This window comes from Marmota monax, unplaced genomic scaffold (genome assembly GCF_021218885.2).
Source record: "Marmota monax isolate L192 unplaced genomic scaffold, Marmota_monax_Labrador192_F-V1.1 WCK01_AAM20220418_F8-fsc00219, whole genome shotgun sequence".
Taxonomy (NCBI): domain Eukaryota; kingdom Metazoa; phylum Chordata; class Mammalia; order Rodentia; family Sciuridae; genus Marmota; species Marmota monax.
This window is the reverse complement of record NW_026692081.1, coordinates 1766866-2055223: the sequence shown is the minus strand read 5'-3', so window position 1 is coordinate 2055223 and position 288358 is coordinate 1766866. Positions and strand designations below refer to the sequence as shown.

Sequence of the window (288358 nt, the reverse complement as noted above, 5' to 3'; positions counted from 1 at the left end):
CAAGACATAACAATCATAAATATATATGCCCCAAACAATGGTGCAGCTATGTTCATCAAACAAACTCTTCTCAAGTTCAAGAGTCTAATAGACCACCATACCATAATCATGGGAGACTTCAACACACCTCTATCACCACTGGACAGATCTTCCAAACAAAAGTTGAATAAGGAAACTATAGAACTCAATAACACAATTAATAACCTAGACTTAATTGACATATATAGAATATACCACCCAACATCAAGCAGTTACACTTTTTTCTCAGCAGCACATGGATCCTTCTCAAAAATAGATCATATATTATGTCACAGGGAAACTCTTAGACAATATAAAGGAGTAGAGATAATACCATGCATCCTATCCGATCATAATGGAATGGAACTGAAAATCAACGATAAAAGAAGGAAGGAAAAAGAATACATCACTTGGAGAATGAACAATAGGTTACTGAATGATCAATGGGTTATAGAGGACATCAAGGAAGAAATTAAAAAATTCTTAGAGATTAATGAAAACACAGACACAACATATCGGAATCTATGGGACACATTGAAAGCAGTTCTAAGAGGAAAATTCATTGCTTGGAGTTCATTCCTTAAAAAAAGAAAAAACCAACAAATAAATGATCTCATACTTCATCTCAAAATCCTAGAAAAAGAAGAGCAAAACAACAGCAAAAGAAGTAGAAGGCAAGAAATAATGAAAATCAGAGCTGAAATTAATGAAATCGAAACAAAAGAAACAATTGAAAAAATTGACAAAACTAAAAGTTGGTTCTTTGAAAAAATAAACAAAATCGACAGACCCTTAGCCATGCTAGCGAAGAGAAGAAGAGAGAGAACTCAAATTACTAACATACGGGATGAAAGAGGCAATATCACAACAGACACTTCAGAAATACAGAAGATAATCAAAAATTATTTTGAATCCTTATACTCCAATAAATTAGAAGATAGTGAAGGCATAGATAAATTTCTTAAGTCATATGATCTGCCCAGATTGAGTCAGGAGGATATAGACAACCTAAACAGACCAATATCAATTGAGGAATTAGAAGAAACCATCAAAAGATTACCAACTAAGAAAAGCCCAGGACCGGATGGGTATACAGCAGAGTTTTACAAAACCTTTAAAGAGGAACTAATACCAATACTTTTCAAGCTACTTCGGGAAATAGAAAAAGAGGGAGAACTTCCAAATTCATTCTACGAGGCCAACATCACCCTGATACCTAAACCAGACAAAGACACTTCAAAGAAAGAAAACTACAGACCAATATCTCTAATGAACCTAGATGCAAAAATCCTCAATAAAATTCTGGCCACTCGGATACAAAAACATATCAAAAAAATTGTGCACCATGATCAAGTAGGATTCATCCCTGGGATGCAAGGCTGGTTCAATATACGGAAATCAATAAATGTTATTCACCACATCAATAGACTTAAAAATAAGAACCATATGATCATCTCGATAGATGCGGAAAAAGCATTCGACAAAGTACAGCATCCCTTTATGTTCAAAACTCTAGAAAAACTAGCGATAACAGGAACATACCTCAATATTGTAAAAGCAATCTATGCTAAGCCTCAGGCTAGCATCATTCTGAATGGAGAAAAATTGAAGGCATTCCCTCTAAAATCTGGAACAAGACAGGGATGCCCTCTCTCACCACTTCTGTTCAACATAATTCTCGAAACACTGGCCAGAGCAATTAGACGAAAGAAATTAAAGGCATCAAAATAGGAAAAGAAGAACTTAAATTATCACTATTTGCAGATGACATGATTCTATACCTAGCAGACCCAAAAGGGTCTACAAAGAAACTATTAGAGCTAATAAATGAATTCAGCAAAGTGGCAGGATATAAAATCAACACGCATAAATCAAAGGCATTCCTGTATATCAGCGACAAATCCTCTGAAATGGAAATGAGGACAACCACTCCATTCACAATATCTTCAAAAAAAATAAAATACTTGGGAATCAACCTAACAAAAGAGGTGAAAGACTTATACAATGAAAACTACAGAACCCTAAAGAGAGAAATAGAAGAAGATCTTAGAAGATGGAAAAATATACCCTGTTCATGGATAGGCAGAACTAACATCATCAAAATGGCGATATTACCAAAAGTTCTCTATAGGTTTAATGCAATGCCAATCAAGATCCCAACGGCATTTCTTGTAGAAATAGAGAAAGCAATCATGAAATTCATATGGAAAAATAAAAGACCCAGAATAGCAAAAACAATGCTAAGCAGGAAGTGTGAATCAGGCGGTATAGCGATACCAGACTTCAAACTATACTACTGAGCAATAGTAACAAAAACAGCATGGTACTGGTACCAAAACAGGCAGGTGGACCAATGGTACAGAATAGAGGACACAGAAACCAATCCACAAAACTACAACTACCTTATATTTGATAAAGGGGCTAAAAGCATGCAATGGAGGAAGGATAGCATCTTCAACAAATGGTGCTGGGAAAACTGGAAATCCATATGCAACAAAATGAAACTGAATCCCTTTCTCTCGCCATGCACAAAAGTTAATTCAAAATGGATCAAGGAGCTTGATATCAAATCAGAGACACGCCGTCTGATAGAAGAAAAAGTTGGCTACGATCTACATACTGTGGGTTCGGGCTCCAAATTCCTCAATAGGACACCCATAGCACAAAAGTTAACAACTAGAATCAACAAATGGGACTTACTCAAACTAAAAAGTTTTTTCTCAGCAAAAGATACAATAAGAGAGGTAAATAGAGAGCCTACATCCTGGGAACAAATCTTTACTCCTCACACTTCAGATAGAGCCCTAATATCCAGAGTATACAAAGAACTCAAAAAATTAGACAATAAGAGAACAAACAACCCAATCAACAAATGGGCCAAGGACCTGAACAGACACTTCTCAGAGGAGGACATACAATCAATCAACAAGTACATGAAAAAATGCTCACCATCTCTAGCAGTCAGAGAAATGCAAATCAAAACCACCCTAAGATACCATCTCACTCCAGTTAGATTGGCAGCCATTATGAAGTCAAACAACAACAAGTGCTGGCGAGGATGTGGGGAAAAGGGTACACTTGTACATTGCTGGTGGGACTGCAAATTGGTGCAGCCAATTTGGAAAGCAGTATGGAGATTTCTTGGAAAGCTGGGAATGGAGCCACCATTTGACCCAGCTATTCCCCTTCTCGGTCTATTCCCTAAAGACCTAAAAAGAGCATGCTACAGGGACACTGCTACATCGATATTCATAGCAGCACAATTCACAATAGCTAGACTGTGGAACCAACCTAGATGCCCTTCAATGGATGAATGGATAAAAAAATGTGGCATTTATACACAATGGAGTATTACTCTGCATTAAAAAATGACAAAATCATAGAATTTACAGGGAAATGGATGGCATTAGAGCAGATTATGCTAAGTGAAGCTAGCCAATCCCTAAAAAACAAATGCCAAATGTCTTCTTTGATATAAGGAGAGTAACTAAGAACAGAGTAGGGTCGAAGAGCATGAGAAGAAGATTAACATTAAACAGGGATGAGAGGTGGGAGGGAAAGGGAGAGAGAAGGGAAAGTGCATGGAAATGGAAGGAGACCCTCAGAGTTATACAAAAGTACATACAAGAGGAAGTGAGGGGAAAGGGAAAAATAATATAAGGGGGACAAACGAATGTCAGTAGAGGGGGCAGAGAGAGAAGAGGGGAGGGGAGGGGAGGGGAGAGGTGGGGAGGGGGGATAGTAGAAGATGGGAAAGGCAGCAGAATACAACAGACACTAGTATGGCAATATGTAAATCAATGGATGTGTAACTGATGTGATTCTGCAATCTGTATATGGGGTAAAAATGGGAGCTCATAACCCACTTGAATCAAATTGTGAAATATGATATATCAAGAACTATGTAATGTTTTGAACAGCCAACAATAAAAAATTAAAAATAAATAAATAAATAGATAGATAGATAGATAGATAGATAGACTTTAAAAAAAAAAAAAAGAACTCAACCAAGGAGCTGTCTGAATGCTGCTTTATAACAACGTTTGCAATACTAAGATGATAAGTACAAAGCTTGGTAAATCATGTATTATCAGAATGCATAATTTAGCTCAGCTCAGCAGTGTTCCCAGTAAGCTGCAAGTCAGTGGCTTGACAGAACATCCCTGAACATGGCTTAAATCCTAGGCAAAATTGAGATGGAAGTTTGCTTCTGATATCATCAGCACTGTCTTTTTCAAAGCTCATTGAATCCTTCTCTGCTAACTCTTCACCTCAGTTGCTCAGAATCTTTCCATTCTCTCATTGCACCAGGAAAGAAATCAATCATCTGCTGCTACTTCAATTAGACATTTAAATTTTTATCACTAACTTAACAGCATTAGGGAAGACAGTATTTCATCCAATAGTATTCTGAGATGACAATAGGGTCAGTCATCAGTGCAGCTTCTGAGAGGAACTGGAGAAAACACAAGGAACTTTGGATTTGGGAGTCCAGGGTATAAAAGCACAAGACATCCTGGTTCCCCTAGGGTTGATAAGATGGAGAACTGAATAGTTTGCTGTAGAAGCTGAAGGAAAGAGAAGATCTCAAACCCACTGTCTGCCATGGAAGCTGATGCACACCCAAGCCAGAGCTCTCTGCTGGGCACTGTATGCTCCTCTATGTGTTCTTCATCAACTTCACTGCTTCCTGGTGGTGGGCAGAATCTTTGTGCTAGAACAATTTTTAGTAGCTTTGCAAATAATTTTAAAACTGGTAAATTGAATATCTCTGCAGATAATTCCTGAACTAGATAGGTAGGATTTAGGAAGGGGCAATATTATAGATAAAACATTAGTGCTCTCAGTTCCTAATAACATTTTCAGTCTAAGAAGAGCAAGAGATTTGTGGATGCCAGGAGGGATGTCCTTACTTCCCCTAAACATCTTTTTTCATAGAATTTTTAATCTAAATTATTTTGGCTTTCTTACTTTAAAATATATCTAAAGTATGAGATTGTTATATGTAAAAGTTTTTCATTTTTTTTCTTTTTTGTGAACATAAATTTACTAATTCAATACATATGCTAATCATACAAATTAGAGATTACTCATAGTACCACAAACTAGAACTAATCAATATTGACTTTTTACTTAATAGAATCCTTTGTTCCTTCCTTTCTTTTTGCTTCTCTCTTGTTTAAATAATGCAAAATATCATTATATTATACATATTCTTGTGATTTGATTTTTCATTAAATTATTTATTTATTCCAATTTGTTATAAATGATGGCAGAATGCAATTCATTTCACATTATATATATGGAGCACAATTTTTCAAGTCACTTGATTGTACACAAAGTATTTTCACACCTTTCGTGTCTTCATTCATGTACTTAGGGCAATGATATCTAACTCATTCCACCATCATTCCTACCCTCCTGCCCCCTCCCTCCCTTTGCCTTATCTAAAGTTCCTCCATTCCTCCCACGCTCCCCCAACATTGACATTCTGAGTCAGTATCCTCATATCAAAGAAAACATTCGGCCTTTGGTTTTTTGGGATTGGCTTGCTTCACTTAGCCTTATATTCTTCAGTTCCACCCATTTACCTGCAAATGCCATGATTTTATTATCTTTTAATGCTGAGTAGGGTTCCATTGTGTATACATATGAAAGTTTTCCTATCCATTCATCTACTGAAGGGCATCTGGGTTGGTTCCACAATTTAGCTATTGTGAATTGTGCTGCTATAAACATTGATATGGCTGTGTCCCTGTAGTATGCTGTTTTTAAGTCCTTTGTGTATAAACCTATAAATGGGATAGCTGGGTCAAATGGTGGTTTCATTCCAGGTTTTTCAAGGAATCTCCATACTGCTCTCCAGAGTGGCTGTACCAATTTTCAGTCCCACCAGCAATGTATGAGTGTGCCTTTTCCCCCACATCCTCGCCAACACTTATTGTTGTTTGTGTTCTTGATAGCTGCCATTCTGACTGGAGTGAGATGAAATCTTAGAGTAGTTTTGATTTGCACTTGTCTAATTGCTAGAGAGTTGAACATTTTTTTTCATATGTTTGTTGATTGATTGTGTATCCTCTTCTGAGAAGTGTCTTTTCAGTTCTTTGGCCCATTTATTGATTGGGTTATTTACTTATTTATTATTTTGTTGTTAATGTTTTTGAGTGCTTTATATATCCTAGAGATTAGTGCTCTATCTGATATGCGTGTGATAAAGATTTGCTCCCATTCTGTAGGCTCTCTCTTCACCTCACTGATTGTTTCTTTTGCTAAGAAGCAGCTTTTTAGTTTGAATCCATTCCATTTATTGATTCTTAGTTTTAATTCTTGTGTTATAGGAGTCTTATTAAGGAAGTTGGGGCCTAATTTGACATGATGGAGATTTGGGCATACTTTTTCTTCCATTAGGTGCAAGTTCTCTGATTTAATTCCTAGGTCCTTGATCCACTTTGAGTTGATTTTTGTGCGTGGTGAAGATCAAGGTTTAATTTCATTTTGTTACATGTGGATTTCCAGTTTTCCCAGCATCATTTGTTGAAGGGGCTATCATTTTTCCAATGTACATTTTTGGTGCCTTTGTCCAGTATAAGATAACTGTAGTTATGTGGGTTAGTGTCTGTGTCCTCTATTTTGTACCATTCGTCTATAGGTCTATTTTGGTGCCAATACCATGCAGTTTTTGTTACTATTGCTCAGTAGTATCGTTTAAGGTCTGGAATAGTAATGCCACCAGCTTCACTCTTCTTGCTAAGGATTGCTTTGGCTATTCTGAATCTCTTATTTTTCAAGATGAATTTCATGATTGCCTTTTCTATTTCTATGAGGAATGCTATTGGGATTTGATTGGTATTGCATTGAATCTGGATAGTGCTTTTGTTAGTATGGTCATTTTAACAATATTAATTCTACCTATCCAAGAATGAGGGAGATTTTTCCATCTTCTAAGGTCTTCTTTAATTTCTTTCTTTAGCGTGCTTTAGTTTTCATTGTACAGGTCCTTCATCTCTTTTATTAAGTTTACTCCCAAGTGGTTTTTGAGGCTATTGTAAATGAGGTAGTTTTCCTAGTTTCTCTTTCAGCGGATTTGTCACTGATGTACAGAAATGCCTTTTATTTATGGGTGTTATTTTATATCCAGCTACTTTGCTGAATTCTTTTATTAGTTCTAGGAAATTTTTGTTGAAATATTTTGGGTCTTCTAGTTATAGAATCATATCAACTGCAAATAGTGATAATTTAAGTTCTTTTCCTATCTGTATCCCTTTAATTTCTTTCATCTGTCTAATTCCTCTGGCTATAGTTTTAAGAACTATGCTAAATAGATGTGGTGAAAGAGGGCATTTCTGTCTTGTTCCAGTTTTGGGGGGGAATGTTTTCAATTTTTCTCCATTTAGAATGATGTTGTTCTGGGCCTTAGCATAGATAGCCTTTACAATATTGAGGTATGTTCCTGATATCCCTAGTTTTTCTAGTATTTTGAACATGAAGGGATACTGTCTTTTATCAAATGCTTTCTCTGCATCTATTGAGATGATAATATGATTTTTATCTTTGAGTCTATTGATGTGATGAATTAGATTTATTGATTTTTTGTATGTTGAACCAAACTTGCATCTCTGGGATGAATCCCACTTGATCATGGTGCACAATCTTTTTTGATATGTTTTTGTATTTGATTTGCCAGAATTTTATTGAGGATTTTTGCATTTAGGTTCATTAGAGATATTGATCTGAAATTTTCTTTCCTTGATGTGCCTTCATCTGGTTTTGAAATCAGGATGATATTTGCTTCTTAGAATGTGTTTGGAAGTGTTCCCTCTTTTTTTTCTATTTCATGAAATAGTTTGAGAAATATCGGTGTTAGTTCTTCTTTGAAGGTCATGTAGAACTCAGATGTGTATCCATCCGGTCTTGGGCTTTTCTTGGTTGGTCGGCTTCTGATGGCATCCTCTATTTCCTTGCTTGAAATCGATCTGTTTAAAATGTGTATATCATCCTGATTTAGTTTGGGCATATTGTATGCCTCTAGAAATTTGCCAATGTCTTTGATATTTTCTGTTTTATTGGAGTACAAATTTTCAAAATAATTTCTAATTATTTTCTGTATTTCTGTAGTGTCCATTTTAATATTTTCATTTTTATCATGGATGCTAGTAATTTGAGTTTTCTCTTTCCCTCTCTTTGTTAGCATGGCCAATGGTTTATCAATTTTATTTATTTTTTTGAAGAACCAACTTTTGTTCTGTCAAATTTTCAATTGTTTCTTTTGTTTCAATTTCATTGATTTCAACTCTGATTTTAATTATTTTCTGTCTTCTACTGCTTTTGGGGTTTATTTGTTCTTTTTTTCCTAGGTCTTTGAGATGTAATGTTAGGTCATTTATTTGTTGAATTTTTCTTCTTTGAAGGAATGAACTCCATGAAATAAACTTTCCTCTTAGAACTGCCTTCATAGTGTCCCAGAGATTTCAATATGTTGTATTCATGTTCTCATTTATCTCTAGGAATTTTAAAATCTCCTCCTTGATATCTTTTGCAGCCCATTGTCCATTCAATAGCATATTATTTAGTCTGCAGGTGTTGTAGTATATTTTATTTTGATTTTATCATTGATTTCTAATTTCATTCCATTGTGGTATCATAGAATACAGGGTAGTATCTCTAGTTTTGGATTTACTAAGATTTGTTTTGTGGAATAATCTATGGTCTATTTTAGAGAAGAATCCATGTGCTGCTAAGAAGAAAATGTATTCTCTCATTGATGGATGATATATTCTATATGTATCAGTTAAGTCTAAGTTATTGATTGTATTATTGAGTTCTATAGTTTCTTTGTTTAGTTTTTGTTTGGAAGATTATCCAGTGGTGAAAGAGGTGTGTTAAAGTCACCCAGAATTATTGTGTTGTGGTCTATTTGACTCTTGAACTTGAGAAAAGTTTGTTTGATGAACATAGATGCTCCATTTTGGGGGGCATATATGTTTATAATTGTTATGTCTTGTTGATGTATGGTTCCCTTAAGCAGTACGAAATGTCCATCTTTAACCCTTTTAATTAACATTGTCTTGAAGTCTGCACCATTTGATATGAGGATGGAAACCCCTGCTTGTTTACGTAGACCATGTGAATGGTATATTTTATCCCAAGCTCTCACCTTGAGTCTGGGGGCATCTTTTCCTATGAGATGAGTCTCTTGAAGGCAACATATTGTTGGGTATGTTTTTTAAATCCAATCTATCAGACTATGTTTTTTGATTGGTGAGTTTAGGCCATTAATATTTAGGATTATTATTGAGTCATGATTTGTATTACCAGACATTTTTGTTTATTTTTGGTATTTAGCTTGAGTTGGTTTCTCCTTTGGTTTGCTTTTCCTTTATTATATTTCTTCCCTTTGCAGATTTTCATTGTTGTTTTTCATTTCCTCCTCATGGACTATTTTTCCAAGAATGTTCTGTAGTGCAGGCTTTCTTGCTGTAAATTCTTTTAACTTCTGTTTATCATTGAAGGTTTTTATTTCATTGATAAATTTGAAGTTTAATTTTGCTGGATATAAGATTCTTGTTTGGCATCTATTATCTTTATTTTTAAAGAGAGAGAAAGAGAGAGAGAGAGAGAGAGAGAGAGAGAATTTTTTTTAATATTTATTTTTTAGTTTTCAGTGGACACAACATCTTTGTTTGTATGTGGTGCTGAGGACCGAACCTGGGCCGCACGCATGCCAGGCGAGCGCGCTACTGCTTGAGCCACATCCCCAGCCCATCTATTATCTTTTAGAGCTTGGTATATGTTGTTCCAGGATCTTATGGCTTTGAGAGTCCGGGTTGAAAAATCTGCTGAGATCTGAATTGGTCTTCCCTTATAGGAAATCTGATTTTTCTCTCTTTCATCTTTAAAATTCTATCCTTATTCTGTATGCTAAGCATTTTCATTATAATGTGTCTTTGTATAGATCTGTTGTAATTTTGTACATTTGGTGTCCTATAGGCCTCTTGTATTTGATTTTCCAATTCATTCCTCATGCTTGGGAAATTTTCTGATATTATTTCATTGAAGAGATTGAGCATTCCTTTGGTTTGAATCTCTGAACCTTCCTCTGTACCAATAAATCTTAAATTTGGTATTTTGGTGGTATCCCATAATCTTAGATGTTCTGTTCATGGTTCTTAACATCTTCACAGTGAGGTCAACTTTATTTTCAAGATTGTATATTTTGTCTTCATTGTCTCATGTCCTGTCTTCCAAGTGATCTAGTCTGTTGGTGATGCTATATATTGAGTTTTTTAATTGGCTTATTGTTTCTTTCATTTCAAGAATTTCTGTTTTTTTTTTTAGTATCTCTCTCTCTTTCTTGAAATAATCTCTTGCAATCTGTATTTGCTCTCTTATTTTTTTGTTGGTGTGATTGATGGACACCTGTATTTGTTCTCTTATCTCTTTGTTGGAGTGATGGATTGTTGCCTGTATCTACTCACTTATGTCATTCTTTAATTTTCAATTCATTTTAGTTGTGTATATTCTGAACTCCTTTTCTGACATTTCACCTGCTGCACTATCTATGGATTCTACTGTTGTAGTATCCTGGTTTGTTTGGGGCACTTTCCTCCCTTGTTTTTTTTTATGATGTTTATGTGTCTTCCTCTCTTGCAGTGTAGATCCAAGGTATTACAGCTTCTGTCTTATTGTCTTATAGTATTCCTATAGGTTATTAATACCTCACTTTTAAGGGAGAGATCAATATTACAGCACTCAATGTATCTAATGTGTAGCCCTATATCAGTTAGATTCTATTTTTACATTTACAGTTTTGTCACTGTAATCAGAAATGATTAGTTCAGTTATCTTCTACCATATAGTCAATAGGTTTGCGTAATGGTTTACAGTTTCAAATGGTAGAAGAGGGAACTGGGTGTGTGTGGCTGAAATGTTTATGAGGTAGGATGTGAGCATATGGAGGTATTAGATTATATGACGAGTGAGAGGGTAATCATAAGAATTTGGCTGTTAGTAGGAGAAACAAGAGAGAGACAACCCCATGCAAGACTCCCTGTTACCTCAGCAACAGGATAACTGTTAGCACCCCTGGTAGAGAAACCTCTGGTACAGTCAGGCCAACAGGGACCTTGGTGACATCTTACCAGGTCCTTATTGTTGTCCCTTGATAGAAGTGGAAATATCCCAGTTTCACGGCTGTGGCAGCCTCAAGCCTATATGTACCCTGATGTTGGACTGTGGAGCCATGCTTTGGTGAATAAGGAATCCCAGCATGGGCACAGGGTGGCTTATTGCATAGGTGCGAGGTAACTGTCCACACAGGTGCAGGCTCCGGGTCTCCAGGCTGTGGTGTGGTGGGGCAGGACGGCGGGCCGTGATTTGATTTTTTAATTACATTAAATATGTACAGTATTCCTCAAGATCATTGTATTGGCTACATAGTATTTCCCTTATAATTTACATCATTTATCTTCATAGTTATAAGAAACTCTGAGATGAATATCCTTAGACATACATTCCTGTTGACATGTTCACTTGTTTTCTCAGAATAAACTCCTGCGTATGAATGAAACCGATGAACAAAACATGTTTTGAGACATTTGATTGACACTGCCAAGTTGTCAGATGTGTATGGGAAAGGGGACAAAGGGAAGGCTCCTAAAATCTTGCCAGGTAATTACCACACAGGTCTGCCTTTCTCTGGAGGCTGGACCTTGCTCTGAGGTGACATTGCATTACAAGGGCTCTTTAGGGATATACCTGAGGCCCTAGAGGAGAAAAGTAAGCAGCCCAAAGTCAGCTTACACTTGCTTTACTATGTTTTTATCTCTCCCTTAATCTTTCCTTCTCTTCTGCTCCATATGCTGAACTGTCCAGTTCTGGCTCTGCAGCTTCAGGGCACTGGGATGCCAGATTCCTTTACATCTCCCAGTTGGAGTCTTACTTTTATTTGCGATTTAACTAAAAAAGAGCCCATCTCAAAATTCCCATGTGGGAACCACTGCCATCTGCTGTCTACATTGCTGTGAAAATTTAAATTCTCATCACAGTCTATCTGGCATCCTAGAAAAGTGCCTTCCTTAGGTAGGGGCTATGCTGGACTGAGCTCACCTGCTTAATTAGGAGAATTAAGCACTTGGGAGAAGGATTAAGAGATTCCATTTAGAATGATGAGGTACAGCCAGAGAAACTGTGAGGCATTCAGAGAGAAAAGGGCTATAGAAAGATTTCCTTGAGAAGATAAATCACAAAAATAGAAGGTAGCAGCAGAATACAGAATTTAGGGGAAACCCAATTATTTGGGGAACACATAGAGACCTCTGAGACATTTTAGGGATGCCTGGAAGCTATATGAGATTCTTCTGAGTCTCACAACAGCCGTGAGGCTTGGAGAATGAGAAGAGCCTACCAGCTAGCACTAGGGCAGATCCATGCAGCCCCCAGACTCCTGCTCCCAAGACCTGCTCTATGTTTTACCTTGGGCCCCTTCAGGTGGAATCAACTACCAGCTCCACCAGTCTCCCCTGCATAAAGCTACCTAAAATAGTTTTTAAAAAGTCAATAAAATGTCCTTTGAAACGTGAGCTGTGGGTTAGGTTACACTTACAGATTATTGTCTTATCTGTGCTTGTTCCTCATTATGATTTGGTCAGATAAGGAGGATGATTACTTCCCTTGTGCAACTGAAGAGACCAATAGCAGATTAGGGACTCCAGGTCCCAGTTTTGAGGTAGCTAACCAGTGACACAGCCAAGGCTGGAGCCTGAGGATTTATCTGTCTGCCTCTATATTGGGGGACTCTGGGGAGAATGCCGAGACCCAGCAAAGAGAATTATTTGTCCAGCAAGCAGCCTCTGCAATTCACTCCTCACAAATCCAATGTAATCTTCTTTAAAAGTCAATGGCACTGAGGACACAAAGCAGGTCTTTTTTAAAAAGACATTAGAAACATTTAATTTTTTTCTGTTTAATTGGGAAATAATAGTTGTACACATTGATGGGGTATAATGTGATGATATGATATTTGTATACATTATGGAATGATTAAATCAAGCTAATTAACCTATCCATCACCTTACATATTTATTTTTTTCTTTGTGGTGGTGAGAACATTTAAAATCTCTTAACATTTTCTTTCTTTCTTTCTTTTTATATATAACAGTGGAATGCACTGCAATTCTTCTTATATATATAGAGAGAGAGCTCAATTTTTCATATCTCTGGTTGTATACATAGCATACTCACACAAATTCATGTCTTCATACATGTACTTTGGATAATAATGATCATCACATTCAACAATTTTGAAATATGCATTATTGTTAACTATAGTCACCATGAGATACAAAATATATCAAAAATGTTTTCCTCCTGTCTAACTGAAAAACCGTACTTCTGGACCAGCATCTTCCCTTTTCCCACCCCTCCCTGTAACCACAATTCTCCACACCTGTAAGATTTTAGATCTCACGTCATTATGCCTTTAAACCATATTCTGTTTTTAGTTCTTTTTTTTTTTTTCTTTTCTGTTTTTTGGATAGTTTGCTGTGAATCCAGTGTGGAATCTTTGGACCAAGGGATTACTTATTGTTAGGGATCACCTACCTAATGCTCATGAGCCATTGTCCCAGTAACACAAAGGCCCTGTAACTGTGGCTTCGTGCCTTTCCTCAGCTCCCTCTCTTTATGATTCTGGGGTCTCTCATGAAGTTGCAAACTGCCCACCAAAGACTTCATCTGCCTTCCTGATTTCTGTCTTCAGAGGAGCTTTAGATCTCTCTCCAGCACTTCTCCTTCAGCCACCAGGGGTCACTATAATCCACACAGAATTCTGGAGATTGGCACCCGCATCAGACATCTCCTGTAAAATTTGAGATATCCTCTTTGCAGATGTAATTGGTAATTCCCATGCAGGTGGTGGGGGTAGAGGGACAGGGGCACTAGGGATGTCAAGTTAGATGAGCTCCGTTAAGCAGGCTGGGAACATTCTCACAGTCTCAGGTTACTGAGCAAAATTTCCCTTGACACTGGCTGCGTGGATCCTATCAGGTCATATACATGTGGTAACAAGTCTTGCCACCCAAAGGCTCATTTTCTCCAGTGCTACTTACATTTTTCCTTATGGTTTAATTGCTTGTTTTCTAGGAGTTAACATTAATAACACAATTGTTGTCTTCCCAATCTGTTCCTCAAAAATGGTGATAGGGATGATGGCATTTCTTGGAGGAGTTCTTAAAAGCTGTTAATATGTTGTTGAGACAACTTTGGGCTACTAGGACAAGGGAAGAAGCTTTAATCTGTGGGTTTGAACCTCATTTCATCTACCTTGCTGTTGTTTACACTTAGATAATTTCTTCTACCTCTCTAAAACTCAAAGTAATGGGTTGATAGTGACCTTCCCAAATTCTTATCCATCTGGAACCTGAGATGGTAAACTTATTGAGAAATAAGGTATTTGTAGATATAATTAATTAGGTTAAATGAGGTTGTACTGAATCAGGGAGGGCCCTAAATCTAATGACTGATGTCTTCATAAAAGAAGAGACACAGAGAAGCAGATACATGAAGAACACCATGAAAGATGGGGGCAGAGATTGAACTGATATGTCTATGAGGAGTGTCATAGATTGCTGGAGGAACATCCAGGATTGATGGAGGCACCATAGCTAGGAAGAGGGAAAACAAGATTCTTCTCAAGAACCTTTGGAGGGAGCATCACCTTGCTAATGTTATTATTTTAGACTTGTGGCCTCCAGAACTATAACAGAATAAAGTTCTGTTGTTATAAGCCACTCAGTTTGTGGTAACTTGTTATAGCAGCAGAGGAAACTAATACACTCAATTTCCTCAGAATCAAAATAAAGATAATATCACTTCAGATGTTGCTGGAGAGTGAATAATATAATATTTTATTAATGGTTTAGATAGCTGTTTCACTTCTGTGACTAAAAGATCTGACCAGAACAGTTTTAGGAGGAAAAGGTTTATTTAGGGGCTCATGGTTTAAGAGGTCTTAGTCCATAGAACTCCAGCTCCATTCTTCTGGGCTCTGGGTGAGGTTGAACATCATGGCGGGAGAGTATGGCAGTGGGAAGCAGCTCACATCATGATCAGAAAGCAGAGAGAGGGGGCTGGGGTTGTGGCTCAGTGGTAAAGCACTTGCCTAGCATGTGTGAGGCATGGGGTTCGATTCTCAGCACCAAATATAAACAAATAAAATAAAGGTCCATTGACAACTAAAAAACAATTTAAAAAAAGAAAGAAAGAAAGCAGAGAGAGGTCTCCACTTGCCAGATACAAATATATACCTCAAAGCCCCGCCCCAATTCTCACCACCTCCAGCCACACCCTACTACTTCAATTACCATTTAGTTAATCTGAATCAAGGGATTAATTCACTTACTGGGTTAAGACTCTATAACCCAATCATTTCTCCTCTGAACCTTCTTGCATTGTCTCACACAAGAGCTTTTGGAGGACACCTCACATTGAAACCATAACAATTAATGACCGTGCTGTCACATCTCATAGCTAAACCATAGCTGCTAGATGGTTATAGGGTTCAGCTTTTTTTTGCTAGACAAATAGTAACCACTTAAAAATGGTAGCAGTAATTACTTGGGCTTGCTTTTGAGGATCCTCATGGCAATCTCCTCCTGCTTCTTGATAATTCCCTCCCACTTTATCTCAGGAATTCTTCTCTGGGACTCTCACTCTTCACCCATAGACCAAATCCTGCAGGCCACACTTTCCATAGCAGGTGGCCCTATTGGGCATTTCTCAGTGCTCTGCTGCCCTGAGGAGTGCGGCCTCCAGTCATTATCTCTGTCACATTCTTCACATCCCCAGGACTTCCTTCTACTGACTCTGCTTTCTCATCTGCCTTCCCAGGGGCGACAACTTATTTGCTTCAAGTGTGACCTGTGGAAATCTTGTCTGCATTATAAAATCTTGTTGTTGGAGGTCCTGGGAGCAGTGCCCTGTGCCATGCACCCTGCACAAGTAGCTGATATTCTATCACAGAGCCCGCTCAGAGCAGCTGCAGGGCTGAAGCTGCTCTGAGAAATTTGGCTGGATTTCATTCCTGCTGAGTCCTGTCATCCACATCTGAAACCAATCACAGCATCTCAGCCACAGCTTAATCCCCCCCCCCACAGATTCCCATGCTGTCCCCTCAAAGCCAATTCCAATCATTACTCACAGTCCCAGTCCTCTGCCCCCAGCTCCCATCTCTGTCATCTGGTGGCAGGTGAGTACATAATGTTATCCATTTCTCATAAGCACAGCAACAGCAGACATAGGGTAGAGGTAATTTCAGTCCAGCCTTCTGATATGGTCACCAAGGTTATTACTGAGATAGTCATTGAGAACTGAATTAATCAGTTCACCAATATTTATTCATGTGCCAGGCAGAGTGCTATGTGCTGGGATTTTTTAAATGAATGTAAATTAATCCCATTGCTTCACTGTTGAGACTAACAAGTGGATCTCAACTGCTTCCATTTCTAAGATTTTAAAGCCACAATACTAGGAACTCTGTGGATTACAAAATAATTATACTACTAGTCATCTCTCTATCTGAAATAATTCTCAGCTTTAGGCTCACTGGAATGAGTCTTGCTGTCTCCAAGAGAGTATATTGATGTCATTTTATTTTCGGTGGTTTTTTTAACCTTATGTATACATTTTTTGATGCTTGTATCAAGAGGTGGAGCCCAAGGGCCAGGCATGGTGGTACATGCCTATAATCCCTGTGACTTAGGAAGTTGAGGCAGGAGGGTCACAAGTTCAAGGACAGTCTCAGCAATTTAGCAAGGCCTAAACAACTTAGTGAGACCCAGTCAAAAAAAAAAAAAAAAAGCATGGTGATCTAGGGATGTAGCTCAGTGGTTAAAGCCCCTGCTGGGTCCAATCCCTGCACAAAAAAAAAAAGTGGTATCTTCTCTATGTCTGTAATCTCAGACTGCAGTAACAAAATGCCAGAGACTAGGTGGCTTAAATAACAGAAATTTATTTTCTCCCAGTTCTGGATCCTAGAAGTTAGAGATCAGGATGCCAGCATGGGCAGGTTCTGGTGAAAGCTCTCTTCCTGGCTTGCAGACAGAGCCTTCTTGCTGTGTCCTCATATGAGGGAAAGAGAGGGAACAAACTTTCTTTTTATAAAGGCACTAATCTCACAATGAGGACCTTGCTCTCATGATCTCATCTAAACCTAAGAACATAAGTCCCAAAGGCTTGATTTTCAAATACCATCATGATGGGCATTAGGGCTCCACTATGTGAATTTTGAAGAGATATAATGTAATGCATAACACCATGAGCTTGGGCCTTTATGACTGCCTTGATAACAATGTGGTAATGTTGCATGACTTTCAAGACTGGTTTAGGAAAGGTGCCACAGCATTTGACGGTTTTTCTGAGACACTTTTAGAACCCAGCAGCCATTGTTCAAGGAAGTCCAGGTCACATGGAAAGTCTTCAGGTAGATGCTATCTAACAATCCCAACAAAAGAGCCAGCTGACAGCCAGAATCATCCATCAAACGTGTGTGTGTGTGTGTGTGTGTGTGTAGAAGTCTTAGAAAAGACTCCAGTCCTAACCACCTAAGAAAAAAACATTGACTGGGTCCAGTGAAACTTCAGAACTATAAGTAATTATTATAATAATAAATGGCTATTGTGGTTTACACCATGCAATTGTAGATAACCAAATAGCAATGTTCATTGGCTATTTTAGATTATTGCTTTCATAAGATATCCTGACTTTAGCAAGCATGATCCCAGTACCCCTGAACACCAGGCCAACATTAAAACAAAGGGCCACAGTTTGCTGTGATATCACTGCATGTACATTTAGCCTCAGTTATAGTCAGATATCAAAGCCTTTAGACTAGAGCAGTGGCTAGTTGTATATTAGAACTGCCTGGGAAATATTTAAGAATTCCTGTGTCTAGGCTATGACCTGTTAAATCAGTCTTTGTGAGTGTGGTCCAAGGGATTAATATTTTCAAAGATTCCCTAGGTGGTCTTAATGTGCATGTGAGCTTTGAGAGTGATGGACAGGGTGAGGAACAAGTCCAGCTTGATGTAGAAGTGCCATCCTTGTCTACAACCATACCACCCTGAACATACCTAATCACATCTCGGAAGCTAAATAGGATTGGGCATGGTTTATATTTAGATGGGAGAAGTGACAGCCTTCCTCATTACTGGGCATAATGAGGACAGCCTTCCTGTACCCTAGAGGAACACAGGGAAAAAAGAAAAAAATGAGCACAGATAAATATACTCTTTCCTATTTCACTTTCAGTGAAATATTTTCTTCCTGACCCAGATTTTTATTTTACCCAATGCCATTCTCTCTTCTCTCTTATTATCAGGGCTCAGAGTTCAATTTCATTCATGATCACTATAGGTACCTTAGTTATCTCTTGCTGCATAACAAATTAACCCTAATTTCAGCTGATTAAAGCTATAAAGATGTATTATTTTATCCCATTTTGTGGGTCAGGGATTCAGAAATGGCTTAATTGAGTGGTTCTGACTTGGAGTCTTTCATGAAGTTGCAGCCAATCTACCAGAGAAGAGTGTTCCCTTGACAATTTGTGTCAAAGCATGTGATATTGAGAGAGGAAAGAGCTGTAATGACCTTTTATAACCTGTCCTCACAAATAATTTTTGCAATGTCCAGCTGGTTACACAGGTCAGGTCCAACAACTCAGGGTGGAAGGAGACTCCACAATTCAACTCTACATGAATTTCAGGTGGTGGGAATCCCTAGAATTTCCTGGAGATTGACCTTCACCCTAGCCTCAATAACCTCTTCCTTCTTCATACACCTTAAGATCCACTCTGCAGCAGTAGTTCCTAAACTTAGATGATCTACAGAATGAACTGGAAAGCTTCTAAAAGATGCCATCTGAGAGGTTTTGATGCAATCAAGCCTAGAAATCTGTAGTTTAAAGTCTCCCAAAGCAAATCTAGTTATTGCAATGGAAACCTATGGTTTACACAATTTTGGTACTTAGTTTCTTACCTAGATTAGGGATCCTGTTTATATTTTGCTCCCATGCGCCAGGCTACATGACCAGGACCCTGAAGTCCAAGAGAGGTGTCGAATGCTAGTTCAGGAACTGCTCTCCTGTACTTTGCTCTTCTTCAGGGTCCTCTTATCTATATTTCCTTCTTAATCCAACTTGACCAGTTGCCCAGTTGGCCACTTACTTGGGTTCAGACATTTAACAGCATCTCATCCCTATAAAAGAGATTTTCTCTTTTGAAGGCTGAAAAAAATTGTTGAGGAAGCCCTATTTTGGAATGACCTTATACAACCATATCCAGCCTATAACCATGTGTGGCCTTCAACCCATGGGGATGTGGGGGTGGGGAAGTGGAGAGAATTTTGAGTACTGCTAACTTCTTCCATCTGAGACTAACAGTTTACAGGTGAGCTGGGGATTCTTTAGGTGCCCTTGCTTGTATTTTAGAGTAGTAGTTGAGAGCCCAGGATCTGGGGGGCAGAATTTCTAAGGCTCAGGTCCTACCTCTCCTACTTACCCTCATGTGTTTTAGGGGAAGTTAATACAGTTTTTGTGGCCCTTCATCTTGAGCAAGGCTGCTGTGTGGGACTGATATTCGTTACTGATTATCTTTCATCATCTTGTCTGCTTTGGGATTCATAGTATTCACAGGGTATATAACAGTCCATATAAGAGCTCAGTGAGGTGGTCACAAGTCTCTGACTATTGGGATATCTCTGCGTGTACGGAGGATCAGGATTCAGGATTTGTGAAGGATCAGGGAGCATGACATGCTGATGAATTCCATCAAGAAGTCTAGGTATATGGGAAGAGAAGAGTTTATAAGGATTCCCAGGGTTCTGGCTTAAGAAAATGTGAAAAATGTAGGTGCCATTTGCTGACATGGGGATAATTGAGAGATTAATGAGTTTAGGGGGTTTGGTAAGAGCTTTGGATTTTATTAAATTTAGACACCTATTGTACTTCCATATAGACATTGAGATATTTGAATTCATAATTCAGGGAAGATTTGGAGGCTGGAAATAGACATAATCTTGAGCATGTTATCTCATTAAAGTCACGGGACTGACCAGAAGATTTAAGGTGCAACTACAAGTAGAATAAAGATTAGGACTGAGAACCAAGCTCTGCAGCTCTGTTTAGAAGGTAAGAAGCCAATAAAGGGCTTCCACAAAGAAGCTGTCACTAAGGGAGGAAGCAGCATGAGAACCAGCAGGAGCTGAAGCAAAACATTTTTTAAAAGTAATGGTTTGGATCTTGAATCCCCCCTAAAGTCCCTGTGTTAAAGGCTTGATTTCCAGGGGGGCACAACTGGGAAGTGATAGAGCCTTTAAGAGGTGGGTCCTAGCGAGAAATCTTCAGTTCATAGCCTTGAAGGGAATGTAGTATCCTGGCCTTTTTCTCTCCTTTCTATTTCTCAGCCATGAGAGGAGCAGCTTTGCTGTGCCTCATGGTCCCACCATGATGTGCTGCCTTGCCATAGGCTCAAAGCTATGAGCCCAACCAATCATACCCTGGACCTTCTAAAATTATAAGCCACAATAAACCTTTGATCTTTATAAATAAATTATCTCAGGCATTTTGTTTTAGTGATAAAAATCTGACTAACACATGGGGGAAATATTAGAACATGTGTGTTTATGATAATAATTCAAGAGAGAAGGTTAAATTGGTGATACCAGAGGAAGAAGAAAAACATTATAAGAGAAAAGTCTTCCAGTTGATGAGAGAATAGGCACCAAAGTATAAAGGAGGGACTGCCTGGGGAAGGAGGAAAACAACTCCTTGGAGAGTGCAGGGAGTCAATGGTTCCAGATCCAGATACAGTGGTAGAAGTTTATTGCTTTTATATACACAATAAAGTAGGAAGTGATGTCATTGGAGGATAGTGAGAAAAAGAGGGATTTGGGGAAGTTTGAGCACTGAGAAGTTGTGAAATAAATTTCAGGGTAAGTGAGAGAGCAAAATACTTCTAGAAATGGTATAGGATCACTGGACAATGTAGTGGGACCCTTGGTACTTATGGTTATAAAGGCAGAAGGAGGCTGATCAGCAATAGCAACTTGCCAAAGTTACATACCTGGAAATACAGGTAAGTTTCACTTGTGATCAACTCCTTTCCCTGACAGGATGGCTGTTCTGTGAAGCAATAGTTGAGATGAAATAAAGAATTTGCCTCCATGAGAATATGAGAAGAGAACTACTGCATTGGAAAACCATGACAAGCATTCAAAACAGATCATCTTGTAGTGTATGAGTAAAGGGGAGGGTTTGTCACTGTTTATTGGAACTCAGCTGCAGTGATGATGATATATTAGTCCCCTTTCCATTGCTATAATAAAATATCTGGTGTTGGTTACTTTATAAAGAGAAAATGTGTTTAGCTCACAATTTTGAAGGCTGAGAGTTCAAGATTAGGTAGCCCTACAGGGTTTGGCCTTTGGTAAGGACCCCTTAACTGTGTCACATCACAGCAGGCAGATAGAATCATAGTGGAAGAATATGTGAGAGAGATCACATGTAAAGACTGAAAACCAGAGATTGGGTAGGAACCATGCCCTTTTATAACTTTCCTCTCTTTCAGGAATGAATTGGGGTCCCATGAGAACTATATTGCAAGTATAGTGTCCCCAGTGACCTAATAACCTTGCACTAAGTCTCACCTCTTAAAGGTTCCACCACCTCCCAACATCAATGCTGGGGTGCATGTGCCCTTGAGGACACATTCAAACAACATCCAAATCATAGCAGGTGGTAAGAGAAAAACAGCCAAGCATTGTTCAATGCCAGGCAGCCTCCTTCAGTGCAGACACTGCTCTCAGCTCTAGAAAGACAAGAGTGAACAAAACTAGACATGGGCCCTTCCCTTGCACTTGGAGACGAGTAAGGCCATTTTCCATGCAATCTCCAGCATGGCTGCTCTGCTGACCAGTGATGTGACGAAGGCTTTTGCCTGAAACCCAGCCTCTGATATGATCGACACATTTGGAAGAATTTCTTCATTCTATGCCCACTCAACGTACCCCAAACCATGACACTAGCTGATAAGGTGGGATCTGAGCCAAGACCTCACCTGACATAATTTTCTTCAAGGCTGGTGATAGTAGCCTTGAGTTCCTCAGCGAGAGAAAAAGAACTCCTAATTTTGAAATCTACCTTGCAAGTCTTTACGCATCGTGGAACATAGACCTGACCACTTGAGCTAGTGCTGCAGAGGCAGTAGTCTCTATTCTTTTAGCATATGGAGTTCAGGTTACTTATATGTGAATTCAAGGTTTTTCCAGAAAACTGGAGTGTCAAAAGTGCATCATTCTAGGATTTGTCTGCTTAGAGATATTCACAGTGCTTGCCTTAGTCTTTTAAGGTTGTCATAACAGGATACCATAGACTTGCTGGCTTACACACAGAAATTTATTTTCTTAAATTCTAGAAGATGGAAAAATTCAAAATCAAAAAACCACTTGAATTGGGTTTCTGGTGAGGGTTCTCTTTTGGTTTGCAGAGTTCTACCTTCTTAATGTGACCTCATATGATGGGGTGAGGGGGGAGAGAGAGAGAGAGAGAGAGAGAGAGAGAGAGAGAGAGAGAGATCTGATCTCTGATGCTTCTTTTCTTTTATAAGGACACCTATTCTGTTTGGATCAGGGCTCTAACCTGGTGACCTCCTTTAACATTTAACCTTATTATAATCATTAGAGGCCCTATCTCTAATACAGTCACATGAAGGGCTAGGACTTCAATATAGGCTGTGTCCTCCAGGATTACCATGTCACAGCTCTGGAAACAAAAATGTGTGGTGAAGGCTACTGGATTGTTGTATGTCCTGGAGGATGATTTTCTGACCCTGCATTAAATGAGCTGAGAGGGTAAGAGAAGGGCTCTCTATTCAAAATTCAACATGGTCTCTCTCAAAGATACTCAAGGGTCAGTAGGCCCTTGAGTGTGTAAGACTGGGCCTCATTTGGGATTCTTGAGCACTAGTAGTTTATATGCAACAAAAAAAGTGTTCTCTTAATAGAGATGAGAAGAATGGAACCAAACTGGGGTTAGTGGTAGAGGAATAAATCCATGTATCCTGGGTATGTAGACATAGTCCACCCTGGGTACAGACATTAGGGGGCATATTATCTCAAAAGAATTTATGAAGAATGTTAAGTTGAATAAAGTTCTTGTGTTCTTATTACCATGTGACCACATACTGGAAATTTCATACAATTTCTATAATAAAAAACTCCTGCTCTGCTGCTATGGAGGAAGTTCTTCCAGTGGCTATGGTGTGGGAGTTTTCCCCTTTCTCCAACACCACTGTGGAGATGAATACATGCTGTTAGAGTGGATTAGGAAAGAAGAACATGGAAGAAAAGTGGTTGTGCTACAGGATCATAAAAGCATTTGAATAATCTATTTATCCTCCATTATTACACAAGCACCATGAGGCCAGGGGTTCTGTTTGTATTGGTTATCACTGCAGCATGGCCTAGCAGAAATCAGGACACATAGGAGGAACTCAATATTTCATGAAAGAATGAATGAATGGGTAGGTGAACTGTGTTTACAAGAAGCTTTGGTGAATGAGGTTTGCCGCAGTCCAGCTACAGCAAAATAACCGGGGGGTGACGAGCAACTTGTGTACATTGATGCAGCAGGAGTGGGAGCCGTTTATTGTAGGGCCAGAGGGATATATATATATACATTCCACACAGCTTATCTTAATTAACATAAACTAGATACAGCAGTCAACCAATAAGGAATCTCCACACTTAATGGCTCGATGGCATTACTTCACAAACCACTCCCTCTGGCAAAATGCCAGGCACCATCCAGACTTGTTTACAGACTCTAACAAGGTTAAGCTGACTTATAGCATAAGACTTTCAGAATGAATTTCTCATTTGACCCAAACATGTGAGGTTAATATCTGTGTGCCTTGGACCAGGGCAGTCCCACTCAGGGAGGTAAAGGGACCTATGTACCAACACTTATGTGATCAGTGGCAGAACTGGGTTTGGAAAGCTGTCTTCAGATTCTGGGTCATCACATGCAATTTCTTTCATTCCAAGATGAGAAATTACTGCACACACAGGTTCACAATAATGTTCACAAACTTATATAAAAAAACAAAATCATAGAGGAAAATCTATCATGCAAAAATATTTCTTTCCTCAATTATGTTCTCCAGTTCTTTTATTCTGGCCCAAGGCAGATTCCGTAACCATGGTATAAACATATCTAATGGCTTCTTTTGAAAAGTGACTAATTCAGATATTTTGTCAATTTTTAACTGCAAAAATTTGAGTTATTGAAATTATTCATTTCTCCATGTAAAAAACAATTTTAGTGCATTAAAGAGGCATCTAAAATTTTCTTATTTTTCCAGGTTTCACACAGATTCTATAGAGAGACTTAACTTTGTGAATATAGCTTGGTTTTGTTTTAATCATTTATAATCTAGACTTGCTATTGTTTAAATAGAAAAATTTTAAAGAATCTACAAAAACCAGTACTAAAACTAATCAAAGATTGCAGGCTATACAGTTAACATATAAAATCAATGTGAATTTAATGTGCTAGGAGCACACAATTGGAAAATACAATTTAAAATTCTATTTGCTGCAACAGAAATATATAACACTTTTCAATAAATAAAAGAGTGTAAGAGTTCTACAGAAAAGTAAAAATGGTGCTGAGGAAAATTAAAGAGGGATTAAAGAGAAAGATACTTTTTGGTGGATTGGAAGTCTCAGTATTCTTCAATAGGTATATACATTCATCGTGAAGTCCAGGTCATAATTCCAACAGAAATTTTTGAAAAAATTAGCAAAATACTTCTATATTTACATGCAATTGGAAATAACCTAGAATATTCAAAGACATTTTGAAAAATAAGAAACAAAATTGGCAGACTTACACTTCCCACTTTCAAGGCACGTTTAAAATATTAAAGCTACTGTGATCAAGACAGTGTGGTCCAGGTGTAAGAATCAACAAACCCATCAAAGGAATAGCACAGGAGCCCAAGCTGGACACTCTTACATGATTATGACTTTACATGGGAACAGTAGTTCTTTTGATCCTGTTTTCAGTGTTCTCAAGTCAAGGAGATGCATTCTCATTGAAAAAAGACCCTAATGTATACAACAAGATGTAGCATATAATAATATTTTAGGGACTCAAAGTTGAATGCCATTCACTATAATCATTGGACAGAATCATACCTTTTCCTCCTTCAACCTTATATAATAAGAAATAAATATATGACAGATAAAAGTCTGACATTAAAGCATGGATCGATTCTCTAACAATGTCATCGCTCTACATATCTCATGTCCTCTAGCATGCTAGATATTGTAGGTCAGCCTTGAGTTGAACAGTAAGCCCAGTTATTTTCATTGTTACCTACACTTGTGGCATCACGACTCATAACGTAGGGTTTAGAATATCGGTGTGAGGTGGTGGCAAGTACCTCTGTCTCCTCTGCTCTACATTTCTTTCCAGTCTCAGTTGAGGTTGAAAAGTCAAACTGAAGTACACCACATTTTATCAACCCAATGGGCATGTTGGTTCAGGGGTTTCAGTGCTTCAAACATCAGATTGTTAAAACATGAGTTTCCCAAAGCCTGGTGAGAGCTTGAACTGAACACCTTGTCATGATGGAATGTGAGAGTCTTGAAGCATTTTGGATCACATGATTCAAACTCTTCATTCCTGAATAAACCACTGAGACCCAAAAAGAAAATAACTTATATGATGTCAGAAACCCTGTCAAAAAATAGTTGGGCCTGGAATTCATCTCTGTTTGTCAGTTAATGCTTCTCTAACACATCATGCTGCTATTTCTCAATCTTGACTTTGATTAAACGCCGTTGTGCTACCAGCAGAGGGCACCATTAATCTGTTGGTGTTTTGAGAACTTTGGCTTTTAGTGTAGGAATTGAGAATATTAAAATTTGATAAAATTTAATCTGGGGATATTACATTCATAGTGTTAAGAATAGTTACTGAGCATTTGAAGGCACCATCTCTTATAAAGGCACATGAAATATCAGGATATGTATTGACACGAAGCATTAATAACATGTTCCTATGTTATTCAGGCACAGAAATACACTGCCACTGTACTGATATAAAACGGGGGGAGAAGTTGGATGCATTCCCTGTTTTAGAGCAATTGATCGTTCCAATATTATCTCATTGGAACAAATATGCCCTTTCGCAGTGCATTGCTTCCTGGGCAGGGCAAAATGGACAGACTAGGGTGAGCCCACTCTGCTCATCCTTGCTGTTTGACCATCTCATAAAACTATTGTGGGAATACAATGAGACACTGTGTGAAAGTCTTTGGATGCACTGTCAGGTGGAAAATAAATAGAAGCTGAGAAGGTCTGCTTATAGGTGAGGGTCTTTGATATTTCAACTGGGTTGGAGGCAGGATTCAGCGCCGGTATCCAACAACCTTTGTATATTTGACAGGTAATTGAAATGTGGGCTTGGAGTGGGGATGAAAGCCCAGGCTGGTGCCATGCATGTGGTCCAGCTGCTACGAGCCCAGTGGTCATAGACCTGACCCCACAGCCTGAGCTGGCATGCCCCACTCCACCCAATTTGTGTGTATGAGTGCTCACAGGAATTTCAATCATGAGCACTTTCTGGTCATGCCTAGACTTGGAACTGGAAGAGCTGAGCTTGCAGGTAGTACTGTTAGCCAAGCCAAGGCTTTCCGATGAAAAGTTGGATCTCAGGAATTACTTAATAAGGTATCTGCCCCAAAGTGGGCTCTCCTGAAGGTTAACTTGCCTCCTTCTCTCTTTTCTCCCATCTCCAGTCTTCTTTCTTTTTGCTCATTCTTTTCTTTCTCCTTCTTCCCCCCTATTTTCTTCTCTTCCCCTTCATTTTCCATTCATTTTTCCACCAGTTAGAAAGAAAGAGTAACATTAAATCTAGTAGAAACAGATTTGGAAGCAGCATAGAATCAGCTAGACTTGGTAGATGGATATGGGAAAAGGAATGCATTCAAATGATGCCAAGATGGCAATTGCAGATTTAGGTTAATACAGAGCTGTTGTCTTTTATTCTTCTCTTTTGGGCAGAAGCAGGAGTAGGAAAAGGTCATTATGTTCAGTTTATATGTTGTAGACACACATTTGGATCTCAGGAGGGGGGAAAAGGGCTTGAGATACAGATTTGGTTATTTTCCATATGGAAGTTATAAATGAAGCCATGAGAATGGATAAAATCTCTGCTGTGTAAAGTGAGAAATTGAGAAGGTCATGTATTGAAATGGAAACAAGATCCCCTTTAGGGACCAAGAGGGGAGGGAGGAACTGGTGGAGAAGACAGTAAAGGGGGATGGAGAGGAGGAATCAGGGGACCAGGACACAGTAGAGAAGGCAGCAGAGGTGAGAAGGGGAAAGACAACTTGAGGACAAGCTTTTCCGGAGGCTGGCAGGGTTTCCCCTTTTTTCAGTCGGCATTTTTTGTCAATGTGACCAAAAAACCTGACAAAAAGGAGGGGGGAAAGTTGAACATGGCACCAGGAAAGAGAGAGCAAGAGTTCCCTTTACCAAGGACAAAAATACAAACTTTAAAGTCTCTTCCTGAGTGACCCCTACCTGCCTACAGTTAGCACCCAGTAATCCCTATCAGGGGATTAATGTACTGGTTAGGTTGAGAGTCTCATAACTCAATCATTTCACCTCTGAACTTTCTTGTATTGTCTTACACATGAGCTTTTGGGGGACACCTAATATTTAAATCATAACAACCTTTCTTTGGACTTCAAGCACTAAGAGCTAAGTAGTGTCATTATTGGCAGGTACAGGGATTTGCAGTTGAAACCATCTGACTTTGTGGGATGTACTTTAGAAAAAAGGCAGGCTCTTCTGGGCCTTGTTGAAGTTCCCAACAAAAGTCACCACATGAAGGCACTGTGAACAAGTGAGACAGAATGTTAAACTGGAACAAATGCAATTAAAAGAACAAGATGGAAGGAATAAGAGCCGACATCAATACTGAGTGCTATTTTATTTCATTCTCACAATTACTTTCAGGGATATCTGTTTTATAGAAGACACCAAGGATCAGAGAAGTTGTTATTTGTCCAAGTTCACAGAACTAGTAGTAGAACCATCTTCTAGACAATCTTGAATAGATCTAAAAATCTAAGCTTCTTCCATTATGCGCAGTTACATACTGGAAGCGATCTGTCTGGTGGTCTGGACAATTTTCCATTGAGCCAGTTCACCTTTGGTTGAATCCAGACATCCCTTCTTAATAAAATGATTCAGTCAACGTTTTTCAGTTCTTATCGCCCATGACATCTCTCTGGTGTTTGACCCAGAGTGCAAACTCCTTCTTGAACCTCTGCAAATTCACTTGCTTACTTCTCGGACCTTTCTTCTCATCATGTTTCATTGACATTCTTTTTCACAGTCCACCCCTAACTTGCTAGTAATTTCCTGGATTATGTTCTTGGATAGGTTCTCCTTTGATTTTACACTAGGAAACATAAACTAAAATGGCTTCAGGGGTGGGAGGGGTATAAATGTAAATCACCTATGAATGAGAGGTGACAGTGACATGACCAGGTAATGCTAAATTAAGAAAGATGATACAGATGTGTAATATCAGAGAGAGGGGTGGGAAGTACAGTGGGTAGCAGAATTTGGGAGAAATGAACCATGCGGTGTCTGACAGCAGGCTTAGATAGAAACGGACTGGGGGATGTGGGACAGAGGAAAATGAGCCTTTAGGAAGTTGGTAGGATATTTGTGAATAATGTGACTCAAAAACATAAGGCCCTATTGGACCAATTAGAGATCAGAGGCCAGAAGATCACTTCTTTTATTGTGCCCTTAGAAAACAAAAAGAGCTATGAGCTTTATGGAGCAGCTGAACTTTGGGAGTCACTATGTGCATTTTAAAATTGATTTAAATATTCTTAAAAATACAAAAACTTTAAATTATCACATTTCTAAAGTCACACTGTTGGGTTAGGGGGTCTATTTTGAATGTGCACTACAGAAAGCCTGAGGTGTCAGGGTGATCACCAGAAAAAGGCTTTTCATGAGCTCCTGAGTACCTTGAGAAATGGTCACAGGGTTGGAGGACCAACAAAATTCTTAGTCACTGAGGTAAGATTCATGGGTCAAGATGGAGCAAGAAAACTTGCTTTACTTGTTGGAACGTGAGGGAAAATCTTTAAGAATTTGAAAAGAACACTGAGGGAATGAGAGATAGTGACACTCACATGCCATCAGCCCAGCCTTAGTGGCACTGCAATTTCTTCACAGGATGGATGGCAAATAAGAAAGAGCCAAGTGTCATTTAGATATCTGAGATCACTTGGAAATTAAAAGCTGGTTAGAAACCTCCAGGTAACTACAGAGTTGGAGTGGAGAGGGCTGTTTGAAGGAATTTTAAAACTGCAATTCCTTATCTGCATCTTCTTCCATTCCTTCCTGACCGGTTCTGAGGGCAGGCCCCGTCCTTCACTATCCTGGGAAGGGACTGAAGGACTTCTCCCCGCAGGCTACATTGGTCTATGCTCAGCACTTCTGTTCCTCAGGCAAAGAGAATCCAGAGGTTGTATTCAACCCCATCACCTTCTCTGACCAAGTAGTGTCAAGAAGAGTGTCATAAGAAAACAATGTCTCCACCTAATTTTGAGGCAAAAGAAGCCTGACACCCAGAAGTCACTAAATGTATTTTTGTATGTGATATACAACAAGCCCCTTTAGATCAGCCTCAGACTTCTCAGTGTGTGATCAGCCCCTTCCAACCTGGTCTTAGATTTGTGATAAGGAATACATGGAATTTATGCTGGTATGTCTCTTTCCTCCACCCTTGGGGCAAACGTCATTCACTAATCAAGTTGTCCTTTTCCACAGAATCTGAGACTCATTTGAGGTGGTTGTTTTCAGCTGATTGGAGCTGGTACCTGGAAGAGCATATTAATCCACTGAGCCCCAAATCTTTCCAGGCTTGTCTCTGACTTCAACCCGTTTTCCAGCTCACTTTGATCTTGACTCTTGATTTTGGTCTTTATCTTTCTAACTCTGTATCTTTACTAATGTTATTGTTTCTTCTTAGAATGCTCACCCCACATGGCTCAATTCAATTCCTTATGTCAAGTTTATCTTCTCAGACCTCAGCTTGTTGCAATGCTAGCATTGCAAGCCACACACACTCATGTGCCCCTTATCTCCCACAGGAAGCCATGGAGGATCCACAAATGGAAATAGACTTTTAGGATGATGACAATGGAAAACCACATCCCAATATTTCCAATGAAACATTCACTAATTTTATGGTTAATGGCACCCAATTATTGTCATTCAGAATTGTGCATCCTTCCTTCTTAGTACAAGAGGACCACGAAGAAGACAGAGAACACGGGTATTCACAATGCCCTGCTGCCCAAGGCCTGGGAACTCCATTCCCAGACAGCAGAAACCCACAATATGTGAACAATATGGTTTGGAAGATTTCTCACCCTTGTCTTCATGTTCTTTGACCAGGTCTAGTGAGGTCTCTCCATTTGAGGATGAATGAATGAATGAAGATTCATTGCCACTGTGTACCAATAGCCTTGGGATAACATACAAACTTGAAATATTCCTCACATATACCTCAGTACACTCCATGTGTTTCCCACAAAGCAGGAGGCAGCAATTCTAGTTCATCCCCAAAGCAGATCCTATGCCACAGCACTAATTAGGCATGTTCACTTTGTAGGAATCTTGTAGGCATACAGTGCAAACCCAAGATTGAATCTTCATTTAAGAACCCTCTAACTATTGCCTTCCCACTGAATTCTGTCCTGGAGTTAGCAACTTCATATTTCCTCTTAAAAATCTCTCTGGGCCTCTCTAATGAGGTTGCTTCAAACCTTGACTTTCCCACACAATTTCTTTTATATTCTCCCATTTGTGTCTTCATTTACACTCTAGGAGCTAACAAGGATTCTCCTTGGAATTTAATGTTGGTCACAGCTTCTGAAAATCCCGCCCCCCCACCTTTTTAAGAGCAAGACACACCTTTTTAGTCTTTGTCTTCTTTCCTATAATATTATTTCTGGAATTAGGGTACCCATTTGGTGCTGTATGCTAGCTGTGTGCTCTGAGGCAGGCCACCTAAAGAGAAAGAATGTAGGTTCCAGATGGACGATTCAACATTTTTCTAAACTCTATTCCCCCCTCCCAGTTTTCTCTATTTTCTTACACGTAATATTATTATAATCAGGCACCCCACTGAGCATCAGATTCACCCAGCCCACCCTGGAGCCCAGGCCCAGGTCTAGGATGGTCCTGCTGAACTGTGCAGAAGCCAAGGCCCAGGCCACAGCCCAGGACTGCCCCCACCACCAGCAGATCTGAACCAGAGCTCAGGCTCAGACCTAGGACCACCCTGCCTACCAGCAGACCACTGCAGAGCCCAGGCCCAACCCAGGACCAACCCTTCCAATCTGCAGATCCACCCCGGAGCACACACCCAGGCCTCAGACAGCCCCAACGACCCATGTGGGAGCCAAGGACAAGGTTAGTCCTAGGATGTCCCAGTCAACCTGCAGACCCATGTTGGAACCCAGGCCCCAGCCCAGGACCACTCCCACCTACTAGCAGACCAACAATGGAACACAGGCCTACCCCACCTCCATCTTGGGACTCTGCAGCCATTGCCATAGCCCTCCCCATGCAGTAGGCTCCACCTTGGGACAACATATAAGACCTGGAGGCAGCTGCATCTCTGAACTGACAGCCCACCATTTCAGCCCCATCTCTGAAAGTAGCTGCATCCATATTGGGACACCCCACTGCTGTCTTGTGTTATCTACTCTATTGCCACCACCACCTTTAGTTGCAGTAGCATTTATCATGGGACACTGGCCAGGGTCTAGAAGCCTAAAACCAAGAAGAGGTACAGGTAATCTGCAGGGACACTATAAGATTACAGGGTAGAAACTGTAATACCTCAGATTCACACTGCAAGAAAGGAAGACACATAGATAATATGAAAAAAAAAGGAGGAAATTGCCCCAAACTAAGATACTACAATAATAGAATCCATGAACAGTGCACGTGATGAAATGTCAGAGAAGTTCAGAATGTATACAATTAAAATGATCTACAAATTAAAGAATGACCTAATTGAGCAAATACAAGCAAAAAAATTGATCACACCAAGAGAGAGATAAGGGAGGAAATTCAGGTAGCAAAGACTACTTTAGGAAAGAAAGGGATTCTGAAAGAAAAAAAAAAAAAGAAAAGAAATCCTTGAAATGAAGGAAACGATAAATGAAATAAAAAAAAAAAACTCAATAGAAAGCATCACCGATAGATTAGATCACTTGGAAGACAGAACATCAGATAATGAAGAAAAATATACAATCTTGAAAATAAAGTTGACCACACAGTGAAGGTGGTAAGAAACCATGAAAAGAACATCCAAGAATTAGAGGATAATATCTTAAGACCAAATCTAAGATTTATTGGGATACAGGAAGGCACAGAGATTCAAACCAAAGGAATTCACAATTTCTTCAATGAAATAATATCAGAAAACTTTCCAAACATGAAGAAAGAATTGAAAAATCAAATACAAGAGGCTTACAAGACACCAAATGTACAAAATTACAATAGTCTAAACCAAGACACATTACAATAAAAATGCCTAGCAAACAGAATAAGGATAGAATTTTAAAAGCCAAAAGAGAAAGGAATCAGATTATATATAGGGGAAAAACAATTAGGATCTCTGCAGATTTTTCAACCCAGACCCTGAAACAACATATACCAAGCTCTAAAAGAAAATAGATGCCAACCAAGAAACTTATATCCAGCAAAGTTAAGCTTTAGATTTGATGATGAAATAAAAACCTTTCACGATAAGCACAAGTTAAAAGAGTTTACAATGAGAAAGCCTGCACTACAGAACATCCTTGGCAAAATATTCCTTGAGGAATAATTGAAAAACAACAATGAAAATCAGCAAAGGGAGGTATTACATTAAAGGAAAAACCAATCAAAAGAGAAAAAAGTCAAGTTAAATACCAAGAATAAACAAAAGTGGCTGGGAATACAAATCATGTCTCAATAATAACCCTGAATGTTAATGGCCTACATTCAGCAATCAAAAAACACAGATTGGCAGATTAGATTTAAAAAAAAGAGCCCTAATATCCAGAGTATACAAAGAACTCAAAAAATTAGACAATAAGAGAACAAACAACCCAATCAACAAATGGGCCAAGGACCTGAACAGACACTTCTCAGAGGAGGACATACAATCAATCAACAAGTACATGAAAAAATGCTCACCATCTCTAGCAGTCAGAGAAATGCAAATCAAAACCACCCTAAGATACCATCTCACTCCAGTTAGATTGGCAGCCATTATGAAGTCAAACAACAACAAGTGCTGGCGAGGATGTGGGGAAAAGGGTACACTTGTACATTGCTGGTGGGACTGCAAATTGGTGCAGCCAATTTGGAAAGCAGTATGGAGATTTCTTGGAAAGCTGGGAATGGAGCCACCATTTGACCCAGCTATTCCCCTTCTTGGTCTATTCCCTAAAGACCTAAAAAGAGCATGCTACAAGGACACTGCTACATCGATGTTCATAGCAGCACAATTCACAATAGCTAGACTGTGGAACCAACCTAGATGCCCTTCAATGGATGAATGGATAAAAAAAATGTGGCATTTATACACAATGGAGTATTACTCTGCATTAAAAAATGACAAAATCATAGAATTTACAGGGAAATGGATGGCATTAGAGCAGATTATGCTAAGTGAAGCTAGCCAATCCCTAAAAAACAAATGCCAAATGTCTTCTTTGATATAAGGAGAGTAACTAAGAACAGAGTAGGGTCGAAGAGCATGAGAAGAAGATTAACATTAAACAGGGATGAGAGGTGGGAGGGAAAGGGAGAGAGAAGGGAAAATGCATGGAAATGGAAGGAGACCCTCAGAGTTATACAAAAGTACATACAAGAGGAAGTGAGGGGAAGGGGAAAAATAATATAAGGGGGACAAACGAATGTCAGTAGAGGGAGCAGAGAGAGAAGAGGGGAGGGGAGGGGAGGGGGGATAGTAGAGGATAGGAAAGGCAGCAGAATACAACAGACACTAGTATGGCAATATGTAAATCAATGGATGTGTAACTGATGTGATTCTGCAATCTGTATATGGGGTAAAAATGGGAGCTCATAACCCACTTGAATCAAATTGTGAAATATGATATATCAAGAACAATGTAATATTTTGAACAGCCAACAATAAAAAATTTAAAAAAAAAAGTTAATCAAAAGAGATAAAGAAGGACATTTAATACTGCTTAAGGGAACCATACATCAACAAGACATAACAATTATAAACATATATGCCCCCCAAAATGGAGCATCTATGTTCATCAAACAAACTCTTCTCAAGTTCAAGAGTCAAACAGACCACAACACAATAATTCTGGGTGACTTTAACACACCTCTTTCAACACTGGATAGATCTTCAAACAAAAGCTGAACAAAGAAACTATAGAACTCAATAATGCAATCAATAACTTAGACTTAACAGATATATATTTCATCCATCAATGAGTGAATATACTTTCTTAGCAGCACATGGATCCTTCTCTAAAATAGACCATATATTATGCCACAAAGCAACTCTTAGCAAATAGAAAAAAGTAGAGATACTACTGATATAACATATCAAAATCTCTGAGACACTATAAGGCAGTACAGCAAGAAAAGTTTATTACATGGAGGTCATTCTTTAAAGAAAGAAAAAGTCAACAAATAAATGACCTAACACTACATCTCAAAGCTCTAGGAAAAGAAGAACAAACCAGCACCAAAAGCAGTAGAAGACAGGAAATAAATAAAATCAGAGCTGAAATCATTGAAATTGAAACAAAAGAAATGATTGGAAAAAACTGACAAATAAAAGCTGGTTCTTTGAAAAAATAAATAAAATTGATAAACCCTTAGTCATGCTAATGAAAGGAAGGAGAGAGAACTCAAATTACTAACTTCTGTGATGAAAAATTAAATATCATGATAGACACTACAGAAATAAAAAGATAATTAAAATTATTTTGAAAATTTGTACTCCAATACAATAGAAAATATCAAAGGTATTGACAAATTCCTAGAGTCATGTGGTTTTCCCAAACTGAATGAGGATGATATACACAAGTTAAATAGATCAATTTCAAGCAAGGAAATAGAAGTCACCAGCAGAAACCTACCACCAAGAAGAGCCCAGGACCAGATGGATACACAGATGAGTTATACAAGTCCTTCAGAAAAGAATACTAATACTCCTCAAATTATTTCATGAAATAAAAAAAGAGGGGGAACACTTGCAAACTCATTCTATGAGGCCAATATCACCTTTATTTCAAAACCAGACAAAGACACACCAAAGAAAGAAAATTTCAGATCAATATCACTAATGAACATATATGCAAAAATTTTCAATAAAATTCTGGCAAATTGAATACAAAAACATATCAAACAGATAGTACACCACAATCAAGTAGGGTTCATCCCAGGGATGCAAGCTTGGTTCAACATACGGAAATCAATAAATGTAATTCCTCACATCAATATGCTCAAAGATAAGAATCATATGATCATCTCAATAGATGCAGGAAAAGCAATTGACAAAATACAGCACCCCTTCATGTTCAAAACACTAGAAAAACTAGGGATAACAGGAACATACCTCAACATTGTAAAAGCTATCTATGCTAAGTCTCAGGCCAAGATCATTCTAAATGGAGAAAAATTGAAAGAATTCCCTCTAAAAACTGGAACAAGAAAGGAATGCCCTCTTTCACCACTTCTATTTAACATAATTCTTGAAACTCTAGCCAGAGCAATTAGACATATGAAAGAAATTAAAGGGCTATGGATAGGGAAAATAAAGAATTCAAACTATCACTATTTGCTGACAAAATGATTCTATACCTAGATGATCCAAAACAATTCCACCAGAAAACTTCTAGAACTAATAAATGTATTCAGCAAAATAGCAGGATATAAAATCAACACCCATAAATCAAAGGCATTTCTGTACATCAGGGACAAATCCTCTGAAAGGAAACTAGGAAAACCACCCCATTTACAATAGCCTCAAATGAAAAAAATAATACTTGGGAATCAACTTAACAAAAGAGGTGAAAGAACATGAAAGACAATGAAAACCACAAAATGCTAAAGAAAGAAATGAAAGGAGATCTTAGAAGATGGAAAGATTTCTCATGGACTGGCAGAATTTGTATTGTCAAAATGACCTTACTACCAAAAACACAATACAGATTTAATGCAATTCCAATCAAAATCTCAAAGACATTCCTCATAGAAATAGAAAAAGCAGTCATGAAATTCATCTGAAAAAATCAGAGACCCAGAATAGCCAAAGCAACCCTTAGCAAGAAGAGGGAAGCAGGTGGCACCACTATACCAGACCTTAAACTATACTCTGAGCAATAGTAACAAAAATGGCATGGTATTGGCACCAAAACAACCTGGTAGACCAATGGTACAGAATAGAGGACACAGAGACTAACCCAAAAAATTACAATTATCTTACATTAGACTAAGGTGCCAAAAACTTGCATTGGAGAAAAGATAGCCTCTTGTTCAACAAATGTGCTGGGAAAACTGGAAATCCATATGCAGCAAAATGAAATTAAGCCTCTGTCTCTCACCATGGACAAAACTCAAATCAAAGTGGATCAAGGACCTAGGAATTAAATCAGAGACCCTGTTCCTAATAGAAGAAAATTAGGCCCAAGTCTTCATCATGTCAAATTAGGCCCCAGTTTTCTTAATAAGACTCCTATAGCACAAGAAATAAAATCAAGAATCAATAAACGGGATGGATTCAAACTATAAAGCTTTTTCTCAGCCAAAGAAACAATCAGTGAGGTGAATAGAGAGCCTACAGAATGGAAGCAAATTTGTTACCACACACACATCAGATAGAGCACTAATCTGTAGAATATATAAAGCACTCAAAAACCTTAACACCAAAATAAATAAATAAATAAATAAATAACCCAATCAATAAATGGGCCAAGGAACTGAAAAGACACTTCTCAGAAGAGGATATATAATTAATCAACAAACGTATGAAAAAATGTTCGACGTCTCTAGCAATTAGAGAACATCAAAACTACTCTAAGATTTCATCTCACTCCAGTCAGAATGGCAGCTAAGAATATAAACAACAATAAGTATTGGTGAGGATGTGGGGAAAAGTTACACTCATACATTGCTGGTGGGATTGCAAAATGGTGCAGCCAATGTGGAAAGCAGTATGGAGATTCCTTGGAAAACTTGGAATGGAACCACCATTTGACCCAGCTGTCCCTCTCCTAGGTTTATACACAAAGGACTTAAAAACAGCATACTACAGGGACAAAGCCACTTCAATGTTTAAAGCAGCACAATTCACATTAGCTAAATAGTAGAACCAACCTAGATGCCCTTTAGTAGATGAATAGATAAAGAAACTGTGGTATATATACACAATGGAATATTATTCAGCATTAAAAGAGAGGAAAATCATGGCATTTGCAGGTAAATGGGTGGAGTTGGAGAATATAATGCTAAAGTAAAATAAGCCAATCCCCCCAAACCAAAGGCTCAATGTTTTCTCTGATATGTGGATGCTGATTCATAATGGGAATGGGGGATGGATATTGGAGGAATGGAGGAATTTTAGATAGGACAAAGGGGAGGGAGGGAAAAGGAGGGGGCATGGGGGTAAGAAAGATGGTGGAATGAGATGGACATCACTACTCTAAATACATTTATGAAGACATGAATGGTGTGACTCTGTTTTGTGAACAACCAGAGAAATGAGAACTTGTGCTCTATATGTGTACAATGAATTGAAATACATTCTGCTGTCATGTATAACAAATTAGAATAAATAAATAAATTTAAAGTAAAAAAGTATTTTTACAATCAGAAGAGAACCTTAACTTCCACAATCTGAGGCCTATTTTGAATTTTACTTTGTCAAGACTTGCATGATTTTTCACACAATGAAGAAAATAAGTAAATAAAATAATTGGTCATTTGATTCTTAAAAATTTCCACTGTTGCCAGGCATAGTGGCACAGTCCTGTAATCCCAGCAGCTCAGGAGGCTGAGGCATGAGGATCGTGAATTCAAAGCCAGCCTCAGAAATGACGAGGTGCTAAACAACTTGGTGAGACCCTGTCTCTAAATAAAATACAAAATAGGGCCAGAAATGTGGCTCCATGGTAGAGTGCCCCTGAGTTCAATCCCTGTTACCAAAAAAAAAAAAAAATTCTACTCTTTATTAAAAAAAAAATTTCCAACTCAGGATGTTGGAATGCTAGATCCCTGATTTTCTTTCTCAAATCTCGTGTTGAGCCTCACATGTTACTGGCCCCATTCTCCTGTAAAATAGTTGATCTTTGATGGAGCCCTTGACTGTCATATGTGAGAAGCAAAAGAGGCACAAGATTGGAGGTTTCAAAGATGTTTTAAGTGGAAGAAGAACATATAGTCGATTCTTTTCCATATTTCTGATTTGGGGGAAGTTGATAGCATGTTTTGTTTTTCTAAAAGGGTAGTTGCTGGGCCTCCTACTCATTCCTGATTAGACAAAAACAAAGACAAAATTAGATAAAAATCATAAAATTCTGCCCTTTCTTCTATTCCCAGGAGCCAGGCCAAGTCTCCTTAGCTGCAGAGGTGAAGAATCACGTGGGGAATAGTATGGGAGAGATAGAGGATATGTCGTCCTAAACTGTTGAAATTGTCTGGAGAGAAAAGACAGCCATAGATCTCAGATGGCCCAGGGAAGCCTCTGCTTTTATAATCTGCACAACTATTTACTCAGTGGAATGTAGAAAGATCTCTTTACCTGATCCTCCTCTTAATCTTAAGCTTGGGTCACGATCTAAAAGGAGATGGCTTTACCACTCTCAATGGTAAAACCAGAGTAAAGAGGCTCTTACTATTTTAGTTTCTCCTCTTCAAGGATTCTGAAATTCAGAGAGTCAAAATCTCTCAACAAAGCCAAAATGAAATTAAATCTTGACCATGAAAAAGTTGCATAGCTCTGGTTCGCTCCTCTTAAACTCTTTACCCAAAGCGATTCTATTTACAGAACTTTATCTCCTGCCAATCGTTCAAATTCCATGGGAAATTATTATTTAACGTGCAAACCATTTTTCAAACAGTTTATTTTCTGCAGAAACTCATCTTATAAGATGAATCTAAAGATAAGAACTTCCACAGGTACACACACAAAACTTGATAGGAATATGGCTAAGGGAGAGATGACTTTAGTCTGGAGCGGGAGGATGTTTGAATTTGGGAAAGCTTTAGAGAAGGTACAGTGTGAGTGAAATCCTCCAGTACAGATGAGGAAATAAAAGACAGGCATTTTAGGCAGAGGGGACAGGCTCTGGCAACAGTGAGCTAACTGGTAACTGCAGTATGGAGTGGGTGATGGGTGGTTGTAGCAATGGTGGATATGGTTATATAAAACTAGAAAGCAGACTGGGGCTATTCTCCGGAGGGCTTCAAATAATGCAAACAATATTCTATGTGCAAAAGAGAGCTTTGTACAATTTTGTAACCCCAAAGTGAGATATATATATATATATATATATATATATATATATATATATATATAGACATCTGAGTTATCAGAAGAAATTAAAATTCAGAGAACATTTAGAAGTGAAAAGTTCCCATATCCTGTCACACACATAAAAGAAAAGCACCAACAAAAGAGACCTACAGAAGAGTTTCCATATTTTAACGAGGAGTGGAGTTGTTGGGTGTGGACCAGCCATGGATCCACCCTGCCTGTCCCTACCCTACTCCACCCAACTAGGGAACCCAACCAGAATGTTCTCAACAGCAGCACTGGATGCTTGAGGATATGAGGCACTGCCTTGGGTGTGTGAGAAAAAAAAATCAACCCAAGACTCTAGTCAGCTACATTATCTATCAAATATATGTTATTGTTAGACTTACAAGGTCTCAAAATATGTATCTTTAATGCAGTGATGGATTCAGGTTTGTGGGGCTTGAAGCCTAGATAATTTGGGGAGCCCTTGTTAAGAAAAATCATTAAAAATTAGTCCTATAGAATTAGGTTATTATCCTAACCAAGATACAGAAGTGAATATTATTTAAAATTATAAAAGATATAACAACCAAATACAGATATTAAAAAGCTGAAAAATAATATAGTAGTCCCCGCCTTATCCATGGTTTTGCTTTCTTAGGTTTCAGTTACCTCCAATCAACTGTGGTTTGAAAACATTAGATGGAAAATTTATCAAATAAACAACTTGTAAGTTTTAAATTGTTCCAAGTATGATGACAAAATCTTGCTCTGGATGTAAATCATCCCTTTGTTCAAGGTATCTATATTGGATATGCTACTTCCCCACTTAGTAGTAGTCATCTCAGGTATCAGATTGACTGTCATGATATTGAAGTGTTTGTAACCCTTTTTAAAATTTAAAATGGCTAAAAAGCACAAGAGCTATGATGCAAAGGAGGTACCAGAACATAAAACAAGGAAGTACAAATTAACTCTGATACCAGGTGTCAATGCTGCCAGGCATATTCAAGAAAATATGTTATACATAGAGTTTGGTACTATTTGCTGTTTGAGGTATCTACTAGAGAATGTTAGAACATATGCCCCTGGATAATGGGGAACAATTGTACAAACATTGCAAAATCTAGAAAAATTTTTACTGTTTGACTCATTTCTATTACACTTTTATCATACATTTTTTCCCACATGCATACTCTTTGATTGCTTCTTCATATGGTAAAAATTCTGTAATATTTTATAGGGTGAGTATTCAGTTCTTTCTTATGGTTGACCAAAATTTTGTTATTTCTTTCATAGTATAATAAACAGACGCGTTCATACTGGGATAAGACTTTTGGCCCTGCTCTGGAAAGACCTGACTAGGAGCGAGGAGACACAATGAACAGGAGAAGGAAAGCATTTTCTCTCTGGTTTCCCAGCAAGAATTCACCCCTACCCAGAGAAGCCTGTGACTCATACCTAAATTCAGAGAATCCCCAGTCAGCCTCCCATTGGGCACATTTCAATGTGCTGGTGCACTATCCACCAGCACTCGGTAAAATAGGAAATAAGATAGAGTGGAACTAGGGAAGAGCTGTTATCCTAACCAAGTGCTGTTAAGCTACCTTATTTTTGAAGATTTTATGAAAACATACCATCATGTGAACTTAAGGCAAACGCCTTGGAAGCTACTTGTGCTAATGAGGGGAATTTTATCTCTTGTATCTCTCTTGCAAGACTTTAGCAGGTAAAAATTTAAAATATGAAGAAGCTGTGGATCAGTGGATCCAAGTTAAAAGAGCTCTGAAGAGATATTTCTGGGAGACAGTAATTCACTGGTCTTTGAAAGCATAAAGTTCTCATTGATGTAGAAGAGAAGGGCTTCTGGAGGTCCTGGGTAAATGTCCCTGAGTGGAGATTACAGATAGTGTGAAGATCCCTGAAGGGGATCTAAAAAGAGCTCAGTGGCCAGTCCATATATGTGGCACATCAGAATAATATTATCTCACTGTATTTTTTTCAACAGATTTAAAAATGCTAAGTGGGGGGAAAAACACTAAATATTCAACTGACTACCTATTATCTCTGACAGCTAGGAATCCAAAATTATAAATCAGAGCAGAAAAGAAATTAGTACAGTAATTTGGTAAATATTTAATTTACAACTTTGATTAATAAATAGAATCAGTGATTATATTTTTAAAAAGGAAATAAATTTGTATAATTAATGAAAAAATAGCTAAAAGGATATAATTTAAAGTTACAAAAGAAGCAAAAGATACATTGAAAAAATATTATAAACACATACTTCTATGCATAAATATATATATATGTAACACATGTGTGTGTTATGAAGAGAGATTGGGGGTGGAAACCCATCTTCCTTAGTAGAGCAGAAAGTTAATGGATAATATGTAAAGCTGATAAATCCAGAAATTGTTCTTCGAGCTTGTTGTTAGAAACTACACAGGCAGATACCGGAAGGACTCAATCAGAAATGATTGTTCTTTCCCTGGGAGAACAGAATTGAGGGTAGGAGGCAGGCAAGGGACAATTGTTTTTCCTCATGTATCTCTATATGCTATAGGTTTGATCTTGAATGTCCCCCAGAGGCCCATGAATTAAAGGAATGAACCCCAGCTTAGCACTATTGGGAAGGGATAGAACATATAAGAGGTGGGGCCTACATCAACAAAAATGGAAATAATAATAAATGTTGGTGAGACTGTGAGGGAGGGAGGAACAATTATACCCTTTTGATGGGTAAAATAGTACAACCACAATGGAAATCAGTATGGATGTTTCTTTAAAGACTAGGAATGTAACCATCAGAAGACCCAACTATACCACTCCTTGGTATTTACCCAAAATAATTAAAGTCAGCATACTATTAGCAATACATGAATACCCATGTTTGCAGTACAATTCACATTAGCCAAGTAATGAAACCAACCTAGGTGACCATGAATGGATGAATGATAAAGAAAATGTGATTATATATATATATATATATATAAAAATTTGACACACATATATATATATATACATACATACACATACATATATGTGTGTGTACACACCCACAATGGAGTTTTATTTAGTTACAAAGAACCAAATTATGTCATTTGCAGGTAAATGGATGAAATCTTAGAACATCATATAAATAAAATAAGCCAGGCTGAGAAAATCAACAGTTACATGTTTTCTCTCATACTATGGAAGCTAAAGAGAAAAAAAGAGGAGTGGGGGTGCGGTGTTTCATGAAGATAGAAGGGGTACCAGTAGAATAGAGGATAGAGATCAGGAGGAGGAAGGAAGGGAGGGAAAGAGGAGATACCAGGCAATAAAATTGACCGAATTATGTTATGTGTGTATACAAATATATCACACAATAATTCCTACTATTTTGCATAATTATAATGTGCCAATAGAAAAAGAACTAAAAAAGAAGTGTACCTAATGGGAGGGCTTCAGGTCATTGGTGGCATGAGGGTATGCTCTTAAAGAGGTTGTGGGATCCTGGTCTCCTTTTCTCTCTTTTTTCACTTTCTGGTTGTGAGGTGAGAAGTTTTCTCCAACACTCACTCCCAGCCGTGATGTGCTGCTTCACCATAGGCCCAAAATGAAAAGGATAATTGATCATGAACTGAAATCTTTAAGATTGTGAGCCAAAATAAGTCTTTTCTCCTTATTAATTGATTATCTCAGGTAATATATATCATCACTATATATATCATGTGATTTAAAACCATGCACAAATTATACTGATTAGAGATAAATTTCATCCATTTGAGGAAACAGTGCAGGTTTCATGTTTTGTTACATTCCATGGGACATGTATATAATAGCTCATATAGTTAGGTTCCAATAGTTGGCTTTTCCTTGTGATAGGTGTGCTTGCAAGTGGGAACTTTGCTATGTTATTGTTATAGGATGTTAGATTTAGAAAGAATTTAGATTTGATTGAGGTTACATGCCACACTCATGGCAGAGATGAGACTTTTGTTTCTATGAAACTCTTGTCTGTGGAGTGACGTATCTCACTGCCAGTGTTGAATATATGGTCAGATTAGTCTGAGAATGGAGCTCCCTGACCACCTTTTGTAGAATTCCAGTTCACTAGCAAATTACTGGTTCTGAGAAATCTTCAGGACAGAAAGAAAGTCTTTTTTCTACCATTCAATGCAACAATTCTTAAGCATTTTAATTTCTTAATTCCTTTTAATTATGATTTGGATATGAGGTTTTTCCCCAAAGCAATGATATTCACAGGTAAGATGATTATGTTGTAAGAACTATAACCTAAGCAGTCCATTGTAGTTTGAATGAACTGACTGAGTGGTAACTGTCAGTAGGTGGGGCATGGGTGGAAGAGGTGGATCACTTGCAGGTATGCCCTGGAAGGGTTCATCTTCCCTGCCACCCATTCCCCTTTCTCTCTCTGCCTCCCAATTGCCACGAGCAGCAGCTTTCCTCTGCTGTGCCCTTCCACCATGATGTTCTGCCTCACCTCAGGGCCCAGAGCAAGGGAGTCAGTCATTGGACAGAGACCTCTGAAAGCGTGAGCCAAAACAAACTTTTCCTCCTAAAGTTGTTCTTGTCAAGTATTTTGGTTTCAGGACAAAAAAAAAAAAGGTTGTCTGACATACTTTCATTGTTAAAAATCATTAAGGATTCCAAAGAACATTTGCTTATGTATGGTTTGTATTTACCAATATCTACTGAAGTAGAAATTAATTAAAAGACATTTTCAAATTATTTACTAATTAATTTAAGATAATCAAAAACCAATTACATATTAACAGAAATGAAGAAAATATATGATAAATATTATTTCAAAAGAAAATTTAGTGATAAACGTGTTATTTTTTCACATTTTCACAAATATTTTTAGTCTGTTGCTCTAGGCTCTCATGGTTGAAATATTTGTAGAAAATCCAGAAAAAAGAGAAAAATATTACAGATATTATTTTTCAACATTATGCCAAACTCACCAATAGTATTTTCTTAAAGTTTAGTTGCAATGTGAAATTTGAAACCACGAGTATTCAATTTTCCTATTCTCTTAGATTAATATCCATTGTTTTATCTTAGAATTTAAGCAGATATTTTAATCATATGTGATTTTACAACAAAATGCACTGGTCATTTGGAAAATACTGAATCCTTGACTTATGCCAAATATTGACATATTTCATTATATCATACCAAAAACCCCCTACACAGTAGCATCACCACCAATCTTGTCAGAGATGTTATTAGTTATTGGGAGACTGTCAAGCCATGGTGGCAGATATAAGTTCTCAGAAAAGTTTGCTTTTGTTTAAAAACTTAAATTCCCTAATGGTTATTTTTATGAAATGCCAGACTCAGTTTGCTTTTTTTTCTTTTGAGAGAATATCTGCCTAATTCTGAAGTATGAAGAATGCATTAATAAAACTGTCAGTCATTTTTCAAGAAAAGGGATGTTCCATGAGCAAATCTAACTAGCCCAACTTGAAAGTCAACTCCAGCATGAGCACTTTTCCTTGAGATTACCATTATAGTTCAGCATGCTGCATATTTTATGCATATTTCATATTTCATCACACAGAATATTAAAAACAGGGCATATATCAATAAGTCAAAATTTAAAGAAGCAAAAAAGCAAATAACCAGATTATATGCTATTAAAAACATTTAGTAAAATTAATAATTTCACTTTATCAAAACATTCTTTAGTGAATGAAGAGAGAGCAAACAGACATTTGTCCAAAAACTACATACAAATTTCCACCAAGTATATGAAAATATGCTCAACACCACTAATCATCACAACTCAAAATCACAATAAGATGTCACTTTACACCAATTAGGATGGCCATTATTAAAAAATATCAAAAGATAAGTGTTATCTAGGTTCTGGAGAAAAGTGAATCCTTGTATAACTCAATAGCCAAGATATGGAAAAAAGCTAAATTTTCGTGAATGGATAAATGAATAAGATATGTGGTATGTGCATTAATGGAATATTATTCAACTTCTTAAAAAAAGGAAATCCTGTTATTTGTGACAACATGTATCCACCTGGATGGCAGCATCCTAAGTGAAATAGTCCAGGCATAGAAAAACAAATATTACATGATTCCACTTAAATGTTCAGTTATCTAAAATAGTCAAACTTATAAAAGGAGAAAGTAGAATTGTGGGTGTCAGGGAATGAGTGAAGAGGGCAATAATAATAATCAAGACAGTGGGAGGAACCTTTCAGAGGTGACAAATATGTTCATGGCCTTGGAAGTGGTGATGGTTTCTCAGGTATTTACTTATCCTCAAACTCATCAAGAGGTATACATTAAATATGTACAGCATTTTATGTGTAAATCATACCCCAATGAAGTGTTTTTCCAAAGATTTAATGAAAGTAATAATTTTTACTATTTTATCAGAACATGCTTCAATGAACCAACATTATTTACTGTTGTTTACTTACTTACTATGTGACTGTGTGGTAGTGAAGTGGCTATACTTAGGAGTGGTGGCCTTAAGTGTTTTGCCCATCATTGCTTCTGAAGGGTAAATGTCAACACATGACATTTACATATTTTTTCTATATTATTATTAGTTGGCATTCTACTTTAAGGAAGCATGTCTACTTCTTTCTTATGCTTTTGTCTTAACAATGTGGACCCATGGTTTCTAGTTTTATTCAGTGGGTTATAATCTATTACTATCGTCCTTTATTTTGTTGTTCAAATAGTTAGAAATTTGACCAGCTTCAAGAGAAATCCCTTGAAGCTGGTTCTTATCCACTTCCTTTTGCCTTATTTTCCCACCTCTTTCTTCAGACTTGCCTACTCTACCTTGTTTTTAATCTCCCATCCCTTTTTGTCACTAGATCTGCTCCCTGGTAGAAAACTCTGAAAGCCAAGTGGACTCTGGGCCTGCAATATGTTCTCCCTGCATTTCAGCTTTGAAGAGTGATGTAGCACAGCAATATTTTCTTCTTTCTCATTCCTGGCATTTTCTCAGCCTTCAGTTTCATTTGGCCTTTGCCTGGAGTGGAATTAGTTTGGGATACAACATTTTTGTTTCAGGAGATCAATAGTTGTATTATTTTAGAATTTTGGCCCCATGTACTACTAAAAATTTCATTTTCACGGATAATCAACAGAAGATCTGGCTGCATACATAGAAGAGTTTCCCTTGGAGAGTCTTTGTTGTCATTTCTCTTCCTGATTCTGATGTTGGATAGGGTATTTATAATGCATTAACCTCTACTGGCAAACCAAATGGAACAATTCCTGTTGTCCTGGAATCTAAGTTGTAAAATAGGCATAGCAGATACAGAAAAATAAGGAAAATATTTGATTAATGTATCTTATTCTTATTTTGTCTTTTTTATTATTTTTTTCATTATTTATTCTTCATTGACATCTGTACAGGCAAGGATAAAGTAGTAATGGCAAAATATAAAAAGGAAAATAACATTTACTGGCACAGTTAGTACTAGTGCTAGGTCCTGTGCTGGGCTCTTTATATATGCTATCTCACTTGATGTTCACTACAAACCTAATATGTATCAATGATTGCTTCCTTATAATAGATTGGAGCCTAACCCTCCAGTTTTATGACAAAAAAAATGTATTTATCATCGCAGCTGGGTCTAAGACATGGCTGTTGTGCCTTTTGCAGTTGGTTGGCTTGAGGCCAATTCTGTCCACAGTGGTAGCATGGTTGGCTGGTCATGAAGTGGAATACCCTCTGTGATCTTGCGTGTGTGACTAGAGCATGATCAGAACCAGTAACTCCAGGTGCTTATAAATCATGAAGCATTTCAGCTCAAGATATTGTTTCTCTTTGTGCTCAAGGATGGGTGTGAGAGATATTGCAGGATTATTATGGGAATAAAGAGTGGTACAGTTGTTTTGGGAACGGAACCTGGGGAAGTGCAAGTGGCAGATCTATGACAAGAAAGCTTCTTATAGAACATTCCTACAATTCTGGCACATCGCTTACCAATGGCATTATTATCTTTACTTAATATACAAGAGAACTGAGTGCAGCAGGGTTAGATTAGTTGTCTGTAGTCACAACATTGCCAGGGGGTTGACTCCAGAGTCCAGCTTCTATGTGTCCAAAGCCAGTGTTCTTCTGTGTCACACCAATGGAGGGTATTTTTTTTTTTTCCTTTAAAGAGAGAAAAACTTGAGTAGTGGAAGGACAGAGGCATGTGCAGGTGTGGTCAGAAAGGATTAAGAGGAAAATATGGGGAAAGGATAAAACCAAGGTGTCCAGGTAGGTGGTTAAAAAAAAATTGCAAGAAGTTATCTTTCTGCTTTGAGTCAGAGGAGATTTTCTTCATCTGTATTGAATGCAGGTGTACTATTGCAAAGCCCTTCAGCAGGAGTCTCCTGCCTGGCATTTCATTATGCGAATGTTTCAGGCTCACAGCTGGAGGGCACAGCAGATTGATATGTTGACTATGGGCTTCTCCATACTTAACAGCACAGCAAGTGCAAGCTTGGCAGTAGTTCAGTGAGACACAAGCATCTGCTGCTCAGCCTTTTTAGCTCCCCTTCCCTTTATGGACAGAGCCACCTGGCTGTGCTGTCCCCTCACTGAGACACTTCTGACCTCAGAAAGTCTGCTAATGAAGTTCAGCCTTGTTCCAGAATCCCAGCTGAAACCTGGAGAGCTGGTCTAGCACCACCCTGGAAGCCGATGGCTTAGCACTGTCCTGGGCAGACATTTGGCCCAAAACCACCTCTTTCTCCCTCTGCTCCACCCCTTGACTTGTCTTTTACAAAGTGTAGTGAGGGAGAAGGAAGAGAGAGGAGAAGGAAACAGTCATGACATTTGATTTTTGTTGGTTCTAGTTCATTGTTCTGCTCTCATAACTTGGCTGCTTCTTTTCACCAGATTTGAATTGTCCTATGAGGCCGTATATTCATTTCCCCAAATTGAAATTCAAATATCTATGTGTCTTTCCAACCTGTACTTCTTCCCCATTTCTAGGAAAAGAATCTCATTTTACATAATACTATATGTGAACTTGGGGGTCCCTTCTGGTTTAGGTTTTCCCAATGTTTGGTGACAGACTAGAGCCTGATAGGCATTCTATAAAATATTTACCTGGAATTGGTAAGAAAACAACTGTGCCTACATTTTTAAAATCCAGAGGTGAGGGTAATTCTAAGTAGTAGAGTGTTTGCCTAGTACACATGAGGTCCTGGATTCCAACCCCAGCACTGACCAAAAAAATGTCCAATTTAAAAAGCTCATTTCCATAGACTCACTGCATATATTTAGATAGGACTAGAAGTAACCCAGACTGTCTGGGGTTTATTTAACATAGGCTGGTAAAATCACTCCAGTGACTACAAGGGCCACATCAGGTTCAGCCCAACTTGGCTTCCTTCTTTTCTTCAAAGAACATAAAAGTAATCAAAACTCTTTCCCATCCTCTGCCTGAAGCTCACCCTAGAACTATAACACATAATTGAGTCACTCCTTAGTCTCTTTTTCCCTTCCAATTATGTTATTTATAGTGGGGATAATGGGAGAAAGCTGGCTTGCTGGGAAGTGCAGTCCTCAGACAGCATGCTGTGCTGAGACAAGCAGTTTCCTACCATGAAAAATAAACCATTTCTTTACTTTGTTTCCCCACCAAGTATAGTCATCCAGAATATACCACACTAGTATGTATTTTGGAGCAGGTCTCATACAAATCCTAGTACTGATATGTCATGTTTGTGTGACAAATATGTGTGTTATCAACAAGGTAACCTACTGTCTTCAAGGTGCTGTCTCCTCATCTGTGAAATAGGAACTACCTTACTGACATCTTGACCTTGGCATGGTGTTGTTGGAAAGGCATAGAACAGATGCTTGAGGAACACCATTAGACACAGAGAATGCAATATTTGGATCTAAATGTCTTTCCTGTACACTTCAATCTCTCTGAATAGGTATCTACTTATGTTTCTCTTACCAGAGACAGATGGACTGATCTTGGGGAGATCTCAAGGACCCTGTGGCCCAACCCTTATGGTACAGGGAAATGTGGGATTTGCCCAAGGTCTTACCAGGTGGGTGAATGGTAGATCGCAGATGAATTTCTTGCACAAGGACAGGAAGATGTGTTGCTTGTTCATTGGTGAGATGAAACTACCCTTAATTATGAAATAGGTGCAGATTATTTCTTTTACTTTCTCATTTTAGAATCTATAGAGTCAGCAGAAGCTCATGTTTTTGAAGCTGCCTCAAAATGTCTTTGTTACTGGAAAATGCATATGGATTGGCTGGGCACAGGCAGTGGATTTTGTTGTTTTTTTGGAAGGAAAGGAAAATTGAAGTTCCCATCACCTGCCAGTTAGTCTTGGTCTACCTCCAACCCAAACTTGGGCTCAGTGAAGCAGATTAATACAACGATGGGGCATCTCTGGCTGCTGAGAACACCATGAATATGCATGTAGAACAGGCCGTGTGACTTCAAGCTTTTTCTTGGCCTGGAGTTTACCAGTAATGTTTCTACTGTCTTGATTTTTTTCTAAGTTGAAGGAACCTGTGAAGAAAATCTGGTCCAGTCTCCTCATTGTACAGATGGGGAAACTGAGGTCAGATGAGAAAGATCCTCTCAAGGATGTACAGTGAGTTGCTCACAGCCCTGGGACTATACCAGATCATGTAGCTCCTCTTCCAAAGGATGCTCCATGCTCATAGTGCTTTAAGCACTAACAATTTTTTGTTGTTGTTGAATTTCGTTTATTGAGACCAGATAGAAAGGGATTTAAGGTTGAAGTTATATGAATTCAAAACTAAGGAAAAAGTGGTTGATTACAAGATCTGTCTGTGTTGGGTCGTCCTCTAGTCAAATCATGGGATCATCCTCTCTCTTAATATAGGTTATGATAATGCCATCTTAGTACTAGTCTAACAGCATTCTTGGGAAATAACATGACCCATTTTTGTTTTCTGCATTGCTCTTCCAAGCAATAACATTTTAATGACCTATTAGATTTGTTCCCACATCATATAACACCCCTCACACAAGGAGCAGACCTCAGTTTTCAGGCAGAGTGGAACTTTCTCCCTGTGAGGCCTGACTCCATGCATGTAAAAGATGAGCCATCACTCTGGAGGACAGAATGCTACTCAGGCTAAAATCAAAGGGATTAGGATCTGTAATTCTCAAGATCTCTTTCCCGATTGTAAAATAAACTACAAAGTTGAAAAAAAAAAAACCCAACTCATTATAGTTGAATTGAACAAAACATTTGCAATCTTACTAATGTAAAATGGGATGAAAAAAGCAACCCCAGATGACCAACCACCTAAACTAAGACTTCATTTTAGAGCAATAAAAAAAAATCAAGTAAAATAAAGCAATATACTGCTTAGAAATGAATTTGTTTGTGATAAAACTACATTTTTAAAAAGGAAGAGAATGATATACACATTCAGCATAGTGAGTATATCTGATAGTACTATAGGGAGATATGTTAGGAGGATGCAAGATATTGGTGATGATTCGCTTTATAAATTGGGTGATGGATCAAAAAGGTGGGCAAAGGTAAAATATAAATCAACTTCTGGATAGTACCTCTGATTTTTAGCAGTCTTGTAGTTTTTATTTTATCTTAATAATTTCAAATAATTTACCAACATATACTGTTGGTTCTATGTTGCTTAGGAAGGTAAGTTCCCAAATAAATGAGAATATATACCATAGTGACTTGTTTTTTTCACTGTGCTGTAAATGATCATCGTACTCTTTAGCATCATGTTCTCTCCTGGAACAAGTTGGAAAGACTGAGAGATAGAGAGTAAAAACTGAGCTGCAATATTTAATGAAAAGAAAAGTCATAAAAGAACATCATTAGGTAACAAAATTAAAATACATTAAGGTGCTTGCCATCCCTTCTGGTGTAAAAGGCTGCTATACCTTTAGAAGGAGAACACACAAAAAAAGTAAGGAGCTTTAGATTCCAGTGGTTGTGTGGAACTTGAGGCATAAGAAATTCACAGGGCTTTAATGATTTTCTACTTGCTAGTTTATCCCAAAGTTGAAGTGCTCCCATGTGAAATGGAGGTGATGGTACAAAAATGAATCAGAATATCCACATCTAGTGTCACTAAGGAGAATACCCAAGTCAAGAGATGGGAAGTAGACATGCTTAGAAAAAGAAATAATGGACCTTCTCCACCTTTCCTCAGGGGTATCAACATGTGCAAAGCACCTGGTGCAGAGAGGCGGCAGGAGTGGAATTAGTGACTGATAACTTGAATGGCTTACTGAAGGGTAAGTGTAAGCAGGTGGGGTATGGTTGGAGGACGTAGGTCACAGGTGGTATACCCTTTCTGCCCTCAGGGGGTATATCTTGTCCCTAGATCCTTGTGTGTGTGTATGCGTGTGTCCCCTCCCCTCCCTCTGTTTCCTGCCTGCAATGAACTGAACAGCTTTCCTCTGCCATAATCTTGTATGATGATTCTCTGCTTCAATCAAACTCCAAAGCAATGGAGTCAGCTAACCATGCACTGAGACCTCTGAAACTCTGGGCCCTCTGAAATTTCTTATCCTTAAATTTTTCTTATTGGGTATTTTGGTTACAGCAATGAAAATTGACTAACACAGGTGACAACTAGAGTGTAGATAAATAGGAGTTGTAAGAACTGTGAACTAGACTTCCCCAGGCCTTCCCACTTCAGCCATTTTTACCAATCTTGTACAGCTACAATGAGTCTGGCCATTTCCGGGAAGGTCAGGGACAGGCAGACAATGAAGGCTCTACTTCAACCATTGAGTGAGTCTACTACCACTCTAAAACTCATTTCTCTCACTGCTGGAATACACCTAGGTGAAATTCAGATACCTTGTATGTCAATGATGTTCCAGATTTCCTTTAGGGCTACAACTGCCTAGACTTCTAAGTAACTATACTTTGTTTTCCCAGTTGCCTTCCAGTTTCCATCTGAGACTACTTTCTAGCCTTGCACTTCAATCCACTCAAATTGGTCCAGATCTTCAGTCCATTTCCCTTGGGTTAGACTCTGCTCTTTCTGTTTCTGTTAGGTTTCCAGGGTTCTGCTCTACATTGGTTACAGAATGCAGTAAAACTGCAGAATTTCAATATCCCTGGCATTTCCAACTTTCCAGAAACACAGAAAAGCCCACCTGGGCACTGTGTGATGGCAAGTCTCCATCTGCCACCCTGTCTTGCTGTAACAGGACCACTGATCATTAGTCTTATGAATATGTCCCCTTTGCCTTAATTCTGTTTTCCAATAGATCTCTTCTTGCTGTGTGCCCTGGATATTATCTACCCAATAAAATTTCTTCTTTTTTATTTTCTACTAACATTAACCCAAATTGTTTAGTTGACCAAGATCCCATGACCTTCAACATAACCACCATACAAAGGTCCTGGTGCTCTTATTGACTATGATCAGGATTCTGGCAAATGATATACAACCAATCTTCTAGATTTCCTAATACAAAAGGACTAGTTTCATTTGCCATTCCTTTTTACCTCTTAACCCATCTTGCCTGGAATTTTAACTTGTTACCTGAGGGCACAGTCACCATCTTGCAAACCAGTGTGGTGACAGAAGATAGTACAGTAAGGATGCTAGTGTAGAAAGGGGGTCTCCTGCTGAAAGACAGCCTTGAGTAACTGCAGCAGCCCTGGGATGCTCATCTCAGAGCTTCTCAGAAGTAGGAAAATGTAATCCCATCTCGTTTAAAGCTTGTAAGTCTTTGAAATAAAACTGTTTTCTTTTATTTGCAACTAGAGTCATTTCTAAGTGATCTGTTCCCGTCCTTGTTGTTCTGGGAATGAAATGGTGCTATGCCCATTTCACCTAGCCCAGGAGAATGGGTCAGAATGCACGGTGGGGAAAGAGACAAGGATAGAAGGAAATGTGTCTCTCTTGTTGAAAAAGTTCAGCAGTATAAATTTTCCCAGACTATAAAGAAGTGGAACATCCTATTAGGATTCCCAGGTCATAAGGGGTGTGTAGGAGTCTTTTTCTGGCCCTGGGAGGTAGAGGGCCATGGCCTTGCAGATTGATTCTTTAATATGGAGTGGCTGAGTCCTGCTCTGACAGCTAATGGGGTTGTGAGAGGTCTTCTATAAAAGGTTGTCCAGAATGAAGAAGGCCCTGCCAAGATTTTTGAGCCCCCCTCACTGCCACCCACTGCTGCTGATTCATGTAGGGATAGATTATTTTAGCAGGAAACACCAGAGAAACATGTTTAAGGGCTGTCTAGGATCACGTAGACCTCTTCCAGTTCAGTCCCAGAGCTGCTTCTCAGTTTTCAGCTCTGTGGGTGGTGGCAGAGGCTCTTCTTCACAGGGGTTCTAGAGTTGGGATGGAGAGACTGAAGCAGTCAGGGCACTGGAATGCGTCCATAGATTTTTCTCACCAGACTGGGGACTTTGGGAGCCAAAGAAGATTGTGAAGGAAGATGTGACCAGATGGCCACGATGATAACTAACTGGTTGGGCTGGGACCTAGACTGGGAAATGCCACCTCAGGATTGTGCCTGGGATATGAGAATAGGTGTCATCAGGAGGATGCATGGATAGCACATAGGTGGCATGTTTCTGGTGCACATCATAAAATTGAAAATGAAAATATCCTGGAGATAGACACAAATATGGAAGAATATTATTATGTCACTGAGAGAAAAGGAAGGCCTTCTAAAAAGATATACAAATACCTTAAATAAAAACTGAATTTGATATAAAAATGAAAATTATTTTTACCAAAGAAACCAAAGATAATATTTACAAAGTTTATAATATGTGATTACAAAATTAAAAATAAGAATCCTGAATACATAACAGATTTTTATAGGTAAAAAAGGAGACAGACTTCACAATAGAACAGTCATGAAAGAAACTTAAATGGGAAATAAAATAAAGCACATATTTTAAAATTTTTATATTTATATATTTTTATATAAATTGAGCATACTTTTATATGAAAAACAAAAAAGAATGCCCCCTTTCACTAAGAATATGCAAAGACCAAAAACAAAACAAAACCTCCATTGAGTGGGGACTAATTTTAAAATATGATAATATTAAGAACTGGAAAGGATTAAAGAAATGGGTCTTCTCATATTCTTCTGGAAATTTGACAGTGTCTATTTAAAGTACAACATTCCCATACCATTTGTCAAAGCACATCTTCATTATAATATTCCTGAGGAAAATATACAGAGCTATATCGGAGGCATGCAAAATAATATTCATTGAAAAATTATTTATAATAGTGGAAGAAAGAAAACAAACTATCAAAGGTCTATCAACAGGGAAATTTCTATTTTAAAATACCATACAACAGTGCCCAGCTAGCTCAGTCGGTAGAGCATGAGACTCTTAAAATACCATACAATATGTAGAAAGAATAAACTAGAATTTTATGTCACAATAGAGAGAAGTCTCAAAGATATATGACTGAAGCAGAGTCATTATCCTTCCATATTAAAACATGCCTGGTGCCATCTGTAATATTTTAGTTTAAAAAAGAAGGGTGTATTCATGTATAACTTTTGTTATATGGATATAAATATTGAATGATATATACAAGTATTGCACTATTTATGAAAGGCTAGAGGTGGAGAAAAATAGAAATCATTCCCCTTTGTAGGGAGTGCAGGGAACAAATGAATGAGGTGCTCCTGATACAGGTCATAATACAGAGACATAATTCAGAACCTCTCCTGATAAGGGATTTCAACTAGAGTATTGCTGGTCATTTCATTCTGCTATAAGCTCTCATTTTCATTACTTTAATTAATTAACTAATCAATCAAAATTAATTTCCCAGTGAAGGAGAAAGTTAATTTAGGTACTGCCCCATTTCAGATGTAAGTAGCAAGATTGGTTGTTATGTGAAAAAGAGAAGAATGATATAGGCAGGGATGTAATGTAGTTCATTTCACCACAAGTCTTTATTGAGCACTTACTATGTGTCAGTTACCATTCTAAGTACTAGAGAAACAAAGACAAAAATGGCATAATCCTTGATTCAAGATGCCTTTTTCTACTAAGAGGAAAAATCCATACAATGAAATTTTCAATATTAATGTGATGTTTGGGGATAGAGAGGCACAGTGTTGTTTTTTTTAAAAATTTTATTGATTTTAAAAAAATGACAGCTGAATGCATTACAATTCTTATTACACATAGACAGCACAATTTTTCTTATCTCTGGTTGTATATAAAGTATGTTGACACCAATTCTTGTCTTCATATATGTACTTTGGGTTATGATGTCTATCATATTCCACCATCCTTGCTAATCCCCTACCCCCTCCATTTCCCTCCCACCCCTCTTCCCTATCTAGAGTTTGTCTATTCCTCCCATGCTCCCCCTCCCTACCCAACTATGAATCAGCCTCCTTATATCAGAGAAAACATTTGGCATTTGTTTTTGGGGGGTTGTTTAACTTCACTTAGCATTATCTTCTCCAACGCCATCCATTTACCTGCAAATGCCATGATTTTATTCTCTTTTATTTCGAGTAAAATTCCATTGTGTATATATGCCACATTTTTTTATTCATTCATCTACTGAAAGGCATCTAGGTTGGTTCCACAGTTTAGATATTGTGAATTGTGCCGCTATAAATATTGATGTGCCTGTGTCCCTGTAATACACTGATTTTAAGTCCTTTGGGTATAGTCCGAGGAGAGGGATAGCTGGGTCAAATGGTGGTTCCATTCCCAGATTTCCTAGGAATCTCCATACTGCTTTCCATATTGGCTGCACCAATTTGCAGTCCTACCAGCAATGTATGAGTGTACCTTTCCCCCCCACTTCCTCACCAACACTTATTGTTGTTTGTCTTCATAATATCTGCTGTTCTGACTGGAGTGAGATGATATCTTAGAGTAGTTTTGATTTGCATTTCTCTAATTACTAGAGATGATGAACATTTTTTCATGTATTTGTTGATCGATTGTATATCCTCTTCTGAGAAGTGTCTGTTCAGGTCCCTGGCCCATTTATTGATTGGGTTATTTGCACAGTGTGATATGAGAGATTTGAAAATGGGCACTTAACCCAACCTGGGGGTCCAGAGGTGGCTTATTGAAGAAGACGAAACCCATGCTAGGCCTTGGTCGATGAGTGAGAGCTGGATCAGGTAGCAAAGATGGTAAGAGTGGTGCAGACAGTGGTAAGTTAGGTGGTGTGAAGCAGCTTAGCAGTGTGTGAAGTGAGGCCATGCCAAGAAACTTGGGCATTGTTTCTGTGGGTAGTGCAGTTTGAAGGAGATGAGGACTACCATGAGGGATGACATAAGGTCAGTATTTCTTAGGCTTTGTGATGAACAGCAATGGGAAGTAGGGGCTTAGTTATATAACACTAGGCCTGGTGAGGGTGGAATTCTTTTCAAATGAACAAAGGTAAACCAAGGAGGGTTTTGACTCAATATGAGTTAAAGAGGACCATCTGGAAAAACCAACATGTGTGTCCTGGAAACTCTTTAATGACTTCAAATTCAGAGTTTAAAAAAAATGGTATGTATCATCAAAGAAAATAGAAAGACGGCAGAAATAAGCTGTCAGCTCTTGAAGGAGCTTTGGTCCAATGAAGTTGCCAGTGTTGAGCACAGATCCTGACACATAGTAAGTGTATAGAAATATTTGTAGAGAAATGAATAAAAAACAACTTCCCAGTGGCAAGAACTGAAAACATAATTTTAGCCTGGCTCAATCCTGAGTATGGTGGAAAATACAAAAAAGGAACGAAATGGATATTTGAAGTTATTTTTGGAAAACAAAGAATTGCTATTTGTGGATGGGTATTGAAAGATAACAACCTGGAGTCAACACCACCCCTGGTTTTGAGTTGAAAATAAGAGACTGATGGAATATGATGGAATGGAATTAGGTGGAGTGAAGGGATTGTATGCACTTGTGTATTAGGTCTTAAAGGATGAACTCTGCAAGGCATAGATTTTTAATTTATTGGTGGAAAGAAGCCTGAAATGGATCTTTTTTTGAGTCCATGTCCACAACAGGCCCTATCACCAGGGCAAGTGTGGAGTTCTGTGTTGCAATTTAGGGAAATTACATCAATGTACTTAAACTCCTGGAAGTTTCATGTCACTTCCTTCACTGCTTGTTGGTCGAGCAAGTCACATGACCCCAGCCAACTCATGGAGTCAGAGGAAGTAAAATTTTCCCACATGATAAGAAGAGGGGAAGAGCAGGGCAAGGAGTGTTCTAGAAGTCTCCCCTCAAACTACAAAAGAAAATTTGTTTAAAATGTGTATATATATATATATATATATATATATATATATATATTTTTTTTTTTTGCCTTTAAGGAGATCTTTTAAAAACAATTTAAAAAGAGTGGTTTTAGATTCACAAAAACATTGAGAAGAAAGTATAGAGATTTTCATGTGCCCCCCTTTCCATCCCTACTCCTGCACAGCCTTTCAGGTTACCAACCTCCATTATCATTTGTAACATCTCATATACCAACATTGACACATCATCGTCACCCAGAGTCTGTGATTTAAATTGGGGTTCATGGTTGGTGTTGTCCAAACTCCATTCTATGGGTTTGGACAGTGTATAGAGATAGGCATCCACCATTATAATGTCATACAGAGTAGTTTCACTACTCTTAAAATTCTCTGGGCTCTGCCTATTCAAGCCTCCTTCCACTAATCCCTGGTAACCACTGATCTTTTTATTGTCTCCATAGTTTGGCCTTTTCGAGGATGTCATCAAGGAGACATTTTTATATTTTTAAAGTGTTTTGTTCCTGTATCATCATGCTACATTCTGTACTTTTTATAATTGAGAATACTGTTTTAGATTCCATGTTAAGTTTTTTGTTTATTTGTTCTATAACATGGAAGAAGCCACTCCTTTTGCTTGCTCATTAGCCTGGCTGTCCTCAGACAATCTGGTAATCCTCTGACAACTGAGGGTACAGAGGCCCATACACAGGACTCCCCCACCATCTTTCTGGAGTGTGTGTATGTGTGTGTGTGAGAGAGCAAGTGTGTATATATGTAAAGCTTTGTTTTGGACATTAGCCTTTGGTATCATAGTGGTAACCACTAACTTGTCACAGAGAAGGTCAACAAATATGTTTTGGAGTTAAAGATTCTTCATTGTATGAGGGTTATAATTTTGTGGGTCTGCAAACACTTGGGAAGACCTGGAACTTAGCCTATCCCGGGGTTTTCTGATGTTGATTTATGTTTGAAGCCCATGTGATATGGTAGCTGATCTTTAGGAACATGCCAGCTATGTAGACTTTAGAGCAAGGTTGCCAACTTTCCCCCAATGAGGTTTTTAGAAAGACATAATACCAATACAGTCGCCCTATAATACTGTGTCTGAAATAGCAGTGCAATATTGCACTTTGAATGTTTCTGTATCTGTAAAATGGGACTAATAATTTCTCTTTTAAGCATGTACTCATCACAGTGATCTATATAAAAATCAATACATGTTATCAATTATTACTCTTTGATTGTTCCAAGCACTAATTAGAACTTCACTGAATTATTGTGTGTATTCTTTTTGGTTAATGTAATGGAAGAGGTTTGGAAACATCTGTGATACCAACAGGCCTTTCTCAAACAAGGTGCAAAAAAAGAATTAATGCCTTTCTCAAACAGAGTATAAGAAAAAAAATTAATTCCTAGAAAACAATTGATTATCGTCTTTATTCTTCCTGGAGGGGTATATAACTAGCACAATTCTAAAAGGGTAGGAAAGAAATTGTTAATTGTATATTATAGATTCCTACATGTGTCCTGGCTAGATTCTTTTGTGAAACTGGGTTGAGAATGGATTTAGGATGTGCTACTTGAAGTGACTTGAAGTGAATATATTGAAGGAAACTCTTTCTAACCAAACTTTAAACAATACACCTATTTTTTGTTTTGTTTTGTTTCTTGGATTTTAAAATGTGATTGCTGAAACTTTGACCCATCATGGCCAAGAATTGGAAGAGCATTTTATTTAAAGAAACAAGATTGAAACTGAAATTTTAGAGATCTCATTCAAACAACAGAGTATATATACTCTTATTGAAGTTCTCATTTATTTTTCTATTCTCTTTCACATAGCAAAGAAGCCTCTCTGTTAAAGACCTGAATGTTCATGTCTTCACAAAATTCATGTGTTGAAGCCCTAGTGGTATTTGATGTTGATATTTGGAGATAAGGTCTTTGTGAAGTAGATGAGCTCCTGAGGCTGGGGTCCTTATATTAGGATTAGTGTCCTTATAAAAAAAGACAACAAGGAGCAGCTGTGATCTCTTTCTTTCTCCAAGCTCACACTTAAGAGGAAAGGCCATATGAGGAAATAGCAAGAAGGTGGCCATCTGCAAACTTGGAAAAGAGTCCTTAGTAGGAAGTGAATCTTGGACTTCCAATTTCAAAGAAATGTGGGAAACGAATGTCTGCTGGATAAGTCACCCAGTCTCTGGTATTTTATCATGGCAACCTAAGCTGCAGTACACTCTGGCTCTAGAGGGACCCTGTGCCTACATGTGCCATCCTTGGTCATCCCAAGAACACACATTCTGCTCCAAATGCTCCTAACTTCCTAAATCCTTCCTGTCCTTCTATTCCCCTAGGACTGCATTCTTCTTCTACTGATGGCTTGTCCCAAGAGACACTGCCCTAAGGATTTCATTCTGGGGAGAGAGATTAGGAAAAGAAAATTAAATAATGAATTGATAAATATTCTGGGTGGAGGGAAGGGAAAAAGCTATGAATTGACACCTACTAAATTTTATCCCATTACAACTCCAAAAATATTGTGCTTGTTATGGGAATTCAAACACCAAGAAATATATAAAGGCAAGATTCCCTCCTTGCCACCCCATTATTTCATATTTCACCTCCTTCTCATCAGAGGTCTCAACCATTAATGAGTTTTCATAAACATTTCCAGATGGTTTCCAGATTAAGTGTGCATGTACACAAGCACACACACATGCAGGTATACATATAAGAATAAGCTTTTTTAAATGACAAAAAATATTGTTTGGAAACCTGCTTTTGGGGAGCTAGGGCTGTAGATCAGTGGGTAGAGCTCCAGCTGGTCATGCACAAAGTCTTAAGTTTGATCCTTAGTACCATACATAAAAAGAAAAATAAAAACTATATTGTAGGATATATCTTTTGCATATGGATTTATCTCATTATTTCTAACTGCTGTAAAAAAATCCCATACTATGATATTCCATGTTTTAATAATTTCCCTCTTGATAGATACTAAAAATTTCCCTTTCTTCCCATTATAAATAATCCTTTTTGTCATATTAATGTAATTTTTAATGAATGTTCTCATTCATCTCTCTTTGTATATAATTGTGTGAATATTTTAGTATAATTTCTTTCTACAAGTGAAATTGCCATATCAAAGGATATATATGTTTAAAATTTTAGTTGTTCTCCAAAAACTTAACAATTTAAATTCTCACCAAAATGTGTGGCAAAGAGAATTATTCTGTTTTGTGTAGTATTATCTTGATTGCTACTAAGGTTGAATACATACCCATAAGTGTTATTAGTCATTTGTATTTTTCTGTAAATTGTCTATTTTTAGTAGGATGTTTGAACTTTTATTATGGATTCACTGGAATTCTTTGTGTTTTAGGCTATTTTCAATATATCTCAAAGCCTTTTTCCTCATACACATTTTTATTTTTCTACTGAATTTATTTATTTTTTTCTTTAAAAACTAAGAAAAAAAATTAGATGGCCATGTTGTCAATCTTTTTCTTTATGCCTTTGGAGTTTTGTGTAATCTATTTAGATCACCTTCCCATCCTAAGATTAAGAAATATTCACATAAATTCTGCCTTTGTGTTTTTTGTCTTGTTTTGGTTTTTAAAGATTTTTAGTTCATCTGGAATTTGGCTTTAAATAAGGTAGGAAAGAGACTTCTAATTTTCAAATGAATGTAAGTTTTCTTCCAACACTATTTATTGAATGGTTCTTTATCCCCCCACTATCTGAAAATATTACTTATACGATATACTACATTTTATTTCCAAATTTCTAAATTTTTCCATTAATGATTTTCTGTGATTACATTGGCATTGCACAGTTTAATTATTATAGTTTAATGGTGTATTTATATATCACTGCTATCACTACTCAATTGTTTTCCAAATGTTGCTGGCTACCGAGGTACATTTTCTTTTCTAGATTCCAAGTTATAAAATGCATACTCCCCAAAATAACCACCAGAATTTTCATTTGAATGCGATTCAATTTATGTAATATTCAGAGAGAATTGGCATCTTTGTAATATCTCCCCTGCCTCCTGAGTTGCTGGGATTACAGACTCCCAGTCGCTGCATCCAGTATCCACCCAAGTTTTAATTGTCTTTTTTGGGAGAGATGGAAGGTTCTCGCTGGCTGGAAAGGAATGACATCTCAAAGCCTGAGTACTTGCCTTCAAGAGGTGATCCAAGCCCTGACCAAAGGGAAAACCCAAGACAAAACAGGAGGAGCAACTCAGTCCTCTGTCTTAGACACTTCCATTCTTCTTAGAAAATATTTTTTTCTCCAGATAGTTATAATTGCTCTTATAAGATAATTGGCCTAAGGGCAAAATACTTCAGGTTGAAATTTTGTCTGCATGAGCTTCAGCTAGAATTATTGGGCATGGTGGAAGGACCATGATGCCAGTGAATTTGTCATGAGGTTATGGGTATTTAGCTGGAGCTGTAAATCATGACCTTCACGTTTCAGGCTAAAAGAGACTGGGGGCTCAGAATACCCCCCATGTTTGCCTTATTTGCTGCAGTTTGCTTTTTTATACATGGGACTAAACTTCCTAATCAAAGGCTTTGATTCTTATTAAAAATGTGCTTGAGAGTCTTCCCAGGGTCCTTCCCAGGGGGCCAGGGTGAGGAGGCCCAGGAAGCAGGATAGCAATGGGGCAGAGAGGGACGACAGAAGCCAGGGAGGTTGATGGGCCACATACTGAATGCTGTGCCCAGAGGGGAAACTTGGAAAGTTCCTGACTTTCTTGTTCTTCATGAACCTAGTTATCCTAAAGTCCTTCTTCCACATGGAATTATAGTTTATCCTACGCTTATGTGTAGGCGACTCACAGCGTCAAAAAGGAACATCACAAAAACAAAACAGCAACTTTCCTGGAAATGATTAGAGTCAACAGTGCAGGCATTAGGGGGTGGTTGGAGCCAGCAGAGCTTAGTTTCCTGCTCTCAGTTCTCCTGAGTAAAAGAAACAAGGTAGAGCATTGTGTGGTGACCAGCTGCTGGAGGGAAAGCTATGACCAGGAGGGCCTCGCTTAATTCTCTGGAGTCAGAATCTATTGGAAAGTCAAAGAAATGGAAAGCTCCATGGACCATCCCATTTGCTTGGGGGGAGCTGATTCCAGGTGCTAGCTGCACTCTCAAGCTAGCACAGTGAGTGTGTGCTGCTCTTCCTGCCCTTGACATTCCTACCTCAGCCCTCAGAGCTGCTTAGTCTTGGGCTCTGAGTTTCTGAGAGTTGTGTTCTTCAGAGGCGTCATTGGCTCTATCAATAGCTTTACTTTTTCTTATTGAGTTCAAATCCCCTTTCACTCTTATGGATAGAACAACTGAGAAAACTTTCCTTATTCATTCATGCGTTATGTGTAGAACTTGGGTTTTGTTGTTGTTGTTGTTACCAGGGATTAAACTCAGGGGCACTTGGCCACTGAGCCCCATCCCCAGCCCTATTTTGTATTTTATTTAGAGACAGGGTCTCACTGAGTTGCTTAGCACCTCACTTTTGCTGAGGCTGGGTTTGAACTTGCAATCCTCCTGCCTCAGGCTCCCAAGATGCTGGGATTACAGGTGTGCACCACCACACCTGGCTAGAACCTGTTTTTTTTTTTTTTTATAGTTTGCTTACCTCTATAACAAGAGTGCGAAAAGGCTAGAAATGACCATGCTATCTGAAGAGTTTGAGTCAGAATGTGATTAAGAGCACCTGGCATGTGAGGAGAATCCAAGGAGTCACACAAAAGAAATCACTGAACTGGCTTGTGGGTGGGTTTTCCCATTAAAACCTTATCCAACCACTGAGGTGAGAATGTTGAGAGTGGGGAGGCTGTGTCTAAGGACAGGAGCTATATGAAGCTCCTTGTACTCTCTGTTCAGTTATACTGTGACCCTAAACCTGCTTTAACAATAAAGTTCATTAATTATTAAAAAAATTTAAAGTTACCAGTTGGAGTGGGTGTGGTGCTCAGTGGTAGAACACTTGCCTAGTATGTACAAAGCCCTGGGTTTGATCCTCAGCACAGCAAAAATACCCAATAAATAAATAAATAATAACATTATTAGGAAAGAACATCTGTAGTTGGTCAAATGTGAATAACTAAAATCAACACAGCACTGTTAACAAAGAATATAATATTATTACAAGGTACTTAGGAGTAAAGAACAATGAATAGTATACATCTAATGTTTTAATAATATACAATCATGTTCTGATCAACAGTATAAACCATATAAAAGAGAATCTTGCTTTCCATTTGTACATTGCAAAACTTTACAAGGTTAACATGTACCAAATAAAGATGCTCTAAAGCTATTGTTTGAATACTACTAACATGAAGTTATTGCTGTCTGGTGTTAATCAGTTACATCATCACTTCTAATACCAGTCATCAGATCCATGGGATCTCTTAATTTCCAAGAGATTATATAGCAATATTATTTTGTAGTCAAATCATGTCAATAGGGCTTTTTTTTTTTTTTTCAAGAAAGTAAATGCATTTAAAAACGTCTATCTAGGTGATGGGGTGGGGATTCTTAATACCTCTGCTTGTGATTCAAGGCATGACAAGCTTAGGACCTCAAAGGATACACTGTGACTGTGCATATGTACATAAAAGCAAAATCACAATTAGTTGCTTCAGTTTTTATCCCAGGTATAGTTTATGAATAAAGTATAAAAATCCTCTTGCACTTTTATTTCTGTAAAAGTCATTCAACTATTTACCAATCCTCTTGAAGTCTGCCCTTTGTAATGTAACTGATAGATCAAGGTTATCCTTCACTCTGGAAAGTAAAAGGTCACTTGGGAGGGCAACAATGTCAGTTGCAAAAGCAGCAGGAATAGTCACTACACCTTTATTTTACTACCAGTTGGCCTTTAATAGAGAGACAGACTTAGGAAATGACAAAAATAGGTGTCTGTTTTATATTTTCTTTGCTTTCTCTCCACTGGTTAGACATTCTGCCCTCTAGTGCATGGGCAGCCATCATGGGAACTCTGTCCAGGTTCCTGATTCTCAGTGACAGATGCTATCTTTGTGTCTTAGAATTCTCTCGGCCTGGGAATCACTCACTCTGTGGAATTTACTTGCAAGTCCAGGTCCCTGTGGCTCTTCTGATGGCTCTCAACCTTGGCTGTGATTTGGAATGACTTTAGGAGTTTTTAAAAGTACAAATGCCTGGGTTTCACTCATAGAGAAAGGTATAATTGGTCTCAAAATAGCTGGGTTTTAAGGGTTTTGAAAGGTCCCCAGGTGATTTCAAGGTGTAGCCAGGGAAGCTTCTTTAGGTTGGTTATGATAAGACTCTTAGTAGATTTCATAAACATGTTGAACATTTGTATGGCTGTCTACATACTTCTAAGTCTGTATTGATAAATGAATATCAATTGTAAATATAAAATCAAAATAATTTGTGTTAAGTCAGATTAACATATATAAACCCCAAAGTGCTATATTATTGCTTTTGTTACACTTATAAGGTCATATTGGCAGATGATCAGAGTATAATATGCATTTGGATTCTTCTAGTAGTAATAACAGATAGTAATCCCTACAGTGATCCTTTTCTATTAACAGACTGACCAGAACCTGATTCAGATCAACACTAAGTTAGTGGGCTTTTTATCTTTTCTAATTTTATAAATATTGAATTGATGCTTCTTCTATTCACCATGTTGACCCAACTTAGCTCTGCAATGAGGCTGTACCTTCTTATAAGAAAGACTTCTCCTGCTTTAGTTTAACCCTTATAAGCAAAGATTTCAACTTCAATTTTTAATTCTATTGCAGTCTTTCTAAAGTACTTCCTTTAATAGAAAAATTAGTTTCCTAAAAATATACTTTACAAAGATCAGTGCTACATAAAGAGGACAATATTCTGCAAAAAAAGTTACAAAAATAGATTTACATTTCAAAACCTGTCTGAATGTGTCTTTTTTAATAGTACAAAGATGTTTGTCCCTAGTATGGCAGGTGTGGTGGGAAAAGAGGCAGAGATTTCTGTTCAGTTAAGGTTTTATAGCTTCAGGCAAGGAAATATAAACAGATCATTGTGTTATAATAAAAATGTGTGCTTATCAAAAGAAAGAAATACAAAGTACAGATTAAGGGCAATTTCAACAGCTGCCTCTTAAGAGGGAGCAGTTCACTCAGTGGGGGTAGGGGGAAGGAGGCTGATTTTTACAACTTACTTTTTAGAAAATACCAAGTGTCCTGATAAAGGACACTTTGATAACCTGATAGCCTGATAAAGCTATCAAGGCTCAGATTTGGATATTAGCTAATTTCAGCATAAACTGCTAGTAGTAAGGAATTGGAAGCTTTTGGAATGGTCAGTAGTGGCCAAGTCTTAGGCATAGGGACAATTATGTATTTTTCTTTCTGTGACATGGGAATCTCTATACTACCCAGGCTTTTTTATTCTACCATGACTTAGAGCATGGTATAGGCTTGCTGTAGGCTTGTGCAGCTAAAGGAGACCTTGGAGATTTGTATATTAGAACCAAGTGGGTAAAACCTTTGAGATTCTGATTGAATTGGTCTCCAGAGACTCTAGACATCTCTTTTAAACTCTCAGGATTCTTGTTTGCACTGAGGGTGAGACCTGGCTTGTTAGCATTAGGCAACAACTGCATCCTACCCATATGCAACCAGAGAACTTGATGTGAGTGAGTGTGGGTGGGAGTCCCACTGGTGAGTGCCAAGGCTTGCCCTCTCAGACATTTCATTTACACAAGTGATTCTGAAATCTTTGGTGCATGAAAATTTGGTGCACAATGGGATAACCTGGGGGAATACCCTGAAGAGTTCATGATTTTGGCTGCACCTGAGAAAAAAAACAAATCAGAATCCTTTGATTGGAACCAAGAATTCCAAAGGGCATCCCAGCCTGGGACAAACTCTTTTTGTACTTACATAATCCATGGTTCTTCAATGTATGCAGCTTGGGTGGAGGGTCTAAAACAAACTTAATAACTTGCAACAAATACCTATGCTTTCTCATCTTCTGCTGGAACGCAATATAGTGCCTCCATTAGGCTCCTACCTATAGAAAACAGTGGCAACTGGACTCACAACAAATTTAGAGTTTGAAAGATTCGTCCTTTTTAAAATCACGAGGTGGTAAGTATTTTTCATAGTATGCAATGATAGAGACTTCTTACACATTGTGAAAAGATGTATGCAAAATTTGTGACGTGTTGTAAATGTTAGTTCCTGACTCTTACTTTCCTCTGAACTCTGTTTCTAAAGGCCAGATCTGAGGCTAAGGCCACAGGCAGAGGCCTTCCAGGAACTGTATGAGGAAGAATTAGCAGACAGATGCTCAGGAATATATTAGGGACTGATTATCAATGAGGAAGAATGGAAGGGAATTTTGAGATTAGACCTGTCAATGCTGTGATATGGAAATAATGAGAACCCGGGTAGCTCCTCTCCAGTAATGGCACAGGGGTCCTTAACAGGGCTCTGACTCTGCAATTCTCATAGCCTGAATATCTCCCTGAATAGACACAGAACATTTTGGGAAACACAATCTTAGAATAAATAGAAATAAAATTTTATGCAGGAAAAATTGAAGTACAAAGAGAAGAAAAGCAAATTTGAATAGTTTTTGTAGTTTATTTTGTTATAGGAAAGTATTCCAAAGTACAAAAATAGTAGAATTTCATTGCTACAATTCAACTGGCTTAAGATTGCTCTTGCTCACAAATCATCTGCTTCTTGACAAATAAGTGACAGCAGAAAGTGAGTCATTCTGTTTCCCATGTCTGCATACACATTGACTAAGGATTTTCTTTCCATTATGAGTACTGAGGTGAATAGATAATGAAAGTAGTTTTATGATAATGGCACATCTCAGATTCTTAGAATGTTCCTTAATCTTCTCACTAATCATTTTGAGAGATGGTAGCCCAGAAGAGAAGGGGACATTTAGGGAACCTGGGGAATGCTGCAAACCTAGTTCCAGCTTAAAGGAGCAGCACGTCAAGATGACTGAAATTGCCTTTAAACCTACTTCATCTGTAAATTTCTCCAGCAATGTTTTCTTGGTTGAGATTCCCTCTGCTGGGAGTATACTTTTCATTTCCCTTGTAGCTTGGACTTTGGCCATGTTAGAGGCCCAGCTGCAATATCACCTCCTTGATGTACCTTCTAGGTCTCCCCAGGAGGAATTCACTCATGCCTGCTCTGTGCTCTTGGTATTTAGCTGATATACAATATTTATCATATTGCTATAAGGGTAGTATTCATAAGTCCACTTCCCTTACTATATTGTGGACTTCTTAACATAGGGATTTCTTCCTTGATGAGCTGGAAGGAGAAAATGTTGACAATGAGGGTTTAAAACATTAAAGGATTGCCCTTAACCAATTAGGTTGCAAAGATAAGAAAATTAGGGGAAAAATGTTGGTATCCTAACTAGTTGGATAGTCCAATTATAGGGGCATTATTTTAGGATGAATTTCTCCCCCCTTAAAACATCTAAAGATATGAAAACACCCTTATCAATTTCAAACTCTAATTTCACATTTGCCACTTGAATTCCACTCTACTTATAATGTTCTCTTTCTCTGCACCTGTACAATGTGCCTATTCTGGGTGCTTGTCCTTGCATAGTAGACTCAGGGCCTAGATATTCTTTCATGAAGGGCCAGGAGGGGTTTGGGGGGTAGCTTAGCAGGCAGGGACACATACCCTTCCAGTAAAAAGCCAAACAAATGAAAAAACTTTTAAAATGAAATGAAATAAAAAAGATTATCTTCTACAAGTTTTTTTTTTTTCTGTGTGTGAAGAGTCGTGAAGGTGAAATGAGTTTTAAGAGCAGTATCATTTTTGTAGTTTCATGACAATCCCCCCAAAGACCTAATGCATTTCATCTGAGACTCACATTTGGGGACCATGGTCCTTTGTGTACTCTTGCGGGTGTTGTTACATCTTAAATAAAGGCTATTGGTCTGAACATTGATGGACCAAATACAAACTCTTAGTTATTCTTTGATGTACCATCTTCTTTTGCTGATGTCACGACATCAAGACAGGGAAAGCATATTAAGTTTCAAAACAATTGAATGGAAAATAAACAAGTCTAATACTTATAATTAGAAAATACTGGTAATCTAATGGGGAGTAGTACCATGGAAACATTTATACAAAAGCAAGTCTGAAGGAGAATTCAACCCCTTCAATTCTTCTTCACCCAGGAAAGAACAAAGTGGCTTATCCTATTGTACCTGCTTTGATTTGATTCAGTAATCAATCTGGCCTGCTTAGGACATGCAGGATTCCTTGTATATTTAGTTGTCTTGCAATGGAAGAGTCTTGAAGCAGAGCCAGTGGAATCAAGTGCTAGTTGGAAGACTTGTAGCCTATGCTTCTTGGTCACAGTTGGGCCTGGATCAACTCAGTGTAGCAAGAGCTACAAGCAAGTTTCTTTGTCCTTGGAAGAGCCCATTAAATCATAATTATAGTGACAATTAAAAATCCCCAAGACCCCCAAGCAGTAAAAGTCCTTATATATTTTTTTATTTATATTTCTAATATACCTCACTGAAAGTTAAACTTCAGCTCAAATGGACAGCTTTCTTCCTGGATGCCTTTTTGTGGAAGCTTCACAGTTTGATGATCAAGTAATGAGCCTACAACTTCCTAAAGTGCATCCAAGGATGGGGCACTTCCTGGTTGAAAGAAGCTGATCAGAGCTCAGTGGTAAAACGAGTCTGAGAGTTAACAAAGGCATGGCTATCAGGAGTGAAGTAGCTGCCATGGCTTGGTCCTGGGTTTCTGAAGAGTCTAGAATCTTTACGGCTGATGCTACCTTCCATGGTCATGCTCCAATAAATTCACTGCTTGGTGGTGCTACTCGTAGGTATTCTGCATTTTCAGCTGTGGGACCCTTAAAGATGCCATTTGGCTTGGATTCCTTGGGCAAGAAGTCCTGTTGGTAGTCAGGGTTGTCCAGGCTAATTTGGTGGTTGCCTTTCTGGGCCCAGTGGGCAGAGCTGTCAAATGCACTGTTGACACAAATAGGCTGGGTGGTGTTGAGATATTCAGGGTTGCCCACGGCGTTACTGTGGGGATTTTGGTAGTGTGGGTCTCTGCCAGCTGCTGGATGCAAGGGTTGATTGTGATAGACGGGGTTCTGCACAGATCCTGCAGGCCTCTTAGGAATAGACTGGTTTATATATTCTGAAATAGAAAAAAAAGTGAAATAATGAGAAATGAAATAATGAGAAAAGCATCATTCCAAGATAACAAAGCAGGATTCCATGGCTCATTGTGAACCCTGTGAATCTCTTCAATGAGGCAACCGATCACAGAAGGTAAGAAAGCTACTGTAAAATAAACTGTGTTCATTTCTGTACTTGAAGGAATGCACACATGTATCTTTTGTAAATTTAAAATTCTCAGAGGATAGCTTGCCTTCATTTGTGTATGTGTGTGTGAATTGTGCACACAGTGTGAATGTCTGCAGCTAAAGCTTAGGAAGACACATGTTTCATAGTTAGGAATGGAGCCAGGAGAAAAGAAAATATATATATCTCACACACACACACACACACACACACACGTGGATAATATTGCTATTTGCTTCAAACTCTACAAAATCTGTAGATTCATTTCTAAAGCAAACCTGCAGCAAAAAAAAAAAAAAAAAAACAGAGACAATTTAAATGCAACACAAAGAACTTGTACATGTTGTACATGTTTGGTCACTTTGTATTTATCTGCTTCTTACTCCCTTCATTCTATCTACAAATTTGCCATAGTCTCTGCCTCTGGATCAGTTAGAAAGGTTCCAGGGAATAAGGACCAGGCACTGCTGATTGGGGCTGAGAAGGCTGATATGCATGACTGTTTCCTGAGCAAGCCACTTACCAGGTGCTGGGAGGAATGTATCATCTATGCTGTCCTCTGTCAAGACGCCAGTTGGGTCTGAGCTGTACCGCTGCAAGAAGCTGTCCTCCTTTGTGGGACAACTCTGCTGGAGAGCAAGTTAGGCAAGGTTACCATAATCAGTATTACTCAAATTTCACTGTGGATATATTATCCGAGATCCTATTAATTTACTGATTCCAATCCGGTGGGTCTGGGGCAGGGCCTGAGAGCATGGATTTCTGAGATGCCCTCAGGTCATGCCCGTGCTATTGGGCCATAGATCTCAGGACAAGCAGTGAAGTCCTGATCAAGAGTTCTGTCCAACACAACTTTCCATCATGATGGAGAGGACCTGTCATATGTGTTCTTTGAGAATAGTAGCTGCTAGCCACATGTGGCTACTGAACATTTTGAATGTGTGAAGAACTGGATTTTATATTTTATTTTATTTTAATTATTTAAAATTTAAGTAGCCACATGTGGTTAATGGCATCTGTACTATATACTTTGCATGTCTAGATTCAGGCTTCATATTTGATCACACACCAGCATTACTCAGAAGGCTAGGTGAATCATACATTATTAGGCTCCAAATTGAGAGGTCCTGTTTGAGTAGGTCTGGGTGGTATCCCAAGAATTCACATTTCTGACAATGTTCCAGGTGGTTCTGATGCTGCTTGTCCACAAACCACATTTTTGAATTGCACTGTGATATGTAACAGCTAGTTGCTGTCTCTATGGTAAGGGTCTAGGAAACTATACTGGGTGGAAAACAGACAGAAAGAAATCTGGGTTAAGATGAGCATTTTCCAGGTGTAATAGAACAGTGGTTCAGAGCTGTATTTTAATTCATGTCATCAAGTGTTTGTACATACCCCATTTCTGTTAATGCAAGCCACAGTGGAATTGTTGCTGGTTGCACTCTGAAAAAGAAACAGAGATGTTTCTCCTGGTACACTTGTACATTCTCACTGAATTTGGGGGAGTGGATACGTTTGAAAGTGCTTAATTTTGTCTTGAATCATTAGCCTTAGAAAAAGTAGGGTTGGTTTGATTTCATTCTGTTCCACAGCAAACCCAAAATGATCACCATCAATGATTACAATCAATGTTGCAATGCAATAACAATGACTTGATGATACTTAAACTTACTTGATTGATTTGGGCTTTACCATTTGGTCAAAATTTTCTCCTTTTTCTTGATGTGAGTACTACTAGATGGTTGTCATTTTCTCTCAAACTCAATTTGTTCAAACTGAGAGAGAGAGAGAGAGAGAGAGAGAGAGAGAGAGAGAGAGAGAGAGAGAGATTGATTCATACCAGAGAACTTAAGAGGGGAGTCCGAGATGTAGATGGGCTGTTGAAGAAGCCCTGCTGTGGAATGAGGTACTCATCAGCATCCACCACATCTTCCATGTCATCTTCATCCATCAGGGCACGATAAAAATTGGAGTCTGTAGGGCTTGGCAAATGCATTCTTTCATCCCCCTGGTGTAGAAATTTTGAGACCATTAAAAATGGCCATAGAAAAATGAAATTATGGCATTTCCCCATAAATGGATGGAACTGGAGAATATTATGCTAAGTGAAATAAGCCAAAAAATCAAAGGCCAAATATTCTTTCTGATATGCAGATGCTCACATACAATAGGGGGCGGGGGGAAGAACAAAAGTTCATTGGATTAGGTGAAGGAGAATGAAGGGAAGGGAGGAGGATGAGAATAGAAAGACAGTAGAATGAATCAGACATAACTTTCCTATGTTCATATATGAATACACAACCAGTGAAATTCCACATCATGTACAACCACAGAATCAGAACTTATACTCCAGGTATGTATAATATATCTGAATACATTCTAAATATCATGTGTACCTAAAAAGAACAAATAAAAATTTTTTAAAAAGGGCCATAGAGATGCTAGTCTACTTCCTGGCTACAGGAATAGGGGTTCATTGTTAGCAGGTGCCTGTATATTGGTATTAATATAAATCTTGCAGTTTTCTGAAGTATAACTGTTACCCCTCCAACTATGTATGTGCACCTTAGAATAAAACATTACTCCTTGCACATCATAAAATGCATAGGAAATGCAATCAACTTAGAAGAGAAGAGAAAGGGAAGCAGTAGCAGCATTTATCGAGAGTATACTACGCTGTTAAGTGTGTGCAATGTATTTTGCATGTTATTTTGATGAATCTTTAAAATAATCCTGTGAGCTTGGTTTTGCTATTCCCATGTTAGGTAAGGAGGTGTTGGAGATGACATAGGGCAAGCATCGACACAGGGATCTGAAACCAGATTTGCCTGACTACAAAGTCCTGCTTCTCTACTGAACCAAGATAGGGCTTTGGTGAATGGAAATGTGAGATTACACAAGGAACTGAGAGAAAGACTGTGTCTGAGTGGGAAAGTTCAGATGGGATGGTGACATGGAGTTGGATGGAAACCACCATAGAACCTTGCTAACTTCAGTCTGTGCTGTGACCAAGGCTTGCTCTTCTACTGTTCAGGAGGATTTAATAACACAACCCAGAAACAGGCCATACTGGCACAGTGACATGTGATACTCATCCGAGGAACTTTTATCAAGGGAAGTGCAAACTGTGGTCTTAGTACCTGTATGACAAGATAGCGCTGGGGATCTCGAGCCATTTTGGAGAATTCCACGATCAACTCCCGGAACTTTGGGCGACTGTCTGCATCTATCATCCAGCCTAAGGAACAATGAAGAAAGATGGCAGTTAGAATTCTGGAAGAAATGCTAAAGATGGCTCTGCTTAAAGAAAGCATTTATAGTCATTTGTCCTGTTAGACAAATAAATTATGAAGAAACCTAATCTTTGTGATAGACTTTTCAGTCTTGGCATGCTAGCACTAGTTACCATTTAAAGAGCATGATAACACCATATTTTGAATTGGAATAACAATATCATCCTCTAATTTTTATACATCTGTTGTTCCTAGGTTCAGCATTCTTGTATTATCACCTTCAGTGATGGAAAAGCATTGCGGTGTGCAATTGCTATCTATGACCTACTCTGACAGTAGGGTGCCTGCGTGTCTTGACTAAGTACTGACTCAACAGTCACTCTCAGTAGTTTTTCAATTCAGAGATATAACAAGGCTTTTCAGAACTTAGAGTTGAGACTTCTCCACCCTGAAGCTTTCATTATATTCCAAACTCAGTCACCATTCATGCAAGGGACAGGACTGGCTGTCTCAGTGCCTTTCTGTTGATAATTTATATTTTTTCCAGTGCTGAGGATCACACCCAGGGCTCTGCCCATGCCAGTGCCCTCCATAGGAGCATGCTTTTGGCAATCACAGTGGTGCATTGGATTATACAACTATCTAAATCTAGATTCAGAAAGCTGGAGGCAAGGCTGTGGACTTGGAAATCCTCATGCCTCTTGAGGGTTCATATTTATTTTCCATTAGCAGGATGTCAACTATTTTTAGGTCAGACTGCTATGTGACCTTAGACAAATTATGTGACCTCTCTGGGTTCCTGCTTCTTCAGCCCAAACTGAGGCGGTGAAAATAGGTTAACTCTGTGGTCTAAAGTTCAGAAAGGCGTTAATATTTACATTATCTTGTCTTCCTCGTATTCCCTGGACCTCCGCTTATGCAAATGCTTATCACACATGTGATGTTACCTTCAGAGCCCAGTTCACTTGTGATTCTGGTAGAATAATAGCACCAATCAAATCACACACTCTTATTTCTATTAAGAAGTTTAAATGCTATAGACAGAAGACCTCACATAAATCTGCTGTTTCAAAGATTTAATCTAATGCAGAAATGTTGATTCTATCAGCCTTATGTGATTACTCATTGTTAAGCATTTAAAAACATGCAGTCTCTCTGGTAACAGGCTTCAAAATGCTGGGCAGCTCTGCATTTCATTGAGCAACTTAGGGAAAGGAGTATTTTGCTATATTGGCTTATGGAAGTCTTCCATTTTATTTATTTGCTTGCAAACATGTGTCAGGTCACACTGCTCACTGAGTCAAAGAAGTGTGTTTTTTTTTTTGTTTGTTTGTTTTTAGTTGTTGTTGGACCTTTATTTATTTATTAATTTATATGTGGTGCTGAGAATTGAACCCAGTGCCTCACACATGCTAGGCAAGTGCTCTACCACTGAGCCACAACCTCAGACCCAAATAAGTGTTTTTTGAAGAATGTTTTACAGATGTTTCTGGACTTGGATGCCTGCCTCAAAGAATGTGATAACATTTTTTCAGGAAATATAAGGCCTGAGCTATTTGGCCAAGAGCAGCAGGTGCTCTAAGTGCCCAGGTTCAGCTATGGAGTATGGATGGTCACCCTGGTCACTCACACTTGACCATGATCATGTAGACATCAATGGTGCAGATGGGAGGCTGCGGAAGGCGCTCTCCTTTTTCTAGGATGGATGAGATCTCACTTGCAGGGATTCCATCATAAGGCTTGGACCCAAAAGTCATCAACTCCCAAACAGTGACTCCTGAGCAGATGAAAAAAGAAAGCAGTCGCATTGTGAGTCAAAAATAATCATAACATCTAGTTGTCTTCAGTTGTCATTGTTGCTTACTGTTTCTCAGGGTTGAAAAACTTAGGTTTCAATAGCTTTGGGCAATTTGCTTAACTGCTAGAAGCTTCAGTTTACCTGTATATCAAGTGGGATAATAATGGCATTAGTCTCATAAGATGGTCAGGAGGATCAAGTAAGACATATAACTGAAATGTTTAGCACAATGCTTGCAATAGTAACTGAGTGATGAATGGTAAGTAAGCCTCAGTAAACACACTGAAGACGACAATGATGACTCTGGCTGCACAAGAATGATCCTGCTGGGGAGCAGGAGTCACACACTCACACATCTACCCCCGAACCTTGTACCTGTGGAACTCTAAAGATGGAGATTCTGAACAAGGTTGTAAACTGCACATTTCTAAATAATAATAAAAAAACAAACAGAAAAGCCTATACTCCTTTTTTTAAAGAAATATTTTTTAGTTGTAGATGGACATAATACCTTTATTTTATTTATTTATTTATATGTGGTGCTAAGGATGAAACCCAGTGCCCTACACATTCTAGGCAAGCACTCTATCACTGAGCTACAACCCCAGCCTTATACTCCTTTTGATAAACACAAAAACAACATGATTTCTGTTTCAAAGCCAATCAACAATCATGATTAAAACATACTGAAGCAGTGTCAATTTTGGAGTCAGTGTTCTCAGATGAGCTCTGGGTTCTGAACAGCCACAGGACCCTGGCAGTGTGTCCTAGCCTCCAGTTAGTCTAATGACCCATTTTTCCAGACTTGTTCTCCAAAGATATTGAGGTTAAACATCAAAAATTCAAAAGCCAACTTCTCTGAAATCTGAAATGTTTTGAGCACTGACATAACACTTGGAAATTTTGGATTTTGGAGCATTTCAGTGATTTTGGATTTTCAGATTAAGGACGCTCCACTGGTGAAGTCTATGTAAATATTCCCAAATTGGGGGCTGGGGCTGGGGCTCAGTGATAGAGCACTTGCCTGGCATGTGTGAGGTACTGGGTTTGATTCTGAGCACCACATATAAATAAATAAAATAAAGTTCTATCAACAACTAAAAAATATTTTTTAAAATCCCCCAATTTAAAAAGCCCCCAAATCTGAAACACTTCTTGCCCCAAGAATTTCAGATAAAAGATTCTCAAACTGTCCCATCAATTCCCATTTAACTGTGATTTTAAACATGCACAATGAATTCTTGTGGGAAGGCCAGTTTTTAGGTTTGAGAACAATTGATAAGGTTGGGGAGTGGGGTAATGGGTGGTAGATCATGAAGAACAGGAGGCTATGTGAATTCCCTCTCTTTAACTCCTCAATAAAACACACTATGCCCCAAATTTATTAAAATGAATATTTTGCTTTAACTAGAGACTAAAGAGTAGAGTGACTGAATATTTTTTTTTAGTATTTTTATTTTTTGTTTTTAGCTGGACTCAATATCTTTATTTTATTTTTATGTGGTGCTGAGGATCGAACCCAGTGCCTCACACATGCCAGGTGAGCACGCTACCACTTGAGCCACATCCCAGCCCCTGAATATGGTTTTTAAACTGAAAAGTCAGGTTCATGGTCTAATATCTCCTGTGTACTGCCAGTGACAGCAGATTATAATCACACAATTAAAGATGCATGATTGCTTTGACTTTCTGATACTACTTGTGATCACTGGAAGACACTAAGTGGCTGAATTCAAGAGAGTTCTCATTTATGTGACAAGTGTGGTCCAAATGGGACTGAGTTGGAACATACTAGAGGGCAAGCATATACCATGGCTGTGTGGGACAGGCAAAACTGAGGTCTAGATCATTTATGATCTGGTGGGCTATGGTTAGGAGTTCAGATTTTATTTTGAAAAGCAAAGAAGGATGATAAACATAGAAGTAGAAGCCTGACACAGTTAAAAAGAGGAGAGACGAGGGTTTAAAATGTGCAGAGAGAAGACAAATAAGAGCTACTTCTGTGATTTCCCTGAGGGAAGCAGGGGCCAGATTCATAGGGGGATGGTGGAGTGATCAGGGCCAGGACCCAGGGGTTGCCTCTTGGGGAGAAGACATATCTTGAAAAGTGCTTAAAGCAACAAGGTATGAGGAGAGCCTTATTTCCTTTTCTATTTCACTAATTGAGGAAACTCAGCTTATGAGTACATAACAAAATTCACTTATCCATTCATGGACAAACATCTCTGCCTTTAAAAAGCTTCCATTCTAGCAGAAAAGATACTCATGAAATTATAAAGAGAAAAAAAATTACATATTTGGAAATCAAGTTAATAACACTATAGGAAAAGAAAAATTGCTAAAAGAAAAATTACTAATCTGAATTATTTTGCTTTTGTGATAATGACTAAGTTTTCTTTGGAAATTTATCTCACTCTCACTCTCCCCAAATTTATATTTCAATAGAGGTGGGAGATTCTTTCCTTCCACCCTGTTGCTGTAAATAGCTGGGTGTAGCTGACCCTTTATAAATAAAGGTAGATAATAGGTGTTTTCTGGCCTTTCTGTGGATTGCTGGGTGAAACTTGAGGACCAAGTGTGATAACAGATGACTGGTGCTTGATACAGCTGCCAATGACATGGGTCAGTGACCATTTCTTAACAGGTAAGGGACCTCATAGCCTCAGGACAAAGTAAGAACATAAAAGGCAGGTTTGGGAAGAGGTAGTACCTGTGTGGATGGAGCAGGGCCTGGCATGGCTACACTGGGATTCAGAGAAGGAAACAGAATCAGGTCCTGGGAGATGGTTCTCACCAGAGGGAGAAGCAGTAACTATCCCCCCCCCTCTTTTTTTTTCTGCCCATAGACATCCTCATGTACATGTTTGTGGAGCCATTCTCTCAGATATGAAAAGACCACCGTTCACTACATGAAATAAAAGCCACAGAGTCAGTTCATCAGAAAAGCTTATTTCTCTACTGAGAAACCCTTCCCCGTGAAACCTTGTTTGTTGCCTTTCGTTGTTTGTTCACTTCGAATTTATGGCATGAGTACTACCAAAAGCAATATACAGATTCAACGCAATCCCCATCAAAATACCAATGGTATTCTTCACAGAAATAGAAAAAACTGTTCTAAAATTCATTTGGAAGAATAAAAGACAGACTAGCCAAAGCAATTTTGAGCCCAAAAAGCAATGCCAGATGGGGCTGGGGTTGTGGCTCAGTGGTAGAGCACATGCGATCATGTGTAAGGCACTGGGTTAGAGTCTCAGCACCACATAAAAATAAGTAAATAAAAATAAAGGTTCATCCACAACTAAAAAATATATTATATTTTTAAAAAAGAGAACAATGCCAGAGGTATCAGAATGCCTGACTTCAAATTATATTAAATTTGGGCTGGGGTTGTGGCTCAGTGGTGGAACGCTCGCCCAGCATGCAAGAGGCACTGGGTTCGATGCTCAGCAACACATAGAAATAAAATGAAATATTAAAAAATAATTATATCAGATTATAGTACAGAGTTATAGTTACAAAAACTGCATGATAAAAGCAGACACATCGACCAATAGTGCAGAAGAGAGGACAGAGAAAAACCCATATATCTACAGTCGTCTGTTCCTTGACAAAGGTGCCAAAAATATACATTGAGAAAAGACAGCCTTTTAAACAAATGCTTAAAAAGGGATAACTGGTTATCCATATTTAGAAGAATGAAACTAAACCCTATCTCTTACTTTGCACAAAAATCAAACTCAAAATGGATCAAAACCCTCAGAATTATACCAGAAACTATGCTACTCATAGAAGAAAATGAGGGTCGACACTCCAGCTTTTAGGCACAGGCAATGACTTTGTCAACAGCACCCCTAAAGCTCAGTAAAATGCCAAGAGTTAATAAGTAAAATGGCATCAAATTAAAAAGCTTCTGCACAACAAAGAAAAAATTAGGAATGTGAAGAGAGAACCTACAGAATGGGAGAAAAATCTTTGCTAGCTACTCTTCTGATAGAGGATTAATATCTACAATACATAAAGAGCTCAAAAATTTTACACCAAAAAACCCAAATGACCCAATTAATAAATGGGCAAATGAAGTAAACAAACTATCAAAAGAAGAAATACAAATGGCTAACAGTACGTGAAAAAAATGTTCAACATCATTAGCCACTGGGGAAATGCAAATCAAAACTACAGGGAGATTTCATCTCATATCAATCAGAATGGCAGGATGTGTAACTGATATGATTCTGCAATCTGTATACGGGGTAAAAATGGGAGTTCATAACCCACTTGAATCAAAGTGTGAAATATGATATGTCAAGAACTATGTAACGTTTTGAACAACCAACAATAAAAAATTTTAAAAAAATAAAATAAAATACTAGATCTGAAAAAAAAAGAATATAAAAAATAATAAGTGCTGGAGAGGATATGCAGACAAAGGAATACTTTTACCCTGTTGGTGGGACTATAAATCAATACAACCACTATGGAAATCTGTATGGAGATTCCTTAAAAGACCAGGCATGGAACAACCATACGAACCAGCTATATCACATTTTGGTATTTACTCTGAAGAATTAAAGCATCTTACTACAGTGATACATGCATATTCATGTTTATGGCAGCGCAATTCATAGTAGCCAAACTATGGAACCCACCTAGGTGTCCATCAATGGATGAATGGATAAAGACAATGTGGTATATATAAACAGTGGAATTTTATTCATACATAAAGGAAAATGTAATTATGGCATTTGCAGGAAAATGGATGGAACTAAAACCACCATGTTAAGTGAAATAAGTCAAATGCAGGAAGTCCAGGATTGCATGCTTTTTTTCATATATGAAAGCTAGAGAGTAAACGGGAAAAGAAAGGTGGGAGTGGATCTCCTAAAAATCAAAGGGAGACCAGTAGAGGAGAGGGACCAAGAAGTAAAAGGTAGGGAAGGCAGGAGCAAGTGCTGGGAATTGATATTGGCCAAATTACAACATATTTGTATATCGTATGAATATGTAAAAACAGATCCCACCATGTCCAACTAAATGCACTAATAAAAATGTGGGAAAAGCTGGATGCAGTGGCGCATGCCTGTAATCAAGTGGCTTGGGAGACTGAGGCAGGAGGATCCCAAGTTCAAAGACAGCTCAACAACAGTGAAGCACTAAGCAAATCAGTGATACTCTGTCTCTAAATAAAATACAAAATAGGGCTGGGGATGTGGCTTAGTGGTTGAATGCTTCTGAGTTCAATCTCCCATGCCCCTCCCCCAAAATGTGGGAAACCCTCCCCCCCCCCCCCGAATTCACAGCATGATGTCACTTTTGTTTTGACTTCATAGGTACAGGCATGTTCTAAGTTCCAGTTCTTTGCCCCTCCTATGACCCTCTCTCTGCCACATGAATTTATTGATTTCTGTAGTTACATTTATCCCAGTAGACTAAATTTCCTTTGTTGGATTTTCTCAGTATAATAGAGAACAACCATCATGTTATTGTTAGTCATTATCTTAAAAGAAAACACTTGCATGTCAGAGCTTATACTGTAAACTAACAAACAACAAAACCCGGCTTAGCCTTAGCACAAATTCATTAGCATCAGGATTTTGACTCACCATAGCTCCAGACATCACTTTGGTGGGTATAAATTCGGTGTAAAATTGATTCCAAAGCCATCCACTTGATAGGCACCTTCAGATAATGAGAGTTAAAGCATTAAGACTACTATTAGCTTCTCTCTGTTAAACAAAATTAAATCACACTAGAAGTAATTACAAATGACTAAGTGGAGAAGCCAGGCTACCTTTCCTGATTGGGACTTCAAGCCAAAGGCTGCCTCCCAGCAAGAAGAGATTTTAAATCCACCAATGAACAGGGTTGCTCTGGTAACCCCCAGAGCTGGCTTTAGGAATGCTACAGCGAAGGACCTTTTGCGCCACTGGCAATTCTGGAAAGCTGGGGACCCTGGTAGTGGACAGTGATCATAGCTACTCAGCATTTGGGTGCATTTTCAGGGACCAATGTCACAAGGTTGATGACTGCCTGGAGTTATGCAGGTCAGGGTGAAACTCAAGAAAGGTACAGCTAATATAGCTGAGGTGTGGCTATATGTGTCCCCACTAGGAAAGGGACCTGTGTGAGAACATGTATCTCTCAATGTTGTGACAATGTTGTGACAATCCATCCTAAGCCAGAAGGAGAGCAAGGAGCGTATACTCAAGGCCAGTTCTATGCATAAGTCACAGAGATCCATGGGAGTTCTCACAAGAACATAGGGAGGACAGCTTTTTATACTTCTGAGACATTCTCAACAGCAGTGTGCCACCAAATTAGCTGTGGCATTTCCCAGCTGTTCTTTTGAAGGGTGCTTAAGTCCTGAAGGGAGCGGTTGAGAACTAACCTTTGTTAATGATCGCCTGGAGATGTTGATGACTATATCCTCTGACCATGTCAGAAATATCTTTGTTCCCTCTGCAGGCAAACCCCACTCCCAAAGCAGAAGACCCAGGCTAGACTCAGTTGCCTGTGGTTGTGCTGAGACCTCATCCAGAATGTTTGCAAATATCCCCTATATCAGTCGAGATCCCAGTCTCTGTTGTCAGGAAAATGCTCCCTGATCTACAAGTCAGTTCCTTACCTTTCCTCCCTCTGCATGGTATTCTTTCTCCTCAGCCCCAAGCAGTTTGGCCAGTCCAAAATCTGTGATCTTGACATGCTGTGGTGTCTTCACTAGGACGTTCCTGGCTGCCAGGTCACGATGCACCAAGCGCCGGTCTTCCAGGTAGTTCATGCCCTGAAACACAAGGGATTCTGCAGTGAGAGAGTGAATTGTTTATGAGACGACCAGTGTAATGGGAAGATGGTCCTCATGCATCTGAACTTAATGTCAAGGTTATGCCACACTTCTTGATGCCAGGGACTGGGTTTGAGTCTGTCTTCCTACTTCTGAATGCTGGACACAGATACTTGTGGCTGGTAAACGTTAGAAGCTATCTATTGAATAAATGAAAAGTCAAGAAAAGAAAGTTTTAACTAGCTGCAGATTATTACTTTTTCTCCATCTGATCACTCAAGTTACAAATAGAAGAGGCCAGTGACTGAGCGCAAGCTCAGCTGTCAGGTGGAGAATGGGTCTTGGCACTTGCTCTGGAACTTGCCAACCATTCCATCTGCCAGGCTTTACCTTCCCTGCATGCAGCTTATCTTCACAGCAAGGAAGAAGATGCCAACCTCAACAGGCTGGGGCAAAGCAGAGTTTCTGGATGGATTTAAGCCAGGCTTTTCTCATGCTTTCCTGAACTATCATACACAATCTGCCAGTGAAAAAATTTTCATCCAGGTTTATTTGATTTTAAATTGAAACCACATGGGTATTGAATATTCTTCTGCAAGGTACTATTCCCTACTAATTCCTTGGCTGCCTCCACAATTCTTTTACAGTCAGAATCACTGCTAAAAAAAAAAATAGTAATACTTGCAATGCATCTAGCATAGCACCCAACACAAAGTGAATTCTAGAGACATTATCCCTCAACTACTGTCCTTACTCACGAGCCTTCTGGTGTCCTTGTTTTATGCACCTCTATGCTTGCTGGCAGATGGGGGCTACTTCTGGCTTCTATTTCTTGTTTGACAACTGCCCAGCAGAGCCAAGCTCCTTTGGGCCTCACTGAGCTCCAGTCTGTTGTGAGGTTGGCAGCCCACCTTCCCTGTGCAGGGCCATACTGGCAGGCAGAAGCTGGGAGGTGGTCAAGCCTGCAGACATCTCATGTTGCTTGTTCCACGGCCTCCCCCACTTACTCATAAATACACCTCCCTTCTCTTTAGCCAGAAGAGTCGGCTGCATTTCCCCCTTCCTTTCTGGCTGATGATCATGAACTCTTCAGCACAGAGCTGGTGCTTCAGCACAGAAGTGCTGGCTGAAGTGCACCAAATGGAAATGAATGGGTTTAACAAACTCTGCTTTACTCTGGTGTTTTGTAGTTAGGGAGGCATCTCCACTTTAGAGCAGCTGCAGGGAATACCTGTAGACAAGAATGTTTTCTTACATTTTCTGGCAAATTCTTCGTATTTTTGTATAGAGCCTAAGTGGGAAATTATTAACTGACCTGACAGAACAGTAAAATTAAAAAATTCTTTCTAGGACAAAACCAGCCATCCTCTGAAAGTAGTACCTCACAAAGATGCACCAGGAATTATTCTCTGGGTGCTAGTTTTGAGGTCTTTAGTGCTTTTCTCTTTTTGGAAAAAATCAACTGCTTTCCATACCTCAGGTACACCTGGATTACTCCTTCTCCTTTGTATTACCTGGAAAGCTTCTAAATGTCAAGATGCTGTTCAATGTAAATGCTTCCCTTCCTAAGATGTCCCCTGTGCTAGATAATAAGGATGAACAGGACTCATGTCTTCTCAAGAAGAAGGTAGAAGCTTCTTCTCTGGAATATGCTTCCAAGTTAGGAATTATTACTTAGGAGTGGGTGTGGAAAGAGAATGGGAAGGACTCGGAGCTGAGGAAACATTTCCAAACACAGACCTCATCTTTTTTTTGTTGTTGTTCCTGTCACTCTTGCTATGATCTCTCTTCAAAGGCTGGCTCCTTCCTCACTTTAATCTCCCCTTTGATTTATGGGATGGTGACAATGGTCTGTGCTTTGCTAGCCCTGTGTCTTATAAAAGAATAAGACCTCTGCTTATTAAATATGATGAACTCTTCAAAAGGGTTAATTATGCTTGGCTGCTTGCCTGGACAGACCTAACCTCTGCATTCCAGGCTGTATTAGCTCACTGGTTCTCTTTCCCTCTTTCTTCTCTACCCCTTTCTTTCTCTCTCTACCCCTTGCTGTCTCTTTTCTGTCTACCCTGTATTTATTTCATTCATTTTTCCTCTGTGGAAGCTATTGCATAGACGTTGCACAGACCTAGAGCAGCAAGTAATAGTAATAGCCATATACAGAGGACTAGTAAACTGCTTTCTTACCGCTCTCTTTAAATTTTTTTTTTCTTGTGTGTGTGTATGTATTTTGTGTTGTTCATGAAACTCAAAGGGGAACTTCAGAAGGCATTTCCAGCCTAGTTTAACCTCCAGAACTAATTTTCATTCTGTCTCCTTAAATGCTTAACAGAAGATTTGGTATCTGGGACACACTGTAACCATTTATGGAATAAAAAATGATTGAATAAATGAATGATTGAATAATAACATTTGCTGACAGCTTTAAGCACTAACCATGTGCCAGCCACCCCAAACACATCCCCAACAGAATCCTCTTTCTGTCCAGGTACACATGTGACCACCTTGGTAGAGACCAGGGACTCTAGAAATCAAAGCATGCTGTTGAACCGACCAAGTCCTCAGTTCCCAAGACCACCATCATGACCTTGGCCTTTATACCCCTGCCGGGGCCTTGGAGTGAAACTTGTCTGCTGGGCCAAAAGCTGTTTGGGCTACCAGAAACAAAACAAAACAAAAATCTCGCACCTTGGCCCTGTGCCACAAAGTAAGTCCTGTCATTGTGTGAATCTAATAAATCCAACTGAGCTCCACCCCAGCCCTGCCCCACTCTTCAGGCTCAGGGATTTAAAGGAGCAGCACAACTTCAATATGGTGTGAGGTTTTCTTAGAACATCAGTCTTCAGAGAAGGCTTGGGAAAGGAGAGGAAAGAACTGTTTACATATTCTGGCTAATCAGCCAGAGGGTCTTAAATCAGAGACAATTTGGGGACAAAGAGATTAGACTATTTGAACTTAGATAAAACTCCACTCATGGGTCTCTGTCCCACAGTCTCAGACAGTTTGAAAGGCCATCTCTGTGCCCAGCAGAGTTATATTTTAACCAGCCATCAAAGATAAGGTCTGTGATATTACTTATGAACTCTCAGGCTCTAAGCAGATACGCCACAGGAAGTAATATCAGCACACGCCCCTGTAGGGCCTCTGGGGAAGCTCATTTCCTGATTCTTCTCATTTTAATTGAATTTAACATATTTATTTTTGTTAATTACTACAGGAAAACTAGAATGAATTTTGAAATACTGAGGTTAAAAGGGAATTTGAAGAGCCACACTGGAACTTAAACTTAGAAAAGACAGGCCCAGGGATATGCTTCACACGGATATCAAAGATTTTTCTGGCACAATACCTATGGAACAAGAAAGCACTGGGGGTGGTGGGGCTTGACCTTTAAAGACTCTTTTTTCCCAAGGGCTGCAGCATCCTACAAGTCTTGGGAGGAGTTCAGAGAGGAGGCTGGAACAGGATCCATTTCTGTTCTGTTTTATTAACCACAATGTGGAAAATTCCGGTGAGCATGGATTTCATGAGCACAGAAATGGCAGAAAGTAGGACAAGGGGAGTGGGCACATGTTTTTTGTAAAGTCAAGAGCATGGCTTATGCATCACTGAGCGCCTGTCTTCTGAGGAGGCAGGAAAGTGTCAGAATTTCCCATTCCAGGCTAGAGGTGGTGTGCCCCTGGAATCCTGCTCTGCCAGAAGAGGAAGATAGCTGGGATTGCTGGCCTGTCCCCTGATCTGTGACATCAAGTGCAGGGAAAGAGTGAGGACTTGTGAGCAAGGCTGTTTGGTGTCAAATCCTGATTTTCATATGTACTGGCCTGAGATGTTGGCAAGTTACTTAATGGCCCCATGTCTCAGTCTTCCCATGGATAGAATGGACCAATCAGACAGAGCATTAGTGAGTTTATCCATGCAGGGTACTCGGATAGTACCTAGGGAAGAGTTCTGTGCAGGTGATAGCAATGATCATACTTTCCTCTTAAATGCCAAATCCATCCTCTTTCCTCAATCCCTTTTGCTATAACCTTAAATGAGGGCACTGTCTTGATCAACCAAAACTCTGCTATGCTTCCTAAAAATGTCCAATGACGAATGAATTCCTACATAGTGCCTTTGTTGTTGTGCTGAAGCTCCACCTTCTCGGTCCTGCAGGGTCTCTCAGCTGCCCCTCTCTCTTTAGTGCCTTGCAGTCACTGAGCCTGCTCTGCCCCCTCAGCTCTCAAGCACCCTCACCCACTGCTGCATTCCTCAACTCTGTGTCCTCACCCTCAGTTGACACTAGGACAGGCTCAGGATCTATCGCACTTATGTCTACAGGGTTGTTTAGTTTGTAGGGCTCTGGACTCTTGAGGGGAGGAGCAGTCTGGCTTGTGCACCCCTCGTTTCCCAGAGTCTGGCCCAGTTCCTGCACTTGGCTGACTGGATACGTTCACTTGGTCACAACTCTTCTGCTCTAACTTGCACAATGGCCTTGAAGACAGCAGGGCCTCCTGCCCTTGACTTTCCTGCTCTGACATACTTCATTCCTTGCTGCATCTCTTGCTCTGTAGCGGTCCTTGTCCCTTACTCACTGACAAATTTAGGTAGATAAGAAGTCTTATCTTACTTTTGTATCTTTCATATGATGCTTAACACTGGCATATAAGTTCTCAAGAAATAACTTAATAAAACATCTAAAAGCTAATGAATATGCTTTAAGAAATCATTTGACAAACTAATGAAAGTTGATGAATATGTTCTTAAGTTGCTTTGTGTGAATTTGTTCTTTTACAGACATACTATAAGGTCATTTAGGTTGATAATTTAAGTTTAGCTGTAATCCTTTGTGGAATAATGCAGGAAAAAAAATTAAAAAGAATTCAAATAACAAACATCTGATCATTGGATAAGTGGTATGGCCCTTTTATCCTGCATTCTGTTATTTTGTATAGGTACTTGCAAGATGTTTGCTTTGAAGGTGAAAGGGCTCTTGCCAAGACCACCCCTTTGGCCCTCTGTGGAACAAGAGGTACAGTGGCTGAATCACCCCCTGGTGGACTGTCAGTCAGGGGGATAGGGCTGTATCTCAACCCTACCTGTGGGTTGAGGGCACAGATCTTAGCAGTGAAGGTCAGGGGTTAACTAGGACCAGTGTAGGAAGTTGTATATTTGACAGAACATAAAATGTAGAATGTAGTGGAATCTCCACTACAGCCTGTGTAAAGGAATATATGGTTCCTTATTTTTTAGTTTTTCATACAGCATTCATTTTTACCCTCTCACCCCTTGTTCTTCTGTCATGATGTGGCTCTCTTGACCACAATTTCACTTTCTGTGGTTTCAGTCAACTGCAATCCAAAAATATTAAATGGAAAATTTTGAAAATAAACAACTCATGGTTTTTAATTTTAGGTACCCAGAACTGCAGAAAGCCAACTTGCAGATAAAGGAGGAGTCCTGTATTTTTCAAGAGAGAGCGAGCCCACATCCATATAATTTTTATTTGGTATATTGTTATAACTGTTCTATTTTATTATTATTTTTATTAATCTCATAATGTGCCTCATTTATAAATCAAACTTTATCATAGGCATATAATCATAGTTTCAGGGGATCTTGTTTATCCCCCACAGAGAAGAGGGGACTACTGTGTAATTTGAACATAGTTTTGTCGACATGACACCTAGAACAAAGCAGAAGTGGACTGTAATGTTCTGGCTACATCAAAGTGGAATCACCTTTCATCTCCTTGTTGGGATGTGAGGACCCACCACTGACTCAGCCCATGCTCATCTGCTATCTTCTTAGCAGCTCACATGTACTGATAATTCCTGTCAATGGGTAATCAGTGAAAATACCTGGGGCTTTTTGAAAGGGACCAAATTAAGTATCTTCCATACTTGTAAAATGGATCCTTTGAACTGAATTTTTAGAAATCTCTGTTAAGTTTTAACCTCATAAATTGAACTAAATGCAATTTGGTATTTATACAAAGTTCGAGTCAGAGAATGACACCCATAAATCAGTTTCTTTCCGAGCATCTCCTTCGCACCCCCTACCCAGCCTTCTTTCATATTTCATCAGGGGCTGGTCTCAAAGACCTTAAACTGATATCATTTGTGATAATGTAGCATCAGATCCATGTTTGAAAACTCAATTCTCTGAGATCTTAATCTGGATGAATAGAATAGCTCTGTTGTCAAAAAGAGTTTGGGAAAATGCTAGTCTAAACAGTTTTATTTTTGTAGGACTTTGCAATAAAAATGCATACTGTAGGGCTCTACAGGGAAAGGTATGTTACAGTAATGGTGTTTGCCAAACTGAACTGAGGATAGAATTTTTTTTTTGAGAGAGAGAGAGAGAGAATTTTTTTATATTTATTTTTTAGTTTTCGGTGGACACAACATCTTTATTTTATTTTTATGTGGTGCTGAGGATCGAACCCAGCGCCCCGCGCATGCCAAGCAAGCGCATTACCGCTTGAGCCACATCCCCAGCCCAGGATAGAATTTTTGGATTAGAAAATTTCTTGACATTATTTTGCCATGTGATTGTAATATATTTGGAGGTTTACTAGGTTGCTTATACACCTAGAGAGAATAGACGTAATTTCTTAAGCAACTAACTCACTCCCAGTGAGTGAAAGCTGCTTATAAGTCAGGAGGCTGAGACATCTGCTCTTTCTGATGGATGAGCAGGTGACATCTCCACAAGCCTTTGAGACTGATTTTTTTTTGGGGGGGAGTAGAGAATGGAATCCATTTTCACCACATATGGCAAGGGGTGGCTCTATTACAGTCCACCAATACTAATCTCATTTCTTCCCTATGGCAACTCTGTTTTTGTCTTTTTCCTATGCCCAGTGGAGTTTAGCAGTTTAGTGAGGACAATGAACTTGTATAACAGTGGTCAGCTCTCCCATCAGTATTTAGAAAACTCCCCAAGACAGTTCATGCCTTTGTGAATCAACACAGCACATTTACAAGTCAATAAATTCCACTTTGAAAATGTCAGGAGTTTAGTTTCTGGTCAGCCACTAAGTATTTCTGGGTAGTTTTCACTTCACACTTATAAAAATAAAATTGTTTACGACTCAGATAAATTGTCATCCAAAAGCAAATCTTTATAATTTGGGAAAGCATTCCTTTTCTTTCCCTCCAGGGATAGATATTCCACCATGTTGGCTATTCAAATATGGCAGAATAAGGTTTCCCTTGTGAATCAAAAAACAAATCTTTCACGCATGAAGAACTAATGGCCCCAATCAGGGAAGGATTTCAAACTAAGATAAAGCTAAGCAAAGTACAACAGTGGCTTTAAACATCAGGTGGAAATTCTGAGTAATATTATGTAGAAAACTATCTCAGCAAAGTTTCAGGCTCTAGAAACTCAAGTTCAGTATCCTTGGTAAACCATGCTTGAATGGGACCCACCTCTCTTAGACACTGTTGGATTAGTATGTTTGTCATCACACTTGCAGAAAGCTGATTTTAGGGGTTGAATAAACTTCCATTTCTGCAGACATTGGTGGTCAGGAAAATGGGAATGTAATATTTCAAAGAAAAGAGGGAAAAAGCTCATGAATAATAAAAGATGCAGAGCTGAAGATGCTATTCTAAAATAAAATGAAAGTTGATGTGGACCTAGCATAAGACAACATATTAGATTAGAATTTAACCTCGACACCAACCTACTTTAGTTATGGGAAACTGAAGGAGGAAAGGAACATTTATTGAGTATCAAAGGTGTATCCAAACCTGTGGCAGGTGATTCACAGAGACTCTCTGTTCTCATCCTTCTACCCAGAAATAGAGGTGGCAGAATACCATCTTATAGCCAAAGGGACTGAGTGCAAAAAAGACTAAGTGATTTGCCTGGCTCACGAGGCTCATGAATGCTAAAATCAAGATTTGATATTAGAGTCCACTGAAATTTTAAGCCTTGTTCTTTACTGGGAAAACCTACTGAGACTGTTTGCCCTTTAAGGTAAAAGGGTGACATCGGCAATTCACACTGAAGATAGGGTCACTTCTCCATCACATAAAAAGTCCCCTCTCACCCCCAGTATTGGGGATAGAACCCAGGGCCTTGCACATGCTAGGCAAGCAAGTGCTCCTCCACTATGCTACACCCTCAGCTCCAGGAAGAGTCACTTTGGTGGAGGTGGGAATTAGTTTGAGATAATTAAAGAATTTATGCTGAATCTCCTGGCACACCCTGGTGATGTGGGCATTAGGAATCATTCAGAAGGAGCTGGCCCCAAGGGTGCAGGGTTCTGTTGGCCCTGCCCAAGCTAGGAGACACAGCCAGGGCTCACCTCACAGTTGGAGCAGCTGGGCACAAACTTAAAAGATTAAACCAGATCTTCTCAGGCAGGATTTGTGCTAAGAAGAATATAAAACAATGTAACAGAGATTTCCTGGGAAGGGAGCACAACAGTTTCAATGTCCTACCTTATCTAATCAGTGAGGAAAGCTTAAGGAAGAATTTCTGGGTCCAGGAGTAAGCACTTGAGAAGACTCCCAGAAATAATTCTATACCCAGTGAAACATACTTTGGGTTAATCACCTCCTCCCCAGATCAGCAACTCTAATGGGTTGAATAGACCCTCCCCCCATTTCATGTTGACCCAGAACCACAGAATGTGATCTTATTTGGACATGGGCTTCTGAGATCTAATTAAAGATATTAAGATGGAATCATCCCAGACTTAGGGTGGTCTCTAAATCCAATGACTAATAAATATATATATTTATGGGGTATACTGTTATGTTTTGATATGTGAAGTGACTAAATAATGCTACTTAATATATCCTTCATCTCACATATGTTTTTTGAGACTATTTAAGATATTCTCTCATAGAATTTTCAAGTTCAGTGACTGGTATCCATGAGAAAGAAGAGGAGAATTTGGACGTAGAGATGTAGGAAATAAGGCCATGTGAAGACAGAGGCAGAGACTGAAGTGATGTTGTCACAAGCCAAGGAAATGCAGTGGCACCAGAACCTGGGACTAGCAAGGAGGGAGCCTCCCCTAGCACCTTTGGGAGATCAGGGATCTTCAGACAACTTGATCTTGGACTTATGGCTTCCAGAACCATACAAGAGTAAGTTTCTGTCGTGATCAGCCTCCAAATTTGTGGTAATTTGTCATGGCATCCTCAACAACTTCATACAATGACACAGAACTATCAAGCATTTCACAAATACAAGAAAGCCCAGCAACCCTACTCCTGGACTATTGTCTAATAAGGATGATATAACTCCTCTGTGACTTTGAAAATGACAATGGCAAAAACACTTGATGATCTTGGTCATAGAGGACCAAGTATTTCTCACTTCCCTGGCACACTGGGAGCCTGTTGGGGCTGTGGCTGAGAATCACCACCCCACAGTATAGGAACAAAGAAGGATGTACTGCTGTCTGGCTATCCTGGGTGGAAGCCTCCCATTTCCCCAGCACAGCCCAGAGCCTCAGTTCCAGGAGGGAGCCAGCCTCACCCTGTGCCAGTCTTGTGGTATTATGGGCAGCTGCCAGAAAAGGTGTTCCCAGAATGTGCTTTTGTTTGTTTTGTGTTATTTTTTTTACAACTGCTGAGAATTGGGTGAGGCAAGTTCAGGGCACTCTCACAAGTAAGCTGGCAGGAACAACTGCTACCACTGACCAGGGGCGCTGTGAGAAATAGCCCTGGCCTGGTGACACACCGTACCCCTGTTCAGGGGTCCCTGACAATTCCCTAAACACCCTGCCCTGCTGTCTGTGGGAGGTAGGGGTATGTCACATACTCAGGGACAGGCCCTGCCCACAAATTCTTTAAATTCATTTGTGTAAAATGTACATCCATTATCATTAAAAAATAGTATTTAGCACTTTGGGTGCAAGTAACTTTTGTAGGGCTGAGATGGAGATGAGAGAAGTTTGAGATAAAATTAGGAGTCCTTTGGTGAACTGTGAACAGCTCAATACCTGGCTTATTGCCTGACCACAGCAAATAGGTAGGGCCACGTGGCCACTGTGTGCTTTCACATCCCCTCTGTGACTTTGCAGCAAGCCTGTCAATAGGAGGACATTGAAGGAGCCTATTCCATGTAGTAGGAGGACCTGCTCTCTTCCACCAGCCTCCTCAGATTTGTAAATCAGGCCTTGTGCCATAACACTTGCCCTGCCCACACAGATACACCAGCGTTCCAAGTCCTCCTTCTGGCCTCAGCCTGGTTTACTTACCTCGTTATCAAATCCTGACAGAGGAAAGCCACACTCTTCTACTACAAAGCACCACGGTGTTCACCAAAAAGAGCTCCAGAAAAATAAGGACAAAAACACCAAACATATTGAACACTCAATGGAGAAACTGTTCACATGTGGAGGACTAGATTTCCAACATGCAGGTGGCAATGGCACTGATTCAGTGTACAAGCCAATCCATTAAATTTAATCTAAGATAAAGAAAAACCTGCAAGTGCACACACATACACATATCCTCTTGGCTCAGTTATCCCAGGATGGCAGAATAAATACCTCATTTTTCAGTATCCTTATTTCCCCACTTGCTGTTTTCCTTGGGTGCTTTTACTAATGATCATCATTCCTCCTGAAAAATGAGAGTAGTGTGCAACAAGCTGAGACAGCTGCACTTCTTGTTTAATAGAAACATTTGCCCTCCTTTTCAAAGGTAGACAGACACCTGCTCTATGTGTTCTCAGGGCTCCTTCTGCATTTACCTTTGCAATCTGCACACACCAGTTGAGTAGGTACTGGGAACCGATGTTGTCCTTGTGTTCTCGGACATAGTCCAGGAGGCAACCAAAGGGCATGAGCTGAGTGATAAGCTGGACGGTGGAGGTCAGACAGATACCCAAGAGGCGGCACACATGAGGATTGTCCACACTGGCCATCACATAGGCTTCCTGTAAGGGAACAAGAGAGGATGGCATCAGAAAGGTTCCCTAACAGTGACTAAAGGAAGAGACACATGGATCCTTTTTTCCATGTAAAAAAAAAAAGCATGAGCATGATTTTCAAAATATGTACTGTTGTAAGGGACATTTTTTAAGAGCTGTGAAACGACAAGACACTTTGTGGGAGATGGACCCTCTTGTGTGTATCTAGGGATTCCACTTGACAGAGAAACCCAGGTAACAATTCCCATTGGCAAAACATTGGTTGAACAAGGGACCTGGGTCACTCTAATGTCCCCATGTTTGGGAACTGCTGTAATCTTCCTTAGGAAGATTCTGACTCAAAGATAAAGATGCTGTCAGGGCCTGAGTTTTGGGACCAGGACACTGTGGACAATGACTTGCTCACGTTATCAGAAGCTCTCACCATAGGCACTACTGAGACATGATGGTAAGCATGTTCAGGAAAGTCATTGACGCAGCAACCAGCCAGCAAGAAAAGCCCACTCTTTTCAACAGAACAAACTTGGCCCTGACTGAGCAATGGGAGGGTATTTGGGATAGAAACACTGCCTACAGCACTTCTCCAAAGAGTACTTGGAAAACATCTTTTTGTGTACCAGCTCCAGCCTCTGAAACGGACATTCAATCTATGATGACTATAGATTCTATTGGCTGCTCAAGATCCAACTCTGAAGAACGTGGTCTGTATTGTCTTGCCCTAGTCTCCTGATGGGAAAAACATGCTGCTCTGCATAATGCATCCGTTCCTGCCCCATTCATTTAGGCTGACTGCCAAGGCAGGAGACTTTGACAGATCCATGAATATAGACTTTATTTTAACCCTTCTGCTATTCTTAGGCTGAGAAAGCTTCATTTATTTGCAATCATGTGCACAATGGGATCCTTTCTTGTGTCTAACTGAGAACTAGGGAATCCTCAATTTCCACCCATAAATTCTCTTTCCCTTTAAAATACAAATGGTGGTGACCTTTTATTTGGATGTGAAAGAGACAACATGAACTACAAGAGAATGAGATCAGAGGTTCCTTTCCACATTTCAGCAACTGCTGTGTTTAGAGTGTAGCCCAAGAGACAAGGTGAGGCCAGGGATGCTCAGGTATGTGGCATAAACTGGGCAAGGAGGCTGGAACATAGGGTTGAAGACAGAAGACAGTCATGGTGAGGATGGTAGAGAGAGGGCATATGTGTGTATATTTGTGTGCAAATTTAGATTTATTTATTATATATGTGTGTGTATGAAAATATGTATGTCTATATGTCTATCTATCTATCTATACTTTGTGGTACTAGGGATGAAACCTAGGGGCATGCATATGCTAGGTACATGCTCAATCACTGAGCTACATATCCACAGCCCCTGTATATGTATTTAAACACAAATATGATCACAGCACTTTTCTTGCCTTGAACCCTTCCCTGGGTCCTCACCATTCTTGGAAACTCTTGCTGCCTGCTCTCCCCTCAGGCCTCTTCCACTGGAGAGCCTCTGTCCCCAAAGGCCCTCCTGATCTTCTCAGGAGTCTCAGTGACTCCCCATTAAAACTTCCCTGGCATCTTGCAGGTTTTTTTTTTTTTTTTTCTTCAGGAAAGCAGTCCCAGCATTGCCTGAGAACTTGTAAGAGGTAAATTCTTGCAGCTCCCCTTAGGCCTAGAAGTGAGATGCCATTTCTTTGAATAAGCCCTTGGGAGATTCTTGATGAAGCTGCAGAGCCACTGCTTTGGAGCACACATCTTAATCTATACTTATCTGTGTAATTTAAAACAGGTCCTTCCCCCACCAAGTTTTCAAGAGATGGACTACATTCTCATACTTAGCAGCATATGCTTAGAGTATAGCTGGCACTCGATAGTACTAGATCACACCAGCAAATGTTTCCTTATTTGTCGCCTCAAAACCCATCCCCTAACAAATAGGAGACACTTTCTTGATTGTTTATGGTCTCTATTTTCAAGCAGGATATGCATTTTTCTATTATAAACATAATTTAATTTTTAAGCAGGATATGAATCTTTTCTATTATAAAAACAATATTACAACATTAAAGAGCAGAGTAGATATTTAATACCTGTTGACTCTGGGGTCATTGAAAATATCCTTAATCTTGAAAAAATGCTTGCAAAAGTCAGAGAATTGAATGGGGCCAGCAAGTGCATTGTGTTTGAGGTCAATATTGTCAGAAGAGACTGAGGCCTAGGGAAATGAATGGCCAACCTGAGGGTATACTACTTCTTAGTGTCAGGAATGGGCCCACATCTGGGTCTCCTAACCCCTGGGCCAGTGGGCTTCTCTCCATGGTCCACCTGCTCAGCACATGTGTAGCACCAGGTGCTCCTAGGGCCTCTCTTTGCATGTGGAAGCAAATGATGATGTCTTTCAGGTGCTCTGTTTTATGGGCTGCCTGAAAGCTTTAGGTGGCACACGTGTGTGCACACACACATGTAAAACCCATATATAAATCTGTTTTGCATTCCTTTTCCATTGCCTACCCTAAATTTAAACTGGAAAGTCTATGGAAAAATTAATAAGCCATGGGATTGACATAAAAGCACAAATCACATCTCTCCCCGGAGTCTGGGAAGCTTTACAACCATAACACCAAAGAAATCCTCTGGAGGTTCCTATTTTCTCAAGATCTGGTTGAGATTTGAGTACATATTGTATTTATTTTAAAGGGGAGAAAAATCTGCAAAATGGAGCACTCTCAGCAGCCCATCTGTTGTGGGCCAGCAAGGGGCTGATCTGGAACCAGGAACTGGGAACAGAGCAGGGGGCATGGGTGTCAGGCCACACAGAGTTTGGAGGCTTGCCAGGTCCTGGTCCTACTAAAACCTGATAGACCAACAGAGCTGAGTCGTCACTTCCTGCCCCGCCTCCCCAGGGCACAATGGGAACACTGTTGTTGTGGGCCCCCCCGCTCAGCATGTGCAGAAGTTAAAGTGAGCTTTGTTCTTTACTGTTTATCTTGGAAATCGTGAAGGTGCACCGTGACCTACACCAAGTATGCTTGGTATTCCACAACAATCTCAGCACAAGCCACCCAGGCAGGCAGAGCTCACACTTGGAGACCCTGGTGGCTGCTGTCCAAGTCCTACCACTGGGTTGTCCCTGAGGTTTTGGTGACCTTAAGAATCTATTATGTTTGTCCTTATTGCTGGCAATGATTATTGGGCCTTCTTTGCTGCCTATCAACATTTATTTTTCTTTTTTCTTTTTTTGGCAGCAGGGATTGAACTCAGGGGTACATTTTAACAACTGAGCCACATCCCAAGCCCTTGTAATTTTTTACTTTGAGATGGGGTCTTGCCATGTTGCTCAGTGCCTAAGTTGCTGAGGCTGGCTTTGAACTCATGATCCTCTTGCCTCAGCCCCTTCCCCACCCCCACCCCCCACCCCCCCGTTGCTGGGTTACAGGTGTGTACCACTACACCTGGCTCTCCTTCATTTTTGAACTGTTTTACGTTATGAATAAGGAAAAGAATTCCACTAGATTCTAAACTCCTAAGAAGAGGTCTATGTCTAATCTTATGAGTGAAGAATAGGGGTCCCCCCATATTTAAAAACTTTCACAGTTAATTAAGCCACTGACAGCCATGTAAAACAGTGGCTGTGGCCCATGGTGGACCACAGATTACTGGGTCTTTGGAACCATGTATGAGTACAGCCAGTATTTAAAAATAAAAAATACTTGGCCCATGGGCTATCCTGTCACAGAATTAATGTGCTATTTAGCACACTGTTGAAATTGGCCTTAGCATCTCTGGCTTTGTTTCTTTTAGCAGAAATCACCTCCTTCAATGTTCCTGATTTCCAGAGGGTGCTTTCCAGCACCAGCACATGACTCCACACTGCCAGGAAAATGTGGGAGCGCCCAGGAGATTGAGCCTTAGGACAAGCAAATGAGAAAGCCTCAAGTTTATCATCCAGTGCCATAGTCATAACATCTGATATTTGAAGAGAAGACCAAAGATGACGAGAATGAAAAAACAAAGTGGGGGAAGGAAATAAAAATAATGGGGGGGGGGAGGAGACCAGGTGAAAGGATGAGCATGAGGCAAAATAGGACCTTCAGATATCAGGTGCACCGAATTTTTAAACCTTTCCTTTATCCCTCATCTACCCCATCTCCACCCACAGAAACACAGATTTCCTTCATTAAAAGGACCTGGGAGAAGGGAGAGAATTTTCAGTGAAAACTACTTCCTTCCCAAAGCATAGCTATTGTTTAGAATACTTTTGAGCTTTCCTTATTCTACCTTATAAATATTGTTGAAATATATGTTCTGGGTTGTTTATTAGAATGTCTTGAATGAGCAGAAAATTAATAAAGGAAGCAAATTTGGCAAAAGGTACTCTTTTTAACAGTAGAGGTTAAGGGTTAGAGGTTTTAAGTGAAAAGACTTCACAAATCCTTGTCTGCTTATTCTTTTTTTGTGGTTAACAAAACTTGACATCACATTAACAGGACTCGACACTGATTTGTAAACCATTAAAATGAAAGATAATTTTGCTTGATAAGTTTGTCATCCACATGTAAGATTTTCTATTACATTGTATTAATATATCATCTTTCATTTAGGAGTGTACCAATGTGGCATTTCCCCACTAGAAAAAAAGGAGAGAAAGCTGCCCAGAGAAACTTAAAGGGCAGAGGGTTTTGCCATTGGAAAATGCATCACATCTAAGCACAATTTTAAAAGGCTTATTTGCCTCACTTATTATAGATCTGTAAGTTGAAGATAATACTATATGGCTTTTGTCTTCTGCTGTAAGATCGCTAAATTGTCTAAATTTCTGCGGCAAGAGGCAGACATTTTTCCTTTTCTTTGACTCTGTTTTCCAACCTACTGGGTAGGCCCTCCATATCTCCTATTTCACGTGCTGTGTGTGTGTCTCAGAACAAGAGCAGGAGCTTCCAATAACTCATAATAAGCCAGGCCAATACTGAAAAGGGCTCTGTCCTACTTCAGGCTGACCCCTTTCAGCTAGCCTCTTCCTTGTGAGAAAGTACAGAATGTGGTCAACAGTTCATGAAGAAGGAATTATATTGTGAATCTTAGGCACCATCAATAAAAGCCATTTTAAAGATAAGATACTTCAGAAAAGCAAACTGAACATGAGTTTCAGAGTCAGAAATCATGAAGGTTTGGGGTTGAGATTGTAGCTCAGGGGCAGAATGCTTGCCTAGCATGTGTGAGGCATTGGGTTCAATCCTCAGCACCACATAAAAATAAACAAAATAAGGATATTGTGTCCATCTACAACTAAAGAATATATTTTAAAAAATCATGAAGGGTTTTATGCCTATCCCAGCCATTAGAAGCTGGGTGAGTTTCTTTATAGCACCATTTTTTTTTTTATCCAAAAAATATTGAACATAATACCTATGTCATAGGCTCATCATGAGTATTTACTATGATAATGTATGTAAAGAAACTAGTATCAACAGGCTCCTGAGATTCCAAGCCATCTCTGGATAACATAATGGAAGAATCTTTTCCATAAGAGGAGGGAAATAAATGCACTATGGCTAGGAGGAAAAAGATACGAAAGTAAACACTTAGAATAAAGCAACCTGATGCTGACACCAGAAAAGGCGGCTTCTGATGTCCATCCTGTGGACAACTAGAGAACAAAGCAGATACTTACGTCAAGAATTTCCTTGTTGGCTTTTGGAGATGTGGCTTCTCTTAATTCTTTGATTGCTACCGGAATTTTAACTTTCTCACCTTCTGGAATCCAGAGTCCCTGAGATCAAGAGAAGACATTAATTGGTGATTATCACACTGTGTAATATGTTGTCTTGTGTGCTAGATGGATTTTATTAGTGACAATCCTAAGTGGAGCCACAGCTCTGCACTGCAAGGCCAACTGTGACCTCTAAGCATCTCTTTAGCTATCAGATGCATGAATCAGAGTACAAAATCTGCTTGGGCCAGTTGTGAAGTCAGTGTGGATCACTTAGTCCAGAATTCTAAGATGCTTTGAATCTAGGCCTAACTAAAACCAGATTTTAAGCAAACAGGAAAAGGAATGAAGCATATTAGGAAGATCCTGTTCTGACCTGGGCTTTATTTTGATGTTTAATGCAATGACAGGCAGCTCCCCTTCTGTATTCACCTGCTACGGCCTCCTGCCTGTGCCACACTCCCCTCGAAAGGTCAATACCATCTTTAACAATGCTTTTGGCCCCCAAAGACCACTTATTTGCATTGTGGCTATAAAAGATTTCCTCTCAATGGCTTGGAAAAACATTGGAGTTTCCCAAGCCCTCAGCCAATCAAAGAGAAGAGATGATGAAAATCAGTGACACACTGAGGACTTGTCACTGACTGGGTCATGGTGAGCCCCGGGGTTTTACTTCTCCCCATGGTTGTTATTACCTTATACACAGTGCCGAATGCTCCTGAGCCCAGCACTTTTATCTTTTTGAATTCTGTTTCCTTTAAGATCCTCAGGAGAGCTTGGTTGGGGGCTTCTCCACTGGGCGTCAGAGGCTCCACAAGCTGTGAAAGAGAAGGGAACAGATCTAAGATGCTAGTTCAAGGCACACCAACAGCAATGTGGGTGCTAGATGGGTCCAGAGCAGGAGCAGCCAGAATCCAAAAACACGTGGTCACCTTTTAGTACAGAGCACTCACCCTGCTTGTTCAAAAGGACAAATGGACACTTTCTTTAAAGAACTTGATAAAACACCATAGGAACAGAGCTTCTCTGATATATCCACATTCAACAAATGCAATTTCTATTTCTGTTTTCACACCAACTAGATAGACTGAAAAACTGGCGAGGAAAATTTGTATATGGTGGTCATTTTTGTCATTTGTGGGTCCCCAACACAAAATACCATTATGCTTATGAGGGGAACTGGCTTTTACTACAGTGCTGGACACAGATGCCAGCTTCAGGCTGTGTGAAGGATCACACCAATCTCAAACAGAGCTTAAAGTAGCAGCCACTGGTGTGGATGGTGGCCTTTTCCAGAGTGGCATCTTATCTGACCACGGTGGCTTGTTTACAAGTAGTCATCTTTTGCCAAGCCTCCTCCTATATATATGCAGAGGTGCTGCATCTTGGGCCTCTACTCAGCTTTGTAAGCATTTCATAGGACTTAACCCAGAAATATTTACATTTCATTGTCTAGAGGTAACAAAATGTAACTGAGTAGAACTGGATACCTAAGATTTTTTTTTCTCATTCTTCCATTATAACAAATAATTCATAATAATATAATTATATATTTGCTGTTGTTTGGAGAAGTGTTTCCAAAGGTCCAGGTGTTGAAGGCTTGTTCTCTGGCCCATGGCACTGTTGGGAGGTGGTGAGACTTTTAGAAGATGAAGTTTAATGGGAGATCTATGTGTCACTGGGGGTATGTATTAGAAGAAGGAGACAGTGGGACCCTGGTCTCTTCTTTCTCTCCTTTTCACTTCCTGACACGAGGTGAGTGATTTTATTCTGCCACTTGCTTCTACCATGATGTGCTAACATAAGCCCAAAACAATGGGGCCAACTGATCATGGACTGAAAGCTCCACAAATGTGAGTCAAAATAAACCGTTTTTCTTTTTAAGTTGATTATCTCAGGTATTTGTTATAGTGATGGAAAACTGACTGAAACAACAACCAAAATACGAAATTGCAAGTTACAAGTTCTCAAACAAAGATTCTCTTTTCTCTCTAGAGCAGTGTTGGTTCCTAATGGTGCTTCTGGTCCCAAGGGAGCCAGGCTCCTGCACTCACCTCTCTCTCCTGCAGCAGTCGACGCAGCGTGCGCTTCCTGACAATGTGGCGCCTTCTCATGAAAAGGCCAATCCCAAGGGCCACTATCACCAGCAAGAAGAGGCCACCCACAATCCCAGTGGCAATGGATGGGATCTTGGGTCTGGAATGAAATGGAAAGACAAAAAAGGTTGAGGTTTGCTGAAATATCAATTATTGGCATTTTTCACATTTCCTGCACTTTTTGACACATTAACATCATTTTATATTTTCTCAGAAAGTGGGATACTATGTAGCTTCTAAAGGGAGAAAAGACACCTGACTGATTCCTAGGACAATATTTCCAACATTTTCAGCTTCTCTCTTCCCAGCCTAGCCCCCCATTTTTCACTTTGTAAACTGAGGTCTCATCTCTCCACATGGTGACAATTTTTTTAATCTACTGATTAAGAAAATACACAATATAAAAAATGAATCAGACTTTAATAATGATTTTTATATGAATCTGTATTTTGTTCTTTCCAAGAACATGCCAATTCAAGTGAAGATATTGTCTCCCGGCCAGGTTTGATGAAAGAACCTTCCAGGAACAATAAGATCCCTAAAGGGGTCCTTGGTTTTCAAGATGGGTCCCACAGCTATGTGAACTGCTCTATGAATATGCCTGATGAGGGTTGTAAAATGATAGGATTTAGACAAAAAAGCATCATTGTTACAGTGAGTGTTTTTATATAACCTCACACCCCAGTGCATTAACTCCTGTGTCTTACCAAGGTCATGCCTAATTTCAGAAAGAGGAAAAAAAATCAGAAGTTTGCTTTTTCGGCTCACTGGAGGAAGGACCATATATGAATTAATAATATAAATAGCTCTATCTGGAGTCTTTATCAAATGATTATTATTTTTTTGTGTGTGTGTGTATTGCTGGCATGAAAATTATTATTCTAATATGTCTATTCTAATAGAGTTCCTAGCAAATTGATTCTTATTTTTGGGTAGAGATGTTAATGAATAGCAAAGATTAATTAGCACTATCATTTGTCCATTAAAAAGATGCCAAAGTCCTTGCACATTTCTTGTAAGTGGGTCAAATGAATTTATAAAAATGATAGTTCACAGCATTTTTCTTTTTAGAAAGGGCAAAAGTCATCTCCTGCATTACATTCCAAATCCCAAATTAATAAAGTTTGAATTAATGAGTTTTTACTGTATTAAAGGTAACACTAGAAGACACAAGGAATAATTTGTTCCACAGTATGAGTTCCATGGGGGACCACAGTAGTAAGAGTGAGTGATTGAGAAGAGAAAAAAACTAAAAAGAGTATATATTGCTGGGTGCAGTGGCACATGCCTATAATTCAAGGTACTCTGGAGGCTGAAGCAGGAGGATCACAGTTTGAGGTCAGACTGGGCAACTCAGCAAGATCCTATCTCCAAATAAGAAGTAAAAAGTGCTGTGGGCTTAGCTCAGTGGTAGAGTGCACCTGGATTCAATTCCCAGAACCACACACCCACACAGATGTAAAATTACAAAAAATGGAATTGATTAGTTTCCAGGTGGCGTGGTGATAGAAAATCTCACTGAAGGACATGGAGAATAAACTCCAGGCACTCCCCTATCTACAGCTGTTCCCCTACCCACCTTCCTGCCACTAGTATGTAGGGACATGTCTTTGGTAAATTGGAGCTTTTCTCATTCAGAAGCTCAGGCCTCAGCAAGAGGGAAGGCAGGAAGAGAAAATGGGGAGAACACAAAAGGAACTTACACCTGACTTCCACCTGGCTAAACTGATGACCCCAGTACAACAGGCCCCAGGGAACTTCCCTACTTGCCCTCCTGTCCCACCCTACATGAGCCTGCCAAACCAACTCATCCCATGACCTGGCTCTGCTGAACCCTACAAAACTTGGGCCCTTGTAGACGGTCACCATTTTCTTTCCGGAAAAGGTGGCCCTCTGCTGCTTAATAAAAGCATCACTGATTTGTGGAGGACTGTTCCTGTTTCAGTTATTTTTGCTTTTGTTATGGTGCTGAAACCTAGAAATGGGAGTTTCAGGGGTTCTTTTTACCCCTCCTTATTCCAACAAACCTCCCTTTCCCTGCTGCCCCCTTCGCCTTTTCGCCCAACAGTCATATTAAATGGACGATGAGACCTGGGAAGTGACCATTGGCATTCCTGTGGTTCTCTGAGGTTGGGGAAGCCCCCAGCCATGGCTCATTTGGCTATGGCTGAATTCCCAGACTCCTCCTTCTAACCCTCCCCTCTCCAATCCCTCACTGTACCTATACCTCTTCCCTGTATTTAAGACCTTTGGATCAGAGGCCACTTTCTGCCATTTTGTTCCTGCATGCAACACTGGCCTTTTCATTCTTCAGAGAGGTAAGAGCCCCTCCAGTCTTTTGCAGAGGAACCCTCCCCCGGCCTTTTGGCTCATCTGGACCCCAGGGGTCCTCCACCATTGATATTGTAAAAAGGGACACCCTCTCATTCTCTGGTAGAACTGCTCTCCAATGACAGGAGACATCAAAGGATGCTTTGATCTCAATCCCCACCTAGGTCAAACCTCTCCTAATGGGGGCTAACCAGTCTGTCCCACAGGACTTCCCCTTAGATTGTCTTTTAAAAACCTCAAAATCCTCCACTTCCAATCTGACCTCAAAAGCAAATGCCTTATTAGCTGAATACCCAAATCTGGCCACAATTCAAATTAGACAACCTACATCAATGGCCCGAGTTCGGGAACTTTGATCAAAAAATTCTCCAAGATTTGGATAATTTCCTCCAATGAAATTTCCAAGATTTCTTTTACCTTCATTCTAGCCTTCATTATACCAGCCCTGCTCTACTCTAAAACTAATCCTCACTAACCCACAACTCTCTTCCTCATTCATAGCTCCCAAAATGGCAGGTGAACACTCTCCTTAAAGACGTCAGGGTCCCTCTGCTCCCTCATCCCACCCGCCCTCCTCAAAACCCACACCCAAACGCCCCCCCACCCCTTGCTATCACCTCCTCTTACACAATCTAAAAACTCTTCCAATGAAACACATGTCCCTTTCTGGGGGTTGGCAGGGGCTGAAGGGATTGTTCAAATTTATGTTCCCTTTTCTATGACTTTTTTTTTTTTTTTAATACATTCCAGCCTGGACCTGGTCTCAGCGCCAGGTCTTAAGCCTCCTGATAATTCCTTACTTGCTGGGATTGAACCCACAGTCTGGGATACCTGTCCACCCAAAATTGCTTAACACCATCCCTCTATTCAAATCCAACTAAAAGACACCCCCAAAACCTTGCCTGATTATCACCTGGGGAATAAAACTGATCTCAGGAGGAAACATAAATTATAGGACCACACCTTAAGAGACTGATTTTAAAAAGGAAAAATGGTTAAAATGCCTTAGGCATGAGGAGTAGCTCAACCAGCAGATTCCCTTGGCTCCTGCCAGATCTCTATCTCACCAAGGCTTGCATTGAAATGCAAATTGCAGAGGCCTGCTGATCTTACAGTATTTGAGATCAGAGGGTGAAAAAATATGCCTCTTAAAAAAAGAAAGAAAGAAAGAAATGATCAAGTCTTCTTTACCTTGAGAATCTTTACCTAATTTTTTAAGAGCTCTACCTTATTCTTTCAATGTCTGAATTCACTCTACTAAGTCAAAAGTAAACCCTGATCTGATAAAGATGTTCTGCATGCTCCTTTACTAATTACAGCCGTGCTGTTTTTTTTTTTTTTTTTTCTAGGACACTTGGTTTTTCTTTTTTTAGTACTATATTTTTGAGCTCATCGTTTTATGATGAATTCACATATGATTCTGTGTGCCTAAATTAATGTTTTTCTGATCATTATTATTTTATCCAACTATAGCAGTTCTTACACTCTGTTATTGTTCAGAGGCCAATCTTCAAGGGTTAGCTCTCATCTACACTGGGAAAATGTCCTTTTACAAGATCCTTAGTAGGACATAGACATGGTGATGCTGGGAATAAATCTAATAGAGGCTTTAAGGAACATCTGTAGCATTACAGTGGAGATCAACATACAAAAAGCTACAAGGTTTTTGTTTCTTGTTTGTTTTGCGTATGTGTACATACTTGTGTATTGTGTTGTTGTGTCTTCACATGGATTTGTATCCATATATCATGTACATGGTATCAAAATTGGCATATAAATGAACATTCATAAACAAATTTAAATAAAAAATGGATCCAAATACCTTTTAGTTCACATGATGTAAAAAAGTTCAATTTAAATCTGGGAAATAAATAAGAGTAAATATGTCTTTAAAATTACTAGCGCAAATGTTTTTCTAGGTGGTCAGACAATTAATAGATTGTTGGTTTCTACAAAATGTCTAGAATGTAATATCCATTGTTTCTAGAATTTTTCTTCAACAAGGAAGAAATGGCTAGTACTGTTAGCTACACTTGGTATCTTGGTATTTACAGTAAAAAATAAGTAAATTAGATTTGACATAAATGGTATTAATCATAAATGTGCTTATCAGAAACATCTGATTACTTTACAAAGTTAAAATGTTAACTGCTAAATATAAAATCAAGTACTCTTGACTTCTTGAATTAGTGTTTTCATAAATTGGTAAGTGAAAAAAGGTTTAAGATTGCTTTGTGTCTTCACTGAAGACAAGGTTACTAAGACTTAAGATTCTATCAGGTGTAATTTACATGCAAAATATAAGAGGTTTCAAATGGGCTTCAATGAAAGTACCATAAAAACAAAGTATTTCACCTTAATAAAGTGAAATAATTTGTCTAAATTCAGAAGTTTATATGGGTTGCTTTAGAGTGTGAATTAAGAAAAGGATCAACAGTGAGGAAAAAAACCAAGATGTTCTAGATAGAGAAATCTATTTTAGTATGAAAAGTGCAAGAAAAAAGAAATGTTTCTAGTGAAAAGTCTTTGTGTGGTAAAGTAAAAAGTTGTAAAATGTCTAAGAAAGTTGCAAAAGGGTTTGTGAAGGGCAAATTTCAATAGTGTGTGTTTAACTAAGTTGGTTAAATATAATTAACATAATTAGTTAAAGCTATTCAAGTTTTTTCTCTAAGGTAAAATATTAATATACTGGTATAAACCAAAATTTAGTCCTCCATGGGCTAAAGTAACAAAGATTTCTTAGAACATTAATTTGCTCTTATCAAGGTAATCGCTTGTGTTTGTTAAATTTTATTCTTTAAAGCAACTGGTCATAAAGGAATTAGAGTTTGTACAACTCTGGTTAAATAACAGATGTTATTTTAGAGTATCATATTACATTACAGATTCTGAATTTTTCTTTAAAAGCTAAACTTGGTTAATATAAAAACATCAGTATAATTGTGGTATTGTCGTATTCATATCTTCCAAGTATTCAAGTCTTTAAAGTATAAGGTTTAAAAGAGCATTTTACCAAGCTGGTATTCTTCAAACTAAAGTTTAAAGTAAAGGTTTGGGATTGTAAAATTATGTTTCTTGGTTCATAGATATGATACAAATTAAATACGTTTTTATTCTTGTAAATTTCATTTTGTAATTTCCTTGTAAACTTTAACTGTTACTGTTAGTGCCTTACAGAAGTACAACTTTAGATATAATAACCTGAGTTAATTTGAAGTAGTAGGCCATCATCTATAGACAGACACGATGTAAGGATAACTTCCAGTACTAATACTGACCCCAATTAAATAAAATAGGTAAATGACTGTAAAGTTATAGGCATTAAATTTTAAACCCAGTACTCTTACTTTAAGACTGGTGAAACTGGCTTGCTGGATGTTTAAGACCAAAGCTTAGAGATTAAAATTAAGGAAATTAAAGATCAAGAAAAAATAGCCAATATTTGGCTCTTGCCCTCTGAGTCAGCTTGAATCAAGGGAACAAAGAAACTTCTCTAAGGGCTTTGCAACTCTGGGTCACATGACCTCCCAATCAGGGTGATCCATGAGACCCTGGAGAACAGAAAGCTGACCAGTGCACATGCTGCAAAAGAGGAGGGTCATTGGAGAAGAGAGACATCCCTGATGCTTCCAAAGGAGGCCACATGGTCAGTAAGACTCTGACCCATCCTGGCAGATAGCCACTAAAAAAGCTAAAAGGCTGCTCTCAAGTTCCACAAGAATAAACTCCTGAGATAACTTAGCAGATTCTTAACAATAGACAGAAACAAGGTCGAATTGACCAGCTTGATCTTGAACACCTAGCAAAACCAGTTATAACCAAAGTACAGCCATACCAGCATTTAAAAGAAAGGACAATTTTTTTTTTTTTTTTGGCGGGAGGGTATTGGGGATTGAATTCAGGGGCACTCAATGGATCACTGAGCCACATCCCCAGCCCTATTTTGTATTTTATTTACAGCCAGGGTCTCACTCAGTTGCTTAGTGCCTTACTTTTGCTGATGCTGGCTTTGAACTTATGATCCTCCTGCCTCAGCCTCCCAGCCACTGGGATTACAGGCATGCACCACTACACCCAGCAAACAGTTCTTTTAACAGAAATTAAGATAGACACTTGTGTCAGCCCCGCAGTCCTGTTGCCCCCAAATTCTGAGGCATTTTTTTTCCTTTTCAAGGCTCATATTTACCCCTGCCTACCAAAAATTGGACTGGCCTCTGCACCTTAGTTTTTCTTACTCCTCAAACTGATGTTTTAGCTAACAACCAAAAGTTGCCTATCCTGATAATGTACACACCAGACACAAGAGAGCCCTTCAGTTTATTTCCTTACTCAAAGCCTGGAGATATCTGCCCAAATTGACACGGGAGCAGTGGGATTAGGAATGTCTATTCATTTCTTTAAAAAATGTCACAACAGGTTATTGAGGATATCCATCAGGTTGCCAATTCAGTACTGACTTTACAAAATCAATTGGATTCTTTGGTGTCTGTTGTCCTACAAAATTGTCCAGGACTAAATCTCTTTACTGTCAAACAAGGTGGCTTCTGTCTCTTCCTTGGGATGTTGCTTCAATATCAGTCAATCAGGACTGGTAAGGGATAAGGTTAAATAACTACAGGGCCAGTTGGAACAATGGAGGTGAGAACTGGCAGATTCCTGGTGGTCCTCATTGGGGGATCTAACATGGTGGATTTCTTGGTTATTCTCCCTTATATCTTCTTTAATATTCATCTTCCTCATAATAACCTTTCTTCCCTGTATCCTTAAATTCACACAGAGACAACTTCTTAGTAAAGGGACCTGTTTGGCTCCATCTGCTTCCCAGGGACACATTAATGCCATTATCCTGGGTTAGGGTTGTGGCTTAGAGGCAGAGTACTTGCCTGGCACATGTGAGGCACTGGGTTTGATCCTCAGCACCACATTAAAAAAAAAAACAAAAAAAAAAAACTATTTAAATAAAGATATTATATCCATCTCTCTCTATATATATTTTTTAAAAAGCCATTATACTCCTGCATTCACAATTGGATTCCTAGAAACCACCATGGGAAAAGATTGCCTGTGGTGACCCCAAAGCCTCTTCCATATACACCCTTCTTCAGCCCAACGCCAGAGGCTCGGCTCTATATCCTCTTCCAGTATCCTGAAAGGTAATTTTTCTTCTCAGCAGGAAGTAGCTAGATATGATGACATTGCCCCAACTAATCATACCTCTTTCAGAGTCTGGAATGAAGGACATGGAGAATAAACCCCAGGTACTCCCCTATCTACAGCTGTTCACCTACCCACCTTCCTGCCACTTGTGTGTAGGGAGATGTCTGTGGTAAATTGGGAGTTTTGGTCATTCAGAAGCTCAGGCTTCAGCTGGAGGGAAGGCAGGAAGGGAAAATGGGGAGAACACAAAAGGAACTTACACCTGACCCCCACCCGACTGACCTGATAATCCCAGTACAATAGGCCCCAGGGAACTTTCCTACTTGCCCTCCTGTCTCACCCTACATGAGCCTGCCAAACCAACTCATCCCATGACCTGGCTCTGCTGAACCCTATGTCTCAGAAATTGCCTTATTTCTCTTTAACGTTTCAACTGGTGGCAGAAGCCATCAGCTACAACCATCAGGTCTGGGGCAGACGAGTAGGCTGAAGTTGAAAAACATTTGTTACCAAAAGCTTGGTCCTTGTCCCCAGTGCCAATTCATGCCAATTTAGTAAGAGGATACAGTTTTGAGGAAAAGGAAAAAGGAGGTTTACTGCTTTGCTAGCAAAGGAGAAACACAGGGGACTCCAGTTCCAGAGGCTGTGATTCTGCCCATCAGAGAAAACAGGGGTTTTAAAGAAACTCTTCAAAGACTACATTCCAGGTGTGCCCTGACAGGAGGCCCCAAAGCCTGATTTGTTATGTTGAAATTCACTTGTTAATTTGGGAGATAGTCACTTCCTAGTTCTTCTAGTGACATCTCTTTGCTGTGGAGAACAGATAAAGTAATCTGGTTCCCTGCCTCTAGGTTAGGGAAGGGGAGAGGGAAAAGGAGAAAAAAAGCAGCAAGGGCTATATTCAAAGGGCAAAGTGGACCACTCTTACAGGGTCAGTAAGTGGAGGGATTTTGTCACATAATCAGAATGGCACCCATTCCTTGGGAGTTTGGCTAGAGTTTTCTCAGAAATGGCAAAAAGATGTTTTGTGCATGATTCCCCAACTCTTCACTAGACGATGCTGATTGATGATACCACTCTTTCCCAGTTAAGTCTGAACAGGAATTTGTGATTTTGTTTTCCTCAGTGCATCCAGCAATAATGGCAAACTGATCAGAATTGAAATGTCAAAGGAAGTCCATTTGTCATTGTTGGACAATGTGTTTTGAAAATAAATCAAAGAAAGAAAATTCCCTCCAAGCTGGATCTTTGTCATTTAATAGAAAAGTCATTTAAACACAGGTTTGTGATAATATTGATTTAGTGGGGAAAAAAATGAGTAGAAGCTAGGAGATAGTAAGATTAAGGAAAACTGGTGTAACTGCTGAAGCCAGAGAGAGGTATGCACAAAGAGGTGACTAGCCATGGGTACCAGTTCCTATGGAGAAGACCCTGGCCTAACCCTTCCTGCATCCCTTCCACTAAAGAACAAAGTTGATAGGGGACAGGAAGGTGGAATCAGCAAGGCAGTTTCTGCTGGGGACCTTGGGCTGGCTAAGGGAAGGCTTAAGAAACTGACAAGGCTCCCGGACAATCAGAAATGACTTTTGGTAATATTTGAGGCGGTCCATTGGATCCCAAACTGATACTTACCCATTTATTGTACACCCTTGAAGCCCTGGTCCAGCACATCTGTGGGCAATAAAAGACAAATACATTCTAACTCTTTGGCATTTGTTTTGTGGAGATTTTTAAAAAATTAACTTATAAGCAACCTGCAGCAAATTGCTCTCAAATCATTACATTGCATCTCAATATTGGGGTGGTGGTTACTAATTTATTTAGTATGTATTTGACTCATTTGTTCATCCATGAAGGAAATATTTATGAGTGTCTGCTTTGTGACGGGGAATTGAACAAAGCAGTCAGGTCATTATTGGAATATTTTCACATACAGTCCACTTTTGACACAGATCCAGCTATCTCATAGCTGGCGGTAGATGTTAAGATAGATAGGGGAGGGCAGGGAGCCAACATGAGACACATACACTGGGGCCATAATGAAGCAGGAATAGGGTGGCAGTGTGGAGTCTTTGCTGGCCTCCCAGGAAAGCTGAACTTTGAACAATCATCCAGCAGTGATGGAATGGAGCACAGGCTGCTCCTGAGATGGGAATCAGGTTACAGACAACATGTGAGAAAAGGAAGGAGCCCTAAAAAATTAAGGGAGACACTGGATAGGAGGTATAATAATAGAAACCTGGTAGTCCACATGAAGGAGAGGCAGAAAGGAATGCTGGAGGGACAGATAAGAAAAGGTATGAGTCTGAAAGGCAGGAAGATGACTGTGATGATCACAGACACAGAAAGCCAGGACAGGCACTGGCCCCACCCAGATCATTCAATTGAGTCATTCTCTATGCAGAGTACATACAGGACTGCGTTACAGATTACTCCTGAGCAGTGAGGGTCCCATTGTAGTGGAACAGATTACCATCATTATTTGATTATCACACTGTGGTTTATATATGTGAAGAGCACCAGGGAGACTTTTGGATATGAGTGAATAATGTCTCTAGACTGTTGTAAACACTTTCTATCCATATTCCTTAGGTGCCGGTAATTGGCTCTGATCTCCATACCCTACTCTTCTTGGTTTTAATGGCTGGGGCTCCTGCATTTTTCCTCAGTGTCAGGTACAACAGTCTTGCTTCTGCCACGCCTTCAAGATTTCACCCATAAATGAAACACACAGGTGTCTTCAGGCAGTGAAATATACAGGGAAGCCTCCTTATTTCCATCTATTACCTTCTGGGAACATTAAGATACTCAAAATAGAGAGCATTCTGTAATGAACCGGCCACTGATAAAAACAGGCCTTGTTCAAAATATCCTCCCACCCCCTTTGCCCACCACAATGTCTTTCAGCAGCTCTTAATTGTCAAATGTGATGTAGTGGGAACATTATGCTAAGCAAGGGCAGATTGAAATTGCAGTTTGGACAAGAGGCAGGGTCTTATGCAGCCTCTGAAAGTATACTGGAAAGAAACCACAGAGATTGCTAACAGGGAGCTACAACCAAGAAGCTCAGAGGGAAAGACCAGTTTACATTTGAAGGATAGAGTCAGGACAGGTACTGCGAGAGAGAAAGAAACACTTAATGGGGCTCAGTAATCATCTCAACTCATGAACCAGTGGAGTCTGATCCCTCACCATAGCCCAGGACCTTGAATGATCCTAAGAGCCACACCTTTCCAGCCATGGCAGGTGTGGCCACCCAGTGCATGGGTAGAAATCCTGGAAGCATATCCATTTGAGTGTCACAGATTAGGAGCTCTTTGGGAAAGCTGAATATACCATTTCTTGCCTTTTGATTCCTGATATGAAGTCAAAGAGGCCAGATTAGGTTATCATTATATTCTCTCAGAAAAATTATTCTCTGTCCTCCACTCAATTTTTTCTCTTTTTTTTTTTTGTAAGGAATTTACATTTAAATTAAATTACCATGTACCTTTTGTTGCATATGATTTAAAAGCAGGCAAATTTCATATTATCTAATTTAATTTATAAGGATAAAAATTTCAAATTTATGGGTGAAGCCTCGAATACCTTGCCACTTGGTATGAAAATGTGATTCCATTTAAAATGGATATGCTTCCAGTATTCCTATCTGTGCACTGGGTGGCCACACCTGCCATGGCTGGAAGGGTGTGGCTCTTGGGATCAGTCAAGGTCCTATGCTATGGTGAGGGATCAGACTCCACTGGTTCATGAGTTGAGATGATTACTGAGCCCCATTAAGTACTTCTTTCCCCATAAATATGGACAAAGCAATACCTCTTTCTGAGAACTTAGAGAAACACTGTGCTGATAAGTCTATGCACCTTATTAATATTCAGGAAAAGAAAGGTTTCCTTATTTTCCTTTACCCTCATCAACATTTCTCCATATTTTAGAAGTTACATCTATTTCTATCATGAAATTCCTATGTAATTAATGACTTTGAGAGAAAATACTGGTAGTAATAATAAGATCATTTAAAATTATATGTTCTCCCAACAAAAATGCCAAGAATCAGGAAAAAAATAGAAAAATATTAAAATAAATGATCATTAGTATTTAAAAGAAATTTTTGACTAAATTCCTTTTTTCTACATTTCAAAATCTGCTTATTCTTCTAGGTAAATGTACTGAAAAGTCCAACTCCTGAAGACTTTCTGGATCCCCACAAAGGGCAACAATTACACATTCATAGACAAAGAGACATATATATGCACTAATTTCTGAAACACAGAATAAAGGAGGAAGACACACATTTAATTAATATGTACAAATATACTAACAGTGCCTAAGAGTTCCTTTTTCTCCACATAATACACTAACATAGTTCTGTTGTAGAGAATCTGCTCCAAAATCGCTTATAAAAATAGATGGTGAAAAACAGCAAAGCATAATTTATTTTTTAAATGTTAAAATTATAAACATTAACATATTAATTTTTTAGATGAATGGATTTCATTGTAAGATTTCTATACTTAATATGCAGCATATTTTTATCATATCCACTCTCCATTCTACACTCTTTTTGCCCTCCCCTCTCCTTATGTTTCCCGAGTCCCCCCTTCCCCTTCGCTAATAGTCTCTCATCTACTTTTAGGTCATCATTGTTTTTTATGTTTTTGTTTTGTTTTATTTTTTAAGCTTCCACATATGAGAGAAAAATATGTGATGTTTGTTTTTCTGCATCTGGCTTATTTTGCTTAACACGATGGTCTTCAGTTCTGTTCATTTTCCTGCAAATCACATGGTTTTGTTGTTTTATACGGCTGAATAATATTCTATTGTGTGTGTGTATGTGTGTGTGTGTGTGTGTGTATCAATCACACTTTACTCATTTATCTGTTGAAGTGTACCAAGGTTGATTCCAAATCTTGGCAAGTATGAATAGTGCTACAATAGACATGGGTGTTAGGAATCTCTTCAGGATGCTGACTTTATTCCTTCTGGTATATATCCAGGAGTGGTATAGCTAGATTATATGGTAGCTCTCGTTTTATATTTTTGAGGAACCTCCATACTGTTTTCCATAGCAGCTCTACTAGTTTACATTCCCACTAACAGTATAGAAAGGTTCCTTTTTCTCCACATCATTAACAGTGTTTGTTATTTTTAATTTTTATAATAATAGCAGTTGTAACTAGGGTGAGATGGAATTTCAATGTAGTCTTGATTGAATTTCTCTAATGGCTAAAGATGTTGAGCATTTTTTTCCATGTTTATTGGCCATTTGTACTTCTTTATTTGAGAAGTGTCTGTTCAGATCATCCACCAGGTAATTGATTGTGTTGGGGTAATTATCGATCTTGTTGATCATTTTTGGAGTTCATTATATATTCCGGACATTAATATTCTGTCAGATAATAGCTGGCAAAGATATTTTCCCCATTCCATAGACTGTCTCTTCATTCTGTTAATTGCTTTCTTTGCTATGTAGAAGCTTTCTAATTTGATTTAATCCCATTTGTCAATTCTTGCTCTTATTTCCTCTTTGCCTGTACCTACATGCTAAAGTGTTGCCACTCTATTCTCTTCTAGCAATTTCAAAATTTCAACTCTTACATTAAGGTCTTTGATCCATTTGGAGTTGATTTTTGGACAGGGTGAGAGATAAGGATCTGGTTTTAATCTTCTACTTGTAGATTCTCAGTTTTCCCAGCACCATTTGTTAAAGAGGCTTTCTTTTATCCAACATAGGTTTTTAGCGACTTGTCAAGAATAACATGGCTGCAGATGTGGAAGTTTATTTCTGGATCCTCTGTTCTATTCCATGGGTCTACATGTCTGTTTTTATGGCAATACCATGCTGTTTTTATTTCTGTGGCTCTTGATATCTTTGAAAATCAGGTATTGAGATGCCTCCAGCATTGCTGTGTTTGCTCATGATTGCTTTGGCTATCTGGGGTCTTTTATGCAAAGCACAATTTATAATATGCTTTGCAGAGTTTACAAATTGGCCACTATAACCAGCATGCTGATATGGCAAAAGGGACAAAATATGAAGAGTATTAAATTGTGACCAAAGAGATATTTGGCAAAATTCAAAGTCCATTCCATAGTACTTCACTAGTTTAAAAAAATAGTTTAGGTGACTATTTCCTTAACAAGATAATTAGTATCTCAAATTAACAGCAGATGTTCTTAATATTGTGACACAACCATTCTCGTACTGTCAAATGTAAAACTCTGATGTTCACTTTCATTGTGTCAGATAGTATTCTGGAAATTCTGGCCCATGTAACACAATCTGAATTTTTTATTTATTTACTTATTTAGCAGTTGTGGGGATTGACCCCAGGGCCTCATGCATGTTAGACAAGCACTTTACCACTGAGCTACATCCCCAGTTCTACAATTTGAAACTTTTGAAAAAGAGATTAAAATATCATTGGGGGATGATATGATTGTGTTCCTAGAGAACTGACTACTCATCATAATTGTCTCAATCACAATCACTGCCATTGCTACTGTCATCAACATAGTTACCATCACTTCATTACCACCACCATCATCCATGCTACTATTCATTAATCGAGTGCTCACTGTGTTCTAGGCACTGTTTTAAGTACACTAGACATCTTAACTTATAATTACAAAAATTCTGTTAGGTATGTTGTGTTATTATTCCAATTTACAGATAAAGAGAGGCCCAGAGAATCTAAGACACCTGCCTAAGGGCACCCAACTAATACTGGATGGATCTAGAGAGAGAAAGAGGAATAGGGCCAAACAAGATTGAAGATTTTAAGAAATACAAGGAAACATGAAATGGTATAGATGGCAACTCAACTTCTTTTTGATTGCCAGATGTAGTTCAGTTTGATTGCCAAATTTATTATTCCAGTAAACAAGATACATACAATCAAAATATTTCTGCTGATTGCAGCAAAATTGGTAACAGCTTAATAATCGACTAGTTATAAGATAGTACTTGTAAGCAATATTCCAGACAATGTAATTGCAAAACACCAAAAAAAAAAAAAAAAAAAATCAATGCACACAGGGACCCTAGTAACCTAGAGAGAGGCAGAGGTGACAGCTGTTGAGAACTCAGCTCTTTCTACCTATCACTTAGTCTCTCTTGTTTGGACAGGAAGCACTGTGGAACAGAGTCTCCAAGTGACATCCTGAGAGACCAAGAGATATTCCTATCTGTATCAAGACCTACTCAATCATGCTGCTGCTTCTAAAATGGATATAAGACCAACACCTGTGTAATGGATTGATAGAAACCTCTATAATCCATGGCCAGGAGATTTGGGAGGTGTTTTCAACATATAAATTTGCAAGTTAGGAAACATTTTCTGATTCTACATTCTGTTATGGGCATCCAAGCCCCACTCACCCATAAGTGCAGTTTGGATGGCATAGGTGGCAGACACGGTTGGCATCTGCATACTTCCAGACCAGGGTGTTGTTTTCTCCCATGATTCCAGCTGGGCAGGTCTTGACACAGTGGGGGCCATCAATGTAGTGGGCACACTTTATGCAGTTGTCTGGTCCCTGCACCAAAGCACAGAAGAATATTTATGTATGTCTCTTTCTTTCTCAAAATGGGAATAACTTTTTACTTAAGATATTTAGTGTGAACCAAAATGATATATAGAAGTCTTCATATATCAGAAAACAAGTTCTGTAAATGCTCTTGCTTGATATGACCACACTGTAAAGTTCAGTGTAGTTTTCTGACTTCAAATGCACGTAACATACATAGACATAAAAGAAATGATATACTTTGTTGCATTTTACTTGACTCATCATAGGCATCTTTCCAGGTCAAAACCATCTTGATTTTTCTCTATGTTTGTTTATTTATTTTTGTGATGCTAGGGATAGAACCCAGGGCCTTCTTGCCCAGTTCTCCTCCCCTTCTTTCCCCTCACAGGATCTTGCTGTGTTGCCCAGGCTGGTTTTAAACTCCTGAGCTCCAGTATTCCTCCTGCCTTAGCTCCTGCTTGAGTTGGGTGTCTCACACTTCATAAGGCAATGAGAATGAGACAAAAGAAGGGTTTTCCTCTGGGCTTTTCTCTCTAATGTCCCAGTTTTTGTCCTCTAAAAGGCTGAGTGTACTTAGACCTAGAACAGCTGGAAGACTAAGTCAATATCACCAACCATTCTATTAGAATGATGAAAATTTAACTCAGCATCCTGTAAACCTATCAACCAATGGTTTACTTTGTAACCAGCCATGTTGACAGCCTAGATCTCTATCTAACACAGTCTTATTAACCTCTGCCTGATGCAGGGACAACTTTTGAAAAAATATTTTCATTTACTAAATTTAGATGTGGCTACTGAAGCTCAAAACCAAATATATATAATCAAGTATTAACAACATTGGGATATTTGGTATTAGAGGGACCTGATGTCTCATTTGTGAGCTTAAAAAGATTACTATTGAAGATGTAGATTTAAAACTGCAAGTTTTAAAAAGTTTTGCTATAAGTTTCTTTTAAGGTTCTTCAACTTAGTTAAACTGAATGTTAAAAAATAATTTTATGATATTTGGTTAAAATGAGAAAGAGATGAATTGCACATGTCAGAAATGGTGAAAAGTAGCCTGGCATGGTGGTGTACAGCTGTAATCCCAGTGACTTGTGGGGGCGGAGGCAGGAGGATCATAAGTTTGTAGTCAGCCTGGGCAACTTAGTGAGAAGCTATCCCCAAGTTAAAACAAATAAATAAAAAGGTTATGTGCAAATTATGTTCATGGACTGGGGCAGACATTCTGGAAGGCACTGGATGCACTTATAATTCTCCCCAAACTCCCTGGGCTCCCTGAGAGAAAGAACAAGGAAACTGATGATGCCATCCACTGAGAGGCTTTTTAAAAAGGGCAGGGTGTGCAGCTCAGTGGTAGAGCACCCATGGGTTTGGTCCCCAGTAGCAAAAAAAAAAAAAAAGTGAAAAGTGGCTGAGAATGAACCAAAGTCTACCACAGCTTTCCTGTGCTCTGGTGAAGAAATGGTCATGGTTAAATGTGCTTGGGGTGCTGGAGTGGAAGGGTAAAGGTTGTCACAGGTGTGATACGTCACTCACACACAGCCACACTGCCACAGCTTACAGATCTTGCCCATTTCTTCTCTGGGAGCTGGGCTTGGATGGTTATCCTTCCAGTTAAGGAAATGCAAGTTACCACTGTTTCTGCTCCTGTGAAAGGAGAGTGCATAACAGCAGAGGGACTCCTTACCCGGCCTGTGCAGGTTATGTTCATGGTCTGGGGCAGACATTCTGGATGGCACTGGATGCACTCGGAATTCTCCACAAACTCCCTGGGCTCCCTGAGAGAAGGAAAAAGAAAACTGATGATGCTATCCCCTGAGAGGCTCTTCCAGATGCAGGTGGATAGGACCCTAACAGGTGACACAAATCACTGCTCCCAGTAAGGCAGAAAAGTTTTAGATAAAGGTCAAAGAGTTGGGACTCAGAGACTATACTATATATATTACAATGACTGTATCAACTGAATCTTTGGTCATCTTCTCCCAGAAAAATAAACATACAATCTTCATTTACACTAAAGATATCTTCCCTGTGTTTTTCCAAAAACCTAGTTTCTGATATTTTAGGTTAGCAAGCCAAAAATGAAGAGAAAAAGTGGTTTAATGAGGCTCCTCCCTCTAATAACAGCTCTATGAATATTTAAATTAATATGGATAGAAAAGCTTACTGTAGGTAAAGGAAGGAGGAATAGCCAACTAGCTTAATGGCTATTACTCAAAATGGTACGTGTTTAGAACAGGTATGAAAAATTTTGCTTGTACTATTTTCAACCTTCCTCAAGATTTGTAGATAATAGCAAGAAGCTGATGCTTGAATGAAAAGACAAATAGTGTGAGAGCTGTTATGAAGACTGAAATCTCCCTGGAATTAACTCTAAATCTTCACTCCAAGCAGAAAACAAGGACTGTTTACACCCAACAAAATATGTCATGGGACCTCCTTTAGACAAATGGCATCATTTAAACTATGACACAGTGGTGTTTTTCTGTGCTTCATCTCTGGGTCAAATCCCCTGCTAGGGAGACAGTCTTCCAAAGGGTACTGCTGAACACCAGGATTCTCCACACTAGTGGAAAGGCATGGGTCACGGGATATGATTATTTTAATTACCTTGTCCCCTAAAAGAGACTTGAAAACTAAAAACTCACATGAGAGTCTATTTGTGGCAATAAGGACTGCACCAGTTTCTTATTTGAAAGAGCACTCACTCTCAGTAATGCAAATCATTCTGAGTCTAGCAGCTAAAGGACTGCATTGAATTTGGTCTTCCCATCCTGTCTCTGAGTATTTTGGGATCCAAGCTGTGGTCTATGCCTAATGTGAAACAGGAAGGAAAATTTCCTACATCCCACCTGTAATTCCTATGGCTCTTCTCTATCAAACTCTCCCTTTCTCTTTTTTTTAAAATTTATCTGCTTATCTATCCTTCAATTTGACTTTCCAATTAATTTGTTTTAGTCATTACTTCTAGTCATTCAAAGTTTTACATTAATCTTGAGATTCTCAGAGTATCTTTGTATTGATTGCAATGAAATTAAACAAACATCATACAGATTATTTATTTCCTTATCTCTAGTTATATTTAAAGCTATTTCTATGGTTCAATGTTCACTGCATATGGGGGCACATAAAACAAAAATCAAACAGGAAATATGATTTGCATTAATGGATTTTGACACACCAGAAAAAGTGAATGGTAAAGAAGGGACCAATGACATTCTCTTGGCCACTGGAACAACCTGTGACTGTTCTATTTGTCTTAGGAACATTGCACAACTTAGAAAAATATACACTATTTCCAGGAAAAAAAATTCCATAAAGTATTGGGTTGGATTAGTTAATAATGAAAAAAAAAATGCTTCCTTCATATCATGATGAACAGTTTAGCAAAAAATTAACACACAAGCAAACAAACTAAAAAGATAACAACAGTAACAACAAAGGAAAAAGAAAGAAAGGAAGAGAATCAATCTGAATAATCAAAATCTATAACAACAACCCTGTGACTGATTTGATCAAGACCAGGGTAATGAAAGAACAGCATCTCACCCCTCCAGAATGTTGCACTTCTCTACACACTCCTTGCCTCGGCTGACATTTTGGCAGGAGACGCAGTCTCTGGGCTCAGGGCCCCAGCAGCCCTCAGATGAGCACAAGGGATTACAGAAGTGGCCTCTGTTCTCTGTGGAGACACAGTGAGTCACAGGAGTCAGTTACAGAATAAGGACCAGAGGGAGAAGAAGACACAACACTTTGGAAGGAGGCTATGTGCTCTACACAGACCAGCTGGGGGCTATTGAAAGGAGTAGGCACCAAGGCCATCTGCAGGCTCCCTCCTCCCTGCTGGGTGTCAAGAGTACCCTGGACCAGACTTGGTGGTAGTTTGTTCTCACAGCTGACAGAAATAACAGGGAAGGTTATAGTCAATGCTGGGTGCTAGGTACCATGACCAGAGAACTTTATAATGCAGAATTTTCATTTAATTCTTTCATGAGCAACTGTGTAATAGGAATCACCATTTTATAGGTAAGAAAGTAAAAAATCTACAAAACTAATTGGCCAAGTTCTCAAAGCCCAGGAGGGTCAGACCAGCACTGGAACTTAGATCTGCTTCTGCATAAGGCCAGGTCTCACCACAAGGCTGGGTGCATTTGCCAGCTTAAAAGCTAACGTATGAAGATAAAATCAGAATAGAAAATGTTACTGTGAAATATCATCCCATTCCTGTGTGTATGTGTATGCCCAGGTGCATGTCTGTCCATGTGTGCTATCATGCCTAGGTATAGTCATCAGAGGCTGAAATGAGCAGGAGTAACCTATAGCTAAAGTATAACATAAGTAATACTGAATTTAATGGTTTTTTTGTTTGTTTTTTTGGTACTAGGGATTGAACTCAGGGGCACTCAACCACAGAACCACATCCCAGCCCTATTTTGTATTTTATTTAGAGACAGGGTCTCACTGAGTTGTTAAGTGCCTCACTGTTGCTGAGTCTGACTTTGAACTCACGATCACCCTGTCTCAGCCTCTCGAGCTGCTGGGATTACAGGCATGTGCCACTACACCTGGTTAAATTTAGTTTTTTTAAATTGCAAATAATCTGTAGCCTAAACTTAAGAGCAAATTATTCTATGAAATGAGAATGATCTCGAGGTAATTCTGGTGAATTTCACATCGTATCTTCACAATTTGGAATATACACATTTCATTTGCTTCTTAAGGAATAAAAAAAGTAATACAAATGTTTGGGAATGGTCCTTCAATATTCCACCTAAAAAAAACTGACCCACAGGAATCATTTGCACAATTGAAATGAAAACTGATCACTTACTGCAGTCTTTTTGATCTCTGTTGTTTATAATTTTGGTTTTCTGACTGGAAGTCCCAAATAGTTTTTTCCAGTTTATTGTGTTTGCATAGCACAAATTTCGGTTTCCTGAAATTATCACATCTCCATCACTTATCTCCTTCAGGGAGCGTAATCCCAAGGATGTTATGTTCAGGCCAACAACTGCTAGAGAAAACTGACCACTAAATTGGGGAAAAGAAAAATAACCTTGTGAACAATGATGCAAACAACATATCACTAAAAACTTTATTTTGTTGTTCAGGACCACTTAGATTTACTACCATCTTCCAATGATTGTAAGTTATGTTGTGAAAGGTATACATTATAGTTTTGGAAACTGCAAGTGGGTAAGTAGTTTTTTTTTTTTTTGGTACCACGGATTAAACCCAGGGATACTTTACCAATGAGCCACATCCCCAGCCTTTTTTTTAAATGTTTTATTTTGAGACAGGGTCTTTCTAAAGTTGCTTAGGGACTTGCTAAGTTGCTAAGGCTGGGTATGAACTTGTGATCCTCCTGCCTCGACCTCCTGAGATGCTATGATTACAGATGTGTGCCACACTACCTGGCTGCAAGAAGTTTTTTTAAGCTTTTCTAAGGACAAGCCAGTTCCTCATTCCTTTAGTATCTTCAACCTCAGAAACAGACTTGAAGGGGAGCTGAATAAATACCTTCATGACATTTTATTTACTACACTTTAATTTTTTTTAGAAATTGGAAACACGCTTCACCTCTGAAAACCCCAAAGGTATTTTAAAGGCTATAAGTTTGTCTGTCCATCCATCAATCTAACCACCTACCAGTTACCCAGTCATATACTTACTGAACAAATATTTGTGGTACTATGTGCTAAATTCTATGTAGATTAAATACGTGTTTCCTACTCTCAAGGAACCCTTTATCTAGAAGTGAAATAACCATATAAGCAGAGTATTTGAGCCTAGAGAGATGAATGAAGCAAAACTAAGAGCCATTACAGAATCATGGAATATTTAAACAGTTCTGAAAAGGAGGGACTTCCCTACAGCCATGATGTTTGAGGCTGTCACCTGGAGAGCAGGACCCCTGATATTTTCCTTTATGCTAGGACTTTACAAGGTATTCAATATGTGTGCATCAATTGGATGAAAGAGATTGAGATGAAAGGAAGAAGTTCCAAACCACCTGGGTTGGATGCTGAGAGTCGTGGCCTGTTGCACATAAATGTACAGGTGGGGAGGACTGGGAGATGGTGTGGAGGGTGGATGAGGCTGGAGCACAGAAGATCTTGCACTGTTCAGGGGAAACTTGGATTGCTGTTTGTGACTGACTAGAAACCACAGGGAAAAAATCTGCACTTGTAGGAAGCTCACTGGACAAGAGGATGTGGAACAGACCAGTTGAGACAAGACTTAAGTGAAGAGTCTTCTAATTAAAGTGTTAAGTGGCAAAGGTTTAAAGGATAATTTGGCAGCCCTTCTCTCCCTGTTCTTCTCCTCCCCATCTTTTCTCCTTTCCTTTCCCTCTTTTCCTACAACATGGCTCCTGAGAAGCCGAAGGCCCTGTGCAAGATACCTATATCCACTACTGCTAGGAACTCTCTCCCTGCCAAGACACCAAGGGCAAGGCTGGGTCTTTTTTTTTTATTCACGTGATTTAAATGGTTTAATTTAAATTAGGTAAACAACTGTTAAGGATTGTTTTTAAAGGAGGTTAACAGATCTGTTTGTTTACTTTCACCTTTCCTTTTCATTATATTTAATAATTCTGTTCAGGATAATGTAATGTTACATAATTTCTTTTTAGCATCATTGCCAGAATTCCTATCTTCATCCCAGTGCCGGTGAAGACAAAGATAAAACCAAACTACAGCTTCTTTGATAGCTATCACAGTAAACTGTATAAACTGATGAATCAATGAATAATAACTCAACAAGTAATGCTCATTCAAGGAGTTGATTTATTTTGGGAAGAAATGGACATATTGATAGATTCCTCCGCTTTGAACTGCTTGCAGAACTTGCCTGGACTATGTATCACTTGTATGCATTGTGATCTATCTGTTGGTGCAGCGAATTGTGGTAGTGCTGGCATATCTTTGCTGATGGTGTCACCAGTGATACAATTTTTCCAAAGGAGCCGTCAATTGGCTTGGTGTTGTGGCATTTCTGTATCCTCTTCCCTTCTGCTAGTGATGGTCTAAAATTTGGGGGCCAACAGAGGTGAGGCAAAGATCCTCACCCTCCCACTGGCACCAAGGCCAAATTTGGGGGCCAACAGAGGTGAGGCAAAGAACCTCACCCCCCCACTGGTGCATAGGCCTATCCACAAGTATGGCTGTATGCTGGACTGGTAGTCAGTGACAGGTATGATCCAATTGCAGTGGTACCAACCGAAGACAGGAGGCTGACGCCTAGAGGTCAGATCATCTGATGACGGGTAAGGACTGAAAAACCAGCCTCTATCTCAGAGCAAAGCTGTCCAAGGAAGGGACATGGCCTTTGTCCTTGGAAAAACCCACAGAGCACTCCTAGGCACATTCCCACCCTGCTAAGTTGTTTATCTACAGGAGAGATCTGCTGCGCCAGGTGTCCCTGACTCAGTCAGGCTAAGTGGGGATCCATAGCAACCCCCTAGCAGCCACCAATCAGCATGAGACAGGGAAATACCTGGGATGCCAGATAACCCTCCCAGTAGTTTATGGTAGTTGATAACCTGTTGGGAAACCATGTAGTTCAGCACATACACCCCTCTTGGCTTAAACCAATCAGTTCAAACGAATACCCCTTTTGTATTGACCAATCACCCCTATCTAACTTGTTCCCGCCAGTGAATGTGCTAATCATGTTTTAGAGTTGTTGTTTGACTTTCCCGCGGTGTGAGGTGATTTGTTATGCTGTATGTGAAGTCCCTGCCCTTTTCAAAGAATGTATATAAGCTCTGTTCAAGGGGCTCTTTGTTCTTTGCTCCTCTGAAGTGAGCTCTGAGCCCCAGCATGCTGGACCCCCAATAAACCCTTTGCTGTTGCATGAGACAGTCTCTTGGTGGTCTTTTCCTCCGATGTTAGCCCGACCTTTTCAGGACCATATGTTGAATTGGACAACTTAACAGGCACGGTCCCTAAGCCACATTGCTTGTTGTTTAATTAATCAGAAGGGGGGAGATGCTGAGAGCCATAGCCAAGTAGGAATGACGCATAGCAATTTCCTTGTCAGCCTACCCAATGTTGCTTAGAGGGAGAACTCTCCATTGTGGAAATGGGCTTGCCTTGGACGCAGGTCATTTGCAGTGACATTGCATGAATGTTTGAGAAAGGTGACCCTGCTCAAGGACCAGGGTGGATCCGGGTTTAGGGCGGTTCCAGGTTTAGGGTGTGGATCCTGCTGAGAATAGGGCGGTTCCAGGTTTAAGGTGGATCCTGCTGGGAATAGGGCTATCCTGCTGCCTCGGGCGCCCACTCCTTGAGTTCCCGTTGAGTTCTCGTGGGATTCAGAGAGTATTTGGTATGCAGAGCCCGGTGGAGTGTGTGGAATTTTCCCAGAACGTGCGTGCAGAGTGCTGGTGACAGTTCGAGAATAAAGAGTTGCTGTTTGAATCTACAAGGCTTTTGTGGTGGCTCTGTTATTTTGTGCCCAGCCAGACTGCGGCACCCTGCAGGACAGGTCTGGAGTTTTGGGGAGTCACATTCTGAAACTTATGATAACCTTGTGGCACTGAGGACTGAATATTACTGGATTTCTCCCTAAATGTGAAAAAATACATAGCCTTCATCTTGCTTAAATCCCTAAAAATACCCGAAGTGGTACATAGAAGTCATCTAAACCAGTGCTTTAAATATCTCAGCTTTGTATGAATGGCAAAGAAAGCATTCCTGAGAATTCAGAGCAAAGGGGTCTTTTAGGGAAGCAATAGTAGCTGCATATTTATTTGTTTTTATTTATGTATTTATTATTGTGGTACTAGTAATGCAACCCAAGGGTGCTCTAGCACTGAGTCACATCCCCAGCCCTTTTTATTATTTTTTAAAAATATGAGACAGGGTCTTGTTAAGTTGTCATGTTGGCCTTAAACTTGTAATCCTCCTGCCTAAGCTTCCCATGTCTTTGGGATTACAGGCATGAGCCACCACACCCAGTTTAGTTGTATGTTTACTAGTATCAGAAGTGTTTATCAAACAGACTTTATGGAAAGCAATATATATTTTATGTATCCGGTATTCTGATTTTCTTTAATATTGCACAATATTATGTAGTCCTTTTAATATTCAATTATGGAAAACTCTTCTCAACAAACAGTTTCCAAGGCAGGTGTAAGCTAAAGATTTCCAAAATCCCTCTTCCTCACCACAAAAGTTATGATTTCTCTTACTATGTTAAAGATGCTTTGTGTGTGTGTGGTGTATGTGTGTGTTTCTGAGTGTGTGGATTTCATTGTTGAAGTTGAAAAACTAGAAATCATAAAATGAACTCTACTGTCATGTGTTATTAATTAGCACAAATAAAATAAAGAGTAGAAATCATGAAAAAAAAATTTAGTGTTAAAAAGTTTCTCCAATTCCCCTGATTGAATATGCATAACTTCAAATGCATCATGACAAAACTTCAGCAAACACAAACTGAGACATTCCACAAAACATCTGGCCTGTACTTTTCAGAGAGTCAAGGACATCAAAGACATGGTAAGACACAGGAATTAACACAGATTGGAGGAGACTAAGAAGATATAAGGGGTAACTGACATGTGAGAAGTTGGAGTGGACAGTGAGAGAGATTCATGGAAAAACTGGGAAGCCCAATAAAGCCTGTAATTTAGTTAACAATGTCAACTTTTTCATTTTGATCCTTGTACCTGCTCATGCAATACTTTGTTAACCTTAAGGAAAGCTGGGCGAAGGATATATATGGGAAGTCTTTGTACTAGTGTGGAAACTCTCGTGTAAGTCTAATTTCAAACTAAATAAACAGAGAGTAATCTATCAGGCTTTGGCTGTGGTCCACTTACTGTTGCTTTGTCCTGCCACGTATGATTTCTAGGTTCTCAAAAGCATGGAGGTCAGTCCTGTTTTCAGGCCAAGCTTGAATCAGCAAAAACCCTAGAAGGCAGAATAAAGACTCAGACATGTACATGTACCATTTAGATTTTCTTTTCTTCCTTCCTTTCTTTTTTTTTTTTTTCTATTTCTTTTTGTATGAACCATTATTGTAGGATTCTCATTAGACTCTCCCAGGATAGTGAATATTTGTTTGGATTGTGCTCTTATCCTCTTCACTGAGGACATGAACATATGAATAGATGAAAGTCAAGGCAAAATTCCACTCCCCTGCTACATCTCTTCTACTGCCCCACTCCCACCTACTAGGCTGTGAAACAGCTTTGATGGCCCTTTGGGGGCTTTATATCTGATCCCCCCAAGTGGACTCCTACCTTACAGACAACAAATTTCAAATATTTTTCTTATTTAGTTCCAATTTTAAACAAACCTTGCTTTGGGTCTAACTATTCCCTTTGTAGAGATGAAGAAAGTGGAGCTCAGATATCAATCATGGACCCAAGGTATGCCAGAGGCCAAGCAGGGATTTAAAGTTTAGCTTATAGGGCTTGAGAGCTCCTACTGTCCCTCATCTTCTCGATCTTCCCTTCCCTCCACCCAGTGCGGTTCCTGGCCCATCAAGGGGGCTGGTCTGACCTGGGGAGAACAAGGAATTAAACATGTTCACACCAAGTTGTGAGTGACCCCGGCCATGGCTTCAAATATTCATATGTAGGGGAAACTGAATTTTTGAAAAGTATCAAAGAAGCAATTGATGGTGGTGAATCTCAGAAGAAATGTTTTTATGCCAGGGGAAAAAGAGATTGACCAAAGTTCCCTATAAAACTCTGATGTCCCATTTGTGCTCCTAGGATATGGCAGCACAAACCTGTTATTTCCTTTACGGTTTTTAGAATATCCAGTTCCTTTGGATCTAGAGGAGGAGTACGTGTGAAGGAGTCCCTGAAAGAAATGGCAGAATGATTATTAATTATCTGTCTTTACCAGTTAAAACAGCAGATTTTCTTTTCTCTGCACAAGTAACCTAATTATTACTTACCCCCTAAATGCCACTGGCAGGATATGAAGATCTCCACTGATAGAAGTGCAGTTTTTGAAGTGCTTTATGTTTGTAGCATTTATGGAAAGTGTGTCTTTAAATTCACCAATTCCTATTCCGTTACAAACTGTTAAGAGAGATGTTTGTTATATTCACATTTGATGAATTAAAATGAACTGGAGTTTCACAGGCAGAGGGTAGCAGAAAGGGAATTCCTGCCCTGAGAACCCCTCCCACCATGCTATCGTTCGTTCATTTGACAAACACTGAGGGGAAGCCTGCTAGGTACCAGGACACGCAGGCTTGGGAGTTACAATGGTGAAAGGAGATGCTGGTCTTATTACAGCCCTCACTGGGCTTGAATCCTCCTCCTCATGCTTTCCCACTTGAGTAGTATAGTCCAAAGGCTCCCAAAGACTCTTGCCCCTCCCCTTTTTTGCCCACCATAGCACACCTGGGCCACAGGTGCTGCCTCTGAGCACAACTCTAACCAGAGAACTCCCCTGACCAAATCTTCCATGCCTACTGTTACCCTAACCTGGCTTCCCAGATTTATCTTATACTTTAAAGAAACAATATATTTTATTATTATTAGAAGAGTAGGATGTGTCCCCGTGGAGGTGGACAATAGTGGCCAGCCTCAGGGTAAGGGAGGAAGCCCTGACCACACACACGCTGCAGGCTCCTACCTTTGCGACACGGCCCTTCACACTTCTTACACTTGCGGACACCATCCTCCTCCATTTCATAGCTGTCAGAACCACAGGCACGGACACAGGAGCCATGATCTGTCACCACATAGTTCCCTGAGAAAGAGACAAAGAAAGGAAGGTGTCGAAGGCAGCAGCAGGTGTCCTGGGCCTCCCAGGGACATCCTACGTCCTGTGGTACAAGGTCCCTGATCCTTGAGTTGAATTTATTTGAGCACAGAGAAGGAAAGGCTACAAACAGAAAAGAGAACTGAGTTCAACAGCTTTCGAGACTGCAATATGGAGAAATACAGATGCTTCATCATAGCCGGAAAACAATCCTCATCAGGTGAAAGCATTGATTTGAAGCTCAGTTTTCTCCATAGTTCTCCATGGGCTTCATCTTCAGGACTTAGACTTAAATCTTGAATCTTTATTAGATCTGTAAACCTAAACACAACCATTCTCCCACAAAACTGGCTGCATTTGAGGCTGCATTTCATTCCTGCAGCTTTGCCCATCCATCTTTCTGATGTAGCTGTGTGTCCCTTTGCAAGGAGGTACAAAGGCTAGATAAGTAAGTTTTGCATCCAGAGAGATACCTCAGTCCTTTCCTCCATTTCCCTTCACACACATAATTTATTTCTTTAAAATTAATGTCATCACTATTTTTAAAGAAACTCTCTATATTCCTACAGTAGATCCACCAAAAAAAATATTTACTGGACATTGGTAATTTTCCTGTAAACTGTTGCTCTTGTTATCTTAGGCCCTGAATGTTTTCATGGATTTTTTAAAGCTCTATTAAAAGTTAGATCCTATGTATGTCATAATTGTGGCAACGTTTTCTTTATCTTACCTTGCAATTTACATTACAATGGTCTATTATTCTATTTGCATAGAATTTTTTTTTTCTGTACAGAGTTTGAAATTTTTCATGCACACGAATCCAGCAGGGTAATTTCTGCCTTTCATAGTTGTTCTTTTACATTGTCCCCTAATCTCCTTTCTAGAAATCAAGAGCCCTTTAATTAGACATTGTTTCACTTTCTCTGTTCAGAAATAATTCAGGTCACCCTTTCCCTGCAGCCACCAGTGGGATGCAAATATAAATAAGCAAAACCCAAACCCAAACAAATGAAATAAAAAAAAAAAAAAAGCTTTTGCAATACTTCCAAGAGGAATGATTTCACCATAATTTGAACCACTTAAGAAGGCTGCAGATCTGCTCTTCTCTGTAATTAGGTCTGTTAAATACCTGGTTGGTATAAGAACAAAACAATGAAATGACCCAAAGAACTGTGGTTTTGTGCTAATCAGACAACCGAACACTCTGGACTACTGCAGCTGGCCTTTATTTTGGGGGGACAGAGTGACAGGTGTGTTTCCTGTTATGCAGTTGAGCCACCATAGACACTAGAACCAATACAGACGACGCTGCCCCATAAGCAGAGCCTGAAGCCTTAGTGCTCCTTGGCACTCATCTGGGCTTCACCTCCACACCTGATCAGCATGTGTTCACCCGCCTGAGAACAAGGCAAACACAGAGACCCAAAGAGCACCCAAGGCAGTACCTGAACCCCCCAGGGAGCTCAAGGATTCCTGTAGAAGACAAAAGAGGATATGGATGCCTGACAACTCAAAGGGTTTCCCAGGTGAGGCACTCACGGGGACACTTCTTCACACAGGTGGCACCGAAGCTATACTTCCCCTCGGGGTTGACATCCATCTGGTATGTGGTGGGGTTGTACAGCATAAGTGGTGGACAGGTGTCCTTGCATGTTGCTTCATCTCGGAACTTGCGGCAGACCTGCACAGGAGGGACACAGGCCTGATGGAGCTGGGCAAGGATACTCAGTGCCCCAAATCAAGGAAGCAAGGTGTTTTGTCTTCAGGATAGAAAGGCTTAGAAAGCTCAGTGCTCAGGTGTTCAATCAGAGTAGAAAAATCTAGTAATGACCTTTGGTAGAGTCAGAACTTTCTCTCAAGAATATGATTTTTCTTAAACATATTGTCCTGGCTATAATAGTTTACAAATTATGATCAGAGAAAATATATCTCTATTAATTTTCAAATGGCAAGAGTTAAGACATTTTAGTGATAACCATTGTTTTGAAATTCAATGTACATTGTATTTCCTTTATAAAGAATACTCCAGGATGCATTTTAAAATTTATGGATAAACTGAAGAAAGACTTCACTAGGAAAGGTGCTATGTAACAAGGGTTATTTTCCCTGAAAACTTCCATTGGAACTGGCCCACCCCAGACCAACCAGTTTGAAATCCCTAGGGTTGGGCCCAGTCTCTGGAATTTCAGAATCTTCCCTTTGTTGAAACCACTGAGAGACCAGCTTAGGGTGGGCCTCTTTCTGGAATCTGAGCAGATCTCACTACACTTGAGTATTGACCCTGGGAATTGTAACCTCCAGGCCAGATGTGTCTAGGACTTCTGAAATGAAATACCACAGTGTACACGGGTGACAAGGCTTTTGTAAGTTATCTATAGTAGCAGAGATAAGAGTGAAATGCTTCAAGACCCCTTAGGGGTAGGGTGTAGACTAAGAGGCATTGGAACTGTGGTAGAAAGAAGAGAAGGATGAGGGACAGGAGACCCAAATATCATACTATTGAAAATCAGGAAAGCTCTGGATGGATCCCTTAGGAGACTGTTTTGGTTTGGATAAGAGGTGTCCCCCAAAAGCTCTTGTGGGAATGAAGGAGGTTAAATGATGCAATTATGAGATTTTTAACCTAAAAATGGATTAATCCATTTGATGGATTAATAATTTTAAAGAATTGCTGTACTGGGTTATCACTGTAGGCAGGTGGGACATGGCTAGAGGAGGTGAGTCACTTTATATCTTGTCCCCCTGGCTCCTTCCTCTCTCCCTCTACTTCCTGGATACCATGAGATGAGCAGTTTTCTTCTACTACCCTTCCACAGAGATGTTCTGCCTCACCTTGCCCCAGAGCAATGTAGCTGGCCAGCCATGGACTGAAACTGTGAGTCCAGAACAAACTTATTCTTCTCTAAATTGTTCTTGTCAGGTACTTTGTTCATAGTAACAGAAAGCTGACTAGCATAGGGATCTCACAGTATCAAGGGAAACAATAAACAGTGTGATGCTATTGCTATTGGCAATAACACATATACAGTATTTAGTGCTTACTCTGTGCCTAGTTCCTGGTGATGAATGCCAAGGGTATTATGCTATTATGCTATATCTGTGATTGCCAATATTAATCCACAAACGTCTCCCACAGGAAGCCCCTGTCATGGTCGGTGTTGGGGGTGGCAGTGTACAGCAGTTGTGGACCAATTCCAAAAGAAGCAGAAGGGAAGCTTGGTCTTACCAGGCAGTCGCTCTCCCGGGGCCCCGTGCAGCCAGCTGCACACTGGTTGTGACAGCAGTCACTGGGGGACTTGCCACGGCATCGCCCTGAACACTGCTGGGCACAGATGATCTTGGTCACTGAAAAAGAATAAAGATCACCTGAGAGCTGAGTCAAGGGGAAGGCAAACATCATTTCCCAGGGAAAATTAAAGAGCACTTGCAAAGGTAATGGAAAAAGTGGGGAGAAATGATGAATACAGTGATGTGGTGATTCTGTGATTCAAGATCTCAGGCATTCATGTTCAGCCAAACTCAATCCTGTCATGACCTGCCTCACGGTACCTTTTATTTATTTATTTATTTTTAATTGCTTAGAAGAACTGATCAATCAAGACCTTCTTAATAATTAGACATTAGTCAGACTGAGTCTTTGTGTCTGCACACAAAACATAAGCACTTGGCAGGAAGAAGTATTTCAGGGGAGGCAGCAACCATGTCACAATGAAATTTAGGGACAGATGGTCAATTTTGAACCTGACAAGTCCCCAGAGTCCTTGGCCACACGGAGTATGTGAGCCCACAACCAGGATCAGGTAAATTAAATTCTTTCCTGAAGTAGGATTCACACAAAAACTCTCTTAAGAGACATTGTTCGAACTTCTGGGTAGCAGGAAACCCAGGAATAACGAAGGCAGAGGGAGAGGATGAGTTTCTGATTCTCAGGAAAATGTGCGAACAACCATGTTGTCCAGAAGAAATGACTAGGACATAGGTGGCTAGCTTTCACATATTTACAAAAGACTGAAGTGGCCCCAAATAGCCCACACTGGAGTAAGCACATACAGTGAGATTTGCAAGACTGTCATTCATGAAACTGACAACATCTGGCCCTGTGGTCGGGGAGTGGCCTATAGTCTCTGAAGGGAAAACAAATCCAATCCCCTGAATTCAGGTTGGGAGGGTGGTCACACCTTGACTTGGGGATATGCTCATGGGTGGTGGGGAGGAGGGGTTATACATTGACCTTCTTCACTGACTGACTTACATTTCTGGCAGTTTTCCTCTCCTGCGCCCCAGCAGCTTCCATTGGGACAGCTTGGATCACACTTTTGGCCTGAAACATAAACATTATAAATTCATATCTCAGCAAAAGTGAACAAATGATAAGAAACTGATAATACCTTTCCCATGGCCCTGGATAATGTTCTAGAAATAAGGAATAGCTTTAAAACTTCTTATTCTTTGGCTAGTTTGTAGGATGATTTAAAAGATCCCCATAAGAAATAAAAAATGAATCATATACTGATTTTATTTACATTTCAGCTATGGAAACTGAGGCAGAGAGCAATTACTAATTTTTCACAGGCACATAAAGGAGAATTTAAATGAAACTAAGGTCCAGAGTTCCAATTTTCATAGGCTTGGGGGATTTTCTGGCATCTTTCACAACAGAATCGAGGTGTCTAATCTGGTGGAGTCCTAAGTATGTACCTACTATATCTTTGCCATGTGTGGTCATGAGTGAATGAGTGGATCAGTCATCTTTGGGTATTTGAATATAAACATGTCAATAGTGTATACTACTATGTTAATTATCTCAAATCTAAGCTAATAATTTACAAGCTACTATCCAGAAATCTTTGCAATTGATCAGTTTTTATAATTGTTCAATTACAAATTATACGTACAAAGGCTTTTTAATCTCCTTAGCCATATTTTATTTTTTATCAGCACTGAGAAATCTTAAGCCCAGATTGTGAAATAAACAGAGAAAAAAACAGGTTGATCACGAAATTTGTTAAAAAGGGGACACTCATGGGAACATCTGTGTGTGTGTGTTGCTGGAGATCAAAACTGGGGCCTCACTGGGATTACAGGTACTACATGCCTGTAATCCTAGTGACTTGGTTGAGCAGGAGGATCACAAATTTGAGGCCAGCCTCAGCAACTTACCAAGACCCTCAGCAACATAGAAAGATACTGACTCAAAATAAAAAGTAAAAAGGAATGGGGATGTAACTCAGTGGTAAAGCACCCCTGTACTCAATCCCTAGTACCAAAATCAACCAACCAACCAACCAACCCTGGAGTTTCATGAATGTTAGATGAGAACTACACTCTTAGTTACAACCCCAGCCCCATGCAGATATCTTTTAGTATAAACATATCATAATCGAAAGGAGGTAATATGTGTTCCAATGTCTCCTATTCTCAAGAAGATTTTAGCTGCTGTAAGAATTTAGGTTGCAAATGGAAGAGGTGACAATTTGCCAAGTCTAGTGAACCAGGAGACCCATCTAAAACAAGTGACAATTTCTACCATTGCCACCAGGAGTGACAGAAATTAATGCAATGCCGGAGCCCACTCCCTGGAGTCATGAAAGATGTTAAGGCCAAGCACTACATGGATGGTGTGTGTGATATGTTGTGAACACAAAGACAGAGGGAAGGAAACAGAGAAACAAAAAGAAGAAAAAGCAAAAGCAAAAGAAATGTGTTACAAGCAGCTCTGTCTGTACAGTGAGATGAAGTTACCGTTACTTTTCACCCTACACATCAACATCTTCCAATTTTGATTATAACTTGTAATAGGTTTATAAAAGAAATATATTTAAAATAAAAATGATCTTTCAGGTAACAGGGAAACATTTGCCAGCCAATGAATTCAAGGTCTGTTTATAATTGTATTATTAACCCTCTGTGACAAAAATTAGATGCATTCCCACTATATGAAATGTGTATAGTAGAAAAGCAAAAAAGAAGAAATAAGAATCATTAAGAGGCAATCAATAAGGACATTTAAATATGTATCTATATAAGAATCAATATCACACTATGCATTGCTTTGTTATCTTAAAAAACACTAATAAATGTCATGACAACTTTTTCATGCCTTTAAATATCCTTCTACCTAGCATGATTTTGGAAGCATGGCTGAATCATAACTTATCCAATCAATCTCTTATTTTTGATATATAGTTTGTTTCCAAGATTTATTATAAATAAGGTTTCAAGAAATATTCCTGTATAAAATACTTTTCTACATCTCTTATGATTTTCAGTCCCCTAATTATTTCCTCTCTTATTCTCAGCCATGATAGCCAACCGTCATGGATATGAAGGCTTTAAATAAGCTTTGGAAATATACTGCCAAAATTCTCTCCCTGTCTTATTAATTTATATGTCTAGAGAAGAATATAAGAATTTCTGTGCCCCTGTACCCTGATTGACCCATGCATATAAAATTGAAAGAAATTCAAATATTTAGCAAAAGCAAAAATTATACTTCCTTATTTTTTTTGACCTTTTTACTATTGTAAGAAATAAAATTTTACCTGATTTCTTGGCCACCTATTTTGTAAAAGTGTGTGTACATGTGTGTATATGTGTGGGGGCATGCTCATGCACCTGCTCAAGTCCTTAGCCCATTTTGGTGGTGGTGGGTCATCCTGTCAGGATTTCCTTCGTGGCAATCAGATGTCATATAATATTTTCATTACATGTTTTTACATGAAAATTTTCTTTTATGTTATCTAACTTTGGATTTTCTTGAAAGTGTTATTATAAATATTAATATTTATGTTTCCTTCTACCACTTACATCCATGTTCAATAATTTATTACATATATTTAATATATTTGGAATTTATCTTGAGGTATGGAATGGGTGATGAATTTATTTTCTTTCTTTTTTGTCTGAATTTATTTTCCTTGCAAGATAATTATTCACTCTAACCTCAAATTCCCAACTTTATTAACAAAAGCACAAAGCTGGGGTACAGAGTTTGACTTTTCTGAATTTCAGATGTTTTGCCCTTAAAATACTTGACTCATCTCACAGGATTTTTTTTTTTTTTTTTTTTTTTGTAAAAATGAAGTGAGATAAGTTCTCAGGAGGAATGTGTGTATTGCAAAGCAATGGTTAAGGGAGGAGTCCACTTTCCACAAGGAGATTGGCAGTAGGTAATGAGGAAGCTATAGGTGTAAGGTGATTTTGTACTTTCCTGTATGACTAACCTAATATACCTAGTTTGTCTTAAAACAAAACAAAAACAAAAATCCTTTACAGCTCTATCAGTTCTATATTTCTCCCTAATCATTAAGTAATTTCATAACAATTTATTGAATCAATTTTTACTTGAAATGCCATTTCCTTATGGACTTTTGATTTAGTTAGGTTTATGTGATTATTGCTATATTTTGGATCTGAAATGATTTTCACAAACCCATATTTTAAAGGATTAATCCCCAGGTTGGTGCTTTTGGGAAACTGGAAAGTTTAAGAGGTGGGGCCTAGTGAGAAGTTTGGTCACTGGGGAAACTGGGGAAAATGTACTTGAAAGGAATATTGGGATTCTTGCCCCTTTTCTTTCTTTCTCTTTTGCTTCCTCTGCCATCTACTTCTGCCATGATGTGCTGCCTTCGCACAGGCCCAAAAGCTTTGAGACCAACTTACCATCGACTAAAACCTTCAAAATTCTGAGTTAAAAAACCCTTTCCTCTTTTAAGTTGATTATCTCAGGTATTTTATTATAGTAGTGGAAAGATAACACAGCGTTTCTTTAATCAACACCATATTGATTTATAGCTTACAGTGTCATCATATTTGACTCTAATTATTTCATGAACCTGTCCACCCATCATTTTTTTTTCCCAATGCTTCTTGATGGATCTTCCTTACAATCATGATGGCAGTGAGTACAGGTGTACCATTGCAGGCTGTCTGATCTTATTCATGGCAAATCCATAACCTTTGTTTGTAAGGTTTTTTTTTGTTTGTTATAAATTTGAACAATTTGACCTCCCTATATTTCCTCATATAGCTGAGGAAATTCTAACTTTGGTCTCATGAATAGTACAAAAATTTGCATTCTAAAATAAAAACTTTCAGTTTATTGCAAACACAATGGGTGATATGTTGGGTGTCTGGTAGAATGATACATTTATAAAATGGAAGAGCTCAATATCCATTTTCATAGTAGCATTGGTTAGGGATAAATGTGATATTAGTATATGATGGAATATCATTTGGTCATATAAAGGAAGAAAATTTTGACACATGCTACAACATGGATGGCCCTTGAGGACATTATGCTAAGTGAAATAAGTCAGATACAAAAGGACAAATACTGTGCGATCCCACCTGTACCTAGAGTAGTCAACCTCATTAAGACAGAAATTAGATTGAGGGCTACCTAGGCTGGGGCATAGGGAGGAAGGGAAAACAGGAGTTATTGATTAATGGATACATAATTTCAGCTTTGCAAGATGAAAGGAGTTCTGCCAGTACACGGTGGTAATGGCGACATCACGACGTGGTTGCATAATGTCATTGAAGTTTACATTTAAAAATGGTTAAGGTAATAAATTTTATATTATGAATATTCCATCACAACCAGTCAATCAATAAACACGAAGCAAATAGAAACAGAAAAGAACATCCAGCTGATGATTTTGAAGAGTTGTGTCAGCTACATTTTGAGACCAAAAATAAACATGCTTCTACTGAACAGCTGTAGGGAAACAGAGATGCAGGAAGTGGTCATCCCTTCTTATTTTAAAGGGTTGAAACACCAGGGGGGATCAGGAAGGGGATCAAACTCAGGGGAGCTTGGTAAGTGTAAGCATGTGTCTTTCAGAGTTTACCACATGGCCTTGGCAATGGGCAAGGGGTGTAGCCGTGACCTTAGGCCTGGTCTCCTGCCAGGCCCTCCCTCACAAAGCTGCTTTACTGATGAACAGGGCAGGGATGAGGTCAGAAGAATTCAGGGAAATATTTACAAACTTCCTCCCTGTGGGCTGTACTCAATTTTGCCTGTGGTTCCATGTGGGAGTGCCTACAGTCATAATCCAGAGGGCAGAAGTCAAGGGGGTCAAGAGGACTGGGGTACCACTGTAGGACTCAGTAGTAATTCGGTAGCACACAAGAGGTTGGTCAATCTCCATGAGGCAGGATGGGAGAAGCCTCAAGCCAGGACTAAAGGCTACCACTACAGTTCTTCCTGCAACCAGTAATTCTGTTCAAGGGCTCTTCAAGGGTTCAGGCTCTGCATGAGAAGGTGTGCTACCTGGCAACACGAAAAGTAGACTTTTACCTCTGTCTTATATAAAAGCTCTTCTGGTAGGCAGATAATGTGTTTATTACTTATTTTTGTTTTAGTATAATATGACTTAACAGTAAACATGCTGTCTCCCCAACTCCAGCATTGAACAGCTCTACCCACCATGGAAGCTGGAAGCCAAGAGAAAGATCTTGCAACACTTACAGCTGCCCAGGCGGTTCTGCAAGTCCATTGACATATTGCTCATAAAGTCGTTGTCGACGATATCCCGCCACTGGATGCTTTCCACGTTGCAGAGGACAGGGTTATTGCTGAACCGCACGGCACCATGCAGGATTTCTACATGAACAGAACTACAGTAAGCAAACTTTCCATCTCCTTTAAATTCACCTGATGCATGCACACATTTTTTACAATTTATTTTCCATTAGAAAGATGCCAGTGTGCAAATGGTCAGTCCTATGGAAGCCGTGCTGGCGGCAGACAAAAACTCAGTTTATGATAGTGCTATGGAGGAGTTAGGATTTCTCCTGACCTGGGCTTTGAATAATAATTAGAAGTTTAGAAATATAGCAGGGAGGGAATGGTTAGTCAGTGAGCACAGAATGAATGATAACTGTTCAGTAATGGTTCTGGGATCTGATCAAGCTGGATGAGGACTGATTGGAGAGGTGAAGGAGCAGATAGGGCAGGAAGAGCCCGTGGCAGTCACAGGTATTATAGACTCAGGATGGTAGGATAGAGTGGCCAACCTTCACCTAACATGCTCCCAGGTGGCTCTGGAGGATATCATGAGGAAAGGGTGTGCGCCTGTTATGGAGTAAGAACTGTATGTATGAAAAAGCCACAGGTGGACACCAGAGACATGAGAGATGCACAAGACTATACTGTACAATTGTTTCAAGGAATTCATGAGAGGGCATGAAAAAGTTGGGGATGGAAAAAATTTCAAGCCTGGACAAAGAGAGAGTGCTGCATTGATAACATTTAAACATAAATATTTCTGAAAATGACTTTTGTGTACAAAACACTGAACAGGTGCTGTGGGGTCTGCAAAGATGAATTAGACCTGCTGGCTTCTTTTTGAGGACTGACACACCAATAAAACAGATTAATGGTTCTGTTTAATGGTCCTGTGCCCCCGGGAGACCATGATGATGAGGCTGGGTACTGTGCTAGTTGGTGTATAAATATTATCTTCATTAATCCTCACAATGGTCCAATGACTATCATTTAAATGTAGAGGGAAAAAAAAATCTTAGTGCTCAGCATTCCGTGGGCAGGGAATGGATACAACATGTGCACAAAGTACCAATGCTGAAAAGAAAGGATTCTCCTGGGGAAGAACTCAGAGGCTGCTGGAAAGAATGAGATTTCCAGAATGTATTTACACACTTATTTTATAGGAATAAGGAAGAAAGGCTCTTGCAGAAAGAAGACTTGAAAGCAAAGGCACAGAAGGCCGCAGGTACAGAGTTTTCTCAACAGAGTTAAGAGTATAAAGCAATTGCAGGAGGAAACCTGGGAGATCAGGAAAGGCCAAACCGCAGAGCCTGATATGGAAGTCAGAGATGACCAGAGGGTCACCAAGTGCATCACGTGCCTCATGAGAGAGCCATGTACAGATGGATGAACTGAGAGGCCAGATTTGAAAACACAAGATGGGGATGCCAAGGCTGCAGGGACACTCAGGACAAAAGATGAAGGGGCTGTGAGTGCAGAAAAAGCAGAGTCTAAAACAGGGCCTTAAAGAAACCTATTGTCAGTGATAGGGAGAAATAAGGGGTAAGAAAGGTGAAGGGGACATCAGGTGCCACTGTCTTGTACCTTCGAAAAGAAAGACAGTCAGGAGGCAGCCAGATATTTATTTTTACTTTTCACATTCATGAATGCTCATTCTGTGGCAGGCTCTAGGTTGACTGTTAATAATGCTATATTAAATAATCTGGATCTGTACAATCCAACCTTGGTTTCAAAGTAAGAATAATACCAAGGACTCACTAAAGCAGATGCTTTGCCTATAGTGAGTCACTTAATTTTCTCAACAGTCCTAACTATTGTGGTGAGTATGCAGCCCACATTTCTGAAGGTGAGGCACAGGGAGCTGAAAGAACGTGCTCCAGAGTCTCTGCTTAGTGAGTGATAGAGCCCGGGCTGGAACCCAGACAGTCTGGCTCCAGGAACCAGACTCACACCCGCTGGGGCCTTGTTTCATGACACATGTGAGGCAAGACAGGCGTGAGGAGTGAGGCACACTGAATGTACCGAATCAGTCACTTCACAAAATGCAAGTAAAACACCACGAGTGCTAGAATAAACACAGAAACATGAGCGTGGGTGCTCCGACCAGTAAAGCTGTGGGTGGGAATTTTTAAGGCAGTTTATAGGATGGTAAATGAAGGAACCAAGGAGATGATTGCCTAGCTGTTTCCATTCTCGGCTTTGAATGTGTGGCTCACACTCCAGCTCTGCACACCTGCTAGGCTCCTGTCATTCCAAACAGGGCCTCCTCTGCTCCACACCCCTCTTCTTATCTTGCTCCTTTCCCTTTCAGCTCTATGTCCCCATCAGAACCACACAGGAAGGATGAAATATGGGGACAGTGATTTGGGGCCATCCCTGGCTTCTCTGTTTACTAGCATGGGGCCTTGGGACAGTTAATTTACTGCCATTTCTGTATTTGTAAAACGACTGCATGTAACACCCACTTTGAAAGAGCGATGTGGGCAGTAAATGCAGTTACTGATTTAACATGCCTGCCATGCGGTAGGGCACAATTGTTGTCTATTTTTATCTCCACTTTTTTTTTTTTTTTAAAGTCAATTTACCCTCACTTCTACCATCTCCGGTTTCCTCTCCCAGGAGCCTCCCAAGTATCCTTCTTACAAGAATTCAAACTTCTATCAAATCTTCATTCCTTGTCCTTAACTTATACCTGATTTTCCATATAACAGCACTACTTTTGAGACCACATCAAATGTGGGTAGGGTTTTTAATGTACACTAATACCTCCTTATCAGCAATTTTGCTTTACATAAGTTTCAAATCCCATTGCAAACTAGGTAACAAACTTATTGCTTATTCAATAAGATACTTGAGAGAGAGAGAGAGAGAACAAGATTATATTCATGTAACTTTATTATGGTGTTCTGTTATTATTCATTAATGGTGTTAATCTCTTATTATGCCCAATTTATAAATTAAACTGCCAGAGGTATGTATATATAGGACAAAAACAGTATAAATAGGCATTTTGGTGCTACAGAGATGATGGGCATTTACTGGAGGTTTGGAATGTATCCCCCCCCCCCCGAGTATGAGGGAGAATTACTGTATGTCCTTATATACCTGAGATCTAGTTCAGAAGGCTGGCAGTTTATTTCTTCCCCACATGCATGAACTCTCTATTCCAGTGCAGGAATAAAAAAAAGATTCTTTTACCCAGAATATTTGCCATTTCTTCCTAACCCTCCGGATATTTTTCCACATCCATGGAAGAATGGGTAACTGGCTGAAATCTTCCCTTTCTATTACATTATCTACCTTCTCCTTAGTAACTTCCACTAAGATTCTGGATCCTGTAAACAGTTGGCATGCAATACATGTGTATTTCATGAATAAAAGGTGGAATTGAAAAATGTGACAGTTATTGAGTGCCAATCAGAATCACCTTCTGCATTTACACACACCCATGATCCCCCTGACCTCTCACCCTGTAAGTTTCTCATGGGCAGCTCCCTTAGTCCAGTTTTATTTGCACCATAGTTAGACAGGACTGCTAAGGCATAAGTATTTTCATAGAGCACATTTCCTCTGATGATCTGCAGGTTTTCCAAAGGAATCCTCTCCACTGTGTTGAGGGCGATGAGTACATAACCAGCAACTTCCTGGATGGTCTAATGAGATAAAACAACAATATTTTATTTCTGTTTCAAAGAGTTCAAGAATTCAAGTTCTGAAATGGGTCCAGACGTTCCAGGGCACCTAACTGCACCATAATACACATGAGTGGTTGACAAATGTAAGATATAGAAATGATTACAACTGAGCAAAGAAGTGACAGGATTTGAAATGATCCGATCCCTCCACTTTGGGTTTTGAAGCCTGTAATGAAGAGCAATGTGCATTAATTAGGAGTACTGCAACTTAACACTTCAGATGAAAATGAAAATTTTAAAAAACTACTTTGTATCTATCTCATAATTTCTTTCTTTCTTTTTTTTCTGTACCAGGGATTGAACTCAGATGCACTCAACCACTGGGTCACATCCCTGCCCCTTTTTGTGTTTTATTTAGAGACAGGGTCTCACTGAGTTGCTCAGCAGCCTTGCTTTTTCCTGCGGCTGTCTTTGAACTCTCAATCCTTCTGTCTCAGCCTTCCAAGCTGCTGGGATTACAGGTGTGTGCCACAGTGCCCAGCTCTCATATAATTTCTTACCAAAAAAAGTAAAAGAGGGAGGGAAGGAGAGCTCCAGAGGTGGGGTGGGGTGAGAAGGAAAGAGGAAGAAAGGAAGGAAAGAAGGCAGGTAGGCAGGCAGGCTGGCCAGCCAGAAGGTGGCGAGACAAATCCAATCAAAATTTAAGTACCATCAAACTCTAAGCTTACTGTAAAATATTTAGGAATTGTGAGAACTGGTTATAATCTCTTGGGAGCTTGAAATTGGCTATGGTAAGAATATTTATGCCAAGGATAAAGGCACGTACTATAAAGCCAGGATTTTTATACTTATTATTTTTTTTTGGAGGGGCGTAACTAAGGATTAAACCCAGGCATGCTCAATCACTGAGCCACATCCCCAGCCCTTTTAAAAAATATTTTATTTAGAGACAGGGTCTTGCTGAGTTGCTTAGCACCTCACTAAGTTGCTGAGGCTGGCTTTGAACTTGCAATCCTCCTGCCTCAGCCTCCCGAGCCACTGGGATTACAGGTGAGCGCCTCCATACCCAGCTATTTTCATTATTTTTCAAAAGACCTGATATGCCAGCATACCATGACTGAAGCAATGGCTAGTGATTAATGTCAGAATCTGTGGTGACAGTGGAGTTCCAGGCTGTTTCTCTCCAATATTCTTTTTTAGCTATAACCTGATCCAAGACAGTAAAGGAGACTCTCACAAAAATCTCATCTATAGCTCCTTTGGACTTGGAACCACCACAATGAAAAGTAAACATGCTTCAAGCTAAATTCTGTCTAGCTGTTTTCTGCTAATATGAACTTCTATGATATTTGGGTAGGATAACAAATTCATCCAAACAAACCTTTAAGAAGGAAAGGTCATAATTCTTTTGCACGTAGGTAATTTCCAAGTTCCCCAGGACCACTTCACAGTTATTGAACATCCTCTGGAGGCTCAGAAAGTGATCTTCAAAAGTGCCCAACTGGGTGAGCTTGTTACTTGTGCCTTGGCAAACTGGAATAAAGGAAAAAAAAAGATATGTCATAAAATTCTTTGAAGTAACAAAACTAATATAAATATTTACTAACTTTCTAAGCTTTAGTGATTTACAATATTAATTCTGATCAAACGATACTTCAAGACCAATGTGATAAAAGATGTTAAAGCTTATGTAAGGTGTAATTCAATGTAAGAGGAAATGCATCTCTATACTGCATGGGATTTCATTATATTAAAATATGTAAAAAATGTTTAAAATTCAATGGGAATATATGAAACTTCTATGAAAGTCTTTAAGACAAGAAAATTCTATAAGAGTTCGGTAGTCAAAAAGAAAATTTCATAAGGAATTTAATAATTACAAGGTTGAGTTAATAATTATAAAATAAACATTTTAGTTTGCAAAAAGTTAGTATGCACATTGTGTGTGCAAAGAATGTGCACAAACATAACATACACTAGACAATATTTTCTGACCATCACACTATAGATCTAAAGTCAATCACAAGCACATAATTGAAAAACTCATCTGGGTGGAGATTAAAAATATTCCTCTATACAAATGCAGCAAAGAAAAAAATCAAAGAAATAATTGAATAGTTAGAAAATAACAAAAAAGAAGACACAACTTTTAAGAACACTTGGGGATAGACAAGCATGTTCCTCTGGCTTATACACTCTGTCATTCCACAGAGCACAAGCATATGCACAATTGCTTTGCATCAATGGCCAATACACAACCTGGGCACTTTTCACTCCTTAGTGTTTCAGGATATCAAATTTTAATCCAAGATAACATTTTAAATTAGAGGCCAAAGTTAGATTGTAGAAATGCACTTGGAAGCTTACATTTAAAAGCAAAGGAGAGGATTATAATAAAGTGATATTTACAAACCTAGCTCTCTGAAAGGCGTGTTTCGGCAAGCCTAACAAAACAAAGAGGCTTGGGGCTTTTGAAGCAGGGAGCTTGTTAATAAGGGACTATGTTTGAACCAAAATTATCATCAGTGAAGAAATATGGCCTCTGGCTTTGGACATTATAATCAGACCTGGCCAGGTCCTTCTTCATCTGTAAAGGCACTGACTGGACAACCAGGTGGCAGTCCACAGAGCAAGGCCAATGTCAATACTGCACTGGTACTTTCTTCAGAAACTTTAAAAATATATACTTCTATTTTATAGGCTTCTTTGTTCCCTCCCTATGGGAATTATTCTAAGAGCATCATGTGTCTGCCTTTGCATGACGGAGCCACAGCCATGAGCACATGTTCAAACACCACATAATCAACCCAAGGCATTTATACAAACATTAGCTATGATGCAATCTTCACATCCTTTTTAACTCTGTGGGGATTTCCCTATTTTTCCCTTCTATGCTCTCATTCAAATTCAATAGTAGTGAAAACTTTCACAAAGGAACTCAGTCCCTGTCTCCTATCTGCAAAGGCAGGATGATTGCATAGTTCTTTCAACCATAATTTTGGCTCAATCCAATGTCGCTCATCTGTTTTTACCCAGAAACCTGGGCTACTTTGACTGTAACCTCAACCTGGAATGATCATATAACTGTTCTACCCAAGCAGACAGGTGTTGAGAGACAGTTGATATACTGATTCAATAAAGACAAGTCGTTCTTGAATATTATCCCAGGGCTAATATACTCAAGTATCAAAAGTCATTAAAATGCTGTTTCTTCTACAGCTTTCTCTTCCTATATATCCAAAGAGGATGCCAGCATATGAGTGAAACCTAGGATGATGATCAGAATGAACTGCTCTAGGGGCTGAGGTGGAGCATATTTAGTATGCTTGAGGCCCTGGGTTTGATCCCCAGTGAGGGTACATGCGTGTACACACCCGCCCACCCATACACAAATATTGGTATAGGTTTCACACCTACACACATACATGCACACAGATTGGTACAGGTTTCCTAATTGAAACAAAGCATAATCTTAGCTCCATCTTTATACCAAATATAATGCTATGAGAAATGTGAGACCACTGAAACAAATAAAATTATTAAAAAATAATAATCATGAACTAATTAGTCTGATTTTAGACAAAACTGCAAAGCGTAAGAGATTTTTAATTAGTCCAGGAGAAAGTCTGTTTTATTACTTCCTTATTGTGTGACCTTGAAACATTCCCCTGAGTTTTTTGAATTAGGCTGCCTCAAAACACCAAAATAATCCTGAACTGCCAATTGTTTTGAAGATTGAATGAATAGATAAGAGCTTTCAGCTTTCTTTTCTTAAAGTTCACAGTTGTATACTGTGTGCATGCATGTATATGCTACAACAAATCCCACCATTATGTATAGTTATAATACAACAATAAAATATGGGAAAAAAGTTTAAAACTACAGAATGTTCATTACTGAGAATGTGACACTAATATACTATAACATGCACCTGGACCGATGTTAGAGGACCTCGGTGCCCTAGTACACTGTCCTAAGTGTCTAAAGTGGGATGTTTGGATCTGCACATTGGCTTACTAAGTTGCTTTGCAGAATATTTATCAAATCAGAAAAAAAAGAAAGCAAAAGGAACACATTGTACTTTAAGAATTTCTTAAAACATGCACTTAAAATTTAGTTTTTAAAGCAATTTATTCAGAGAACTTCAATATTACTTTAGGTCTATTCATTGAAAACCATACAATTTTATTTGTATATATCAAGTTTCATAAAATGCTAGTGGCTTTCTCCATCTCTTGCAAACCTGAAGACAAATTCTACTGAATCAAGAACAGGTCCTGTGACTCAGGTAGTCAAAGCCCCAAGCTTTTGGTCCTCAAATTTTATTATAAAGATTTATAAATACAAAGAAAAGCTGATAGAATTGTACTGTGAACATCCTTATGTATTATTATGGGGCAGACCACTCTCCTGGCCCACAAGCCTGGGCAAATCTGTTACTGATTAAGATGCAACTTTTAAACAACGTATATTTACTTTATCAAGTGTCTATCCATCTATCTGATTTGTTTTGGATGCATTTTAAAGTCAGGTACAAATATCAGTGGATTTCACCTTGGTCCATCACTGACCACAGTTCAATGTCAGTTTACAGTTCTTGTTTTCAAGGGATCATCCACAAACTGTGAATAGATTAATCTGAAGTCTAGCATTTCATAAGTTTTAACAAATGTGTTCACTTGTGCACCCTAATCTCCTGTTATGATAGAGAACATCACAGACACCTTCATCCTCTTTCCCAGCCAGGCCTTGCTCCACACACCAGAGGCAATCCTGTGACTTGTTTTCACTCCACAGCAGTTTGCCTATTTTAGAACTTCATATGAATGGAATTGCACAGCATTGCCCTTTTGTGTAAGGGTTATTTCACAGCACAGTATTTTGGAGATTAATCCTTGCTTTGTTACACTTAGTTTTTGTGATAGGACCAGGCAACCATATAACAGGAAGTTATCTCAGCCCTGAGATATCTAGGGCTGACACAGATTCTGGTTATTCTTCAACTTTACCTTAACTAAAAATGAAAAGGAATCTGCCTTCTTTAAGTGTTACACCACTTGGTTTTATGAGGTAGGCTCTGTGCTCTCCTGTACCATTATGGGGTAGACAGCTCTCCTGGCCCACGAGCCTGGGCAAATCTGTTACTGATTAAGATGCACCCTTAAAACAGGTTTCTCCAGTTGCCCAAACTCACTCAGACACTTTTGGAATTGCCTCAGTAAATTTATAATTGTTTTAATTTGCTGTTTTCTCAACTACATATTAATGGCTGCCAAAGTAGTGGTGCTCTTGCAAATTTCTTCCCTCCACCTCCCAAATTGCCTCTGCTTTTACCCTTGCTTCTATTTTCCACAGAGCATTCTGTTTTAAAACAGAAATCACATCACATGGTTCCTTGGTTTGAACCATATAAAAGTTTCTCTCAATTGTAGTTAGAGTCAGGATAAGCTTCTCCTCATGGTCACATGAGGCTTTGTCAGTTCTGTCTCCTCTCAATTGCTCTTCTTCTGGCTCCCTGGCCCATCTACATACCTCCATTTCTCAGTTCACATCCACCAAAGGCTATTCCATCTGCCATCTGCGTGGAGTGCTCTCACACTGCTACCCTGGATCTGTGCATTTTTGCTTCCTTTTTATCACAAGTTCCAATTCAATGGTCATGCCCCTGGAAAGGCCTGTTCTGAAACCATCATCAGCTTAACACACCACTGCACTGTGTCACATTATTCTACTTTCTTTCCTTCCTAGGACTTATCACTACTTAAAATTAGTATTGGTTTATGTATTTATTATCCATATATCCCTACCATGTATCATGCATGCATCAAAACTATTCAAAGCCTGCATGCCTATAATCCTAGCAGCTTGGGAGGCTGAGACAGGAGAGCTGAAAATTCAAAGCCAGCCTCAGCAACTCAGTGAAACCCTGTCTCTAAATAAAATATAAAATAGGGATGGGGATGTGGCTCTGTGGTTGAGTGCCCCTGAGTTCAATCCCCAGTACCAAAAAAGAAAAAAAAAAGCATTTGAAAAAATGCATCTGCATCTGAACTGAACATGTGCACACCTTTTCTTATTATTTCTTACATAATACAGCATAACAGCTGTTTACATAGCATTCATGCTGTGTTTGGTACTACAGTCATCTAGAAATGACTTGAAATATAGAGAAGAATGTGTATAAGTTACATTCTATTTTATATAAGGTAATTATGCATCCAGGATTTGAGCATCCACAAAGTTCTGGTACTAACTTCCCAGGGAGACTGAGGGATTGAAAAAATTTATATATATATATATATATATATATATATATATATATATATATATATAATATTTTATAAATATATATATTTATATATATTTAAAAAAAACATTGGGTAAATATTTCATTTGAGATACACACACATACGTATAATACAATATACACACACACACACACATATATAATATATGGATGGATACACACACTTTGTTGAACAACTATGATGTACACACAATGACACCATTGCACATCTTTTTTTGTTGGGAAAGCGAGTGACTCCGGGACCAAAGTTTTAGACGATTCTCATTTCCATGTATCAGATGGAGAAGGAGGTGGAGAAAGAGGAAGGATGTATTGGAAGAGTGACAATCTTTACAACTTTCTGATTGGTCATTATAAAGTCTCTCTAGCTTAGATAACACATATAATTAAACTTCAACAGCCAGAGGAAGATTTATTTTTCCCCATTTTCATGATGAAAAGTTTAAATAAATCTCAAATGAAATATTTACCTAATGTTTTTTTAAATATATAAATATATATATATATATATATATATATATATATATATATATATATATATATATATATATAACAGATATACAGAGTTTTCCAGAGGTTTTATCATGTCAGGATTTATAACTTATTTTGCTTTACTAAAATTTCAAAATATATATATATATATATATATATATATATATATATACATCCAAACTCTGCTGAAGTGCAAAGAACTATGAACTATGTCAGGAAGAAAATATACATGAGTCTTTTTTGAGTAATGGACTTTTACATGCTTTTTCATTTGTAAATTACAGTTTTTGCATTTTTCAAATTTTCTACAGTGACCATATTACTTCACAATAATAATATTAATAATAATAAAGTCAATAAAATTATTAAAGAGAAAATTTACTCAAATCTGTGTTGAACAATGCCAAAGAAGGCTATCTTAATAAATAATTAATAAATACATTTAAAAAAAATTTCAATATCTGTGCCAGTTGGCTTTGTGAAAGTGCTCTAAATTAGAAATGGAAGTACACAATAATAAATAATATTAATAATAAATAAATGATAATGAATAATAATGAAGTACATAAACACAGAAAGTGTTTGAAAGGCAGTAACCTGTAGTTCATCCACTTCAGTGTTGTTCACGATAGTTGCATATGACACCTATTGGCAAATATCATACTGTATGTGCAGATAATGTCTTTTCAAATGGTGATAGACTTGAAGAAGACCTGCATTATATTCTTTTCATCATCTATTAAATATTAATTAGGGAATTAATTAGCGAAGAGGAAATTTATTCTATAAAAATAATGCTTATCAATTGTGATTATAGAATCAGACTAAATTGATGAAACTTATTTAATCCACAGGATAGTTTGCAATAATAGGAAAGTGGAAGATCTTGGTTATGAGTCATTATGAAACAATCAGAAAAACAAAAGTAATGACAAAGTAGCCATTAAGTTTTTATTGTGGTTCAAATAAAAGGTTTTGTGGAATAGGAGGAGTCTCATAATTCTGAAGATTTTTCTTCATTTACAAAATTTTGTTTTTCTCAGTAATGCTTAGCTATATTTTATTTCACAGTTAGTAAACAGTTCTTAGCTGGCAGGCATCTGAAGATATTCGTCAAAATGAATTTGAATCTACACTACAACTTGGAAGTGTACATGTAACACTTGAAAAGGTATCTTAAATTTTTGAGAACTTGCCATATACGTTATAATACACCTACTAGACTAAACATGCCGATCTTTGGCATGCCTAACACAGTTACAAACTAAAGTAACTCTAATTAAGTTAACAAGCAGAAGATTTTAAAATAACATCTTTTATTTAGAGTTGGAGAACAGAACACTAAAAAATTGGTTGACTTTCATCCCCATGATTTCCTTCCTGCTATTAAAATATTCCTAAGCCAAGCTGATGATTATTATAAAATATACTAATTAGAGTTGGGATACCTTCGTATTTTGTGTCCTGCTCTGTTGAAGTTAACTGACATTTCTGAAATCATAGGAAGGTCAGTTTCATGTGTGACTCTAGAATAGGTTTCCAATGACACTATCAAACATTTCTTTCAGCAAGAAAATTGGGACAGTGTCATTATGGGGTAGTCTCCAGTCAGTTATCTCACCTCTGCAGGTTTCAGTATATTCACTGCTTAAAACGGGACCAGATCTAGGTATTTCACAGGGTAGTTGTAAGCTGTAATGAGATTGTGTACACTAAAGTGTTTTATAATCACTAATATCTTTAAAATAAATTATGGGTGACACCGAGTCTTTACCACAGCAACAATCATCACAATCTACTTCTGACTACATATCGCCAATAATTGTCCACCATTATTTTTAAAATTAATAATCTTAAATCACAGGTCAATCCAATCTACTTTTTATGGGAAGTTGAATGGCTCATAAATCTGAATTTAATATGTTTTGTACCACTAAAAACAAAATTAGACTAAAAACTATTTCAGAAAGCAATCCTCATTGATCTGTTATTTACTAACTCCAATAAATCCCTTGTGAGTACCTTTACGTGCTTGACAATACACTTTATCTTGGGAGCTAGGAAGCAGATCATTCATATAGAATTAGATCTAAATGTGCTAGAGAATTCCTTGACTGAATATTCAGTACTGAACAGGGAACTCTGGAAAAAGGGCAGAATATTGAATTTGGTTAAAAACCTCTCTACATGAAAATATAAACAAGAGTGAATATGGTGTGCTGGTTTTCATTTCCTAGAGATAGCAAGAGTAAGCTCTCTGACCAGTGCTCTGTTTTTCTAATCTCTAAGATGAGGACTACTGCTTACTCATGTTCAGGGGCTCTCTCTTTACATAGAGACATACTTTGGGAATGGATAATACCACTTCCCTTCCAAAGGTCTGTCAGCCAAACTGCCACTTATACCCGTTGCCTCCAGTGAATCTGGCCTATTTATTCAGAGCTCATTCTTTTCTTCAGATGAGCACCACAGGCCTGCCAGAGAAGGGCAGCAGAGTCAAGAACAACAGCAGAACCTACATTTGCATTGCAATTCACAGTTCTCAGTGCTCTTCCTGTGAGTTCAGACACTGACTCATGAATGAGCTACAACCTGCCTGTCACCTGGATGTGGGTGAGGTGATGAGGGTTGGCCATGTCCAAATACCAAAGGAGAACCCCTGAAATGGTATAGGTTTGGATTAGTTGGCTGCCACCATAAGAAGGTAACACTTGAAAGACCAGGGATAGGATGGATGGGTAGGCACCAGGTGACATGAATGATAATAAATGAGGGTAAGCCCAAAAAAAGGCAGTCAGGAAAAAGTGGGAAATACAAAATTCCAGTAGGGTTGGTGCCAAAAAGCATTTCATGAAAACTGGCTTTGAAACCTGACCAGTTTGCCTTCAGGAAGGTCAGCTCTTTTTTGAAACTTAAGTTTGGAACCACCTGTCACCTGTGACCTGGCTTTACTCTGTGTGGCAGAGGGCTGGTCAACAAGAAACAATGTAGACATTTGAAAGACAGGTGGTATGTGGAACTTGATCCTAAGATCCAACATTGCCTTGGGTTTTGGCATGCTCATAATTTCTTTCACAGCCTCTGATAGGACCTAAGAGCTGACATCAGAGTGTAGCTTTTCTTTTCTGAGATCCGCCTTCAGGATCCATACATTCCCAGCAAGGTGATATGGAGGAAAGTGAGGCAGGGTTCACTGGATTTCATTATTCTGGGCGCAGTCCTCACCTAACTCACATACCTTCTCTCTTATATCCTGCTGCTCAGGCCCACATGACTCACTTAATGACAAAGACTGAGTAATGTTTCCCATATGGGGCTGTTTACTTGCTGGTTGAGTTGTCCCTTTAGAATTCCTATGAATACCATGCATGGCTGGGGAGCTTCTGGGCAAGGTGGGGTCAGAAGCCTGGGACAATACTATAGCCAATCAGCTGGGGCTCTGTTTGCTCTGCTCCACATCTGCACCTGGGACATGAGAGGTCATTTGTTCTTCTGTTCATTCATATGTTCATTCATTCATTCAACTAAAACATTTTTAGTAGAAGACAATTTTAGTACAAAGACAATTGCCAAGGATGAATCAAAGGACTCACTGCCTAGAAGGAGTATATCAGCCCTCTGGGGAGATGATTTTATAAATGAAATAGTCATAGCACATTCCAAGCCACACAACAGATGTGCTAAATGAACAAGAGACAGAAAGAGGATGACTTGCCACGCTCAGGTAATCTGGGAAGGGGATTTCAATTTTCCACATTTGGGTTAAATGTATAAATTGCTTATAAGTTCCAAGTTTTGGGCTTGGTGACTTCACTATACATAATCCCATGATTCACCACACTAAAAAAAATGGAGTTTTTAAATTTTTTTTTATTTCTATTGTTTTCCCCTGCATTTCCCTCTTCTGGGTCATTGCCCAAATTCTAAACTTGGGAGTACAAGTTATCCTTTTCAACACTGTTTAGGGTTATATATATGATTCATTCTTCCTGGAAAAAACATGTAATTTGCAAGGAAATAAAAGATTTCTGATTCAAAATGGGATTAGAAATTCCTTTTTTTTTTTTTTTTTGCCAATGTTTCTCTCAAGAGAGACTTGGGTTCTACGTGGCAGTGCATGTCCCCCACTCCTCCCAAGATGACTTAAGAGTTCTTTAAAAAATGTTCTTATATTTTTACCAATGTTTTTAAAAAATTAGTTTTGGGTGCACATGTGTGTTTTAAGGCCACATGAATGTTAGAAAAGCAAACACACAAGTTTTCCCACCACTGCCACAAATAAGAAAATAAAAGCGAATGAGAACCAAAAATTCAAACAAAAGAACAATCAATAAGTCACCAGGAGAAGAAAAAAAATTTTTTTCCCACTGAAAACAAAGATGCTCCCTATCATTCCGCCCTCTTTTCCTCCACACCAAGGCCAGGTCTAGTTGCTTAGGTACTCAGTGATAGTCATCATCCTGCCTGTGTTTGGTGGGTGAATACTTCCAGAGTGTTGCTCTTGCAGAACACAGGAAACATGGGCTGATGATGCTGGGGTTCTCCAAGAACCAATGAATGTGTTCCATGGGGAAACCTGTTAAAGCAAGGGACGATCTGGAATCTTCCCCTGAGGATCAAACATGGAGTAACTGATAACTAGAAGAGTGGTTAATGGATGAAGAAAAGCTGTAGGTAGGGAGGTGGAGGGAAGCTCAACTGTTTTGTGAATACTTGGGGAAGAAATGGATTTGGGAGGCTGAGGTGGGGCATAAAAGGAAGGCACAAGGCTGGCACACCTGAGACTGCTAAGCCATGTCTCAAGTCTGAGCTTGCAACTGTGCTATATTAGGCTAGGATTGTTCTGTGTATGATAGTCATCTTATCCTTTTACTATTGGGGGCAAAAAACTTATTTTTCTTTTCACTGCTATGAAAAGAAAATAATCTTAAAAAAAAAAAGAAAAAAAAAGTACTGGCTTGATTTTACCAGTGAGCAGAGCTTTCTTTTATTCAAGTTATAGAACCATGTCAGATCATCTACAGAGCTATTTGAGCCTGAGCTTCATGTTTATTTCATCAAGTGTTGGAAAAGCAAAAAGAGAGAAAAAAAGAAAGTGGAAAACTAACCCCCCAGCTGTTTTGACTACAGAACAATAAACAATCAGACTTTTATTGGCACATGCCAATGACCACTGGACTTGGAGTCACAGGTCTGGGTTGGAATCCTGGTTCCACTTTTATCTTCTGAGGCAACTTCTTAATTCCTTTGTGTGTCTCTCTCCACCCTCCTCCCCTTTCTCAAACAGGGACTAATGTGTCCCTTGTAACTCCTGGGGGATTTAGTGAAATGGGAGAGTCCCTGTTCAAAGCACCTTGAGACATGGAAGACCCATAATATATAGAACTCATCATAAAATCCACAACAAATCTGGATTGGATCCCATTTGAATGAATTGCTTCCTTCCTTCCAAGCACTCTCTGAGATTGACCCTCTGCCCTTCTGCACACATCGCTGGTGTGTGGCCTGGCCAAGAGCCGTGAGATCTCGCTGTTGAGGGAGGAACAGCTGATGCTGACCACAGCTTACTGCCCGCCTTGGTCACAGGAAAGAGTCCATGGCTTGAAAGGAAGGCATCTGGACCCACATCTGACTACCAGGGAGTGTGAGCCAGGCACTTAGAGCCAAGGAAGCCACACCTACTGAGAGTCTTTCAGAAGAATTCTTTTAAGAGGACGTGCAGTTTGTTCAAAATGGTTTTAATTGCTGTTATTTTTTCATTCAAAAAAGAGCCTCGCCTGACCCTCTGTGATGGTTTGTTGAGAGCTGTTGGATTTGTGTGCTGTGTGTGCTCGTGTTTTTATTTAATGATTATTTGGAAATGAACAATCTTTCACTCACTCCTATTCAAGTTAAATATTCCTTTTAAATTAAATTTTAAATGGGCAAGAGGCTAGTACATACAGCACAGTTTTAAGCATAGACCTCGTCCCTACAAGAAGACCTGAAGCTTCTGTTTCCCAAAGCTTCTGTTTCTGGTTAGCTCTGAAACCCAAAGCCTATTTTCTGGGCTCATGGACAAGGAGGAACCATCTCAAGGAATACCAAGAACTACAAAATTAACTCAAAAGAAGCCCCCATCAAGTTTCTGCTGCAGAACAATATTAATTTTGGCTCATGACATTCTTACAGTCAGGGGTGTTCTATTGTTTCTAGAACATATTCACCCCTCCATGAGGGGAGTTATAATTAAAAGTAGAAGTTCCTATAGATAATCAGTTCATATTAGATAGCTCATCTACCTGACAAAATGAGTAGATAATGCCAGCCAGAGCAAGGTTTTTATTGTCAAGGGTCTAGGTCTGGAAAAGAGAAAGTCAAAAGCATTGTTTATGGCATACCAGAGTAGGAGTCAGCAAACTTTTTCTGAAAAAAAAGTTGGAGAGTAAAAATTGTTAGCTTCAAAGATCATATGGTTTCTATCCAACTCTGTTCGTATAGTGTGAAAATAGCCATAGGCAATTAGCAAATGAATGTATAATGGCCATGCTTCAATAAAACTTCATTTACAAAAACAGGTGGCAGGCTGGATTTGATCTATGGGCTGTACTTTGCCAGTTGCTGTTTTAAGAGAAAGGTCTACCAGGAGGTCAGGAAGTATATGATTAGAATCCCTTGTATCCTGTACTCTCTGGAGATAAAACTAGTTGAAGTGATTCACTTTCCAAGGCCAAACTACCAATGGGTTCTTAAAAATTTATTTTGGCTGAGTTTTGTGCATGCTTATTCCAGCAGCTTGGGAGTCTGAAGCAGGAGAATTTCAAGTTCAAAGCCAGCCTCAGCAACTTAGACCATAAGGAACTTAATGATGCCCTAAACAACTTAGTGACACCCTGTATCAAAATAAAATATTAAAAGGGCTAGGGATGTGGCTCAGTAGTTAAGCACCCCTGGTTCAATCCTGGGTACAAAAATAAAATTATTTTTAAAATTTTTTACTTCGAGGGCAAAGCTCTTTACATTTTATCATATAGGAACTAAAGTAAGAAACAAGGTTCTGAAAACCAAGAAGGAAATGTCAGAAGTGGGAGTATTGTTACTTGTGTGTGTTTGTGTGCATGCAGTTTTATAGGTCTGTGCTTGGCATCATTATTTTAGACTTGGATGCCAACCCCTCACCCCTAAGCATACCCAGGAATCCTGCCTTCCTCTACTCTTAACAAATGGTTGCCAATTCCTACTGGGCCTTTTTGAGTGACAAAGGGTTTTAATTTTGCTAAGAGTTTGTGGAAGCAGTTCTCTTGTATTGACAACTCTATCATATAATTGTACTGATCTGAAACTAGCCCCATGTTGAGTTCCTTAGCTTAACAATAGATGCAACTTATGTTTTTTCAACCTTACGGTGCTGTAAATATTTTAAGATGATAATTGTTTCTCACCAGTTTCTCATCCCAATGCCTTCCTGCGGATTCCCCTCCTCACCAGTCCTCCTGGGAATTCTACGTGTGTGGCCTCCTTGCACAAAGACATCCTCTGCAGAGCCTACCCCATCCAGCTCTTCTTCCTGGCCTCCTTAGTCCTTGAATCTGTCTCTCATGTATGAACACTTGCTCATACTTGAGTGATGAAAGCATCCTGATGTTTCACAGCACATTTCATCTCTTTAAAGAGATAATATGTCATCTGAGAATAACAGTAAACATTGTTTCCTTTGCCTTTAGTTTAGTTTGAGAAATTCAGGGAGCAATAAAAGATGAATATATATTGTTGAATTACTGAAATATCTGCATTAACATCATATGTAAGTTTTCAAAAGATTTCATTAACTTTTTAAAAAAGGGTTTAGCAACCAATATGGCAATGGGGTAATGCAAGTGGAATATTTACCCCATCTACTAATAATAGGGTTTTTTTGTGTGTGTGTTTGTGTGGCGGGGGATGACACACATGGTTCAGGGTAGAGTGCTTGCCTATGTTTGAAGCCCTGGGTTCAATTCCTAGCACCACAAAAATAAATAAATGAACAAATGTATAAACAATATTTTAAAAACAGCAGGGCTGATGGTAAAGTCCTTTCAAGCTTGTACAAGGAAGTGTTTTTCCTTGCTTGGGTCTCTTCTGGGTTTTAGATCTCTAACATACCCTATGAGTTTAGCAATTGTAGTTGATGGCAAGTATAGAATTCTGTTATTGAATGCACCTGAGATTTAAAAAAAAACAATGTTTTCCAAAAACATGGAGTGAGAATTAGTACACAAGAAAACTTATCACTATTTCATTATTAATTATCATGTAAAAGAATCCATACAAATAACTTACATGGTAAGTCCCAAGGCATACTTCATACTTTTTAAAAAAAATTCCTACCTTTGACTTTGCTCTGGTACTTTTATTTTATTTGTGGAAAGCATTTGTAATTTTCCTCTTCACTAAATGTTCTTAAATAGCCTTCTCATTTAAGTAGGCTGAGTGAGGTGAAGCTGCTCTACCACAATAATTCTAGGTCAGTATTTGAATGGATTTCCTTGTCTGCTAATAAGAAATTATTTGAATTTATTTTTTCCTCAGGAACAATTAGAGACTAATCACAAGGAAACATAAGCTGCTTTTGATCATCAGAAGTGTCTTTCAAAATGCAGATACTGTTAAGCAGGGTTACAAGGCATTCACCAGGAAGCTCCCCAGTGAACTTTAGCAAGACGCTGGTGTTGCTAAATCCAGAAGACTCCTGCAAATTAAGTGCAAGGGAGAATGGAGCCAGGTGACAGGAGCCAGGTCCCTACAAATGGGTGCTGCTTACACCATGATATGTCTAAGCACCAAATCCAGGTTCAAGGATTCACCATTTCATTTGTTTTTGTGCCAACCCTGCCTTCTTTGGCTGTCCTGTTCAATCTGACAGAACATGTTGATGGAGATAAAGTCATTACTGGCAACCGGGGGCTCTGCATGTTCCTGCAAGGCCATGTTCCTGCTACAGGAGGGTGTTTTCCAGTGGCCATTTCAATGACTGAGAGGCCGAGACCTAGTGGAAGGGATATATTTCAATAAATCAGTAAGCAGTAATAAAAAAGCAAGATTTTATTTTTATTTTTAAGCTGACTGCCTGGTGACTGAGGCCAGTAACCAGAGAAGTGAAAAACTCTTAAGTATGTACTTTATGTCTTAACTCAATTCATCCTTAAGTTATTTACTCTGGCACATTGTCAAATCTTTACAAAGAGGAGGGGGTTGGTGGCAGAAGGGGTTTCTCCCAAGAGGCTATATGAGTGCCTTTCACTGAGCCAATTTCTATGCTGTTGAATAGCCATTCAAGCATATTTTTTCCCCCTGAAGACAAGAAAGTTTTCTACACAAGCATTTCTTTGTAAGCTCAATTAACTTTTACAATAATTTGTGCTCTTAAGTTTAAGAATTACAGATGTTGTGTGGGTGGAGGCAAGGGTGAGGGGGTGGGAATGAGGATCAAGAAGCAAGGATATAGGTGCCTCCCCACCCCCACTTGGAAAATGTGGTAACACTTTCTTCCATGGAAAAAGCACATCAATTTTTAGGATTACTAAAAAAACTAGATCATTTGTGAAACCACTGAGAAAACCATAGCTGTTTGGTTTGGGGGAGGTTAGACTGGATAATCTCCCAGCTTCTTCTCCCTCCTAATGAGACCCAGATCTTTGTGACAGGATTATATGCAATTGTAATTTTATGTTTGGAAATGATCCAAAAGTTGGGGAGCAGACTCCAGTAAGAAAGGCAAGATCAATTTGCAGAAGAGATACAAAACCAAAATATCACAAAATCATCTGAATACATTGATACACTGAGGAACAGAGCAGCTCTTATTAACTAGATAATAAATTAATTCTCATAGGAGAATGTCTTTAACCATTAGAAACACACTTGCCCTCCCCCCAAGTCTATTCACTTATTATTTCGTGTTGATTTGAGATTATATGGGGATGTTTAGGTTTTGCTGCATGGCTATGTTGTACTATAATTCCTAAGTAAGTCATAACCCAAATCCCATAATACTTTTCATAAAATTAATGTCTCACCCATCCCCTTACAAATAAAATAACATTCACAAAATGCTTTATTATCCACACTTGCAAATAATCTAGAAATTCAACTATTAAAAAAACATGAAGAATAAATTTACCAGAATTAAAGACCTTTGCAACTTTTATATACAAGGTGACTTCTGTGAGAGTAGCTGATCAGAGTCAGCTCAGGAAACATTTCTCTTCATGGTTTTTTTTTTTTTTCAGTGAATGTTTGTGGAACATCTTAACAGTGTGTGCTGGCTGCTGTGGTATAATGCTGTTGTGTTTACTGGGTATAGTTCAGCTCCACGTGTCATACCTGAATCCAGCTCTGCCAATATTATCAGTGTCACCTTGGGCAAATGACTTCTTACTAAGCTTTATCTTTCATGTCTATAAAATGGGTTAAATTGCCTATCTCCTTGTGATGTTAAATGAATTAAATTATTATTTTTTATATTTGTTTTTAGTTGTAGATGATGGACACCATACCTTTATTTTATTTATTTATTTTATGTGGTGCTGAGGATTGGATTCAGCGCCTCGCACGTGTTAGGTGAGTGCTCTAACTCTGAGCCACAACCCCAGCCTGAATTAAAATTTTAATATATGTGAAACACCTGGACAAGTGTCTGGTCATGTAAGCCATTGATAGCATCATCATCATTTTAGTGTTAGTATACAAAGCAGCATCCAAGGACATGGAGCAGATAGGCCCAACCCTGTTTCTGCCCTCAAGAAACCTACTGTCCAGTGGGGAGGGAATCAGATATGCACTGAATCATTATGTGGCTTGGTCCTGAATTGCTGCTGGGATCACATTGAAGGATGTTCTGAGAATCTAGAAACCAGACCCAGTCTGAGAGGCCTGGGCAGGATTCCTTGAAGATGTGGCCATTTAGCTGAGTTCTTAAGAATAAGAGGAGCCACGTGTAGGGTAGGGCTAAGGGTAGAGGGGATTCTTTGGCAGGAAGGGTGTGAGCATCAAAGGCCATGTGGCTGGGCAAAGTCTGAGAGGGAAAGGCAGATATTCAGGCTGGAGGGCTTGTGAAGGATTTTAGGTTTCATTTTAAAGGCAATGAGAAGCCACTGACAAGTTTCACATAAGGAGGAACAAGATCAGACTGGCATTTTAAAAATACTTGCTGCTCTGGAGAAGAACCTAGATGGCATCCAGAGATGGACATGTTTGTAAACTAACAATGTTGTGGCCATGGGAATGTCATGAACTCTGCTGTACCAATGCCCATGTCCTAGATTTGTTATTGCAAAATATTCACATAGGTGACAACAGGGAGAAGACTACATGGAATTTCTATGTATTTTCTTACAGCTACATGTGAAGCTATAATTTCCTCGAAACAAAACAATTAATTACATAACTTAAATAGAACTCTTGCAAAGAAATGCCACCCCTATGTGTGTGCTAGCTTTGTGGGAAGAAGCAGAATCTTAGAGCCAGAGCCCCTGGGGATGTTGGTAATAAGCCTGGCTTCTGGCAATGTTTTGGTGACAGGTGACTCTTCTCCTCTTAACTGAGAGGGATGGAGTTTGGCACAATTGCTTATAATTTTCAAGTACTGTGATTTTTTTTTCTTATAAAGGTAGAAGCCATTATTTTTAATAACATGTGGTTTCAGTGGTGCACACTTGATATATGATTAAGAATAATTTTTCTCCATGTCCATGTTGTACCTTGTAAAATTAAATATAATCTCCTTTTTCAAACTAAAAAAACAGAAACTAAAAAAGACCTTGCTGCCATGCAAGGAAGGACCTAGAAGGCCCTCAGAGGGAGCATGGAATGAGCAGCTACAGAGCTGCAGTGGAGGTCAGCAGCCTCATGACCTCATCATGGCCTGCAGACCAGAAATGCAGGCATCACTTGACAGCCTGTTAGGAAGGAGGCCCCTCCCAGACTCCCTGAATCAAGATCTGCATTTAAAGGACATCTTTAGGAGATGCCTAGATACACTGAACTTTGAGAAGCTATGCAGTGGAGAAATAGATGGCAGGGTGGAAGTACAGAAGTGGATAACCCCACAACATTAAAAAGAGTCCATCGACAGAATTGGGGCTGGTTTAATTATAAGCATGTAGCAGAGGAAGGTGTCAAGGAGTCATTGGCATTTACAGTAAGAAACTATAATGTCGTAATTAGTCAAGGCAGTAGGGAACATGAGAGGCCTACTGTATAGAGGAAGAGTTTAATTTCAGTCTGAGACAGGGCATAAGAGGCTGTCAGCCTTATATAGTGTCTGGTTTCCATGCTAAGGCACTTGACAGACCATCAGAAGGCAGCAGACTCTGGCTGCTCTCATCTGGGGCTAGAGAAAGAGCCAACTGCATTGTCCCCAATGGGTCCATCTTTGGAGTCAGTCAGGCCCCACTTAAACTTGCATTTGATAATGCAGATTTCACAAAATCCCCTAGGCCCATGGCTATTAGTGTGGGGACCCCTATAATTTTCCAACTATAGGCTGCAATTAAAGGATACCATAAACACCACCATGATCTTACAATTTAAATTTATAATTTTGAAAATCTGAAAACTTAAGAACTGAGTTAAGCAAGTCTGCAGGCTTGGTACATGCTTTCTGTAGTATTCAGCTTCCCCTGGAATAATTTAGTTAATTTCATGGTTAATCTACCACCACAAAAAACCTGGTAGGGATTTGAAGAATATTGACACAATAAAACATGCTGAAACAAATATTTTGAATTTGATTGAAGCAGCATGAAATGTCACAGAGACATTCTGTACCAACAGTACAAGGAAAAAGTATTGACAAGTCTGAATGCTTCAAAACCACGATCCATCTAGAGTAAAGTTTTTTCTTGTGATTTAAGCTATGGATTTGTTGTTTGTATCCTATTTCTTTCCTTTTGTTTTGTTTTGTTTGTTTTCGGTGCTTGTTGAACCCAGGGACTTCATGCCAAGAACAACTAAACTACTGAACTATGCCCCAGCTCCCTATTTCTTTATGTACTCTCCCTAACTAGGCTTTAGAACTACATACATATGCCTACACACACACACACACACACACACAAAATTATGTGCATGCAAGCACACAGATGCATAAACACAGAGACATGAACAAATGTATGCACACGGTGAAAGATGTAATTCTAGATGTAAACTGGGAAAGACCAGTAGTTCCAGTCTTTTATTTCTGTCCTACTACCTCTTCATTCTTCTTGGTTTCTCCTTCAGGCTCTCCCTCTCTGACCCTGCATCTGGGACTTAAAATGATGTCTGTGTGAGTATTGCAGCTCCTCTTACAAATTTTTGTGAAATGAAGCATGTGATGATTGTTGCCTGCATTTCTTCATGTGCACAAGCAGACCCCAAAGACGTTTTACCAGGATATATACTTCAAGTATGAAGAGACATTTTCCTACAGAGACTATACCAAAAAGGAAAGAAAGAACCAAAAAGCTTTTAAGAACACAATTTTCTCAGGGCATGTAGTTTGCAGTAGTTATGCAGTAACTTGGTTCAGTTTTCTTTATACTTGTTTGCAAAAGGAATCATTATGTAAGTTTGGACAATTATTTTCTAAATTGCTTGAACATACATTTATGCCTCAAAGAATGACTAGTTTATTCTTTGGTTTTTGACCACAGTATTACACCATTCCATGAATTAATCTGAAATTTCCTGGGGCACACCAGGAAGGGTCTATAATCATGTAGCCTATTTTTCCCCAGATATAATGTTTAAAACATAGTATAATAAAATAGAAGGAAATAGGTGGATCATATTTAATATTTTCTATAGCAAGCCTAAAAAATTAGACCTAGTCTAATTGGTTTTTGATGACCATAGATTAGCCTGGTTATCATTAAAAAATAACCCACCAATTGTAAATTAGTACAATCACTATGAAAATCAGTATGGAGGTTCCTCAGAATACTAGACTTGGAACCACCATATGACCCAGCTTTACGACTCCTCAGTATTTATCCTAAAGAATTAAAGTCAGCATACTATGGCGATACACGCATATCCATGTTTATTGCAGCACAATTCACAAGGGTCAAATAATGGAGCCAGCCTAAGTGTCCATCCTAAGTGATGGATGAATGGATAAAAAAAATGTAGTATATACACACAATGGAGTTTATTCAGCCATAAAGAAAAGTGAAATTATGTCATTTTCAGGAAAATGGATGGAACTTGGAAGCACTCTGGTAAGCAAAATAAGCCACTCAGACAGTCAAGTATGTGTAGAAGCTAGAAGTAAAAAAAGGTGTGGGGGAATCGGCATGTAAATAGAAGAAAGAACAGTAGTATAGAGGAAGAGGACCAGGGGGAGTAAAGGAGGAAGGGGAAAAACTAGGGAAAGTATTGACCCAATTATATTATTATATTGCTTGTATATGTAAATATGTACCAACACATCCCACTATTATGTATAATTACTATGCACCAATAAAATATGAAAAAATTAAATAACCCACCATGTGAATTATTTTAATGAAATCTTTTTGCATTGAAGGTTGTAATATTGTAAACTAATCAATTATAGATTGATTTACAAACTAATCGAGTATCAATTGTAGTATTGTAAATTAATCAATCCATATATTTACTGAACACAAGAGACTGTACACAGCCTCTTAACTGAAAGAACTCACTGTAAATGGCACAGACAGAAAAATAAACCAGTGATTCTTCCACACTACTCTCAGGTATGGGTCTTTCTAGGCTGGGGTAGTGAGAGGGGAATGAGGAAGCACTGATGATGTGAGACTATGTTACAGAGGATGGGCAAAAAGAGGGAGTGAGAAGGGATGGGAATTGCTAATAAAGACTCACATTTATCCACAGATAAAGACAACTGAGGACTACTGTGCTCCATGAATAAATTTGGGTGAGCGAGAAAGATAGGAGGTGAGATTGCAATGTGGTGTTTAAGATTTCAGAAGTGGAGCCTTCTTGGTATTTTAAGGGCTCATAAAGACAAAGTACATTTCTACCATTTCCTTCTAGAAGATGGACTCTGATCCCTCCTCCAAATCCCTTTTTCATATTAAAGAATTAATAAAGGACCCCCTAAGGTGATTTCAAGAGAAGCACCAGACTCTGCTGGTCTGAATTGATTCTAACCAGATATACAGTTGGAATTGGACAGAGATATACAGTTGGAATTGAAGAGACCCCAAGTAGATTCCCCTGGTTCTCTGTCAAGATCATTATCACACAAAAATGCTGAATATATTTGTTCAAGATCGAATTAATGACAATCTAAAGTTGAGCGTACTTCCGAGAAGACGAGAGTTGTTATAATATTAATCTCTCTTTAGTCAAAGTTATCCAAGAAAGCTTGGTAATATGAATCCAAAGACAAAAACCACCCATTGTGATGAGTGTGGCATTTCTAGACTCTGTTTAATAGTAATTCTCCAAACCAGGAGTTGCAGTGGTGAGAAAGAAAGCAACTGGAAGTCAGAATGCGGAAAAGGAATGGAGAAGAAAGCAGAGACGCAGAAAATATGGCACCATGGTTATTAGGACCAAGAAAATCTCTTACAGGGCAGGACCTTTTGGTTCCTCCCACCAAGGACAATACAAAGGTGTACAAGACATTCTTCTAATGACTGAGCTGTTACTAAGAAGAAGGGAAATGCTTGATGCCACAGAAAGGACACATGGCATTTGTCTGAAGAGCAGGAGTGTCTATTTCACTCTTCCTGCTGAATGGCTTCTGAAAGCACCGAGGAAACACAAGAAGAAGGGAGCAGCCTTTGCCTGTGAACCTCTCCTGAAAAAAGTTTACTTTCTCTTTGGTATCAGGGTTTTATCTCCAATTCTGTTCACAGCTGTAAACATCTACTCACTCAGAGTTTGGATGGTATGGGGGATTTCCGAAAAGAAGAGCAGGAAGAATTTTTTTTTTTTTAATGTTAAATTGGAGATTTCATTACCCTGCACTGTCTGAAACATTTCCCTGTGTTGTAACACTTGGATTTAGTTCATGGAATCTTCCAGGCTTTCAAAACAGATGACCTCTCACTAGAAGATCTACTTATCTCTTTCCCCCTGGCCCTGTAAACCAGTCCAGCAAAGTCCCAACTTGCAACAAACAGGCCATTCGCTCTACCAGAAAACATCATTATCTCATCTCCCAAAAATGACACCTGGTGAGTTTCTAACCTGAATGCCATTTGACTTATTTCCATCAACATTTCTTCTTACAAGAAATATTAATAATGTCCTTTAAGTCTGTAGAACCAGTAGAAAATGCAATAATAAAATGAGGCCTTATGAACAAATCTCCACTCCAAATATTTTAAGACATGTCAACGTCCCAAGAACTAACCAGTTCGTCATTCATAGACTATTTATGTGTTCCTCACATATGATAGGCCCCGTGCTTATTGCTGTAGATGTGAAAGGGTTTTGCCCTCATGCAGCTGACAGTCCAGGAAGGAAGAGAAACCCTAAATACTGCAGGTGAATATTTCTCACACCACCACTCATTGGCTGACTGAAAGGGAAAATATGTAGAATGTTTTTGTAGATGGGTCATCCCCTCATAAATGTCCTCATTGTTGTAATACATTCTCTTCTCTATCCAAGTAAATAACTTTTGAATGAAAGAGTGGAAGTGATTATTTGTCAAACCAAGAAAATACTTCCTTTGTCAGTAATAAAGTTGTTCAATATATATTTCTAAGTGGAGTTATTTATATAGAATACCAGGAAGTAGAAAGTGATCACCAAAAGTTCTTTTTGGACATTTCTGCATAGACAAACAAGCATGATACATAAAGGATGGAGCAGTGTCTTCTGTGCCTTGGAGCACAGGCTTCTGTAGGGTACTATTGGGGACTGTAAGATATCATCCTAGCAATTGTAAACTTGTTAGAGAGGGCAGCATTTCAGTTCTTACAGAGTTACAGTATTGTAACAGATAAATTGAAAAATAATCACCTATTCTAGTCCCAGTGGGAAGCAAAAAGATTCTCCACTTAGATCTGGCTACCCAATTAGAACACTGACCTCAGCAATATTAATATATCAGGAGCTCATCAGATCAGTGCTTTTCAAACTCTAAAGGGTATGTGAATTACCTGGGATTTTGTAAAAGTATAGATTCTGAGGTTCTGTGCAGACCTGAGTTTCTGCATTCCTGACATGCTCCAGATGATGGTAGTGCATAAGGTATTGGAAGAGTAAGAGAGTAACTGTGGTCATCTTTGGCAATGGAAACCTGTTGTTAGAAAAGGAAAGACTTTTCACAAACATTGGTAAAGAGAGATCATGGAGATAAAAGAATCAGAAGAAGATGGGTCACAAGAGGGTCACATGGAAGACTGAAGCAGACAAGTAAGTTCCTCAGATGTTTCAAAAAGGTCAAGCCAGATAAGAACTAAAGGTATTGACTAGATAAGCTTCAAAGTAGTCATAGACATCAATTTCCTGCAAGTTTCCTAGATGAGTTTCCATGCCCTGATTAGAACAGAGATATTACAAATTCAAATAGAATACAGGAAGGAGAGATTCACAGTGGCAGCTCTTTTCACATCTGCTGGGATAAGACCATTGCTGTACTACATTGAAATTCTAGTTTCCAAATAGTATGCAGTTGTGGGAGGTGTACATCTTCAGAGCCAACATTTTTTTCCACATATTTTTTTAAATGCCCAAAGGTTGTGTTGGTATCAGGTACTTAGGTCATATCCTATTGTCTCAGACAAGGGGGAGACTGATGTTCAATTCTGAGTCTGTCACTGTGTCACATCTCATGGGAAAGGAACTTGATGCCATGAAACACACTTTGTATCGAGAAAAAAAAAAGTACTCAGTACATTATTAAACAAGTGTTTCATAAGGCCAGTAAATGAAGGCCAAATGTTTTCTCTAATATGCAGATGCTAATTCACAATAAGGCAGGGTGGGGGTGGGGAGGGCACTAGGGAAGAACAGTGTTACCTTAGATTAGGTAGACGGAAGTGATGGGAGGAGGGGAAGTGGGGATAGGAAAGAGAGTAGAATGAAACAGACATTATTACTGTATGTATATATGTGACTACATGACCAATATGATTCTGCAACATGTACACTCAGGAAAATGAGAAATTATATCCCACATATGTATGATAAATCAAAGTGCATAAAATGCATTCTACTGTCATGTATAAACTAATTAAAACAAATAAAAAATTTTTAAAAAAGAAAGTAAATTAGGGCTGGGAATGTATCTCAATAGTAAAGCACATGCCAAGCATACAATAAGGTCCTGGGTTGGATCTTTAGCACTGAAAAAAAAAAAAAAAAAACCACAAAAACAAAACTCAGAATTTACAGCATTCATACAGCATTTGTATTCTTATCAGATTCACAGCTAAGATTAAGGTTTTTCTTTCCTTGTGATGACAAATATACTTTAATTCTAAAATGAAGCAGGACTTTCATGCTTACTTGATCCCTTATTGACAATGATTCTTTTCTTCTTGACTTTGAAGGGAAGAGAGGATTTATTAAAAATATAAAAACATTTTAAAAATTTACTTATATAGTAAAGTCTACTTTTCTAATTTGACTTTTTAAGTAAAGTAACTAATTTTCCAACAAGTTTGGTACTGAGCAAACAGCCAGGGGGAAAGTTTGGGGAAGCATTTAGGTTGTCTGGGACTTTAAATCAGAGGTTTCCCCATTTGGTCACCCTTCAGCATTCAGCCCAGGTTGCCTGGCCTGGGGCACTTCCCTAAGGACCAGCAAACTGTGGCTCTCCTTTCTGCCCCTGAGATCTACATTGTAACTCTGAAGAACTGATTTACTTGGTAAGTGCGGGTGGACATGACATTTCTGAAGGACAGAATTGGAGTCTATTCAATCAACTTCTACCAGTGCGGTCTGATGACTATTGCATGGTGGGGGCTGACCTGTGTTTGCTGAACCCAAAGGTGATGCATCTACCAACCAGCCAGGACTGGAGTCATTCAGAGTTGTGCTCACCTGCTTTTCCCCTGGCCTTTACGTTGTTGTCTCCAGGTAACTACTAAGCCTAGCTTGCTCCAGTAGTTCCATTTAACCTGGACTAGTGATTTCCCTTTATGCATTTTATGGAAAAAAAACCCTGAAGCATTCATTAATAAAACATTAACTTGTGCTAGAAACTTTTAAACATACCAATAATGAAAAATACCAATAATGAAACATACCAATAATGAAAAATGTAATTCTACATGTTTCTTACTTAATGGAATTGACCGACTAGTCTGGGAAGTGTCAGTCATAGTCTTGTCCAGATTCTCTTCTTTGTAGTTTTTCAAAGGCCCAGTTCTGCATAGGTACATGTCTCAAACTAACCTTAGCCAACTTGGCACCAGTACTGAGATTCTAACTACACTCAGTTCTTTAGTTTTTCTGCCTATGAAATCCAGTCTTTGGAAATGTCTGAAATCTCAAAATACACACTTCACCACTAGATTCCTACAGCCCTGTCTTAAACCACTCACAGTCATTACTTTACACACATGTATGAAGGCAAAAATTCATGCTCTATAGAGACATTCTGCAAAATGTGCTTGGATGAGCACGAGAATGCTGTCTCCAGCTTGCTCTCCAAAAGAGACCTGTTGCAGCTGCCTCTGAATTATTTTACAGAAAAGTCTCTTAAATAGAGAAGGGCCATGTTCCCCAGGGGAATTCACCCATCTTTCAGAGCAGTGTCCTCCTTAGGGTGGTTTTGTAAGTATCAGATGTCCCCCTAGTGACAGTAGCCAAGGTCAAAAGTCATTCTATTTGACAAGTTGCCTTGTTTCCTTTTTTCAACTTAACTGTAACATGCAAACTGAATGTGAGAGTTACATAATGGGGGTTTTCCCAGAGAAGATGCCCTACCCTGCTAAACTGTGACATCTTTCATTGGGCCTTATGAGATCTCATCCTTTTTTGCATCCATTCAACAAATATTTACTGATCCAAAAAAGTAGCAAGACAACTTTTAACCACATCCCTGTCCCAACTGATAAACCATTTGAATAAAAACATAATAAATTTCCTTTCATGTGATGAATAGTTAAGTCATCAATCTGAAAGATTGTGTAGCAGTCTTTTGGACTTTTTTGTGAATAAATTGAAAGTTTTCTCATTGCTTTACAATACTGCATAGGTAGAAATTATTTTCATTTTTTGTTACTGCTTAAAAATAGATTTATGCCTTAATTATTAGAAATACCAAACACTGTACAAAGACCACTAGAATTAAAAATCAGGGTCTAAATTCTGGTTACACCCATGCCACAAGTTACCTATAAAGTCTTGAAAAGCCAGTGGCCTCTCTGGGCTTTTCATGAAGTACATGTTGGGCTGAATGAGTTCCAAGTGCTCTTTTAAGTGTCACTCATTTTATGAATGACCCTGGGAGAACTATGGAAATTCACATTATCTAGGAAGAGGACAAAGAAAAAGAGATTGTATATTATCTCATCATCCTTGGCTGATTGCAACCCGTGGCCATACAAACTCTCTTGCTTTCCTAAAGGAAGCACGTTTTCTTTATGAATTTGTGTATGAAAACAAGAGAGAAAATAATCTTTATGGAGTGTGTATAAATAACAAACCATTACCAAATCTAGTAGGCCTCCAGTTTCTGTTTTCAGACATCGTGTCATTTAATCTTCACTCTATCTTGTGGTTTACTCCAATTTTACAAAGAAGAAACTAAGGCTCTGAGATATTGTTACTCAATTAGCATGAGAATAAGTAGTATTAAAGCCCTTTGCTGGACTCCATGGTGTGTACACTGGTAGTTCAGGGACTCATAGTGCCTCTTTGACATTAAAAGTTATCTTTATAAATTTAGAATGAAAGAGAATCCTAGTCATTTGATTTGCAGGGACCACACTCATCAGAAAGGCTAAGATCAAGAAGTCAGACAATATCCAATGTTGAAAAGATTCAGAGCAACTGAAAATCTCAAACACTGCAGGTGGAACATAATTTTGCCATTAACACTTTGGAAAACTTTCTGGCAATACCTTCTACAGCTACTAAAGTTATCAGTGCCCTGTGACCTAGCAATGCTATTCTTTATTACCCAATAGAAATCCATACAAGAGTGCATTAGAAACCAGGTGTGCTGGCACATGCCTGTAATGTCAGTGGCTCAGGAGGCTGAGGCAGGAGGATCATGAGTTCAAAGCCAGCCTTAGCAACTTAATGAGGCCCTAAGTACCTTCTGAGACCCTGTCTGTAAATAAAATATAAAAAAGAACTGGGATGTGGCTCATAGATTAAGGGTCCCTGGGTTCATTAAAAAAAAAAAGTGCACCAGAAACATATGCAATAGTATGCACACACTGTGAAAAAAAGAAAAAGAAGAAAGAAAGAAAGAAAGAAAGAAAGAAAGAAAGAAAGAAAGAAAGAAAGAAAGAAAAGAAATGAAGGAAGGAAGGAAGGAAGAAAGAAAGAAAGAAAGAAAGAAAGAAAGAAAGAAAGAAAGAAAGAAAGAAAGAAAGAAAGAAAAGAAAAGAAATAAAGGAAGAAAGAAAGAAAGAAAGGTGCATTGGATAAAAGCAATTTGGTATTCTCTTACAGTGGAACTAAAACTCTATAGCAATGAGAATGAAACACAAACTCATGGAACAAAATGGGAAACATTTCAACACATAATGCTGAGTGGAAGAAATCAGATGCAAAGGAATACATGCTGGATAATTTTGTTTAGACAAAATTCAAGAGCAGGCAAATCTGACTCATGTGTGACCCATCAGGAGAGTAGTTACCTTACTCCAGAAGGAAGCACAAGAAGCTTCTGATATTCTGGTGGTGGCCTGTTCTCCTGATCTTGGTACTGATTACAAAGAGCTGATTGGTTTGTCATCTTCACTGAATTACATACCTTTGGCTCATATACTTTTTTGAATTTTAGTTACACCTGAATTGGAAGTTTACTTGAAAAATTTCTGGAAAGATACTACTCCCTATAAGGAAAGCTGCCTGAGTAGGAATTTAGGTTTTCAAATGGGAACTGTTCTAGGGGCCATCCAGGAGAGGAATGGGAGGGTGGTGAGGAGGCCAAAAGTTATGATTTCACTTAGAATATTTCACAATCTCTCACTAAGTTATCTGCAATGTGAGGTGCTTGCTGTAACTGGATTTCTTGTGGAAAGTTAACAGGAGTGGGCTGGAAAGATAGCATGGGCCTGGAGATCTCAATAGCTTGCCCCAGAGCAGAAGGAGAGAAGGCTGGGAGGCCTATATTATTCCAGAGCATGAGATCAAGGGATCCACTGGGATATCAGAACTATTTAAATAAAATGCATGTCTTTCTTGAATCTATGCTGTTGTCTTTTCTTTCCTAAGAGAATCTTTCTTTCCATGTCATGATTAAAATGTTTCCAGGTTTCAGATGGTAAGGTGATAACAATAATTACAAACCCTCATATTCTGGCCCCTATTCCAAATTGAGCATATTAGTAACAAACTTTGTGTTTCCTTGTTTAAGAATACTTTTGTTTCAAATTTCACATACCTATCAAGTGAGGCTGTACATATGCATCTCCCTATGCATAATCAGCTGTTTAAAACTTAAAAAAAATTATAACAATAAATGGTTGCCCTTTTTTTGTCACTTTTCCATCCTGAAATTAATTATAAAGTCTGGTTTTTAAAGACAGAATAGCTCAAATATAAGGTGATGAAAAATATAATGTAATATGGGACAATAAATATTTGTTAAATGGAATTCATACAAACAGTAACTGTTGATTGAATATTTACTTTGTGTGGGCAATGTGCTTATTTTTACAATACTTCCGGCAGGTAAAAATTTAACACTAAAACATAGTTAAAAGAGATCATGCCTACAAAGCGATTGGCACACTTTCATAATACTTTTATCTCAGGAAATCTTAGTGAAATGCATACTTTCTTAAAACCAAGTCAATTTTTCATGTGGACATAAAGGATAATAATACAAATAAAAGGCTGCAGTGCTTCATTATTTCTATATAACTTCCTTCTCTCAAAAACTGATACAGATTATAACAATGTATTTATTTATTTATTGGAAATGCCAAAAAAATAGCAAAACACAAATAAACAGAACAAGTAGTACTTTAAGTCTATTGGACAGTTACTGTAGAAAAGAACAAATTCCTCAATTATAGCAAAGCCAATGGTTCTTTGTTATTAAAAATTAGAAATGGGCTTTCTTAAAAAAATGTATTTTTCAAAAAAAACTGCTAAATGTCTGATATTATTGTACTTTTAAATAAATTATCGCACACAGGAATAAAATTGAGGAGTGCTCTAATAATTGAACATATTTTAAAATATCAAGTGTCATGGAAAAAAAATCTCAGGATATGCTGTTAATGGATACAAAATATGTATTAATTACATACTAACATTAGTTGTTGTAGTTTCTGGATGACAAGTTCATGCAAGATTTTGTTTACTATACCAAACTTTTCAATTTTTTTCTAATATTCCAGAATGTCCATGTCTTATTTTGTAAGTTAATAAAATAGCATTAAATGTGGACAAAAATGGAAAGAACTATCTCTTTGGAAAGTGTTTCTTATCCTGGCACATTAGAGTCACCTGAAGAACTTTTAAAACCCTCTACTCAAAAGCAGTGCTCAGCCCAGTGAGGTCAGAATGTTCAGGAGGCTGTTAGTATGTGTTTAGAGCTCCCCAGGTGACCCTGTGGTCACTGCAGGAAGGCATGTATCCTGCTTCCTAGAGATGGGTGGCATTTGGATGGGAATTGAAGCTACATCCGCAAGTCCCAGAGCCCAAGCACAGCCCTGCTTCTTATTAAATTCACTTTGATATCTTTGTCAAAGCTAAATATCCAGAGATATCTGTATCTGAATTGAAGTTCCATAAACTCACTGGGCAAGAGTGTTCAACAAAAACTGAATTACTGAGCTGGATTCTGTACTTAACCAGATTAAAACTCTCAATGAATTTTTCCCTTCTTGATACCTTATTGGAGGAGGTACACTGAAACAATACTGGGAATGTGAAGAGAAGGTGATTTACTTGTCTATAAGGAAGAAACATATTATTCATACACACACACCCCAAAGACTGCACTTTTAGAGAGCAAATGAAACTAAAACCACCCTATTGCACACACATGCCATGCTATAGGAAGTTTTCAACTGTATATTCACTTTGAGAAAAACGAAGAAAGAACATTTCCTGGGTACAAGGTGATTGACTAGGAAACTGTTCATGGAACTATCAAGATGATCCACATTAGTTGAATTCTGACTATACTTCACATTTGCATTATCTCATTTAGTCATCCCAACCATGACACACAGCAGTATCAGCACTGTGTCATCATTAGTCAGAATGTTTAGGGAACAAATTGTTTTAATTCATTGAACTTTGTATTTAACTGAGAGTTAAATAAAAATATCTCTTTTCTTACTTGACTTTTCAAAAAACTTTTTTTTTTTTTTCAGATTTTGGTACTGGGATTGAACCCAGTGTGGCTTAACCACTGAGACACATCCACAGTCCATATATATATATATATATATATATATATATATATATATATATATATATATATTTTAGAGACAGGGTCTCGCTGAGTTTCTTAGGGACTTGCCAAGTTGCTGAGGCTGGCTCTGAACTCACAATCCTCCTGCCTCAGGCTCCCAAGCTGCAGGGATTACAGGGGAACGCCACCATGACTGGCTGAAATTTTTTCTAAAATGTATATATGGGAATCACTGTTCTGCCTGCCCAGACATCTCTCCCAATGTTTGTTTCAGAGTCTGAAAAGGTCTTCCCCCTTTTCTTTCCCCAAAGTGTCCAACTTTGGAGGGAAAATTACATGGTCATTCAGAGTTTACAGAGCCTAATTTTATCTTCCTGATGATTCTCTTTGCATCATCTGTTCTAGAAGACAAGTGCTAGAATCCAGAAGTTTGGGGATGTGGTTGTATTCTGATTGTAAGGCTGCATGCTGTAATGAAAAGTGAGCAGGAGGGAATTCCAAAACTAGCTCTGCCATTAGATGGGTGACCGTGGTTCATTGTTATGCCCTCTGGACAGCAATTACATAGTTTACAAAGAGCTGTCAAGGTAACACATTTCAAATGTATTCACATCCATTATTTCTTATTTTCTAATTTGAGTATCAATCCTCAGAAGCAGGAAGGGAAGACTCACTTTTAGGGGAGGCCACTGATGTGCAGACAGGATGACTTCCTCAGAGGGGGGTTTCTGATTTGGACCAGCTGCAGCCATTAGGCCAGGCTCCCCCAGGTGCCACGAAGGCGGCCACAGAGCCACAAAGGTCTGATTCTGAGGCCACGTCTAGACGACTTATAACCCCTGATTGAAAGTGACAACCCCTAGCTAATCATCTGTTTGTTTTGACTTCAAATTATAGGTTTGAACAATGGACCCTTCCTCTAGCTGCCTCAGTCACCTGCCATCCTGCTCTCACCGTTGGCTTCTGTCACCCACCCTACAGAGCACTAACATCTGTCTTTGATTACTTGTTCAGACCATTGGGGCTAGCCTGAAATTTGAAATGTCCAGATGAGGAAAGCACATTGAATTGCCACCATCATAACAGACTAAATTATCCCTAAAATAGGTTTGCTATTGAAGTGAATCACCATGAGACCTAGGATGTCTGAAAAGTCAGCTGTAAAGCACTGTTGTTGTTCAGCCTGGGAAGGAGTTTGTAAAGGAAGCTTCCAGTGATCTGACAGTATGGCTGTTGCTGCCCTCCTGCTTATGAATCTTGTGTGTCCATCAGCTGAAGGCATCGTAGGTGAGGATAGAGAGCCCAGGTGTCTGTGTCCATCAGCTCTGTCAGGTGTTAGAGATTTAAAGCCCTTCATTCTACCTTTCCATTTCCTGAGTAACCACCCTAACATCACCCTTTAGGTGACCTTCTGTTAAATGAGAAAATGTGGACAATGCCTGGTCAGAGGAACATGTCATAGCAAGGATATGTGTCTCACTTTCTTCCTGTTTCTAAAATGTCTCCTTTTATTGGCATCACCCCGAGCCCTTCTAAATATGGCATTTACCCGTCTATTCATATGGTGGGCTGCAAATACAAAAGGAACACGTCTTTTACAAAGAGCTCCCTAATTCAGAGTCCAAAGAGCTTTTCAAGTTAACACTTGTCTGTTTGATCTTATCTTAACTTACTTAACTCAATGTACTCACTCCTGAGGTAAAGTCAGCTCACATTTCCCATCAAAAAATTCTATAGGACTATATTCAATCTGGGGAGCACAACATTTTGGGTTTTTTTTTAAGACTATACTTTGGGCAATTTTAAACTTACCAATATATTCATTGCTGCATTTTATTCAGGGAACCTGCTGGGTCCTACTCAGAGCCTGTGTGAATCAGTGGCAACAATAGGTTAAGGAAACTGGAATCCAAGTCTAATAAAAAAAAAGGTGTGAGGTTTAAAAAAAAAAAATCCAGCAAGCGAGATGAAACCTGCTTACTAGGGCAGCTGCTCTGAAAACGGTCACTGTGGATTGCAAATCATACCCTGGTTGATTGAGCCCCAAACCACAAAGTGTCTAAATGAAGCAGAACACTTTAGTGCACTTTGGTGTGAGGTGTGAGTCAATTGCATTTTGAGGACTCAGACAGACTGTCCAAGAGAGTAGGCACAGCTCAGTACCCCAACCCAGCTGGCAAGATTACTTGGGAAGAGTGCAGTCAGCTGTCTGCTAGCATTCAGCGATTCCAAATCCAATTTCTATGGTTTCTGAATCAGTTCCTGGGATATAAATGGAAGGGGGGAAAAAAGCAACAATGATGCTTCCAAGAATAAAAGCAGTTGTAGGTTTGGAAACCCCCCAAAACTCCACTCACTGGAGGAAGCTTTTCTGAAGGCACTTGAATCCCCTTCATTTCTGCATAGTATCAATGGAAAATGAAATCACTCCCATCTTGGCTTCAAAATGCTTCTCCAGCTACTTCACACCTGGGCCCAAGATCTGCCAAGGGCCAGCTGGTCATTGTGCAGAGTCTGGTGGCTGATGGCCAGTGAGAGGCAGGAGAAAGGAAAGCGGACTTGAAATTGGTCCCAAATAAAGCATGAAAGGCAGTATCAGAAATTCTACTTCCGAACAGGAACAGGAAACAGCATGGAAATCCAGCAATTACAGGACAGAGAGCCATTTCTGTCCTTGATTTCTGGTGACATAGGAATAGTCTCCTATGAATTTCTTAGTTTTAGACACATGTTAATTGAATTATAAAGAGTTTAATAACTAAAGACATCTGAGATTTAAAAGAAAGACTTGTCAATCATGGATGTTGATGCCAACGAAAATCTTGGGTTGTACCCAACTTCTGCCTGCCCCTCCTGGTGTTCAAGGCAGGGGCTGCTCCATGCTGAAGGATAGTCCCCAAAAGGCCAGGCAGTCTTGACTGCCGCAACCCAGATGCACACTTCTGTTTTATTATCTATTCAGATTAATGGTAATCAATTCACAGAAAAATCTATGTCTATACAGAACCCCTTTCCATCTTTTTGGCTACCTTCCTATTTGCACAAGTAGAAAAAGAAAATGGATGTTATATTTTCCGTTATGTTGTTTTTTAAAACCTATGGTTAGAATTTTATAACATAGAATGTAACATAGGTATTTAAGATAAATTTTCTAAACTCTTTGGAAATGTTCATTAATGCTCCTCTGTCCCTTGACATTATTTAATGATGACATAAATATTTATTATCTTCTATCTTTTTGTACCTCCTAATGAACATACTTTCTTATTTAGTTATCTAGATAAACTTGTTCAGTGAGAGAGCTGTTTTCCCAGGTAATGCGTAGCAAATATACAATCAACCACAAGGACAAAAGTCCCCTCTTCCTTCAGAACTTTAGTTGAGAACTATTTTGGTGCTGAATCAAAAGAATACTTTTACATGTTTGGTTTTGTTTGTTCAAATACCAGCCATGTAAAACGTAATCCTGGACCCCACAGACTGATAGAATGGGTCCTATGAGACGAAAAGTTCACATCTAAACCAGGAGGGAATATCACTTTAAGGGCTAAAATGGAATCAAGTCTCTCTGCAAAGGTAATATTCTGACTAACAGTGACTCACATGGGAAAGAGAGGAAGGCTTTGAATTACTGCTTCTGAACCTGTCCTGTCTTGCTTTCAGTGTGTTTCCTGGCGGAGCTCTCCTAAACAGCCAGCAGCGAGTATTGGTGCTTTGTAGCAGGCCCTTGATTTTGTGAAAAGGACCATAAGGCCACACCTTAAGGGCAAAATCCACATAAAGTCAGTTACCTGGGAACACATCCCAGCACCAACTGATCTTTCCTTCCTCTAGATAAATGTTTCCAACAAGAATGTAAGCATCTCAGTTTAACTACAGTAAGACTAGATACTCAGGTGAAATATGGGAATATGCAGATATGTTCTGTTTGGATTACAGCGATATATTTTAGGAGGAAAGAGAATTTAAGTGACTTTGCAGATCACATAATTTAATCCTTCATGCACATTCATATATTCCGTTTCTAACTTCCAAGACTTTGGAATTTATGGCCTAATAAGGCAGACTATTCTCTCTTTGGGCCTTTGCTGTTTATCCTATTAAGTATTGCTCCTCCCACCACCTCCCTTCCAGAGGCCCTCTATCACATGACCCTATTATATATTATCATTGAGCACAGGCCATCATCAGAAATTAGCTTGTTATTTAAATGTTTACATCTGCATTTCTGTTCCTCCCCCTCTCAACTAAAATATAAGTTCCATGGGAGTAGGCCCCTTGTCAACTTGTATTGCTGCTGCCAAGGGCAGGGCCTTACATATTTGAGATACTCTTATATAACCATGGAGTTCAAATAATTCTAAGCCTGAGGAAATTGCACTTAAGGTCAGACATCTCACTCTTACTCAAACAAACACTGTCTCTTATTCTGTCACCAGATTAAATCTAATTCTGGTCTGGGTAACCATTCTTTGAAAATTTGAAGATGGTCATTTTATCTGCAGTTCCCTTCCCTATCTCTCCTGTCCCATCTTAGTAACCTCAGTTTTTTCCACTACTATTCATAAATCCCAGGCGTGGCTACTCTTTTGCAGTCCTCCTAACTATGGTTTCTCAATTTCTTAAAATGTAGCCACTTAATACTTTTAAAATGTAGCACTTAAGACTCACAAACCTGTGACAAAAGATTTCACTTCCAAAAAATTATTCTCCAGAGACTTGCCTAAGTACATAAAAATGTATGAACAAGGATGCTTATCACAACCTTTTATAAAAAATAACCCAAATATTCCACAAATTAGATCTGGTCCACACATTGAAGTATAGGACAGCTTTTAAAAGAATGAGATAGGTTTCTATTTATCAACAGGAACATACACACTAGTTGTGTCAAAGTTAAAAAAAAAAAAGGGACTCTAAGAACACAATTTTGAACATGAGCTATAAGACCTAAATTAGGATTTGGAACATGAGTATAATTTTTGATGAAAATACATTACACAAATATAAACATAAACATGCTATATGATAGGCAAAAATAATTAGAGGCGCTATAAACTTAGTAACTGATTTGTGGAGGTGTGGCTTTATGGGGATTTTACTTTTTGCCATATTTTTATGTGGATTTTAAGCTTTTTGTTTTGTTTTTAATAATATTACTGTTAGATGAATATCGAAAAATAAACAAAATGTTACTCCAGAAGTTGTCTGGCTAATGAAAAACAGATTAGGGCAACTCCCTCCTTTATTCTGGATACCAGCCATTCCTCTATTAATTCACAAGAGGTGCTCAAGGAGTGTTCTGGAATGCAGTGTGAGTCTGCACTAATTTCAGGGATGGGGGAGGGGCAGCCATGTATGGCTTTCCGTGAAGCTGGTAGTCAACAACAATTGCCAGCCTGTCCCCCAGTTCTCCAAGCCCATGACTCTCAAAATATCTATACATGGGTCATTTCTTAATGTTCATGGTTTTCTAGGCTCCTACATGGAAAATAAACTAGTTCAGGGTCAGAAATTCTTGCATTTGGAATGTGTCATGGTGCAGCCAAGACTCACCTTTCAGAAATTCTGCTGCCAAATTTAAAAGAATAGAACTTTTGTCTCATCTTTATCTTTCAAGAAAAAAAGACACAGAGTTCTCTAAGGTATCCGGGACAGTGATGCTTCACTTACAGAGCAATGAAATTGTTTTCAAGTTGTTCTTGTTTATTAGCATTTTCATGCATAGTGTAGTATCATTTACATGGAGTTTAAATATTTTTCTTAGTTTGCAAACCATTCATTTTAAAAAGTGGGCCCATCTTTGGAGTAGTTTGTGTCAAAAAATGGGAGAAAATGGACAATGCAGAATTGAGTGGGCAAACTCTGTATAATGTATAAAATATTTGTGCAAAAATAATATTCCAATTTCAAATGCAAATATCTTTCTGGCTCCAAACCTGTGGCCTCATGAATTTGAAAGTCAAATGTGCTCTGAAAAGACAGGGATTCACTCAAGTGTCTGAACATCATGTTCTGCCCCACACGACATTGCCTGGGACACTCTAAGTGGCTGGAAGGTATAGTCTACCTGTTTCCCAAATTTAGGAGTCTGCTCATCACATATTTATTTTGTTTTGGATTATATTGCCAATACTTTATATAAAATTCATTAAACATGTATCTCTGAAATAGTTTTTTATATGACTTAATTGCATTGGGGCTATGGAAAATCAAAAAGAAAACTGAAATAAATAGGTGTATGTCATTGAGTAACCAAACCTCATGGGCATTTCTTTGATAAAAGAATAATATTCTCCCTCATGATCATTTTCCTTGTCATAAACATGTAATGAAAGTGGACCCCCCCCCCCAAAAAAAAAAAAGACATTAGTAGTATCAGGAAGAAAGAAAGAAAAACGGGGAGAAAGATGGAAAAATGGATAGGAAATAAAAACATTTGTTGTTACAACAGAAAGTATTTTGTGTAAACTATGAGAATGTTCAAATTTCAATATGTGAGATGCTATCAAATTATGCTCCTTTTTTTTCTTGAGCATATATTTTTTCTTTTTTTTTACTATTTTACATTTGCTGAAATATGATATGTCAAGAGCTTTGTAATGTTTTGAACTAATAATAAAAAAAAAGAATAATTAAAAAAAGAGTTTAAAGCCTAATAAACCAGAAGTTGGCAACAAATAGAAACTCTTCTTGATATGATATACATCTTTATAACCATTTTGGAAAACAATTCGAACATACTGTAATGTTGCTTGGAAAGGCACAAAGCTAGAAATGTATATGCTTCTCTCTATATATATATGTTTAACACGTTTTATGAAAACCAATTTAAGAACATTTGAGTTAAAATTGCTGAAGACAATTGTATGTCTTGACTTATATATTTTTAACAAGATTCCTAAATACCATTTTTTAAAAGTGACTTTAAAGTGTACATTTTAGAATCAAATGTGGTAGTACATTCCTGTAATCCCAGCTACCTAGGAGAATGGAACAGGAGAATTGTGTGGGGCCTGGAATTTGAGGTCAGTCTAAGCAACAGAGATACCATCTTTTTTCAATAGTCTTGATATAAAAGAAAGAATTTTCTTCAGCTCTGTAGAAGGCAGAGCACACAGACTGTGCATTTCTAGATTGATGGGGTAATGACCAAGAACAGATCAACCACCATTGGAGGCCATGTGCCCAAGAAAATAACCAATCTCAAGTCTGGATCAGGGCAAAGTTCTTTATGAGATAAAGAGATACTGCTACGTGTATGGAAGGAAAAGATGGGTACATTCACTAAGGATTCTTAGAAAAGAGAGTAGGATGACAGTGTTGGTGATTTTGACCCAGAATGATTTTGTAATTTAGGATGAGGAGACCTCTGGCTCTAATTTCTGACCTAAGGAGTGGGCATGGGACACTTAGGTACATTGTTCCAAATACTGGAACAATGCTTACTCATTATATACCATTACATACAATTATGCATCACTTAATAATATTTCCATCAGTGCCAGACAACATACATGCTGGAGTCCCATAAGATTATGTTGGTTAGTAAAGTTGTCCCCATGTCAGTTTAAGTACACCATAATCATACAATGACGAGACCAGTTAATAATGTCTTTTAATATATCTTTTTTCTTACCCACTGTACTAGGATTACAAATACATTACTATGAGAATTACCTCAGCCCCAAGTTCCTATTACATTTTAGAGTGGCCACTGTTGTGGGTTTCTACTGACAGGTCCCAATTCTACATTTTTGGAGGACTCTGTGCAGTATTGAATATACCTCCATTGCCAAACTCTTGAATTTTGTTGTCTGAGAGTAATCATCCAGAAATATATGTATGTTGGTCCTTCTTATTTTATACTTAAAACTTCCATCCTTTAATCTCAGCTTCCTATTTCTTTCAGAGGAAAGAATAAAAACAACCGATTTCTCAAAACTTAACAAATAGAACATTTTTCTTAAATTACAGCATAATCTACCATTAGATTTTTTTTAATCAAAATAGATAAAATAGTTTATACATTTGGAACATTGAATACAGATAAACTTTAGAATGAAATTGGAATTCTCTTGCTTTTTCTGGACACAGGCCCTAATTACAATGATGTTTTGTGATCTACCCTGGGTATTGTCAATCTCTTCAGAGATGTAGATGGTTAAATGTGCACCAAAGCTCCCTAAGTGTTTCTTGAATTGTGCTCATGGCTTGATAACAGAGTATATCATTTATATTTATATAAGCTGTTGTTTTCAAGAAGAAAAGGAGGGACACCATTAGTGCCCACGTTAGGACGCTAACTGAAACCACAAGAGTGTGATTCTCTTTAATCACAAGAGACTCAGTTTGAGCAGAAAGTACTAGAGTAAATCCTTCTCTCCTAATAGGAGGAAACCATTGGAAAAACTTGGGACTGACCTAAACAGCCACTTAGATATGATAAAAGAATGTTAACAGCAGATGGACTAAATAGTTTCATCTCAAAGACTAGAAGAAATTAAGGCAGTCTTTCTACAATTTCCTTCATACGCAGTCCCAACTTTTCTCAGCCAGACCAGGGCATGGGGCATTTTTCTGAGGGAGCTACAATATAATAGAAGGTACTATTCCTGCCTAAGTACTGACATCAGGGGACACGGATTATCAACAATAAAACAATAATTTTAAATAATAATAACAATTTAAATGTAATAATAAAGTGCCAATTATATTTCAAATCCTCAAATCAAAAGTAGACCTCCATTATACAATTAATTTTCAAAGTGTCATCACTGTAGTATAAATTGACTATATTAGCAAAATAAAGTTCATTATCTTTCTCACTGAAAAGCTTTCTACCCGAACTTCTGTCCCCCCTACAACTGATTTTTACTTTTACTTGATTAGTTTTCTAAGTGCAGCTGATCTGCATTAGATCAAATGAAGTCAAGGTATGCAGAGGAAATGACTATAAATCACTTTCTTTGACTGATTACCCACCTCCTAATTCATTAGAAAGCAACAGAAAAAAAAATACATATAAGATCACTAACATGGAATTTTGAATGAAAGGATTAAATGCTCCCTCAGAGCTGTTGAGGACAGCCCTGCCTTACTCTGGGGAGCCAAAGGGCTCACAGTGAGGCAGGGCAAAGGTGGCTGTGCAACTTTATGCACTGTCACCTTTTCATGAAGTAACTTCATCATGGTTATTTGTGGAATAGTTACAATGTGTCAAGGACTGAGTGCATTATATATATATCTTTGGAATTTTTAGGACAACTCCAAAAGATAGGTCTAAGGTTTTCTTAATACATAGATGACAAAACTGAGACCTGAAGAAAGTTATCTTGCTAAGGACGTAGAGCCAGTAGACAACAGGGATAATATTGGAACTCACCTGTGGTAGAATCCACCTGGCTCCAGAGCCATATATCTATATATCACTTAGCTATAGCAGCTGTGACACAGGAGTTGGAGACTAACGGACCAGGGTTTTAATACAGCTTGGCAACTATACACTGTGGGGCGTTGGGAAAGTTGAACGCATACTCTATATCTCATGGTGAACTGCCCACAACTCTTTACCACACAGAGTTGTTAATGAGAATCCAAAGTACCAGAACATTGCCTATCTACCATATATCAAGCATTTGATAAGTATTTCCAATTATTATTAGCTATAGACAGTCTGGTCTACTCAGCACTACCCACAGGGGCTTCTGGACGGGTACATACCCATTGTGTCTTCTATAAATTGGACTTTGTGTCAGGTCAATATTAACACTGCCATTTTTTAATATGAGCTTAGGCATTTCTACCCTCTGGCATGTAAAAATAAAAATTAAATAAATAATGAATTTTTAGAAACCATAATATTCCAAATGAATTAAAAGAGATGTCTTCTATGCAGCATCCTTTATTCTTGCAAACTGAAATGGATATTCATATAAAACCTATATGGATATTCAAAAACCATGTTTGGCAGGTTTAGGTTCAATGATATATAAAGACATGGGAAGGAAGAGACAGGCAGGTTACAGAATATTTGTTCTAATTTTCAGGAAGGGAAAGAACATGTAGATAAATACATATTTCAGGAAAAAATACAGAAATATAGACAATAAAATATGATGCTGGGCATGGTGTTTCAGAGGCAGGAGGATTGCAAGTTTGAGGCCAGCCTCAGCAATTTAGTGAGGCCCTAATAAACTTAGCAAGACCCTGTCTCAAAATAAAAATAAGAAAGGGCTGGACATGTGGCACAATGGTTAAGAAACCCTGGGTTCAGTCTCCAGTAAACTGTCCCCCTTACCCCCCAAAATGATGCATGTGCATTAGTTGCTAGTCCATCAAGGGAATCCAGTAAATGCAGATCCCAAGTGATTAACTTGTTTTACTTTGCAGGAGTCTTACAAAGAGTACAGGTCAGAACAGTACTGTCAAACAAGGTCCACAGATACAATGCTTGAGGCCAGTCTCTCCTGATTCAACTGTACTTTAAAAGGAAAAAATGGGGGGGGGGGAGATGGAAGAGTGGGTCAGCCGTAGAGCACCTGATTAGCATGTGTGAGGCCCAGGATTTGATCCCCAGCACTGTAAAATAAACAAACAACAACAGTAAAACAAAAAACAGAGGAAAAAAGAACAAATGCAGGTTGGCCGATAGGATTCCATGGATTCACTGATCATACGTAAACAGATGAGTGTTGGCGTCATAATACATATAATTCAGCCTTGTTCAACATTTTCAGAATGATTCTATAAATAAAGCTATGGAGAGACTGATGAAACAATCTCAAGCAGAACTGCCTATGTGCCCAATGACAAAGGAGCTAGAATGAAGAAGCATTGAAAACAGGATTCATCTCAAAAGGGACAAATGACAATTCTTTACTCAGGTCCCACACCCCAATTACACAAGTGTATTGTGTGGTGGATGGGAGAGGGCAGGACTGCTGAGTTACAAGTCTATGTGGCACCCTTACGGTGCTTGTCAGATTGAAGAGCCCCATCATACCACTGCAGGGTGGAGCTTGCTCAGCTTAGGAAGAGAACAATCAGCTGTCTTCAAACCTGGGGACTGTCACAAAGTGAAACAAAAACCTCAACAGGGTGCGAGACTGCCAGAATTAAGGTGAGGCAGGGACACAGTATACTTGTAATAGCAGCAACTTAACCTGAGATTGGAGGACCTTTGTAAAAATTGTAAGAGATGTCAAAAGATTGAACACACTGGTTCTGGTCATGACAAGAAAAGTGCTCAAATGGACGTAAGGGCACCATAGGCCTCTGAGAATAATAACAACGTGTGTTATGTAAGGCTCCAGGATGACTCCATCATAGAGTAGCACATCTGGAGAGGGCTCACTCAGGTGGCCAGCTTCCTGTCCAGGTTTCCTGGGGAGTGCCCGACTCCAAGGACCATGTGTGGAGATGACAATGAGATCTTGGCCAGTGCGGGTCTCTGTGCACTGTGCTCTAATGAGAGCGGAAGCAAGAGGTCCCCTTTCAAAACCACGTGTAACCACAGCTATGAACGGGGTCACTCTGCAACAAACAGCTGGGGTGGCTCTAAGACAATTTAGAAAACAGACAGCTAAGGGAGGGAGAAAATTTCCTGCCGGCGTTACTCTCTTGAGGGCCCTGCCGCCCACCTTAAAGACTGCACCCAAATCCTGAGGATCTGGCACAAATGATGTTTTCAAGATGAAATTAATGCGTCTGTTTACAGAGAACATCTGCTGGGTCTGGGATGGCTGTTGTGTGCACGATACAGCTGTGACTGAAGCAATCTTATGACAGTGAGCTCATGATGTCCCCAAGGAAACTACTGCCTTTGTGAAGTACTTGACATAATTAAAATTGGAAAACTAGGTCAGGCGGTCCAGGGTAGGTTGGGTGGGAGGCTGTGTGAATGAACTCCTCAATGGCCCTCTCTCTACGAACATTGTCAGTTGTCATGAAGAGAAACTGAGATGGGAAGCCACTGGCTGTCTCTGGTAAAGAATCAAAGTGCTTTGGGGAAGTCCCAGAGATGCTGAGAGATGCTGGTAATTCAAATTGGCCATCAAGCCTACCATGAAAACTGACCTCCCTTGACAAAGTGGCACACTGCTGGACTGCATGGAGTGCTCTTAGTCCCCGGGGATCTTAAATTATGAAATAAAGAAGGCTGTGAAAGCTGGACACAGTGGTGCAGACCTATACTCTCAGGTGTTTGGGAGGCTGAGGTAGGAGCCTTGGTTGAGCCCAGGAGTTCAAGGTCAGTCTGAGTCACGCAATGTGACCCTGGCTTGAAAAGAGAAGGAATGGGGGGGGGGGACGGGAGGAATCATACAATGTAGCCCACTTTGTGATATTTATAAACACAAGTGCATGTAATATCTAAGTTCTATTTCTGAAATTTTAAATTCAATTCATTAGCCTATGCTTTTCTATCAAAAAGTTTCTGGTTACAATATTAACTTGAGAATGGAGGACCTTTGTTTTTTGTTTTTCTGTTTTTAATTCCACATCTGTTCATAGGAGTTGGCAAAAGATAACAGTGATTATGAAATTTCACATCATGCTTTCTCACGGTTCAGATCCTTGGAGGGTACACACAGAGATGTCAGCAAGGGGATGCCCTCTCCCTGCCATCTGGGGACTCCTTAATGCAGGTTACAACCTGGTGAGACCAGACCCTCAGAGGGAAGGTTCAGCTGTCCAAGGCAGTCCCCTCTGACAAGGGCAGCTTTGGTAGTGGTGAACTTCAGTGATTGTGTCTCTCAAGGTAACCAAGTGCCAAAGGCTCATTTCCAACCAGATCCTAATAATTCGTACTAGCATCTGGGACCCAGCATCCTGCTTAGCTGTATCAAGCTAAGCACCTCTTTACAGAAAAGAACATTGCCCTCACCATCGTGGATTATCCTATCTATTTCACTTCCAACTCTGACAGCCAAATGGAGGCTTTTAATTCTTCAAAGAATGCAGTATTAAAGAAAATTACCCATGCCATGGCCTGAAACAACACAAAACGCGCCAGAGGAGGATGCCCAGCCCAGCACAGGCATCTGTTACATAATCTGAAATTTCTGTGTAATTGAATGAGATGTGGAAGAAGATCAAGCTCAAACTTTATAGCATTCTGGGAATGGAACCATGTTCTGCCTAATTCCAGGGAATAAATCAACAGAGGAATACAGAGAAAACCACACACCATGCCATGTGAAAAGAACAGGTAGGCGAGAGAACACAAGAGCTGTATTTTAGAAATTAGCTTTCATCGACTCTTTGAGACAATGGGAAAGGAGCATGAAGGAGGTGAGAAATAGGGGCATTTATTAAGAGCTGCCAAGGCCAAATGCTGTCCTCTTTGACCAGTCCTCTCAGTAGTTCCTCTGGATGCCACCAGGCCATCTGGGGCTGTCCAGAGGAACTACTTGAAATCAGAAGATCTGGGAGTCAGGAATCAAATCACTCTACAAATTGGTTGAAACACTTGAGCACTTTCATGTTTTACTTATTTCAACAACCTCATCCAATTTTTTTAAGAAGTGAGAAAACTGAAGCCTCAAATCCTGAAAGGCTGTAGGGAGGCTTTCTTTTTGATGACAAGATAATTTAATTGTTTTTTTTAAACAATTAAAAATTAGGATTATAGATAGGCAAACAGAAAGAAAAATACTAAAATAACTAACAATATTCTAAAATAACTAACAATATTCATATGAATATTGTTAGTTATTTTAGTATTTTAGTTATTTTATCATATTTTGAGAATTCTTCCTTTGTATGCATGCTAGGTAGATAGGCATATTAATTCACAAAATGGGATTTTACCACACAAAATTTTTGGCATTTGTCTCTTTTTGTCATTGAATGATATGTCATAAATGTTTTTTTACTTGGATAAGTATTTTTCTATGAAATAATTTGTACTGGCTGAAAAATATTTTACCCTATGGAATTATCATATATTTGTATTAAAATAGCCCCTCATGGTTGAAAAGTAATGAATGTTGTTAGAAATAAAAATAAAGCTATACGACAATAAAGTATGTCACTCTTAGGAGGTAGGTAGAGGGACCCCACCCTCTCCTCACCCCACACCCTCTTCACCTCTCTAGCACTGGCTGCTGAATGCCATAAATGAGTTATTCAGAGGAACAGGGGCTATGTAGTTGCTGAGAAATCAATGAGATTTCAGTTTCTAATAAGACTACCAACAACCTCATTTTTTCCTGTCTTTATAGTCTATGACAAAATGGAACCTTAGAGAGACAGATTCTTAATTCCAGCAACTACACAGTCAGGCAATAAGCAATTATAGGATCGTATTAGAAGATACACTTGAAAAAATATATATGTATGTATATGTATGTATACATTATATATGTAGTAGTTACTGTTGAGAGGCATGACTGAGAACTTTTACATTATAAATTACTTTTCAAGATGCCTATGATTAAAATCGTCTATACTTCTTTAAGTACGAAAAAGAGTAGGATGAATGATCCTAGAGAAAGATTAAGAATAAGAAAGACCATGGAGCAAGAACCTACTTTTCTTAAAATTTTCTTTAGTTGTCCATGAACTGTTATTTTATTTATTTTTTTATTTATATGTGGTGCTGAGAATTGAACCCAGTGCCTCACACAAAGCTAAGCAAGTGCTCTGCCACTGAGCCACAACCTCAGCCCAAGAGGATATATTTTTAAATCTGTTTAGGTGCACATAAATAAATCCTGATTTTTTTTTCACCAATGGAATCATCCTGCAGATAATGTGGGCAAATCACAGACTTCATCCTGGCTCCCCAATGCTGGGCAGGTCACCCTTGACTGTAGATCTGACTGTTGTGTGGTGTCTGCCTAGTGGATCACACAGGCAGACATGGGGTTTATAAGTCCTAGCCTTATACATATAAAATAAGATACAAGATACATGTGAATGTTTATAATGAGAAATCACAAAAAATTCATAAACCCCTTTTCTTATTAAATCTCATAATATTAAAGATCCTGCTGGTTGGTATATTGAAGAACCACACAGGGCCTTGGAGAGGGTTTTAATTTCATCAGCTTTATAATAAATGCTATCTCAGTAAATGTGGGGTGATTTACTTATCCATTTCTCTTTGATGGAAATTTAGTTGGTTATAGTTTCATTCTGTTTTGTTGTTTTCTAGTAAAACAATTCTGAGGGCCAGGTGCAGTAGTGCACGCCTGTAATCCCAGAGACTTGGGAGGCTGAGGCAGGAGGATCCTAAGTTTGAGGCTGACCTGAGCAATTTGGTGAGACACAGTCTCAAAATAAAAAAAAAAGGGGGGGGGCGGTATCTGGAGATGTAGCTCAAAAGTAGAGTGCCTCTGGGTTTAATCCCAAATTCCAGGGGATTTTAAAAACCTAGAGAAAATGTGTTGGTGGAGAGAGGCTTTGGACCTTCAAGTTTTGTCTACATTGGATATTAGTTGCTGACTTCCCTTTCTGTGTAGATCTAAGAACATCTAGAAGTAGTGATTTAGAGAATTATTCACAACCACAAATATATGGAATCCACCAAAGGTTCCATTGCCAGATGAATGGATAAAGAAAATATGGCACATAAACATGATGAAATATTATTTATACATAAAAAGGATATAATTTGTCATTTGCAACAATAGGCTTAAGGAAAAGGATATTATTTTAAGTGAAATAAGCCAGATACAGAGAGGTAAGCAGCTAATGACCTAATTATATCACTCATGTGGAATTTAAAAACACTGATCTCATAGAAGTTGAAAGTACAACTTTGTGACCAGGGGCTGGGAAGAAGAAGAGGTGGAGGGGAGATGACCAGAGAGAGGCTGGTCAATAGGGACTAAATTACAGGTTGATAGGAAGAATAAATTCTGATGTTCTACAGCACAGTAGGATTACTATGATTGCATATTTAAAAATAGCCAAAGGAGAAGACTTTCAATGTTTTATCACAGAGAAACAGTAAACATTTTAGGGGATGGATAAGCTAATTGGATAATTACACAATGTGTATATCTATTGAAATATCATGTTATACCTCACAATTTGTACAATTATTGTGTCTACTTCAAAATGAGAGAGACAGAGTTTGTGTAAGAGGGAAGGAGAAAGAGATAAAAGAGAGAAGATGAGAAAGGAAGGAAAAAAGGGAGGGAGGGAGGGAGGGAGGAGAGGTGACAGAGAACAGGCTACCTGGCCAGGCTACCTGGCCTTGAACAAGTCACAATTTCCTTGATATCAGTTTCCTTGTACGAAAAAGAGGCCAATAATGAATACATTTGAAAGCTTCCCTGAGAAGTTGGGGTAAAAAAAAATTTAGATCACATTCATTCCATTTCATTAGCTACATGACACTGGCTTGGAGCACGGCAGCTTTCATTAACATCTAATCCAGGCAGAACCTCCAATAACTTCAGGAAGGGAGCAATCAAGAAATACTGCCACCCAAAGCTCTGCCCTATCTCCAGTAAGGACACAAACTGCTTGAAGGTTCTCATAGGCCATCCTGGAGTTGATTGATGACATGGCACACACATTTTTACCAGTGTAAAGGAGTGGAGAAATCAGAGAAGTCAATAAATTTTTATTTCCAGTGAAGTCAATAAATTTTTACTTTAAAAATGTCAAAGTAGAAATTTAATAAGGAGCAGCTTCGCATAGAAGGGTTGATCAATCAATTTGTAGCAGAGTGGAAAAATATATTTTGATTTCCCTAGTCCCTGAGAGCACAAAGCTTCCTATCTTCCTGGAAGAAAAATAGCCATAAATAGAATGCAACAATTTTAAATAGCAGGTGGCTACCAAGGTCTAATTGCCATTTCCAAATATTGTTTTTATTTTTATTTTATGGTATTGGAGATTGAACCTAGGAGCACTTAACCACTGAGCAACAAACCCAGACCCTTTTTTTTTTTACACTTTGAGACAGGGTCTCACTATATTGCTTAGGGCCTCGGGAAGTTGTTGAGGCTAGCTTTGAACTTGTGATCCTCCCGTCTCAGCCTCCAAAACCACTAGAATTACAGGCATATGCCACTGTGCCCAGCCTTGATTTTGTTTTTACAAAGGATCTAAAGAAATTAGCACAAATCCCAAAGAGAGCTTATTCCCATTATACGCAATAGGTTCCAGTTCACAGACTGCTACAGAGCCAACTCTAACATATATTTAAATACACAAGCATATGTTTTGCAGAATTCTCAATTGTTACCAAGTACCTTGGCAAATAACTGGACAATAAAAAATTGAAGTGTATGTGTCAGTGTGAGAGTTAGGTCGCATCTGGAAATGAGATGGCTGGATTTAGAAATCAGAGGGCCTGGCAGTCACTTTTGTGTTTAATGCCCCTCAAACTGAGCCTTCACTTCCTCTTTGTAAAAAGTAAAGAGAAATAGGGCTTATATTATCCCTTTGAACCAGTAAATATCACTTCATCTTCATGTGTCTGGGAATCAGTGTGTTATTGTGTGTTTGTGTCTGTGTTTTCTATGTGTTTCTGTATTTGTCTGTGCTTGTGTGTGTATGCATATGTGTAGTCAAGTATTAATGTTCTCATTGCACAATTCAGAAAACTGAGGCTCCAGAGTCTAACCTGGCCCACACTGTCATGGCTGCTCTGTGCCAGGAGTTGTCTGTTAAACTAGGCTCTCTTTCCAGGAGGAAGGTCCTCACTAAGAAACCGCCTAAACTAAACTGCTCCAGTAAAATAAATTATCCACAGCACACCAGCATGTACCAGAGGAGAATAAAGATAACAATAGCTGGTGACTGGGCACTGACCATGTGGTCACTCAATCCCCACAACAGTCCCAGTATTTTTCCTACGTTAGAGAAAGGAGATAAAGTTTTTGAGAGGTTAAATGACTTGACCTTTTGAATTTGCAACTAAACAAATAAATGAGGAGAGGCAATATATCCTTGTAGGGGTGGATCCATGTTCTGTGGGGCTTGCACTTTTACAGTGGTGGGTTGGGGAGACTTAAGAAACAAATTCAGTATTCAGAACATAAAGTTAGGAGCAGAGAGCAGAACCTTAGCGTTCTGGCAATAGGAGCCTGGGGGCATGAGATACCTTTGCTGCAGGGGAAATCCAGATCTGCATCACTGCTTGCCTTTTAAAAGACCTAGTCTTTCTGTCTTTCTCCTCCTTCCGTGTTTCTCTCTTCCTCCCTCTCTCTCCCTCTCTCTCTTTTATTAGAAGAAGTATAAACCTGAGATAAGAGAATGCTGAGATAAGACTGCTGGCGCTAGGGAACACCCTGGCTTAGCACCCAGGGAAGGGTTTTACGGTGGCTGCCACCTCACTGCATTTTCCGCCTGACTCAAGTACTTAGTACCAAATCAGCCAATTCGCCAGGTTCCAAGCAGAAGTGCCTGGTACAGCGTTCACAGGACACGTTTTATAGGACCCCAGAGGGTTCTTCCAAGTAGATTTATTGGCTAACGGGCTTCCCTGCCAGGAAATGGGCCTGAGTTTGTGGAGACAATCAGAGTGGCAATCATTTCAGGCACAGAAAGAGAAGGCCTGACCCAGGAGCTGGGAATGAGCAGTTACCTGTAAAAGAGTGGCTTGGGGATCCTTTCCTTAAAAGTATTTTTGTTTTGTTTTATTCTGTAAGTGCCACCAGGAACACACATTCATTTCTGACAAGATGACTTTAAAGAAGGCCATAAAAACTGAATCATAAATATAAGGAAACACAAATTTTAGTTGTAAATTTTCTCCTTTCTCTGTGACACCCAATCAAATATTGCTAAAATTCTTCCCCCATCAATTATTAAAGGAGACGGAAGCTATAGGAACAGGTGCTTTCAGGGAGTGTGTGCACCCTGAGCCCCATCACCAAAGCACAAAGGAGCACATTCGTTCACCCCCATTTAAGTAGGAGATGGGTCTACATTACCAAGGGCGCTAATTCACTCCTTCCCCCATCATCTGAGTCTGTGCACCCATGAATCATAATGAGCACAAAAGACACAGAGATAAAGGGCACACAAGGGTCTGTGAACACTATGCCACCCACATTGGTGACTTTACTCACAAATCAAAATCTTCTTTCACCCATCAGAGTTACAATACAACAAGAACCAAAGCTAGTGTTCTCTATACAATTAACATTTCAGGAAAAATAAAGAGGCATTTATAGTGGAGCCCCCTATATAATCTCCCAAAGCAGTTTTCCAAGTCTGAAAGTCCTCAAGTGTCCTAACACTCTGTTTCTTTTGCTTAAAAGAGTCAATGAATTTGCCTTTTTATGAATCACAACTTTGAATGGTTAAAAAAGCTTCTCTTTTTATCTCTCAAAGATAATTGTTTTTTCCTGTGGAATAGCAGGATATATTGACAACCTGTGAAATAAACATAAGTGAAAATGGAATCCCAAAGGAATAAAGATGCACAGAAATATTTCAAAAGCATGGTGTAAATTTCTTTTTACTTTACTTTTCTCCAAAATGTATCTGAGATGACCACAGAAATACAAAGTCTTGGAGTAGCTAGCACACGTAAGTGAAAAATGAAGTTAGAAAGGAAATTGTCAGAATGTTTTGTAGAAGCTTTCTTTTTCTGTTTTCATTATCAACTCTCAGTAGAAAGCTAGGACCTACATGTTCCCATTCCTTTCTGCTATTAACCTGTGGCCTCCAATTTAAAGATTCTCCAAAATCTGGTACATTGACTGCTCATATATTTGGCACATGGAAACTTCTCAATGATTGCATTTTCAGCAAGGACAGGCCACTCTTCCCCAGATGACTACCTCCATGCAGGGGGCCCCACCGGGGAGGGTCATGAGTGCCTGCAACACACTGTTCAGGAAGCCGACGCAAACCACATGAACTTGGCATTTGCAATAGGCAGCTGCCTCTCAGGACAGACTAAGAGCCATCTCTCCTGAGGATAGGAAGCTGGATGCTGGGTTAGGCCAAATTCAGTCTTCTCCTCATCAATCAATGGGAACTTGCTTCCACAGATTAATTTCCAACTGAATAAATGTTATCACCAGATGTCATCCTGACAAGCAGTTCTCTTTCAGGACAGTTTATTCTTAATGGGGAAAACTTGACTTCATGGAGCCCTATGTAGAATGGGTTTCATTTTTTTATGTGTCACACACACCTCCCCTTGGTTGTCCTGTAAGATCTTGGTGCTTGTACTTCCCCTTGAGCGTATGGTTTTGCCATCATCTGCAACAGAATCGATGTTTTACGAAGCCAACTGCTCTGTGTCCATCAGCACCTCTGCACCCCCAGGTCTCCTCAGCAACTCCTGAAGCTACCAGAACAGTTACGATAGGCCGGGGAAAAGGCGGCTGCACCAGCCAAGCACAAACTGAAATCAAACTACACAGCCTGGGAGAAGTGTGCAGACATTAGGCCTGTGATAATGTTAGGAGGCCGATTTCTTCCACTCCCTAATGTAAGAAAACCCTCATGAGTAAACAAAACAAAATGCCAGTCACTAGTCAAAAGTTTCCATCAAAATTAGAATGGATAAAAATGAAACTTTAATTTCAAAAATTACTTCTTCATTATTTACTGTTTGCAGATATGACTAGAAATGACTATTTCTGAAATGCTGGTTTTTTATATATATATATCACAAAAGAACAAAGAAAAGTAGAGCAGATGTGCAGCAAGAAATGGTTGTTTCCATTAACAAGGACTAAAACTTGCAGAGACAGAGGAAAGAGTATATAAATTTGCTACTATGTTCTTCTTGTGATTTATTACTAACTCTATGTTACTGACTTTTGACTATAAATTAGCCAGGGTAGTAATTCCAAAACAGACTGGAGTTAAAATGACCCACACAACTCCCACGCAAAAGAAATCCCATTTTAAAAAGCACAGGAAAAAATACTTTCGATAATTTCAAACACAGTAGAACAAAAATGTAGAAGATGAAATCTAAAACAACACAGGAAAAATTACACTAAAAGCTTAATCCAGCAGGAGGAGATTATAGGCATCACTGGACCACTTAATTTATCCTCTCTAGATGCCTGTTGAGAAAATCAGACATGTGTTAGCTATATGATTTTCAAAATCTTTAATTTTGAACTCTTCTGCCTCCTTTTTTCTTTTTTGCAGTACTGGAGATCAAACCCAGGGCCAGGCACATACTAGGTAATTGCTCTAACATTGAGCTACATCCCAGCCCCAAATCTGTACTCCTTTTGATTTTTTTATTAGTTGCTCATGACAATACAATGACCTTGACATATCATACATTTGAATCAAATGGGGTATAATTTCTAATTTTTCCAAGTGTACAGGTTGCAGAATCACATTGGTTATGCAGCCACATTTATACATACAGCAATACTAGTGTCTATTTTTGATTAAATACTAATACTAGTGTCTATTTTTGATTATACATACAGCAATACTAGTGTCTATTTTTGATTAAAATAGAAAAGTCCATGTTGGAATGTTGGGCAGGTTAGGATGAGACATGCAATGTTAGACAATTAAGTGAACTTTGTCCATAAGTTCAGATTCATAAACTTTAGAACTCTATACTCTCCATCAATTATTCTTTGAAATCCAGGCAAATAAAGTAGCCCTCCAAATCTTTAATCTCTAGCTTGATCTCCACATTGACAGATCTCTAGCAACATCATCAAAACCATATTTATTATCTGCAGATACTATGCTGGTGGCCCTGCCCAGAGCACTGACGCCAGGGCAGGCACAACTGTAATTAGCCCAGCAAAGGAATGACGTTCATCTGCTTGTCATTGTGCTCAGTGACATTTGATATTACAAGCTTGTTTTGAACTGGGGTGAAAAAGGTATAAACTTCTTCCATACAGGTGTTTTGGGTGATATCAAATTAGAACGCTTTCTTCAAAATCCATTATAACAGCATAAGAAATATAGCCAAGACAGTTGCAGGGCAGGAAAAACAGAACTGTTTTATTTGTTGCATTTGTGGGAGTGGGTAACATTGAAGAGTGTTGGGCTCCCGGCCTAGATTTGATCTGCAAGTGCCCTACACTATAAAATAACCAGGAAATTGAAGCCTGAGTATGGCACACTTAACTGCAGTGCTACAAGTGAGGCTGGCTTGTGCTAATAGTGATGCAAATCTTGCTGCCATAATTAAACTGAATGTTCAGACACCTAATTTCGCCCTCTAGGGCATTTCCTGGGATCCTCAAATACATTTGTAGGAGTCAGCAATGACTTGAATTGTCAGACCAAATGCAGAAGGAAGAGAGGGCCAGTTCATAAAATTTCACAACCCCCCCTCCCCCAATATTTTGCTACAGGTCCCATCTGTTCTGTTCTCAGCATAGGAGGAACCATAGGTAGCATGGAAGAACATAGGCAGCAATCATTATGGAGTGGTACAATTTTCTGGTTTGTAATCAGATATTTTAAGGAAATAGAGTAAACTTGGGAGTGGTAAAGTGGATTAGTCATTAGCAAGTCTTCCTTAGGATATGTGTTGTTTTTCCAAACTTTAGATGTATGTGCATGTGTGTGGGTGAGGGTATATATGTGAATATATGTGTATTTTATGTGTATGTGTACGTAAGAGTTTGAACAAGATGCTCTTCAAGATCCCTTCTGCCCTGAAATCCTCCAAGTGAATGTCCCCATTTGTGTTCAGCTCTTGGAAGGCTGAAGTTTCCTGCCTGAGAAGAAAGCCCTGCTATAGGGTGAGTACTGCTCTTGGCCTCCTGTTTGCCCCTAGCCAGAGCTAGATTTTAGAACACTGTAGAAGCTTGCATTACCCAAAGAAGAGAACTTTAATTTCTTTAATCATTCAATTCTGCTTGGTAGGTGACAAGAAAAGGGCACACATGTCAGAGTGAGGCTGAAAGAGATGCAGATGACCATGTGCCTCCCCCAGGGAATTCCTTCATCTTTCCTTCCCTAGCTGGTCCCCGTTTCTGAGCCCACACAGCTTTCTCTGCATTAGGAACCATCACCAGCACCTTTTAAGACAATAGTTTTTTTTTTAACCTGTATTTTAATCATGTTTTACCCCTGAAAATTACAGGAGAAAGACTAATTTATAATATTCTATCATTGTTACTCTTCCCCCAACATTGCTAATGATTTTAACTCAAAAAGGCTCATTTTGCAAAGTTGAGGTTATCCTCCTTTAGAATGTGCTATTGCAGAAAGAACAATGGTGTTTAAATTAGAAGCCAGGGTCAAAATATACTGTCTCTGTCCCTTACTAAGTTGGTGATCTTGGGTGACAGAACCTCTTAGGGACAGAATTTATCTATTTGTGTTGCTGAGTTCAAGTGACGTCATGGCCAGGTGCTAAAAGAGTCTCACCGTAGAACAACCTTAGGAATCTTGAAACAATTTCAATCACATTTTAGTTTACAAAATACCCAACTAGAAGTTGGGTCCTTGAAAATCAAAATGGATTTTTCTGTTCTTCAGAATTAAAATGAAGATTTCTCCCACAGCTAGGAGTATTTCCCATTGTACTGGCTTCAATCCTTAAGCCAGTAAGATTGTTTTTTAAAGAAAGATATTTTTTAAAAGATCTTTATTAAAATTATAACAGTTAAAAAGGACTTGCAACACACAAGCCTTATCAGTTCTTAGCACCTCAAACCTCATGAAGCTTTGACTTTTAACCAGGGTTTGGCATGTGTATTTTTTTTTTTAAGAATCTTTCAAATTCTAAGATTGATGGTTTTAGCAAATTATATGCTTTATACTTTTTAAAATGCTTTCAGGTTACATTTGATCTTCTACTTAGTTATTATTTTTGAATATTAAGTAAAATTGCTAATTCATGAAAACTTGCAAATGGGACACTGAGAAAATGCCTCTTATGAGTGTAAACAGTAAGGGCTTAGAAAGGATCCCAACCCAAGTGGGATCTTCCTGGCTGAGTGGCCTTAGTAATGATGCCTCCTTGTTTTGGCAGTTTTTTTTTGTTTTGGGGGCTTTTTGTTTGGTTTTTATCAGCTAACAAGACCTATTTGCACCTTAGAGATCATTTGAAATGTTTTATAAAATAACAGACAAAAAAGTCATAATTATTAGAACTGAAAATGCATAATCAACCCCTGAACCACCACAAAGCAAAGAGCATTATTGTCCATGAGGAAGCAAGTCTCACAGAGCTGAGTCTGGACAGAAGGAATCCTTAGAGCAACTGTAGTTGACAGGAATAGGGAAGCCTGCACAACCAGTCACGGGGAGGCCAATCCAGTGTCAAGGAACACTGGCTCCAACACATCAATGAAAGGCGAAGTGTGGGCCTAAATTTTGGATCACAATTCAAACAAACAACCAGTAAAAAGACATTTTTGAGACAAGTGGGTACATGTCAGAGAACTGGATGATAGGTGACATGAGATGTGTGACGAATTTTTTAAGTGGGATGATAATAAAAGTTTTAGAGTTATACAGTATGAAAGACAGAGAGTGAAATGACATGATTTCTTAGATAGGACATAGTTAGCTTTAAAATAGTTAAGAAATGTCAGGACAAACATGGAAGAAAAATTCTTAATGATTCTGGATTCTGGATGTGTAGGACAACAATTGTGAAAAACAAAAAATTATAACAAAATTTATTTCAAATTCCATTTAATCAGCACCTCCCTTCCTTTCCAGATCTCTCCCCTGCAAGCTCCACCTGCATGTGCGCAGAGGAGCATGAATTAACCACAGTCAACTGCAGTGTTTAGTGCACCAGCTAAAAAATCCAGAGGATCTAAATGTTCATTAGTGACAGCTGCGTGTAGAGTGAGGCAGTAGTTACACAAATGAACCAATTTATACATGCTGAAATTTGGAAAACTCTCAAGTGAAATGAAGTTTTGAAAAAGAAAATTGGCCAAATATTATATACCATAGGAACACATCATATGTATAAAAATATAGAACTTAAACAATTTGTATACATACAAATATATTTGAATATAAAACACAAAGAAAAAAATCTGGAAGGATGCCTCCTCATTCCTGGCCAGGAAAAGGGGAACCCAAAGCATGACTCTTGCTTTTTGCTCTAGATTTATGCAATGGTTGAACTTTTTACAAACAGGAGGCATTTTCATGTCATGTAATTAAAATGTAGCCAAATAAGTAAATGGAGACAGGGGGGGAAAAGTGATGGAATGGGAGTAGTGTGAGTGAGCAAGAATGGAGGGACAAGAAGGCAAGCTGAGCAATTTCCAGAACTAGATGTTTTCATAGCCAAAGGCAAAGAAGTGAGACAGATAACATTTTAGTTTCATCGCAAAGGCCTTTCATTTAAAAAAGAAAACAGTGTCAGGAGAAATGGAGATGATAACAAGGCTAAGGTCCCATTAGCAGAAAGAAGGTGGCTCCCCTGGTAATCATAGGGAAAGTCAAGAGATGACTGTAAAGGTCGCATGCCCGCAGGAACGCCCCTGTAATTTGTATTGTAATAAACTATTACCTTCGCACAATCATGTGCCAGGCATTTAATTTGCAAGTGCAGATGCCTGGCAGTTGGCTTTAAAATTACTCTGAAATTACCCCTGTGTAATCTGAACAACCAGAAGTGTGACCGAGGCTTTATTAGAAAAGAGTTGTACACGGTAGGGAACTGTGGATTATGATGTCATATTTCTACTGACTGCACTGGATATACCTGTGTTCTGCCTCGGGCAGAATCTTACCAACATTTTCTGCATGTTTTACATTCTAGATTGCAGACTTTTTCATGAGATCTTCTATGCAAAGGGTACCTCCCCAATCCCATCCTACCCTCAGTTCAGAGGCAAGTTGAAGTGAAATCTGGGTGAAAAAAACATGATTTCTTCTCAGATTCTGGGGAGCTGAACCACTTTGTTCTTTTCTAAGTACCTCAAGGTTTGTGGGGACTCTTTGTCCAGAGGGGAGAGAAATGGGCAGTGGGGTGAGTGTGGGAGATACCAAGAAATTAGAAGGATAATGATGATGATGATGAGTGAGTGTGTGTATGTGTATGTGTGTATGTGTGTGTTGAAAATCCTGCATTTGATCAGAATTTGAAGAAGGAAATATCATTTCCCTCTCCTACCTTCTCTGTGAGCCCACCTGAATCAGCTATCATTAACACACACACTTTTTTTCTCTTTTGATTAAGTGATTAAGAAGGCTCAACATTGCTCACATCACTTCCTTTCTGTGGCACATAACACAAAGAGGAAAAGAGGAGAGGAGGGAGTGGAGGCCATTGCTCATCAGGTTCTGGAACACTCCTCTGCTCACCTGCAGTCTCCTGGAAGCTTGACTCATATCAGCCCATGGTACATCCTGGGTGAGAGGTGCCTAATAGGGCTGGGTTTGAATTGGGCGCATGGGTGTTCATGCCCTAATAAACTCCATAGGGAAGTTTCTAGCGTGTCACAACTTCACAAAGAGCATGTGAGAAAATGCGTGCTGTGTTTATTTTCCCTTCAAAGTTTGATCTTGTTAATATTATTTCTAAGAACTAAATCCTTGGTGCCAACAAAACATATTTTTCCATACCTTTTGGTTGTTTTTTTACATGCAAGCCATCATAGGATGGCTCTTCCTTTTTTAGGTGCTCAGAATAAGATTGTTGGAATGCACATTTCTAAAACCTATCCTCCTATATTAACTGTAGTAGGTACCAAGTAGGGCCCAAGAACCTGCATTTTCATTAAGTGCCACTGCTTTTGGGATGAGAAATGCTAGGTCAAACAGAGACATTGTGAGCACATGCGAAGAACACAGATTTTTAAAATTTGTTGAGAAACTTCTTAAAAGGAAGATGCATGAACATCAAGTGCTGAAACCAGGCTTTGCCAGCCTTGGCTCTGGATGGGAAAGGAGCTGGAGCACTGTCCCTGCTGTGGTCAGCTCTAAATAGCACACTCATGGCCGCGGTGGTGGGGGGGGGAATATTTTCCCTTGTTTCAAGTGGGCAGTGGAAGTAGTGAAAGCCTAAGTAAACTCTGACCATTAGATAATGGGCCATTATAACTCTGGATGACTTCCTGAATGGCCCTAAAAAAAAAAAAAAATGGACTTCTCATTTCCTGCCTGCAGAAAAGAGAAATATTAGGATAGTATTGTGTACAAAGAATGCAGGCATGCGACAAGAAGTGCAGAGAGGGAGGGAACAAGCCGGCTTTGGGGGAGGGGCGGGGAATAGAGGCTGATTCATAGCTTTCAAGGGAAAACAAAAAGAAGGGAGAGAAACTGTTCTCCCATGGGTCTCAAACCCCCACATTTCACACGTCTTTCCCATTCCTAGGCAGCTGCCTCCACATCACAGCTGTGCCGCCACCACAGCCCGCTACTTGCCCCACCTCAGGCAGAGGGAGCCTGGCTTCAGCTTCTGAGGGCTCTGCCTCCTGGCCAGCGGCGGTCACTCCAGACCTGGGACCAAGCAGCATGGAAGCCCGTGTGGGTAGGGCATAAAATTAACGAGGCAAAGCAAAGAGAGAGAGGGGGAAGCATGGGGTGGGAGAGGGGGAGTGAGCCTGCCGCTCATATTGAAACAGAAAACTCTTGCTATAGTTGGTTTTATTCCAAGATACTGCCAGGAAAGAATTGGCTCACAGAAAAGCCACAGCTTCATTTTTTCCCATACTCAAGTGATATGTCTTTCCAGTGCTCCGTTTTTTCCTCAAAGGGAGCAAAATAATCTTACTTTTGTTTTTGATCACCACAAACTTTTTTTTTTTTAAGCTTATAACCTGCAACTACTAGTTATAAAATCCCTTCTAAGGGTCATGGTTGTAAGGATGCTCTGAGATGGAAATCCTGGACTCTACACCGACCAGCTCTGAGAACTGGAGCAAAGTATTCAGTCTCTCTGAGTTTACTTTTTCTCAACAGTAAATGGAAATATTCACGGGGACAATTGTGATGCAATGTAGAAATTAAAGAATTAAAAAAAAATTACAAAGTTCAGTCCCTGGTACATGGGCAAGCATCTGACAAAGATTAGCTATTATAATGCTATGAATAGTAATTTTAAGCTATATTGGAGATATGAGGGAGAACAAAGTTTGCCTGCAGGGAGGTGAGGGTGGGGAGGAATGTTTCAATACAAATCAAGGTGTTGACAAAACTGTTGACAAACCTAGCATAGCTTGTTTAGTGGGTGAAACATGGAGATAAATGTGCATGAGCTCAAATTCTACTTCTGTTACTGTGTCATTTGGGGCCATTATGATGCCACAATTCCTTATTTTGTAAAATAAATAAATAAATAAAATCTTTTAAAAGTTAGAATTAGTTGATATAAATGGATAAAATATTTAGACTATGCCAGTAGACAGGAGGCACCATGTAAAAGTCAGTCTCTTCACTGTCTTGATCCCTAGCAAATTTTGCTTGGCAGAATTTCACCATGCACTACTACTGATTTTATGATAAAGCTAAAACCAATTTAATTCTAAAGTTCAAGAATTCTTGTCCAATTACTTCAGCAACAATTTTCAGAAAGTAGAAGAAATGTTATTTATGAAGTACTATGTGCATTATCCTTTCTATGTTATTAGTTTTTCATAATAATCCTTTAGAACCAAAAGCCATTTCCACTTAATAAGGAAATGGGCTTAGTAATATGGAATAAATTTCCAGGGGTCAGGGAGTCCATAGCAGACCTGGCATTTGAAACCTATCTGAGCTCAGAGCCCATGAACCTTCAGTTCCACCATGCTGAATCCCTGGAAAAACAGACACACGCAAAAGATTTTACATGAATGCGATGGAAAAGGGGCAGCTAAATGACAACTGATATCTCAGGTACCGTACAGTTGATAATGTGACCATTAGTACTTTTGCACTTTGGCATATAGCTTTTACTTTCTAAATATACCATGCCTATACTCTTACTCCAGGCAGGCCGTCTGCTGTCAGCTTGAGGACAGTAACTTAGGAAAGCTTCAGGTACCCTGAATTTCTGCTGCTCACTGACTATTTAGAGTGTTCACAATGTGCTAAAAGGTGTGGATGGGCTGCATTCCTCTGGCATTTAAACATTTGCAACTCAAATGGGAGAGCCTGGATGGAAGGCAGTAGGTGGGCACCAGAGCTGGGCACCAGAGCCAAGCATCAGGATGTCTAAAGGATGGCTCAAAATTGGACTCCTCAGAAGATCAAAAACCACTCTGCCAAATGTCTCCTTCAAATATTTGAAAACAACTCTTTTAATCTATTAGAGCTTGGATCTTAAATGTTCTCTAAAAGTTCATATGCTGAAGGTTTATTTGCCATGCTGTGATGCTATTGGGAGGTGTTGAAACCTTTAGAAGGTGGGGCCTACTGGAAGGAAGTTAGGTCATTGGGGGTGTGCCCTTGAAAGGAATATTGGTGCTCCAGCTCTTTCCTTCTCTTTCTTCATTTTTCAGCTTCCATGAGATGGGGAGTTTTGTTCTACCACGTTCTCCCTTTCAGGATGTGGTATCTGACCACAGGCCCAAAAGCAATGGGGGCAACTAACCGTGCCTCGTGGACCAAAGCAGTAAACCAATATAAACATTTTCTCCTTTAGGTAGATTTTTCTCAGGTATTTTGCCACAGTGACAGAAAGTCAACACACAACCTCCCTTAGTTTTCTTCCAGATAAATATCTCCAGTCCATCTATCACTTTGACTTTTTTCCTAGTGCTTTCCCCATTCTGACCATTCCAGTTGCAAAACATCTATCTCCAGTGTAGCCTCAGAACTGAATACTTCTAGTCCATAGAAGCTTGTCCAGCTTCATTCTTTCACTTAATGCAACTTGACCTAGATGCATGATAGATATCACACCTATGATAGGGAAAAGTTAAAGTTTTGCAAACATAATTAAAGTCCCAAATTACCAAATTACGAGGTTTTGAGTAAAGAAAAAAAGGAAATTATCCTGGATGGGCCTGACTTGATAAGGTAAAGGCTCATAAACAATGAACTGAGCTCTCCTGGAGAGAGACACTTGCTGCTGACAGTGAAGAAACAATTGACCATGTTGTGAACTGCCTGTGGAGAGGGGTTGTTCTCTAGGAGCCAGACATCAGTCCTACTACCTCAAGAATTCTACCATCAACCTGAATGAGCTGGGAAGAGGACTAAAAGCACCAGGTGTGAACACATCTTGATCACAGCCTTTTGAATTCCTAAGAACCTCAAGAACCCAGGTACACCCAGACTCCAGACACACAGAAACAATGAGATACAACATCATGGATTGCATTCACATTTCATCATGATAAATTAAATATCAACTATGTTTATAGGTGCCTTTGTTAAATCGGCCTTCTTCCACCCAATACCTTTGTTATTTTTAATAAATTCCATAATTTTGTTCCAATCATGATGGGACATGTTTTAGAATCCTGATCCTGCCAACCTGTGCATTCTGATTTCTTCATCTTGATTCCAAAAACTCGTATTTTTTATCTTCCCAGTGTATTACCTTTTGATGCATCTAAATAATATACAGAGACATTGGGTTTCACTTCACCAAAACTTCACAGTATATTTAAACATTATATAAGTTCTCCTATTTTTAAAATGCAAATTTGACTATTAAGCAGCATTTTTTTTCCTGTCATCAACAGACTCACCAAAGATCTCCTCTCAGACTAAAAGTAACTTAAAACTATAATAATGATTTTACACATGACCGTGTGTATTCCTCACCATATTGCTATTTGGGTGACACTACAGAGAGTTTTTATGATCTTATTAGTGTTTTTGTCATAATGCACTCACCCAAGACAGCATTCATCAGAGGAGTCTAGATTGTTGACATAAGGCATCTGCTACCGTCTCTCTGGACTGTGGGAGGTCACAGAGGAGTGAGTCATGAAGAATATCCAAAGGAAGCCCTTTTCTGGAGGTCATGGCTACTTATTGCCTGGAGACTATTAAGGATGTGAAACTAATGTTTTAAATGCATTTTAGAGGTCATATGCATCAGCCTATCAGCAATGGCAGTGATAATACCATGGTTATTACAGTCAAAGTCTCCAAGGAGGAGTGCATTCATTTTTATATTGTCAGTTGAATTGCTTTGACATATCCCAGTCCTAACTTCTGTTACCTCTGTTATTTGGAAATAGGGTCTTTGAAGATAATAATCAAGTTACAATCAGGTTATATGGGACTAGGGCAGGCCCTAATCCAAATCTGGTGTCTTTATAAGAAGGAAATTTTGGACAAGATACACAGAGAGAACATTATGTGAGGACACAGAGACAATATAAGAGGACCCCATGTGCGGATGGAGGCAGAAATGGGAGTGACGCATTACAAGGCAAGGAGTACCCAGGGCTGCTGATGACACCAGCAACTATCAAAAGGATGGAGGAGCCTCCCCTGCAGGTTTCAGAGAGAACACCTCACTTCCAACCCCTTGATTTTGAATTTCTGTCCTCTAGAACTTTCTGTTGTTTGAAGTCACTGGATTTGTGGTCATTTGTTAAAGCAATCCTAGGGAAGGATGTTCTATGACTGCCCTAAAGCCCCTACTCACAAAGACATCTAAAGAGGGTCTCAGGTGGCTCTGATATCCTGACGTCCAGAGCAGAAGGACAAGTGGTCTGAGGGACTAGTAGTTACCAGGTGACAAAAATGAAAACCCTGGACAATAATCCTTCATGAAACAGGAAGTCCTTGTTTGAGGTCTTAAAAATGCTCAAACCAGGATTCTGCACTGTTCTGCTTTTATAAGTGGTTTCATATATAAGCAATTTCTTGGATGCCACCAACAGAGTTTATTTTGAAATAAACTGTTTCCGTAAATTGAGGTAACAGACAAAGGAACCAAAAGGAAAATAAAGATGCTTATGAAAGAAATCTGAGGTGGGAGTGGGGGGCAGAAGGAGAAAAGGAAAACAGGAAATAATGTAAGATAATGCATGTTCTATAGACTGCTGAGGTTCAAAGAGGAATCAAGAATGGGCCAAGGGTTGGGATTGTAGCTCAGTGGTAGAGCGCTTGCCTAGCATGTGTGAGGCCCTGGGTTCAATCCACAGCACCATATAAACATAAATAAATAAAATAAATGTATTATGTCTATCTATAACATATATATATATATATATATTATATATTTTATATATATATATATATATATATATATATATATATATATATTTTTTAAAGAATGGGTCAAGTTCCTTTACACATTGCAAAGTTTCTAATCTCGACTCTGCCACTTTGTAACTTTATAATTTTGCATAATTTAGGGTAAATCACTTATCCACTAGAAGACTGAATTTCCTATTTTGTAAAAGGTGAAATGTACTAGATTGGCATTTTCATCTGTGGGTACCCATCCAGTAATTGTGAGATACACTGCTGGGTTGAGGGCAGCATTATAAAGAGAAAGAAAAAGAAATGGAAGCATATAAAAGAGAGAGAAAAAAAGAAAAAGTGATATCAGAGTAAGATTGTGAAAGCACTATTTAATCATGAAACTTAATGTTATGTATATGTCAGGATACTAAAATGTACTTTTTACTTTAGTAAGGTCAAAGATATTTGAAAGCTACAGCATTAGCATTATCCCACTGATCCTTTTCCACGCCAACTCTTTGTGAACCTATGACTGGTTGTGGAATCTCCTACAGAATAAACTAGAATACACAGAGGGTTCTGGAGGGAGGAAAACAACTTGTAAATTTTTTTTTAAAAAATCACTATTTCAAAATGATCTCTGTGCCCACTCTTGCTCTCTCAGGTTCTGAGGAATTATGCAGAACTGGCCATTTTGAGTCCAGAGTTGTGGGCAATTGAGTAATTGCCTGCTTGCCATGGGAATGGAAGAGGAAGTCTTGCTTTACCAATGGGAACAGCAAGGAGCAGAATTCAGGAGGCTGGTCCTGCTTCTGCATGATCACAGCTGGCTGAGGACAGGTCTTAGACTCTTGTTCTCCTGTATTGCTCTATAGGACCTGGTCTTTGTCAGGTGTTGGCAACGTATCCTGAAAGAGGAAAGCTGGATCAAAGTGGACAAGATTCCTTCATCTCAATAGGATGAATAACCCAGAAAAAGATGTACATCACCCTGCTCAGCAGAAGCACTCTCCTGCTGCTGCTTTCAGTGAATGAGGACGGACACTGTCCACAGAACCCAATAATGAGGGTGGGGGGATGTGTCCCAGGTACAGACAACATCAAAACATTACATTGCTCTGCTACCAAAAGTCCACAATCAATAACCACCCTGTTAATCATTTCCATTCCCTATCTGCACAGAGCACTGCAAAAAGTACATTTCAAAACCTTTTCTGTTCAAATTAAAGTGTTTTTGCTTTATATGAGGAAATATTCTATCTATGAAAATGTTTGGCATACATGTGGCAAGCAGGTATTACTTTTTAAGCATTGAAAATCTAAGATTAAGATTTCCACCTTTGACATGCACATTTTGCAGGGCCTGTTTTCTAGTGTGCAATGGCTAAGGGGGAAGCTTTATTGTTATTACTGGCATTCAAGTCTCCTGATGATGACTGATGTTACTAGGTCACTTCTGGGTCTTAGTTCAGCAGGGACGAATGTCCCATATTTGTTCTTACCTCATCCATTTATTTTATCTGATTTTATGTTTTAAATTGAGAAATAAAAAATTATACATATTTATGGTATGAAATATGATGTTCTGATATATGTGGAATGGCTAAATCAAGCTAATTAATGTTATTAATATAACATAATGCATATGTTAATTTGCAAGTATGTAATAACACATACTTTATATTTTTGGGGAGGACTGAAAATATTTATCTAAACTCTATTAGCAATTATCAAATACACAATACTTTGTTATTAACTGCAGTCATCATGATGTATGAATATTAGATCACTTGAACATGTTTCTTCTATTAACTTAAAAGTCTGTGTCCTTTGACCAACATCTTCTCAATCCCACCTCCCTTCCCCTGTCCTTGGTCCCTGGTAACCACCCTTTTACTTTCTGCATCTAGGTGTTCTACTTTTACAGATTTTATATATGAGGGAGATGAGGCAGTATTTGTCTCTCTGTACCTGGCTTATTTCACTCAACGTAATGTCCTCAAGGTTCATTCATGTTGTCACAAATAACAGGATTTCCTTCTTTTCAAATACTGAATAGTATTCCATTGTGTATACATACCATAAGCAGTTACTGACACTTATTAAAAACAAACAAACAAAAAACAAAGCTATTATGACAGCTATAACATGTCTTGAAATTAAGAAGTATCTTTTCAACAAATGGTGCTGAAAAACTAACTGGACATTACAGGCCAAAAATAATGAACATTTATCCTACCTCATACAAAAGTTAACTAAAAATGGTTCACAGAACTAAATCTAACATGCAAGATACAAAAATTTTAGAAGATAAAGAGAAAAAAAAAAATTCTGGACCTAGAGTTTGGAACAGAGTTCTTAGACATGACACAAAAAAGCATGATCCATAAAAGAAAAAAAAATTGATATAAATGTTTGTTTGGCAAGAGACCCTATTAAGAGGTTGAAAAGATAAGCTACACACCAGGACTAAATATTTGCAATCCACAGATATCAAAAAGGAGATGTACACAGAATATATAAATGCTCCAATCTGGCAACAGTCTCATGTTCTCAGCTTAGCTGGAGACCTCCAGAGTGAGGGACACTACTTTCTCACAAGCCACTCCATTTCTTTCCTTTCTTTCTCTTTTCAGAATCCGGATAAATAATTAGGGAATGCTATGGCTTTAATGTCTCCATCAAATTTCATGCTGAAATTTAATCCTGAAGATGAAGTATTAAAAGTTGGACCATGTAAAACATTTAAGAGGTATGGGGTCAAACGGTTCTGCCTTCATGAATGAATTAATCCATTTATTAATTAATGGGTCAATGTATTAAAGGGTTAATGAGTTATCTTGAGAGCAGGCCTGTTATACAGGCCAGTTTGGCTCTTTTGGATGTGCAGTCAGCGTGGCCTCAGCACTCTGCAGAGTCCCCACCAGCTGACTTTGGGCCTCCCAGCCTCCAGAACCCTGAAACCTCTATTCTTCACAAACTGCTCAGGCTGTATTCAGTTATAGCAACAAAATTGGACCACAGTGCATTAATAATAATGTAATACAAGCTGTGCTGAACAAAATATCAAAATGCAAATAACAGACAAGATCCAATGCCTGCTTCAGTCACCCCTTAAATCCTGGCCCCGAAAGGGAAAAATGATGGAAAAACCATAAATTTGAAGGGAACGATAAAATGTTCAATCCTAATATCTTCAGTTTCTTTTCCTCAGTAATCTTCACTACACACTGAGAAAATAAACAACACTACAGGGACTCTTTTTATCTTCAATGCCAACGGATACCCTTGGACCAGTGTATCTATCTCACTACAGAGACTGGCATATCCAGAAGGCCCACTCTCTTGCTTATCCTTTGTCTAAATGCAGAGATCCCTGGACTGTGGCCTGCCACCCATCTCCCCACTCCTTCTCACTATTGACTCCCCTCCCTGCCAGAGTTCTGCCTCCCCACCTACCCTCTCTGAATGCTCTATCTGAAGCCCTTCTCTGGGGTGCTCTTTTCCACCTAGCCCTTAACCTTGGCTTTCTTGGTCCCTGTTTTAATTCAATAAAATCTTCCAGCTTCCTCTTGGGTTCCTGAAGGCTGCCAGGGCTTGAGCAGATGATCCCATAGCCCAGGAATGCACAAGAACTCCCAGGAGGTTCACCTTCTCTTCTGTTCTTCTTTCTGGAGCCAAAACTAAATATGAGTTTAGTAAGTTGAAGTGGGGAAATAGGCAGTGAGGCATAGGGAATCTGGTGCCCTATCCCATCATACTGCATGCCAGAAATATGCCCAGGCAGGACAAGAGTTAGCAGCTAAAGAAGGAAGTGGAACTCCTATTCAACGTTACATGGTACTCCAGTAATATGTACAATTTTCATGTTTTTATTTATCAGTTTAAAAAAGAAAAAGAAGTGAAGGGCAGGTGGAGATGATGCGGGTGATGGGGGGCCCAGAGACCCTATATGGCCCATGGACTGCACACAGGACATACTCAGGAATGCCTCTTCTGTCCTTCAGAGCCCAGCCTAGTTGAGGATCTGCCACAGCATCCAACCTTTTATAAACATTGACCCATCCATTCATGCTGGCCTGAATCCACAGTAACTCAATCCAATAGGCTAATAAACTGTAGTGTCCATGAGGTTCCTGAAATGACAAGTATGCATTAAACTGAGACACATCTCAGTTGGTTAAACTCACGTTCCTCTGGGTGTCCAGAACAGGGAAGAGGAGAAAATGTACCAACCTTTGTGCACTTTGATTTTACTCATAGGCTTAGCACATCCAGCGCCTATTCTTTAGTAATAAGAAAAATAAATGAGACAGGTCTCAAGGACATGTGTACGGGGAGGAATGGAAGGTGGCGGCCGGTCAGACAGGAGTGGTTGCTCCTCATCCCCACAGCTGTCTCCCTGTTTTTCCTTCCCCACGGTACATGTCCACATATAAACATAATCCCAAGTACAGAATCTCCAATCACAAAGGAGATTTTCTAGAAAGCCACAAGGCACATGGCTTCCCTTTGATTAACACACATTTTTCTCAACTATTCCTGGCCTCCCATGTACTTTACCCCAAGAATCCTGGCTCCTTTCCTCCCCCTGATACACCCACAGTGTCATTGGCTCACTACAGATAGCACTTAACCAGTGAAATGTTACAATTGTGCAAAGTTTTACCAACTAAACAAAATGGCCCAATTGCGACAGAACATGCTCAGGGTACAATGTCCAACTCTCTGCAGCTGTCTTAGTTTAAAAGAACATGCAAGACTGCAGCCAGACAGCCACCTCTCCAGAGTTTCTTTCTTAGGAGCATTTAACCAACTCCAGCACTACAGTTTCTGCAGCCCTGAAGACACTTTCTGTCCTTCTGTGAGGGACGTGGCCTGTAGCTCCTGACTATTTTCCAATTCTCTGCAAGGCCTGGATCTTTTAGTATGAACAGCTGCCCTATCCTGGGTTACCCTGGGTTAGTTGGATTCAGAAATAAACATTTCTGTCATTTAATTACATCATAATCATGCTGGAAGAAATTAGACAAGAAAGTGTGAGGCAGGATGTGCAAACAGGCACATCACACGGACATACTCTTCCCTGTACAGAAAAAAAAAAAAAAAATTGAGGACAGATTTTTACTTTCCATGTAGAATGACAAGAATAAGATCAGAAAGTTTAGTGATGAAATTGTAGTATAATTTATGGTGTGCTAAATGCCCAGTTATTTACTATTTTAGTCACCCCCCCCAAAAATTCATAGCATTAATATGATAATATAATACTTTTTCCTGAAACCTCATTTATTCCATAATTATCAATGAATTTCTATGAATTTAAGATTCTATGATTAGCATGCTCATGCCTCTGTTGAAGTATACCACACAGAACATTAGTCACATGAACTGCCATATTTTCACTCAGATTTAGAAAGGCTGAAGAGCTAACCTAAATACCATCTTTGGGATCTTTATTTATTTTTATTTTATTTTATTTTTTAGTCCCAGGGATTTAACCCAGAGGCACTTAGCCACTGAGCCACATCTCCAGCCCTTTAAGATTTTTATTTTTATTTATAGACAGGATCTTGCTAAGGTGCTTAGTGTCTAAGTTGCTGGGACTAGCTTTGAACTTGTGATTCTTCTGCCTCAGCCTCCAGAGGTGCTGGGATTACAGGTGTACATCACTGTGTCCAGCTCATATTTGGGATCTGTACAGTATAAGTAATAATCTGTAATTGATCTTACCAAGATACTTAATGATTTATCAAGTCCTCCATTACTATATGGGTGATCAATAGTCGCGTTAACATATTGGCATTAACATAGATTTCTGTGTAACTTTCATTCTGCCTCACAAGTCCCTCCACAGCTGGGAACTCAGTTTTCAAATGCCAAAGCAGAAGATGGTACTGGTCTATGGTTGATAAATGTTTTCCTTAGTTTTCCCTGTTTATTCATCATCTGTTTATTGACAATCTACTTGGCAATGGCTAATGATGGCTTGGCAGGCATTACAAAGGTGCAAAATAAATATGGTATTGCCCAGAGCTCTGACAGTCATTATATTCTAGTGGGAGTAGAGCAACATTACAATTAGAAATAACCCTTCAAAAATGAATGGGCTATATGTTCCACTAATGCTATTTGAAGGGAAAGGACTATTTTCTTTGAAGGTGGATGCCAAGAGTAGGCTTTATGCCTCAAGTAGGAGTTATTGCAATGGGCATGCAAAGATACATAGAGATGAAACAGATGGTATGTGTGTGTGCCCACGTGTTTTGTTAGCTTGGCGTGTGTGTGTGTGTGTGTGTGTGTAAATAGGTATACAAGATAAGAAACAAAAAGAATGTTTCTCTTCACATTAGTTGTGTTCCTACATCCAGGATACACAGTGCCCTAAATATTTTAATCATCAAAGTGAATAAACATAGGACTTATTGGGATTCTCCCTGGCTCTTACTGATATCCCTGACCCTTGATACTAAAATTGTCTTGTACTACTCCTTAGATTGAAGAACTTTCTTGGGTTTTAAGGAAATTTTACACTTGTTACCATTTCTGCTCAATTATGACGAGGATCTTATTTCAATTCAGAATTTGAGCAAGGTATGTCACTGAAAAAACTCAAGAACCTCCCAAATTGTATGTATTTTAATATTATTTCAAACTGACAAAACAATGCTAATAGAATGTATAAATAATAAATAATAATAAATAATAAATAAACCATAGTGGTTTCTTAAATGAGGTGTTTTCATACCAAATGTCCCATTCATAACTAATTACTAATGGACAATTGCTAGGTTGGACAAGTGGACAAGGACAATTAATTGAGGTAAACAGGCTTGGACATTTCCAGTTGAATGGAAATTATCACACAGTGTGCTTGCTCGTCTTTTTGTAAAGAACTATTCTGCAGTTATATTATCACACTCCCAACAGTTGAAAGCCAGCCCATCTAATTTAATGCTCTTTTTAGCTCAGCAAATTCTGATTTAGAGAGTTGATGTGCATGGATTTTTGTGCAATCCTATTTACAAACCAACTGGAAAAAAAAAAAAGAGTTCCAAACTAGAGAACATGGTGTAGCTCGGAGCTTGCCAGAGACAGCAGCTGTGACCGGCTCGGACACAGGGCACTCTGTCCTCACCGCTGTGATTGGTTCTGCCTCCTAAGCATATCCATCATGGGAACATGAGCTACAGGTAGCCCTTATAATCAAGTTCAAGAAGATGTATTTCCAAGATTTAAATGTGAACTGTTTATATCACAAAAGCCCTAAGATGAGAATCTGTGTCATGGTGTTTACAAGTCAACCAAATACATAACCTCCATAAAAGGGAGGCTCAGAACAAAATGAGCATGGTTACAGGTGCTGAGGAATTGGGAACTCTGCCCACCCTAAGAAAAGGGTGAGAAAGGACACTGGCTAGTGAAACCCAAATTGTCACAGATGATGTCCCTGGGTTGGTGAAATATTGAAAACATTTGTTTCTTTTAGCTCTAGCTTCTGCTATGTTCATGTTCTTCCTTTTAGAAGAATGCAGACCAGAACAACTTGACCCTGCTCTGACAGCTGGCAGATGGTTTGCACTACCTAGATGCTCTTGATCTTCTATTCAGTTTCGTACAAATAATCTTTAAAATTTTTAAGAGGTTGAAAAAAATGGTTTTACTAGTTTGGGGAGAGGTTTTCTCAAATTGTTCTTACTGTAGCAGGGAACCTTGCCAAACATTTCCAAAATACCATAAAATCTCAAGGTTCAAACCTTAGATGAAAAGAATGTTTTATTGAAATGACCTTCCCAAAAGAACTCTTCATATAGTAATTAGAATGACAGGTTAGGCATTATTCCTCAAGTAGGAAAAATAAGAAAAAAGAAAAAATAATCTTTTTAAGATTTTTTTTTCTTAGTTGTAGGTGGACACAATACCTTTATTTTATTTATTTATTTTTATGTGGTGCTGAGGATCGAACCCAGTGCCTCACAAGTGCTAGGAAAGCACTCTACCACTGAGCAACAACCCCAGCCCCAAGAAAAAATGATTTTTACACTTCCAGCTAATCAATAAACTAATCGATTACAAAATTCCTTTGACTTTATGAATAGGTCAATTTGTAGTGCTAGTTTAATCTACAGCATGCATTCCCAAGTAGTAGTCATATGTTACCTCCAAGTTAAAAGCAGTACGCATTTGTATATTAGGCAAGAATATGCTTAACATAATTAGGTACTTTTTAAAAACTTCATATTATTCTCAAAAATAATTCTGGAAAAACTTCAGTGGCCTTTCACACTGAGAATGATGATGTCACTACTTACACTTTCTGTTTCATGTATACAACCTAGAGAAGAGGAACCAGGTGTAAGCCAGAGTTTTATTTTGATGACATCATCATAACTTTCAGTTCTAACCGAATCAGCCAGAATTTAAATGGAACCAGGGGATTCAAAGCAACAAAGTAAATCATCAACCAGGAAGGAAATCAAAGTGGGGTCTCACAGTGAAACCGGCCCTCTAGAAATCCCTCCTGGCTCTGGATGGGGACTCCTTGTGAAAACAGATATTCTGAAACATTCTCAACATGACTCAGAGTGTGAGGGAAGGGCGGGGATCCAGTCTCTTTGTTGTCTCACAGGGTTAACAGTGTGTGCCTTAGAATGAGCCAAAGAACAGCAGGAATAGCAGAACATGGCCTCACTCTCTTGAAGAACTAGAAGGAGTGAACAAGCAAGTTGTTGAGGACCTCTGGCCCAAAGCCTGTGGGGCCATAACCACAGCTCTTGAACCACATGGAATTGTTTGGAGTGCCCAGGGATATTGCCCTCTCCATACCAGCAAAAGGATATGGCTTAGCCTCAGGCTAAGAAACAATTACTATTTAAATTCCCTTATACCAAGGGAAAAAGATATAAACCATATTTTAATTATAATTCGTGAGTATGCAAAGTCTTGAAAGAAAAAAACATGTCATACTGCTTGACTAAGTGACACAATAAACAGGACATTCACTGGAAAGTGTGTGTGTGTGTGTGTGTGTGTGTGTGTGCTTGTTTTTGGTAAGCAACGATAACATCTTGATAGGTATGGATGTCTCCATGTAATTAACAGGGTGGCAAAAAAAAAAGTAGGAATGCAATTCAGGTGGCTCTAGAAAGTACCTTAATTTCTGTTCTTTGGTTTCCTTATGGGAAACATGGAAAGATGCTGATATAAATATCAACAACAGCTAAGACCCAATAATGGTCTGTAAATTCAAAGTTAAATGCACATTTGAACTTTATAAAATAATAGCCACGCCACTTTCCCACAGGCCACAGATGAAGTGTGAGTTGCATTCAAAAACCTGCTCAGAGGGTTTTGAAATAAGCATATATTACAGCAGTGCATACATCAGGGAAACCTTGGCCGTAATAACTACAGAAGTACTTCTAGCACATGTCACATCGATATACTACGCTGAAGTCTTTCAGGGGATATTTGATTTTTATTCTCATACAAATAATCCTAACAGGAAGGTAAACTCACATCTATTTTATAGATGAGGAAATAGGTGGAGAGATGAGTCAACCTGAGCAGGATCTGATCAGTCTGCTGTTGATGATGGCATCCTGAGCCACAACACGTGCTACCCCCAATGTCAAATCACCCCTTGCATGATCCTGGACATATTTCCTCTAATGGAAATCTTTCAGTATTCAGAATAATCACAGGTTAATAAGTGATTAGCTAAAGATAAAAAAAGAAAGCATAACTTGATATTTGCATCATTCTAAGGGAAGAGAAATAATGACAAAACTGGTCCTGGTCAGGTAGTCAGCCAGCAGCTTGACCTCCAAGAAATATCAGATAGAGCAAAGTGTGCAGATTTCTTATATAAGAATAACTGAGACATGAGATATTAACCTGAGAAATTTTATCTTAATTATCAGGAAATTTTTCAGACATGAAAAATGCCCTGAATGACAGCCATGTACCTAAACAGAAATAATGAAACTCTTTTTTACACCACATTTTAGGAATGGGAAAATAATACAAGCAAAGAATGCAGGTTTACTTGGGGATGTCAGATGACTACTGACCTTTTTTTCATCTATACTATCATCTTTTAGGACCCCAAAAGGGAGAAAAGACAACAAACTGTTAAAAGCATTTGTTAGTATTTATCTAAAAACAATTAAGCACTGACTATGGTATGACCAGCAGGCACAAACCAGTCCTGGTCCTACTAGTGGAAACGATTAATGGGTAAGTGAGGTCACAAGAAGCTGTCTTCATGTAGTTGGTGCCTTTTCAAGGAAAAATCAACTCCTTAAAGAAGGAAAAGCTCACCCATGACAGCAGCCTCTTCACACCCACTAGCAAACCTCATCCACACCACAGGCCTCTGAAGTAACAACTATCATTAGCTCCCTGATGCCCACAAGGAAACGCAGGCGCAGATGGCTGAAAGCACTTACTAAAGCCCCACAGCTGGTAAGTGGGAGAGCTGGGATTTGCAGCTCATTTGTGTGATTCCACCATACATGCTTTTATCTGTGATATAATGCTACAAACAAAACTGAGATCCACCTTGAGTAGGCCAAGTGCACCAAAGTTTGTGCAAAGTTTCTTAAAAAAGAAAACTCCAAATTTACTTTCCTAGTAATGGCTATGACACTTAAATTTGATGTTATGTAAATTTAAAAATAGGTTTTCCCTTGACCTTTATAAAATATACACATTTCACTTAACTTTTCTATAGGTCCATACAAAATGAGAGTGCAGTGAAGGTCCAGGCCAGGGGGCTGGGATGTGGCTCAGTGTAGAGCATGTGTTTTATTAGCATACACAAGGCCCATGGTTCCATCTCCAGCACCAAGAAACAAAAACCAAACAAAACAAAGGAAAAAAAAGGGAGGGGGTGAAGATCCCAGCCAGGGAGTTTTTGGTAATATGTATTCATAATTGTGGTGTCTATGCTGGACACTGCATTGATCACAATGACGGCATAAGTATTTCAGGTTTTTCTAGTACTTTTCTCACCCAGTCCAAGAGAAAAATGTGCTGCAATATTGGCTCTATTCTATTTATGTTGCTAAGTTACTGAATATTTTGCCTTGCTTTGCCCAGAAAACTCTGTTAATTATTTTTAAAGAGATAAGCTAATTCTGGAACATCTTTGTATATATGCCCTAAATGTATTGAGAGTATTTTAGTAAAATATGTTTTTTTCTTTCTTTTTCAAATAGTTTGAAGAGAATCGTGTGATTCTGTATTGATTTGGAATGACAATCTCAAATACATTTGTATTTAAGCAGACTGTTCACAGTCTGAAAGGGATGATGAAACTGAATAGCACAGAGGAATTATGATGATTTTGCCAGTAAATACTGGATGGGCTGTTAAGTAGAGAATATGCTTGTCCCTATATTTTAATATACTCAGGTTGTCTAAATCCTCTGAGAGAGAGAGAAAGTTTTAGTTTTTGAACATTCTGAATTAAAAACTGAATAGGTAAAACACAATGAGAAGTAACAGAAAGCAAATGGAAAGAAACATACCTTCAAAATGATTTCTCTTGGCCATAAAGGCTTAACACAAAAAAAAATTTACAAAGTCAATTTTGGGAATAAGCATGTACATTTCTATAGTTTTATGAGTTTTCCACTTCCGTACATAACTAATGGAACTAGAATGAATGGATCCTTTCTTCCCCCACCTAGAAGTTCTTACGGCTTTTGAACAGTAACACCAATCCTCCAGACTCCTTTATACCTCTTCCTAACAGTGTTGGGACCTTTGGAAACAGTGTTAGCTCAGCACCAGGGGTTAGTTGTAGGGAGAGCCCAACAGGCTGACAGTATGAGAGAAGGGCCAGTATGCTAACTCTGAGGCTTGTCTCCACATTTCCTCCTGCTAGAAGCATTTGGCACAGACCTTACCTGCTCCAAGCTACTGAAACATCCAGCCTGATGTGTATACCCATGTTGCTATGGAATACAGCAAAACTTTATAAAGCTGGGATTAAATAAGATTCTTCTAGGGCCAGTCAGCTGGATTCATTCTTGTTCTTTTCCTCACCTGCTTTCCTTTCTTCCAGACTGATGTGGGGGAGGAAAAACATATGGCAGCACAGCAATGATTCTCCACACAGAAACAACAAGACAGAGGGATAGCCAAGCCCTTAAAGTGATTTCTTTTTTTACATGGTTTCAGATTTCTTTCTGAAGTCCTAGCTCTGCAATATGACATGATCCGGATTTTTTTGCAAAAATCATCTGCCTTATGCCTCAATTTTTTCATCTGTAAAAGGAGACCATGGAACTGGAAAATTGGGAGGTCTCCATCTGACTCCAATGTTGTTTTACTTTATAAAGGCTGTTCCTATTTTTATGGATGTCTGCTTATTTGTATTTCTATCCCAGAACCCTGTGAGAAATTAGACAAGTACTAAGGCAATTTGGTTCTTTTCCTACTCTAGTTGAGGCAACCTCAAAAACCAAATTACCTTGCTTTTTATTAGGCACTGGAGATTTCAGTGAGGCAGGAAAGTAAGATGTTTTTTTTTTTTTTTTTTGTACACAGAAAAGAAGTAGTTGATATGAAGTAGACTCAAAAGTGTACAATGTAATTATCAAAATGTAGGCTCGGCCAACCAGAAATGAAGGAAAGTACTATGCACTGGAAAGGTGGAGAAAAGCAGAGTTTTTACTACTCAAAAAATATAGCATCTTCTCTTTCCATTTTCCTAGATGCATCATGGGACAGGGAAGAAATATAACATTCAGAGAAAAGTAGGATAAGGCATGTAATATTATGCTCCTTTTACTATATAAAGGAATTGAAACTTGTTTTTCTCTATATATTTGGGTTCATGTGCTTTTCAAGCATGTCTGAAAAATAACACAAACTGCATTGCTCTCTATTGTGTCCAAAGAACTCCAGGTGATTTCTTAGTTTGGTACATGATGTATTTCTGAAAACTTTTCTGATGAAGACCATCTGAAAATTAAGCCATGAATCAAAGAGGGGGGAGGGGGAAATGCCTACTAATGTGTTATCAAAGTTTTGTGATTTGTGGAAACAGCAGAGAGATAACTTCCGTGGTGTCCTATAAGGTTTTTTTCCCTTTGAAAAGTAGTGAAGTCTATTCAGACACCTTCTTGGGAATAGTGCCTGGTCACTGTGGGCCTGTGCAACGCCACAGGAGTGAGAGCCAGGATAGGGCAGAGCAAGGGGTCTTTTCAGGATAGCCACGTGCTAGATACCACCATGAACTTAGCAAATACCTACTTTCTGTTTTTCTAGAGTCATTTATTGTTTATTCAGCAAATTTTGAGTCATACCCTATTTTTTTGGGGGGGGGTGTGCAGTGGTGTACCAGGGATTGAGCCCAGGGCAATTAAGCACTGAGCAACATCCCTAGCCCCTTTGTATTTTAAGACAAGGTCTCACTAAGTTGCTTACAGCCTCTCTAAGTTGCTTAGGGCCATGCTAAATTGCTGAGGCTTGCCTTGAACTTGCAATTCTCCTTCCTCAGTCACTGGGATTAGAGGCATGTGACACTACACCCAGCTATGGCTTCCTTTAATTTAGCTGAGCACAGCCTGTCTAGAAAGCAAGCAACACCTGTATGAAGTTTTCTTCTTTACATGTGCAGCAGTTTGAGGAGAATGAACTATCTTTATCATCTGAATTTTCAAAAAAATTATCCAGAGAAACTCCACTAGGTTTTTGTTTCTGAAATAAAAATTCCATCTTAAAAGATTACAATAAAGCTTCCTACCCATCTCTGTAATTGATCTTGAAGTGAAAGTCTGAAACTTTATAAGACCTGATTATCTCTGAGGAAGTGGTAACAAAAAAAAAAAGAAGAAGAAGAAGAAGAAGACACTGTTCCCAAAGAGTTCCAGCAGTTCAATAATAAAGCAACACACCTGGGCTCCAGATACATTTCCTCTACTCCCCACTCCTACTCCTACCCTTCTACCAATTCTTTTTACACCTCTCATACAGGGGTGATGAGGTCTTCTAACCTAACCCTCTCTCTCTACTCATAACTTCATCCAAATTTGTTCTTAGAGTTGACAGAATGTTGTCTCTTGGTCAGTGGGTTATTCACCATTTCAGCCATCTGTGGGTAATGTGGACACCATGTCTCACTTGCTCTGTTTGGGTGATAGCTTCAGAAAAGATTCAAGGGAGAAAATCAGAATTATAACTCCCATAGGCATTTCTTCATGGAATATCCAGCTAGTTGACCATCACTGTGACCTTGACATGGGCAATCTTGGCTTTGACCTTGTCCTGATTTTCACTCTATGTGTAGAAAACCATTGTTACGTCAGGAACCACTACTATCAGAAATAACCAAAGCCAAGAAAAATATTATGCCATATGAACCTGAGGAAGCAGGAAATAAGATTTTGGAAGAGGAAAGAATAGGGCTGCTAGGGACAAATTTCATCTTTGTAACCTTGATTTACAGTACAAAAACTCAATATTAAGTAAAAAGTCTATGAGGGCTATAGAAAACAGAATGATGCTGTTCACTGAAGATTTTTATATGTAGGAAATTACTATTGTTCTGGTGTTTCAGAGCAGAAAAACAAACACCAAAAGGACCACTCTTCTTTTCATTAAAGAGTATCCTCAACACACACACACACACAACACACACACACACAAATGAATGGTAACTATGGGTGGGTTAACTAACTTGAGTATGATAATCAATACACAATGTGATATCAAATCAGGCTGTACACTTTGAACACATATAATTTGTTTATTCATTAAGTATTTTAAAATTAAAATAATTTCCCTTAGGAAAAAATAAACAAATAATAGTAGCCAATTTATTGCATAGCAATATGAATCATTATTATGAGTGAATTGTATACTTAAGAACTGGTTAAGACAGTACATTTTACATTATATGGATTTTACCACAACTTAAAATTTAGAAAAATTTTAAAATTCTATTTAGTTATTGATCTTTCAGTCCTTATTCCCATCATCTGACAAGAATGCTGAGTGAGTGGGAGAGCAAGCACTGTTCCCACCTAGTAGGTGAGGAAACCGAGGATGCAGAGCCAACCAAGATCATGGGTCAGCCACTAAGTGGTGGCACTGAGCTATACACACGGACCTACCTGATGGCAAGAATGTCTGCCTCAACATCCTGACTCCTGGAATGAGTAACCTCAACATGGAGTTCTGTAATTTTAATCTATTTGAAGATACTGTTTATTTTTTAAGTTTTGAAATGCCTGTATGAATGTGAATCATGGGTCTGTTTTCTGGCTGTATCACTTTACAAACTTCAGAAGTGCACGCACCATTAGACTTTGTTCCAGTCTATTGTAGAGGAAGAGGAACTATGCAAGTGACTTCTGAGAGCAGCCAGAAGAGGCTGACGTTTACATGGCTGAGGGACTTGTGCTAAGGTGGCGATGTCTTATTTGTGAATCTACAGCATTCTGTGTTAGAAATGAGAATCAGCAAGAGGTGAGGAAGGGGAGAGAAGAATTTAGATTATCTTCCTAATATCAACCTAATAACCAATGCTTTTTAAAAATTTATTGGATCTTTTTATTTTAAATGACAGTAGAATCCATTTTGACATAATTATATGAGTATGGAATATACCATATTCTAGTTAGTTATTCTTGGGGGATGATGGTGGGATTCACTCTAATGACAGAACCAATGCTTTTGAACTGGCCTTTTTGTAATCCAGCAAACCAACTTAACAGTTTAAAAAAAGAAAGCCTCCACAACATGTGAAAGATAATTTGTTGCTGTGAGTTATAAATGAATTTCCTTGGAGTAATTTTGGTTTTACCTTTTAGTTATATGGAACTAAAATTTGGGTGCTGCAGGCTGATATATTCATTGGCTAAGAATTCAATACCCAAAACCAAGTACCCTGGTCCTGTATCTTCTGCCTATATCAATTTGCCAGAGCACTTTTCTCTCTCTCTCTCTCTCTCTCTCTCACACACACACACACACATACATGCGCACACTATCTATCTATCTATCTACATATATGTATATATATTAAATATTTATTTAAAAGAGTAGTGAAAAATCTGAAAAGAAGCCATGACAAATGACTGGTTTGTTATCAAATGCCACATTATTTCTAGACATGAAATTAGAATATGGTTATTTGCAAATGTTTACTAATAAGGACATTAATACTTGCTCAAGGGTAAGGAGTCTTTCCAAATGAATAAAGGGGGACAAAAGGGACTGCAGCTTTACTTTAGAGGGTACCTCTCCAATGCCCCCGGAGACATTTTTGGTACCTTAGACATGATATCTGCATTGTACTTGAATCATGTGGTCACTCCTAGGGAAAACACTGTATTAGAAGGTCAATGGCTTTTTGGAAGAGTTTTTACTTTTCATAATACATAATGAGGCAGGATTCAGAAAGAACTCCCAGGGTTGTAAAGGAAGGCAAGAGCGAAAGGAATGTAGCAGCCGGGAATGATTTTGGAATGACGGAGGCTATATGACTCAGCTTCATTTGGTTAAAAAAAAAGTTTCACTTACTATGCTGTCCCCAGTGCCTTCAGCTCTGCCATGTGTGTCAAAAGCATGTTGGTGGACAAGTGGGAAGACAAAATGCTAATCCCTCCCTGAGGTCTGTGCCCCTAAGTCGCCTGACACCTTCTAGGGATGCTTCCTGTCATCTCTGGTTGTATTCACTACAAGAGTTAACATGTTTACAATGTGATTCACCCTGCCATGATCTCAAGCTATTTCTTGTTCCTTTTGCAGTCGGAACCTTATAATGAATACTTTCAAAACTAGGAAACACTGTCAGTTTTTAATGACTTTTCAATACTTGCTTTGTAATTTTCAGTCTTTAAATATGTCCTTTAAAAAATTCAAATATGTTAACAGCCACCCAGATACACGGAGTAAATTCTTCTTTCAGATTAATAAATTAGAGATTTTGGAAACTCATTAACTCTTTAGACTCTCCCATGCAGCTCACGGGTCCAGGGAATTTCCACATGGCACATGAGTCACCAGCAAAGGTTATTCTTCGCCCACCCCCTCTTCCCCGGGAATAATTTACTTAGAACATCCTAGTGTTTATTCATTAAAGTCCAGAATGCAGCAAAAATCTCCAGTGAGAAATTCCAGAATTACATTTCTTAGAAAATAGAGGGAAAATCTTCATCAGATCCCCCCACGTATCAGGGATCAAGGGAACATCAAAAATGGGGACATGCTCATCTCTTGGGTATGTGTGTTATTTGCTGTCACATAAATGATGAAGCCTGCTAGGTTTCTATTTTCTTTGGCCTTAATCCCCTGACATCTCCTTCACTTTATACTTTGATATGAAAATTTCTAAAATTTAGAAATCTAAGAGCAATTAGAAAATCTATCTTTGTGTTGTAAGTAGCCTTTACCTTGTTATATATTTACTTCACTATCTCTTCTTGCAGCTGTCAGGCTTTTTAAATCCCTTGTGTAAAATATAAGAGCTTCTGACTTCTAATTAGGTTTAAATTGTGTCTAAATTAAGAGCAAATGGGCCCTGAGTGAGAGTCTGAAGGACCTACTGAAACAGAAAGTGCACAAATGCTCGCAGAATCACTTTAAGATCTTTGGTTGCTTCTGTGTGTGTTTTTGTTTGTACTTCAAAACTGGAGAAACAGACTCTGAAACAACAAAGGGCCCTCTCTGGATGTCTGGATACTCATTGATCCACCTTAACAAAGCAACATAGAGGCCCTGTGCAAAATACCCAGTTTTGGATTTAGTGAGATTGCAAGGAATACCCCATTAAATTATGTTCCATGTGTGGATGGCAAAGCTTGCATAATTGGCATCCTGGTGGGGAAGAACATGACACAATTATTATGAATTAAAATTACATATATGTGACAATCAAATATGATCTGTGTGGAATACAGCCAACCTATCACTAACCATTCCTTTATAGGTGCAGCTGAATATAAACCTGTAGGTATTTTTTTCATTAAAATTCAAATAGTGAAGACATAGTTTTTCAAGAGATATATGCTATTGTATCTCAAAATTTGGTACTTACTTAGGTATAGAAGTTTCTTTTTAATTTCTTCATGGAAGATTCATCATTTTTTTTTCAAAAAAAAAAGAAAAGAAAAAAATCTCCTATGATGTCAGGCTATTAGACCTCCACATCTTGATATATATATATATATATATATATATATATATATATTTTGCTATTAGATTTTACTCCTCTAGGGTTGCATGTGGAAGTGAACAGCCCAGAAAACATGTAGTATCAAGTAAACAATCCCAAAAGCTACTGTGCTGATTTAGCTTTCCTGGACAATTCTCTAATCCCAAGGAGGGCATTGGTCTTCCTCCTACTTAAACTAAAGTCTGTTTTCTGAACAGCTAATCTTTGTAAATCACTCAATCCTCTTCTTCTTCTTCTCTCCCTGAGCAGGTCTGATATTGAAACTGGCATTTTCTTTCTTGCTGCTGATTTTCTTCTGTTAACCAGGCTGACACTGGGCAGAGCCTGGTTGATTTCAAGATGGCCCCATCTCAGAAGGCCAAGAATAACTGTGTGCTGATGGCAAAATGCTCCAAGAGGACCACTTGGGAAGAAAACTATTTCCATAAGTGCAGGTTTAGTGTTCACTTAAAAAATCTATTTATTGCTAGTTATATTTCCTCCCCCACACCTGGTCTTTTCATTTGAAACACACTCGCCCCTGCACAATTCTACCTCTGTCCAGAGAATTCTGTATCATTTCAATCACATCAGCACATGTGGTTTCATATAAATTATGGACCAAAGTAGAACAAAAGTCTGAACCTAAATGACTTCACCAGGGAAGAAGATTCAAATAAGGAGGAAATGCAGGGGAGAGAAAATATGCCAAAAAGCAGAAAGAGATGAAAATGAGAGGAGGTAAAGAGAGCCAGTTTAATGAGGTCAGTTGTTCTTGCTTCCGGGCACAGATTTCTTAATTTCTCATATTTTCTGAAACTTGACCCTTGTCTGTTCTTTCCATTTGACCCTAAATGAAGAGAATGGAGACACAAACTTGGTGTAATGCAGCAAACAGACTTTGGCAGCTACGGCCCTGTGCTTAAATTTTGGGATCTGTGAGTTTGTTGGGAAATTATTTTACATCTCTGATTTTCCCTACTTCCTCGCCATTGTAAAGGGAACCATGATGTTGCTCTTCAAGCTAATTTTAAGCACTGAAAAGAAAAAAAAATGTGCTTATAGCACAGTTCCTGGCATGAGACAAGCATAAACAACATTGTAGCATTCATCTTATATGGGTAGCAAAAACTCCACAAACTTTGCATTAAAAGTACATTTCCAGGCTGGGTACAGTGTCCATGCTCCTGTAATCCCAGAGGCTCAGGAGGCTGAGGCAGGAGGATCTCAAGTTCAAAGCCAGCTTCAGCAAAAGTGAGACCCTGTCTCTAAATAAAATACAAAATAGGGCTAGGGATGTGGCTCAGTGGTTGAGTGCCCCTGAGTTCAATCCCTGGTAACACTGCCCCGCCAAAAAAGTGTATTTCCAAGTTCAGAGAACAGCATTGCATTTTAAATAGCTTTTCAAAGATGCAACAAATCAGTTTTTGTTACTTCAATGAATTGAGGGAGGAAAGGAGGCACCTAGGAATCCAGAACAACCTCCCCATAAAATAATATGGTGAACATGCAGTAATATGTGGTTCTTTGCTGGATTATCAAATACAATCCAAATGACCCAAATGTAATGGAAGCAAGCACCACAAAGGGATATTTGAAAACCCGTGTACTTTTCAGCGCAGGTGAGAAAACATTCATATATTTGATAATGTATAAAATGATAATAATACATTAATTGGCTAATGATTTCTCAGGCTCTGATCTTTCAGGAAAGGATTAAAAGAAGAATACATGGGCTGTGGAGTGCTTCAGTTCTCTACCGCTTAACCCTTTCATGCCTGAGTATCACTCCAATGTTGATTTACATGCCTCTAAACCAAAACCCCTGCATTTTATAGTGAACCATGAGAACAAGAGACACTGTAACTGTTTCCTGCCACGTTTCTGAAAACTAATCTTAATTGAGAAATGAAGTATTCTCTAGAAAGTCTTGGGAGTTGCTGGTTCTGGGATTGACACCTAGCTCTTCCCACCCTTCTTGCCTCTGCACTTTCTGGTTTTTAAGGTAGAATTCTTATTTTTCAGTTATATCTTCAGGTTCAAGTTTCTCTTTTGGTTCCCTGGATTCTTTTAGTTCTTCCTTCAAGGTGCCAAATGTCCCTAACACTGAGATCAGAGTTTGGTGACCTTGGACATTTAGATATCCCTCCCCAGTTCTAGCCTACAATGAGTGAGCTCCAAGCACCATCAACCCAACAATTCCATGCACTTAGCGACACTTAGTCTCTGCAATTTTTAAGTGGGTTAATTTCTTGTGTGCTGCAAAAGTTGTGTTAATCAAGTTACAAATTGTATGTAGTAGGTTACAGATATTAGATTGTACTTGATGTATCTTCTTCCATCTTTTAGATAAGGTTGTCTTGTTCCAAAAGCCCACATATGGAAAATGAAGATCCACACAGAGACATGTTTATCTCTATATAGAGATCAATATATATGTATGTACATATATCACATATGTTCTGTATATATTATATATGTATACATATATATGTATATACATTATGTATATATGTATATACTTACGTATATATGTTGTGTGCGTGTTTGTGTACATATGTGTGTGTATGTATATATGTATGTATGTGTGTGTGTGTGTGTGTATATATATATGTCCTTTGAGACCCTCAACCATGGGAGGGAAGAGCTGCCTCACACACAGCAAATCTGGTTTAGAAAACACTCCTTTAATCAGAGCAAATAAATGCAAGCTGTGCAAGAGGTGAAATGAAAGCGAGATCTGGGTTATAATATCAGATTCACTGTTGTTGTCTTTTCCTCTGTGGTTTAAAATTTACCTCGACATGGAAGAATTGTACTGATAAAGACACAAACTGGGGTTATGTACATTGGAGTTAATTGGAAGCAGCTGAGAACAGTGGGAAGAAAAACTGTCCACATTTGGACAATTGCTTCTCTTATCGTGGGTGGGCCAGTTCGTGAAGGCTCTGTAGCCTCCTTAGGGCCGGAACTGAATTGCAATGCATAACTTACAATAAAAGTCAGAATCCTCATTCATATAAGAGACCTACACTTCCAGTACTAAACGGCTTATTAAATAAAAGGAATAAAATCCATTCGATTTCCTTTCAGTAATTCACTTTATGTGGCATGTTGTTTTCCAATACAAATATTGCTGGTGGAAAAATAGTCACAAAGAGCAGCTCACACAGGCTGTAGTTTGTGCCTTGTTTAAGTGGCATAGGAGCATCTCCCAACATACAGTCCAACTTCCTTAGGGTCATTTTAAGACTGATATATGGCAGAAGATAAAATAAAGTTTATCTGACCATGTCTGAGATCCATAATTAAATATAACGATAATTTGCTGAACTCCTACTTTATGATAACCAGCAAGTGTACGTGATTGTTGATGTTCACATGGCCACACAGTTGGTAAAAGGAAGAGTTGGTACTGACCCCTGCTCTCTCCAGACTATGCTATATCCAGAGTTCCAAAAGCCTATCCATATATTTTTCTCAGGGAATTGCATCATTACAATGAGAGCAAGGCCAGACACTCATCTAAAATCCGCTGTCTAACTTCTCAGAAGAAGATATATAATCAATCAACAAATATATGAAAAAATGTTCAGCATCTCTAGTAACTAGAGAAATGCAAATCAAAACTACTCTAAGATTTCATCTCACTCCAGTCAGAGTGGCAATTATCAAGAATATAAACAACAATAAGTGTTGGCAAGGATGTCAGGAAAAAAGCACACTCATACATTGCTGGTGGGACTTCAAATTGGTGCAGCCAATATGGAAAGCAGTCTGGAGATTCCTTAGAAAACTTGGAACGAATCACCATTTGACCCAGCTATCTCACTCCTCAGTCTATACACAAAAGACTTAAAAACAACATACTACAGTGACACAGCCACATCAATGTTTATAGCAGCACAATTCACAATTGCTAACTATAGAACCAAACTAGATGCCCTTCAATAGATGAATGGACAAAGAAACTGTGGTATATATACACAATGGAATATTAGTCGGCATTAAAAGAGAATAAAATTATGGCATTTTCAGGTAGATGGATGGAGTGGGACAACATCAAGCTAAGCAAAATAAGCCAGTCCCCCCACCAAAAAAACAGGGACTGAATGTTTTCTCTGATAGGTGGATGCTGATTCATAGTGGGGCCAGTGGGGGGGGGGGCAGGAAATGGGATGAATGTAGGAACTTTGGATGGGGCAAAGGGGAGGTGGAAGGGGGTTAGGGAGGTAGGAAAGATGGGGAATAAGATGAACATCATTACCCTAGGTACATGTATGATTGCACGAATGATGTGGCTTTACTTCATGTACAACCGAAGAAGCAAAAAATTCTGCTCTCTTTGTGTACAATGAATCAAAGAGCTTTCTACTATCACGTATAGCTGATGAGAACTAATAAAAAAAGAAACAGTTAAAAAAATAAAATCTACAATCTATCCAAGAGCCAGCCCATAACCATCCTAGTCTCCTGAAACACAAGGTGAAAAGCAAGTAAAACAGTTTCCTCAAATAAGGCAAAAAAAAAAAAAAAATGAGAAACCTACTTGTGGTCACACTTGTGGAGTGATAGTTATTAGATCTGAGTTCTTGAAATAGTTGGTATTCCACAAACTAAGATGGAAGGGAAAGACACTTAAACAAGGTAAATTTAAACTTTTCCTGCCTCATTAGAGTTTCCTAATAAAATGTGGGCCTTTGAAAATATCAACATTATACTGTGAAATTCAAAAATTTACCATGAGAATCCAGTAATTTTATTTCTGGTACTAGACCACAAAGAAATAATCTGAAAAGAAAAATAATTTTGTGCAAAACTACTAAAGCACTATTGAAAACAGAAATATCAGGAAATCACATAAATTGGCCCAAGAAAGAATGGCTGAACTAACTAGAAGGCATTAATGAAATAAAATCATATGACTTTCCAAAAGCATATAAAACTGTACACTTATGATAGATAAAATGTTGAATGACATAAATATATTAGAATTAAAGTACTCTTCTGTGGGGACAAGGATTCCCCTTACAAGTCCTTCTCAGTCACCTTAGTTTTCCTTAGGTGGCAGGTGGCATGGCATACCTTAGTCCTTCAATCCCCAAGAAGCACCCAGCATATACTCAGCACATGCTAAGAGGACCTCTCTGCTTTTTGCTCCCCTGGACCACAGCAGTGCTGGAAGGGAGCCCTGGGTTTCTATGTCTCCAGTCCAACTTTTCACTCAGGCCTCATCTGCGTCAGATATGCCCAATGTCCACTTGGCACATCTTTGTGAAAATGACTATTTTCATAAAATGATGATGCAGTGCAGAAGAAATCTTGCAAAAGTCTGATTATTCATGCATACATTCAAATATTTACTCAACAAGTTATGGAGCACTTGCTAAAGGTAGTGATTTTATATTATCATAATATGGCACAAATTCAGTAAGGCAAGGAGTAAGAATAAATACATTGAGTAACAGGTTAAGTGACTGCCAGAAGCTTAGAGATGTAGGAGTGACAAATAGGTAAAGCATCAATAAGGGCAGTGAAACTACTCTGATACTATAGCGTTGGATATGTGTCATATACATTTGTTAAATATATATGTACAACACCAAGAGTGGACCCTGATGGAAATGGACTTCAGTTAATCATGTATCACTATTGGCTTTGCAATTCTAACAAATGTGACATAACAATGTAAGATGTTAATGACAAGAGAATCCTGCAGTAGGGAGGGATGAAGGGAGACAGCATCTGTGAGAATTGTGCATTTTCCACAGTTTTTTACAAATCTATGACTGTGAAAAAAAAAAAACAAAGAAAAAATCAAATATTTAATTTAGTAATTTATTAACAATAAATTAATAATCAATATAAGAAAAGTCCTGCTCCCCTTCTTATTAATGTTACCCAGGAGGATTGGGTTTCTGATACTTTTTTTACTTGGAAATTTTAAAACGCATGTTGTGTGGCTGGAAGACTATCTCCCAGAAATTAACAGGTAACATTTAATCCCATGTTCAATTCCATCTTTGTGTTGGAGCTCACATGATTCTCACTTCATCTGCAAGTTTGGAAACTCAAGAGGCAGCACTAAAAAGGATTGAAATTCTGATTTTCCTGATTTATTTCAGCCATCACAGAACACATTATTCTTTCTTTGTTTTGGTAGAGCCCTTTAGACACATATTTTTTAAGTTACTAAATCAACATTTATCAAGTTAAATTCTTAATTGAGGTATTTTAATATAGTATATTTAAATAGCATACTTAGATATATAGTTTAATAACAAAATGATTATTGGTTGTGGTCAATAACAAAACTAACACTTGATTAGGTTAATGAAAAAAAAAACACTGGGGCTGGGGATGTGGCTCAAGCGGTAGGGTAGCGCGCTCGCCTGGCATGCATGCGGCCTGGGTTCGATCCTCAGCACCACATACAAATAAAGATGTTGTGTCCACCGAAAACTAAAAAATAAATATTAAAAAAAAAACTCTCTCTCTCTCTCTCTCTCTCTCTCTTAAAAAAAAAAAAACTAACAACTGCCTTCAAATGACTGTGATGAACTATTTTAAAAGAACAAATTGCTCTGGGGATGGACTTAGTGCTTCTGTGTCTTAAATCTCAGCATGTTCCTCACCATGTGACCTTTCACTCAAAACAGAAGGTATTTTACCACAGCAGTCTGCAGTAGGAGGCAGGAGTCCTCCTCCTTCTAGTCTCCCTGGAATGTAAAAACAACACTACAAAGCTAAGGAACTAATGAAATTTAGTGAAGTCAAATACAATGTCATAATGAAACACCCCCTACCACAGACACACACACATATACTGTGTCTCTCCAACTCCACTTTTATTCTAACTAAAAATCTTAGCACTTTTGTAGGCTCTGGAAGAGTGGGTGGGGTTTTATTTAACTGCATTACCAAAAAAATCCAAGCTGTAGACCTTAATATAAATAAAATGGTTGAAATCCTGAGCTCTGTTAGCTTCTGAAAAGCTTCTATCAAGAGATGTTTGGAGTCCAGGAAGCCCAGTTTCCAGTGAATGTGGGCTCCTCGAAGAACTGTCCATCCCAACTTTGCTTGAATACTTTCAGGGTATGGTGTTCAAAACTTTATGAAAAGCAAAATCCATTTTAAGATCATTCTAGCTGTTTGTAAAATTCTTTCTTAAGCTGATCCAAATTTGCCTCCCTATAAACTTCAGACCCTTTTTCTCAGTTCTCTGAAGCCAGAAGAGTAAGTATATTCTTTTCTCCATCTTAGTACTTCCTGCACTTGTGGACAGCTGTCATATCACCTTTATGTCTGTCCTCGGTGCTGGACCCCTCTTCTTTGACTACTCTTTGAATGAATTCTAACTCTCTACACCCTCAGCTACACTCAACTTTACAAACACTAGCTTGCCATGCTTCCTTAAAAATGTGCCTTGAGTTACATATTATATTCCACACACATTCTGAGCAGCACTGGGCATAGTCAGATGATTAATTCCTGAATTTGAGACACTGTACTTTTATTAATAGACTCAAACATCCATGCCACTGTTGTTGGCTCATATTGAACTTACATCCAACCAAAACACCCAGATCTTTTTCACACTTATGTAATTGGTGTTTTTCATTCCACCAGTCACTCAACAAATATTGCCTTCAAGAAAATTATTTCCACACCAAAAGCTGTCAGTTTCCATAAGATGATTGAGAGACAAATAGACTAAGGGGACACGTGGACTTTTGACCTACAAGTTGAACCTGGAATTATATTTTTCCATTAATTTAAAAGGTAACTATATTATATATCAGTGAGTTGTTAAAGTGCAAAGCACATGGAATTCCACTGATCAGTGAACTGGGAACCATAGTAGACAAATGAGGTGAAATTCCATCACATTTCAGGCATAAGTTCAAATAGGTTTGTTTAGAGGGGCACAAAGTTGATTTTTGAGAAAAAAATGGGATCCTAACTATATAAACAGCACTGGAAAGTACTTTTCTGACTATGCCACAACACACAAGTCCCTTAGTTTCTTCATGCACCCTACATATTAAAACAGAAGGAGCTGGGCTTGGTGGTGCATACCTGTAATCCCAGTGACTCAGGAGCCTGAGACAGGAGGATCACAAGTTCCAGGACAGCCTCAGCAGCTTAGCAAGGCCCTGCGCAACTTAGTAAGACCCTCTCTCAAGATAAAAAAAAAAAAATAGAAAAGGATTGGGGAGGTAGCCCAGTGATAAAGCACCCTTGGGTTCAATCCCCAGTACCAAAAACTTGAAAAATAAATGAAAACAGAATGGTTATCTATTGTACATAAATACCCAATATACTCAAGAGTTTCCAGAAAGTTAAAACTACCAAAATTATGATAGCCTTTCAAATCTATGTATCTTTATGTCTGTATAATATTCCTTTTTTCAGTCTGTTCTCTCCTATGTGGTTTCCCGAATTTTGTGGATTGTTTGTTAGGAGCTTTAATTGGTAAAGTGCTAAAGAATTGATTCATTATAGAGCAAGTTCACACTCAGAGCTGAAAGGAACCCAATGGATCCGCCAATCCAAGGTTTTACTACACTGATGAGGATATTGAAGCCCCTATGGGCCACTGTTCAATTACTCCAGCATGCTGAGCAAGGTGACTGGATAAAGCTCAAGAAATTGGCCTCAAGTAGGTGGAAGTCAAAGTGAGAAGACAAAACACAGGTGAACATAAGAGAAAGTGACTCAGACTTGAAGGAGTTCAAGATGAAGATCCATGTAGATGACATTGATTATTGACTCTGCTGTCTGTGTATGTAGACTGTTGGGTGAAAAAGGAAGAGGGAGAGGTGAGAGTAAAAGTTGGATAAGAGATATGGGTCAGCTCAAGGAATGGCTCATATTTATAGGAAAAATATGCATAGGTACCATTACATATATCATATGTCATAACAACTGTAGGAAACAGTGTATAAATCACACATGGGTGCTAAATGAGTTAATGCACAACTGTAAATGTGTACAATGAATCCAGATGATTTCAATTTTGTATACAATAAAGGGTTCCATCCAAAAGGTTTAAATAGCTGGTAACACTCTGAAAGTGACATATCAGGTCAGTGATAACTCTAGCTACATATTATAAATCTGGAAAGCTTTTATTCATTCATTTATGTATTTATTTACTTACTTACTTACTGTATGTATGTACTTGAGATAGGGTCTCACTATATTGACCAAGATGGCTTTGAATTCCTAGGTTCAAGGGATTCTTCTGCCTCAGTCTTCCAGTGGAGAATTTTTTAAAAGATACCTATAAGATCCTACCCCAAACCAATTATGACAAAATCCCAGGGTTTGGGGCTCAACGTAGGTATTTTTAAGATTCTCCTAGTGATTTCAAAGTGCAGTCAAGGTGGAGAACTATTGATTTGGAGATTGCTCTGGAAGTCCTATGCATAGGCCCTAAAGATGGAGAATGAGAGATGGGGAGGACAGAGTTACAGCCCTTCTATTAAAACCAGTGAAAATCTGTCATCATGGGGACCTAAAGGAAGGTCTGAGTGAAGTAGGGCAAAATGGGAAGTTGAAGATGGCACTGGGTGTGTGACTCAGGTGCATCCTTGAATGAAAGTGCAATTCCCCAGCACATGGCAGGAGGGGTGCATCTGGGCAAGCTGAATGGGAAGGGTGTGCAAGTGCAACTGGCTCCCCAAACAGATGGCACAAGAAGGCTAAGCTGCTGGCAAGGGCTCTTCTTCTGAGGTCAGGGGTGGCCGCTATGAATGCAGGAGAGCATCTGGAGAGAGAAGCATGGAAACCAGGAGAGTCCTAAGAGAACAGAGAGTAGCAATGCCAGGAAGAAGCCACAGGGATGCACAACCACGTCTGGAATGTGAGCAAAGAGGCAGCATCCTGGCCACTGCCCTAAGTGCCAGGTCCACACTTTCTTGAGCAGGTTTCCCACATTTGTGATTATTGTGGAGCCACAGTTCAGAAGGAGTGTCCCAGTTTTAAGAACAAGAGACATGGTAAGCATTTTCATGCCCTGGAGCTCCAGCCTTACTGACCTGTCTAGAACCATGGTTCAGTGGCTTCCCTTTTTCTGAGCCCCAGATCCTGCAGGTGAGCCAGGAAAAAGTGGGCACTTAGGAACTGCTGGCGTAGCTAAATGAAAGTCATGCTCTGCCCAGATTCATGCCATTCCTGTCTGAACAAACATGGAATTTCCTGCTGTCTTAAAAGTGGTTTTCGATCCTCAAGTGGTGTTTTCTAGGCAACCTTAACTCAGGGCTGCACATTTCAAAGAGAGGACAAATTGGGGTTGAAATTTTGAGAAACCTGCTCAAGGTCACCCAAGGGTATGTTAGGGGTTGCACTGCAGACTAATTCATTGTTCCTTCCTATAGAGAATTTGAGAGGCATGGGGTAGGTGGTCTGAAGGAGTGAAGCCCATAGGGCCTGGAGTAATTGGGAATGTTCAGACCTTCCAGAAAAGAGACACGTTTGGAGCCCAGGACAGCAAATGAACAAGAACAGGCAGTCCTTTAAAGCAGGGCTTTCCTCTTTGAGGGTTGACAGAAATCCCTGGCATCTCCCACACTCAGCAATTGTTAATACACATGGAAAATATTCTACTGAGAGGGAGGGAGGGAACTTCTCCTTTTTGCAAGTTGGAGAAAATGAAAACTCTCCCTTAGAGATGGAAGAAATCATTACCATCCCCTGAGAATCAGATTGGTCTGCTTCAAATAAAATTAGTTCATTGTAAAACAGATCAGTTAAGAGCTTAAAAGAAAAATAAGAAGTGTGAGCTCATGTGAATCACCTGAAGGGAAAGGCTGGGAATCAAATGTCCTCCCGGGAAATACTCTACCCCATAGGACAAAAGGGACTCTGGGCTGGGGAGAGGAACAAGCCTGGCCCAGCAAGGGCAGCTGGGATTCTCAGACTAGTGAACTTTTGCATTTTAATTGCAACCTTTGCTTTTTGGCCCCAGAGAGTTTGCAGGTATCAAATAATCCCCATTTCCCCCTGATCTACAAGAAAGTTCAGGGACCAGCCAGGGTACATCCTCAAGTCTCCCAGTATACAGGGCAGAGAGCAGCTGCCTTGCTCACCTAGTCTCCTACTCCAGGTCTACTGTTTTGTTTCTAAAAGTGGAAAACAATATAAACTGAGCTGTCTAATGAAATAGGCACTGTTCTGTAATCGCTTTGTAAAAGTTCTGGGAATTTCTAGTGCTGGAAAGAGGGCAGTTCCAATGACTATTATAACTGGAAAGTTAAACAAAGGCCAAAAAGATACTCACATTGCAGAGTGGTCTTGAAAATTTGCCACGGGCAAATAAAATTCCAGGGCATACACTTATATACCAGTCACCATCCTTTGGACTTGAGCTCACATATTGGTTATGCAGATAGCAACTCCATCTGTGCCCTTAGTTTTATTTCTCAATATTCATCATTCCTTCCCAGTGGTTAAGAGAGTCCCCCAGCTCCCGGAATTGATGGGTAAGTTTGAGAATGAATAGGGCTATGAAGTTTTATTTACTCAAACATGAAGTTATAACACTGAAGCATGTCAAAGAACCACAGGGATTTTCCTTAAATAAGCAAAACACACATTAAACTGGTAATAATTAAAATAGTCTGCCCTAAAGAATGTGCAATGGGTTGCATTTTCTCCTGGACCTAAGAAAGGCAAATATCCTCTAAGAATCAGCAAGCCAAAATAACATTTTTTCCAAAATTGCATCCCTAATATGTCTGAAGGACAATCTTTTCAGAGATTTAGGAAAGATGACTCTTCTGATAGTGACAATCAAGTCCTAGCCTGCTTTCCTTTCCTGCTCACAACTTCACTTTAAGATCTCTGAAGATTTGACCTCCTTGGTTGAAGCAGGAACAAGTCAAAAGAGACAAAATCTGTGCAAATTCTCATTTGCAGAATAGGTCCTCCACCTTTGTTAGTTCCAAGATAGTGGGCAGAGGCCCGTGCTGTCCCTACCTGCAACTTCACCAGCAGCACAAAGGACTTGCCTCGTCCATACTCCTTCACATGCCCCTTTACTCCTATGCTACTTCAACCATTATGTGCAAAAGCCTCGCCAGCTCTTCACTGCTGCAAAAGCAGGTAAGGTCAGTAACATTTCCCTGCCTTTTTAAACTTGTTCTACCAGGGATCCACATGCCTGAACTTGACACAGCCAGCATCAGCTGCGATTACACTCATTATTATTAACTATTAATTGAATGACTAATTATCAAAACTATTGAAAGTAGTCCGACTTCTGAACAATAAAAAAGGGTAAAAATAGCAGATCAAAGATGGGAGCACACAATCAAGAGTGTGGACACATTGCCTCCCAGAGAGTCTATCTCTCGATGTGTTCAATTAATGAACAAGTAGTGCAGAATGAAGGAAGTTTGTGCAAATCTCTCTTGAAAGGCTTGGAGTAGGCTGCTCCTTATCATAGATATACAAGCACAGGTATGGTACTCTTCTGTGTGAGACCTTTAATATGTACCAGAGAGGGAAACTTCCATGCCATTTTACAGAAGAGGAAACTAAGGCCCAGGGAGAATAAGCAACTTGACCAAAGTCATCCAGCTGAAGTAAGGGGCTGGGATCTAGGCTCTCTTGTTCTCAATACAGTGTGATGTGTGTCATTCAAACTGCCATCAGGTAGGTGCTGAGCTCTGTGGGCACACAGCCAAAAGAAGCAGAGAAAGCTCAGCTCTCATGGAGCTGGCATCTAGTTGGACAGATACTGAAAGAACAAACAATCCTGCAAGATGAGAAGGAGCCTGCAACTGAAGATCTAGGAGACAAGTTTTTCAGGTAAAGAGAACAGCTTGTGCAAAGTCCTCCAGGGGAGAAAAAAAATCTTCAGTTTGAGAAAATAAGCAGTGGCAATGCAGCTAGCATCAAGCAATCCAGGGGACAATGGGGTAGCATGAAACTGAAGAGCTGGCCAAGGCCTGATCACATTGGGTCTGCTCTTCAAAAGTTTTCTTTAACCTTAGGCTGGTCATAACCATAACTTGATCAAAAAAGGCTGCACCCTGTCTTTAGGTCCCCTGGGCCATGATTGACATGCGGGTCAATTCACTGGTGACCAAAGGAAATTCATGCAAAGAGTACTGGCCTTGGCCATAACTACAGTCTGCAAAAGAACAACTTGACAAGGGTTCCCCCAAGGGTCACCACCAAAGTGATATTTCCAGTAAGTTGGGGGCCTGCTCAGTGAGGAGCACATGCTTCAGACCTGGATTTCCGAAATGAACTCAATACTATGTCCACTCCCTCTGCGTTCAGATCCTAGAGAGGAGATGGCACACAACAGCCTGTTCCAGGACAGTAGCAGAGGCACCTGTAAGTTGCTATAGGAACATTGATGTGCAATTCAGCTTGGGTGTAAGAGGGGACAGGGAGTGGGCATGTGTTGAAAATCAGTCTTTTGAGTTGTTTTTTTTTTTAACTTTTGAAAGAAAAAACAAGAGTTCATCAGGTAGAGATAGTGGAATCCTCACACTAGATGGATAGTAGAACATAAAACTGGGCACAGGACTATGGGAATGCAAGCAAGACTTTGTCAAAGATAATGAGAGGCCAAGGAGGGCTGGAAGGAGAAAATATAGCAAAGACAGGTTTTATCCCACAGGTATTGGGAAACTGTTCAAAGTTTTAAGCTAGAAGTGACTTGATCAGAGTTGGGCTTTAAATGAGAAAGGTATACACCCATCCATGTAACATTATTCCCAATAGTTAACTGTGGAAGTGACCTGAGTTTCCACAAATGAAATATTATTCCGCTGTAATAAGGAAGGAAATTCTGATACACAAGCTACAACATGGGTGAACCTTGAGGACACTGTGCTTAATGAAATGAATTGTCACCAAAGGATATATACTGAGTGATTCACTTTATATGAGATACCTAGAGTAATCAAACAATATTATAGAGACAGAAAATAGCATTTGCCAGGACCAGGGTGTATAAAGGACTGGGGAGTCACTGTTTAATGGATAGAGTGTCAGTTTGGCAAGATAAGAGTTTTGGAGGTGAATGGTGGTAGTGGCTACACAACAATGTAAATAAACTTAATGCCACTGAATGGTGTTTAAAAATGGTTAAGATGATAAATGTTATGTGTATTTCACCATAATTACAAATAGTTTTAAAGAGGGGGGAGATCTGAGGAGAGGAGACTTGGCAGTGAGACCAGAGTCTGAGGGTAGGGGTAAAGAGGTAGGTTCCAGCAGCATTTTGGAAGACATTGTCAGAATCTATAGGTATGAGATCACCAGTATGGACCAGAGCCAGATTCTAGAACTGGGTCCAATTTTAAAGAATGTGCCCTCTACACAATCAGTAAGGGATTTGTTTCTCTGATCTTGCGGACACACGGTCCAGATTTTGTTTGAGTTTATCATTTTATAAATAACAGAACAGGCCAGCTCCCTGTTGGCCTGTACTTGAGGTGGGCTGTGCTGAAAATCCTATTGGTTGCACACTGCTCAGAGGCCTTGCTGGGCTGCCCCAGGAAGGAACGTAATGGATAATAATGGATAAAAAGAGCAGGAAACAGTAAGAGGACTCTGGATGGGAGCTGAGAAGGAGGAGGAGAAAAGGAGGGCTCAAAAATAAGGACACCTAATCTCCAACTGTCCAAGGTGAATGACAGAAGAAGTATTACATTTCCTTCCCTAGAGATGTTTAAAGGCTGATATAAGCAATAGTTTGCTTGAAACAACTGACATCTAACTCTTGCGGGGTGGGGTTGACTGGCAGAGGCATGGAGCTAAATTCTCATAGGTTTGTGCTTCAGGTGAAACGATGAAGAGAGAGGTAGTTTGGTGAGGAAATACATAGGGACAGGAGATCACAGTCCTTTCAAATTATATTTAAATTCTCTGTGTGTGTATGTGTGTGTGTGTGTGTGTGTGTGTTGCCTGCAGGACCCTATAACCTGGGGTAGAATTTCCTATGGAGATATCAGTATTATTATTCCTATATGCCATCTATAAAAATATTATAATTTATAATGTAGATGGAATTTACTTTTATCAATTCAAGTGTAAAGTCCCCTAATGTTGGTATTGTGTTAGGAAGATAAAATTACGTTATGTTGTTAAGCATGCATACTAAAAGTGAACATCATGTCCATTTATGTTAAATAGCATTTTTGGTATTATTTATAAGTAGCACATTGGCCTTCTAATTCCATCTTTGATGCTACGGCAGAGCATTTGTGCTTCTAATTATTAGTGCAACTGCTCCATGTCTACACCATATAAATGTCCTCTTAGTGAGAACTGAGCTAGTAGGACCTCTTATCCTTTTGCAGCCATCATTATTCTGATGCTGTCTGAATTCTTAAGAGTGATTCAAAGGAAGAAAACATGTTCTAAGTCATTTAATTTATTTTAATCCGTGTTTGAATTCTGAATCAGTTATCTACTCATGCCAAGGATGGTGCCATACGTGGCAATAAACATCTGTGCTAAGCTGCACACTTAATGTTCCCAAGATGGTAAAGGACCTCATTTCAAACTTGAGGAATCTGACACTTGAATCTTAGTGAAGGCCACAAAGCCAGTGAGACACATAGCCTCAGTTTGAACCCTGTCTGTAAAGAGATGACTTTAACCACGCATTGTACAGTCTCACATCAAAGTCTTAATTTAAAAAAAAAAAAGAAAAGGAACCACTTTATTAAAAGCAGCATGGAAGACCCTATCATGCTAACATGAATGCGTGCACACACACACACACACACACACACATCTCCAAAGGTAAAGTTTAGTGATATCCAAGGTCATCTGAAGGTCATGAGGACAGTCCCAGCTGTGTTTACCTAAATTCCACCAACTTCAAAAGCACTTGCCAACTCTGGCAGTATTTGTAAAGCCCACATTCCACACAGGGCCTTGGAACCTGCTGAGGGCCTCTATTTACAACATATACTTGTCACCCAATATCTCATCTTGTCCCAGAGCAAAGCATGTGTCATTAAAAAAAAATCATAAACTATAACTCTCCACTGCTTGAAAACCTGTGGCTAGTCTAGAAGAACAAGGGACCTAATATTTTTTATCATTATCCCTATTTTGCAAAAAATGTTCGACTATATCCTTCTAAAAATGATATTTAATTATAACAAAAATACTGGTATACTAATACTTGTAATTATAAAATATTCCCAAATGAAGTAGAAAATGGTGGGACAGTGGCACCTGCTATAGTCCCAGCAGCTCAGAAGGCTGAGGCAGGAGGATTGTGAGTTCAGAGCCAGTCTCAGCAAAAGCAAGGCACTAAGCAACTCAGTGAGGCCTTGTCTCTAAATAAAATACAAAAAAGGACTGGAGGGCTGGGGATGTGGTTCAGTAATTGAGTGCCTTTGACTTCAATCCCTGGTACAAAAAAAAATAAATAAATAGAAGATATGCTTTTACTTTTATGCTCCCCAATGAAACATTTTCCTAGTTTATGAATATGTTGGGAATTTTTATTTGATTATATTTTATCCATATCATAAAATGTATTGAGATGATATGGCACACTGATTTCTTTGACCCTGACTTTAATTTGCTTAAAGAAGCAGGCCACCTCGGTACCAAAAAAAATTTTTAAAAGCAGCAGGCCATAGCAAGTACATACAATGCATCTGCCACTTTAAAAACATTTTAATTGAACATTTTATTGTACTAGCATTCTTTCTTTTCAGGGCATTTTTATGAAGATCATCTAGATTAACAATACCTCCAGTAATGCATAATCCCTTAAATTGAAATGTGATTTGTGTAATCTAAAAAAGCCAATCTCATAGAAGTTGACAGGAGAACAGTGGTATTCAAAGGATGGGGAGGGAGGATGGGAGAGGTTGGTTAATGGGTACTAAGTCACAGAAAGAATAAACACTGGCACTCTATTGCACTATAGGGTGATTACAGTTAACAATAATGTACTGTGTATTTCAGAATAACTAGAAAAAAGGGTTTTGAATGTTCTCATCACAAATGATAAATGTTGGAGGTGATGGATGAGCTAATTGCCCCAATTTGATCCTTTTTTTTCTTTTTTCTTTTTAAAAAATTATTTATATATGACAATGGAATGCATTATAATTCTTATTACACATATATAACACAATTTTTCATATCTCTGGTTGTATACAAAGTATATTCACACCATGATCCTTACATAATATATACATATATTTAAACATCACAGATTACCCATAAATTTACACAATTACTATATGTCAATTAAAAATATAGTAAAATTATTTTTAAATTATTTTTACAAAGAAATTTGTATAACTAGATGTGCTGGGTGATATCCCCAGAGCTGGCCTTGCATAACTTAAGACATTAGGCAGCAATTGAACAATCCTGGAGCCGGGACTGTAAAGCCACTCACACCTCCCTTGCAGCCAACAGGCTCAGAGCTGGGTTTTAGACTATTTTATGATGGAGTTATCTCTCCTTTATGACTGCATTCTTGTTATTTTACAATTCTGCTAGCATGGCCCTATCCTATCTGCAACTTTTATAAGCTGATTCAACTATTTTCAGGAAATAGACTAGTTACAAATAAACATAAACATAAATATAAGGTAGACCTTCTGTAATTTTTTTAATATTACATATCTCAATAAACATTTCACTTTTTAATATTATTGGACCCACCCAGCTAAAAACTATATTATTAATTAGAGGTAGACATTCTTGTGAAATAGCAATTTTCCTGTTTCCCTCTTTTGCTCTTTTAAGAGAAACATATTTCTCAGCTATTTCTTCCAACAAAGGCAACTGGTAAGTATCATCACATAAGCATTTTCAGAAGGATACTATCAGCCTTCCCTCCCCTAAAAGACACTGTTCAAATTAGTGAACCCTGGTCATCATTATTTTAGAGAACGTTTTGGAAACTGTGTTCCATGGGGGTGGTGATATAGGAATATCTTTTAAGTATTCTCTGAAAAAAAAATGCTTCTGTGGTTAAGTAAATTTGAGTAACTTTAGGTGTAAGCAATATGAAACAGAAATCTTTATTGCAGGACTTTTCAGAATCTGTTTTTGTATTTTGGTTTTTTTTTTTTTTTTTGACTGCAGGGCTGGGGATGGAGCCCAGGGCCCTCACATGCTAGGCAAACATTTTACCACTGGAAAGCATCATTTAAAAAAATGAAATATATTCCTAGTTTTTAGAATCTTTAAGAAGAAATATACACAAATGGCATATTTAAACATGGGTTGTGTGTTTTTATTTTTTTCCTAAGAATATCTATTAATACCAACATGGGTCTAAGGAACAGAGCTGGGAAACACTAATTTAGAAAGCTCCAAGCCAAACACTGCCCTTTACAATGACTCCCAGGGCCATAAAACAGGACCCATGAACAAGTTTAGCAACACTTTCTCAGTGGACTCTTGGAAGAATAAACAGCTGGTTCTCACTTCATTTGTTGAAAGTAAGCTTATGCTTAATACTTCCCTTGGCTAGAGCAGAATGTCAGAAAGCGAAGAGAAGTTATATTTGCCTAGATGCTTATTCTTTTCATTCTATCATAAGTGCCCATCTTCCAGAGAACTAAGGCCTGAAAAGTCAAAGATTCTGGACCAAAAGTCAAGGGTTGGAAGTGGAGGAGAAGAGAAATACTTTAAGGATCTAACAAAATATGCAGCTCATTTCTGGGGCCCTCATCACACATATGACCCACAGTATGTCCAGAGTTTCATTGTCCAATAGAAAAATAATGCAAGACTCATGCATAACTTAAAATGTTCTCATATCTGCACAATAAAAAGTAAAAAGAAACACGGGGCTGGGGCTGTAGCTCAGACTGCTTGCCTAGCATGTGTGAGGTGCTGGGTTTGATCCTTAACACCACATTAAAAAAAAATTTAAAAAAATGAAGGCCTTCTGTCCACCTACAACTACAAAAAAAATTTAAAGTAAAAAGAAACAAGCAAATTAATGTTATGCTCTATTTAACTCAACATATCCAAAATATTTTCAGTTCCACATGTAATTAACTTAAAAACTATTGATTTTTTGTTTTTTCCAGAAGTGGGGACTGAACCTAGGACCTTACACATGATAGGACAGTACTCTATCACTGAGCTGCACCCTCAGCCCTTAGTTAGATCTCTTAAAAATTCTTTTTTTTTCCCTTGTACTGTCCTTAAAATCCAGAGTGTATTTAAGACTTACAGCACATCTTAGTTTAAGTTTGCACTAAACATATTTCGACTGCCCACGAGCCACCATATGTGACTCATGGCCACTGTATTAGATGGCAATGATAAGGAAACTACAAGAGCAGAAACAATAAAACAGCATTTACGAGCACTTTTCATATGCCAGGTACCTTCTACACATTACCTCTCTGAATTGTCACTGTAGCCCTAGACTTGACAGGTGAAACTGAGACACAAAGAGGTTAAGCTACCTCTGCCAGATCACACAACTAATAAGTGAGGGTGCAGATGCTGAATTCCCAGGGACTCACTGCAGATATGGTCTAGAATCCTCCCTTCAGGCCTCTTTGTTAGACATAGAAGGTACTTAGCTATCACAAATTCTAAGCATTTCTTTTATTATATTATTATTATTTTAGTTATAGATGGACACAATAACTTTTTTTATTCATTTTTATGTGGTACTAAGGCTCAAACCCAGGGCCTCACACATGTCAGGTGAGCCCTCTGCCACTGAACCACAACCCCAGCCTTCTAAGCATTTCTTTTTACAGATGAGAAAACCATAGACTCTTATTGAAAAAAAAATATATCTATATAAACTCAGGTAAAGTTCATTCAATAGTTTAGCAAGATATGGTTACATTAAATTTGAGTAAAATGTATCCAATTTATTTTAAAATTTCTCATTTTGGATTATTAAGGAAGAAACAAATCAAAAGGAGGGAGATGGCAGGCAAAAGTGGGAAGGGTGGAAATGATCAAAGTATGTTATATGCATGAGAGAATAACCACAATGAAGTCTACTGTATTGCCTAATAATATGCACTAATAAGAATTCTGTTTGGTTCTCTAAAACATTGATTTATACAGAGAGGAACAACTGCATTATATTCATATAAATAGAGCAGTAACTAATAATGTAAGATCAAGTAAACATTTTATTAAGTATTACTTAATGAGGTCAAACATTTGAAAATATTTATTTTTTCATTTAAAAACTAATAGTTATGTTGGGGTCTCCAACCCCATAATCTATTTCTTCTCTAGATTTTGCAAACAGGGTAATGTAGACTCTCTAGAGCTTAAAACTTAAACAATTGTAGAAACTCTTTTTAAGAAAGCTGTACATGAGATAGTAGAAGGTGCCCATTCCAATTGGATGGTTCATCTGTGTTCTTTCTAAATGGCAGGAATGTCTTTATCAGGGACATGATTCACAGAGTCAAGTACATCATGGAGACATTCAAAGAATGGGGCCAGAACAGCAACTTTTTTTCTTTTCCTTTTCTTTTCTTTCTTTTTTTGGTGATCATAAAACCTCTGTGGATATTTGTTAAATGAGAGAGTTAGATAAGACTCCACTTACTTCTGAACTCATACATTCACTCAACAAATTTTTTATTGTGCATTTATTATATGCCAGATACTATTATAGGCACACATGACTCTGAAGTTCGAGAAATTATGATGTTTTATAATATACAATGAGTTATGTGTGGAGAAAACAAGTGTTACTGGATTCAAGTTCACTAGTAGTTTTTTTTTTTTTTTTCCAAGTTTGTCCCTAATTCCTACAGGTCCCTTGGTCACCTGCTCTGCTCAAATGCCAACAGAACGCCCTAAAGGTTTGCAGTAGAGTTCCAAGATCCAAAGGCAGAGTGAATTCTCACCAAGTTGCTAGGTCATCCTGCCCCATTCCATGCCCCAAGTGACCTTTGCCTGGAAGAAGGCTTTTTTTTTTTTTTCCTTTTTCTAGGCCATTAGGTTGTAGTCATCTAAAAGGTTTGCACAAATAACATTGTTTCAAGGTAGCAGAAAGCAGAAACTGGTGCACAATTACTGTTCACTTGTGTAATTCCAACTAGTAAATACACTTTCACCCTTGGGCAGGCTGCTACCAAGGAAAGATTATTCCAGAATGGAGCAGCTGCCTTCTCTCCATGACAAAGCTGGGCTAGAACAAGCTGCTTTTTCTTCTGGTTCTGAGGGAGTGGTGCGGTAAGATTTCTTTACCTAATGGTGCCTTTGCATTGCCAGAAAGAGGGGGAAAAGAAGGGAAAACAAAAGAATGTTTTATGTTAAATTTATGTGGTTTCTACAGCACTTGAAGGAGCCAATTTTTAACTCCAGCGCCTTACTGATTCTCTTTTAAGCAACTTTATGGGTGGGTCTAATTAAGGCGTCTTCACGTGGTTCTTGCTTTCACTTGGTAAATTTTCAGGTTGAGCAAGCTGGAGCAGGTGAAGGTGGAATGCTGGCCCTGGCCCGAGTGCAGCTGGTCAGGAATGCCAAACTTCATGCTGGCTGCTATACTTCTCCACACATACAAAACCTTGCAAGGGAATAATTAGCTACAAAGCAACAGGAATGAAGGATAAGAGTGAATGCTATTGAAACATTAGATAAAATGGATACAGGTGAGCTGGATATGGTTGGCTTGTTTAGCACAGGGTTTCTAAACCTCAGCACTATTAACATTTCGGGCTGGGGATCATTCTTAGTGGTTAGAGCTGTCCTGTGTGTTAAAGAGTGTTTACCAGCATCCCTAGCCTCTACCTCCTAGGTGCCAGTAACATGCCCTACCCAGTGTGATAACAAAAGATTTCTTGAGACATCATCTGCTACCTGCTGGGGTGGGGAGGGAAGAAATTGTACCCACGGAGACCTGCTGGTCTAGATCCCCATGTTCCTGAAATCTATCAACCTGATTCACAATCAAGTCCTATTTTCAGTCCTAACTGAATATAAATAGCCATTAATGGCAATTTGAAAGGCAGGCACTATTCAGTTTAAGAGCGTAAATACATATTAATAGAGAACTGCACTTGCTATTTGTAAAGGATGCCAGCTATGGTTTGGATCATAAATGTGATAAAGACCCATGTGATAAAGACTTAGTTCCTAATTTGGTAATTTTGGGAGGTGGTGGACTCCTTAGGAGGTGGGCCCTTGAAGGTGACAGTAGTACTCCAGCCCCTTCCTCTTCCTCTTTCACTTCTCAGCCATGCGGAGAGTGATTTTGTTCTGCCATGTATTCCTGCCATCAGGTTCCACAAAGACCCAAACCAGTGGGATCAACAGATCATGGAATGAAACCTCCAAAACTCTTGAGCCAAAATAAAACCCTTCTCTTTATAAGTTGATTAGCTCAGGCATTTATTACAATAACAGAAAGCTAGCACAATGCTAGTTTATCACAATACTTGACATATTGAAGAGTGATGTTCTATATTAAAAATGGCAAAAGAAAGTTCCCATGGAGTTTTTGCTTCCCCATAATGCAATGTTAATTTCCATTTCCTGGAGTAAAATGAAAAAGAAACATTTGTTAAACATAAAAGTTTAACAATGTCAAGGCAATACTCATCTAGCCCAATATATGACAGCTAATTTTGAGCTGCTATTATTCTGCTTAGAGATTTCTTATGATTTCCTATATTTTAAGTCTTCTGGCTTGATAATTCAGAAAATCATCTGGTTGATGACTCAAGATTTTCTATCTTCATAGCTTCCTCAGGCACATACAGAGAATGATTTGCAGTAGCCCACTTTTAAAAGGAGACTTTTGCCCATATCCATGAGACATCGAAATTTAAAGAGAAAACAGGAAATCTTGCAACCATATACTGAATATAGAAAAGCATATGATACATGGGATATGAATCACAAAATTAAATGGACTTTGCTTTCCTTGTCCTTGAAATTCAATTTTGTTTCCTCAAGTTTCTCATCAGGTAGAACCTGTGGTTCTCTCATGACTAGCCAACTCTGGGCAGAGCCAACAATCAGACAGAGAGGCGATGACGTCCACTCCTGTCACTGATGAATAACCACCAGCTATTTGACTTTCACAACACATGGGTGGCTTGTGGTATCAGTCAGTAGTTATAGTGTCTCTTGAGTCAGTAGTTATTTCTGAGGTAAATCCAAGTCAAACTTATTTTTCTTTGATGTAATATTTAAGAGTTGTCATGGTTACAACCTTTTATCACAGACATAATCAGTTTATCATATTTCGTGCAAAAATAATTAGTTCTTTCCTAATTACTAAGAGGACCTTAAAGATCATGCATTACTCTGACCTGCCTGCCATTTTCTACTAAATTGAGTTAAAAACTAAAAAACAAAATAGAATACACGTCCCTGAGTTGTTTGGGTGACAGGAATACTTTCACAAACTCTTGAAGTTTTTTCTACAGGAAGAGGTCTAATCATGGTGGCATCAAGTTAGGGTTCACTTCTCCTTGAGAGCACTTCCATTATAATCCAACTACTAGTTTCTTAAAAATACTTTCAAGCCAATGTACTTTAAAAATGAATTCTCTGAAAACTAAAATAAGAAAGCACTTGTCACATCCACATGTTTTCATAGAAAGTCTACACACTCCTTTGGTTAGGACTATTTTTCTAGCTACTACAATTTAAGTGCAAAGAAGACCAATGGGGAAATTTGTGAACTGAGATCACTGAAGTTTAAGCACTTACTGGTTTAAACTGTATATATTTTCCTTTTTCAAAACACTGATGTTTGTCAGTGAATAAAGATGTGCAAGGATTTTAGAGATTTATTTGGAATGCAATAGTAATCTTAGATGTTTGATGCATGCAGCCAGCATATTTATCTGGTTCACTCTACATGGCACAGGGCTGGCAAGGTGACCTGCATCTCAAGTTCACACTATAGCTCTATATATAACCCAGCACCAGCAACTGGCACCACACATGTAGTGTCACAACACTTATTCACAATGGACACATATACTGATTTATTGAGTCCCCTACTGAGCAAAGATCCCTGAGTTTCTGTTACAGAATGTACAGATTTCCAAACAGAGATTTGCACATATGATTTCCCACATGGCAACCTTTATTTCTCCATAAATACCAAACATCTTCTGATATAAATGCAGTAGCCATTACCTGATGATTTTTGAAGTTTAGGGTGGAATTCTAAATGTTCCACTGACCTCTAACCTAGATAATAGTGTAAAGTATATACATAGGTTAAAAATTTCTTAAGCTCCTATAAACAAGATCAGATAAACATTCAGTGCCTATTTAATGTTAACCTGAAATTTTATTGGAAAAAGACCATGTTGTCACAAAAACATTGTAGTTCAAAAAACTACACACTAAAAACCAAAAATAATGTCTCCCTCCAGTTATTTAGTAACCCAACAATGACATGCAGAATAAGAGACTGGAAAGGCACTTTTAAAAAATTACACTGCAATATTTCAATCCAGATCTGAAATAATAAAAGCAATGGGTAAACTGCAAAGGTCTAATCCATCCATTTTGTATTTACCAAAATTTCTCTATAATGGGGGAAAATCTTTAGAGGACTTAAATAAGTATGCAGATCTTCCAAGATTTATATTGTTTTCAAGAAATGAAGAATGTGTATACCATATTTCTGTGAAAATTTATAAGCAATACAGCTACAGAGGCATTCTCCACTTGGTGGAAGACAGGAAAATCATTCTTCTGATCTCCACATAGCCAAATTTTAAACTCGATGCAGAAAACTCAGGCAACTCTGAAGCAAAATTTTCCAAAGAGCAACATTACTCATTGGCAGAAGATCCAGTGGGCACAGCACTGATTCTCACCTATGTTTTAAAACAGTTGCTTACAAACTTTGACACATTTGTGTCACTATGAATTTTTGTTTCACCATCAGCGTATGAGTTGAGAGAACAGTCACATGCCAGAGATTGATTAGTTGTTTAAGCAAAAAAGAAAGGTAAAAGCCAAGAGCATACTCCGAGAGGACCCTGGTTTAGTCAACTTTTTTGGCTGCTGTAACCAAAAGACCTCACAAAAACAATTAGAGGAGGAAAAGTTTATTTGGGGGCCCATGGTTTCAGAGGTCTCAGTCCATAGATGGCTGACTCCATTGCTCTAGGCCAGAGGGGAGGCAGAACATCATGGTGGAAGGACATGGCAGAGGAAAACAATTGGAAACCCGGCACCAAGAAGCAAAGAGAGCCTAAGCTCAGCTCACAAAAATATACCCAAAGGCACCTCCCCAATGACCTGTCTCCTCCAGCCACATCCTACCTGCCTTTAGTTACCACCCTAACAGGGTATTAATTCACTGATTGGCTCTCATAACCCAATCATTTCACCTCTAAACTTTCTTGAGTTGTTTTTCACATGAGCTTCTGGGGGATATCGAATATCTAAACCTTAACAGATTCCACCTCTCCCCATTAAACCCCCATTTTCAACACTTAGAAATAGTTCCTCATTTGCTTGCAGGTTTAAAATTATAGTTCAAGAATATGTTAGTCAGTTTTCTGTTACTATAACAAATGCTCAAGATAATGAACAAATGCTCAAGATAAGGAAAAAAATGTTTATTCTGGTATATAGTTTTAGAGGTTCATCCATGATCAGGTGGAACTATTGCTTTTAGACCTGTGGTGGAGGTGTCAAATTGGCAATGGCACACTCCTTACTTCATGTCCAGGAGCCAAGAAATAAAAAATATTAAAAAAATTTTTAAAAGGAGGGAATTAGTGGTTCTATAATCCCCTTCCAAACCATGCTACCAATGGCCTAAAGACCTCTTGCTAGACCCCTCTTCTTTTTTTTTTCTCCTTTTTTTTGGGGGGGGTGTATATACTTGGGATTGAACTCAGAGGCACTCTGACACTGAGCCACATCCCCAGCCCTAGTTTGTATTTTATTTAGAGACTGGGTCTCCCTGAGTTGCTTAGTGCCTCGCTGTTGCTGAGAAGCAAGATTTATTGCTACAAAATGGTTCCCTCTGTATATGAATTGAGACAAATTCAGATTCTCCTCAAAAAGAATTTTTAAAAAACACTAATCTCTATATTTAAAATATAAATCTTATAAAGTTCTCAGGCCCTTGCACAAGGGTACATCTGCAGCTCTGCAGTTGGAGAAAATGATCTGGAGCAATTTCCTAATCCTTTTACCACGTTCTCCCTGTGGGCCCATAAGGATTTCCCAGGGGGTTCAGACAATAAATAGGCTTTCACACTGCATTTGTCTTCCTTCCCACTCCAGGTTCTCCTTCCCACCTTCTCTTCCACAATCTTCTGTCTCCTGCTTTTCAAAATCAAGACATACCTCTCCCCTATCTTCAAATACTAAGGGTTTAAAGAGTCTAGAATAAGCCCCTCCAGGTTCCACACAAAACAGCTGGCAGTACTGAGCAATTATGTCCCAGAAATCCTGGGAGTGTAGAGGCAAAGGGAAACCTTGACACTCAAGGTGGCATATTTCTCCCAAGCTGCCATTCACCGTGTGTGCCTCCATCCCCCATCTTCCCATCCATGTATCAAAATATCCATTTAGAATCAAAATATCCATTTAGAACTGGCATAGATTTCTTAAGGGAAGTTATTAACAAGTTCTTTTGTTCAGAAAAGAAGATAAGACTCTGGCTGGCAGAAAGTAAATCTGAATAAACTAGATGCTTTGACAATGAAGACTGGTTTTACAAAGAGAGGTTGAACATCCATCTTCCACCCAAAACTTATTAGGGATGCTTGCTTAAGAGGCAAAGTATAAGCAAATATCTGAAATCTGCAAAATCTGAAACACTTTTGTTTTGTAATGAATTTTGTATTGATACATATTAATTATACAGAATTTGAAACACTTGAGGTCTCAAGCATTTCAGGGAAGGAATACTCAACTTATAATTGAAATTATATGTCATGCAAATAATAAGCTTATAGTAAACATTTTTTATGTCAACTTAGAGTGTGTAGATTTTCAAGATGAGTTTGGTCTGTGTGAGTACTGAAGCTTGAAGTTTATCTACTGCATGTTCCTGATCAAGAGATCACCAAGAGAAATGATGCTGTTCTCCCATGATTATTCAGATAAGATAAAGTATTTCAGGCTGTGAAGTGCTCTGTAAAGCTGTTATGCCTAACATCCTTTCATACACTTCAGCAAATCCATGCAGGTCCCTTTCAGCACTGAGGAATTCACAAACCACTTCCAACTCAATTCTCACTTTGGGGAATGAGACACAATGAATGGGGATCTGAATTACAAGCTCCTTAGGGGTGGAGACTACATTTTCTGTCCCTGTAACCCAATTCCCAGCAACTTTTTGGTACACAGTGGCAGTTAATATTTAATGCATGCCATTTGAGTCAAATTGACCTGAAAAATAGAAAATGAAACACGCACATAAGTTTATGCCAAATTACACCAATCTGTTAAAATAAACATGTCCTGCTGGTATAGCAAATACAGCGTACAGTTGTGCAATATAACAGGTGTAAGAATTAGCACTCAGTCTATTGGGTAGGCTGGAAGGCTCTGGAAGCTGCCACAAAAGGATCTGCATTATATCTGTCCATTTGCTCTGTGATAGGAATGATCCTGCATCAAGGAGCTGATGGTCTCTTTCCTTTCCCTATGTTCTTTTCTTTTTCTTTTTTTTTTTTAGTTGCAGTTGGACACAATACCTTTATTTCACTTATTTATTTTTATGTGGTGCTGAGGATTGAACCCGGGGTCTCATAAGTGCGAGGCAATCGCTCTACCTCTGAGCCACAACCCCAGTCCCTTTCCCTATGTTTTATATATGGCTCCACAGGAGCCTGATGCAGGGAGGGGACAAGCAAGGACATGTGGCTACCCCCAAATGTCACAGTCTTTCTGCAAAGCTTCTGCAGTTGCTTCATACCTGTTAAAAGAAGAAGTCTTCCTTAGAGGAATTTATATACAGTGAATATACAGGAGCAGGAGTATCTTACATTACTGCTATCTTATTTTATGCCCTATTTTCAATAAATCTTAATTAACTAAGAGCAAATTGCACTAAGAATAAGAGGAGGATCACTTTAAGAGATCGTTTAGCTATTTATGTTGAAAGAAAGAACAGATGTGTTGCCTTGACTCTGGAGTCCAACACATTCTTTGAGATTCTTAATTTTCTAACAAAATCTTGGCTTCTCCTATAGATTTTCTATTCTCCCCCAGATATCTGTAAGTACAGGGGCACCATATGTATTGTTATTTTTTAAAAAATTATTTATTTATTCAATCTAATTTGTTATATATGACAGCAGAATGCATTTTAATTCATATTATACATACAGAGCACAATTTTTCATATCTCTGGTTGTACACAGAGTCACAGCATTCATTTCTTCATACATTAGGGTAATGATGTCCATCTCATTCCACCATCTTTCCTACCCCCAACTCCCCCATATGTATTCTTAAAACATTTATTACAGTAGCAGAGCAAGGTGGTACATTCCTATAATCCCAGCAACTTGGGAGGCTGAGGCAGGACAGTCTCAAATTTGAAGCCAGCCTCAGTAACTTAGCAAGACCCTGTCTAAAAAGAAGAAAGAAGTGGAGAAGTAGCTCAGAGTGCCCCAGGTTCAATCTCCAGTACTGAAAGAACAACAACAACAAACAACTTTTTATCACTGTATAACAACATGTAGAGAAGCATACACACAAAACTGTGTCATTCCATGAAATTTTCAACAAATGGTTACTTCTGTGAAAACATTATCTAAATCAAAAAACATGACACTGCCAACTTCCCAAATACTCTCAGGGCACCTACACCTAAATTAAAGAAGGCAAGTGACTAAAGAGATGACGACGAACATAGGACAAATAGACTGGTACTTACACTAAACCACTTGTGCGTTGAAGGGAATATAAACTTCAGTACATGTAAATCAATCTATAAATGACAAGAAGAAATTTGGTTTGTCCAATTAAACAACCTCCCTCTCTCTGTGATCTCCCTCTTGGCTTCATTCCCTTTCCCTTCTTGTGCCTCCACAGCCTCCAACCATTAAGGACCAACAACTTTCACCTAACAGCTTGCAAGTTGTATTGTGAAAAGCAATGAATTTTACACATTCACATCACTAACTAATTAAAACAGTGGGTTTCTGACATAGGTTAACAATAGATAAAGATGTCAAACCAAATATATAAAACTTCACTATTAAGTTGTTGCTATTGGTCAAGATTGATAAGAGCACACAGAACCTCCCTGTATCTTTCTTTCTTTTTTTGTTTTGTTTTGTTTTGCTACTTTGTATGAATCTGTAATTCTTTAAGCAACCAAAAGTGTTGCTATACCAACAAACCATCATTTATATAAGGAGGTTTGTCTTGTTTTTAGTATGATTTTTTTAAGACCTTCAACAATACAAAATGTCTTCTTAGTTTTTTACTAAGTGAAACAATATTGGTAAAAAAAAATCAAAATATTAAGCTCAAAGTTTGGTTTGAAAGTGAATAATCTAAAGCTTACAACGCCATCAAAGTAATATACAACAGTTAACTTTCTTAATCTTTCCTTCGTAATCACACATTCCTCTCTTCCTAATATCCCCCCCCCAAAAAAAGGCTTATCATGAACTTTACATTAAAAAAAATGTTTTGCCACCCAAAGATTACATGTTAGGTTCTATAGCCAATTCCTTTTGTGGCATCCAGGTTTTCAAATGGAACAAATGCTATGCTAGCAAGTATGTTGCACCCACCCTAAGAGCTGTGTCATTAAAACCTTGAAAATCTCATGGATGGTAAAGATCAGTACAAAGGTTAGACTATCCTTCTAGCCATTTGTAAATCACATATTTAATAAATCCTCTCACTATTTAAAGCAACTATGCCACTAGCAATGCCTACGAGATAAATGATCAGCTTTGAACTGTTAGCTTTTCCATTTTGGGTGTTTCTTGCAGCAAAGCAATTTATTTTTACTCACAGATTTAAAACAACATTAGAAATAACTTTTAAATGTTTCTGGTAGAAAATAACAAGCTTTCAGCATACATTAATTCACTGCCAGTCTGTCACTTTGCAAATTACAAAACAATGATAAATAGATAAAAAGATAGATAATTGGTGCATTTGCATGGTTCCATATAACACTGCAGGCTTTTTTATTCTGAACAAGGTGAAGAGACGGAAACCTAAGTAAGTTCTAAGAATGGATCCAGCAATGTCTGGGTATGAACGTGGATCTTAAAAACTACTATAGTTCGGACATTGGAGGTCCCCCCAAAAATCCATGTGCTAAAGACTTGGTCCCCATAGTGGCAATATTGGGAGGTGATGGATTGGTTGTGAAGTTCAGGTCACTGGAGATGTACCCTTGAAGCAGACTGTGTAACCCTGGTCTCTTCCTCTTTTCCATTTTGCTTTATGGTCATGAAGTGAACGGTTTTGCTCTGTCACATGCTCCCTGCCATTATGCTGCCTCATCACAGACTCAAAGCAATAGGGCAAAATGACTATGGAATAGAATTTTTGAACTAAATTTTTAAACCTTTTCTCTTTATAAACTGATTATCTCCAGTATTTTGTTATAGTGATGGAAAGCTGACACAAAACCAGTCATGAGTGCACTATGCATGACCTGAACCAGCTCAACTAATTCCAGATCAAATAATAATGGAAAAGTTGTTTATTCTATCTTGAGGAAGCTGAATTATTGCTGAAAGGGTCAAGTGCTCAAGTAGGGTGTGTCTGCCTTCCACACTAATGAGGTGATTCAGGTATCCAGGGGATCACGAAGACCTAAGGGCTGGACTCTTAGGACTTGGGCATGGTCATCATTGTCATGTCTGCTTTATCAACAACGGGAGAGAAGGGCTGAATAACAGAAGAGAAACAACAAATAGAGCTACACAGTATTCATAATAAAGTCTTTATATGAAAATGGCACATGAATAAACTATCAGGGTTATAGAATGAAAAGTATTTCAAAACTGTCCCAGCACTATGCAAAAAAAAAAACAAAAAAAAAAACAAACACTTTTCCTCCTTTTTCTCTACCACACAAGGAAAATGAATGTGCTCTGAGAGGCTTGCATGGGGTTCACGGTCACTAAGGAGATGAGCTGAGTAGAGAGAGGCTGAGACTTTGTCCTGCCCAGGTCTTGTTGACATCCTGAGGGTGCAGACCATAGAGCAGCTACCTGGGACCAAAGCATGCAGCTGCTAAGAGCACTGGCTCTGCAGTCAGAGTCTAGGGTCACTTTTTTTTATTTGGATGGCTTTGAGTGAGTAAGGAGACCTTGCTAAACCCCAGGTCCCTCATCCACAACAAGAGTCAAAAAGGCCAGGGTGAGGACAGACTGAAGCTGGAATGTGCTCCAACCTCTACACAAAGCATCTCATTCCATCCTCTCAACAATCCTATGAGGTAAGTGCCATGATTATTCTCATTCTACAGATGAGGAAACTGAGACTCACAGGAGTTGCCAAAATTGGTCAACATTATCATGCAAAGTTGAACTGAAACCCAGGCAGCTTGGTCCCAAAGTCAGCCCCCATCTGTCACATCCCAGCACCTTCCTGAGTATCTGGAGGAGAGTGAAGGCAAATAAATAATTTTTGCCAAACATACATACATACATGCATAAATAAATCACTACATAGCGGGTCTCAAGATTTGGGGGTACAATTATTTTTTATATATTCTCATTTTAATCCCATGTACACATTTTGTTTTTCCTGTGTATAAAAATTTATCATCAATTTTATGGCTCATATAAGAAAGTTATTGCTTTTTCTAGGAAAAAAAAATGTTATCTATCTACTAGTGATGATTTAGTCCTGGAATCATTGAACAAATGCATTCTTTAGCCTATTGCAACAGCTTTCAAATTGGAGTTTTATTCAGACATGATAATTTTTGACACATTTTGAACCAGTGGAAGTTTTCAAACACCCGTTTAGAAGTAGAGATCTTTCTTTTAAGTACAGTGTGATTCCTCTGAATACTTCCAACAGGTGGCTTATTCTACCTTTGTCTTGTCAAATCCCCTTTTTGTCTCACAAATGTAGTGAATTCCTGGCTAAGGAAGTGTCCCTAACGTTTCCTTTCCTTCTCAAGATAACAAAAAATCCCTGAACGTTTTTCTCCATTTTTAATAAATGACAAATACATTCTACTTTCTACCCAGAAGAAATACAAGTGAACTTTGATTCTCTTTTATTATTTTTTAAAATTAGTTCTAGTTAGTTATACATGGCAGTAGAATGCATTTTGACACAATGTACACAAATAGAACCAATTTCTCATTCCTCTGGCTGTACATGGTGTAGAGTCACACTGGTCGTGTAATCATAATATGTATATAGGGTAATAATGTCGGTCTCATTCCACTATCCTTCACCCCCCACACTCACCCCCCACACACACTCTCACTCCCCTCTGCCCAATCCAAAGGTTCTCCATTCTTCCCTACCTCCACTTCATTATGGATCAGCATCAGCTTATCAGAAAAAACATTCAGCCTTTGACAATCCACTGTGTACCAATCAGCAGGCATCTATCACTAAAAAATGACCAGAAGCAACTTCTGTAAATAACAATATTAACAAACAGCACAAGATAGCCTGAACCAGGCAAAGCTGCAATTGCCAGCATTAACAGCCGGGAGGGTAAGCATCACTTATCCGGGGAGCCAGGTATGCCCAACTGTGAACACATCCGGTTACTTATGTCATGGTTCTCATTCACCCCAGAATATCAGAACCAATCTAAGATCATGGTCAGGGCTCTCCACTTACAACACAGGTAAAGTCTCAGTGGAAGTGTCTGCAGGTGACATCCTAGTCAGAGAATGGAGGATACCCTTTCTGAAAGAAAATCCATCTTCAGACATACTTATTTTTCCCCTTTCATGCCCGTTTCACCTCTACCCAGCTAGACTAAACTGCTTTCTCAGAGATAGACTTAATGATTTAATTGTTCTCTATCTATGATGATGCTACAAAGTTGGCACGTTTGATGTCTCATTTCCAAAACACTGGGTATTAATTAACTATTATCTGTTACTTTTAAGATTACTCTTAAAGGTAACTGGGGCCTTTTTTGTCTTGGCAGAACATCCCACCAGCAGGACATGTGACTACCACAAGATCAGCATTCTCCTTATCGTATTACAGTGTATGTAGAGGTCCTCTTTTAATTAAAAATCAGCCTGGTAAGTACTGTTCAGAAGTGACCAAACCTGTAAAACTTTTTCAAGGCTTCAAGTGTGTATTCAACACACCTGTGCTTACCACCACTGCATGTCACCTGTGGCCATCACCTCATCCTACCTCTTATCTCAGATAATGTAAGGCTGGGAGAAAAAAGAAAATGTGCAACCTCTTCTCAAAATGAGGTCCAAGGAACTCTAATCTTTTCCTTCCACAGAAGGGAAGAAACAGAAAAATATGGACAAAATCGCCTGAAAGGAATGGCAACTATAGCAACTCCCCCCCCCCCGTACCCTATTTTCATTGGCTGCTTTGGCATGGTTCAGACCCTGAAGTCATGACTACTTATTTCCTTGAATATAATTTGAATGTCTTGTTTTTGCAACTGAACAATATTATGAATATTTAGTAGCCAATGCCCAACAAATCTAAAACCTTGCTGTTCTAGCCAAGACCTTAAGAACAATACTATGCCATGGGGAAAGATAGACTCAGATAACCACCCAAGTCTTCTACCTTTCTCATTCAACTGCATCCCCAACCCCCAAACCAGAGACATTACTAGGTTTGCATTTAAACAGGAAATCATCTCCGAAGGCTGAAAGTGAAGGGAAAAACTGAATAACTCTTCTGACTATTTTTGCTATCCCACTGCACCAAATTGCTCAACCCTCTGTTCTGTCTTGGCTGGGTAGACTTGTTGACTAAAGGTGAAATGGCATAGCTTTTGCTCAAGTAACTTTTGCAAGACATAGAAGCCCAATTACTAAAGTCATCCTGAAATTAATAGACTAGCTGGTTGTTTACGGAAAGGATTTACTTATTCAGGAAATGCATAATCTCAAGCTTGAAAAAAATCAATGTGTTCTCCTAGCAATATTGTCTAAACCTACAGTATACAGATAATAATCAAAGATTAATTACTCAGTTAGTATACAGGACTTTTCCTATTTCACTTTATAATCATGAAATGTGAAAGTGCTTTAGGAGAATTTCTGCTGGAGTACTGGAAAGTTTCCATTACGTTAGGAATAATCAATAACCAAGTTCCTGCCTTCCTAGTGAAGGAAAATAACCTGTATTTTGAAATTTCTTTCAGGAAAGGTACATCACCATTAATAAAAGATCTACTCACGTCATATTCCACATTCCATTCATTCAAACAACAAAGCTTCTGGGAGTGAATAATCTGATGTTCTTAACAATTTCTCCTTAAAAGTCAAGGTTCCCAAGAATCCCTGCAGACAGGATACTTCTGACAAAGTTATGATGTAGAAAATGAATGATCCTCAAGAGCCCACATTATTTGTTAAATCTGACTCTTTTCATAACAGCTGTTTCACCGTTTAATGAGTTTAAATATGTGCTTTCATTTAAATCACAGAAACCTATGAAACTGAATCACCACATTTTGCCATAGGCATTGCTACCAAACTACTAAATCAAGTTGCTTTCTCTCCTCATTTCTTTTTTCTGCAAGTATTTTTAGGTCTGGCAAATTTACAGAAGCTTATGACACAACATTAAAAAGTCATACTTCTGATCCCTAAAGTAAATGTTTTCAGGGTTCACAAATGCTCTGCCCTCTATCTTATGAAATGAACAGTTAAGACACTTAGAAGAAACTAGATTCTAAAAACCAAATGCTTCATAACAAGAGGAAAAGTGGGAAAGGAACAAAAACAGAAGAAATAGACAGAAAATATGCAGAAATGTGCAGAAATTGGGACATGCATGAAGCATAAGTAATAGAAATATAACAGAAATTTGAAGGAATACTTTGTGTTAAAAATACTTTGTGTTCTTATTAACAAATAGGACTAAGTGATAGAAGGCATCAATAGCTTAAGAACCACAGAAGTTTCAATGGAGGTGTGAGGAGAATTTTGGGGAACATTTGGCAGGGTGTTGAGAGCCAGCATTGCATGGCACAAAAAAAACCCCAGCAGCTCAATGTTCACCGGTCCAGTGATCATGGGCAAATTACGGAATCAATCTGAGCCTGGGTCTCTTGCCTTCAAATGTGGATAATTATCCTGATCCTGTGGGGTTGTTAGGAGGCTCAGAGAGATGGATATTAAGACATTGTGTAAACTGTAAAGTGCTATACGAATGCAAGGTGTTATTATTATTATGACATCAATGTTCTAGCATCTAAATTACAGGGACAACATACTTATTATTGACACGCTTAAATACATATCTTACGTACATTGAGATTTGCTTTTAATTTCACGGATGTTTTCAGCTGCAAGGATTCTTGGAATAATCTTGTTTAGTTATTTTATGGAAACTGAAACTGGGTGGGTAGATTCTAACCTGTTTTCTCTTCCCATTATAACTAACAGCAAATAACAAGAAAAAAATACATTAAGCCATGAACTAAGAAAAGCCCCTTAGCAACACCACTTTTCCAGGAATGAGATACATGTAAATGCATACTTGTATTAAAAATTATCATGAACAGTGAATGTTTTTGATGTTAACTTTCAAAACTTATACAACATAGTTTTAAATCATTTGTCATTTTTTTTCCTTTGCAGTCATTTATCAGTTTTTTATTTGCAGTCATTTGTTTAAATTTTTCTCTGCAAAGACTAACTCATAACAGCTTGCAAAGATGAAAGAAAAAGAGGGAAAAAGAAGGGAGGAATGGAGGAAGAGAGGTTTAAAAAAGCAGAAAGAAGAAAGAAAAACATTAAGGTAGTGCATAATTTGTACTCATAAATATGTTCTATGCATAGTCTATTAAATCAGAATTTTATCAGCAAATGTCAGCAGAGTTAAAGAATCAAAAAGTAACTACACAAATAAGGTTTCTGATTCTCTATTAATTTTACAGCAAAAAATCAAGTCAAGAAAAAATTCTGAAATGCATAATATTTAAAAATTCCTTAAGATCAACAGTCACATTTAAACCCAAAAGGTGTTACAATTATTCTCCAATGACCATGTTTGGATTTTCTGTCATTCATTTGAACTTAATCAAAAGTGTATGAAATTTCCAAGTCTAGAGGTTTTGTTTCCCATGAAAAAGATAATTGTTTAGCTTTCTATTATTGTATTAAAATATACTTAAAGGAATCTGGTTGGAATAATTAGATCTTGAAAGTTATTACTAAAACAAACAAAACAGTTCATCTAATTTATCTTGTTCAGCACAATTCTAAGCATCTACAATGGCCAATAGCATATGAGAAAGAATTAGGAAATGATTATGGAAATAAAGAAAAATTATTATAATTAAACCTCCCTACCTTTTAAGTATTCAATGTTTGCTGGTAAATGAACAAAACCAGTTTCTGACATTTAAAAAATCACTGTTGAAAAACTTTCTGAAATTTTAATATAATGATCAGAAATTCTCAGGACATATTCATCTGTCCTTAAGGACAAATACAAATTCAGTGAATGACATGCCTTTTATTCAAGTCACTAAAGTGGTAAAAAAAAAATATATGAGTATAGTCAAAGAAACTAAAAACATGCACAGTTTTTCACATACAAATGCAATTTTCTTATAACAGAGAAACCATATGCAATGCATCAATTATTTCCCATACTTGGTGCAAATGAAAGGAGCTTCAGTGAAATGGTCATAATGATATCATTTGTAAGGCAATACAACTGCTAAAACAATCATGACGTTACCCACCGTGCACAGGTCGTAGCAGTAAAACGTCAGTATCACATTTCTGCTTTTAAAACAAAATCCTTCATGAATGTTCTTAAAATGCCTGCAAAGTAAACTGCTATATTTCTTCTTACACACAGGCCTAAGTATACAAGGTAACACCAGAAGCCATATTTTAGCCTTTATTGATATCTAATCTACCTATTTGTTTCTAAGTGATTTCCCCAAATAAACAGGTAAATCTGTACAGTTTTCAAAAATGAATCAGGAAACTGATGTGTCTTCTCATTCACAACTAGCAATAGTTCAATTAATTTGAGAGATATTGTCTGAGTCCAGTGTGATTCAACACAGATTTATTGTGTCTGGAATTAGGCAGACTTGTGTTTCTTTTCTTTCTTTGCTTTCTCCAGCAGGAGTTATATAAAGAATGTAAAGTAGTCATTTTGCTCATTCATAACAATTTTGGGGGGAAAATCATGCAGTTGGGAAGAAATGTAAAAAGCTATCAATTATGGTCCAGACTCCAGTTCATTTCTTCAACTGGATTGTTACTCTTTTTAAAAAATGACCATTTTAATTTTAAAATGTAAATTGTATTATTTCTTGGGCACTTTACTTGTGACATTGCAAGTTTTCTTATAGTCATTTAAAAAATTCTAGAACCTTAACATCTGCTGTAATAAGACATTAACATTTATAAAAAATAAGTAGATAAATAAATAACAAGAAACAGAGAGCTCCGAGAAGGAGCTTGGGCCTACAAGTATTTCCACATTCTTTTTCTTTTGCCTGCAGGCCAGGCAATATAGTCTCCTCCTCTGAGACTCAGCTAAATATTCTCTTTTTTGAGAAACTGTTCCAATCTCAGAGGTAGAATTTGTCTCTTTTGTGACCGCCCAATGAAATACCAAATCACATCTGTTATAAAATACTGCATTACATCATAGGTCTCTCTCTCTCTCTGCTCAGCCACTCCAAACTGCAAGTCCTTTGAGGACAAGTACAGTTCTCTTATTCCTCTGTGTATCCAAAACCTGGCATGAAATGTGCATATAGTTTATCCATGGTTCTCAAACTTGCATGTGTGGGAATCTCCAGGAATAACTGTATTCACAGACCATGGGTCTTCTCCCCATAGGATATTATTCAGGGTGGGTCTAATAATATGTATTTTTGGTATGTTCCCAGGGGCTGCTACTGCTACCTTGGGCCCACACTGCAGTATATCTTTAATAGGCTAATTCATGAAATAAAATGCAACCCTGAAACTTATTTACCAATGAAACAAGAACCTGTTCTTGGATCTTAAAGAAGCTCATGAGATGAATATGAAATAGGAGTATGAGAACAAAGACAAAATTTCTTTTGTTACAAGCTACATAAATCACTTCATCAGAATTTCCCAAAGAGGTTTAAGAAATGTGTGTGCTGGACTCCATCCCCTGGAAATACTGATTCATTGGGTCTGGGGTACAGCAAGCCATTTTCTTTTTCAAAAGTTCCTCAGATGATTATAGGAAACAGTTAAGGTTAAAAACTATTGCTAGAAAAAAGAAAGAAAGAAAGAAAAAGAAAAGCTGGATATGGTTGTGCCTGCCTATAATCCCAATGGCCCTGAAGACTGAGGCAGGAGGAACACTCGTTCAAAGACAGCCACAGCAATTTAATGAGGCCCTAAGTAACTTAGTGAGAACCTACCTCAAAATAAAATATAATAAAAGGGAGAGGTGGAATTGTGTCTCAATGATTAAGCACCCCTGAGTTCAATTCCTGGAAACCTCCACAACCCCAATAAAACAGAAAAAGAAAGTCATGTGCTACTCTTTTTGGTTCAGTCACTGATTTACAAAACCAAGTAATCTGATGCTAACTTTTTGTTATTGTTGTTGTTGTACTAGTGACTGAATCCCGAGGACCTTTACCACTGAGCTATATCCCAAGCTCTTTTTATTTTTTATTTTGAGATAGGGTCTCACTAAGTGGTAGAGGCTGGTCTCAAACTTGCCCTCCTCCTACCTCAGCTTCCTAAATTGCTGGAATTACAGGTATGTGCCCCAGCACCTGGATGATGCTGACTGAAATAAGAAAAGGAGAGCCTCATCTGCTGAGGATTTACAAATAGTGTGATTTCCAATATGCTTAAATGTATGATGTACTATTTATCAGTCACAAATAACTGCAGCTAATCAGCAGCCTAGTCTAGAAAGAAGTTAGTAATCCAGAATCCCAGTGTGGCTCAATATTGATGCCGATTGCAAATATCTGACAGATGGAAACAGGAGGTTGTCCTGGAGTCAGATCTTTCCATGATCAAAGACAATAACTGCAGTACAAGTAGAAGTACCAAATACAATGACAATTCAAGGCAATATTGCTCACTTGGGCTCCAGACTTATATATTCTATTGCCTCATGGATGCTTCTAGTTCAGCATTTCAAGTATGACATACCTAAAAGCTGAAGTCACACCCCTTTACTTTGGTCTCCCCAACTTCTCAGCCTCTGAGAATGGATTCATTATCTACCCAGGCTTCCAAGTCAGAAGTCTGTGTCACCCTGACATTCTCTATTTCTTATACTTCCTACATATAGATGCCAATCAGTTCTGCCTTCAGATTAGACCCCAATCACTTGTTCTGCATCTCCCTGCTCTGGCTTTATCTCCTGACTGCCAAAGCCCCTGATCTCCCCGTTTCTACCATGGCCCCTACAGACTATTCCCCATCTTTGTAAAATATTAGCTTCTTCATGTGAGTTCCTGGTTTAAAATTCCCTAGTGATTTCTCTTTCATACAGGATGAGATCCAAAGCCACAGAGAGACAATATGTAGCCTCATCATTTATTCCTTCTCTTCCTGTCATATTTAATTACCAGTGCTCTCAAGAACTTTGCTCCAACTACCACTTCTCTTATATCCTACTCTCCAAAGAAATAACCATATAACCAATGGCTCTTTGAAGGCTCAAATGTGTAATTCCTTTCATTGGGAATATTCCTGGTCTCCAGGTAGAATTATAAGCAATTAATCTTGAAAGACATCTTTTATCCTGTGCAGAACTCTACCATTGCTCCTGTGATATTGTTGCATACTCACTCTTCTGCTGACTTCCAAGTACTTATGGGCAAGTATCAACTGTGATTCATTCTTACATCTCAATATGGATAGAACAGTGTGAATTGCTCACCATGGCCCAAAAACAAAGGAAAAAAAAAAAACAAGTAAAAGCCCATGTAATAATAGTGGCCAATATTCGCCCTTATGATCAAAGGACAAACAATGGTGGTTAACTTACATAATTATTTATACTAAATAGGGCCATATATGCTGGTCCACTGGCAAGAGTGTAATCGTGGTTATATTTAGGGTGATGTACAATTAGTCCCCTAAACTGTAATTCCAATGTCTAGTAAATGTGAAGCTGCCGATATCATCAGAAAGGACACTTGGACTCTGGGTCTGTCTCTGAGAATCCACCAGAATGATATTACTTAGAGGAAAGAGAGACATTCTATCCTCTGTGAGAGCTTTCACATATTACTTTCTAAAGCAAGCTGCTGAAATTGCTATGAGTAAAATTCATTCTAAGCATATGCAATTCACAGATGGTCAGTCAACAGGGCCAGACATCTGATACTGTACTTCAATGCCTTTCAGTGCCTTCTGAGATTAAAATGATAAATCCAGCACTTGGTTTCTCCACTACTGGCTGCATTCAATTAGCCTCCCAGCTGGCTTTGCAAACTTCCTAGATGAGAGGGAGGGGGAATATAAAGGAAGCTTAACCAAATGTCCATGAAAAGTGAAAATCACAGTCAAACCAATTATTTAAATAATTCTTAATAATTCTTGAGCTCCATCTAATTGACTGTGCCCACGGACATGAGAATTGACAATCTTGAGACATTGTCCATAGGGTCCAACTGTGGAATTTTCTTAGAAAAGGCAACCTTTTCAAAACAAAATGAAAAGAAGGTGTGAGAAAACACTGTGATGACCAATGGGGATAGGCTAGGAGAACAAGCCAAGAGCTATACTCTATTCTGTATGTGCCAATTGTTAAAGAATAAACCAGTAATAATTAACTGAGAATTAAAATGTTTCTTACCATAATTTCAAATGTCCATTAATGACAGAAGAAAGTAAAACAGAATGAACTTATTATGAACTTGAGGACAGAATCTAGCTTTTAAAATTGTTTTACAGGGGAAAATGTGTTCACAGGGAAACAATGTATGGGTAGTGTATATTTTAAAACCTTGAACTTTTCTTATTAGTAAAGCCTAACTATAAGTAAGACCATCTATAGTACTAAGTCAACATTAAACACACACACACACATATATACCATATTCACAGTAAGCAACATGGCAAGAGTCAAATTACTCGGTAGGTGGGTCCTTCCTTGGACAGGCTGAATGTCCTGAACATTCTGATCCCATCCCCATTTCAGGACCAGGGACACAAGCCTGAGGCTACCTTACCTTAATTCCTCATAATCATTAATTACCTTTAATATTAGAGTTATTCACTATTGTCAAAAAAGTTTCAGACACTAGCTGATAGTCCCAAAGCTTACCTCAGAGAAAAAACAAAAGAGCATTTTCTTTTTAAACAGCATCTTTCATTTTATTGATACTACCTCTAAAAACATTTCAAAACTTGTTAGTGCTGTCACATGGACCAAGAGTAATTTTGCAGTACAACAGATTTTGAAAAATTATGGATTATGAAATTAAATATGTGAAACCAGAATGACTGTTTAAAGTCTATTGGAGCAGTGTTACCATATTGGAACAATATCTGCTAGTCTGTGCTACATCAGTGTGGATATACTCATAGCTACAGACACTCAGGCTGGTTGTCTCCTTTTGCGGTTTGAAAAGCAAGTTACTAATATTTAATTAGTGGCTTAAAGAATCACACTTCTCTGGACAATAGTAAAAACCATTAAGACTATCCCCCTTTTAATTCACAATGTCTAGCATATTCTGTGCACTCAATACATATTCACTGAATTCAGAAATTAGAACTCAGAATCTTGGAGCTTCAAAGTGTCCACCTTCACGCAGAGCTGGAATGAGAAAATAGACCTCTTGGACTTCCCAAGATTTAATTCCTCTACAGAAAGGAGGGGTAGTGGTTCTTCGCCTTAGATACCATCAAAATTCCTGCTTTTTCTTCCCCCCTGTAATATAGTCCAGACTTCCTGAATCAGAGTGTTCTCAGAAGTAGGGCCAAGGCAAGCTCATTTCTACAAAGCTCACTTCATTGAGAATACCTCCTGTCCTTGGAATGCACCACGGATCTCTTCCAGAGCAGCACCTTTACCTGCCCATTTTGCAAGAGTGTCTTGCTCAACATCTCTGAAGCAATCTCCATGTTGGTTCACTCTTTGATTTGGCCACTGAGCTGCCCCAATGAAAGGCAGCCAGAACAAGGACTGAGAAGCCCTGAGCAGGAGTGTAGACCACTGAACAAGCAGGCGTCTGTTGGAAACTTCAGACAAGGGGCCCATCTTAATAAGCTTGTTCCCTGGTACCTTTCCTCTTCATCATCCGGCATTAGTCATTCACACACACATCTGACCTGGCTCTCCTGAAACCAGGCAGTTTAGAGTTATGGGAATTTGAATCTTGATTCTGCCTCTTACTAGCTGTAGAAAAATCATTTCATAACTTTACTCCTCTGTACCTCAGTTTCCCCATAAATAGGGCACTCACCTCACTTGAAGTGAAGATTAACAAGACACTTACAACCTTGTCTGGTCTTAGGTCTGAAAGCAACTAGTACAGATGACACCATATCTTAGAACAACAATAACAGTAACAACAACAAAAAACTCACTAAAACCAATAAATCTTCTTGAACAAAATTAATAGATCCTGTATAGAAAGATTTCATCTCATACTTTAATAATTTGTTCCTTAAAAATGTGGTCTTTTGAATGTGGCTTTAGTGGAATGAAATTTGTTTACTTCTCAGGAGCATTCTGTTTTAAGTGAATACAGAACAAACAGGAAAATTCAGTGGCATTTCTATTTTTCTCAGACACAAATCTCCAATCATTAATCCTAGTGTTCAAAGAGTGACATCAAAGAGCTGGGCAGGTTTCTGGAGCTCTGCAGGGGCTCTAAGAGCTTAATTTAAAATAAAGAGGGTCCCTTTGTCAGAGATAGAGAGACCTTACTTTATTAAGAGAACTCTAGTATCTCAGGAGCACTCCAGACCACTGTCCTAGCCATCACAAGCAGGGAGGAGGGGAGCCCTCCAGGCTAATGTAGGGGGGCGAAAACCATCCACTGGCTCCTTTAGTAAAAAAGACTAATCCTTTATTATTGAAACCACACCCTGTCTTTTCCCCTTTGCCTGTATTTTGCAAGATTGTTAAAACTCCAGATGTTCCAAAGGAGCTCTTTACTTTGGCAGGTAAATCTCCCTGGAGACTACCAATCTTTCTTCTATGCCCAAGATTCTCAAACCTGGCTCCCCAACCTGAAGGGCTTTGAAAAATCCTATAGCCTCCTCTCACCCCCAACCAATTAAATCAGAATGTCCAGGGTGGGAAGTCGACTCCCCTCACCCCCAAATCTCAGGTGAGTGCTCTACTTAGCAAAGTTAGAAACCACTCTTTTATGCTTTACTCCTCCTCCAACAAACCCTCTCAGCACCAAAGCCCCAACTCCCCATGCCAATGACATCAACAGCAAGCAGGGACCTGATTCTTGGAACCTAAGCCTATTTTGAAATTGTGCAATTAAACCTTCTGAGGCATGTTTCTCGTGTCAAGTGGGTTTATGGTCGGCAGTCACGAAGCCAAACTTGCTCATGTTCCGTCTGGACATTTGGCATACAAGTGAACCATGGACATCAATCCTTTATTATTTTTTTTCCAATTAAGTTTAATATTTTAGTTGGCCTAATGTCAAACTCTCCAAAAAGGCAAAAAGAAACATCCAAAAGATTAAATCTTGGGATAATGAGAAGAAAAGTTTGCTGTGAGCCCCATTTTGAAACAGGGCTCTCGGATAGCCAGCGGGATGAGTTCGCGCCTAGGGAGTTTGGCATAAGGACTCAGGTGTTGCACAGCGGCCAGCCATACATCTTGGTCCAGGTCCACTGTAAAGCCTTGAGATGCAGTCGAAGCACTACAGGTCATGGGCAAACCTCTGGAGTACCGGCAAGCAGCCACCTTAAAGACACCCTAGGGGTCTTAGGAATGGGCATCAGAAAAGGAGCTTCAGTCAGGCAGCGAGCCCTGGTCCCCCAGCCGCGCGCACCGGGTTTGTGGCTGGGGTCCTCTCCCATAGGGCGAGGGCGCGGATCGGATCCTCCTCACTGCTCTTCAGAGAAGGAAACTACCAGCACCACGCCTTCCCTCCTGCTCGCTGAGGCGAAGAGGAGTTCTAGCCTCCCAGGTCACTGATGCAACTCCATACCCGGGAAATGGGTTTGCAGAGATCAGCGTGAAGGGCCGGGTCGCTAGGTCGGGAGGCGTGCGGATTAACCCCAAGAATGAGGAGGAGGAAGGAGCTGCAGAGGGTACGCTCGGGAAGTCCCCTACCCTAGAGGTCCTTTCTCAGCTCCCTAAGTCCCTAGGACTCAGCTGATGGGACCCGCCAGCCCTGATGTAAGCGCCCTACAGCGTCACCACGGCCCTCCAGTGGACAGTGCCGGGCACACGTGCTGCAACGACAGGCGTCTACCCCGCACCAAGTTTTCGCCCGCAGACGCCGACCCAGCGCAGGAGGGCAAGAAAGTGATAAAAGTAAGTTGGGATCTGTCGGGTACGTAGGCGCTCCCAGCGGCGGTTCCCAGAACCCGCTCGCAGCCCCGCCGCCCTGAGCCCTGCGTCTCCCTTCCTCCGGTCCTAGCAGACTCGCCCAGCCCAGAAAAGAAACGTCCAGTTCCTCCCACGGTCCCAGCCAGAAGCGCAGCTGATCCTCAAGGAAACAGGAAAGGAGGGGCGGGCGGGCGGCTCGGGACGCGGAGCCGGTGCGCCGGTGCGCGGGCGGGGCTGACTGCGGGTCAAGAAGCGCGCTCTGGAGAGTGGTGCGGCGGGTCGAGGGGCACGCCCTTACCTTTCTTTTCCTCCAACGCACAACTCGCCCATACCAGCGCAGCTAGTAGCACCAGCAGCGCGGGTCCTGCGGTCCTGGAGGGTCGCATTGCTGCCCCCGAGGAGGTGGCTCCAGTTCTCCGCAATTATTCCCGGACTGAGTCAGACTGCCGTCCGAGGTGGTGGCGGCGATGAGGCGGAGACTCCGGCAGACGCCTAGGTGGCTTGTCGTCCGGTCTGGGCGGCGGCAGCCGCCAAGACTTGTTCAGGCCGCCCTGGCCGCGGGCGCGCACACCGTGCAGGAGGCGGAGGCTGCAGCGCTGCGCTGGGAGCTGCCCAGACGTCTAGCTTGCGCCGGCCGGGGTGTGGGGAGGCTGGGCGAGAGGAGGAGGGACCAGGCAGAAGAGGAGGGATCGGGAGGAGCGGAGGAGGAGGAGAATGCCCAGAGGGAGGAAGCACTCGCGCAAGGATCGAAAGCAGGCTGCGACCAGGAGGTGGTAGTGGATGGCTGTGGCCCTATAGGACGGAGCGCTCCTGCGGGAGGCGGGCGGCGAGCAGGAGGGAAGCGCGAGTACTTGGGAGTTAATTTCTGAGTGGAGGGTCCCCTGCGCTTCCCCTTCGTACCTGGTCCACTCTAATTTACATGGCTAGGTAGAGGGGTCAGCCTTCATGGAACCAGCCAAACGTGTGTAAGGTCCCCGTCTTCCCTTCCCTTCTTTCAGTTTACTAAGCAAACTTGTACCAGCTCGGGACGAACTGGCTGAACCCAGGAGCCAAGTTTGAGTAGTGGTACGGATGGAGAAGATGCCCTTTATTCTGGTCTCCAACTCCCCCTCCGCACCCTAACCCGGGAATCTTAGCGGAAGCTGGCCTAGCAGCGAAGGTGTTCTCATCCTCGCCGGCTGGCAGGAGTGCGAGACGTCTGAAGTGGCTCTCTGAAGTCCGAGGGTCCTTAAGATCTCATCAAGAACCCTCGAAATCGTCTGAAACAAAGCAACCAATTCCTGGGACAGAGAAGAGCCTCAATAAATGTTTGTTGAGTGAATGCATGAGTACGGAGGGAGGAACGCACTAACAGAATTTCGTATATACACTAGTAACTAGCCAGGGATACACATACATAAAGCAAATATGCGAGGTAAGATTACTTCGTGAAAGTCCGGCGCTTGGAATAAAGGCTTGACACAAACAACAGTTAAAATACTTTTACAGAGGCTAGGTGGCCCACTGACCAGAGCCAGCCAAAAGAAATTAAGCTTCTTCTAACTGAAGGAACTTCCGCTAAAATCCTTCAGCAAAGTCCAACCTACTTCCATTGCTCCTTCTTCTCTTACAGGAGAAATGTTCTCGCCTTGGTCGGTTCAGGCTCCAGATCTCTTCATTTTTCACAGGACTCTTTGCTAACCCTCAGGCCTGGTCGGACTCTGATTGCTTAGTCTTAGCAGGAATCACAAGCCTAAAAGTACTTGGCGCTAAGGCCTTTCTTGTTGCTACAGCAGAGTAACTTCGAGACTTGAGATTTGGTATCAATCTGATCATAGTTAAAGAATATTATGACAAATGTCTCTATGAATGTTATTGCTTCATAGAGCTAGTAGAGTGAGAACTCTGAAGTCCTTACACATTATGTTCTCTTTGGGAACTCAAGAGAAGAAATTCCTATGCAGTCTTAAAATCAGCTATAGCTTACATTGATTTATGTTTTAATATATGGACATTATGACTTGTGGCAGTGATTATATTTCCTTAACAGAAAATGTGGTTTAAAACAAAATGTGGTCCTCATTTTGTAAATACAAAGGACTTCACTGTAAGCATAGCATTTATAAGACTCATTTCGTTTTCTATTTTATAAGATTTTTATTTCTATTCACTCTTGTGATCCCCGTTTGCCTTTCTATAATATTCCCCTTGTCTTTGTGTTCCTTTGCAAGAGGGAATTGAACACTTGAGTTCAAAGTGTCAGTGGTTATTTCATTTGTTAAAACAAAAGAGCATATTACTCTAATTCACAGTAAAAATGACAGGTTCCATGGATAGTAAGGAGCCCTGTGCTCTGGTAAAGTATCTACCATTCAGGATGCCAGGTAAGAAGCTGAGGAGCATTTTCCTGGGGCTTTAGGAAGTTGTTTAAACTCTCCAAGCCATAGTGTCATCATGCTATAATAAAAGGCTGTTATTGTCATCCCTATGGTGGTGATGTGACAGAATTTCAGCTTGGAAGGCTGAGGATCGTGAGTTCAAAGCCAGCCTCAGGAACTTAGCAAGGCCCTAAGCAACTTAGTGCGAGACCCTGTCTCAAAATAAAACAGGCTGGCTATGTGGCTCATTAGGTTCGTTGAACCCAGTGGGCCCCTGAGTTCAATGCTCTGGACAGAAAATAAATAAATAAATAAATAAATAAATAAATAAATAAGCAAGCAAGCAAGAAAGAAACAGAACTTTCTGAAAACAATTACCAGAGGAGGCAGTGGACACTTTTTAGGCCCACAGCACAATAATGAGATGGATTCCAACTAATGAAGAGGAATGAATTTTGCTGAACATCCTACTGTGGACACCTATATCAAATTTGAGTTTCTTCTCTGAGCTTTTAACATAAACAGTGACGTTCAGGTTGATTTTGTACTTCTTGCCAGGTATCTGAAATGTATTGATAACTAAAATTACTCATTAAAAAAAAAAAAGCGCTATCTTCAAAAGAGAGGAGCCTTGCACAGATAAGGTCCTGCAGAGAGGATACTCAATACACAGTCTCTGTGGAGAGTGATCCCAGGATAGCCCAGGTGCTCTGTACTGCCACATCACCACCATAGGGATGACAGTAACAGCCTTTTATTATAGCATGATGACACTATGGCTTGGAGAGTTTAAACAACTTCCTAAAGCCCCAAAGTATATTTACTATCATGAGAGGCCACCTTTGAGCCCACATAACTCAACCCTTTCTTTCTGAACTTCTTCTAAACTTTAGCCAAATGGTGATTTTTATGACCCAAATTCTATTTCATTATATCTTAGAAATATATTGGGTCAGGTAAAACCAAAATTTCTGCTTGGCCAAAAACATTTTGGATAAAGCCTCCATGCATGCCACACTAGTAAGCATATACCAGACTTCAGTATTTCCCAAAGCAAATCTCATAAGTGTCACCAATTTTTGTAACAGAAGCTGCTCCTTTTCTTTACCTGCTACACATGAGAAACAATTTTTCTCTGGTGAGTGTTTATCTTAAAAGGTTTTGAGCATGCTGAATGAGAGTTTAGCCTTTTTTTAGAAGAGTCATGGCACTGAATTCCCTAAAACCACATACTTGTGAAAGGGAACGAGAAACAGTTTATTTGGTCAGGTCAAGATACCAGGGCTTTAAATATTTTAGGTTTTATCTGAGACAAAAGGCATTTGACCACCTGTTGTTCCCCCGCCTTAGAAGTCAAAGCAAAGATTGATGAGGAAAAAAGTCAGAGGAGCAGAATTCAGAATTTAAGTGTGTGTGTGCATGCTTGTATGCCTGTATGTGGTATGTGTGGGAATGAGCTTACCTTAGAGTATAAAGTGTTTCTTCATCTTCAGAAATATTTTTACACAGGAATGGGAAGTGCCTAGGGAGGCTGTGAATGAATGAATGACTGAAATATGTCCCTTCCAATCCTAAACTTCCAGGAGAATATATGCTTCTAAAATAGGTTGCCATTTAAAGGTATGTACACTCAACCACTCCTCTAAAGATGTATTTTAAGGAGACATAAGAATGTGGTTACCATATTGCCTTAAGAGAGAGCTAGTATGGTAGGGGTCAAGGGTTGGAAGGAGACTTATTTTTCAATTGTTTGCCCTGTTATATGCTTGAAATTTTGTCCTATGAGTATGTATAGCCTTATTTTCAGTAAGGTATGGGTCACTCCCCTTATGTGATCCCCTGCTGAGGTTCAGGGGCAACCCTGAAAGCTGGCTGTCATGGTGTTCTAGGCCTTTTATTTCTTCCTTTTGAGTCAAATCCTTTGCATTGAATCGTGCACTGAGACCCATCTTTTCTAGACAGTAGAAGAAACAGTTACTTTTTCAGGGACAATATTCTGACACAAAATTGCTGATGTGTTTTCCCCTTTATCATTAGATGTTCCATTATCTCTAGTTTAGAGGGCTGCATGATGCTTAAAAGAAGCAGAATTGGCACACTAGTCTAACAAGCAAAATGCTGAACCAGCTGAAGTCAACAGTAATCCTTTGCTCTGTCACAGAAGGGAGGTCGAAGGACAAATCTCTACTCCCAAAACAGAGATATTGACAGGTAGATATAGGATAACACAGCTCACAGTAGCAGAAACTTGTGGACAGAACCCCCAGAGGGACCCAGTGCAGGAGTAGGAAAACCTGAACTGTAATTGACAAATTGCTGGAGGCTCAATGTGGACAAATCTAAGAGTTAAAAACTCCAGTCATATGAGGATGGCAGAGACACACTTGTGAGTTTCACCTACAGAAGTCATCCCAATCCTCACAGAGTATATTGAAAAGTATTATTAATATGCTAAAGACTTATGGAAAATATAGCATGCTAGATTAGTTGGGCAATGTAAGTAGGAAGATGGAAAATCTAAGAAAAATTCAAGAAGAAATATTGGAAATTAAAAAAAAAAAAAAAAACTAGAACAAAACCCAAAAACACCTTTGGTGGGCACTTTCGTGGCCTGGACTTGACTGAAGAAGGAATCTATGAATTTGAGGTTATCTTAATATTAACTACCAAAATTGAAAAGCAAAGAGAAAAAAGACTGGGGGAAAAAGCAAAGCAGAATATTCAAGAACAGTGGTATAATTATAAAAGTTACAGCATATGTGTAGTGGAATATAAGAAGGAGAAGAAAAAAATGTGGAAAAAAATACAATTGAGAATTTCCCTAAATTAATACAAGTTACCAAACCACAAATTCAAGAAGCTCAGGAACCACAAAATAGGATAAATGCCCAAAACTCTATAACTAGCCATAGCATATTCAATCCTCCGGAAAACAAAGGTAGAAAAAGTCTTGAATGAAGCCACAAGATGGGGTGGGGAGGAAGCTTCCCTGGAGAGGTGCTAGAGAGATGATGCCTATAGAAAAGATAAGAATTGTATTCAACTTATCCTCAGAAACCATGCAAACAAAATAGAATGGAAAGAAATATTTAAAGTGTTGAGAAAAAAACCCCTACAAACTATAATAATTCTGTATCCTGCAAAAGTATCCTTCAAACGTGAAAAGAAATAATTTCTCAAACAAAAATTGAGTTTGTGAACAGTGGGCCTGCTCAGCAAGAAATTTTCTGAAGTTCTTCAGAGAGAAGGAAAATAATGTGTTGGAAACTAAAACTTAAATAAAGAAGAGAAGAACAACAGAGAGTAAATGTAAAACAATTAATTGATCTGATGTATGTTTTTTCAAAATAATAATAGCAAGTGTATTCAAATAAATACACATATGTGTATACATGCATGCTTATATGTAAGTGGCAAGCACTGTGCCACTGAGCTATGTCCCTAGCTCAGGAAATTGATTTTTAAAAGTATAGAAGAAGTATAATTGATATACTAAAAAAGGAGAGAAAATAAAAATGCTCAATTAAACTCATAAAAGTCACAAACGTGTGGAAAATAAATAGGGACCATTCAAACGTGGTGACACACATCTGTAATCCCAGCGACTCAGGAAGCTGAGGCAGGAGGATCCCAAGTTTGAGGCTTGCTTCAGCAATTTAGGGAGGCCCTAAGCAACTTAATGAGACTATAGGAATGTAGCTTAGTGGTAATGCATCCCTGGGTTCAATTATTGGTATTAAAAAGAAAAATAGGAACAAAAACCAAAAGCAACAGATATTAAACAGTAACAAATTTGGTAGATATTAACTCAACTGTGTCAATAATTTCCTTAAACATCAATGATCTAAATACAGCGAAGTGTGCTGAATGCTTAAGCCCATCCCCCAGATTCATATGTTGGAATCCTAACCCTAAAGGTGATAGTAGTAGGAGATAGAGCCTTTGGGTGGTCATTATATCATGATGGTGGAGCCCTCATGAATGACATGAGCACCTTTATAAGAAACCTCAGAGAGCTATCTTGCCTCTTCCACACTGTGAGGTTATAGTAAGAAGAGCCACGAATGAGAAAACATGTCCCCATTAGACACCAAATCTGCCAATGCCAATGTCTTGATCTTTTTTATTTAACCACTGAGCCATGTCCCCAGCCCTTTGTAAAAATATTTTATTTAGAGACAGGCTCTCACTGAGTGGTTGAGGCTGGCTCTGAACTCACTATCCTCCTGCCTCCACCTCCTGAGCTGCTGGCATTAAACGCATGCATTACTGTGCCCAGCCAATGTCTTGATCTTGGATTTTCTAGCCACCAGACTGTGAGAAACAAATTTATGTGGTTTGTAAATTACCTACTTCTTGGGTATTTTTTAACAGCTGTAAAATGTCTTAAGACATATACCAGTTAAAAGGTAAGAGATTGTTAGAGGATATTTAAAATCAAAACTCAACTATATGTTGTCTATAAGAAACCCACTTTTGATAAAAGATACACATATACATTAAAAGTAAAGAGATGGAAAAAGAAATACCATGCCAACTGTAATAAAAGGAGAGAGGGGTAGCTATGCTAATTTCAGACACAGCAGACTTCAGAGCAAGGAGAGTGATCAGGGATAAGAATGGCATTACACAAAGGAGGTCAATACTACAAGAAAGCAGCAATCCTTAACATATTTGGCATCGCAACAAAGTATCAACACATTCCTTTAACTAATAAGCAATTATAGCAAGATTTCAGGATACAAGTTTAACTGCAGAAGTCAATAATTTTTCTACATACTAGCAAAGAACAAATGAAATTAAAAACACATTGCTATTTACGTTAGTATTCCCAAAATGAAATACTTAGGTGTGAATCTAACAAAATATGTGCAAGATATGTACATATAAAACTGATTAAAGATATCAAAGAGGCACTAAATAGATGGAGAAATATTGCAGGTTTATGATCGAAAGATTCAGTTTTGTCAAGATGTCAGTTCTTCCTAACTTGATCTGGGGATGTAGCTCTGTGGTAGAGTGCTCACTCAGCATGTGCTAGGCCCTTCTTTTTTTGTGTGTGTGTGCTGGGGTTTGGGTTGTGACTCAGTGGTAGAGTGCTCGCCTAGCATGCATGAGGCACTGGGTTCAATCCTCAGTACCACATACAAATAAAATAAAGATATTGTGTCCACCTAAAACTAAAAAACAAATATTTTTTAAAAAGTAAAAAAAAAAAAAAAAAAAAAATTCCAGTACCACGAGGAACAAAAAAAACAAGAGAGAGGAGGGGGCAGAGGGAGAAAGAGACAGAGACAGAAAAAGGGTACAAAATACAGTCACAATCAAAACTCTAGCAAGTTATTTTGTGGATATCAGCAAAAAATGATATAGAAGTTTATATGAGGATGCAAAAGTCCCAGAATAACTAATGCAGTATTGAAGGGGAAGAACAAAAAGAACAAAGTTGAAAGATTGACACTACCTGACTTCAATATTTATATAAATCTACAACAATCAGCACAGTGTGATATTGGCAAAATAATAGATGATATACAAATGTAACGATAGAATGGAATAGAAATCTCAAAAATAGATCCACATAGACTCAACTAATTTTTAACAAAGGAGCAAAAGCAATACAATGGAATGAACAGTCTTATCAATAATATTGAAACAATTAGATATCTACATGCAAAAAAAAATAGAAAAAAAAGGAACGTAGAAACAGATCTCATACTCTTCACAAATTTTAACCTTCTATAAAAATGTGCAAAAATCCCAAAGAGGATATACACATGGCAAATAACCATGTGAAAAATGTTCAACATTATATATCACTTGAAATTTGCAAATCAGAACAAGATGCTACTACATACCTATTAAAATGGCCAAAATCTAAAACACTGGCAACACCAAATGTTGGTGAGAATATGGAGCAGCAGCAACTCTCATTCATTGTTTGTGGGAATGTAAAATGCCATTGAGGATGACAATTTGGCAGTTACTTATAAAATATGCATATTCTTAACATATGATCCACCAACTGTGTGCCTTAGTATATTTACCCAATTGAATTAAAAACTTATGTCTACACAAACTTGCACATGGATGTTTATAGCAGTTCACTTATAATAGCCAAAACTTGGAAGCAACTCAGATGTCCCACTGTGGATTAGTGAATAAGTAAACTGTGATTCCTGTAAACAATGAAATATTATTACATGCCCAAAAGCCATGAGGCATCAAACCTTGAAAAGACATGGGGGAAACTTAAGTGCATATTACTAACGAAATAAGCCGATCTAAAATGGCTGTGTACTTTATCATTCCATTCTGGAGAGTGAAAAACTATGAATACAGTAAACATCAATAGTTTCCAGGGTTTAGGGAGAAGGAAGCAATAAATATGTAGAGCACAGAGGATTTTTAGGGCCATGAAACTCTTTTGTATCTCATGACAATGGTGGGTACATGCCATTTTACGTGTGTCTAAATCCATAGACTATACAATTCCAAGAATATGTTCTCATATAAACTCTGGACTTTGGGTGATACCAATATGTCAATGTGTATTCATCCCTTGTAGCCAATGTACCATTCTGGTGGAGGTGTCAATAATGAAGGAAGCTATGCATGTGTGGCACAGAGAGTTAGATGGGAACTCTATACTTTCTGTACAATTTTTCTGTGAACCTAAAATAAAGTTTACTAATTATGAACAAAATGGTTATATTTTTGAGTGCTATTTTTTGACACTGTTGAGAAGTTGTTAATTCATTTTTTAAAGTTTTAATACATCAATGGACCTTTATTTTATTAATCTATTTACATGCAGTGCTCAGAATCAAACCCAGTGACTCACACAGGCTAGGCAAGCACACTACCACTAAGCCACAACCCCAGCTCTTGTTAATTCCTTTTAACAGAAATCTCATGGAAAGTTTCTGCTTGATGATTTCACCTTAGCAAAGATTTTACAACTGAACAACTTAAATAATTTCGGTACAAAATGTTACTACTTGGGGTTGGGTTGTGGCTCAGTGGTAGAGCACTTGTCTCGCAGGTATGAGGCCCTGGGTTCAAACCTCAGCACCACATAAAATAAATGAATAAAATAAAGCTAAAAAAATGTTATTACTTGTTTCAAGATAGTGGTTGCTGTAAATAGTAATCTGGAGACAGCAACTGGAGCAAATGTGATACTGTTGTAAGATAGAGACGACCTACCTCTAATTTTATGGCACATGTAGAATGAACTGAGTGTGAACTGGCTTTGGAGGAAATTGGGGGTAGGAGATGGCTGTTTAGGAGAGACGGTTGGACTAAATGGCACTACTAATTTGACATATCAGCAAGTTTTGTCTAGCTCGATTTTCTATGAGCCATAATAAATGATAGAATGACTCTGTGTAGTCACCTTTCTACTACAATGATAAAATACCCAAGAGAAACAATTTATAATTTTCACTGATGGTTTTAGCCATTTCAGTCCATGGTCATGTATCCCTACTGGTTTAGGCCCATGCAGGCACAGTACATCATAGTGGAAGTGCATGGTGGACATGTTGACCTCATGGTGGCCAGGAAGCAAGTGGGGAGGGGTGGAGGGCAGGATCCAATACCACTTTCAGGGCAGACACCAGTGATATAACTTCCTTCCACTAGGCTCCACCTCCTAAAGATTCCTTGACCCCCAATAGTGCCACAGGCTGAAGACCAGGCCTTCAATTCCTGAGCCTTTGGGGGACACTTATCTGAACCATAGCAGAGTGCTTATTAGCTTATAGCTAAAGGGACACTTTGAATCATTTTAGTATTTATTACTTAATTACTGTAATTATGTTTCACCTTATGTAATAAAGGTCATGTGACAGAGACTTCTCAAACTTATATTCTTGAGTTAAGCAGGTACTCAGGGAAGACAGATAGTTGTGTCCCTTTATTATTATATTTGTCACAAGGAATATAGATGCTGCAAATAAAGCTTTCCTCTGTACTATAGAACAAAAGAAATCACTTTTGAGAGGAGGTCTCCAGAAGCCTGATTTGAAGTGATGTTTTTAGATGCTAAAAGATCTGGAGGGTCTTTGAGAGTAAGAATATTGTAGGTTAAAGAGAGTCAACAAAGCTAAAGACATTCTATTTCTATAAAAAAATGGAAAATTAAAATTTCTTTCCATAGCCCAACATAAAATTCAGCACAAATTCTCACAATTTTTGGTTTTTTAGAATAAGCCAAAGAAAGCCTTAGTCACTAAAACTTAGATCAGGGAGAGTTCTCACAGTCAGGACCTTACCATTTTACAGAAGACAAGGTAAGCAATTGCTACAAATGAATTGTTTCAGAAAAAGTATTAATATCTAATATTTTCTTAAAGAAATAAAATAAATTGGAGTGTTCAGTGTTGCTGGCCATTAAAATTCAGAGTTGGAATAAATGGAATTTGCTCAAGATTTATTTACTGAGATCCTAAAGTGGCTACAGATGTAGAGATCAGATACCAGGTCCTGTCTTCACAGAGTTACAGTCATCCTGTAAAATGTCACCTATACTGACCAGGTATGTGTGTGTAAGAATAGAAAATTTTCTCTTCTTCCTTAATCATCAATTTCACTTATTTCTCAACGGCACCCAAAGTGGGATGTTTTACTATTTTATTGTAGAAAGTAAATGTCATGTATGACCAGTTAATGGTGATACAAGTAATAGAATTCTCAGTGCTTACATCGAAGGACACCATGATATAAGTAAGTCCAGTGAGTTGTTCTGACAATATGCCATTTAGTTCTATCATCTGAAAAAAAAAAATCATCTGGCAAGTACCCATTTTCTTTCCTTCTTAATAGCCCCCTTGAGATCCATTAATTATAGCCCAAAGGAGAAATGCAGACCATATCCCTGCTCATTGCATGAGATTTTTCTTCTCATAGGAGGACACTTCTAAAGTCTACAGGAGGGTATGTATAGGTTCTATGCAAATGTTGAACAATTTATATAGAAGGCACTTGGGCATGCTGGTATTTTGGTGGCTTCTAGAAGTTCCAGAACCAATTCCCCACTAATAACAAGGGACCACTGTACACATAGGAGTTGCTTTCGCCGTTTTCAGGCATCTGCAGAATGTTCTAGAGTGTATATCCCATGGGCAAGGTGGACTACTGTACCCAGGCAGTTGGGTCAATCAGTGGGGCTCTCAGGGACGGTGGAACTAGAGACACAAATAGAATAGTCATCAACATGAGATGACAAATGGCCACTCTGGACAAGAAGACTGTAGATGGAGTGCAAAGGGCCTCCCTGGCTTCTAGAACCAACCCAAACCAGGACATTGAACCCAGGAGTCCATCTTCCACACTTTGGTCCACTGGCCACTCGAGGCCCTATTATCAGATCAGCAAGTGATGGTGTGTTCAGTCTTGGACTTGTGTGACATGTCACTTCTGGGCAAAGACCCCAAGACCAGGCCACTCCTCAGGTAACTTCTCCCTTTGTCTTATTGCCCAGTAACTTCCTCCTCAACCTGGGCCCAAAGTGGAGATATGACAGGGAGCAGACCTTTTGGCTTCCCATGCAGATGACATCCACATGATGGGCATGTGAGGTAAGAGGGACAATACCTCTTCATTAGGACAATCAGAATTTCAGATTATTACTCAGTTATATCCCAACATAACTTCATTTACACAAGAAGGTATTCAACCCTTTGTTAAATATTTGTGGATTTCATATGCACTTTAAGTTACATTTTATGCTTAATACATGAGAATTTGAACATTTTATAATATTTTTATAATGCATACATGATTATACTACTATATATTTATATTTAAAATACATACATTTTTATATTATGTATATATGTCACACACTCATACTCATTATATGTGTTTGTAGAGGGAATGTGAGAGAAACAGGGAGAGATGGTATAACCAAATGAACAAGGATCTATAAATTCCAGGGCCATTTGCTATTAACTAAATGTGACTTTAAGCATGCATTATTTTTTTAATCTCTCCAGCCAAAAGCCTTAGTTTTCTCCTGTGTAAATTAGCATAAATGCCTGCCACACCAGATTGTTATCACTTAAAATAATACAGAGGAAGCACCTAGCACATAGTAGGCACTTGACTAAACTACTATGGGCAGGTGTGGTTTGGGAGTTTAAGGTTGCCTATATAACATTCTTTCATTTTTCTGGAGATTTTCTAAGCAGTTTCCTTTATGCAGATAGATCAATAAAATCCGGCTGTGAAGTCCAGCCCATTACATTTATCCTTCAATTAATCTTCATGGTCACATGAACAATGGAAACATAGAATTAGTCGTTATTTATTTTTTTAAAAAGAACCCTTCAGCCTCCCAATGGCACAACTTAGCAACAATGATTTTTCCCTGAGATTTCTAATTATGAACTTTGAGGACCACACTGTTCCTTGCCTTCAAAAGAACTGCTATTTGTTGTAGCAGCTGCAAGAGGAAAAAAAAAAGGGCAACGGACGTCCAAATGCAGGCTGGCATCCACAGTCCGTGTTCACGCCTTCTGCAGATGGACACACTAATAGGGACCTCACCACGTTTGCAAGGAACTGGCACACATGGCTGGAGGGGGCTTGCACAGCCAGCATCTCAGCACAATGGCTCCGGATTGCTTTCCTTCAGAGATGGCTTTGAATTCTGCTTCCTTTTTGTGGGGGTTGAGGTGGGGACATCTGTTAATTAACACAGATCCCAGGATTTCAGAGCAGGTTTTGGGGGTCAATGTTCCCTGTGTCTCTGGAGGAGTACTTTTGAGATTTCCTTGGAGATGCCCCAGGGAAACCCTAAGGCATCCTGCCTTCCAGCACTTGCCCCTGGATAACTGTGGGTTTTTGATATTTCGAAGAGTTTTTTTTATTATTTTAAAATTTGTTCTAATTAGATATACATGACAGTAGAATGCATTGTGACACATCATACATAAATGGAGTATAATTTTTCATTCTTCTGGTTGTGCATGATGTAGAATTATAACAGTTCTGTAATCATACATGCACCTAGGATAATAATGTCCGGTTCATTCTATTATCATTCCTATCCCCATACTCTCTCCCCTCCCTTCACTGCACTCTGTCTAATCTGAGAATTTACCTGATACTCTTGACAGATGAGCTGATCCTGTATTTTAAGCCTCTGTTTCTTGGGAAGTCAAGCTTGGTGAGTCAGTTATTTCAGATCTGACGATAGTTGATTGCTTGACCCTTGATTATAATTTTTCTAGAGAAGATTTGTTTGTAACCGATTTGTTTTAATGCTCCCCTCCTCTTTTTTTTTCTTTCTAAGAAACATTTTTCTTTTAAATCTTTCACTTTTAAATGAGGAATGAGAATCAGGACCAGCCAGAAGAATTAAATTTTCTCTGGTTTTGGCAGGATACAGAGGAAAATACTGGATTTCCCCCTTTTACTTTGCTGAGATTTGCAGATGTTTCCCAAGGTTGTTCTTCAAACCATCAGTTTGGATTTTCGGTGATGTCTTTTACTCAGCACCTGCCACAGAAGAGAAGTCATGTAAATTTCCTGGGAAATTGACTGGGTGTTCTCTTTCATCTGGCAACAGAGAATGGACCTCATACACACAACCACTGGCTCCTTAGCCAAACACTGAGATGGACCTCTCCTCCTTTTTAAAGTATCTTTGTGCTGTAGGTTTTCCACACATTGAGCAAGAGGTGCACCTGGATAGCATGCTCTGGGGACAGTCTTCCCTCTCACAGAAGGACCTGGGGCATTGGTGCCCACTGGCCTCACCTTAGCCCTGGCCCAGCTTCCTTCAGCTATAGCTGGGGGTCTCCTGCTCTGGCTGCATGGACCTCACTAGTTTCCTGAGAAAATGCCATCCTTGAGCTCTCATGAAATGAGACCTCAATGTCCTTCCTGAACACCAAATATTACTGCTTTCCCAGGAAGTATAAAGGGGCAGAACTGGTATTTGTTGTAGGCCCCAGGAAGTCTTTGAAGAAGTACCATTTGGTAACCTGCATATCCAACTCCACAGTCTGTCTGTATTAGTGTTTCTGTGACCTGGGATAGAGTCACTGAAGAGCACCCACGTCCTCAGAAGAGACAAACTTCCCTGAGCTGCAACTTTTGAGGAAGCCTTCAAATACTGCTTGGTTCTGATCCTCAGAGCTTCCCACACTGAAGGCAAGATGGCAGTGTTTTTACTTGGGTGGGACCTTTGTCTGAACTTCAAGACCTAATGACTCCAAATTCTCAATCAACATTAAGATAAATTTTGTGATGCACACAGTTTTGACAAATCCTGGTCAGGGCTCTATCTTCCACTGAACCTAAGGCTGCCCCAGGGTACAAAGGACAGCAAGAAGCTATATTCTGCAACATTTTCAGGATCACAAGGAATTCTAGCTGCTCCAATGACCTGGTGGGCTCTTTCCTTTATCCCTGGGCCTAGAATTCTAGCTTGGAAATGTTCGACCCTAAGGCAGAGGTGTTAAGACTAATCCAGAAGCAGTTCCAGGTGACTCTGCCTTTCCCATTCAGCTTATACACAGAAACATCAGGTCCCCCTCCCCAACCCCAGCAGCAATCTGGTTGCTCTTCTGGTCACCGCCTAAGTCAGCTGTAAATGCTCATTGGTTTGTAAACCAGTCACCAGCTGTGGGATATGGAGCTCTGGAGAACAGATCTTCTTGTTGTTTGGGGTTAGGGAGAAAAGTGAGTTGAAGATGGTCTTCAGCTCATTTCAGTTCAACATGAAGGAGTGTAGTTTGCATAGGAAATGCCTCAGTCATCACTCTTGCATGCATACACTGTGTTGAGGAACTTCTGTGTGCTGGACCCTGCTCTCTGGCTTCATCCCCAAATTGTTACCACAGAGCTCAGCACCTATTCTACTGCATGAAATAACTACCAGTAAACATACTATGGGATAAGCACTACTCAGAAAATAGAGAAGGAACACAAAGAAGAATACATTTAAAATAAGATGGGCAGGGTGGAGTCCCACGGAGAAGATGGCATTTGAGAAGAGGCAGTGAATCAAGAGTAAGGTACCTGTCTGGGAGGAGGAGTCTCCCAGGCTATGCAGGGGTAAACATTGCTTACCCAGCGAACTGCAGGGAGGAGAGTGTAACCTGAATGAGGTGCAGGGAGCAAGAGGGGCATGGGATAAAGTTAGAGTGGTGGAGCAGGGGGTACTATAGGGCCTTGGTGGGCTATTATAATGTTTTTCAGTTTTCATTAAAAATAGGTGAAAAAACACTGGAAGATTGAACCCAAGTGACTGGGTGTCTCAGATCTTTAACAGGATCTCTTGCAGCTGTGCAAAGGATGAAAGGAAAGCAGTTAAGAGGTGAGTTCAAGGATCCAGGTAAGATTCAGGGATGGCTTGCAGCTGTGGAGGTGGTGAGCCATGGTCAGATTCTGCATGTACTTTGCAGGTAGAGCTGACACAATCATTGATGAAATTAAATTAGGGGTATGAGAGAAAGACAAGCCAAAGATGATCCCAAGGTTCTTTTTTGTTTGTTTTTGTTCAGCAGCTTGGCAATGATATTCATTTTCAAATAGAGATATTGAGTAAATAGGTGGATATGTGAGGCTGAGCTTCAATGAAAAGGTCCAAGCAAGAGAGAAAAATTGGAATCATCAATAACCAGTTTTTATTTAAAGTCTTGAGATTGAGGGATATCTTAAAGGGGATTACAAGAGAATATAAATGGAAAGGGAGAGAGATTGAAGTCTTGAGTCCTGTGGCTTTCTGATGTGAACAGACGAGAGAGAGAGAGAGAGAGAGAGAGAGAGAGAGAGAGAGAGAGAGAGAGAGAGAATGTGCACAAGCCAGAGAGGCAGAAATTCTCTGTCCTGGAGGCAAGTGGAAGAGTGAGCTTCAAAGAGAAGGTATTAATTCTCTGCATCAAAAATTGCAGATAAGTCAGAGGACTCTAGCATTGTAATCTCACTGGTTGCCCTTATCAGGAAAAAGCTTGGCTGGAGTTATGGGGTCAAGAGTTTGACTGGAGAGGGGTTTTAGTTGGAATTTTTAAAAATTTGTAGGAATATTTAAGAAGCATTGATAGATCTAAGGTTCTTTCTCTACCTCTTTATAATATTAAATCTCCACACTCAGGAAAAAAAAATGCCTTCCCTGTTATGGTTTCTTCTTTCCACATATTTCACACATAGACCCCCCCCCCCCCAAGGCAAAGTTTAGCTGCACCAGGGATCTGAAAGGTGTCTCTGGAAAGAGGATGAAGGGGCAATGCTTTCCCCTGGGGTAGCTGCAAAAGGGAACAAATGTAGTGACAGGCTGAGCAAAAAATAGAGGGTGTCAAGCACCAAAGGAGCCAAGAAGCAGGAAGGGCAATGGTAGGGAGGCCATCACTTGCTGAGGCCTGTCCTGGAACGAAGTGAGAGTTGAATGAATCTTGGAGGAAAGTCACTAGCTTTCCTTTGTGTCTACTTTCTTTCTCATTTATTTATTTGAAATTTTAAGTTTAATACTTAATAAATTAATTTGGTTCAAAACTAAATAGTTTTTCAAACATGTGCAGTGGCCAGTTTCCATTCCATTCCCCAGCTGAATGGTCTTCCTTGGAGGTGATCAGGTTGGACAGCACCCCGGGTCCTCTCAGAGACAATCTCCACGTGCACAGTGTTTTTTCTGCACTTAAAACCATCTATCCTGGCACTCACTCCATATCAGTACTTCTTTCTTGCCTGTTAGTGTGTGTGCGTGTGTGTGTGTGTGTGTGTACTCACATTCGAATTTACTTAGTTTCCTATTGAAGGATATTTAGAGTGTTCCCCAACAATGCTGAATGAACCCATGGAACTAATTTTACACACTTGCGAGAAGCATTTGGGTGTTTTGCTTATGATTTAGAAATAAATTTGTTATTTTGTTAGTGGGGAATGAACCATGGGTACTCTACCACTGAGCTAACCCTTAGTCCTTTCATTTTTTTTTTTTTAATTTTATTTTGAGACAGGATCTTGCTAATTTGCTTAGGGCCTTGCTAAATTGCTGAGGCTGACCTTGAATTTGCAATCCTCTGACCTCAGCCTCCTGAGTAGCTGGGATTACAAACTCGCACCACCACTCCTGGCTTAGAAATAAGTCTTATTTCTATTCTAAGACCTGTACTTTTATTGCATTTACATGCAATAAATTCAGACATTAAAATATTTTTATATTGTTGAAACTTGCTTTTCTTTTTGGTCTAATGAAGTTGATCATTATTCATATACTTATTAGCCACTTGTGCGCTGTTTAAAGTCTTTTTTCCAATTTAAAAAAATCAACTTAATTAAAGTATAATTTATTTGTTTGTTGTTTATTGGAGCTGGGGGTTGAGCTACACCCCAGCCCCAAGGTAGAGTTGGCATGTGATAATCCATTATTAGTTAGAGTGGAAAATTTGGTGCAGATTGACATTGTGAATATCTGAGATCACCTCCACAATCAAGGTCTGAGACATTGTCATCACCCAAGAAGTTTCCATGTTTCTTTGAAGATCTCTCCCCTTCCCTTGACCCTACACAACTACTGATCTACTACATTTACTTGAACAGAGTAGAAGTCTTCATTTTCTGAAATTTCAAAAGGAATCAGCCAGTATAAAGTATTTTGTGCCTGGATTTCTATTTCTTTGGTCAGCTTAATGACTGGGATTTGTTCAGGTTTTTGTGTTTATCAGTGGTTAGTTCCTTTTTTGTTGCAGCATAGTACTCCACTGGATGGTTCTACCTCCTTTGTTTATCCGTTCACTAGTTTAGGCTGCTGGGTTGTTTCCTATTCTGGGTTATTATCAACATCAACAAGCTTGCCATGAACATGCACTAACAAGTCTTTGTGTGGACATATGTTTTTATTTCTTTGGGGTTAATGTTCAGGAGCAGAATTTCTAGCTCACGGGGCAAATGCATGTACTACTGCTTCCATCTTTCTGCTACTGCTTTATTGTGTCTGTTCTAAATCTGCTGTATTTTTTGTAGGATGCTCAAAACACTTCTGTCATGATTGCCAATGAACAGTTGATGATTTTAAGGTAAATCAGGTGTTATTTAGATAGTTGACTGGAAAGCAAATATCATTTGAAGCATTCAAACACTGAGGTCATACTGATTCCTCTTTTCTACAATTTAGTGTTATGAGTCTAGAGCTAGGAATGGGAAAAAGTTGGAGATGTATTTCTCTAAACACTTTTTATCAAACTCTAAAACTGAAACCATTTTTATTGGTGTTTCGGGCCTTGAATAACTCCCTTTTGGGGAAGATTGAATTTAACTGTAGACAATATCAGAGTAAAACAGCTCAGGGAAGCTGTGTGTCTTCTATTTTCTCCCAATGACTACCCCAGCATGAAAGGAAACAATAGGTTAGGTCCCTGGATGTATCACTTTGTAACCAAGTAGATTTGATTCGTAAGAATACAAGTCACCTAGAATTTACTAGGAGATTGCATGTCTTGCGTGCATCCTCTTCAACATGGAAAATATGATGTTAATTAATAAATTAAAATCAGAGATCAATTTCTCATCCAGGGTGGAGGTACTTTTTCAGACTTCCTGGGAAATCATAGGGAGACTCAATATTAGGAAATCGCACAGCCTGTTTCTCGTAAAAGTACTCATAAAATTACTCGAAAATATTTAGCAAAGTATTTGAAATGAAAATCACAGAAATATCAAAATCAGAAAAAAAGGCACATAAAACATAATACTAGTCACCATCCAAATAGGACCCTAATATTTTTAGTTAATTAGATATAAAAATGAATCTATTTATAAGGGCTTAAAGTAAATGTGGTATTAAGACCTATTTACCACTCATCTAAGACGAAAATGTACAAGGAGGACGAGAGATGTAGCTCAGTGGTACCAGCATTTTGACAATAATTAAAACTGAACTATATATGACAGTGAGAAATAAAAATAATCCCTCACAGTAAATGTACATAAATGTGAATTTATAACTCAAATAGAAATGAAACAAAGAGAAATTATAATCTTTGTTTCTTAGGAATCAAAGAAGAGGCACTTAGATAACTATTTTTCAGTCATTATATAAAATGCTGATGAGGTCTGAGTGAAACTGGATATTTGTTCCTTGACTGTAACTTTCTTAACTTTCTGAGGACAATATGGAAAAATCTTGAGGATCTACAAAAATGTTCGTACTCTCAAACCTACTGAGTCTACTCTTAAAGCAATACATCATTTAGTAGCCGTTGTCAATGTGCTACATCCAGAGGTACAGAACAAATATAGAAAGAAACCAAACCGTGACATCTGCCATTGTACCCTCTTAGGAAGGCACATTAACCCTGCCCCTCTAGGAAACTGGCCTGTTTATTATCAGTCCAATAAGACTCTGGAGAGGTGCTTTGGCAATAGATAAATGAGGGAAGCTGGTAATGCCCTCCTACGGCTGCCATCTCCCAGATTTTTCTCCTTCCTGAATGTTTAGAAACTGATCCTCATGTTATACAGAAACTACACATGAGATAAATTGTAGTATTTGCAAGATTCAGGGACTCTGACTGCTATGGTCTGAAGATCTGTGTCCCCACAAATTCATATACTGAAATCCTAACCAAGATCAAGCTAGCACCTTGACCTTGTACTCCCCAGCCTCTAGAACTGTAAGCAATAAATTTCGGAATTTTCTGTTGTTTATTAGCCACCCAGTTTATGGTGTTTTGTTATAGCTACTCCCATGGGTTAGGACAATGACTTCAGATGTCAACTCACAAGGCCTGCTGTTCAGTTTCCTTTGACAGTTGCTCTCCAGGCTGGATGTCTAATCATTCTCAACAATGGGCAGAAGAGGATGCATTTGCAAAAAAATCTTGAAAATCTCTTTGGCTACCAACAAACTAGAAGCTGTCTTCACTGATGTGCAAAATGTTTTGAGCTGTATCAGATGTCTTTTAGTAAAAGTAATAAATCTATGTTTACCTGAAGGACTTCAAATTAATTTTTAGTAATATATTCTCATAAAGTGGAAGAAGAAATGTGTGATCTGGAAGTAAGAGAATAAGACAATAATTAATCCAAGATGAAAATGCTTCATATCCAGGAATGAGATGATAAAGGAAATTTTCAAAGGTGCTCAGGGACTATGCATGTATTTAGACTCTGAGGAGTACATATATGTAAACACCCAGTGATCCATTCTCTATAACATCAAGGAATACAAACAACCTTCCCACTCAATGTATAGGGAATGTTTTAATATGTAAAGGAACTATAACATTCTGCAATATAATATAATCTGCCAATGAAAAGGTCATTATGTAGAATATAGAAAACAAGGCAATGTAAAATTTCTGTGTCCAGTTAAAATAGAACCATAGTGCTTTGGATGTTATGATTACAAAAACATTGTAAGTATAAAAGTCATCTTCCTAGAAGATAACATTTTGACATGAAAGTATTAATTTTGTTAAGGTAAAGGGGAAAAATAGAATGCAATTGTTAGATATTTGTTAAAAAGTAAGTGGTTTGTTAGTTTTCAGTATATGATTTAAATGTCCTTTAGCCTGAGTGATAATGTGAATTGTGCAACAAAAATAAATTTTTGTTTATTTTTTTTTTCTTTTCTCAACAGTATTTTCAACCCTGTATTTCAAACTTGTAGAGTATATTGGCATAGACTTAGTGGTATCACTCCTAGTCCAAGGCTAAAGGCCTGAGGACCTAGGAGGACACTGGTATGAATTCCAGAATCCAGAGATCCTTTGCATTCTGCTGTTCAAGATCAAGAGAGGAATTCAACTTATCTATATCTATTTTTTATCTCCAAGCCTCTAGCAGATTGCATGGTGCCTACCACACTGAATTTTTTTAGTCCACTGAAACTCCCATGCTCATTTCCTTTGGAAACACCCTCACAAACATGCCCCCAAATAATACTTTACCATTTTTCTAGGTATTCATTAATATTCAGTCAAATTGACACCTAAAATTAGCTTTCACACCTGGGGACTTTTTACTCTGTACCCGGGAGCTGGGGTCGGTCAGTCCCACCCCAACCAGATAGATTGAGTAGGGAAGTTATGCTAAGGTAATACAATTAGGTGCTGTTACCAGAAAAGCTTTGGATAATGGACCAATCCAAGCAATCTGAAGTTACTGGAGATGGTGTTAAGGCCTTGCATAAATCTCTATTATTGGAAAAGGGAAAGCTGGAGGTAAGACTAAGAAGACAATCTTGGAGTTGGTCAAGTTATATCTGATCTGTGCAAAATTGCTTTCAATTTTACACAATCAATCACACACTTGGATACCATTTTAACT

At 38.9% G+C, this 288358-nt stretch overlaps 1 protein-coding gene and 1 long non-coding RNA gene across 3 annotated transcripts; one reads left to right on the top strand and one right to left on the bottom strand.

Moving 5' to 3' along the window:
- Window positions 1–64042: 64042 nt before the first annotated feature.
- On the bottom strand, window positions 64043–267351 carry Egfr (epidermal growth factor receptor). 2 transcript variants are annotated; one of them, XM_046460342.2, is made up of 28 exons: window positions 267016–267351; window positions 142066–142217; window positions 140519–140702; window positions 137011–137145; window positions 131791–131859; window positions 130765–130883; window positions 129078–129219; window positions 127410–127526; window positions 126721–126847; window positions 126550–126623; window positions 125633–125723; window positions 120635–120834; window positions 119353–119485; window positions 117491–117581; window positions 115646–115803; window positions 109897–109935; window positions 100735–100876; window positions 99376–99498; window positions 98642–98740; window positions 92794–92979; window positions 81937–82092; window positions 80915–80990; window positions 75147–75293; window positions 73424–73521; window positions 72124–72291; window positions 71679–71726; window positions 70804–70909; window positions 64043–70113 (listed from the first exon to the last, which is right to left on the bottom strand). In XM_046460342.2, the coding sequence occupies exons 1-28, from the start codon at window positions 267101–267103 to the stop codon at window positions 69752–69754; spliced, it is 3630 nt and encodes a 1209-aa protein (XP_046316298.1). In that variant the 5' UTR covers window positions 267104–267351; the 3' UTR covers window positions 64043–69751. The 2 variants fall into 2 exon arrangements, with proteins under 2 accessions (XP_046316298.1, XP_046316305.1); XM_046460349.2 differs by having other exon boundaries at window positions 70804–70906.
- Window positions 265748–272465, top strand: LOC124103644 (uncharacterized). Its single transcript, XR_006855248.2, has 2 exons — window positions 265748–266702; window positions 267716–272465. It is a non-coding gene; the product is annotated as an uncharacterized LOC124103644 (long non-coding RNA).
- The last annotated feature ends 15893 nt before the right edge of the window (window positions 272466–288358 follow it).

What these genes read in the sequence shown, in the direction of transcription:
- Egfr (XM_046460342.2), bottom strand. Translation starts at nt 267,103, where the DNA reads ATGCGACCCTCCAGGACCGCAGGACCCGCGCTGCTGGTGCTACTAGCT. An exon ending in CTGCCAGTGGCATTTAGGGG is followed by an intron (nt 126,624 to 126,720) that starts GTAAGTAATAAT and finishes CATTTCTTTCAG; the next exon opens with GGACTCCTTCACACGTACTC. An exon ending in CCAACAAGGAAATTCTTGAC is followed by an intron (nt 92,980 to 98,641) that starts GTAAGTATCTGC and finishes GTTCCCTTACAG; the next exon opens with GAAGCCTATGTGATGGCCAG.